Source organism: Oncorhynchus gorbuscha, linkage group LG01 (assembly GCF_021184085.1).
Source record: "Oncorhynchus gorbuscha isolate QuinsamMale2020 ecotype Even-year linkage group LG01, OgorEven_v1.0, whole genome shotgun sequence".
In the NCBI taxonomy this organism is placed as follows: Eukaryota; Metazoa; Chordata; class Actinopteri; order Salmoniformes; family Salmonidae; genus Oncorhynchus; species Oncorhynchus gorbuscha.
This window is the reverse complement of record NC_060173.1, coordinates 66530866-66819223: the sequence shown is the minus strand read 5'-3', so window position 1 is coordinate 66819223 and position 288358 is coordinate 66530866. Positions and strand designations below refer to the sequence as shown.

Here is a 288358-nt window from a genome sequence, read left to right as displayed (position 1 = left end):
ACGTTCTCCACGGCGTCTCCAGACTGTCACGTCTGTCACATGTGCTCAGTGTGAACTTGCTTTCATCTGTGAAGAGCACAGGGCGCCAGGGGCGAATTTGCCAATCTTGGTGTTCTCTGGCAAATGCCAAACGTCCTGCACGGTGTTAGGCTGTAAGCACAACCTCCACCTGTGGACGTCGGGCCCTCATACCACCCTCATGGAGTCTGTTTCTGACCGTTTGAGCAGACACATGCACATTTGTGGCTTGCTGGAGGTCATTTTGCAGGGGCAAAAAAGTAATTAGTCAGCCACCAATTGTGAAAGTTCTCCCACAGATGAGAGAGGCCTGTAATTTTCATCATAGGTACACTTCAACTATGACAGACAAAATGAGGAGGAAAAAATCCAGAAAATCACATTGTAGGATTTTTAATGAATTTATTTACAAATTATGGTGGGAAATAAGTATTTGGTCACCTACAAAAAAGCTAGATTTCTGGCTCTCACAGACCTGTAACTTCTTCTTTAAGAGGCTCCTCTGTCCTCCACTCGTTACCTGTATTAATGGCACCTGTTTGAACTTGTTATCAGTATAAAAGACACCTGTCCACAACCTCAAACAGTCACACTCCAAACTCCACTATGGCCAAGACCAAAGAGCTGTCAAAGGACACCAGAAACAAAATTGTAGACCTGCACCAGGCTGGGAAGGCTGAATCTGCAATAGGTAAGCAGATTGGTTTGACGAAATCAACTGTGGGAGCAATTATTAGGAAATGGAAGACATACAAGACCACTGATAATCTCCCTCGATCTGGGGCTCCACGCAAGATCTCACCCCGTGGGGTCAAAATGATCACAAGAACGGTGAGCAAAAATCCCAGAACCACATGGGGGGACCTAGTGAATGACCTGCAGAGAGCTGGGACCAAAGTAACAAAGCCTACCATCAGTAACACACTACACCGCCAGGGACTCAAATCCTGCAGTGCCAGACGTGTCCCCCTGCTTAAGCCTGTACATGTCCAGGCCCGTCTGAAGTTTGCTAAAGAGCATTTGGATGATCCAGAAGAAGGTTGGGAGAATGTCATATGGTCAGATGAAACCAAAATATAACTTTTTGGTAAAAACTCAACTCGTCGTGTTTGGAGGACAAAGAATGCGGAGTTGCATCCAAAGAACACCATACCTACTGTGAAGCATGGGGGTGGAAACATCATGCTTTGGGACTGTTTTTCTGCAAAGGGACCAGGACGACTGATCCGTGTAAAGGAAAGAAAGAATGGGGCCATGTATTGTGAGATTTTGAGTGAAAACCTCCTTCCATCAGCAAGGGCATTGAAGCTGAAATGTGGCTGGGTCTTTCAGCATGACAATGATCCCAAACACGTCGCCCAGGCAACGAAGGAGTGGCTTCGTAAGAAATATTTCCTGGTCTTGGTGTGGTCTAGCCAGTCTCCAGATCTCAACCCCATAGAAAATCTTTGGAGGGAGTTGAAAGTCCATGTTGCCCAGCAACAGCCCCAAAACATCACTGCTCTAGAGGAGATCTGCATGGAGGAATGGGCCAAAATACCAGCAACAGTATGTGAAAACTCCGTGAAGACTTACAGAAAACGTTTGACCTCTGTCATTGCCACAAAGGGTATATAACAAAGTATTGAGATAAACTTTTGTTATTGACCAAATACTTATTTTCCACCATAATTTGCAAATAAATTCAATAAAAATCCTACAATGTGATTTTCTGGATTTCTTTTCTCATTTTGTCTGTCATAGTTGAAGTGTACCTATTATGAAAATTACAGGCCTCTCTCATCTTTTTAAGTGGGAGAACTTGCACAATTGGTGGCAGACTAAATACTTTTTGCCCCACTGTATATCAAAGGTGATTTTCTCAAAAGTGAGTTTACAAGTTGATCGACTTTCAAAGCAGAATGACTTTCCCATTGTTCCTCAAATGCAGTGTACGATATACCATTTTGTAGCTCTGAGTCTCTACTTTTATCCAATGTCAGAAAGACTATTTCACATTTTGCTACATAAGACCGAATCCAGGTGGTGAGTCACAAATAGCCACTGTATCCTTGGCCACAGTTAAAACTGATCATATGAAGCAGGAGATAATCTGCAGGACATAAAACAATATAAAGATAAGATTGATATTGATTTTGAGACATGACATGTAGTATTTTCCTATTTTAGTATACGCTTTCATATTAATTCAAAATTCCTGTTCATTTCCCGAAGATTTCTCGCAAAAACAAGCATACTGTATCTCTGTGAAATGTCAACGGAACACTGATGGTGAATTTTATATTTTATAGAGGAATGCTGCAGACGGCTATATCGGTCCACTAATAAAGGACTATTAAAGGCCCAGTGCTCTACTTTTGTTAATAATTTTTTATTAATGTTATTTCAAGGGGCGCTGCAGCACCCTCAGCACCATTATTTCCCACGGGTATGGTTTGAGATGTCCAAGTGCTATTGAACATCTGGGCAGACTCTAGCAGAGGCATGGTTAGGCTAGGTTGGAATCCATCGGTCAGTCAAATTTAAGAAACTCAAACAAGAATATTAAAAGATGAAAAACCCCAACAAAAGTGGATCAGACTGCAAAACATACTGTGCTTAGATGCAGACCAGTGATGTCTAGTCGGGGGACGCTGTATTCAACATCCCCGATAGCAATATTTGAAGCCATGATGATACCGAACAGCGATGATCAGCGCGGTAATACAGTGTTTTTAGCCAAATTACTATCTAGCTAGCTAGCAATGACTTTAGTGTAGCTAGCTGTAGCATGTGAGAGTGAGCACTGCGCAAGACATGAACCAGGGTTGATAACTTATAAACATCCATGATCCACTGAGGCAAAAACTCTGCTAAAATGGAGAGTTGGAAATAAAGAGAAGGGAAGAGATTTGGTGAAGTTATAAAAGAGGATGATAGTGCCTATGTTGTGTGATGATTGATGATTGTGAGGTGCTATATAAATTTGACAGTCACAAGATGGGGACTTCAAATAGGCCTATGCCACATCAAGGGAACTGTAGCCTACTGATCAGATGGATTAAATGGAACCTGAAATCTGGACACTGACTGTAGGTCTATAACCTCTCACATAGTCTTAATATTAAAACCTGTTGTGACTCGGGGGCAGTATTTTCAGTTTTGGAAAAAAAACGTTCCCGTAGTAAACAGGATATTTTGTCAGGACAAGATGCTAGAATATGACTATAATTGACAGCTTAGGATAGAGAACACTCTAACGTTTCCAAAACTGTAAGAATATTGTCTGTGAGTATAACAGAACTGATGTTGCAGGTGAAAGCCTGAGAAAAATCCAATCCGGAAGTGCCCCATGTTTTGAAAGCGCTGCGTTCCAATAAGTCCCTATTGAGTAGTGAATGGGCTATCAACCAGATTACTCTTTCTCCGTATTCCCGAAGGTGTCTACAGCATTGTGACGTAGTTTGTGTTGAAGAAAACCCGTAAGTGGCTACATTGCACAAGTGGTCACCTGATGCTGCCAGCGAGATTCTCGCGTAAAATACAGAGGTAGCCATTACTCCAATCGGTCCTACTGAAAAACTAATTGTCCCGATGGATATATTATCGAATAGATATTTGAAAAACACCTTGAGGATTGATTATAAACAACATTTGCCATGTTTCTGTCAATATTATGGAGCTCATTTTGAATATTTTTCGCCGTTTTTGTGACTGCAATTTCCGGGCGATTTCTCAGCCAAACGTGAAGAACAAACAGCTATTTCGCCTACAAAAATAATATTTTTGGAAAAAAGGAACATTTGCTTTCTAACCGGGAGTCTCGTGAGCGAAAACCTCCGAAGCTCATCAAAGGTAAACGATTTAATTTGATTCCTTTTCTGATTTCCGTGACCAAGTTACCTGCTGCTAGCTGGACAAAATGCTATGCTAGGCTATCGATAAACTTACACAAATGTTTGTCTAGCTTTGGCTGTAAAGCATATTTTGAAAATCCGAAATGACAGGGTGATTAACAAAAGGCTAAGCTGTGTCTCAATATATTTAATTTGTGATTTTCATGAATAGGAATATTTTCTAGGGATATTTATGTCCGTTGCGTTATGCTAATTAGTGTCAGGCGATGATTACGCTCCCGCATGCGGGATGGGGAGTCACTAGAGGTTTTAACTCCTGCAGAATGAAGCATTTCTTGCAGTAAATTGACACACCTGAATGTACATTTTGACCTGGGAACAGGAGTGGAGAAATATGATTTATTTATTCCAGCATCTTGAGAGATGTGGACCGTCTGTAGAGGTGCTTAATTTTTCAGCGTCACAAAAGCTGATATTATTTTAACCACATAAAATATGCATCCAGGCGGAACTGAAATGTTATCAAAAACATCTTGGGTCATTTACACAGCGTTCTATTTCATTAAAACCAGTCAAACTGAGCTTTCCCATTTTTAATTTTTTTTTGTTATTGCATTTTCTCCCTGGTCCCTAAATGTCTTTGCTCCACGAAAGAAGATGAGATGACAGAGAAAAAGTCTGTTGAAGCATTCATTCTATAATATATTACATTAGTCTGGTGAGCAAGGGTTTCTAGGGCAATATATAATGACAGAAGAGAAGCTGCATGTACAGTGCCTTTGGAAAGTATTCAGACCCATTGACTTTTTCCACATTTTGATACGTTACAGCCTTATTCTAAAATTGATTAAAAAATTAAAATCGTCAGCAATCTACCCTATAATGACAAGCGAAAACAGGAATACGTTATTTACATAACAATGCGACTCGAAAATTGAGCTCAGGTGCATCCTGTTTCCATTGATCATCCTTGATGTTTCTACAACTTGACTGAAGTTTTTGACTGTAGTCTAAGGCACATTTTCTATGTTTGCGGTTCGGGTGCGGGCTTCAGATTTTCACTTCATGCCCTCAGAAACTATTCACACCCCTTGACTTTTTCCACATTTTGTTGTGTTACAGACTGAATTTAAAATAGATTACATTTAGATTTTTTGGGTCACTGGCCTACACACATTATCCCATAATGTTTTACAAATTAATTACAAATGAAAAGCTGAAATGTCTTGAGTCAACAAGTATTCAACCCCTTTGTTATGGTAAGCCATAATAAGTTCAGTACAAAAAATATGCCTAATAAGTAACATAATAAGTTGCATGGACTCAATTTTTGTGCTATAATAGTGTTTAACTGCTCCCCGAGCACAGATGACATCAATTAAGGCAGCCCCCTCACACCACTCTGATTCAGAGGGGTTGTGTTAAATGTGGAAGACATATTTTGGTTGAATGCATTCAGTTGTGCAACTGACTATCCTTTCGTGCTAATTGATGGCTGTCATCCCATGACTGATATACTAGCCCATTGTGTTTGTGGTTTCTATGCTCCTCTGCAGCAAAACCAATAGCCTTGTGTAATACTGAGCCCATCAACCATAACCATGCCTGGTGCTTGTATCCTACTATTTAGGCTTAAAATCCATATCAATTTGCAGTTTAACAATCAACATTCGTCAATAAACGTACACAGTAAGCAGTTAATGAAACAATCTCAACCTTCTTATAAAATGTTTATTTTGGAAGCACAAACAAATCGCAGATGATAGGGTGGGATTCAAGGCATTAATTCCGGACGTCGACAAACAAACAGCATGCATAGCGTTGTGTTTCTTCAAATATAAACAAACAACCGAGTGCACTAAGATAATATATTTTTAATAACAAAAACAACAGTGAGAGAAAAAACCTTTAGGCTTTGTGGAATCGAAATGACTTGCAATTGCCTCATGCTACACCACAATAGGACAGTAAAAAGAGAAAACAGTGTAGCCTATGAAACACAAGCAAAATATAACAAAACAATTCAATTAAAAATACACTTAAATTACAACAATAAGACTTTTTCAGCATCTAATTGCCTTAGGTCTTCCAAATTACCAGTAGCTGCCATATCAAAATCGGACTGTAAAAATAGTACATTGTTAGGCTGTACACCTGCCTTAAAAACATAGAAGTATATTAAAACAATTAAATAAGACATAATCTAAATATATAAATAACAACAATAAGAATGGCTTAGCATCTACTATAGCCTAGGGCTGGGATGGGCAACTGCGGCCCGCTGACCTTTTGTAGGCCAGCGGATCAATTTCCCCAACAAATATTTGTTCTCTCATTTATTTTTGGAGCTCAATCAGGGTCTCAAGTTACTGTTGAGAGTTAGAATAGTAGGGATGTGCATCTTTGCCTTTCAAGACGATTCGATATGTATCTAGCTAGCAACTTGGGCTCCGACACGATACAGGAACGACACGTTTTAGTTTGAAATGATTCGGTGCAATTCAGTTTGATTAAACACATTTACTATCCATTCAAATCTGCTGCTGATGGAGCTCATGAGCTGGGCCTCTCTGAGTGGTCATCACTAGTTACCACAGCCACAAAGTCATATTTCTACAATTTCTCTTCTTAAAATAGGATTTTAAACCTAACCATAACCACACTGCTAACCGTATGCCTATAACCTAACCGTAAACTAAGATGAAAAAGCCTATGTTTATTTTCATTAATTTTTACAATATAGCCTAGTAGTCACCAACCTTTTTTGAGTCAAGATCCAAAATTAAGCTGAGATGTAACTTCCAGATTAAAAAAAAACATGAAACATAAGCCTATGCAACATTAACCTATTAAAAGCAGTTATGTAGCAATGAGGTTTGTGCAGTAGGCTATAGGCCCAATAGATTATCACTACATATTGGCTGTGCTTGAATTGCCCTGCCAATGTTGTTCTTCTCAGACCATTTTGAAATTATATTTCAAAACTTTTGGAATATGATCACACTGGTAATAGATCATTGTTGTATTACTTGTGAAGCACAGCTGAATGAGCATAATAATACGTTTTTTTGCATTTTACTGGACTGATGGCCTGCATCTGAAGGTTAGTCTGATGGAGGGAGGGAGGGACTCACCCAACTCACCATACCTTCACTGTCCCTCCCTCCGCTGAGAAAAGGGGGCACAGACTGATGGCGAAGACTCACGTCACACTGCATTATTTCTGTTTTAATCACCAGTTCATGTTGATACTCCTATGACCAGAGACAGTGAAATATTCCTTGATATTCAAGTCACAAGCCGCTAATAATAACAACGCAAGCTTACCGGAACACTTTGCTATACTCATTCGTTGCAGCTGTAGTGCTGGTTGTAGCTTGAGTGGGGTAAAAATGCATGGGTCAGAGATTGAGGACAATGTGGTGATGAGATTGGACAATGGCCATATACTTCAGAGACTAACATACTGAGACCGACATAGCAGACAGCAGTAAAAGAGGACTCAGTAAAACACTTGTTGTTAGGAAACTATCAAATTACAGTACTTTTGTTTTTAGGTCTGTGCCTGTCCAGATTTGTTTTGGTCAGTTTGTTTTTATTGATTTTATTTATGAGTGGAAGTAGGGAGAATGTGCATTTAATGGCTTATAAAAGTGTTGACCATGCTGAATAACAACTTGAACTTACTTACTTATTACTTATAATTTATGGTTTTAAAAGTTTTTGAAATCTCACAGTATCAACTTTGCTGTGCACTCAAGGCTTCTTTCGAACCTGTGCAGACACAGTGATCTGAGCTATCTGATTGGCCAGCGTTAGGCCTACAGGTGCAATTGATTTGCTCTCTGGGCCGGCCGGGTATGCAGACATTAAATGATTCAACATTGGAAAAAACTTTGCCTTCCCAGCACTAGGGCTGCTGAATAAAGTGCTACATTTGGCATCAACAGCCACTCCATATTTTTAAAATGTATTTTACTAGGCAAGTAATTAAAGAACAACTTCTAATTTTAAATGATGGCTTAGGAATGTGGGTTAACTGCCTTGTTCAGGGGCAGAACAACAGATTTTTACCTTGTCAGCTCAGGGATTCGATCTTGCAACCTTTCGGTTACTAGTCCAACACTCTAACCACTAGGCTACCTGCCACCCCCACACACTCTTGCTCCGGAATGGGAAAAATATCCTTTCTATTGTATTCAAGTTAAATTATATTTTTCTTACTATAAAATAATGGCATGGTGCATAGCCAGATAACATACAGTAGGCCAACTCATATTCTGTTCTTCTGAAATACATTTTCTTCATATTTCATGTTTCTTTAGACCTGCCTAAAATAAATAATGGGTGTGTTGTGATGGTGTATAGTCAATTGATTCATTAAGACTTAAGAATTGTAGATGTTCCAACGACGCCATCGGTTTGTATGGGGCTTCCCAGTGGGCAAAACCTGGTTGAAACGACGTCAGTATGACGTATTTTACGACGTCTTATTCTGGTCGCAAACTGGTTGAAAAATGACTTTTTTGAATGTCTTTTCACTGACCAGAATATGACGTGTTCTTTTGGAAACCAAAAGGGTTCTTCAAAGGGTTTCCTTATGGGGCCAGCCGAATATCCCTTTTATTTTCTAAATAGCACTTTTTTTTACTAAGACTGTACTGTAAACGGAATTGCAGAGGATAAAGTTGGGTATTGAAAACATTGTTCATTACATTACATGTTTCCATCATCCACAATTAAAGTTCATCTGCAACATATTCTTACATTTAAAATAGATCAAGCAAATGGCAAAAACAAATCTACATCACAATTTTTCATACATCTGCATAAGGTAATTGTTTCACAATTAATATAAATACTGAGAGAATATAAATGTACATTTCTTTATTTGATTAATAAGAGTGGCGTGATGGGGCAGGTCCTCTTCACGGACTTCTGTGCACAGAAGGACATATGGAGTGTAGCGGTCCTCTTGGAAGAGTCGTGTGATGGGTCAGATCTGCAGTGAAGAGAATCAGTGCATTACAGCTTTATACATTTGAGATTTTATAAGCAGACTAGAAAAGGACATTCTTGAAGAAACTTTGTGGACTCTCAGCTGGCTAAAAGTATTTCTATGGTACTAGTTGAAGAATTCTGTGGCAGGTATAGCTTAGAGTTGTTGAGGCTACACTTGCTCATAGGCTACACTTGCTAATATACGTACATACCTTGCGTCCTTCTCCAACATGGCTCAGGGGCATATTTCGGGACTTTTAACAGTCAGAATCTACTAAATGTGGTAGCAAAGGCGTGTTTTCTCCCCTGTCCCTTGTGTTGTTGTGGGACATTAATTCATTGATCATCAATCTAAAACATTTTAAGAAAGATAGTTGGATAATGGATAATGCTTAACCCCTCTCTCAATGGTAAAGTTTTGCTTAATACTAATACATGTTGTAATATTCAAACAACTTTTTATAAACACACCACTCCATAATCCTAAGGACATTGTCCCGGACAGCGGTTCCCCAATTGAGGACAGCTTTACAGTCTTAAAAAATAAATGTAAGTCTGTGTAAAGAGGCAATAAAGAGACAATAAAATGTTATATTGTTCAAAAGTTAGGTCTGTCATGTAATCCTGCAAAAAACAGTGTTTGAGTTTGAGTATACGACAGGTAGAGTGAGCAAGAGAGAAATGGGAGAAACTTTACAAGGAAGTGTCTGTTGAATCAAGACAAGGGTTTTGCACCTGAAAAAAAGGTGAGTTAAAACCTCTTTGGGATCAGTGTACCGCTAGCGTGCCACTACGACAACATCCAGTGAAATTGCAGAGCGGGAAATTCAAAATACAAAAATAGTAATATTAAACAGTCATGAAAATACAAGTACTTACATTGTTTAAAAGCTCAACTTCTTGTTAATTGAACCGCATTGTCAGATTTCAAAAAGGCTTTACGGCGAAAGCATGCCATGCGATTATCTGAGGACAGGACCCCACATGAAATTACTTTTTCAAACCAGCAAAGGCGTCACAAAATCCCAAATAGCGAAAAAATAAATCACTTACCTTTGAAGATCTTCCTCTGTTCGCAATCACAAGGGTCCCAGCTACACAACGAATTATCGTTTTCTTCGATAAAGTCTCTCTTTATATCCAAAAAGGTCTGTTTAGTTGAAGCCATTGATTTCAGAAATCCACTCGTTCAACATGCATACAAACGAATCCAAAAAGTTACCAGTAAAGTTCGTCCAAGCAAGTCAAAGGATGTTTCTAATTAATCCTCAGGTACTCTAATATCTAAATAAACAATAACATTTTAGACGGAGAATAGTATGTTCAATAGGGAAGATAAGTAACGAAGAGCGGCACCTCATTCACGTGTGCAACAAGACTACTTTTCTAACGAGGGACACCTTGGAAAACCAACCAGCCTGAAAGCCTTTCTAAAGACTGTTGACATCTAGTGGAAGCCATAGGAACTGAAATCTGGGTCCTATTGATTTATTTTTCCCATAGGCTAACATGGAAATGGCCTGTGACGTCGAAAACAAATTTTTCGGATGGATTTTCCTTGGGTTTTCTCCTGCCATATGTCACGAACGTCGTTGTAAGGATTGTCGGACCAAATTGCAGCATGGTGTGGGTTCAACATATTTATTTATTGAACCGGCAAAAAAAAAACAATAAAGCACAAACGAAACGTGAAGCTATGGCTTGCTCACAGGCAACTAACCAAAAACAAGTTCCCACAAAAACCCAGTGGGAAAAGGCTGCCTAAATATGATCCCCAATCAGAGACAATGATAGACAGCTGCCTTTGATTGGGAACCATACCAGGCCAAGATAGAAATAAAACTAGAGTACCCACCCTAGTCACACCCCGACCTCACCAAATTAGAGAATAAATGGCTCTCTAAGGTCAGGGCGTGACACCATATCAGTTCGGTTATACTCACAGACATTATTTTAACAGTTTTAGAAACTTCAGAGTATTTTCTATCCAATGCTACCAATATATGCATATCCTAGCTTCTGGGCCTGAGTAACAGGCAGTTTACTTTGGGCACGTTATTCATCCTTCCGAACACTTCCCCCGAGCCTTAAGAGGACCGGTGTCCCCCCCGCGGGATGGTTGAGCTAATGTAGGCTAATGTGATTAGCATGAGATTGTAAGTAACAAAACAAATCCCAGTACATAGACATATTGTATCTGATATGGGCAGAAAGCTTACATTATTGTTAATCTAACTGCACTGTCCAATTGTAGCTATTACAGTGAAAGAAAACCATGCTATTGTTTGAGGAAAGTGCACAACTATGAACTTGAAAATGTTTTAATAAACCAATTAGGCACATTGGGCAGTCTTGATACAACATTTTGAACAGATATGCAATGGTTCATTGGATCAGCATAAAACTTTGCACATACACTGCTGACATCTCGTGGGCAGAATTGTAGTTGCACCTGGGCTGGAAGAATGCATTATGGCCTTTCCCTTGCGTTTCAAAGATGGTACAATTTAAAAAAAATTGAAACATGTTTTTTTATTGGTCTTATCTTTTACAACATCTAATGTGTTATATTCTCCTACATTAATTTCACATTTCCACAAACTTCAAATTGTTTCCTTTCAAATGGTATCAAGAATATGCATATCCTTGATTCAGGTCCTGAGCTACAAGCAGTTAGATTTGGATATGTCATTTTAGGCGAAAATTTAAAAAAGGGTCGGATCCTTAAGAGGATCTAGAAATTAAACTAGGTTGCACCAATGATAGGTGTTGACCCTCCACATCTTTCAAGACAATTGGAGCACAGAGCACTCTTAAATATCACCAGGGCCAGCACAGGTAAACCACCTTCTCACTAATGAGATTGACAAGCCGGCACAGGTGTAACACATACTGACTAACAAGGTGACACCAATCAATGCGCCCTATGTGCTAACGAGCTATAAGTGCTAAAGTCCAACCTGAAAATGGATTAAAATGTTCTTTTGAAAAAGCAAAACCTGTAACACCTTCCCCCTAAGGACAACAAATATATTTTTAAAAATTGTTGGACAAGTTTGCTCACCACTAACAGAAAACAACTTCCATTTCACATGCATGGCCTTCTCCAATGTGAACATGGTTACTGGCTGTCAACAATTAAGTCTATGACAACACACCTTTTTTGTAAATATATATTATTGTCACACCCTGACCATAGTTTGCTTTGTATGTTTCTATGTTTTGTTTGGTCAGGGTGTGATCTGAGTGGTCATTCTATGTTGTATGTCTAGTTTGTCTGTTTCTGTGTTTGGCCTGATATGGTTCTCAATCAGAGGCAGGTGTTAGTCATTGTCTCTGATTGGGAACCATATTTAGGTAGCCTGTTTTGTCGTTGTGGGTGATTGTCTATGTTATGTTGTTTGTTAGCACAGTGTTTGATTAGCGTCACTGTTGTTTTGTAGTGTTCAGTTTTTTCCATTAAAATGACGAACACTTACCACGCCGCATCTTGGTTCTTTATCTCCAGACGACATCCGTGACAATTATATATATACTTTTTTTTGTAAATACTTTTAAAAAATGAACTTTTTCTATAGTTTCCTAAAATTCACAAGCTTTTTAGAAACTTTGGGTTGAACGCAACTAAAACAAAACTTACTGTGAAAACGTATTGCCTGCCCACCCTTGAAAGACAATCAGCAACCAAGTTATCCTTAACACGGACAGGTCTGATTTCATGGGGAAACTCCTGCAAAGTCCGTAGTAGCTCTGCTTAGTATTTTTCTCAGTGGAATTTGTTTGATTGGGGCAGAGTTCCCAACGTCAATGTCATGCTCTAGTACATTTGTCTGGGTTGTCACATTGGAGAATAAACCCTGACATTCGAAATGCAGTGCAACAATATCGCCTTTTTCCTTCGGAGACAAGTGTTCCAAAAATAAAAAATAAAAGTTTTCTTGAATCTCCGTGTTACTCAACCGTCCAAATGGCATAGGGTGTATTGGGCGAGATGGGGAGGGGGCGGGGGTAGGTTGACCTCAGGTCTCCCACTGGAAGCCCGAGGTAGGGGGAGCAGGGGAATCTATCAAATAGCTCACCTCTAACTTTGTACAGTAGTAATTCAATTAGTAATACTATTTGTTGTACAATTTAGTTTGTGTTTCTTGTTTGAAGTGCAATAGTGTAATAATCAGGTTCTCTTCTTTAAAAGTGTGTTATTCTATTTGTGTATTTGTGTGATATAGGATTTGTGCAAGTTAGTTTTATTTGTGTTTTTTGTTAGCAATAGGGTAATAGTGTAATAATTTGATTCAATTTTTTATTTGTATTTATATACTACAATTTTCTTCTATTTGTCTTTGTTACTTCTTTTTGATATTTATGAGTCTTAGTTTTTTTTTGGGGGGGGGGGGTTCAAGCTAGAACCGCCACTGGTCAACTGTGAAAGCAGTGGCCACAGGTAGAACATCAATACCAGTTTCCACCAACTTTGCCACCTGATCGTAGAGGGTAAAGCATGGTTTAAACATGTTGACATGACACAGATAGGTTTTTTGTTTCCTGCTCTCCGATGTGGTGATGATGTAATCCAGATTTTTTTTTAAAATTCCCTAAGGGGTACCAGGTTTTGGTCTGACGATTCCTCTTCTTGCGATGAAAGCCGTTACACACACTGACTATAGCACATTCAGAGGTTGATTTTTTAGACATGAATCAAAAATCATTTATAGATTTCTGATTGTCATAGATGGACAAGATTAATATGAGATGAAAGGCGAGTTTCCCAAACAAGTTCATTAAGCCAAACTGGAGCTCTGTGTGACGTTCACAGCGGTGAGGGCAGAGACCTTTAGAAAATATGCACATTTTCTTTAACACTAATCATACAAATATGTATTTTACAGTTATAGGTGTCCTTTAGACACTTATTGGTGTCCTTTAGGAGTGGTTTCTTTGCAGCAATTCAACCATGAAGGCCTGATTCACACAGTCTCCTCTGAACAGTTGACGTTGAGATGTGTCTGTTACTTGAACTCTGTGAAGCATTTATTTGGGCTGCGATTTCTGAGGCTGGTAAATCTAATGAAATTACCCTCTGCAGCAAAGGTAACTCTGGGTCTTCCATTCCTGAGTCGGTCCTCATGAGAGACAGTTTCATCATAGTACCTGGTGGTTTTTGTGTCTGCAGTAACATTTTCAGGACTGACTGACCTTCGTGTCTTAAGGTATTTATGGACTGTCATTTCTCTTTGCTTATTTGAGCTGTTCTTGCTATAATAAGGACTTAGTCTTTTACCAAATATGGCTATCTTCTGTATATCAGCCCTACCTTGTCACAACACAACTGATTGTTTCAAACGCTTTAAGAAAGAAAGACAATCCCCGAATTCACTTTTAACCTGTTGCGACGAGCCATCCCGGATCCGGGATCGTGAATACAGCCTCAAGCTCATTACCATAACGCAACGTTAACTATTCATGAAAATCGCAAATCAATATGCTAGCTCTCAAGCTTAGATTTTTGTTAACAACACTGTCATCTCAGATTTTCAAAATATGCTTCTCAACCATTGCAAAACAAGCATTTGTGTAACACTATTGATAGCTAGCGTAGCATTTAGCGTTAGCATTCAGCAGGCAACATTTTCACAAAAACCATAAAAACATTCAAATAAAATCATTTACCTTTGAAGAACAGATGTTTTCAATGAGGAGACTCTCAGTTAGATAGCAAATGTTCAGTTTTTACAAAAATATTATTTGTTTAGGACAAATCGCTCCGTTTTCTGCGTCACGTTTAGCTACGAAAGAAACCTGTATCCGGGATTGTGTAAATCTATCCGCAAGCTCATGAGCATAACGCAATGTTAACTATTCATGAAAATCACAAATTAAATGAAATAAATCTATTTGCTCTCAAGCTTAGCCTTTTGTTAACAACACTGTCATCTCAGATTTTCAAAAATATGCTTCTCAACCATTGCAAAACAAGCATTTGTGTAACACTATTGATAGCCTAGCATAGTATTATGCCTGACATTCAGCAAGCAACATTTTCACAAAAACCAGAAAAACATTCAAATAAAATCATTTACCTTTGAAGAACTTTGAAGAACTCCAGATGTTTTCAATGAGGAGACTCTCAGTTAAATAGCAAATGTTCAGTTTTTACAAAAATATTATTTGTGTTGACAAATCGCTCCGTTTTCTTCATCACGTTTGGGTAAGAAAAAAAAAGAAAAAAATAATAATAAATATTAAGTCATTAAAAAGCGAACTTTTTTCCAAATTAACTCCATAATATCGACAGAAACATGGCAAACGATGTTTAGAATCAATCCTCAAGGTGTTTTTCACATATCTATCGATGATAAATCCTTCGTGGCAGGTGACTTTCTCTTCTGAAGAAATGGAACACACATGGACCTAGAGATTACGCAATAATTTCGACACAGGACACCGGGCGGACCCCTGGTAAATGTAGTCTCTTATGGTCAATCTTCCAATGATATGCCTACAAATACCTCACAATGCTGCAGACATCTTGGACGAACGGCAGAGAGCATAAGCTCGTTCACGGCACATTCACAGCCATATAAGGAGACGATAGAAAAACAGAGCTTCAAAAATTCTGCTTATTTCCTGTTTGAGTTTCCTCTTGGTTTCGCCTGTAGCATGAGTTCCGTGGCACTCACAGATAATATCTTTGCAGTTTTGTAAACGTCAGAGTGTTTTCTTTCCAAAGCTGCCAAATATATGCATAGTCGAGCATCTGTTCGTGACAAAATATTGAGCTTAAAACGGGCACGTCTTTTTATCCAATAATGACATAGCGCCCCCATAGGTTGAAGAGGTTAACAAGGCACACCTGTTAATTGAAATGCATTCCAGGTGACTACCTTGTGAAGCTGTCATCAAGGCAAAGGGTGGTTACTTTGAAGAATCTCAAATATATAATATATTTTGATTTGTTTAGCACTTTTTTGGTTACTACATGATTCCATATGTGTTATTTCAGAGTTTTAATGTCTTCAATATTATTTTACAATGTATAAAATACAAAAAATAAAGAACAACCCTGGAATGAGTAGGTGTGTCCAAACTGACTGGTACTGTATATAATTTCTTGAACTTTCTTATCTCTCAGATATACAGTGCCTTGCGAAAGTATTCGGCCCCCTTGAACTTTGCAACCTTTTGCCACATTTCAGGCTTCAAACATAAAGATATAAAACTGTATTTTTTTGTGAAGACTCAACAACAAGTGGGACACAATCATGAAGTGGAACGACATTTATTGGATATTTCAAACTTTTTTAACAAATCAAAAACTGAAAAATTGGACGTGCAAAATTATTCAGCCCCCTTAAGTTAATACTTTGTAGCGCCACCTTTTGCTGCGATTACAGCTGTAAGTCGCTTGGGGTATTTCTCTATCAGTTTTGCACATCGAGAGACTGACATTTTTTCCCATTCCTCCTTGCAAAACAGCTCGAGCTCAGTGAGGTTGGATGGAGAGCATTTGTGAACAGCAAACACGCACCCTATCAGTTTCTAAAAATGTACTCCTGCAAAACTGTAGACCTCTGCTTACCTCCTTTGGTTATTTTGCAGTGGCTTACGACTGAGATTCTGAATGCCTGATAGACCTGACGATACAGAGTAAGTATAAGACCAAATATCTTTGTCTTGTTCTGCCAGTACTGTATGTAGGTTGTTGTCGTTGTTCAGGCTCCTGATAGAATGCACTGACTGCAAGTAGTGGATAATTAATTGACCAAACTTATTATAGAGATATATAATTCAGATAGGCTTACCTGGTGAACGTGCTGCAGTTCAATGGTGTGCAGAAGTCCAGTGGAGTTGAGAGTGACATCACTAACAGTCATGCCTAAACAAGAGAGGACACACAGAGTTGAACCATAGGACGCCATAGGACGCCAGTATTGCCCACCTTCAACCTCAACAAATTCAGTGCACTTAAACAACTAGTTCTTGCTAAATAAACCATCCAAAAGACATATTTTCTGACACACCGGACTTAGAGAATTATGATAGATGCAAAAATGACTTTCAACATACAGGGAGGAATTAGAGAAAGGTGGAATCACCAAAGGAGAGAGCGTGTGGTACTTGCACAGAGTTGGTCTGAGACTCCTGTCTCTGCCACTCACACTCCACTGTGAACTGTGGAATACAAGGTAGAAAAGATACACACAAATGGCACTACAAGAGTTTCTCTGTTTCTCTTCCCATTTGTTAACCAGTGCTATGAATGTGGATGGGGCTACCACTGAGAAAAATCTAATTGATTTATTTCTACTTTTACATCACCCTATGGAAAATAGCGTTTCTCGACTTCTATTTGTTAATAGCTAGGGCACATAAGGGCTATCAAGTGCAGTGAGAAAAACAAAATCAAAAAGTACCTACTGGACATTCCATATAAGTACTCATCCCAATAAAATGCTGCCTATTTGTTAATCATTGTTGATGTAGCATTTTATATGATTCTCTTTTTTACTCAGGGGGTCATCATGTTTTCCTTTGTGTAAATAATACTCCATAATCATTTGAAAGGGGAGGTGCATTATAAGCCTCTGATTTTCTACCCCTCATGCACATACTCTTTTCATTTTTTAACTTTGATCATATTGTTTTGTATTTTCTTGTGTGCAATAAAATAATGTTTTATATACAGTATACAGTTGAAGTCTGAAGTTTACATACACTTAGGTTGGAGTCATTAAAACTTGTTTTCAAACACTCCACAAATTTCTTGTTAACAAACTATCAAACTATAGTTTTGGCAAGTCGGGTAGGGCATCTACATTGTGCATGACACAATACATTTTTCCAACAATTGTTTACACAGATTATTTCACTTATAATTCACTGTATCACAATTCCAGTGGGTCAGAAGTTTACATACACTGAGTTGATTGTGCCTTTAAACAGCCTGTGAAATTCCAGAAAGTGATGTCATGGCTTTAGAAGCTTCTGATAGGCTAATTGACATCATTTGAGTCAATTGGAGGTGTACCGGTGGATGTTTCTCACAGGCATACCTTTGCCCTTTTGCTTGACATCATGGGAAAATCAATAGAAATCCACAAGTCTGGCTCATCCTTGGGAGATATTTCCAAACGCCTCAAGGTACTACGTACATCTGTACAAACAATGGTTCATAAGTATAAACACCATGGGACCACGCAGCCGTTATACCACTCATCTCCTAGAGATGAATGTACTTTGGTGCGAAAAGTGAAAATCAATCCCAGAACAACAGCAAAGGACCCTGTGAAGATGCTGGAGGAAACAGGTACAAAAGTAACTATATCCATAGTAAAACGAGTCCTATATCGACGGCCTGAAAGGCCGCTCAGCACGGAAGAAGCCACTGCTCCAAAACCGCCATATAAAAGCCAGACTACGGTTTACAACTGCACATGGGGACAAGCCGAAGAACACCATCCCAACCGTGAAACACTGGGGTGGTAGCATCATGTTGTGGGGGTGCTTTGTTGCTGGAGGGACTGATGCACTTCTCAAAATAGATGGCATCATGAGGTAGGGAAAATTATGTGGATATATTGAAGCAACATCTCAAGACATTAGTCAGGAAGTTAAAGCTTGGTCGCAAATTAATCTTACAAAAAGATGTGGCAAAATGGCTTAAGGACAACAAAGTCATGGTATTGAAGTGACCATCACAAAGCCCCGTCCTCAATCCTATAGAAAATATGTGGGCAGAAATGAAAAAGTGTGTGCGAGCAAGGAGGCCTACAAACCTGACTCAGTTACACCAGCTCTGTCAGGAGGAATGGGCCAAAATTCACCCAACTTATCGATGGAAGGCTACCTGAAACGTTGGACCCAAGTTAAACAATTTAAAGGCAATGCTACCAAACTAATTGAGTGTATGTAGACTTCTGACCGACTAGAAATGTGATGACACAAATAAAAGCTGAAATAAATCACTCTCTACTATTATTCTGACATTTCACATTCTTAAAATAAAAGTGATGATCCTAACTGACCTACGACAGGGAGTTTCTACTAGGATTAAATGTCAGGAATTGTGAAGAACTGAGTATAAATGTATTTGGCTAAGGTGTATGTAAACTTCCGACTTCAATTGTATGTACAGTGGGGCAAAAAAGTATTTAGTCAGCCACCAATTGTGCAAGTTCTCCCACTTAAAAAGATGAGAGATGCCTGTAATTTTCATCATAGGTACACTTCAACAAAATCCAGAAAATCACATTGTAGGATTTATTATGAATTTATTTGCAAATTATGGTGGAAAATAAGTATTTGGTCACCTACAAACAAGCAAGATGTGGCTCTCACAGACCTGTAACTTCTTCTTTATGAGGCTCCTCTGTCCTCCACTCGTTACCTGTATTAATGGCACCTGTTTGAGCATGTTATCAGTATAAAATACACCTGTCCACAACCTCAAACAGTCACACTCCAAACTCCACTATGGCCAAGACCAAAGAGCTGTCAAAGGACACCAGAAACAAAATTGTAGACCTGCACCAGGCTGGGAAGACTGAATCTGCAATAGGTAAGCAGCTTGGTTTGAAGAAATCAACTGTGGGAGCAATTATTAGGAAATGGAAGACATACAAGACCACTGATAATCTCCCTCGATCTGGGACTCCACGCAAGATCTCACCTGTGTGGTCAAAATGATCACAAGAACGGTGAGCAAAAATCCCAGAACCACACGGGGGGACCTAGTGAATGACCTGCAGAGAGCTGGGACCAAAGTAACAAAGCCTACCATAAGTAACACACTACGTCGCCAGGGACTCAAATCCTGCAGTGCCAGACGTGTCCCCCTTCTTAAGTCAGTACATGTCCAGGCCCTTCTGAAGTTTGCTAGAGAGCATTTAGGTGATCCAGAAGAAGATTGGGAATGTCATATGGTCAGATGAAACAAAAATATTACTTTTTGGTAAAAACTCAACTCGTCGTGTTTGGAGGACAAAGAATGCTGAGTTGCATCCAAAGAACACCATGCCTACTGTGAAGAACGGGGGTGGAAACATCATGCTTTGGGGCTGTTTTTCTGCAAAGGGACCAGGACGACTGATCCGTGTAAAGGAAAGAATGAATGGGGCCGTGTATTGTGAGATTTTGAGTGAAAACCTCCTTCCATCAACAAGGGCATTGAAGATGAAACGTGGCTGGGTCTTTCAGCATGACAATGATCTCAAACACATCGCCCGGGCAACGAAGGAGTGGCTTCGTAAGAAGCATTTCAAGGTCCTGGAGTGGCCTAGCCAGTCTCCAGATCTCAACCCCATAGAAAATCTTTGCAGGGAGTTGAAAGTCCGTGTTGCCCAGCAACAGCCCCAAAACATCACTGCTCTAGAGGAGATCTGCATGAATGAATGGGCCAAAATACCAGCAACAGTGTGTGAAAACCTTGTGAAGACTTACAGAAAACGTTTGACCTCTGTCATTGGCAACAAAGGGTATTGTCAAAGTATTGCGATAAACTTTTGTTATTGACTAAATACTTATTTTCGAACATAATTTGCAAATAAATTAATAAAAAATCCTATAATGTGATTTTCTGGATTTCTTTTTCTCATTTTGTCTGTCATAGTTTAAGTGTACCTATGATGAAAATTACAGGCCTCTCTCATATTTTTTAAGTGGGAGAACATGCACAATTGATGGATGACAAAATACTTTTTTGCCCCACTGTATATATATATATAGATATATAAATGCAACAATTTAAAAGATTTTATGAAGGAAGTTAGTCATTTGAAATAAAATCATTAGGCCCGAATCTATTGATTTCACATGACATAGGCACACCCACTGAGGAGCCAGGCCCAGCCAATCAGAATGAGGTTTTCCCTGCAAAGGGGTTTTATTATAGACAGAAATACTCCTCAGTTTCATCAGCTGTCCGGGTGACTGGTCCCAGACGATCCCGCAGGTGAAGATGCCAGATGTGGAGGTCGCGGGCTGGCATGGTTACACATGGTCTGCGGTTGTAAACCTGGTTGGACGTGCTGCCAAATTTTCTATAACAAAGATTGAGGCGGCTTATGGTAGAGAAGTGAACATTCAATTATCTGGCAACAGCTCTGGTGGACATTCCTGCAGTCAGCATGCCAATTGCAAGCTCCCTCAAAACTTGAAACATCTGTGGCATTGTGTTGTGTGACAAAACTGCACATTCAAGAGTGGCCTTTTATTGTCCCCAGCACAAGGTGCACCACTGTAATGATCATGCTGTTTAATCAGCTTTTTGGTATGCCACACCTGTCAGGTGGATGGATTATCTTGACAAAGGAGGAAATGCTCACAAACAGGAATATAAATAAATTTGTGCACAACATTTAAGAAAAATGTGCTTTGTGTGCGTATGGAAAACTTGTGTGATCTTTTATTTCAGCTCATGAAACATAGGACCAGAAGTTTTTATTTTTGTTTAGAGCAGTAAACACTTAGCCTTTCCTTGATTTGGTGACAGAGTTAGCACCCAATAAAGGGATAAAGGAAGGGGGGGGCTGTGACAAGAGAGAAGGGGGGGCTGTACCAATGGTGAGGTATGAGTGTCAGGAAAACTACATAGCATGTCTCTGGCAGGACACATTGGCAATCAGGATCGCTCGTCTCCACCGATTGTTGTAAACACCCCTTATCGAACTGTTGCGGGAGAAAAAAGCATTTGAGTGTTCAGAGATAAAACACCTAAATAAATTCTTCCAACTGGCATGGAAGTTTTGAAAAAAAAAAGTACTTTTATTTTACCATGTAAGTTGACTGAGAACACATTCTCATTTACAGCAACGACCTGGGGAATAGTTACAGGGGAGAGGAAGGGGGATGAATGAGCCATTTGAAAGCTGGGGATGATTAGGTGGCCATGATGGTATGAGGGCCAGATTGGGAATTTTAGCCAGGACACCGGGGTTAATTCCCCTACTCTTACAATAACTGCCATGGGATATTTTAGTGACCACAGAGAGTCAGGACACCTGTTTAATGTCCCATCCAGAAGACAACACCCTACACAGGGGAAGGTCCCCAATCACTACCCTGGGGCATACAGTGCATTCAGAAAGTATTGACCTTTCCCACATTTTGTTGTGTTATAGCCTTATTATAAAATGTATTTAAAAATAAATACATTTATCAATCTACACACATCACCCTATAATGAAAAAGCTAAATGTTTAGACATTTTTGCAAATGAATTAAAGAAACAGAAATACCTTAATTACATAAGTATTCAGACCCTTTGCTATGAGACTCGAAATTGAGTTCAGGTACACACCTGTCTATATAAGGTCCCATAGTTGACAGTGCATGTCAGAGCAAAAACAAATGAGGTCAAAGGAATTGTCCGTAGAGCTCCGAGACAGGATTGTGTCGAGGCACAGATCTGGGGAAGGGAACCAAAGAATTTCTCCATCATTCTTAAATGGAAGAAGTTTGGAACCACTAAGACTCTTCCTAGAGCTAGCTGGCTGGTCAAACTGAGCAATCTGGGGAGAAGGGCCTTGGTCAGGGAGGTTACCAAGAACCCAATGGTCACTCTGACTGAGCTCCAGAGTTCCTCTGTGGAGATAGGAGTACCTTCCAGAAGGACAACCATCTTTGGTCAGCACTCAGCCAAATCAGGCCTTTATGGTAGAGCGGCCAGATGGAGGCTACTCCTCAGTAAAAGCCACACCAGCCCACTTGGAGTTTGCCAAAAGGCCCCTAAAGGACTCTGACCATGAGAAACAATATTCTCTGGTCGGATCAAACCAAGATTGAACTCTTTGGCCTGAATGCAAAGCGTCATTTCTGGAGGAAACCTGGCACCATCCCTACGGTGAAGCATGGTGTTGGCAGCAGCATCATGCTGTGGGAATGTTTTTCAGCGGCAGGGACTGGAAGACTAGTCAGGGTAGAGGGAAAGATGAACCGAGCAAAGTACAGAGAGTTCCTTGATGAAAACCTGTTCAGGACCTCAGACTTGGGCAAAGGTTCACCTTCCAACACAACAATAACCCTAAGCACACAGCCAAGATAACGCAGGAGGGGCTTCAGGACAAGCCAGAGCCCAGACTTGAACCAGATTGAACATCTCTGGAGAGACCTGAAAATAGCTGTGCAGCGACACTCCCAATCCAACCTGGCAGAGGTTGAGAGGATCTGCAGAGAAGAGTGGGAGAAACTATCAAAATACAGGTGTGCCAAGCTTGTAGCATCATACCCAAGACGACTCCAGGCTATAATCACTGCCAAAGGTGCTTCAACAAAGTACTGAGTAATGTGTCTAAATACTGTAAATGTGATGAGTTTATTTGTAATACATTGGCTAAAATGTATAAAAAAACATTTTTGCTTTGTCATTATGGGGTATTCTGTTCAGATCGATGAGGGTAAAAAAGCTATTTCATCCATTTTAGAATAAGGCTGTAATGTAACAAAATGTAGAAAAAGTCAAAATGTCTGAAAACTTTTCTGAATGCACGGTATATATATATTTTTTACCAGAGGAAAGAGTGCCTCCTACTGGCCTTCCAACACCACTTCCAACAGCATCTTGTATCCCATCCAGGGACCGACCAGGACCTACCCTACTTAGCTTCAGATGCAAGCCAGCAGTGGGATGCAGGGTGGTAAGGTTCAGAGGTGTAAGGATAAACAGGAGTCTTCAGAGGTGTACGTCTGAAACTAGGGTTGTTGGTGCAGTTCAGACCTCCAGAACACCTTTACATCTCTCCTTTTCAGCGTGGCCAGCTAACGATGCGTTCGACCTTAATCTAAATGTTGAGCTTGTGTGGCCATCATCCCTGACATTCATCCACCAGATCCCTGAAGTGTGGCTGTCCTCCAAGTGTGAGGGTTAGGGTTGACAAAGCTCATGGATATCAACACAAGCTAATCTCTGAACAGACTAGCATTACTATGGGAGTTAAGTCATCTGATTAGCAAAATAGAGGGAAGTGTGTGGATTATGGATTTAATCATCACTTCAGTAGACCTGTGAACCTGGATCGCATTTCATACTCTCTGTCAACAGTAGTATCCCCATTAGCAGGTTGTTAACAGTTTAAGTCAACTATGATGAAGTCTGTTTAATGTAAAAACCATTAGGCTTTACAGGCTTTAATGTAGCCTAACCATAGTCTACATAGTGCTAATGTTGTTGAATATAAAACATAAGATCACGCCTGGGTTGCGGTTTTCTTGGTTGAGGTTTGTGGTTGTGATGGCAACCATGGCATGTAAAATAGGCTAATGCAACAGAACCCATAGCAGAAAACACGGAATACAATGCATGAAATGGTAAAATAGCAATCTATGTGCATGTTGTGTGTGAGCGTAAGCATGTGAGAGTGAGAGAAAGTGAAAGTGGGTGTTGCCACTAGCAAAACCAAACCACAAGAGGATAGATCTGGATTAGTGACCATGGGATCTTTCGCAAAAACAAGACTGTTACCAGCCTACATACAATATGTCACCAAAGCAGATACTGTACATATTAGAGCTTCTTTAGCTTCCATTGTTAGAGCAATGGAGAGAGCAAACTTGCGATATTCACTAACCTGAGCGCTCGGGTAAGATTGGTTAGGGTAAATTTGATTAGTGGATGTGTTTGGTTAGTGGTAATAGAAGCTTACCTTGTTTGTAGCTGCCTGCATTTCCAGGTAGGAAGAGAACAGGGGCGCCAGTCAGTTTGAATCTGCGGGTGTCCTGAGTGTACTGGCTCTCTCCGTACAGGTAGAGCCCATACGCTGGGTACAGGTGGGCCACACATCGGGGCAGGGCCACATGCTGTCAGCACACACAGAAACAGAAAGCGAGGACACACACCTACCTCCTCTCCAGGCCATAAAGCAGTGTGACACACTAAGAATACACGCACACACCTCCCTTGAGGTAGAGCCATATGCTGGGTACAGCTGAGCCACACCTCTAGGCAGATGAACACATCAGCGCACAAAAAAACAGTGCAGTGTGAGAAAAGTGCACACACGGCACTAGCCTTCAACATCAACAACATACGGAACATAGTACTGCTGAGGGAAAGGAGAGGTGTGGCACCACAGGACCGATACTGACTCTTGATAGAGCAGATCAGAGTACATTTTGGGTAATAAATAATATATAGTAGCTCATTCTAATAGATTGGGCTAATCAGCACCATCCATCATCATGGTGAGTGCAGACTGTGGCATGTGATTGTGCCAAGCACTCTGGGTGGAATAATCACCTTACCATACAGTACTTATCATGGATCAAATGCAGCTTCTTCCAACACAGTGTGATCTCCTGAGCCCTGATGTAGCATGCAATGATGACACCACACACCCACTTAGCAACCTCAACATAGAGTAGCTGTCAAGCAACCATGTCACCTCTCCATTTTGTGCTAGGGGAGATATCAAATTCCATTGTGAAATATGAAATGGAGATGTGCACAGTCCGTTGACATCCTCAACATGGAAATAGCCCTGTATAGCCTTGTCACTCTGAAACTCTTGTGCATGTAGCGCAACGTGCAATGTTGAAATTGGAAGCACTAAACTACAACAGGTACTGGAACCTGCCAAAATAAAGGAAACACCAACATAAAGTGTCATAATAAGGTGTTGAGCCACCACGAGTCAGAACAGCTTCTTGCACCTTGGCATACATTTACATTTACATATAAGTCATTTAGCAGACGCTCTTATCCAGAGCGACTTACAAATTGGTGCATTCACCTTATGACATCCAGTAGAACAGTCACTTTACAATATTGCATCTAAATCTTAAAGGGGGGGGGGTGAGAAGGATTACTTATCTTATCTTGTCTCCGGAAGGTGGTGATTGACTCCGCTGTCCTGGCGTCGTGAGGGAGTTTGTTCCACCATTGGGGGGCCAGAGCAGCGAACAGTTTTGACTGGGCTGAGCGGGAACTGTACTTCCTCAGTGGTAGGGAGGCGAGCAGGCCAGAGGTGGATGAACGCAGTGCCCTTGTTTGGGTGTAGGGCCTGATCAGAGCCTGGAGGTACTGAGGTGCCGTTCCCCTCACAGCTCCGTAGGCAAGCACCATGGTCTTGTAGCGGATGCGAGCTTCAACTGGAAGCCAGTGGAGAGAGCGGAGGAGCGGGGTGACGTGAAAGAACTTGGGAAGGTTGAACACCAGACGGGCTGCGGCGTTCTGGATGAATTGTAGGGGTTTAATGGCACAGGCAGGGAGCCCAGCCAACAGCGAGTTGCAGTAATCCAGACGGGAGATGACAAGTGCCTGGATTAGGACCTGCGCCGCTTCCTGTGTGAGGCAGGGTCGTACTCTGCGGATGTTGTAGAGCACGAACCTACAGGAACGGGCCACCACCTTGATGTTAGTTGAGAACGACAGGGTGTTGTCCAGGATCACGCCAAGGTTCTTAGCGCTCTGGGAGGAGGACACAATGGAGTTGTCAACCGTGATGGCGAGATCATGGAACGGGCAGTCCTTCCCCGGGAGGAAGAGCAGCTCCGTCTTGCCGAGGTTCAGCTTGAGGTGGTGATCCGTCATCCACACTGATATGTCTGCCAGACATGCAGAGATGCGATTCGCCACCTGGTCATCAGAAGGGGGAAAGGAGAAGATTAATTGTGTGTCGTCTGCATAGCAATGATAGGAGAGACCATGTGAGGTTATGACAGAGCCAAGTGACTTGGTGTATAGCGAGAATAGGAGAGGGCCTAGAACAGAGCCCTGGGGGACACCAGTGGTGAGAGCGCATGGTGAGGAGACAGATTCTCGCCACGCCACCTGGTAGGAGCGACCTGTCAGGTAGGACGCAATCCAAGCATGGGCCGCGCCGGAGATGCCCAACTCGGAGATGGTGGAGAGGAGGATCTGATGGTTCACAGTATCAAAGGCAGCCGATAGGTCTAGAAGGATGAGAGCAGAGGAGAGAGAGAGTTAGCTTTAGCAGTGCGGAGCGCCTCCGTGATACAGAGAAGAGCAGTCTCAGTTGAATGACTAGTCTTGAAACCTGACTGATTTGGATCAAGAAGGTCATTCAGAGAGAGATAGCGGGAGAGCTGGCCAAGGACGGCACGTTCAAGAGTTTTGGAGAGAAAAGAAAGAAGGGATACTGGTCTGTAGTTGTTGACATCGGAGGGATCGAGTGTAGGTTTTTCAGAAGGGGTGCAACTCTCGCTCTCTTGAAGACGGAAGGGACGTAGCCAGCGGTCAGGGATGAGTTGATGAGCGAGGTGAGGTAAGGGAGAAGGTCTCCGGAAATGGTCTGGAGAAGAGAGGAGGGGATAGGGTCAAGCGGGCAGGTTGTTGGGCGGCCGGCCGTCACAAGACGCGAGATTTCATCTGGAGAGAGAGGGGAGAAAGAGGTCAGAGCACAGGGTAGGGCAGTGTGAGCAGAACCAGCGGTGCCGTTTGACTTAGCAAACGAGGATCGGATGTCGTCGACCTTCTTTTCAAAATGGTTGACGAAGTCATCTGCAGAGAGGGAGGAGGGGGGGGGAGGAGGATTCAGGAGGGAGGAGAAGGTGGCAAAGAGCTTCCTAGGGTTAGAGGCAGATGCATGGAATTTAGAGTGGTAGAAAATGGCTTTAGCAGCAGAGACAGAGGAGGAAAATGTAGAGAGGAGGGAGTGAAAGGATGCCAGGTCCGCAGGGAGGCGAGTTTTCCTCCATTTCCGCTCGGCTGCCCGGAGCCCATAGATTGTACTACAAATGTCTATATGGAGGGATGCCGCACCATTTTTCCATAATTGAGTCACTGGCTTACTAGTGCTCCCCAATGCTGTGCCCTATGAGGGTTGTGTCACATTGACACAGGCTTTTTTCACCATACCTGACATGAGTGGTTTGAGTCACTGACGTGATCTTACTGTCCAGTTTTGCGCCCCCTCAGACTCCTGCGGTGGAGATCTTTTGTGGGCTATACTCAGCCGGTCTCAGGGTAAGTAAGTTGTTTGGCTGTTGATATCCCTCTAGTGGTGTGGGGGCTGTGCTTTGGCAAAGTGGGCGGGGTTATTATATCCTGCCTGGTTGGCCCTGTCCTGGGTATCGTCAGATAGGGCCACAGTGTCCTCTGACCCCCCCTGTCTCAGCCTCCAGTATCTATGCTGCAATAGTCTATGTGCTGGGGGCTAGGTTCAGTCTGTACTATCTGGTGAAATTGTCTTTTATGAACTTAAGAATGCTCCCTCTTAATCTCTCTCTCCCGGAGGACCAAAGCCCTAGGACCATGACTCGGGACAACTTGGCATGATAACTTGGTTCACCAACTACTTCTCTGATAGAGTTCAGTGTGTCAAATCGGAGGGCCTGTTGTCCGGGCCCCTGGCAGTCTCTATGGGGGTGCCACAGGGTTGAATTCTTGGACCGACTCTCTTCTCTGTATACATCAATGATGTTGCTCTTGCTGCTGGTGAGTCTCTGATCCACCTCTACGCAGATGACACCATTCTGTATACTTCTGGCCCTTCTTTGGACACTGTGTGAACAACCCTCCAGATGAGCTTCAATGCCATACAACTCTCCTTCCATGGCCTCCAATTGCTCTTAAATACAAGTAAGAATAAATGCATGCTCTTCAACTGCTCGCTGCCTGCACCTGCCCGCCCGTCCAACATCACTACTCTGGACGGTTCTGACTTATCTGACTGAATATGTGGACAACTACAAATACCTTGGTGTCTGGTTAGACTGTAAACTCTCCTTCCAGACTCACATCAAACATCTCCAATACAAAGTTAAATCTAGAATTGGCTTCCTAATTCACAGCAAAGCATCATTCACTCATGCTGCCAAACATACCCTTGTAAAACTGACCATCCTACCGATCCTCGACTTCGGCGATGTCATTTACAAAATAGCCTCCAATAACCTACTCAATAAATTGGATGCAGTCTATCACAGTGCATCCGTTTTGTCACCAAAGCCCCATATACTACCCACCACTGCGACCTGTACGCTCTCATTGGCTGGCCCTCGCTTCATACTCGTCGCCAAACCCACTGGCTCCATGTCATCTACAAGACCCTGCTAGGTAAAGTCCCCCCTTATCTCAGCTCGCTGGTCACCATAGCAGCACCCACCTGTAGCACGCACTCCAGCAGGTATATCTTTCTGGTCACCCCCAAAACCAATTCTTCCTTTGGCAGCCTCTCCTTCCAGTTCTCTGCTGCCAATGACTGGAACAAACTACAAAAATCTCTGAAACTGGAAACACTTATCTCCCTCACTAGCTTTAACCACCAGCTGTCAGAGCAGCTCGCAGATTACTGCACCTGTACATAGCCCATCTATAATTTAGCCCAAACAACTACCTCTCCCCCTAATGTATTTATTTATTTTGCTCCTTTGCACCCCATTATTTGTCTCTACCTTACACATTCTTCCACTGCAAATCTACCATTCCAGTGTTTTACTTGCTATATTGTATTTACTTCGCCACCAAGGCCTTTTTTTGCCTTTACCTCCCTTATCTCACCTCATTTGCTCACATTGTATATAGACTTATTTTTCTAACCAATATTCAATATACTGTCAGTGATTTATTTAGAATTCAAGGAACACTTAACCAGCATGGCTACCACAGCATTCTGCAGTGATACGCTATCCCATCTGGTTTTTGGCTTAGTGGGATTATTCTTTGTTGACCCAAAACACACCTCCAGAGTTTAAATGTATTTGGCTAAAGTGCATGTAAACTTCTGACTTCAACTGTAGCTGCTGATGCACTGGCACTTAGAGTTAAGAGGCAAGGTCAACTTGGTTAGTGGGGATATGTCAGGATGGTGAGCAAACACCAGATACAGCATCATTACACTCTTGCACTGTACATGTTCTAAATGCTTAAGTTTCAGTTTAAGGGACTGTATTATGACCTAAAAACTAACCTGAGCCATGTGGAAGGTGAGCCAAGTCAGACTGTACTGTAGTCTACATGAAAATCTGATGAATTGTTGTATTTTTGATTTGTCTTCAACAAAACATTTTTACAAAATCAAAAACACCTTTGTGATTTTCTGAATTAAGAGGACTACAGTTCCCATAGTACACCTGATGTTATGTTATGGATGTCTAATATGGACTTGCATTACAGGTGACCTGGCTGAAACGCCGATGTCATTTTTCTTAAAGTTGACAAAATGCCATGTGTGTCCACATATCAGTGCATTCGTATAGATATAACCAACGTCCATTCAATTAAATAAGCCTCACGTAGGAAATTAGCAATAAAATTCAACACTCATTAACCTCCATAGAAAAATTCCTCCTTTCATGGTTGTATTTTTGTGGACAGATTTTGGGTGGAGTAAACGCTCTCGCTTCGCCTCTTCCTCTCTGACCTAATGTAGCAGGCGAAAAATGGACAGTGATGTCATATGAAATATTAGTTCTATGGAAGGAGTTGGCCAAATTAAATAGTGCCCACATTTAAGGCACTATTTGTATCCAATTATCCCAAGTTTGAAACATATATATATATATCATATACACACACACACACACACACATACTACCTACTACCGGTCAAAAGTTTTAGAACCAACTCATTCAAGGGTTTTTCTTTATTAGTAATTTTCTACATTGTATAATAATAGTGAAGACATCAAAACTATGAAATAACACATGGAATCATGTAGTAACCAAAAACGCTTTAAACAAGTAAAAACATTTTATATTCGAGATTCTTCAAATAGCCACCCTTTCCCTTGGTGACAGCTTTGCACACTCTTGAGATTCTCTCAACCAGCTTCCTGAGGTAGTCACTTCAAGTTCATTTGGGGACTTTATATAATTCTTAATGCATTCGAGCCAATTGGTTGTGTTGTGACAAGGTAGGGATGGTATACAGAAGATTGCCCAGTTTGATAAAAGACCACATCTATATTATATCAAGAACAGCTCAAATAAGGGCTGAGGGAAGCTGAGGGTTGGGATGTGGAATTGGAGACAAGTGGGAGTGGAGTTGCTGGGCGGAGGGGCAGTGATGTTACAGCTACTTCCTGTTTTCCTGAGGCTGATGTCGTGCAGGTGTTTGTACACATGCATATACACACTCATTCAAATGCACACACACACACACACGTAGATAACACCATACATGCACTCAAACATATTCAGTTGGCCTAGCTGTTATGATTTGTTGCCCTTGATGTCTTTAGTTTATTGCATTGGCTTTTATTTTATTTTTCCTCAGATGGTTGAGGGGCAGCTGTTGGGGAACTGGGGTGTGGGGGGGGGATTAAAAACTTTTGAGAGAGAGAGAATATATAAAACCTGTATTTTCTCTTTTTTGGTGGGGGGAGGGTTTAGTCTATACATTTCAACTTCACTCAAATGTTTAGGAGAACAACGTGTGACAGTTGTCCCTTGTCTACCCTCCCCATTGAACAGAAGGAAGAATATCAGGCTCTAAAAGCAGAGCTGACAAACAAAGCCTAGTTTGGACCACAGATTGCGATGCTGCCTGAGACAAGTGGGAACAACTGGTCTTGCATGGATGTCTGAACAGTAGTAAACTACGAAGAGACATGTTTGACTTTTGTACTTTTTCTACAGCGGATAGTATGTGACTTCTGGCAGATAGAAAGTTGGCCTCAAATATTCCCCATGTCTCTCCTGGTCTTGGCTTTGAGAGTCATTTTGCTCCTGAGGGCCATCAAGATTTTAGCAGGTGGGGGGATATTCTCGTAGGGTGAGCAGGAAGGATGGTCTTCTGTTTCCTGCTTCTCTACCACTCTCCATATCCATTCAATCCTAGTTTAATCCAGCAGCTTCGAGTGCTCTATCCTGGTGATGGTCCAGTCTGGCAACACCCCCTTAGTAAACTCCCTTTGGAATCTGCCAACAGCCATGATAGATAAAGAGTTGTTAAAACAGGAAGTCTATACATTAAACACTTGAGTCATTTGAGAGACATGCAAAGGTGGTTAATGCAGGTAGTTGATCCTAGGGAACAGATATAGGATCTCAGTGGGCTCATCCCTGAGAAACTGTTTGCAGACTTTGTAAATGCAGCCTAAGACAGCCCAATTCTGATCTTTTGCATAATTATTGTCAAAAGATCTGATCTGTTTGGTCGAAACACCAATTAGTGGCAAAAATATCAGAATGGGTTGCCTGTGTAAACACAGCCTCAGTGTTCTCTCTTTGTCAGATTAAGTATGAATGCTTTATCACAGCTACCTCCAACTGTAGACAATTAAATCAACTGTGACATCGTACTTCAGCAAAAACAAAATACAAAGAAAACTCACTCATAGTTGGCTGTGAGCAGTCTCTTTGTCTCCGGCTCACCCTCACCACCCATGGCCACCTGAAAGATACGTGTTCCCTCCAATGATTCCTCAGGCAACCGGGCACTTGTCAGATACCAGTATCTCATCAGAATACTGACAAACTTCTGCCCTGAAAGAGGAGAGAAATGTTTTTAGAACAATGACAAAACAACTATTTGACCAAGAAGGAGAGTGACAGCGAGCTGCATCAGATGACCTGGCCTCCACAATCAACCGACCTCAACACAATTGACATGGTTAGAGATGAGTTGGACTGCAGAGTGAAGGAAAAGCAGCGAACAAATGCTCAGCATATATGGGAACTCCTTCAAGAATGTTGGAAAAGCATTACAGGTGAAGCTGGTTGAGATAATGCCAAGAGTGTGCAAAGCTGTCATCAAGGCAAAGGGTAGCTATTTGAAAAATCTCAAATATAAAATATACTTGGATTTGTTTAGCACTTTTTTGGTTACTACATGATTCCATGTGTGTTATTTCATAGTTTTGATGTCCTCACTATTATCCTACAAAGTAGAAAATAGTTTAAAAAATAAAGAAAAACCCTTGAATGAGTAGGTGTGGCCAAGCTTTTGACTGGTACTGTTTATGAAGATATGCATTCTCTGAGAACCACCAGTGTTAGTGAATTGCATAACAGTCATCTGCCATGTTTATATTGCCTTCTGCCCATTTCAGCCAATATGCTCGTCTCAGCATACATGTTGCTTTTGTTAGTAAGTGTTAGTATTTTCTGTATTATGCTGGTTATTAAAGTTTAAACAAGGATGTGTTCTTAAGGCCTCATCAGCCTGGTTATTAGTTGGGTCACAGTCAACAGTTACTAAATTAAGTCATTATTAGTATAATCATTGCATGTTCAGCCTAGGAGAGCCTGTAGTGTGTGTGCGCCAGCCTGTGTGTGTGTCTTGGCCATCTGATCTTGATCCGCATGTTTGTGTGTGTGTGTGTGTGTGTGTGTGTGTGTGAGAAAGAGCAATTCTTCTTCATTAGCTTATTAGTTACATTCCCCAACAGTATCACTCTGTATGCAGTAGTGACTATGATATTATTTAAGACAAATGTAAAAGATATAAAAAACACAATATGTGACACGTTTCAGGAAACTAGTCGTATATAGCGCGTCACTACTCCACGGGTTTGGCATTTGAAAGTAAACATGTATATTTTTTTATCAAAATGATTTTTTTTGGCAGAAATGGGAACTTTCATGTGCCTTAATAACAAACTTGTATGCCATCTTTAAATACAAATAAAATTGTTCAATTACGAGCCTAGTTTGTTTTATAACTGAAAAAAAACACAATGTCAACCATTGCATCCCTCACACACATGGAGAAGCGTTCAACCATCTATACAGGAAAGAGTCAAGCTAGCTACATTTTCAAATATTATACGTTTCTAATTTTGTCAAAGTCGTTTTCATTGCAAAAATGTTGATTTTATTTGATATGGTGTGTCTTTACCAGAGACGGCAATGTGAAGAACAACATGACCTGCACCAAAGTCAAATTTGGATATAACGTTAGGCCAACGAGACATGTGTACAAGTAAAAACATTATCTGGTCGAATGCCCTGCTTTTATTTAATCACACTGACAACTAAGCCATTTTCTGTAATTACTTCGCCATTGTCTTGTAAATAAGGATCTTGTTGTTTGTTTATTGTCCTGTAATAATGAATACAAATTAGCTAAAGTTAAAATGACAGCAAAATGATAAGGTCATTATTTGAACTGGCTAGCTAGCTAACAAGCTAGAATCGAATCAAAACATTGTTTAGAAAGTTGCTTTTAGTTGCCTGGTTTCCTAGATATAGATATTTGCTAATATTGCCTGCTAACATTAATTTATTTTAACAAAATATGCCGGTTTAAAAATATATACTTGTGCATTGATTTTAAGAAAGGCATTGATGTTTATGGTTAGGTACAAATCAAATCAAATTTTATTTGTCACATACACATGGTTAGCAGATGTTAATGCGAGTGTAGCGAAATGCTTGTGCTTCTTGTTCCGACAATGCAGTGATAACCAACAAGTAATCTAACTAACAATTCCAAAAACTACTGTCTTACACACAGTGTAAGGGGATAAGGAATATGTACATAAGGATATATGAATGAGTGATGGTACAGAGCAGCATACAGTAGATGGTATCGAGTACAGTATATACATATGAGATGAGTGTGTAGACAAAGTAAACAAAGTGGCATAGTTAAAGTGGCTAGTGATACATGTATTACATAAGGATGCAGTCGATGATGTAGAGTACAGTATATACATATGCATATGAGATGAATAATGTAGGGTAAGTAACATTATATAAGGTAGCATTGTTTAAAGTGGCTAGTGATATATTTACATAATTTCCCATCAATTCCCATTATTAAAATGGCTGGAGTTGGGTCAGTGTCAATGACAGTGTGTTGGCAGCAGCCACTCAATGTTAGTGGTGGCTGTTTAACAGTCTGATGGCCTTGAGATAGAAGCTGTTTTTCAGTCTCTCGGTCCCAGCTTTGATGCACCTGTACTGACCTTGCCTTCTGGATGATAGCGGGGTGAACAGGCAGTGGTTCGGGTGGTTGATGTCCTTGATGATCTTTATGGCCTTCCTGTAACAACGGGTGGTGTAGGTGTCCTGGAGGGCAGGTAGTTTGCCCCCGGGGATGCGTTGTGCAGTCCTCACTACCCTCTGGAGAACCTTACGGTTGAGGGCGGAGCAGTTGCCGTACCAGGCGGTGATACAGCCCGCCAGGATGCTCTCGATTGTGCATCTGTAGAAGTTTGTGAGTGCTTTTGGTGACAAGCCGAATTTCTTCAGCCTCCTGAGGTTGAATAGGCGCTGCTGCGCCTTCTTCACGACGCTGTCAGTGTGAGTGGACCAATTCAGTTTGTCTGTGATGTGTATGCCGAGGAACTTAAAACTAGCTACCCTCTCCACTACTGTTCCATCGATGTGGATAGGAGGGTGTTCCCTCTGCTGTTTCCTGAAGTCCACAATCATCTCCTTAGTTTTGTTGACGTTGAGTGTGAGGTTATTTTCCTGACACCACACTCCGAGGGCCCTCACCTCCTCCCTGTAGGCCGTCTCGTCGTTGTTGGTAATCAAGCCTACCACTGTTGTGTCGTCCGCAAACTTGATGATTGAGTTGGAGGCGTGCGTGGCCACGCAGTTGTGGGTGAACAGGGAGTACAGGAGAGGGCTCAGAACGCACCATTGTGGGGCCCCCGTGTTGAGGATCAGCGGGGAGGAGATGTTGTTGCCTACCCTCACCACCTGGGGGCGGCCCATCAGGAAGTCCAGTACCCAGTTGCACAGGGCGGGGTCGAGACCCAGGGTCTCGAGCTTGATGACGAGCTTGGAGGGTACTATGGTGTCGAATGCCGAGCTGTAGTCGATGAACAGCATTCTCACATAGGTATTCCTCTTGTCCAGGTGGGTTAGGGCAGTGTGCAGTGTGGTTGAGATTGGTGCAACGATAGTGCTTTTTTCACAAATGAGCTTTTGTTAAATAATCACTTGTTTGGAGAAGTAGGCTGTGATTTGATGATAATGCGGTGCCTGTTATTTTGATTATATGCAACGCAGGACAAGCTAGTTAAACTAGTAATATCATCAAGCCTGTGTAGTTAACCTCTTCAACCTATGGAGGCGCTATGTCATTATTGGATAAAAAGACGTGCCCGTTGTAAGCGCAATATTGTGTCACGAAAAGATGCGACTATGCATGGAATTGACAGCCTTGGAAAAAACAAAACTCTGACGTTTCCAAAACTGCAAAGATATTATCTGTGAGTGCCCCAGAACTAATGCTACAGGCGAAACCAAGATGAAACTTCAAACAGGAAATGAACAGGATTTTTGACGCTGTGTTTACTAACGTCTCCTTATATAGCTGTGAATATGCTGTGAACGAGCTTATGCGCTCTGTTCATCCAAGATGTCTGCAGCATTGTGGCATATTTGTAGGCATATCATTGGAAGATTGGCCATAAGAGACTACATTTGCCAGGGGGCCGTCCGGTGGCCTTTGTCTAAATTGGTGCGTAATTCCCAGTGGCATTCATTGTAACTTGCGATACAGAAGGATACTTCCAGGAACGATACATCATTGAAGAGATATGTGAAAAACACCTTGAGGATTGGTTCTAAACAACGTTTGCCATGTTTCAGTCGATATTATGGAGTTAATTTGGAAAAAAGTTAGGCGTTTGGATAACTGAATTTTTTTTTTTTTTGGTAGCCAAACGTGCCGCACCAAACGGACCGATTTCTCCTGCACAAAAAATCTTTCAGGAAAAACCGAACATTTGCTATCTATCTGAGAGTCACCTCATTGAAAACATCCGAAGTTCTTCAAAGGTAAATGATTTATTGAATGTTTTTGCTGGTTTTTGTGAAAATGTTGCCTGCTAATGCTAACGCTAAATGCTAAATGCTAACGCTAAATGCTAGTTTGCTATGGTAGAGAAGCATATTTTTGAAAATCTGAGATGACAGTGTTGTTAACAAAAGGCTAAGCATGAGAGCTAGCATATTGATTTCATTTAATTTGCGATGCCGATTAATCGGTCGACCTCTAGTATGGGACTATAAAAGTTTGGGAATCACCGGTTTAGGACATGGCCTCACATGTGAATCATCAAATAGATGGGTGGGGCTAAGGCTTAAGAGGATGTGAACGATGCTCAATGGGTGTAGACAAAGAAGAGCTCTCCAGTAGGTGTACCAAAACAATTCAGGGGCCAAAAGTGGGGTTACAAGTTGATCAACTTTCAAAGCAGAATTACTTTCCCCATTTTGCATCAACTGTAGTGTATGATATCCCATGTTCTAGCTCCGAGTCTTTACTTTTATTACATGTAAAATATATATATTATTTTTTAATCGATTTTTTTCTACATAAGAAAAATGTATTTAAAAAAATTAGCAGGACAGTCACAAATAAGAACAACAAAAAATACACTAACATAATCTGGCTCTTACCATCATCATCATAATAGATGCCAACATCCCCTGGTGTTGTGTACACCAAGTCTTCCAGATCTGCAGAAAGCGCTTGCAGGTGACTTGGAGGGAGCAGAGCACATTTCTCTTCCAGTTTTGCAATCAGCTGTGTGGGAGAAAATTGAAGGAGGAAATATGATTAAGGGCCGAATGTCTGCAGAGAATGCTGTTGAAATTACCAGGTATCATATCAATGCTACACAGAAATTGTTTTAGCAAAAATGTCTGAGTATATCATACTCACGTCTTTAGCAACCAGACCTTCAAGCGACTCAAATTGACTCCCTGACAATAGTCTTGAAACATGGGAGAATGCCTGCAACAACACACGGCGGGGACGACGACAGTCACTTATTTAACCAGAACTGAACTGTGCACAAAAGTGGGATTTGCAGTAACGCCCACCTTGTCTAGCTGGATGGGTCTATGCCATAAATACTTAAAGAAATAAAGTATTTCTGGTCTAGCAAGCTTCCACTTGCTAAAGACCACTCATTCCACGGATTGTAACCTACCTACCTGTTTCGATCCCTCTGTAAATTCTTCGATGTTGAATTCCTTGTCTAAATAAACCCGAATCAAAAAGTAGTATAATCGGGTTCGGAACCATATTAAAGGGTTGGGGATGCCGAGCACAACCACCTTCTGGTTTTGTTTACCTCCACCTCGATCAGAGCTGTAAGGTCGAACGGTGGACACAACACCACCGGACAAAGTAGGAACCAGGCGGGTGGTCTTATTGGGCCGGGGAAGCACAACGTGCTCGGGTTTCAAGAAACGACTCAGTATTGAAGGCAGTCTGCTACAGTTGCAACCTCTTAACATGGGCAGCGCCATCTTTATTTTCTCTTAACTCTTCGTTCCAAACGCTTAAAAAGACACACCCTATTCCCTCAGCCCTCAAATTAAGTGGACACTTCTGATGACGTTTCATGACGTCTGACGAGTATACACTTGCAGGGCGATGGGGAATGATTTTTATTATTTTTTAAATGGACCATCCTTGCCCGTAAATCCATCACTCGTTCATCCCGCGATGATTGTGTTTTCAGCCACCGGTGACTTGTGGGTGCTTTATATGCGCCACATTCAATGAGTGGATGTTTACTTATATGAAATATATAATTATTAATATACGCCTACAGTATGATAGCTATCAAATTAATTCGCTAACTTACGTTAGCTTGCCAAGCTGGAACTTCTGTAGAAGGGAAATGTTTTATTTCTACATTTACCAAAATATAACAAAAAATAAACAAACAATTTTATTTTTTATGTAGTAGGAAAATGTGTAATTTATTTGCATTCGTTTTTACTTACGTGGACTTCTCCATTGATGTTGTTTTATGGGGAGTTTCAGGACCGGGGTGAACATAATTGTACATTCTTAAAGCCAACTATAAACGAGGGCTGAGGGGCTTAGGTTGCAAACTTCCCTTGCTTGGCTAATCATTTGGACCACCCACCCAGATGGCGACGGGGATTCCCCAAGAGCATCATTGTTTTATTTATTACAACTGCGACCTGGCCAAGATAAAGCAAAGCAGTTCACAAAAACAATAACGCAGACTTACACATGGGTTAAACAAAAGTAGAGTCAATAACACAATATAAAAAAAGATATACAGTGTGCGCAAATGTAGTAAGATTAAGGAGGTAAGGCTATAAAATAGGCCATAGTGGCGAAATAATTAAAATGTAGCATTAACACTGGAGTGATAGATATGCAGATGATGATGTGCGAATCGGGGGGATACTGGGGTGCAAAAGAGCAAAAATAACAACATGGGGATGAGGTACTTGGGAGGGCTATTTACAGATGGGCTGTGTACAGGTGCAGTGATCGGTAAACTGCTCTGACAGCTGATGCTTAAAGCTAGTGAGGGAGATATACAGTGGGGCAAAAAAAGTATTTAGTCAGCCACCAATTGTGCACCATCATTTGCAAATAAATTCATAAAAACTCCTACAAATGTGATTTTCTGGATTTTCTTTCTCATTTTGTCTGTCATAGTTGAAGTGTACCTATGATGAAAATTACAGGCCTCTCTCATCTTTAAGTGGGAGAACTTGCACAATTGGTGGCTGACTAAATACTTTTTTGCCCCACTGTAGTTCTCCAGCTTCAGTGATTTTTGCAATTTGTTCCAGTCATTGGCAACAGAGAACTGGAAGGAAAGGTGGCCAAAGGAGTTGTTGGCTTTGGGGGTGACCAGTGTTGCTACGGTGACCAGTGAGCTGAGATAAGGCGGGGCTTTATAGATGACCTGAAGCCAGTGGGTTTGGCGACGAATATGAAGTGAGGGCCATCCATGAGAGCATACAGGTCGCAATGGTGGGTAGTATATGGGGCTTTGGTGACAAAACGGATGGCATTGTGATAGACAACATCCAATTTGCTGAGTAGAGTGTTGGAGACTATTTTGTAAATGACATCACCGAAGTCAAGGATCAGTAGGATAGTCAGTTTTATGAGTGTATATTTAGCAGCATGAGTGAAGGAGACTGTGAAATAGGAAGCCGATTCTACATTTAATTTAGGATTGGAGATGCTTAATGTGAGTCTGGAAGGAGAGTTTACAGTCTAACCAGACACCTAGGTATTTGTAGTTGTCCACATATTCAAAGTCAGAACCGTCCAGAGTAGTGATGCTAGTCGGGCGGGCAGGTGCGGGCAGCAATCGGTTGAAGAGCATGCATTTAGTTTTACTAGCATTTAGATGCAGTTGGAGGCCACGGAAGGAGTGCTGTATGGCATTGAAGCTCGTTCGGAGATTAATTAACAGTGTCCAAAGAAGGGCCAGAAGTATACAGTCTGCGTAGAGGTGGATCAGAGAATCACCAGCAGCAAGAGCGACATCACTGATATATACAGAGAAGAGTCAGCCTGAGAATTGAACCCTGTGGAACCCCCATAGAGGTCCGGACAACAGGCCCTCCAATTTGACACACTGAACTGAGAAGTAGTTGGTGAACCAGGCAAGGCAGTCATTAGAGACACCAAGGCTATTGAGTCTGCCGATAAGAATGCTGTGATTGACAGAGTCGAAAGCCTTGGCCACATCGATGAAGATGGCTGCACAGTACTATATATATATATGCCATTTAGCAGACGCTTTTATCCAAAGCGACTTACAGTCATGTGTGCATACATTCTACGTATGGGTGGTCCCGGGGATCGAACCCACTACCCTGGCGTTACAAGCGCCATGCTCTACCAACTGAGCTACAGAAGGACCATTTTATTGATAGCGGTTATGATATCGTTTAGGACCTTGAGCGTGGCTGAGGTACAACCCATGACCAGATCGGAAACCAGATTGCATAGGGGAGAATGAAAGGTGGGATTCAAAATGGTTGGTGTTCTGTTTACTTGGCTTTTGAAGACTTTAGAAAGGCAGGGCAGGATAGATATGGGTCTGTAACAGTTTGGGTCTAAAGTATCTCCCCCTTTGCAGAGGGGGATGACCGCGGCAGCTTTCCAATCTTTAGGAATCTCAGACGATTTGAAAGAGGTTGAGAAGGCTAGTAATAGGGGTTGCAACAATTACTGCGGCTAATTTTAGAGAGGGTCCAGATTGTCTAGCCCAATTGATTTGAAGGGGTTCAGATTTTTTGAAAAAGCTAGCCTTTGCTTTCCTAATTGACTGTGTATAATGGTTCCTAACTTCCCTGAAAAGTTGCATATTGCGGGGGCTTATTCGATGCTAATGCAGTACGCCACATGATGTTTTTGTGCTGATCAATGGGAGTCAAGTCTGGAGTGAACCAAGGGCAATATCTGTTCTTAGTTCTACATTTTTTGAACGGGGCAGGCTTATTTAACATGGTGAGGAAGGCGAGGGTAAGTGGACCAGGGTGTGTCTTAAGTGTTTGGACCTCAACCTGAATCTCTGCTATTCACTCTGTATCATCCGACAGCGAACAAGGGTACGCATTACTTGGTTCCTACTTTATAAAAGCTCTGACACAACATTCAAAAGTATGAGCTAATGCCATTTAATTCATACTTTACTTAACAATGTACTTGTAGATTCTTATGACTGACGGTAAGTATAGATGACTAGTGAAGCTTCATTTCTCCCCCGCACCTGCTGTCTCGACGTCAGAACGCTCAGCTATGAAAAAACAACTGACATTTACTCCTGAGGGGCCGACCTTTTTCACCCTCTATAACCTTAGCCTGCCTTCCCACCTTTGGGCTCCCGAGTGGCACAGCGGTCTAAGGCACTCCATCTCAGTGCTAGAGGTGTCACTACAGACCCTGGTTCAACTACTGTTGAGCAAATTAGACTCATTGGAGCAGTAGCTGGTGTAATTCTCCTGTCTTATCTGGTGTCCTGTGTGATCTTAGGTATGCTCCCTCTAATTCTCCCATCTCGCTCCCCTCCAGGAGGACCTGAGCCCTAGGACCATGCTTCGGGACGACCTGCCCTGACGACTCCTGTCTGTCCACGTCCCCAGTCCACACGGTTGTGCTGCTGATCCAGTTTCTACTTTTCTGCCCTGACCAGTTCACCGGTCGTGCTACCTTGTCCCGGACCTGCTGTTTCGACCCTCTCTCTCTCCCCCGCACCTGCTGTCTTGACGTCGGAACGCTCGGCTATGAAAAGACATTGACATTTACTCCTGAGGTGCTGACCTTTTTCACCCTCTATAACCCTAGCTTGCCTCTGGGGTTTTAGGCTTGGTTTCTGTATAAGCACTTTGTGACATCTATTCATGTAAAAGGGCTTTATAAACACATTTGATTACATCAAAAATTTGTTTTATAAACAAATACATGTGATTGATTGATTTACACTTACTGCAGTATTTGACATAAGCTTTGAAAAAGCACGCACGATTTCCAGGCGCGGCACCGGTTTGATGGGCGGGGGTCCCTGGGCAAGAAAAGGTTGAAGACCCCTGCAATAGACCGATAACCATACCACCTGCCTCCCCATCAAGACCGGAACTACTTTCAGACTGCATGACAACCCTGTATCACTATGTGCTTGTCACTGGTAGTATACATGCACAATACTATATACTATACTGAACAAAAATATAAATGCAACGTGTAAACTGTTGGTCCCATGTTTCATGAGCTGAAATAGAAAGATCCCAGAAATGTTCCATACACACAGAAAAGCTTATTTCTCAAAATTGTTGTGCACAAATAGGTTTACATTGCAGTTAGTGCAAATTTGTCCTTTGCCAAGATAATCCATCCACCTGACAGGTGTGGCATATAAAGAATGTGATTAAACAGCACTATCATTACACAGCTGCAACTTGTGCTGGGGACAATAAAATGCCACTCTAAAGTGTGCAGTTTTGTCACACAACACAATGCCACAGATGCCTCAAGTTGAGGGAGCGTGCAATTTGAATGCTGACTTCAGGAATGTTCACCAGAGCTGTTGCCAGGGAATTGAATGCTAATTTGAATGTGAATTTGGCAGTATGTCCAACCGCAGACCACGTGTAACCATGCCAGCCCGAGACCTCCACATCCGGCATCTTTACCTGCGGGATCATTTGAGACCAGCCACCTGGACAGCTGATTAAACGGAGGAATATTTCTGTCTGTAATAAAACTATTTGGTGGGTAAAACCTCATTCTGATTGGCTGGGCCTGGCTCCTCAATGGATGGGCCAGGCTCCCAAGTGGGTGGGCCTATGCCCTCCCAGGCCGACCCATGGTTGCGCCCCTGCCCAGTCATGTGAAATCCATAGATTAGGGCCTAATTAATTTATTTAAATGTACTGATTTCCTTATATGAACTCAGTAAAATCGTCATAATTGTTTCATGTTGCTTTTATATTTTTATGCGGATCCTCTTGAGTGACCCAGCGGTCTAAGGCACTGCATCGCAGTGCTAGAGGCGTCACTACAGCCCACTGTTCGATCACAACCGCCTAAGATGCTGGAGGAAACAGATACAAAAGTATCTATATCCACAGTAAAACGAGTCCTATATCGACATAACCTGAAAGGCCCCTCAGCAAAGAAGAAGCCACTGCTCCAAAGCCGCCATAAAAAGGCCAGACTACGGTTTGCAAGTGCACATGGGGACAAAGATCGTATTTTTGGGAGAAATGTCTTCTGGCAGCATCATGTTGTGAGGGTGCTTTGCTGCAGGAGGGACTGGTGCACTTCACAAAATAGATGGCATCATGACAAAGGAAAATTATGTGGATATACTGAAGAAACATCAAGACATCAGTCAGGAAGTTAAAGCGTGGTCGCAAATGGTTCTTCCAAATGGACAATGACCTCAAGCATACTTACAAAGTTGTGGAGAAAATACAACAAAGTCAAGGTATTGGAGTGGCCATCACAAAGCCCTAACCTCCATCGCATAAAAAATGTTACATAGTAGCAAGGCACAGACTCAGATACATTTAGATTTCTGGGAACAGTCTCATATCTTTGGTGCCATACACCTTCATCAACAAGCTGGCAAACTAGCCATCATATGGCCATTCAGAAAAGCGTGTGCTAGGCTGCTGGGTGGAGCAAATTTGCTCAGCTGATCAAGCATGGTTTGCAGTAGTAGCTATAGCTACAGAGTGGAGTGATTTTCACAATGATTTATCTATTGTGTGTGTCATTGAAGCAAGGATTACATGGCCAAATAACAAAACTACTGAGAGTCTTATTTGTTTCATGTAGATGTGTTTATAAGGGTACAAACACGATAAATTGGCGACAAGATTGAACCTGCATTTTACCGATGTGCCACCCGATGCATGCAACGTCAGAATGCACTGTCTATTATAGGGAGAGGGATGCGTGTGTCAAGTGAAAAAGCACAGAATGACTTTGCATGAAAGTTAGCTAATGAATGTGAAAACCTTTACCTGAATAAACATTTCGGGATATATTGGAACATTTGCCGCTTTTGATAGCAGCTGTATTGACGATTGGACAACCTATACTGAACAAAAATATAAACGCAACATGTCAAGTTTTGTTCGCATGTATCATGAGCTGAAATAAAATATCCTAGAAATGTTCCATACGCACAGAAGCTTATTTCTCTTACATTTGTGCAGAAATGTGTTTACATCCCTGTTAGTGAGCATTGTATCCTTTGTCAAGATAAGAAATATGCTTACTTAAGTCATTCAAGTTCAACATAGCTAGCCAGCTAGCAAGCGATCCCCATTTCTTGCTAGCTAACCAAATGAAACCAGCATCTCTAGCTGTAGCCACTGAAAAAAGATGGGGAAAAGCTGGTCATTCACACACTCCTCCAATGACATGACATCCTCCCAGCAGCTAGCTAGCTAGCTAGCTAGCTAATGTTAGGCTCCATGGTTTTAGCTTGCTAAATAAATAGCTAGCTACATAAATACGCAAGCCCAGGGGTGTCAAACTCAATCAGCGCACGGACCATATTGAAAAAACACATTGAATTCGCAGGCCAGACATAGCCTATTTATATATACAAAAAAACATGTAACTGCGACCCAAACTAGCAATTGTTTTATTTGAAAAAATATGTCCCTTTAATGTCCACTTATGTACATAGGATACTGTATATAGCATTTTCCCTTTCTAGTTTGATTGTATTGACATTCCCAGCCTTAGAGTCATCCATTTTTGTTCAAAATATTGAGTCATTGAAACTGAAAATGCATCCTGAACGGTTGTGGCAGGCCAGCTGTGATTTACAATCTGATAGCAATATATTTTGACTACCAAAAAATGTATTGGTGAATTATATGAACTGCATCCATCTATACTGCCAACAATGCCCAACTCTACATCATGGAATTTTGAGTCAAATAGTTGGTTTTGAAGCATAAAAATGGGGATTCAATATTTTTGACTGATATTGTCTTTCATTTATGCAAAGTAGTTAAAACACTGTCAGTTCCACCTTTATAGGATGATCCCTTATAGGATACTTCAAAGTTACTAAATCTCTCTGTTCTGTGGTGTCCTTCCATCTATCCTCGTGGTCAGGGGATGTACAACCTGCTGGCCCAGGTGACGGGGAGGAAGCGTGTGATGCTCTACAGCCCCCAGGATACACTGCACCTCAACCTGACGGGTAAGACCCCTGGAGGGAGATTGTATCTCCTTGCGTCAGGAAAATGGTATAATACTTCCACAGTAACGAAAGCAAATGTTCTACATGTACATACCCATCTATTTACTTTCACATCTAACTTAGTATCAGGTGACAAATGAGGGTCTGGCCATAGACTGTTCAGACCTGGGGTGGTTCCCAGAGTTTGTGAAGGCTTGGTGGTACTCGTGTACTAGAACCTGGTTTTTCCAATCGCTGGTATGGGCAGGCTGGATGATGAAATTAAGGGCTCTATTCAAATCTGTAAATCTGAAGAGTTACAGACTCTGCACTAGAAATGTAAAGGTCCTTTCCGATTGAGCTGACATATGCGGTGTTTACCGTGAATGCGGTCTAGACTAAAGTGGGAACATTGCCTTTAAATTGCAATCACTCTGTAAAGCTGAACTTCTGCTATGCGGATTGAATAGAGCCCTAAATTCTGATTTACACACAAGTCAAACAAACTGAATCAAATTTGTCCACAACACTAAATAGTATGGAATTTACTGTAATTACCAGAATATACACTGTAAACAGAAGTGTACAGTTATTGTACATGAGTTACATCAGTTCAATATTGTCCCCGTTTCTCCCTCAGACCTGTGATTTCATAACACCATGGCGTTACAGTTTGGCATGGGTGTCAACATCTTCTGGTGTCACCTGCCTGCAGAAGGTTACAACAAGAATGACCCCTATGGTAAAAACAAGGGTGTAGAGAAAATGTTGCAGTTTTACAGCTAATTTCCTGCAATGATTTGATTTAAACACTCAACTGCCGGTACAGCATGGTTGGACATTTTATTGCACAGCGATTACAATTCCTTGAGTCTTCTTAAACATTTTAAAGCTTTGTAAACAGTGAAGCAGCGTCTCCCCAGAGTGTGTTTGAGGGTTATCCTATTAACATTCGCCCTTATTTGTGTAGTCTTCTTCATCACCATAAGCATCATCAGCAGCAGCATGTCTCAACAAGCAAGAGTATGTGAGGTGGCCTTTTTACATTATTGCTTGAGACAAACGTCAGTGAGGCTCTACCTGATTGGAGGGGGGGGGGGGGGGGGGGGTACGCAGGCTGTCATTGACTGCTTTGAGGCTCACTCATAGCGGTGGCTGTAATAGACAGGTCCTAAACAACCTGCCCAAAAGAATGAACCAAACACCTGGGTCATATTCATTAGGGCACCTGCACACTGTAGCAAAACATTTCAAACCAATGGCAACAGAACTAAAATAAGCGTATCTTATTGGACAACTCTAGGTAGTCCCTCCTTGTTTGAGCTTTTCTTCAATTTGGTGCCTAATAAACATGATCTGGGTACATTCAAAGACACATCAGTCTTTCAATTCTATTTGTTTGTCCCCCCCAAAAAAACTAATCAAAAAACGAATAAATCTGAAGTAGAAAGCGGGTGAAATCACAGGTGAAGTTGAATACTGTACATTCTGTTTGTGTGACAATGAGTATATCAATTGTGGTAAGAAAGAAGGTGTAGCTTGGGAAGGTGGGATGCATACACAACCTCCTGTGTCCTCTTGACAACACAAGCTTTTGGACTTAAAAGGGCAACTACCACTTTTCAACCTCATTATCTCCATATGGGAAAACAATGCTTTTCTATGACCTGTGGTCCTAAAATAACATTTCCGTGTGACATTACAGGGTAGTATTAAAAGTAAAAAAAATACAAAAAATGGATTTTCAAAACCTCCAATGAGTTTCTAACTGAAGGTTGGGTGTTTTCTGGGTAGAAATTTTAACTTTATATACAGTTGAAGTCAGAAGTTTACATACACTTAGGTTGGAGTCATTAAAAATAGTTTTTCAACCACTCCACAAATTTCTTGTTAACAAACTATAGTTTTGGCAAGTAGGTTAGGACATCTACTTTGTGCATGACACAAGTAATTTTTACAACAATTGTTTACAGACAGATTATTTCACTGTATCGCAATTCCAGTAGGTCAGAAGTTTACATACAGTAAGTTGACTGTGCCTTTAAACAGTGTGGAAAATTCCAGAAAATGATGTCATGGCTTTAGAAGCTTCTGATAGGCTAACTGACATCATTTAAGTCAATTGGAGGTGTACCAAGGCCTACCTTGAAACTCAGTGCCTCTGCTTGACATCATGGGAAAATCAAAAGAAATCAGCCAAGACCTCAGAAAAAAATTGTAGCCCTCCCAAAGTCTGGTTCATCCTTGGAAGAAATTTCCAAACACCTGAAGGTACCACGTTCATCTGTACAAATAATAGTACGCAAGTATAAACACCATGGGACCACACAGCTGTCATACCGCTCAGGAAGGAGACACGTTCTGTCTCCTAGAGATGAACGTACATTGGTGCGAAAAGTGCAAATCAATCCCAGAACAGCAGCGAAGGACTTTGTGAAGATGCTGGAGGAAACCGGTACAAAAGTATCTATATCCACAGTAAAACGAGTCCTATATCGACATAACCTGAAAGGCCGCTCAGCAAGGAAGAAGGCACTGCTCCAAAACCGCCATAAAAAAGCCAGACTACGTTTGCAACTGCACATGGAGACAAAGATTGTACTTTTTGGAGAAATGTCCTCTGGTCTGATGAAACAAAAAAACAGAACTGTTGGCCATAATGACTATCGTTATGTTTGGAGGAAAAAGGGGGAGGCTTGCAAGCTGAAAAACACCATCCCAACCGTGAAGCACGGGGTTGGCAGCATCATGTTGTGGGGGGGGCTTTGCTGCAGGAGGGACTGGTGCATTTCACAAAATAGATGGCATCATGACGAAGGAAAATTATGTGGATATACTGAAGCAACATCTCAAGACATCAGTCAGAAAATTAAAGCTTGGTCGCAAATGGGTCTTCCAAATGGACAATGACCCCAAGCATACTTCCAAAGTTGTGGCAAAATGGCTTAAGGACAACAAAGTCAAGGTATTGGAGTGGCCATCAAAGCCCTGACCTCAATCCCATAGAAAATGTGTGGGTAGAACTGAAAAAGTGTGTGCGAGAAAATTCACCCAACTTATTGTGGGAAGCTTGTGGAAGGTTACCCAAAACGTTTGACCCAAGTTACACAATTTAAAGGCTATGCTACCAAATACTAATTGAGTGTATGTAAACTTCCGACCCACTGGGAATGTGATGAAAGAAATAAAAGCTGAAATCTCTACTATTATTCTGACTTTTCACATTCTTAAAATAAAATGGTAAAACAGACCTAAAACAGGAATTGTGAAAAACAGAGTTTAAATGTATTTGGCTAAGGTGTCTGTAAACTTCTGACTTCAACTGTATATGTTTTTTGTACAAATGCGCCGTTGACACTGGTAATGTGCTGGAGATCATGAAAACGAGGTTGAAAAGTGGTGGAGTTGCCCTTTAAGAGACAACAGGTAAACACAAAAAGAGACAAACATACACACCCAACCATGGTAAAATGTGCTCATAATTTGGCTTTTTGGACACAGATAAGAGAAATGCAGGATATAAGAGGGAAAAAAATGTAAATACACACAAAGAAAATGCTCTCACATCCACAGCACACCATGTTAACCCAGTTCAGTTCAGTCCACTGAGATTTTGGGCCATGTCCTCTCTGTTTAGTAAAGGTGAACATAGGGGTTTGAGTGAGGAGGCGGATTGTTCCGGACAGAGGGACATTCAGTGTTATTCTGTACACAGGGGATGGGATAGCAAAATTATGTAGCCCAAGTAGCCAGTCGCGGTCCAAAGAACACTATCGAGTCCCAAGTCGCCCCTAGTCGCACTGTATTTCCCCAAATTCTCTGGTGCAGAGCAGCGCCTTCCCCCAGAAAATAAGACATACAGACTTACTCTTCCCCGACAATTAGTGCTTGGTAAGGGCTTTCTGGGTGTCATATATACACCTATGAAGAATTCTGTTCATTGGAAAAACAAACAAAAACAAAGACTTTAAATATATGGCACATTGCGCGTGTTTGTGTTCTGTGTTGTGTGCGCTAGCGATTAGGAGAACTGAAGTTACTTAAAGTTTTTTTTTCATAAGGTTACAAAGCAGATGGAGAGGCAAACCCAATGCAAGGCAGGACACTCCCAACGTGGGCAGCCATTGATGGACGGACAGGATAGGTACGGAGTTATGCTGCCAGGTCATCATTAGGGAGTCGTTGCCGTGGAGCGATTGGCCTTCATCTTGTCCAACCGTTTAGAGAGGTGGCTGTTGTTCGACTCAAGTTCATCTATCTTGTCCAGCGCTGACCGCAACTGCCATCAAGGAACAGAAAGAACAATCATTAGATTTTATTCAGAGATTCATTCAAAATCAACAATGAATCAAAAACAAAAATTGTGTACATTATAACCCAATTGTGCACTTGTTCACTCCCCCTAAGATTTGAAAGGATTAGGCCATTCCTTTTAGATCCATGCAGGGAAGTTTATTAGTGCACACTTCGGGTAAAGGAGGGAGAAACTATTCCATTCTACTCCACATGACCATGTAATTCTATCCATTTCAGAAGCAATGTTCTGAATAGTGCAGACCCCTGACATCTGGTCTCTGCTTAGGAGCTTGATTTAAGCCACATAACTGACAGCTGGGGGCCATACTTCTCTCTGCAGCTTGCGTTTCTCGGCCTTCAAATCGTCCTCCACTTTCTCTGAGTTCTCCGACGCACCCTTGTAGCGGGTCACCTGACCCTCTAGCCTAGTAACCTGCAGATTGGTGATTGGATAGAGTACATGAGAATCTCCGCCTATAACGAGTCAAATTAGCAGTACTTGGACCTGTGATAATTATCTCTTTCCAATCAACTAGGTTAATGACAGTACACTTACATTCTGTTCCAAAGCTGTCACTTCCTGCTCCGATTTGACAAGTTTGAACTTTAGGTCACTAAGTTGCCTGCTGGCATCTCCTGCAAATGTGGGAAAAAAGAAAACAAAGTCTGATGTGCCAATGCAGTAGATACGGAATATGAATCCTATTAAAATAAAAATGTATGTTAGTCCTAACTATGTTATCTTGAGTTATTAATTTCAGTCATAACACGTTACAGTGTCTGTGAATCTTACTCTGCAGGTCTTGTATGTGTGGGTCTGTGCCGTTCTCCAGAACCTCGCCCTCCGGGCTGGAATCCTCCTCAATCTCGTTCCTCGGTTTCTTCTGCTCTACTTGGGCCTTCAGTTTCTTCACCTATAGAGAGGACCACATTCAGGACAGTTAAAACCTATTCAAATTGTAGCTGTATAAAAACAACAACAAACATACAGGTAACTGCCAAAATAAAGGAAACACCAACATTAATTGTCTTAATAGGGCGTTGGGCCACCACGAGCTGCCAGAACAGCTTTATTGCACCGTGGCATAGATTCTACAAGTGTCTGGAACTCTATTGGAGGGTTGCAACACTAATCTTCCACGAGACAATACACATTTGGTGTTTTGTTGATGGCGGTAGGATTGTTGTGGGAAGCTTGTGGAAGGCTACCTGAAACGTTTGACCCAAGTTAAACAATTTAAAGACAATACCACCAAATACTAATTGAGTGTATGTATGTAAACTTCTGACACACTGAGAATGTGATGAAATAAATAAAAGCTGAAATAAATCATTATCTGTACTATTATTCTGACATTTCACATTCTTAAAATAAAGTGGTGATCCTAACTGACCTAAGACATGGATTTTTTACGAGGATTAAATGTCAGGAATTGTGAAAAACTGAGTTTAAATGCATTTGGCTAAGGTGTATGTAAACTTCCGACTTCAACTGTAAACCATGCAGGAAAATGCACCCCATAACTGAGCCAGGCCGCCCCCAGGTGGTAAGGGTAGGCAAAAACACATCTGCCACGCTAATCCTCAAAACACGGGCCCCTCAGGGGTGCGTGCTTTGTCCCCTCCCGTACTCCCTGTTCACCCACGACTGCGTGGCCAAGCATGACTCCAACACCATCAAGGTTGCTGACGACACAGCAGTGTTAGGCCTGATCACGACAACGATGACACAGCCTATAGGGAGGTGGTCAGAGACCTGGCAGTGTGGTGCCAGGACAAAAACCTCTCCTTCAAAGTGAGCAAGACAAAGGAGATGATCGTGGACTACATGAAAAGGAGGGCCAAACACACTCCCGGTCACATCAAGTGGGTCGAGAGTTTCAAGTTCCTTGGTGTCCACATCACGAACTAACTATCATGGTCTAAACACACAAAGAAAGTCACGAAGAGGGCACAACAACACCTTTTTCCCGTCAGGAGACTGAAAAGATTTATCATTTTTATTTTATTTCACCTTTATTTAACCAGGTAGGCTAGTTGAGAACAAGTTCTCATTTACAACTGCGACCTGGCCAAGATAAAGCACAGCAGTTCAACACATACAACAGAATAAACAAAACATACAGTCAATAATACAGTAGAAAAAGAAAAGTCTGTATACAGTGAGTGCAAATGAGGTAAGGGAGGTAAGGCAAATAGGCCACGGTGGCAAAGTAATTACAATATATCAATTAAACACTGGAATGGTAGATTTGCAGAAGATGAATGTGCAAGTAGAGATACTGGGGTGCAAAGGAGCAAGATAAATAAATACAGTATTGGGGTAAAGTAGTTGGATAGGCTGTTTACATATGGGCTATGTACAGGTGCAGTGATCTGTGAGCTGCTCTGACAGCTGGTGCTTAAAGCTAGTGAGGGAGATATGAGTCTCCAGCTTCAGAGATTTTTGCAATTCATTCCAGTCATTGGCAGCAGAGAACTGGAAGGAAAGGGGGCCAAAGGACGAATTGGCTTTGGGGGTGACCAGTGAGATATACCTGCTGGAGCGTGTGCTACGGTTGGGTGCTGCTATAGTGACCAGTGAGCTGAGATAAGGCGGGGCTTTACCTAGCAGAGACTTGTAGATGACCTGGAGCCAGTGGGTTTGGCGACGAGTATGAAGCGATGGCCAGCCAACGAGAGCATACAGGTCGCAGTGGTGGGTAATATATAGGGCTTTGGTGACAAAACGGATGGCACTGTGATAGACTGCATCAAATTTGTTGAGTAGAGTTTGAGGCTATTTTAGAAGACTCCAGTCACCCAATTCATAGACTGTTTTCTCTGCTACCGCACGACAAGCGGTACCGGAGCGCTAAGTCTTGGTCCAAAAGGCTCCTTAACAGCTTCTACCCCCAAGCCATTAGACTGCTGAACAATTAATCAAAATGGCCACCTGGACTATTTGCATTTACCCCCCACTGTTTTTACACTGCTGCTACTCACTGTTTATTGTCTATGCAAAGTCACTTTACCCCTACCTACACATACAAATTACCTTGACTAATCTGTACTCCTGCACACTGACTCAGTACTGGTACACCCTGTATATCGCCTCATTGTTATTTTATTGTGTTACTTTAAACAAAACAAATGTAACTTGTTTATTTAGTAAATATTTTATTTACTCTATTTTCTTAACTGCATTGTTGGCCATGGGATTGTAAAGTAAGCATTTCACGGTAAGGTCTACTACACCTGTTGTATTCAGCATATGTGACAAATACTATTTTATTTTATTTGCCTGTTTCCTCTATGGCCAATTCAGTTGAAGAGTTTAGCTAGTGTAATGGGTGACAGACTATGGATAGATGGATGTCCTTACTCACCTGTCCTATCAAGTTCTCCCGCTCGTCAACCAGCTTCCTCAAGCGGATCTCTGAAAGAAAAAAAGTATTGAGCTGATCTGCTTATAGTATTAAAAATTTCACAGAACTTGTCACCATTATCTGTATAACTTTGAGTAAGCATCTATAACCCAATCAATACACACTTTCATTATGTTCATGCAAGAACTATCATAAGAACAACTTGAGCATACAGTAAAACCAATGTTAACATACCAGGGGTGGGAGGAGCCAAGTACATGGATGGGGAAGGACTGAGTCGGGGTGGGAGGAGTTTAGAGTCACTTGATGCATGCAATGGAGCAGGTGTCCATTGGGAGAGCGTAGGTGAGGGGTGGGGTTATGGTTAGCATGCAGAAACTGGAGAGGAGGGCACACAGCCTCTAGGGCATTTTTATGCTAAACAGCTAATGGATGAGAGAAGTTGACCCGAAGAGATTATGTTTGTGCGTCAACGAGACTGCTGTTGACAGGCAGACAACACATAAGTACTATTATACTATAACACTACATAATTAGTATTATACATTACTAAAGTTTATTTCTCAAAGTTTGTAATTACTTATTTTATTCAATCATGAAAAGGGTCAGAAGGTATTTCCTTACAAAAAGTACACATGAAGAAACATTTAGACCAGTGATTAACAAGGGAGTCATATTCTTGTTTACAATTTGTCTAGCAGTCATATCATATGAATTCAGGAACCATGGCATATGCTGAACACAAAGCGATTTTACAGTATGCACATGATATCCTAGGGCTTGGATTTCACCTGAGATCATTGCCTATATGGAATGGATTTTTCTGCCAATTATTTTATGGCATGAGAAAATCTCAATTGGGTTAGTTTCTCTCTTCATCAAAATACACCAAGCAAGAAAACATTTTTTGTTCTGGGCAAACTTTTGACTAGGCTTGGGCGGTCTACCGTATTTGTAAATAGCCAGGGGAAACTATTTATTTAAGTTTTCAAAAAAAAAATTGCAATACGTTAGCAGATACAGCAGATCGCATTTTTCATTTCACATTATGACGCTTACCGTAATTGCCCTGAGAACAGTTGAGATTTATTTTTATTTCCTTATTTTACCAGTTAAGTTGACTGAGAACACATTCTCATTTACAGCAATGTCCTGGGGATGATTGAGCCAATAGGAAGCTGGGAATGATTAGGTGGCGATGATGGTATAAGGGCCAGATTGGGAATTTAGCCAGAACACCGGGGTTAACACCCCTACTCTTAACATGTGTGTTTGTAAATAGCACAATGGGAGAAAGCCGGAGCAGTCCAGCTGTGTATTGACAAGGGTGGCATTTTATATATAAAATCAAGTGTTTTTTGCTTCAAGCGTGATCAGGGAAGTGCAACTGTAGTTTTCCTTCACAGAAAATACATTAGTGCAGCACATTCGACAGAAAATAGCTTCCTTTTTATCAACAGAAGTGTAATGCTATTTGGCTGGCAGCCACACAAGTAAATGAGCTTACAATGAAAAAGCAAGCTCTTCCTTGCAAAAAAAAATACATTGCCATCATACTGTATTTCGAATGTTTATCATAGAATGTAGCCAGCTACTTTTCCTAATGTTTCGCTTAAAGTTCATCTTGCATTTTACAAGAGAAAAGTAGTCTGGTTACACTGAGAAAAGTATCAGAAAAGTAGCTACACATCATTCAGCGAACTGTCTGCTGATAGAATGCTCGTTTGTGAATTCTCATCTGAGTGGAGAAGTGAAACTGAAGCACAAAAGTAGTCTGATGCCGAACAGAAATTTTAATAAGCATTTTAGATCTGCATTTACAAAATCCAGCAAGATATTTGTTATGTTTCATATTTTTTTCCTGTGTTAAAAACAGAAATCTGCATTAACGTGACCCCTAAGTTTAACTTGTTAGTTGTCTAAGTAAGTGGCTGAATTAATAAGGTGACGGGGCATAGTATGGTGTTAGCTTTCTGCTGTGTTTGAGAACTCAAAGCCCTTTGGATGAATTATCTGTAAGGCTACCACTGCTTGATTTCCTTGCGTTTTTTGTCCTCTTCGTTCACGTTCCGTCTGAGCAGGCAGGCCCCTTCCCCAGCGACTCCACACAGACATGCATGAGTCAAAACTTAATTTGCACAAAGTCTGCCATTCACATTTAGCTTGTAAATGTTTAAACTGACCAAAAATTAGATTTGGTAGCTCCTACGTATACCTCCTACGTATATATGTATACCTTTATGAGCTGGATTGCCAGTCTTTGCAAATTTTAATTTTCGTTTGGGCTCAATAACATATTGAGCTAGCAGCCTCCATGGAAATTAACTATTGCTTGTGCCAATTCTGTTAGCATTCTGGTTAGACGGCCAATGGGTTGTTTTCTTTGGCGCCCCCTTGTGTACTAGGCCGGTAATTCCATAAATCACAGGATGAGAGAAGGACGGTACGACGATACGAATATCATGCATTGCAATATAAACATTGTGCCCTGAATAGATGAAGAAAAACTTACTGTCATTCAATCAATCAATATTACATTATTACAGTATAGGGATGTAGGTGCTGCAGATTTATACGAAAGTATGGGCAATGTACCCTACCAAGGCCAGGCAAGTAGTGACACATTTGATTGATTCTACTTATCAACTACTACTAGTCTTAAATGAATGGTTTTCTTAGTTGAATCAGGTGTGTTACTGCTTTATTGGGGAAAAACAGCCTGCGTGATAAGACCCCTTATGGCAAACTTCCCTAAAAATGTGCTAAAATACACACATGCTGTGAAGTCAAAGTATTTGGACAGTGGCATATTTGTTGTTGCATGGCCATCATATGTCTAATGTTTATCATAGTCAGCTTTAATTTGAGGGTGTTTTCATCCAAATTGGGGTACCCGTTTAGAAATGACTGCTCTTTTTGTACATTGTCCCCCCATTTTAGGGAACCAAAAGTATTTGGACAAATTCACACATGTGTATTAAAGTACTCAAATGTTTAGTATTTGGTCTCATATTCCAAGCAATGACTACATCAAGCTTATACCCAATAGAAATGTATGGTAAATAATGTATTGTGTCATTTTGGAGTCACTTTTGTTGTAAATAAGAATATAATATTTCTAAACACTTCTACATTAATGTGGATGCTACAATGATTATGGATAATCATGAATACTGATGAGTGAGAAAACTATAGAGCCATACACATCATCCCCCTCAACCTCTCCTGTTTAGCATGTTTTGGGGTTATGGTCTGGTGCCTCTTAACTTTCTCACTCATCGTTATTCACCATTATTCATAATCATGGTAGCATCACATTAATGTAGAAGTGTTTAGAAACATTCTATTCTTATTTAAAATAAAAGTGACAATAGAAATGTAATGTTAAATAATGTATTGGGCACAACATAATCTGAAACAACAAAAACAAAACAAGCTTAGTGTAGTCATTGAGTACTAGGAATATAGGCCCAAATACTACACTTTTGATGACTAACACACAAATGAATTTGTCCAAATACTTTTGGTTCCCTAAAATGGGGGGACCAGAGCATGTACAAAAAGTGCTGAACAAAAAAGTACGCTCAAATTAAATTAATGTGAATGCTACACTTTACCTCATAGTATCATTTCAAATCCAAAGTGCTGGAATACAAAAAAATATGTCACAAATACTTTGACCTCAAAATACAGTACATCGAATTATAACTTTGAAAGGAATTGTAATGGTACTTGCTTTGGCTGTATTAGTTGAGACTCTTTGCACTTTCATAAATATTTGCTGTTGTTTATATTGAGTGCAGACCTAAAAACTAGGACATTCGGCAGTCCTCTTTTCCCTTGCCTTTTACTTTCTTACTGCCTTTTTTCAAGCCTGTCCTAGATTGCTCGTTGTTGCCCTCTGCACTTTGACTACTTTCTCTTCTACCCTGCTGTGACCCATACTGGATTGCCTCTTCCCCCTCCTCTACTGGCAAAGCCTCTACCTCAGTTGCATTCTGCTGCCTCTCGCTCTCCCCTACACCTTGCTGTTCAACAGTCACACTCCCTCCCTCCTCTGCAATGTATTTCTGGTTGTATGTTACACTAACCCCCTCCTCTAATGTGATTAGTTGTTCTCCATTCACGTTCTTGGCCTCAACTATGGTTTGTGCTTTTTCTTCAGGGCTTCGGAGCTCCTCTGGTGAATTATCCGACCCCCCTTCAATTGATTGCTGTGCCACTATCGTGCTAACTCCCTCTGTGTCCTGCGGTTTGTCATCCTCCTCTTCCTGGTTACCCTTCTCTTTACCAAGCTCTACCTCTATTTTGTATCCTACCGACATCGTTCTCATTTCCTGGCTGACCTCCTCTTGGGATGCTATTGGGAATACATTTGCAGGAACCACTGAAACTAGGTCCGAAAAGTCAAACGATTGACCCTCATTTTCATGCTCCTTGTCATTCCACTGCTCACTGGGTCCAGGTACCTTGTTACCCTCCAGCTTGGCCTCAATGGGATCATCTTGCTCTTCTGCTTTAGCCACCATAGTGCATGGTCCACTTTCATTGTGGCTCTGTTCCCTAAAAGAGTCAATTGTCACCGGAGTTTCTTTTACAGGGTCCTGTAGTCGTGTTTCTGTATCATTCAGCTCGGTCTCTGTAGAGATCCCTCCATTTGATGCCTCTTCTGCATCAAGTGTTTCTGTATCATTCAGCTCGGTCTCTGTAGAGATCCCTCCATTTGATGCCTCTTCTGCATCATTCAGCTCGGTCTCTGTAGAGATCCCTCCATTTGATGCCTCTTCTGCATCAAGTGTTTCTGTATCATTCAGCTCGGTCTCTGTAGAGATCCCTCCATTTGATGCCTCTTCTGCATCAAGTGTTTCTGTATCATTCAACTCGGTCTCTGTAGAGATCCCTCCATTTGATGCCTCTTCTGCATCAAGTGTTTCTGGCTTGTTGTTTTCATACAAGTGCCTGTCAGTGACTGGACAACCAGGTAGATCCATCAATTGTTCAGGCAGTCTTATGGTCTCAGTAGCAGGGCAGTTGCGGTCACGCGATATGCTACAACATTTCTCATCTGCTGAATTGTTGCATTTCTCTACATTTGCTGGCATTGCCATGGGAGTGTCTTCATGTTCAAGTGCATTTGTACGCTCTTCTGGGCTCCCATTTGGTTTAGCTTGACCTGCCTCTTTTAGGTCTTGTGTTGCATTTTCATTAGCCTGGTCTGGGTGAGTAGCGACACCATCATGGAAGATAAGGTCTTCAGGTTCCACGCTCTCCTTGAGCTCTGGTCTTAGGACAATGGGACTGTGAAAGTTATTCCCCTGTTCCTTTGAGTCTTGGATTGTTTGTTCCTCTTCAACTGAGACCTTGATTGCATCTTCCTCTTTGACATTGTTTGAATTCCCAGTTGTGGACTGTTTCGAGTCCAATGGACATTTTGGGTCAGCTGAAGACTTCAAACAGTCTCCAAAGTTATCATGGTTGGTTGTGTATCCTGACTCGTCCTTTTGGGTACCAGTATCTGTTGTCGATTCTAATTCCTCCATAGGGTTATAAGCGCTGGTTATACACTTGGAGTGATCAACAGGATCAGCAATACCAATGTTGGACTCTAGGGATAATACTGATATCTCGCCTTCTGATTTCTCTAATTCCATTGTAGGTTTGTGTTTGTCCTTTTTCATTTTCTTCTTTTTCTTCTTTGAGACAACTTCCTCACTCTTAGCTTGGTCAGTCAGAGATACTTCAATGGTAGGCTCTACTCGGTCTTCTTCTAGTTGTTCTTCCTTCAGGTTCAGTTCCTCAGCTATGGTTTGTGCTTTTTGTTCAGGGCTTTGGAGCTCTCGATCTGGTGAACTACCGGTCCCCTCCTCTTGCTGTGTCTCTATTGTGATAACCCCCTCTTCTACCGCCTCTACTGGCTCCTTGTCGCTTGGGGTGGAGACCACATCCTCTTCTGTTGTGCTCATCTTATCTCCCTGCGTTTCATCACCTTGTTTCTCACCCTTCTTCTTGCCTTTCTTTTTCTTTTTGCCTCCTTGGGGCTGTGGCTGCATGTCAGTGGTCTCTGGCAACACACATGCCTTTTTTGTTTTCTGAGGCTCAGGTTGAGGCTCAGGGTTTGATTCGACTGGGGTCTTAGGAGTATCAAGGTCTGTCCCTAGGCTAATCTGTGTGCCATTTGTCATGGAGACTAAACACGTTTCTGTTGTGCTCTTCTTATGGTCTTCCTGCTTTACGTCGCTTTGTGTCTCTCCCTTCTTCTTCTTGCCCTTCTTCTTCTTGTTGCCTGCTTGGGCCTGTGGCTGCAGGTCAGTTATCTCTGGTAACGCTTCAGCCTTTTTTGTTTTCCGAGGCTCAGGGTTTGATTTGATTGGGCTCTTACTAGTATCAAGGTCTGTCCCTTGGCTAATCTGTGTGCCATTTTTCATGGTGTCCTCAATGGTTTCCCTAGGCAGAGGATATGAGTCTAAACATTTCACGTCTTTACTCGATTCGTTTTTCTCTTGTTCAGCTGCTGCACCATATTCTGAGGTAGGCTCTTTTGAGGACGTCTCTTTGGTGTCGTCACTGCTCTTGACAACTTTGGTCTCTGCCTCATCTGCCTTGTCATTTTTAATTCCCATTTCCCCTTCGCTTGCAACCTCTACTCTGCCTTGCCCTGTCCCCTCTACACCTGCTGCTTCATACCCCTCCCCCGATACTGTAACCTCTTCCTCAGGACCTGTTACAACCACAAGTACCTCAGAATCACAGACCGGTCCACTTTTGACCTCTACTACTGGTATGCCATTGTCAGATTCTTTGTTGACATCACTGCCTTCAATTTCAACCTCTCCCCCCAATGTGGGTGAGAATGGCTGAACCTCCCTTGAGGTTTCTGTTTCAGAAACACCAACGAGGCTACAGGGGGTGGGCGAGGTCAGATGGTTCTCTTGAGCCTCCTCCTCGTGTGTATCCTCTTGCTTCCTGGACCTTCCGGGATCCACCACCTTATCTCCTCTACTTCCCAACTCCGTCTCTTGAGCTCTGCCTAGGAGACCATGAGGGATACCATGAGGGTGAAATAGGCCAAACACTGTGGCTTGGAGTTTCAAATAATCATTTTTCGGATGATCAAGATCTGCCAGTTGAACCTGGGCCAATTAGCGCAAAGCGTAATTTGAAAGAATTGGGTAAAAATCAAACCAGCATGGAAGAGGTGGAAAAGGAAGAAGAGGAGGAGAGCACCAAACAAAACCTTGATCCCAGATTAATCTTCAAGGCAGATGAGCAGGTCAGAGGCACCTTGGCAAGCTGCAAATCTTAAACTCTGAAATGTCTACTGTAGTGTTATATTGCTTTGGGACTGGCCAGAAATGGACAGGTTTGTGACTTAACACAAACAAAACATTTTTTCCTAATCATTTACAAAAAATAAACTCGACAAATAGACCAATTAATGGTTTTATTGATTGTGATCCGTGTAATGATCTGGTGTAAACACCAACCAACTATAACACCACAGCAAACACCATTGACATTTATCAGGTTGAAGTAAAGTGTTTATAATAGACAAAATCACAAGGTCAACATAATTTCGCCAAAGCAATCAGCCTAAGGACCCTGGACTTACCTCAAAATTAAACTACTATGTAGGATACACATTTTGGCACCAAAACAAGGGTGTTTACACCATCTGCTTTAAATCATGGTTCAGATGCATGGATTAGTTAACATGCATCAAGTGCAAGGGTTGCATTGGGTTGGGAGGAGAATCAGTGGAGAAAGCGTAGGTTTTGGACTTCTTCTGTGACTAACTTCATTGTCAGTCAACCAAACTCAGGTTAAGTCTACAGGGTTGCATTAGAACAGGTGTGGGCAAGATTTGAGCTTAGAAGTTAGCTATAATTTGGCAAGCTATGAGGTAAGCAGGAGATGATTACAACATGTAGCGATCTTTGTCCAGTAATGGTGCTTACCAAGCATGCTGTTCCCCCCTTCCATGGGCAACGTCTTGGAGTCCTGAGCCAATTGAGAAGCTGGATCTCCACTGGCTGACCCTTCAGTTCCCAACTCCAGCATTTCCCCATTGGCAGTCAGGTCAGGTCTGAGGACAATTCCATGTTTCTGGGCAGGACATGAACATCAACTGATGAGAGGCTTAAAAGAGTCTCACAACAGTGCATTATAGCTGCATAACTACAACAGAGAAACCCTGTTTAAGAGGCCAGCGTTGCATATTCCGAGCTCCGATTCCCTAGAGGACTAAATACCTTCAGAATGTCTTTCAGCTGGACCACCTCATCCCTGAGCTCATCCCGCTCATTTCGGATGGCATCCGAATACTCCTTTTGCCGCTCTAAGGCCTGAGCAGTTCCCCCAATGGGTGAGGTGGAAGCGCAGGTAAAGAACAAAGATAGATATGGGTGAAGTGAAAGTGAGCATAGAGAAAGTGAAAGTATCAAGCATTCATGCACTTAGCTAGCACCAACTTCTCTGCCTGAGTAAATAAGTGTATTTTAACACCACAACACAGGTGAACACAACACAATTATGTGGGGATTTCCATTTGCATCCGCCAAATGCTATCAAATTGAACATGTACTAACAAACCCAATGGATTAGAGTTCACAGGGCATACCCCGATCTTTTTATCCTTCCACTCCACGGTTTCCTGCAGGTCAGAGATTTCCCTAACAAAGCCGTCCTGCTTGAGACGCATCTGACGGATCTCCTGGACAGCGGAAACGCAGGAAGATGTGATGGAATAAATAGGAGAAAATGAAGTGTGTGTGAAAGGTGAAAGCAGTGAGAACAATAGACGATCAGCATGGAGGTGAGAAGACAGGGAAGTTCAGAAATAAGAAAACTGAAAGGTGACAGGTAGTCATTTTGGCTGTCCTGACAAACTTTGGGTTTTAATTTTGAGGAGGCCTTGGAGGACTCACTGTTAGTAACTCCTCGCTCTGTTTTAGTGTTTCCTTCATCTCCTTGAACTGGAACTGCAGCACGCCATGGGCATGTTTCTCACGCTCAAAGTCCTGTGAGAAATGATAGAGGAGATGTTTTAATGGATTTGCAATATATGCAGTGATCATTGTGGCCCAAAACAGCTGCCTTATAATCCAGGTTGTGGTTGTTATCCAGGTCCAGGTTGTAGTTGAAGTCAGTTTCGGTCTGTAAACTGATTCTTGATCAAAGTGTGTTGTACATATATAAATATATATATTTTTTAAACATAAATACAGTTTTACATGTATAAAATCGTACATATCATTTACGTACAATGCATTTGTAAAGTATTCAGACCCATTCACTTTTTCTACATTTTGTTACGTTACAGCCTTATTCTAAAATTGCTTAAATATTTTTATATAAAAACATCATGACAAAGCGAAAACTTGACACTTTTGCAAATCTACTACAAATAAAAAACACTTTATTTACATAAGTATTCAGACCCTTTGCTATGAGATTGAAATTGAGCTCAGGTGCATCCTGTTTCCATTGATCATCCTTGATGTTTCTACAACTTGATTGGATTCCACCTGTGGTAAATTCAATTAATTGGACATTAGTTGGAAAGGCATAGCCCTGTCCATATAAAAAGGTCCCACAGTTAATGGTGCATGTCAGAGCAAAAACCAAGCCAGGTCGAAGGAATTGTCTTTAGAGCTCCGAGACAGGATTTTGTAGAGGCACAGGGTCCCAAAAAAATCCTGCAGCATTGAAGGTCCCCAAGAATACAGCAGCCTCCATCATTTTTAAACGGAAAACGTTTAGAACCAGCAAGACTCTTCCTAGAGCTGGCCGCACTAGGAAGGGGGAGAAGGGCCTTGGTCAGGGAGGTGACCAGGAACCCGATGGTCACTCTGACAAAGCTTTAGAGTTCCTCTGTGGAGATGGGAGAACCTTCCAGAAGGACAACCACCTCTGCAGCACTCCACAGATCAGGCCTTTATGGTAGAGCGGCCAGATGGAAACCACTTCTCAGTAAAAAGGCACATGACAGTCCACTTGGAGGTGGCCAAAAGGCACTTAAAGGACTCTCAGACCATGAGAAACAAGATTATCTGGTCTGATGAAACCAAGATTGAACACTTTGGCCTGAATGCCAAGCATCACGTCTGGAGGAAACCTGGCACCATTCTTACGGTGAAGAATGGTGGTGGCTGCATCATGCTGTGCGGATGCTTTTCAGTGGCAGGGACTGGGAGACTAGTCAGGAGGGAAAGATCAACAGGGCAAAGTACAGAGAGATCCTTGAGTCTCCAGAGCGCTCAGGTTCAGGTTCAACAGGACAACGACCCTAAGCACACAGCCAAGACAACGCAGGAGTGGCTTCGGGACAAGTCTCTGAATGTCCTTGAGTGGCCCAGCCAAAGCCCGGACTTGAACCCGATCAAACATCTCTGGAGAGACCTGAAAATAGCTGGTAAGTGACACTCCACATCCAACCTGACAGAGCTTGAGAGGATCTGCAGAGAATGGGAGAAGCTTCCCAAATACAGGTGTGCCAAGCTTGTAGCGTCATACCCAAGAAGACTCGAGGCTGTAATCGCTGCCATAGGAGCTTCAACAAAAGTACTGAGTAAAGGGTCTGAATACTTATGCAAATGTTACATTTCTGTTTAGATTTGTAATATATTTGCAAAAATTTTATAAACCTGTTTTTGCTTTGTCGTTATGGAGTATTGTGTGTAGATGGCCGAGGGAAAAAAAACTATTTAATCCATTTTAGAAAATGGCTGAAACGTAACAAAATGTGGAAAAAGTGAAGAGGTCTGAATACTTTCCGAATACACTGTATATACATACAGTTCATGTTTATAATCATCCAGTATTACATTACTATAGGCAACTATAGTTTCCAAAAGGTACCACCTAATATCGCCCTCCTCAATACACCTTTCTCTTCTGATCCTAACTTTTCCCTTCATCTTACTGAAATTGTATATGTCTCGTGATCTGGCCCTATCCCTTCTCTCCCTCCCTTGGATGTATCCCATACCTTGCTCTTCCCTTCGTACTCGCGGCGTGACTCGGACAGCAGCTCCTCCAGCTCCATGAGCGAGTCCTTCAGCGTGTCCACCTGGTACATCAGGTTGTTCTTCTCGTTGTCCAACTGGGCATTGGACACCATGGCCTTGCGGTACTTCTCCTCCACCTCCACTAAGGTATCCTATAGGAAGAGATGCCCGTTGGTGTATGCACATGGGAACACAGACAGACAGACTGAAAGACACAGACCCAAACACAAACACATCAATATCCAAGGGGGTATTGTTACACCGCTGCCGCTGCCACTGCCATTTTCTATACTCCATTCTGACGGTTTCAACTAGGAGGAACGATCAGGAACATGATCGAAAATGGAGGGCATGGATAGAATTCAATGGACATCATTCGTATTCAGAGGGAAATGATGTAATGATGTTTAGGACACAAGCAACAGTTGCCTACTGTATGCCTGTGGGGTTATTGAATTTGACATCAGGACAGATTAACTTGACTGCTTTGAAGGGAAGCTGAAAAATGCATAGGAAAAGGCAAGCAAGCCATCTAGTCTGAAAATAAAGTTATAATTCTGTCAATTATCATGCCGATCTGGGCTTTCAACATCACTTGTCTGAAGTCATAGGTAATTATCACCTTCGTAAACGATTAGAGGAGTCCAAGATTCTGGCAACCATTTAATAGCAAGGTAGGAGTCTAAACCTAAATCTGTAGTTGATAATAAAAGGATAGGTAACAAAATAAATCTAAAACATTCATTAAATATTAGTCAGGAGGACTAATCATTGCTTAAAAGGAGTCTCTCAGGTACTTTAACACTGGCGACTAATACTACCATTGGTTAATTCTAAGGAAGTTCAAAACGATTATTGGTTAATAGTAGGGTAGTCTTAAAGTTTAGACTCTAAACCTATCATTGGTCAACTCAAAAGCTAGGGAAGACTAAAATCATATGAATATTAACAGGGCCTCGGGCTGGGTTGCGTCAGTCCAGTAATGTACCTTGACTTCTTTGAGGCTCTGCATGTACTTTGACTCCACATCTTGGATCTGATCCTTCAGCTCATGAATCTCCTGGGGTGAAGAGTGTGGCAGGGTTGAGGAGAGACAGAAGCATGCTGCGACAGGGTTCGACGCATGAAGTGACAAGCACAATGATCGGTAGAGAATGACTTGCAGAGCAGTGTGTGCTGTACAGTGATGGGCTCTTAAAGAGTGGAATTGATGGAAGATGGTTCGAGGACACCCATGTTTTTGTAACCTTTACCTTGATCTCTCGTATGGAGGTTTCTGTGTCGCCAGTGATGGACGTTTCACCACTTTCTCCCCGGGAGGAAGACCCGCCCAGCGAGGCGAGGGTGGCTGCCGATAGGGTGGAAGCGGCTCGAGATCCCTTTTCCAGGTAATCTCGGTCCTCCACCTGGGAACAACGGGGAGATACTGTTAGAACAAGGGCAACATCATGACATTAGGGCCTAGAGAAGGTTCTGGAAGGCCATGGATTCACACTCAATGTCCTCATCACATCTTTACCTTACTCCACTTTGTCCAATCACATTATCCCTCACAAGCTGTGGGGGGGGGGGGACAGGGGGGAGTAGGTAATCTTTCCATCCAATCATAAACCATGAGCAGTTTAAATGTTGTTATAACACACCAGTTACTGGGTAAGTTAAGAGTGCATGCCTGATTATAAAAATGTACAGATGTCTCAACTTCAATGCCGTGCAATGTTCATTGTTATGATCCATCACATACAACATGTTACATGTGGCCATCAAACTGTTCAGAGTAGTCAGCATAGGTATGGGAAGTGAACAATATGAGTATCAATCAGCATCAATACTGGTTACAGTACATTCTAAAATAGTTAATGGTACTTCTAGTCCATGACACAGACCATAATGTTGTTAGTCCCATTCTACAAAGACTCCATCTATAAGAAACCATCCACCTGCATGCTATAGATTAGCAATTCATATTTTTTTATTCACTAGAACCCCTGTTGATTACATCTCTTCAGTGGTAAAAACACTTTCTAAGGTCTCCTCTCACCAATATTCCAGGTGTGACAATGACCATACAGTAGGAGTTGACAGCACAAGCCAGGCTACCACTTCATACAGGCTACCACTTCACACAGCAAGTCAGACAGTAATTCATCTCTTTAGGTCTACCCCCCCACTCCACACAGAAGAAGCCAGTCTTTATATGCAAGTTGAGACCACACTGCCATGCCTTGGCATGACTCTGGGCGGGCAGTGCTGCCCCACTCACGTCTGATAAATTGGGGATGGTCATGTGATCCAGGTCTCTGGGCAGGCCACTGCTGGTGGCCGCGCTGCGCAGGAAGCTGGCCACAGAGTTGCAGTCATTATCCTAGTTGCCCACCGGGGGGGGGCAATAGGACAAAGTATATTCAGGTTGGGCACTGTCTGAATCTCTCTCACACACTGCCCTTTTCCAACCAAAACACATCTATGAATGAAAACACACAATCATGGCCAAATGGAGAATCTGTGTTAAAAGGAACAAGGATCGGCCTACAGCTGTATAGAGTAATGAGCATACTAAACAGGACACACAGTAGCCCACTTGCTAATTCCTGCCTGTAAAGAAAGATCTTAACGTTTGATGATTTGTTAAGGTAGGATGACCCAGCATACCAGATGTCAACTAGTCTTCATATTCTTGCCACTGGTTAATAAAATATCTGCCCAGATTTGACAATTAAAACCATAGGCTTTTCTGGGCAACCTCTCAACACAAATATATGAGGCACAGCAAGTAGTTGTACTGGGTCTCAGATATCACCTTGTCGGTTACAACAATATCAGTCTGAAAGATGCCAGTTATGTATTTATTAGGGCTGACACAATTACTGTATAACCACGTAACAGATAGTTTTGGAATATAAAAATAACCGTCATAACAGTTTAAATCGTGTGTATATATATATATATATATATATATATATATATATATATATATATATTCGAACGTGGCAGAGTCTGAAATGCCAGAGTGGAAACAGGAAACGAAAAAGGAAACCTGGCGGAGCGCAGTGTGCGTGAGTGCTTAACCGGGTCTTTCAAAAGCGCTGCAATTAAAGTCCCCCAAACGGAATGATATATATATATATATATATATATATATATATATACACATACACATTTTTTTGGGTTGGAACGAACAGCTGACTGAAGACGGGAGGGCCGGTTATTCGAGTGGTTGAGTCAGTTTCTGCGGTAATATGGACTCTTATCAACGTGATGAAACTCTGTTGCGCCTTTCTGAAATGAGCAAGGTGTTGTAGCAAACCTTTTACATTCCACAGTAACGTAGAATGTTAATTCAAATGATGTTAACGAATGTGGCTCTGTAATGTCAGTGGAGTTGAATAACACATTGATAGGTACTCCTCCTCCTTTTGCTCCCTGCTTTGCTCCTATGGGTACACCTGCAATTGCCGCCGGTCCACACATTATGCCATTATTGACTTGAACGAGGACGCCTGTTCTACTAATTCTATTTCTATGGCAGCACAAAAAATATATATTTTAGTGTTTTACTATTCGAACGGTTATTAAGGTGACTGCAGTCATTTGGCTTGCCAGTAACAGTCATCCTAAATTCCATGACCTTCACAGCCCTAGTACTTATCTAAAGTTATATATTTATATATGTATTTCTATCCCGGTTGTCTAACAAAACACAAAATCCAAAAGGCACAGGGCAAATCCAAGGTATATTTTGGCATGGTGCAGCATCATGCTGTGTCAATCATTACTAACAGCCATAAACCAAAGACCTTAAATATGGTGGATATTGTGACCAATTGCCTCAAATCGGCTACTGTTTCCATTTCAATTCTCTATCAACCGCTTATGAACAGTGGACTGAATCAATTGTGGTCCTTCTGTAGCTCAGTTGGTAGAGCATGGCGCTTGTAACGCCAGGGTAGTGGGTTCGATCCCCGGGACCACCCATACGTAGAATGTATGCACACATGACTGTAAGTCGCTTTGGATAAAAGCGTCTGCTAAATGGCATATATTATTATTATTATATTAAATCAGGAGCCAATTGTCAACGTCATAGTATAGTTGAATTGCAACGGACAAATACTTTAGTAGATATACATTTTAAAATGACATGGAAAACAATGCCTAAACCATTAACATGTTCATAAGTTCATTACAGTGCATTCGGAAAGCATTCAGACCCCTTTACTTTATCCAAATGTTGTTACGTTACAGCCTTATTTTAAATGGATGAAATAAAAAAAATGGCCTCAATCTGCAAATAATAGCCCATAATGACAACAGGTTAAGACATTTTAAAAAATGTATTAAAAATAAAACAGAAATACATTTAAATAAGTCATGAGCAATGAGACTCGAAATTGAGCTCAGGTGCATCCTGTTTCCATTGATCATCATTGAGCTGTTTCTACAACTTGATTGCCGTCCACCTGTGGTAAATTCAATTGAATGGACAGGACTTGGAAAGGCAAACACCGGTCTATATAAGGTCCCACAGTTGACAGTGCATGTCAGAGCAAAAAAAGTCATGAGTTCAAAGGAACTGTCCATAGAGTTCCAAGACAGGATTGTGTCGAGGCACAGAACTGGGGAAGGGTACCAAAACATTCCTGCAGTATTGAAAGTCCCCAAGAACACAGTGGCCTCCATTATTCCTAAATGGAAGAAGTTTGGAACCACCAAGACTCTTCCAAAAGCTGGCCACCCGGCCAAACTGAGCAATCGAGGAAGAAGGGACTTGGTCAGGGAGGCGACCAAGAACCCTATGGTCACTTTGACAGAGTTCCTCTGTGGAGGTGGGAGAACCTTCATGAAGGACAACCATCTCTGCAGCACTCCACCAATCAGGCCTTTATGGTAAAGTGGCCAGACAGAAGCCACTCCTCAGTAAGGCAGTGTAAGGACTCTCAGACCATGAGAAACGAGATTCTCTGGTCTGATGAAACCAAGACTGAATTATTTGGCCTGAATGCCAAGCGTCACGTCTGGAGGAAACCTGGCACCATCCCTACGGTGAAGAATGATGGTGGCAGCATCATGCTGTGGGGATGTTTTTCACTGGTAGGGACTGGGAGACTAATCAGGGTCGAGGGAAAGACGAACGGAGCAAAGTACAGAGAGATCCTTGATGAAAACCGTCCCCAGAGTGCTCAGGATCTGAGACTGGGGCGAAGGTTTACCTTCCAAGCACACAGCCAAGACAACACAGGACTGGCTTCGGGACAAGTCTCTGAATTTCCTTGAGTGGCCCAGCCAGAGCCCAGACCGAACATTTCTGGAGAGAGCTGAAAATAGCTGTGCAGCGACGCTCCCTATCCAACCTGACAGAGCTTGAGAGGATTTGCAGAGGAGATTGGGAGAAACTCCCCAAATACGGGTGTGCCAAGATTCTAGTGTCATACCCAAGAAGACTCGAGGCTGTAATTGCTGCCAAAGGTGTTTCAACAAAGTACTGAGTAAAGGGTCTGAATACTTATGTAAATGTGAAATTTCAGTGTAGATTCTTAATACATTTGCTAAAATGTCAACTGTTTTTACTTTGTCATTATGGGGTATTGTGTGTTGATTGACGAAGATGACATTTAAAACTTTTTTTAAAAATAAGTCTAACGTAACAAAATGTGGAAAAAGTCAAGGGGTCTGAATAATTCCCAAATGCACTGAATATCACCATACATAAAATTAATCTGAAAAAAAACTACCTTTGAAGGTTTACTTTAAAAAGGTAGACTCAGTGAGATATGACAGCCACAGAAAGTGAATAGCATAGTGGGTCAATTTTTGTAACAACTAAGAACATTGAAGCGCAAAACTCAACTTCTCTGCTGTTTTGGTGCCCTGGCTACCACGCTCTACACAGCGTGAAGCGAAACCGTGCACATGGGCAGGTACTGTGTGTAACTGTGTGAGAGCGAAATGTTGCATCTCTCGCACATCTCAAGACCTCCATCATTACTGCTGGCAACGTTATTTCACTGAGTCTACCTTTAAATCTTAAGACAATATACAGTGGGGCAAAAGTATTTAGTCAGCCACCAATTGTGCCCAGTTCTCCCACTTAAAAAGATGAGGCCTGTATTTTTCATCATAGGTAAACTTCAACTATGACAGACAAAATGAGATTTTCTTCCCCCAGAAAAATCACACTGTAGGATTTTTTATGAATTTATTTGCAAATTATGGTGGAAAATAAGTCTTTGGTCAATAACAAAAGTTTCTCAATACTTTGTTAAATACCCTTTGTTGGCAATGACAGAGGTCAAACGTTTTCTGTAAGTCTTCTCAAGGTTTTCACACACTGTTGCTGGTATTTTGGCCCATTCCTCCATGCAGATCTCCTCTAGAGCAGTGATGTTTTGGGGCTGTTGCTGGGCAACACAGACTTTCAACTCCCTCCAAAGATTTTCTATGGGGTTGAGATCTGGAGACTGGCCAGGCCACTCAAGGACCTTGAAATGCTTCTTACGAAGCCACTCCTTCGTTGCCCGGGCAGTGTGTTTGGGATCATTGTCATGCTGAAAGACCCAGCCACGTTTCATCTTCAATGCCCTTGCTGATGGAAGGAGGTTTATAACTCAAAATCTCACGATACATGGCCCCATTCATTCTTTACCTTACACGGATCAGTCGTCCTGGTCCCTTTGCTGAAAAACAGCCCCAAAGCATGATGTTTCCACCCCTATGCTTCACAGTAGATATGGTGTTCTTTGGATGCAACTCAGCATTCTTTGTCCTCCAAACATGACGAGTTGAGTTTTTACCAAAAAGTTATTTTGGTTTCATCTGACCATATGACATTCTCCCAATCTTCTTCTGGATCATCCAAATGCTCAGTAGCAGACTTCAGACAGGCCTGGACATGTACTGGCTTAAGCAGGGGGACACATCTGGCACTGCAGGAGTGTGTTACTGATGGTAGGCTTTGTTACTTTGGTCCCAGCCCTCTGTAGGTCATTCACTAGGTCCCCCCATGTGGTTCTGGGATTTTTGCTCACCATTCTTGTGATAATTTTGACACCACAGGGTGAGATCTTGCGCGGAGCCACAGATCGAGGGAGATTATCAGTGGTCTTGTATGTCTTACATTTCCTAGTAATTGCTCCCACAGTTGATTTCTTCAAACCAAGCTGCTTACCTATTGCAGATTCAGTCCTACAATTTTGTTTCTGGTGTCCTTTGACAGCTCTTTGGTCTTGGCCATAGTGGAGTTTGGAGTGTGACTGTTTGAGGTTGTGGACAGGTGTCTTTTATACTGATAACAAGTGGAGGACAGAGGAGCCTCTTAAAGAAGAAGTTACAGGTCGGTGAGAGCCAGAAATCTTGCTTGTTTGTAGGTGACCAAATACTTATTTTCCACTATAATTTGCAAATAAATTCAGAAAAAATCCTACAATGTGATTTTCTTTTTCTCCCTCATTTTGTCTGTCATAGTTGAAGTGTACCTATGATGAATATGACAGGCCTCATCTTTTTAAGTGGGAGAACTTGCACAATTGGTGGCTGACTAAATACTTTTTTTGCCCCATTGTAACTAATCCAGTGTAAAAGAATACATGTTTTGTGATTAAATGCTTGCGAGAGGGTCATGCCACTTCAATGCTCCATGGCTAGACAGTGTGACTGAGAAGAGGGGCTCACCACTGGGCTGGCACGGGCTGAGCTGGCCCTGGAGGACGCCCTGGAGGACGCCCTGGAACCGCTGCCGCGATAACTATTGTACTCTGAATGCTGGGGAGGGCACATACACCATCATCAGTGTGCTAAAGACCACACACGTGCACGTCTGCAGTACCCACTCACATACGCACACCAGGCGACAGGTAGAGAAATCCTAAGCCAACAGAGCAATTCAGTGCACTGCATTAACGTTCACAGGGAACTGAACCCACCACCTGCAAGCACCATGCTCCAACCAACTGAGCCACTCCTCACCAAAGTTCCCAAAAGCACCAAAGTTAATGTGTGTCATATCAACAGCACAAACACAGCTAAACACTCTGGAAACTAAAACTCATGACAGAAAAACAGAACACATCATGCAAAAGCTAATAAAATAACCATGAACAGAACATACCTGTCATATACATTCCAGTTACTCACAGACATGCCCTACATACACATGAACCTCATTTAAAAAACACTCGCATTGCAATTAGTGACATAATTTCCTCAACTATCTCAATTATAGGCCCGGGCAATAATATTCCTATCAATCTTTCGTTTGAGTACTCAAACAGTAAGGTTAGTGACCGCATGTCATCTATTAGGTGCAGAGGGGATATAAGAAGTTACAAGTAAGGGAATGTCACGTATTTAGGACACGTGGGTTTACTGCCATACACACACAAACACAATCCCACAATGCATTGGGAGTCTTACACGAGAGCTGGAGCCGGTCACCCGTCGAGATCCACTGTACAGACTGTCCTCATACAAAGAGCCCTGCAGGGGTGGGATCGGACGTCACACACACACAGGATTGAAACAACTTAACATTCGCAGCAGCGCTCTCGGAGACATGCTCGCTCATCTACACGACAGTGACATAATCATAGCTTCTTCACTGCACAGTAACTTCTCCAGTAAAATCCAAAACACCCGAAAGTAAATTGTCGCTACTATAAGTGCCATCAGAACTTCTTGATACTTTACAGAATGGCTCCTAAAGCCACTGGTTACACTGTGAAACTAAAAAGTACTAGAGTGCTTACTTTAAAGATGATCTCGTGATAAAAACGGTGTCTTTCAGGTGACAACAGGCAGAGAAACACGTGTGTTACAGGTAGCATATGAAGTAGCATAATGGGTGGGGTCAAAGGTCACACTAATGAATGGCATCACAAACCCTGTGATGGCGCCGGTAGGAGATCTGGCTGAGTAGCCCGGATGACTAAATGGAGTGTGGGTATAGCAGGGAGGGGGTAAGAATAATTGTCACAACATGTTTTCACACTGTAGTCAGTGCCTGGGTAACAACAATGGTAAGACCATGTGATCTAGCCTGGTCCAAGATCTGCATGTGCCGCCTTGCCAACTACTACGGTAATTGTCACGGCCAACATGTTGGCAAGTCCGCAAAAACTGATCTGGGGAGTGCACAGCTCAGGAGAGGTAATATTGCTTTGGTACAGGATTTGAGGTATATGTGTTTGGGTGTGTGCACGTGCATGCCGTGAACAGACCTCGTAGGAAGAAAGCCGTTGCCTAGAAGAGGACAGACCATTGTTGCTGTTAAGGTCAGAGGAAGCATAGGATGCCTAAGACGAGGGAAAGAGGGAGAGGGATTGAAAGAGAAACACAGCAAGAGAGAGGAAACAGAAATGACTGAGAAACCTTAGTTGAATTGTGTTTAGATGTAAAGGCAAATGGCCAATGACAATACCATTCAGCGGAACTCCACACAACACTACAGAATGTACACAGAGTACACAAAACATTAGGAAAACCCTCTTGCACCCTCTTCTGCCCTCAGAACAGCCCCAATTCGCCAGGGCATGGACTATATAAGGTGTTGAACGCTTTCGAACAGGGATGCTGGCCCATGTTGACTCCAATGCTTCCCAAAGTTGTGTCAAGTTGGCTGGATGTCCTTTGGGTGGTGGACCATTCTTAATACACATGGAAAACTGTTGAATGTGAAAAACCCAGCAGCATTGCAGTTCTTAACACACAAACCGGTGCACCTGGCACCTACTACCATACCACTGATGGGTTCTGACTTCTAAACTTGAAATATTGTTCATTATCAGGTATCCTATGGAAATGAGAAGGGCCACAGTCGGATTTCAATACCAAAAGTTCATGGTTATCTGTAGAAGGAATGTATATGGTGGGGTCAATTCATGTTGGATATGAGCCAGGGCCTTGGAGTAAAGGAAAGGAAAGGCAATCACATGGTTGCGGTCACTGATAAGGGTGGAGAAATGTGGATTTAGTGAGCAATGGGGCGGAAGTCAGGTCAGGTCAGATTAAGGGAGAAGGAACACTTTATTACCCACATCACTTAACTTCCTGCCTAGAAATAAATATATCATGTTTAGATGGAAGGAGGAGTTCACCTAAATTGGAGTATGTGTATTTGTGCTGGTGGGAACATATATTTTTCAGCTGTCTGGCCCTTTGGGTGAATAAACTTGGTATGAGCTTTTATAGATGTCCGTCTGTTTTTTACCCTGTTATTTAGAACCTAGCACCCCCGTTCAAAGACACAAATCTTTTGTCTTGCTCATCCTCTGAATGGCACACTTACAAAATCCATGTCTCAACTATCAAAGCTTAAAAATCCTTATTTAACCCGTCTCCTCCCCTTCATCTACACTGATTGAAGAGGATTTCACTAGCTTTCACCTGGATTCACCTGGTCAGTCTGTTGTGGAAAGAGCAGGTGTTTATAATGTTATGTAGACTCAGTGTATATCATGAATTCAAGGGGTTGTCTGTCCATGACCATTATTTTTGCAGCCATAATTTCACATTCACACAAATGTACAGTGTCTTTTCAAAGTATCAATGGTGATTAAAAAAACAAAAAAAACATGCTGACTCAAACACACTTCTGACATAAATACATTTGGCATAGATGCTGAACAAGAGAACATATCTCCATTTAAAGATAAAGGCTGCTACTCTAAAGACCGTGTTACAGCAAAACGAGTAAAGAACAACAAAAAAACTGATGAACTGGAAGAAAAAAACAACACTCGGTGAGACTTTCAGATATCAATGGTTAGTAGAAAAGTGAGTAAAGTAAGATATACAGTACCAGTCAAAAGTTTGGACCTACTCATTCAAGGGTTTTTCTTTATTTTGATTATTTTCTACATTGTAAAATAATCCCAAGAGTGTGCAAAGCTGTCATCAAGGGTGGCTACTTTGAAGAATTTCAAATATATTTTGGTTTCTACATGATTCCATATGTGTTATTTCATATTGTTGATGTCTTCAATATTATTATACAATGTAGAAAGTAGTAAAAATAACCCTTGAATGAGTAGGTGTGGCCAAACCTTTGACTGGTACAGTACATATCGCTCAACACATTTGGGGTCAGAAGTGGGATCCAGCATTCAGTAGTTAACACCAAAGTGTTAATGCACAGTCAGTCACACAACACCCACCGGCTGCAGGTCCAGTCTGGAGGAGCGAGAGACCTTGCTAATGCTCTCATCACTGAGTCTTGAGCTCTGAGAGTGGGCGAGGAGAGAGAGAGAGAACCCCTGGTGTCTACATCAACATTAAAGAAAAGATGGCTACCTAACAGACAACCTTTTTGTCTCAATTCAAGCCCTTAGAGTTACCTCCGCAAGTTCCGCTTTCAATCTCATACAGATCAATTGATTGAATATAAAAATGGTTCCTTATTGGTAGAATAAAGGCAGTAGGGCTATTGCCAGAACTCCAAAAGAAAGAAAGAGGGAGAGGGAAAGAGGAAGAGAGGGGAACCCACCGGTTGCAGATCTAGTCTGGACGAGCGAGAGACCCTGCTAGTGCTCTCATCACTGAGTCTGGAGCTCTGAGAGTGGGCGAAGAGGAGAGGGAGATAAAGCCTAATTAACTGCAAGGCACTTAACTACAGCACACCATGCTAAATAGCACCCCTCTGCCTGCAAAAGAAGAACTATACCCCTCACTGAAGCCGAATTTGAACAGTCAAGAAAGTATCTTGGAATAGTTCAATGTGGTCAAGAAGGACCTTTGTCAATATAAACAATGGACTGATGGAATAAGGAATACGGAAACAACCAGTACTGAATTGTGTGGTAAGAAAACCACAGTATCCTGAAATTCTCTCAACGCGTACGTACTAAAACACACACATTCCGTCTGCAATCATTTAACTGAAGTCAACTTTAAACATGTCCACTTGAACCTATTGGGCATTCATCCATTCACCCTGCTGGACACTAGCTAGGTACTACATGTTAAAAAGCACTACTAACCCGACTGGATATAGCACTGTACTCATTGTCATAGCCGTTGCTCTGTAAGGGACAGAACACATGCAAATGAGCAACAAAACTGCAATCATTTTTCAATTTGGGCTATTCTTAAAAGGTCACAGTCTTTACATACGTCACGATCTTTGTGTTTGTCTTTGTGTTTCTTCTTTTTCTTGGACTTCTTGTCCTTCTCCTGTGAAAGTGAGGAGGAGCCATGGGAGAGGGGGATTGAGGAGGCGGGTAAAGGTGTGTGTCAGGAAGCCTTTCCCGCCCATGGGAAAAGACATCATGGAAACAGTATACGTGGAGCCACACCCACTAATTAGTGACATGTCAAATTAATGTCACAGAAAAAAAATACAACACGTGCAAGGCAGGATGGGAGGAAGACACCTTGCATTTGCCTCAGTCTCTAGATTTCCATCCAAATGGCAACAGATTTTAATGTGGATATTCTAAAATCCACAAAAAGAAAACATGCACATTTTCCCACAAGTGGTGCGTTTCCACCAAAACTGACTGTGATTTACTTTTTTAGCTTCAGTTTTGATGTAGTGAATACAAATAAACCAATAGTTTTGTCACAAGAACTGTTGCGTTAAATAGCTAAATGCGCCTCCTCTGATCTTGGCACGTGCTCTCTAGCCAACAGCTTGCAGATCCAGTGCGGGTAGGCAAAGTCTACATGAGATTAGTATGGATAAGAATATTTGTATTTGTCAAACGGCAGTCAAGCATCGATCCATCACGTCACCAGAATAAGATGCTCGATATTTATTGGAAAGGAGCATCTAGATTAGGGTGACGTCCCACTGTTTTTGGTGGCCTGTCCCCGGCTGGAGCTGTCCCTGGAAAAGTACCCGTTTTTAACTGTGCGTTAGCTTCTTATGGCTGGGGGGCAGTATTGAGTAGCTTGGATTAATAAGGTGCCCAGAGTAAACTGCCTGCGACTCAGACCCAGAAGCTAAAATGTGCATATTATTAGTAGATTTTAATAGAAAACATTCCGAAGTTTCTAAAACTGTTTGAATGATATGTGAGTATAACATAACTCATATGGCAGGCAAAAACCTGAGAAAAAATCCAACCAGGAAGTAGGAAATCTGAGGTTTATAGGTTTTCAAGTCTTTGCCTATCCAAGATAGTGTAAATTTGGTTTGATTTACACTTCCTAAGGCTTCCACTAGATGTCAACAGTCTTCAGAACCTTGTTTCAGGCTTCTACTGTAAAGGGGGAGTGAATAAGAGCTGTTTGACTAAGGGGTCTGGCAGAATGCCATGAGCTAAATCATGGGCACGGCCGTGAGAGCTGCGTTCCTTCTCAAAAAAGGAATTGGAATTGGAAAGGAATTGTCCGGTTGAAACATTATTGCAGATTTATGTTAAAAACATCCTAAAGATTGATTCTATACATCGTTTGACATGTTTCTACGAACTCTAATGTAACTTGACTTTTCGTCTGGACTAAGTGCCTGCGCCTCATGAATATGGATTTGTGAACTAAACGCACAACCAGAAATTAGGTATTTGGACATAAATGATGGACTTTATCAAACAAAATAAACATTTATTGTAGAACTGGGATTCCTGGGAGTGCATTCTGATGAAGTTCATCAAAAGGTAAGTGAATATTTATAATGCTATTTCTGACTTCTGTTGACTCCACAACATGGCAGGTGGCTTGTTTTGGTGCCTGAGTGCTGTGATCAGATTATTGCATGGTGTGCTTTTTCCGTAAAGCTTTTTTGAAATCTGACACCACGGTTGCATTAAGGAGAAGTATATCTTTAAGTCCATGCATAACACTTGTATCTTTTGTCAATGTTTATTATGAGTATTTCTGTAAATTGATGTAGCTCTCTGCAAAATCACCGGATGTTTTGGAAGCAAAATATTACTGAACATAACACGCCAATGTAAACTGAGATTTTTGGATATAAATATTAGAGGTCGGCCGATTAATTAGGGCCGATTTCAAGTTTTCATAACAATCAGAAATCGGTATTTTTGGACACAGATTTTTTTACACCTTTATTTAACTAGGCAAGTCAGTTAAGAACACATTCTCATCTTCAATGACAGCCTAGGAACGGTGGGTTAACTGCCTTGTTCAGGGGCAGAACGACAGATTTTTACCTTCTCAGCTAGGAGATTCAATCTTGCAACCTTACGGTTAACCAATGCAACGCTCTAACCACCTGCCTCATTGCACTCCACGAGGAGCCTGCCTGTTACGAGAATGCAGTAAGAAGCCAAGGTAAGTTGCTAGCTAGCATTAAACTTATCTTACAAAAAAAACAATCAATCATAATCACTAGTTAACTACACATAACCATAAACATCAAATGCCTTTCTTACAATCAATACACAACTATATATTTTTAAACCTGCATATTTAGTTAATATTGCCTGCTAACATGAATTTATTTGTGTCTCTTCTCTTGCAACAGAGTCAGGGTATATGCAGCAGTTTGGGAGGCCTGGTTCGTTGCGAACTAATTTGCCAGAATTTTACATAATTATGACATAACATTGAAGGTTGTGCAATGTAACAGGAACATTTAGACTTATGGATGCAACTCGTTAGATAAAATACAGAAGGTTCCGTATTTCACTGAAAGAATAAATGTTTTGTTTTCGAGATGATAGTTTCCGGATTCGACCATATTAATAATCTAAGGCTCGTAGAGCATTGGACTAGTTAACTGTATGGTTGCAAGATTGAATCCCCAAGCTGACAATGTAAAAATCTGTCATTCTGCCCCGGAACAAGGTAGTTAACCCACCGTTCCTAGGCCGTCACTGGAAATAAGAACGTGTTCTTAACTGACTTGCCTAGTTAAATAAAGGATAAATAAAGGTGTAAAAAAATAATATTTAATTGGCCAAATTGGTGTCCAAAAATACAGTTTTCCGATTGTTATGAAAACTTGAAATCGGCCCTAATTAATCGCCATTCCAATTAAAATTGGTCGACCTTTAGTGGTCATATGCTTACCTGGAAGTACTGGACCAGTCGAGAGAGTGTTCTCCCAAATGAATGATATATGGACAGCAACAAGAAATAGGTTCACTGTTCCTACCATCAAGGCCATGCTTATTGTGAAGACAAACTTTAACCTCACCTGCCAGGAGTTCATGGAGAAGCTGGCCAAAGACAGAACAATTTTGAAGAAGATACATTCTTCTGAGAAATATACAGATTAGGTTGGTATAAGTATATTAGTAAATTATCTTCTGCTCTTAGTCTACCAAGACTACAAGGACCACTGAATGGCTGTTCGGACAGTTCTGTCTTGTCTGTAGTGTTTCTGTAGTATAGTTGTTTTCTCTGTTTCACAATGTGCCTGTTAGACTAAATACATGAAACCGGAATTATCTCCCTTTTTAATTTCATAGATAATAACATTGGATATTTTAATGATATATTGACCGCCGAACTGGAAATGTCCCCGATTTTAAGTTCAGAAATCTGGTCACCTTAATCTAGATCACCGTGCACTTACACCACCCTGTCAAGTTCATCATAATTAATTTAATACGTAGCCTAATAAACTGCATTAGTTTCCAGAGTCGTAGTGGGAGGACTATACACTATGTGACTATTGCCATGTCTCGCATAATACATTTTCAGGATACAAAAAGATTGTTGAGAGAACAAATGATCTGTCAGCATTTATAAAACTTCCTGTTTCCATCACAGTTGCCATGATTTTTATTTTTTCCCATCACCACCAAACTGATAAAGACGCACATTACTTTCTTGTTTGGGTCAAACATGCAAACCAATGCAGCATTCAAGAAAACCCCAAACTCAACCTTTTTCGGTTTTAAAAACTTGCGTCTCCCTTTAAGGACTTATTTCTCATTTAACTACAGTTCTTTAACACTACGGTATTTTCCATGATTACTCACCATAAAACATTTCTCTATGAGAACTCAGACAACAGTGCCTAAAATAGTTCTGAGTCGGTGTCTAAGTCCCAAATGGCACTCGATTCGCTATATAGTGCACTACTTTTGAACAGATCCCTATGGGCCCTGGTCAAAAGTAGTCACTATAAAAGGAATAGGGTGCCATTTATGATGCATCTTGTGTTTGTTTTGGAACAGACAGTTGGCAGTCAGGCTAGCCAGCTCTATAAGTCGATTTACTCCATGGCACTAGCCAGGAACAAACACAGTTGTCCACTGAAGAAATTAACCATACTAACACCCAAGATGACGCTGTAATGTAACCAAACAAGATTATTATGGTTTGATTAAATAAACATGTAAGACAAGTGCTTGTTTAGGGTTATTAAGCATTGAAGCACATGCCTCAGGAGGAGCATTCATTAGTGGTTTAGATGTTAAAATAGTATTAAACTGGGTAGTTTGAGCCCTGAATGCTGATTTACTGACAGCCGTGGTATATCAGACCGTATACCACGGATATGACAAAAGTTATTTTCACTGCTCTAATTACATTGGTAACCAGTTTATAATAGCATTAAGGTACCTTGGGGGTTTGTGGTATATGGCCAATATACCACATCCCTCAGGCCTTGTTGTTAAATATAACATTCAACTCAACTTTAGAACACAAAACGTCAAATAGTCAAGCTTTGTGTCACACAGCCATGTCAACATTCTCCAGAGTACACACCATGTCTGAACAACACGCTACAATAAGTCGTCCATGCTAATGTTTGTGACACACACAGACACACAAACCCGAGACTGTATGAAGTAGTTGATCCACTAAAAGTTTTGAGATTATGTTGCGAATTTAGAGGTAATTTGTGGTTTAGTATGGTACCCTGCGTCACCACTTCATTGCTCCAGAACAGCGCAAGGGGGAGTTAGAGCACTGATAATGCTTTTGGGTCCTACTGTGTCTCTAACTGACAATGAATGGGTGACATAAACCTAAATAGAAACGGATAATTGTGCACGACTTCAGTATTACTTACTAAAACTGTTGTTACACTAAGGTTTTTATTTTGTTGGGATTATTTTGCTCTTACTGTAGTACTGTAGGCCACTCCCGGCCGGTCACATTGTACAGCGCCTGAGTGGTGCAACGGTCTAAACCAGCTGTTGCTACAGATGCTGGTTCAATACCTGTGCCGGCCTCGACTGGGAGACCCATGAGATGACCTTAGGTTTATCCCCCACTACAAACAGAAATAAATTATAAATAGCCAACTGGCCTTATTTACAAATTAGTAACAATGTCTCACACCATGTTCAAGAATGGTATTTTTCCTCACTCATTTTACGTTATTTGGAAACAATAGTCTCCAAAATATTTAAGGGGCATTGCACGAATAATGGCGCTGACTAGGGAAATGTTCCCGCTGTTCTGTTCTTAGTGCCAGTCTGCACGTTCAAACTAAAACAATGTAACTAATAATGGCATCTTTATGCTTTCATTAATAAAATAATGATAAAAAACTTTCAAAATGCTGATATTTATTTAGTTATGAATCCATAACGAATTATCATGGTAATAAATATCACTGAATTACAGAAATATCCTTTATTTGTAATTATTGCCGGAGAGTCACGTCATATTATTCCATATACTGTAGGCCTATCATAGGCAACATGAGTCTCACTAGTGTTGAGTAATGTGCTGTTAAAAGTGGTGTAGGTCTTATTTAAAGAGTATATTGAAGTTAGAAGCAACAGGATTTGAAGGAAAAGCTTAAAACTATTTTAGCACTGTATCCCACTGCTCTGAGACAAGCTTTGGGGACTGGTCTTGATCAATCGGTGAGATTTTTATTTTCACTGAATCTTCGTTTGGGTATTGGTTAGACTACAATTATACAATTAGGGTGTTGAAATGTTATGCTCTTAGTGTAACCTTTATTTAACTAGGCAAGTCAGTTAAGAACAAAATCTTATTTTCAAGGACAGCCTACTCCTTCCTCCACGTCATGGAATTGAACCCCGGTCTCCCGGGTGTCTGCATTCTCTAGTACAGCCACTACTGAAGGCTATCAAATACTTCTCAAAGATGCCCTCTGGTGGTCACTAACAAGCATTAATGGTACCAGTGGTTCACATTTAAATAACGTACCATAGAATTCTGAAAGACCATGCAAGCTGCACCGCAGTACCGCTGCATCTTTAAAGGACTGTAGGTTAACAATGCATTGCAATCTTCCCAACACACATTAAACCACGATTAGTAACTATCACATCTGCAGTTAATCAAACTGATGAGTTAACGCAAATAATGAACCTACATCTACCAAATAATTTGTACGCTTTCCTGTGAAACTATTCTGCTGTGGCTAAGGGACAAAATTATATGGTTGGTGCCTGATCCTGGTATGCTTGATTTTCTCCTAAGAGGACTGTCATGTTTTGGTACTCCATCGTTGCCTTGTTCTGAATAGAGTTTAAATGGTAAACTAACAACTAGACGTTGTTACTAAAAACTGACATAAAGACCATTGGGATGGGATGCATTAGGGTTAGATGATCACTCCAGGTTAATCTCACAGCAGGTTAAATCTTACCCCTCTTCCGTAGGCCCCTATTGCATCAAGATCCGACTGCTCAAAGACATAAGAGCATCGTCACCAAGGGTTTAAGCACCAAGTGATGGTTGTACTTGTTACCCCTTCTGAGCAGCTATGGAAACACACATGCTTACCTCTTTATGCAAGTTGGTAAAAATTGCCCTAACCACTGGTTTTACTGTCCCTAATGGTTTCAGTTTGGATTTGTAACTGGAAAATCTGATCCAAGACCTGTGTTTAGGGGCAACTTCTACCTCAAGCCTCTTTACCAATAGTCAGAAATTCTGCAATTGAATTGAAAACAAAAGATGTCAGCGTTACAGTGATACTGACCCTCACACTGCCTCGGCTGCCCACAGACATCCGCTCATCATCGTCTGAGATCTGTGTGGGAAACAAAAAAATTAAGTAGATGTTCTTCGATTGTCCAGTACAACATCTGTACTTGGGAAAAAAAGATTCAATATGTGGTTTCACAGTGAAATTAAGAAACAAAAATTCCAATTAATCTTTTGATACACAATGAGGAAAATTGAATTTCAATTTACTCCATGAATTGAAATGTAATTTCACCCCAACCCTGGTGTTTAACATGGTTCACTGAAACGAAATCTCTCCCCTCCATCTGTAAATGACTTGACTGTGACCTCTTTCTCTGTGTTCCCCAGACTGGCTGTACAAACCAGATTATGTGCCTGAGAACACAGCACGATGGCCCAGGGCAGTGGAGTCAGAGTGGGCCACACTGAATGACAGTGTGTGAATTATTGGCACCCTTAGCAAAACTGATAATTACTATACTGAGCTATATTCTATGCTCAAAAAGATTGGGAAATTATACTATTTTATAATACAATTGCTCAGGTAAAGAGATGTTTAAAGAGATTCTCCAGTACTTTCGTATACTTTTTAGCCAGTAGTTCTGAAAGTAGCGCTCAGGAGCCAACAGTGGTCCCCAAAAAGTGTGTACCCACATCACATGTGCAGATATGTGCACCACGCCATTGCTCTTTATTTCGCTCTGCTGTGGGTATATGATGTGCCTCTTGCTAGATGTCACTCAAATGGCGAAGGGCTGAACCTCATTGGCTAGAACTTGAATTGCTAGGGGGCTGGCCCACGCGAGGAAAAAAGGCACTGCACAGCTTCATGAAAAACAGTCGCTTTCAAACTAGGGATTTTGTGGCTAATTGAAATGCATAATCTATAAGCAGAATTACTGTATTATGAACCTCACAATGATACATTCAGCCCAAAACGTGAGGTTTGAAAAACACTTAAAGTTCCAATTCATGTCTTTAACAAGTAATATTTTTTTTATCATCTCAAAAAAAGGTAGGGGTTAAAATTATTGACACCTCTGTTTTCAATGCTTCACCTTAAGGATAACAACACTGAGCCTCTTTCTAAAAAGATTGAGTTGGATTTTAGACCATTCCTCCATACAGAATCCTTCTAGATCCTTTGTCTGCACTTATGGACTGCCCTCCTCAATTCAAACCACAGGTTTTCAATGGGTTTCTATTTTCAGGTAATCTGACCAAAGCACCAGGTCCAATCCAAGTGCCAATGCTATTTAGGAAACACCCGCGGTGGCTTTGGCGTCTAAATGAGAATGCATGCGCAGAAAATAATCCCGTAAAACATGGTGGTGATTATTTGATGTTATGCGGCTATTTTGCTTCCACTGGTCCCGGGGCCCTTGTTAAGGTCAATGGCATCATGCATTTTACCCAGCACCAGGACATTTTAGGCACAAACCCTAAAATGATAGGTGAAAGTGGATCATCCTGCAAGAAAATAACCCCAAACACATCCACAAATTAATTGTTAATTGGTCATAAAATCAACTATTTCTAATGGCCATCTCAGTCTCCAGGCCAGAAACCCATTGAATTGAAGAGAGCGGTTCATACGAACAGACAAAGGATATCAAGGATCTGGAAGGATTCTGTATATAGGAATGGTCCCAATGTGTTCTCCAACTCATAAGACATTTTAGAAAAAGTCTCAGTGCCGTTATCCTTCCAAGGTAAGGTATTGAAAACAGGGGTGTCAACAATTTGAACCCCCATCTGTTAGACAAAAACAGTATTACTTGTTAAACATGTATTTCTCTGAGAAATTGTATTAGTATAAAATTATTTCCAATATAACTCAATATTTGAATTATTTATTTTATACAGTAATGTTTGCTCATCTTTATCAAGGGTGTCAATAATTTTAGACCTCACTGTTTATCCCAACAAGCATACGATATGATATAAGGCAAAATATTGCCGATCAACACGTACTAAATAGTATCCTAGTATGGATTGGATATTGGACCTTGGAGTGTATTGACTGATAGGAAACAAATATCATCGTCACTTGAACAAAAGCCAGCTGACATTGTGACTCTCCAGCACCTGAGTTCCCAAGGTATCAAGTCACGGTTCAAATAAATGAAAGTTGCTTTTGTCAGATGATGGAGACAGGAAGGTGCAAAGAGAGATGGTGGATGATAGGAGGAGAGGAATACACACCGAAGTATGTCTCTGTGTGGGGCGTGAGTACCGCTCACTGTCCTCCTGGAGGAATGAAAAAGGAAAATAGGACATAGGTAGAGGTCAAGGTTCAAATGACAGGAGAAGGATGAAACACTTAGGACAATGTCAACATTGATGTTCATATAGGCACGTTAGAGAGGGGTTTCAGCAAGCACCCAAACAAACAGACAAATTCACACTCGCACAAGGGCACACTTACGTGCAAAAACTCACACACCATTATTCCAAAGGAGGACTTCTAGCATGTATGCACACTTTTTCCAATTCAACTGTGGCTATTAAACTGAGGAGAATTGAAAGTGAAGGGTAATTGCCTGCTAACCTTTGAAAGTGAACAATTCTCAATGGTCAAGTGCACTGCATTCATTCCCTAAGCAGCCATGCCTGCAGTTCATCACATCACTGTGGCCATGGATACTGATCCTGTCACCCAACCACTCAAGCAGACATGGTTGCACAGACAGGACAGAGATTCGTTCCTGCCCTGCAACTGTAGCTTTCATCACATGCTGTGGTTGGTTACTCGTTATTGTTTCCCAATACCTTCACATAATTCAGCATTTGTCTTTTAAAAACACAATATGACAGGAGAGATGTCACACAGTGTCCAGTCTGAACCATCCAGGAAAACTGCAAGAATAAGACCGTCGCTTGGCATTCAAGGGGATCATCAAAACCCAGGCAGTCTACACGAAAAAGGATAGGACATGCAGATCCAAAACCCATTCAACATGCACTTACATTCTGTGGATTATCATTAGATGTGCGGCCTTATAAATCAACAATCCGCTCTAACCTGTAAGCTAAAGTTATATTGCACACAAAAGGCTCTAAAAAATATATGAAAAGCAAATGCCATATAGGTTTAAGAGGAAAGCCCTTCTTTAAATCTCAGCTATTCCCCATGGCTAAGAACATTCACAACATACCGCTGCCTTTCTGGCATTATTAACAGCTTTGAAGACTGAAAGAGTGAGTGAATTACTTTCATGCATTATTCAAAACAAGCTATTATTCCACAACTGTTAGTGCAGCTAATTCATTAACAATGCTTAGTTTGTCAAAGATGAATTCTTGTTATTGACTGTACCATCCATTGCTCGATGTGTCCCCATTCGCTGTCTACTTTGTCTGATTTGTTGTCCAAGCCGTAATATTTCTGAGGAAAGCGTGTGAGGAGAGGAAGGAAGGGTGGAAACTCACAGCTCATCGAATAATCATCATTATCTAGCTATATGTAGTCTAAACCACGGTGATTTTATATTGGCATAGACATTTCTGTAACAAATAACTAACATTTATACCAGGATGCATGTCTAAATTGAAGAAAAAAAGAATTATTTTTTACTACTGACAAGATGATAATGAAAGTTGAAAAACAGTACAAAAAATGTGGGGGGAACAAGAATCCTACCTTCTGAACCTGATAGATCTATAAATTAACACCACAGGAGGAGAAGCCAGGGCAATGGAGGAGATGAACCAGGAATCAGGGACAGAAAGGGAAAGAATACAAGAAAACAGAGTGACATTGAGGAACAGAGAGAGATAAAACATGATAGACCACCGCAAAGATGGCGAGAGAGAATGTAAAGCTGTATATGGTATGTATTTAAAGCTACATAGAAAGCGAGAGAACAGTACAAGAATTTAGGGTGGTGTCCACACCGAGGCAAATGATTACTTATGACAGGGACTTGGCTGTGGAATGTGCTATGGACATAGCGTGGCAGGCCAACAGTAACCGACCCCAGGAACGTCTCAAGAGTGCACATGATGGTCTCGGGAGGGATCATGTGATTGGAGTCACCAGGGTAAGCATGATTCATCCCGACCGTGGCTCCTTAAGGTTAGTGACAGCCTGTTGGCATCTCAACAGTAGCATGACCAGTGTCACCTGGCACACGAGGCAATCAGCCAAAATACTGTACACTTTTCTCAAGTCACGTTTTGACAAGATCCAAAACATGGCCTGTTTCTTTCTAGGAGGGGATGTTCCTCAGCGACAGTGTCAACACATTATTCTATGATTCACCAATATTGCCTTACTTTTAAACTCAATTACCTTTGAAGAGATCCTAAAAAAACGACATGCATTTCAGTCAGTGCTGCTGTACAAATAGGTAGCAGACAAAACCCCAGTAAATAGACTTTCATAGCCAGATTTCCTAAAGAACGGAAGGGTACACTACGACACTAGCTAGATCAACAGTGGTTCCTCCTTTAAAAGTTGTGTCATACTGCAGCACACCTTGCGGGCTGCTGCAGCACTCTATGGCATGCTATTTGATTGTCAGCCATTTTTTCACATTAATGTACTAGTTTGACCACCAGAGGTTAACTTTGAGAAGCATTTGATAGTCTCCCATATTGGCTTTACTAGAGAGTTTAAAACCTTGGTACATGGGATTGATTAAGAAATTTGGCTTAATTAATTTGATTAATATATTATGGTGTTTCTATTCGAGAAAAACTAAAAATGAAACCCTCCGGGTTTCAGTTAGGATGGTTTGTAAAAGAATATGGCGCTGTACAGCGTGACGGTCAGTAGGCAACAGCATAAGAGGATTTTAAATGAAATATCTAACAGGCATAACATTTCCACACCCTAATTGTAGCGTAACCAACCCTCACTTCGCCTATGGTAGGCCTACAGTATATCTAAAAACATTTTTTTTCAGTCAAGTGACTCTCCGCCAATAATTACATTTAGAGGATTGGAGGATTCTAAATTAATATCTAAGGGGCATTTTCCGTTAGGATCTGTGAGAATATTTAAAGGGTCTTTTTTATTAATTCTAAATTAAATAATAATAATCTCTTTCTTTAAAAAGTAAAGATAGATATTTTGTTTTCATTTAACCTAGAGTGAGCGATAAAAAGGCAATTCTTGAACATTGACTGCGACAGTCTCACTAATTGTAAATAAAGTCAGTTTGTTATTTAGATGTATTTATTTCTGGAGAAACCTAACTTGAATGATTTAGCAGATATCACTTGCTTATACTCAGTCAACACATATCTTAAAACCAGTTATGCATTAGGGGGCGCTATAAAAATTTTGGGATGAAAAACGTTCCCGTTTTAAACAAGATATTTTGTCATGAAAAGATGCTTGACTATGCATATAATTGACAGCTTTGGAAAGAAACACTCTGACGTTTCCAAATCTGCAAAGAGATTATCTGTGAGTGCCACAGAACTGATGCTACAGGCGGAACCAAGATTACATTTCAAACAGGAAATGCCCCAGATTTTGGAGGCGCTTTGTTCCAATGTCTCCTTATATCGCTGTGAATGCGCAAGGAATGGGCCTACACTTTCTGTCGTTTCCCCAAGGTGTCTGCAGCATTGTGACGTATTTGTAGGCATATCATTGGAAGATTGACCATAAGAGACTACATTTACCAGGTGTCCGCTCGGTGTCCTCCGTCGAAAATATTGCGTAATCTCCAGGTGCGTGCATTTTTCCATTTTGAAGAGAGGAGAAACTAAACTGCCACGAGTGACTTATCATCGAATAGATATACTTATCATCGAATAGATATAAACACCTTGAGGATTGATTCTAAACAACGTTTGCCATGTTTCTGTCGATATATGGAGTTCATTTGGAAAAAAGCCAAACGTGATGAACAAAACAGAGCGATTTCTCCGACACAAATACTATTTTTGGAAAAACTGAACATTTGCTGTTTAACTGAGAGTCTTCTCATTGAAAACATGCTAAGTTCTTCAAAGGTAAATTATTTTATTTTAATGCTTTTCTTGTTTTTGTGAAAATGTTGCCTGTTGAATGCTAGGCTTAATGCTATGCTAGCTATCAATACTCTTACACAAATGCTTGTTTTGCTATGGTTGAAAAGCATATTTTGAAAATCTGAGATGACAGTGTTGTTAACAAAAGGCTAAGCTTGAGAGCCAATATATTTATTTCATTTCATTTGCGATTTTCATGAATAGTTAACGTTGCGTTATGCTAATGAGCTTGAGGCTATACTTAAGATCACGGATACGGGATTGCTCATCGCAACAGGAAAATAATTCCATGCTCGTCTCAGAGCAGCATTAAACGGTGCTGAAATAGACATCCACAGCGGGAAGGCTATATATACACACACATAATGATATTTTGGAGATTATTTACTTTTCAAAAACACGACAGTGAGCGATTGTAATCTGAATAAAAAGGCCCAAATAATATTTATAAAGGCCAAAATATAGCCCTGCTAATAGCCATAATGACACTGTACAACGTGACCGTGTGTTTGAAAGCGTATTTCAGTAAGCAACAATTTGTTTGCCTTCATTAGACAACTCTGTTCCAATATTTCTCTAATTGAGTGATATTTGTTCCCATAGTAATTTGTTATGGATCCATAACTAAATCAACAACTGCATTTTGAAAGAGTATTTTTATCATTATTTTATTAATGAAAGCATAAAGATGCTGATGAAGAAATATAGTACTGTACAGTATATGCTGTTACATTTAGATAATAAAGCATTTTGAAGATAAGCCACCTGCGTTTGTTTATTAGGATACTGTGCAGTCAGACAAGTAAACATAGCCTTCAATAATACTGTAGTAACCATGAGAAAGTGCCTAATTCCTTACAGAAGGATGAGCAGACCATGTCCAGACTTTCTTGGTGAACTCAAGAACCTTCAATAATGGCTGTACTAGAGAATGCGGGCACGCGGGAGACCGGGGTTCAATTCCCCAACAGGGAGGAAGGAGTAGGCTGTCCTTGTAAATAAGATTTTGTTCTTAACTGACTTGCCTAGTTAAATAAAGGTTAACTAAGAGCATTACATTTCTTCACCCTAATTTTCTAATTCTAGTCTAACCAATACCCAAATGGAGATTCAGTGAAAATAAAAATCTGATTGATTTATCAAGACCAGTCCCCATGCTTGTCTCAGAGCAGTGCGAAACGGTGCTAAAATAGTTATAGGCTATTGCTTCAAATTATGTTGCTTCTAACTTTAATATACTCTTTAAATAAATAAGACCTAGCACATTACTGAACGCTCCAACTCAGGCTTCATCCATGTTACGAAGGTGGATATTGATCCCGCACTTGTCGCTAAACTCAATCCAATCTATTAACTGCGTGTAAGAACAGTTATCCTGCAAATTCAGGCTATGAGAAAAAAGCTATTAGACGGGCCGTCTTAATTTCACTACGTGTATCACTAATGCAGTCTTTCTGCTTATCAATTACCATTTCCCCCCCCACTATCGATAAAATAATAGTATTAAGTCATACGAAGGTTTTACTGCACATAAAGTTAAATGCATCCTGACATTTGTAGTGTGACAAGTCTTTCATTATTACTGAATTTAACATAAACTAGGCCTGGCTAGAAGGTGAGCCACCTTTATGTCAACGGTTATCCCAAGTTGAACTCAGAACTGACCAAAGTTAGGTCCTCAAACCCGCTATGTTGTATACCCCTCTGAACATCTTAAGCATTGGGATATTTATAGTTTATACAGACAAAAAACAGTTCACTCAGAACGGCACTAGCCATCTTCATTAGCAGGTACATGCAGTTAAAAAAACTATTCTAATAGACCTGAATTGGGGAAACTACAGCGTTAAATGGTCCAAAACAGACCCCAAAGACAAAGTTGGAGACCAAACCTTCCCACGACACAATGAGATGAAATCACCTCATACAAGCTTAGAAATGTATTTATCATGAAATGCATTAGTTATTGCACTCACAGAGCGAAGTTTGATTAACTCCCTATGAATGGTTCCTTAAAGTATTTGAAATGATATGATCTGGTCTCGGTGGAGGTCCACTTGAGCAAACAAGCTAACTCTTTCCGATTTTATTGAACAACATGTTACAATGTTTTATATGCTGTACCTTTGAGCTCAGTCTAGAAGCTGTGGTAGCTGAGACAAAATAGCTCTACGAGCTATGTGAAAAATGTGCTACCTATTCTATACTGTCCCCCAATCCCCAGCCAACAATGCTTTTCCTGGTTTTAAAAGACACCCTACCCCTCCGGTTTCACTGGCCTGTCAGTGGGCCACTAATCCAGATTTAACAGCAGTCTCTCGCTTTCAGCCCTGCAGTACATGCTTTAGCTGGTGTGCGACTCTCAGTTCTACAGATCCATCATCAATTGGGCTGACCCTTTCACCCACTGTTAATCTTCATTCATTAACTAGAAGTGCTGTTCAGACGACGCCCTACCACTTCTTGACCACACAAGTCCATCAGTCTCAATTAATGTTTTTTTCTGCCTGACGTCTATGTCCGTGCTTGCGCCATTGGTTTGGCCAAAAGATCTTGCCCCAACCTTGGCAAAGTCCCCCCACGGCAGATTTACTGACCCTTTGTCATGGTTAATGCCTGAGACTTGTCGGAAAAGCACTTATTGTTAGAGTTAAGCTTTGTGTCAGCGTTTCTCTTTCGAAGTTGGTCACCTTCAAGGACCTGAGAGCTGAACAAATGTGTTTGCCATTTCATCTCCAAAATATCACACAGGAACATGTGTACTTACAGTACCATAAACATGTGTCCCATTGCCACAGGTATGCCACCTTTTATGATAAAAGCATTATGAAACAAAGGTGATACTGGAACCTCTTCTTCCAAGCTTTGGCAGCTGAGCTCTCTTTGACCTCAGAGCAAAAGATACCTAGCTTCTACCAACAAAGGAAACGTGACAAGCTTTTCGGCTCAGCGTCTGTGAGGCACGTTGGAGTCAGCATTCTGGAAAAGTTGTTCTGAGAACCAGCATACTTAAAGTGCCTCACAGCAACATGTCAATCAAGAATACAGATTTTTCTGGCGATTTCATTACAGAAATTGTTTGGGATTTAAGACGATTTCAAAGCAGAGATTGCAAATTAAGATAAAACTTCATATCCAGGTCCGACCAAAGTATTTGATAAATGGTCAAGAACGAAAATCATCACTATTCATTATTGAAGTGTAAATAAACAATTACCTTGCCTCGTTCAGTGCAAGACCATTCATCAGATGAGTTATACAATCAGCTTAGGTACTATACCTCCCGCTTCCCGTCCCAACTAGCTTCAAACATACCGGCTCACCTTTCTATTTGGAGGGGTCCCCGGACGCCCTTTAAGGGCAGCCCGAAACCCCCTCCCCGCCAACCACCGCCCGGCCGTCCTGCTGCGGTCACGATGCAAACTTAAGGTGTTCCATACAGATGTCGCCAATGACGATGGCCTGCCATGCAGACGGGATCAAGGAGGTTAAAAGTTCCCAGTTCAGAGGCTCAGGCGTTGCTACAAAGACAACCTGATGATTTAGGTTAGCATTACTGTAGATATACAGCTAGCAATCCACTCTTCTGGCTTGAGTGTTTCTACAATTGAACAGGATATCTCCTAACGTTATCATCACCCGGACAGTAGTGGAAAGCATAGTAGTGCTGTCCAGACATAACATCGTTGGAGCGGTATAAACGAACCACTGTTCGTCAACAAGAGGCTTCACTAAGGAGGACAGCCCGCTAAGCTACTTTGGGACTTGGCTTGAGGGTTTAAGCCACGCACACACATACACATTCACACACACCAAACACACCTCCTGACCAGACTAATCTGAACACTGACTGTTAATCCGGTGAGTATGACAGGAGGGGGTGTGCCTGCTCATGCATGTCTACCATAACACAGGGATGGTGCAATGTTTGCTCAACCACATGTTTTAAATGTGTGAGCATATGGCATGTGTCTCTCATTGCTGGCAAATTTCACATCTAAAATGGGAAAATTATAAATATGAGAAACTCACATCATAGTACACTAAACAACTAAAGTACTATCACAGTGATCATTCTGTACATTAAGGCAAGAACATATGGTTTCTTAGAGCAGGGTAGCAATGTTGGAGTAAGAATGAGCAGTGACTGTAAAGCTTTCTGTAGGATTATTGTGGTCTAAGAATAGTGACCCAAGAAAGGCGCGGCTCCCTTAGGTAGGGATCAGAGGTGCTAAACCACAGCAAGACACATTCACCATGTAACACATCAGAACAAAAACGTAAAAATCTAGAGACTAGAGCCTCTATCGGCAGAGTCAAACCAAATGGTGATTTAATGAACCTAAAAGGTGTGAGTCTGCAGAACCAAGAGGGAGGCAAAGCTAGCAGGGAGCATGTAGCATTATGCAATGCTTAAGTCCCTCTCAGGTAATACATCACTCTGATTTACATAACTTTAATGAACTGAAGATTACCCAATATTTTCTAATAGGAAATGTCCAATTCATGTATTGACTTTTGACTGAAATGGAATTTACCCCAGCCCTGCTTGATGGAGTACTTACTGAGGGATTTACAATCTCCTATGGTCCAATCAGAGCCATTACTTAATCTCACAACCAAGAGACACTGCTAATACAAATCTCAGCCAATAAAAAAAACTATCCAAATACAACAGCTGAACACAATGTAAACATCTATTGGACCAAAGCAACATGCTTTATAGTTCTGTTACATTAAGAAATAGTACACATTAACCAATGAGTCCTTGGTCATATGACAACTGAACAAGAGTGTCAATTACCGATGCTATTTGGTGAGTTCAACCCCCCCCCCCCCCCCCCTTGGGTTGTGCCGTGGCGGAGATCTTTGTAGGCAATACTCGGCCTTGTCTCAGGATGGTAAGTTGGTGGTTGCAGATATCCCTCTAGTGGTGTCGGGGCTGTGCTTTGGCAAAGTGGGTGGGGTTATATCCTTCCTGTTTGGCCCTGTCCGGGGGTATCATCGGATGGGGCCACAGTGTCTCCTGACCCCTCCTGTCTCAGCCTCCAGTATTTATGCTGCAGTAGTTTGTGTCGGGGGGCTAGGGTCAGTTTGTTATATCTGGAGTACTTCTCCTGTATTATCTGGTGTCCTGTGTGAATTTAAGTATGCGCTCTCTAATTCTCTCTTTCTTTCCCTCTCTCTGGCAGGAGCTGAGCCCTAGGACCATGCCTCGGCAAACAGCTCCGCCCCCCCCGCAGCTACTCACTTAAGCCTCTCCAGGTTCTCATTTACCCAAATCCAGATGTTCTGAAAGAGCTGCAAAGCCTGGACAAATCAGCTGGGCTTGACAATCTGGACCCTCTATTTCTCAAACTATCTGCCGCCATTGTCGCAACCCCTATTACCAGCCTGTTCAACCTCTCATATCGTCTGAGATCCCCAAGGATTGGAAAGCTGCCGCAGTCCTCCCCCTCTTCAAAAGGGGGAGACACCCTGGACCCAAACTGTTACAGACCTATATCCACCCATATTTGTCGCCAGACCCACTGGCTCCAGGTCATCTACAAGTCCATGCTAGGGAAATCTCCGCCTTATCTCAGTTCACTGGTCACGATGGCAACACCCACCTGTAACAAGCGCTCCAGCAGGTGTATCTCACTGATCATCCCTAAAGCCAACACCTCATTTGGCCGCCATTCGTTCCAGTTCTCTGCTGCCTGTGACTGGAACGAATTGCAAAAATCGCTGAAGTTGGAGACTTTTATCTCTAACGCCAGGGTAGTGGGTTCGATCCCCGGGACCACCCATACGTAGAATGTATGCACACATGACTGTAAGTCGCTTTGGATAAAAGCGTCTGCTAAATGGCATATATTATTATTATTATTATCTCTCCCTCACCAACTTCAAACATCTGCTATCTGAGCAGCTAACTGATCGCTGCAGCTGTACATCGTCTATTGGTAAATAGCCCACCCAATTTACCTACCTCATCCCCCTACTGTTTATATTTATTTACTTTTCTGCCTTTTGCACACCAGTATCTCTTCCTGTACATGACCATCTGATCATTTATCACTCCAGTGTTAATCTGCAAAATTGTAATTATTCGCCTACCTCCTCATGCCTTTTGCACACAATGTATATAGACTATTTTTTTCTACTGTGTTATTGACTTGTTAATTGTTTACTCCATGTGTAACTCTGTTCACACTGCTATGCTTTATCTTGGCCAGGTCGCAGTTGTAAATGAGAACTTGTTCTCAACTAGCCTACCTGGTTAAATAAAGGTGAAATTTAAAAAAGAAAATGAAAAATGCCTTAGGACTACCTGGCATGATGCCTCCTTGCTGTCCCCAGTCAACCTGGCCGTGCTGCTGCCCCAGTTTCAACTGTTTTGCCTGTGATTATTATTATTTGACCATGCTGGTCATTTATGAACATTTGAACATCTTGGCCATGTTCTGTTATAATCTCCACCCGGCACAGCCAAAAGAGGACTGGCCACCCCTCATAGCCTGGTTCCTCTCTAGGTTTCTTGCTAGGTTTTGGCCTTTCTAGGGAGTTTTTCCTAGCCACCGTGCTTCTACACCTGCATTGCTTGCTGTTTGGGGTTTTAGGCTGGGTTTCTGTACAGCACTTTGAGATATCAGCTGATGTACGAAGGGCTATATAAATACATTTGATTTGATTTGAGTTCAGCCATTGCAGGTACTGGTCAAGCTCAGGTGAGGGTTAAGTGCTTAAGACCTCCAGGTCAACTGGATTTTATCATGCTCTCTCACTGGGTCAAAGAGCATAAGCAGATCAATTTCCCACCAATTTGTACGTACAGTAGCAGAAGCGGTCAAAGGGTAAACCAAAATCAGGGTTGGCAACTGGTAAGCACCATGTGTTCCAGAATATTCTAGATGTAAAGATTGTATAACTTCAAGAACACTTTTTAAGATTAGAATCACCCTATTAAGAAAAGATGGTTCCAAAAAGGCAAAACTGGAACCCCTAATTCCCCGGATCTCTAATGACAGTGTTCATGCTTGTTGTTTATACTTACGAAATTAAGAGTGTATGCTAATTTGTTTGGTAGAAATCCCCAGCTGTGCACACTCGTGAAGGCTAAAGTGATAACAGTACACCATTAACACTGGTGACCTCTGTCCCCACCCTGGCACAGGATGAAAGGACCATCAGCTTGATGAAACACTGTGTCCAGAGGAAATGCCTTCATCTTTAATGACCAACCCTGGCCACATGTGACCCTCCAGCTTCCCGAACAGTCTCCCTGGTCATGTGACGTGACTCATGGTGCCTAAAGCTTGGTGTAGTTTTGGGACCAAGTCTGTGTAAGGAACATTATTGCACCTGGTCTGTTATGTCTGACATTTGGAAGTGTAGTTGTATTGAAGTTCTGTATGTATAGATACGAATGTTGCATGCATGTCTGTGTGCATGTGGTCTATGTGCTGTATAACATACAGTGGGGCAAAAAAGTATTTAGTCAGCCACCAATTGTGCAAGTTCTCCCACTTAAAAAGATTAGAGAGGCCTGTAATTTTCATCATAGGTACACTTCAACTATGACAGACAAAATGAGGGGGAAAAAATCCAGAAAATCACATTGTAGGATTTTTTATTTATTTATTTGCAAATTATGGTGGAAAATAAGTATTTGGTCACTAACAAAAGTTTACCTCAATACTTTGTTATATACCCTTTGTTGGCAATGATAGAGGTCAAATGTTTTCTGTAAGTCTTCACAAGGTTTTCACACACTGTTGCTGGTATTTTGGCCAATTCCTCCATGCAGATCTCCTCTAGAGCAGTGATGTTTTGGGGCTGTTGCTGGGCAATACGGACTTTCAACTCCCTCCAAAGATTTTCTATGGGGTTGAGATCTGGAGACTGGCTAGGCCACTCCAGGACCTTGAAATGCTTCTTACGAAGCCACTCCTTCATTGCCCGGGCGGTGTGTTTGGGATCATTGTCATGCTGAAAGACCCAGCCACGTTTAATCTTCAATGCCCTTGCTGATGTTAGGAGGCTTTCACTCAAAATCTCACGATACACGGCCCCATTCATTCTTTCCTTTCCACGGATCAGTCGTCCTGGTCCCTTTGCAGAAAAACACCCCCAAAGCATGATGTTTCCACCCCCCGTTCTTCACAGTAGGTATGGTGTTCTTTGGATGCAACTCAGCATTCTTTGTCCTCCAAACATGACGAGTTGAGTTTCTACCAAAAAGTTATATTTTTGTTTCATCTGACCATATGACATTCTCCCAATCTTCTTCTGGATCATCGAAATGCTCTCTAGCAAACTTCAGACGGGCCTGGACATGTACTGGCTTGAGCAGGGGGGACACGTCTGGCACTGCAGGGTTTGAGTCGCTGGCGGCATAGTGTGTTACTGATGGTAGGCTTTGTTACTTTGGTCCCAGCTCTCTGCAGGTCATTCACTAGGTCCCCCCCATGTGGTTCTGGGATTTTTGCTCACCGTTCTTGTGATCATTTCGAGGGAGATCGAGGGAGATTATCAGTGGTCTTGTATGTCTTCCATTTCCTAATAATTGCTCCCGCAGTCGATTTCTTCAAACCAAGCTGCTTACCTATTGCAGATTCAGTCTTCCCAGTCTGGTGCAGGTCTACAATTTTGTTTCTGGTGTCCTTTGACAGCTATTTGGTCTTGGCCATAGTGGAGTTTGGAGTGTGACTGTTTGAGTTGTGGACAGGTGTCTTTTATACTGATAAGTTCAAACGAGTGGAAGACAGAGGAGCCTCTTAAAGAAGTTACAGGTCTGTGAAAGCCAGAAATCTTGCTTGTTTGTAGGTGACCAAATACTTATTTTCCACCATAATTTGCAAATAAATTCATTAAAAATCCTACATGGATTTTTTTTTTAAATTTTGTCTGTCATAGTTGAAGTGTACCTATGATGAAAATTACAGGCCTCTCATCTTTTTAAGTGGGAGAACTTGCACAATTGGTGGCTGACTAAATACATTTTTGCCCCACTGTAAGTGTGTACATTATGTGTGTATTGGGAATATAGTGCCCTCTAGTTGTACCTCTTTCTGTTGTCTCTCCAGCTCCTTCATACGGATTTCTCTGGCCTCTGCCCTGGCCGCCCTCTTTGCTGCCAGCCTGGCCTCTGCCTATATTAGAGCGAAAGATGGGATGAATGCAAGGGAGAATGAGAAAGATTGTTAGTTTAGCATTAACACCAATATATATAAAAAGAGAAGATGTGACAAGACATCCTTTTCCTAGATAGGGCTCCTGTTCCCTAGGGCTGGAACAATTCATGTATAACGTGTAACCGGCAGATTTGGATAAAGACCGTGATGAAAATAAAACAGTCCTAACCATTTAATTCAATTTTTTTTAAATAATAGTGAAACGAACAGCTGGCCGAAGACAGGACGGCGGGGCATTTGTGCAATTGATTTTGTTTCTGCCGTAACAGACTTAACGTGATGAAACTTTGTTCTTCCTTGCTGAAATGTAGAATGTTCATTCAAATGATGTTAACTGATGGGGCTCATGCAATGTAATGTATTTTTTTGTAATGTCAGTTGAGTTGAATCAACAAATCACAGCACAGATTGATGGGTACACATCCTGCTTTTACTTCCTGCTCTGCTCCTATGGTTGACTCGCAATGGCTGCCTGTCCACCATTGACTTGAATGGGGATACCAGTTCTATTCATTCTATGTCTATGGTAGCACATTCAGTCCAGGAGCAGATGAGGAGAAAATCGATTTGAACGATTATTAACGAGACCTCGGCCATTTGGCTGGCCAATTACAGTCATCCCATGACCATCACAGCCCTACATGCAACCCTTGATAAAAAAAAAATCTATATGCAGTACTCCACATTTATATTGTGTATTCTTGTTTGTATATTTACGTGAACACATTACTTTGGGTGTGGCAATGCTTTATGTTTGCGTGTCTGTGTGTTTACGCAAGCAGTGTGTACTTGTGTGTGTTGACTCGGCTTCACTTGAGTGAGAGAAATGCTTTTTCCTTAAAAGGCTCTGTCTCAGAGGGTGGGTGAGTGACAGAGCGAGAGAGGTGAAAGAGAGCGAGAGAGAGCGAGTGTATGTGCGCAAGAGAGAGTGAGTAAGCACTTCCTTCCTGCCCCTGAGGCTGTCAGAATGTGGCTGGGAACTTGTTGCCTCTAGGCGGGGTCACTGTGCAAGCTCGACATGCACAGAATGCTATAACCCCTCCTCCCTCGCCCTTCTGCGTTTCCCCAACTGCGGCCCATTTGCCCAAGTAACAGGAAAAACTCCCATAAAGCAATGGTCTGGTACACACAAAACACACACTCCCACATGCACTGAAACATATTACTTATGCCCTGCATTTGATATATAAACATTTCAATGTGTTTAAAAAGGGCCTCCTCATTCACATTATGAGTGTGACATACAGGCAGAGTGAAAGAACTCCAAGTCGTTGACACATTCTAGACCAGTTTACACTCCACTGCCTTGAACGGTGAACTCCACTATACAGATCTAGGCCCTGTTGAAATTAGCCCTGCCTTCCTCGAAGTAATCACTGATCTCACATGATTAGATAGATTAAAGCTAGCCCCTGCCTTCAACTATTCAACATTGTGAGATCAGGGATCCCTTTAAGGAATGGAGTAAGGAAGGAGGATGCATTTTCGATTGGAATAGGGCCTTTGTTTCTGTACCAGCATACACCACTGGCAGAGGACACAGAGTCCAATTGAGGAAAGGTGGATGACGCAGTAGTGGTTAGAGGAGTGTAAATGTCAACTGAGGGGGTTAAAATAGGATTCTGGCAAGCACATAAGCCTTATTCTGCACTTGGAATCATCTGACAATCTGGAGGGCTACCGATGTAGTCTTTGAAAATATCAGGACATCTGGGACTGCTCAAACATGTTTGATTTTATCGGTACAAAATCTGCAATGCTTTGTAGTGTGAGATGTGCAACGACAAGTTAAGAGATCGGTGATTCGTAATAGATAAGAAGCCAGTGAAATGATGAGGTTGTTTCACATCACCCAGAAGGTATAGACTCTCGAGCAGGAGAGATGACTACCACCAGTATGCGTTCGTACTCGCCTTTAACCAAAAGGTAGTGTCAAATTGTTACAGCTCTGAAATTCACAAGCAATGTTAATTCAATTCAAAATGTTGGCTAGATATTGCAACTCTGTATAGCAATTGTGAAGGTCTGAAAGATTATAAGGCTGCTTTGAAGCAGAGCTCGTAGCTACGTTACAAACTAATCACATCATTGTTTTCACGAGACAGCATGGTAGGGAGAATACTCAACACCAAGTGAAGAATCTTGACCCCGTCTATGCCACATTGTTTAGAGTGCGCACCACTATTTTGGCAACACAAAATAACTACAGGAAAGACTGTTTAATGTGAGGCTCAACAATGTTAGTATTACATTTTTTTGTACCCTTTTTCACCCCAATTTCGTGGCACCCAATTGCTCTTGTCCCATCACTGCAACTCCCGTACGGACTCGTTGCTCGCTTAACCCAAAAGCCGGCCGCACCAATGTGTCAGAGGCAAAATCCGTACCACTGGCGACCGTGCATGAGCCTGGCCCGCCACAGGAGTCACTAGAGCACGATGGGACAAGACATCCCGGCCAGCCAAACCCTCCCCTAAACCGGACGGCTAATGGGTTTCCCGGGTGCGGCAACTGCTCGGGATCGAACCCAGATCTGTAGTGACGCCTCAAGCATTGCAGTGCCTTAGACCGCTGCGCCACTCGGGAGGCCCTATGATGTTAGGATTTTAAAAGTTGTGTAGTGCCTACCCAGCTTAAGGCAAAAGGGATCTTGATCCAGGAGGGGATTGAATGTCTCTGCTGTAACGAATATGCTTGATGTTGACATCTACCCACTTAGCTAGCAAGTTAGCAAACCAAATGCAAAGCTGCAGCCCTGAACTGGATATAATTTCACACATCTTAGATGTATTATAGTTATACTTAACTTTTAAGCAGAGGTGTAGCACACACCCCCACAGCCTCTGGTATTGAAAATCATACCACCGTTATATTGAAATATACAGTATACCGGGGTATCGCCCAAGCCTATAGGTATTTTGTTAGCTCCCTGGGGAGAGTATCAGTTACATAGTCAGAGCTCAGTAGGATGACATTTCATGCTAGCTCGAGCCTGAGGGCAGAGGTTTCCTTGTGAGCCCTGTAGTATAAGCAGTTGTCATTTCCATTAGCCTAGCCTCTTGCTCCTACCGTCTTATAGGCAGAAGCTCAAACAGGATGTACCTGTGACAACTAGTCAACGCTGATCTGACCAATCGGAATTCACGCTTCAAGATTGTTTTGCTCATGCAGACTGGGATATGTTCTGGGCAGCCTCAGAGAACAACAACCTATACGCTGACTCTGTGTTTGAGATGTTAAGGAAATGCATTGGATATGTTGTACCCACTGTGACTATTAAAACCTACCCTAACCAGAAACCATGTCTGGAGGGCGGCATTCACGCGAACCACCGCATTTAAACATGGAAAAAGGACTGGGAATATGGCCGAATATAAACCGTGTAGTTTTCCCTCCGCAAGGCAATCAAAACAAGTGAAATGTCGGTATAGGGACAAAGTGGAGTCACAATTCAACGTCTCAGACACAAGACATATGTGGCAGGGTCCACAGGCAATCACGTATTACAAAAAGAAAACCAGCTTCGTCAAGGACACCGACGTCTCGCTTCCAGACAAACTTAACACCTTTGCCGGATTTGAGGATAATACAGTGCCACCGTCATGGCCCGCTAACAAGGACTGCACCCCCTCTCTCTCCTTCTCCGTGGCCGACATGAGTAAGACATTTAAACACGTGTTAACCCTCGCAAGGTTGCCAGCCCAGACATCCCTAGCCGTGTCCTCAGAGCATGCGCAGACCAACTGGCTGGTGTGTTTACAGACAAACTCAATCGCTCCCTATCCCAGTCTGCTGTCCCCGCGTGTTTCAAGATGGCCACCATTGTTCCTGTACCCAAGAAGGCAAAGATAACTGAACTAAATGGCTTCCGTCCCGTAGCACTCACTTCTGTCATCATGAAGTGCTTTGAGAGACTAGTCAAGGATCATATCACCTCCCCCTTATCGCCCCAACAGGTCCACAGACGATGCAATCGCCATCACACTGCCCTATCCCATTTGGACAAGAGGAATACCTATACTGTACTGTTCATTGACGACAACTCAACATTCAACACCATCGTACCCTCCAAGCTCATCATTAAGCTGTAGGCCCTGGGTCTGAACCCTGGGTCCTGGAATTTCTGACAGGCTGCTCCCAAGTGGTGAAGGTAGGAAACAACATCTCTTACTTCACTTGACTCAACTCCGGGGCCCCACAAGGGTGCATGCTCAGCCCCCTCCTGTACTCCTTGTTCACCCATAACTGTGTGACCATGCACAACAGTAGTGGTCTTGATTACCAACAATCATGAAACAGCCTACAGGGAAGAGGTGAGGGCACTGAGTGTGGTGTCAGGAAAACAACCGCTCACTCAACGACAAGAAAACAAAGGAGATTATCATGGCCTTCCGGAAACAGCAGGGGGAGCACCCACCTATCCACATTGACAGGACAGTAGGTGGAAAGCTTCAGATTCCTTGGCATACTAATCACAGACAAACTGAAATGGGCCACCCACACAGATAGTGTGGTGAAGAAGACCTCAGGAGGCTGAAGAAATTTGGCTTGTCACCCAAAACCCTAACATTTACAAATGCACAATAGAGAGCATCCTGCCGGGCTGTATCACCGCTTGGTACGGCAACTGCACCGCCCTCAACCGCAAGGCTCTCCAAAAGGTGGTGCGGTCCACACAACGCATCACCGGGGGAAAGCTACTTGCCCTCCATGACACCTACAGCACCCGATGTCACAGGAAGGCCAAAAAGATCGTCAAGGACAACAACCACCCGAGCCACTGCCTGTTCACCCCGCTACCATCAAGAAGGCAAGGTCAGTACAGGTGCATCAAAGCTGGGACCGAGAGACTGAAAAACAGCTTCTATCTCAAGGCCATCAGACTGTGAAACAGCAATCACTAACTCAGAGGCTGCTGCCTACATTGACACTCAAACCACTGGACACTTTAATAAATTGATAACAAGTCACTTTAAACCTTTTGGGATAGGGGTCAGCATTTTCACTTATGGATGAATAGCGTGCCCAGAGTTAACTGCCTCAGACTCTGTCCGAGATGCTAATATATGCATATTATTATTAGTATTGGATAGAAAACACTGCCGTTTCTAAAACTGTTTGAATTATGTCTGTGTATAACAGAACTCATATGGCAGGTGAAAACCTGAGAAAAATCCAACCAGGAAGTAGGACAGCTGAGGTTTGTAGTTTTTCAAAGCTTGGCCTACTGAATACACATTGAGATATGGATAAAGTTGCACTTCCTACGGCTTCCACTAGATGTCAACCATCTTTAGAAAGTAGAATGAGGATTCTACTATAAAGCGGGGCTCATGAGACCTCTGAGTCAGTGGTCTGGCAGAGTGCCCCGGTCTCATGACAGGCGCTCCCGACAGAGTTACCTCTCGTTCCAGTGCTTTTCTGAAGACAAAGGAATTCTCTAGTTGGAACATTGATGTTTTGTTTGACATATTTCTAAAGGACTGTAACGGAACTTTGAGTTTTTGTCTGGACGAAGTGCCTGCGCCTCATGAAGATGGATACTGGGCTGAACACGCTAACAACAAGTGGCTATTGGGACATAAATGATGGAACAAATCAGTCATTTATTGTCAACTGGGAGTACCTTTGATGATCTTCATCAGAAGGCAAGTGAATATGTATGGTGTTGTTTCTAACTTTGTTGATTACAAAATGACAGATATTCCTCTGGCTGTTTTGGGTTCTGAGCGCCGTTCTCAGATTATGCTTTTTCCGTGAATAAAAAAATCTGACACAGCGGTTGCATTAAGGAGAAGTCTCTTTAATTCTGTGAATAACACTTCTTTATTCTGTATCTTTTATCAAGGTTTATTATGATTATTTCTGCAAAATCACTGGATGTTTTGGAATCAAAACATTACTGCACCTAAGGCGCCAATGTAAACAGATTTTTGGATATAAATATTTACATTATCGAACAAAACATACATGCATTGTGTAACATGATGTCCTATGAGTGTCATCTGTTGAAGATCAAAGGTTAGTGATTAATTTTATCCGCTAGCGGAACGCCTGCCCTAGAAAGGCTAAACAACACCACTAATAATGTTAACATATCTTACATTACTCATCTCGTATGTATATACACTATACCTTATACCATCTATTTCACCTTGCCGTTCGGCCATCGCTTATCTACATATTTTTATGTACATATTCTTATTCCATCCCTTTAGATGTGTGTATTAGGTAGTTGTTCAATTACTTGTTAGATATTACTGCAATGTTGGAACTAGAAGCACAAGCACTTCGCTACTCACATTAACATCTGCTAGCCATGTGTATGTGACCAAAACTAGTTTGATTTTGGGAAATGTTGATATTTTGTCAAATTTTCTTTCTAGTACTTTTTGTATTTTACAGATACGATGAAAAAATATTTATCCACAAATGGCCATGTCTACTATAAGTCTAGTCCTGGAGTGTCTTAAGGTGAAACGGAAATATTTAGGCTGACTTGATCCAGTATCTGGAAAAATGAATCTGTGATATGCAAATAAGACCATATTTAAAGACATCCCCTAATTTGCATATTTGAATACAAAAAAAAGTATTATATTTGTGTTCACATTCAACTAGTAAAAGTAAGACTAGTCCAAACTCTTCTCTGTACTGGCACCCCAATTGTGGAACCAGCTTCCCTCTGAAGCTAGGAGAGCAGAGTCCCATCTTCCGAAAGCACCTGAAACCCTACCTCTTCAAAGAGTATCTTAAATAATCCCACTCACCTCCACCCCCCCCCCAAAAAAAAATATACAAATAAAGAATCTTGAAACTTGCACTTGACTATAATGTTGCCAAACACTTGTTTCATGGTCCTACTGGCAGAAAACCAATGTTTATTCAAGTACTTTAACTATTAGAAGGAAGTTAGAATGCTGACTCATACAGTGGTCATGTCTCGCAACCAGCAACACACCCTTTCCTATACCATTTAGAGAGAACAACATGCTAAGAAGTCTCCCACCCCATCTTTCTATTAGGGTTTCACGTTTACGCAAAAACAATGTAGTCCCACAGACACTAGGGTTGCACAGTATACTGAAACTTTTGTACTTTTTCGATACTAGAACAAACTGTTCGGTACTAGAATTTGTTACTTTGGGTAATTCCATCTGTTTTCTGACAATTATGTGTAAGGTTACTCAGTCGAGCAGTGAATTTCAAACAGAGAGTCAACCACAAAAGACCAGGGAGGTTTTCCAATGCCTCGCAAAGAAGGGGACCTATTGGTAAGAAAATCGTTGCTTGAGCCCAAGGGGCCAGAGTTCAGACAATGACTATCACAGTGAGCATGGTGAAGTTACTAATTACACTTTGGATGGTGTGTCAATACACCCAGTCACTACAAAGATACAGTCATCCTTCCTAACTCAGTTGCCAGAGAGAATATTGATAACCAACAAGATGTCCCTTTGATACAAAGCCTACATACAGTCTACTACTCAATGGGGAGGGCATGAACGGCAACACCGGGACACAGTGCCCTCCGCTCCCGCTTGACAAGCAAGTCCAAACTCAAACAGTATGGTAGCTACATGTACGGTAGTTGTGTGGTAAGAGACAGTTAAAACATTTTTGTAAAAGTGCTCAATCAAAACTTTTACCTATAGCAGAGCACTTGACACACCCACTCCTTTACAAACGCCCACTACTTTTCTTTCGAACCACCTCTGGTCAACAAATTAGGATCCCCCCTCAGATATTAACATTTTATATTCATCCACTGTCTGCCATGATGTGATAACCTTGTCGCTGCTCTCTGTGGGCACTGATTGCTAGTGCATATGTGATGTTGGTCAGTATAAACCGAACGCAACCTGGATATATATGGTCCAGGAATCAGAGTATGCGAACGCGAGTAGATTAACTTAAACAACGGTTGGGTCATCTTGGAAGCAGTCTCCAGTTCTTATTGTATCTTAGTGCTTGAGCCTCAAACTGACTGTGGGTGAATGACATCATGGGTTTTAAAAAGAGACTGCGCACACTTTTTTAAAAGAAGAGTGCTTGTTCTATGCAAATGTTGTTGACCAGTACAATAAAATATGTCCAAAAAGGAAGGGATAACAGATAGGTATTCATCTGTAGCCCCATGAAATCAGCCAAAACAAGCTCAATAACGCATGCACAAAGTCCCATTGAATATGCATTCACCTGTATTGTGAATAGGCCTAGGCTACATCATGATTTACCCAGTTTATCAATAGACTAGAGATTTACCATTCAAATAAAGGATTACCATTGCTTTATCAATCTCCATAAAAACAAAGTAAAATTGATTGTATATTTGAGTCTTTAATGCATACATTTAAAAATCTCAAAAAGGTAATGATATTGAACTCAGAAGATCTGTCTGGATCAAGTGCCATTCTGTGACTTTGGCTAATACACTTTTTTTTTTAAACGTGGTATCGTTTTTGTATCGAGTATCGTGATGATATCAAGTACTTTAGTACTAAACTTTGTATCGAAGTAAAAAATCTGGTATTGTGACAACACTACCAGACACATACCTATCCAACAAAACCTGCTTCAAATAGCAGGTATGACAACATAAAGTCTCTTACCTGGTGCTACTAAATACCACATCTAACTGGGCCAGGGAAGAGTGACAGAGAATGAATCTCTTTCTCCACCCGCTGCTCCCCTTCTGCACAGCTATATTTAATGACCTACATGGACCCAAGTTCCATCAAAAACGCTCCAATTGGATTTCATTAGAGTGACTGTCCTCTGGAGACCCAGAGGTAGTTCACTGCATCAAATGGGTGATGTTGACACACCTCTGAGCCATTCCACAAAGTGCTGCAGGAACCATAACCTTGCCTGTCGCTCAATTGTCTACTTTTGGTGTGAGATCCAAAGTAGATGCAAAAAGGTATTGTCGATGGGTTCAAGGATGCAGGGAGAACATTAAGATGGGCTGCACATAAACATGCTGCACATGAGATGGGACCTGGGGAAAAAAACATGGTCAAATAGGTGGGCAAAGTGAGTATGTATGGAGGGTAGGGCTGGGCGGTATCCAGATTTTCACACCATTACTATAACCAGCAGTGCACACAAGGGGTGCTTTCTTTCCAAACATAAAAAAAACAAAACATTTAGACAGCAGTGATCCTGATCCAGGAGAGGATTGTCTCTACTGTAAACAAGAAACTCTCTTGCATGCTAGCCACTTTCATTTTTGGTACGGTATTAAATCTTACCATCGGTATTTCCAAATACCCCGTATATGGTATATAAAGTATACCACCCAGATGGTATCATTTTCAAAAACGTAATGTCCCCAAAAAGTTGACCATTTAATTTTAATAATGTGAATATTTGTAGCTACTTAAGTAAATACCTGTAGTCAACTTGTGCAATTACGTTAGGAGAAAAAGCAGATCACGTTCTTCATTTCCCCATCAAATTGTTTTTCATTATGAAGCTTAAAAAGTAGTCCCAGTCACACTTTCTTTGCATGCAAACAACGACTCGAGAAAGCAAATCTATTTACAGTATGGAATTCAAAAGTAAATATTTGCCAGCTAGATATCTTAGAACTATTAATTAACTGCCTGAAATGTGCTAAATGCTCTGCAGTTGTGCATATTGTTTGCTAACTTAGTAACTAGTTATATTTAGCTTCAAGCTTTTCTTGGTAACAGCAGAGAACACTCTCCTGGATGAAGAGCTTTGCTGTCTAATATTTGTTTTGTGCGTGAAGCTAAATGAGTAGCATTTCATTCCTCAACTTTGATCAACAATTCATAACCTGGTGGTTGGTGATCCCACAACAAAAACAATACTAGAGTGCCAAGGAAGATCAGCAAAACCAGAAGGCACCATGGCTCTCAAATGAGGCCCTGCTGCCCTCAGTGCCTTGCCGCTGGTTCTAGGGGCAGGGGAGTTGGCCTGGATCCCGTCATTCTGATCCCATCGCTGACCGCTCTCAGAGTGCAGAGCCCTTATCGCAGGTCTCAGTGCCACCCCAGTTGAATGCCATTCTGGCCGGGGCCCCCAGTGAGGCTCACTCCCAAGCCCCTCCACCCCGACTGCCAGCCAACCAACATGTCCGGGCATTATCAAAAGGCAGAGGGCGCTGACAGACTGGACAAAGAGAGGACACAGAACAACTCCGATATTTGAGTGGAGGTTAAAATAACTTGGGAAAATGAGGTCCAACCAGAAATGGATTAAAGCAGCAGAGTATCTTGATTGGAACAGTCAAGAGTATAATTATAACCTGCTTTAGGGACTATTTCTAAGACCCACATTGATTACCAAGTATAGACGTACTGGTAATGCTATAAACTTGCACAAGCTCTGTTGCTTTCCAACAGGGTGTGGGCTCTGAGCAGGCACTAACAATGACCTAGCAATAGCATCCCAGCAGGGCCAAGTCCCGGCCTATTCTATGCCCACAGACAGAGTGACTCAAGGTTCTATGCCAGACACTAAACAAGAGACCGCGTCACACACAGACAAGGAGTATTATTGTCTAAACAACCTTTTTAAATGACCAAAATATGGCTGAGTAGAGACGTAGCCAGATAAGAGTCAGACTGACTGAAAAAAAACAGAGCCAGGGTACACAACATGGGACATCCAAAACAAAGTGTCAGTCACTGAGCACAGAGGTTTGAAATAAAAATATTCTCTCACATGGTTTCGTCACAGTCAAATAATTAATTCTGTGGATGAAAAAAATAGCTTTGTAGGGAAATTGTTATATTTAATATTTTTAAGTTTATGAAATAAAAATACTCATGATATACCATTCGTCTAGTTCTGTGGAACGTACAACCCACTTGAAACATGCGTTGTTGAACATTAACAGCATGCAGATCGGCCTAACAGTTAGGCATGGCTGGTATGATGGTTAGGCCTGGTCTAGGGTAGGATAGAATGTGCAAAAGTACTGCACAGGCCCCTGGATCAGAGGAAATGGAAAATAAACTGACAGCTGCCCCCTGTTCTTCAATGACAGAACATGTCACCTGAGGCCTTAGCCCCCCCACCACACACACACACACACACACACACACACACACACACACACACACACACACACACCACACACACACACACACACACACACACACACACACACACACACACACACACACACACACACACACACACACACACACACACACACACACACGACCAGCTGCCACTTTCTCAGCTCTTCAGAAAAACTGGTCAGCAGCTGTGTGCACGCGCGAGTGCACAAGGGTAAAATAAACAGTTTGCTTCAAGCTTCCTTCAAGGGGGCAGTGTAATTCAATCTGTGAAATAGTCCAGTGCAATTTACAAAACTAGACTGCAGTGAAAATAATTAAAGCAGTTTTTGATGAGGTTCAGTGGAACACTAAAGTTTACTCTGGCATCCAAGCATGGTCACAAGACTGCTTACAAAAATATCTCACCTGTTTTCCAAATTTGATAGCACAGTCACCTGCAGACAATGGAGCTTACTTTAGAAAATTCTCCAATGCGTGGTATGATACAGTCGGTAACATGAAGCTGGCATGTTAGTATTTGGCAGAAAAGCTGTTGTGGATACTGTGGAAGAGGCTGCAACCAAGGCAAGCATCACCAAGCTAAAAATTGTTTTGGGAAGGTCGTCCAGACGTTTCTCATTGGTTCACGCAGTATGGGCCACCCTGTTGTCCCTGAGGAGAAACAAAATAACTCAGTCTGGCTTTTCATTTTAGGGTAGGGAGGAAAGACCGAGTGGCATTAGATTTAAGGCAGTATCGGTTTACATTGCAACACTAGGGATGTAACGATTCACAGATAAACATTTCAATTGGTCGCATAAAATACGACTGCATTGGTCCACGGACCCCAAATCGATCCAAATGTAGCTTACATCGGTCCGAAAATCTATTCAAACATTAAGAATTGCCGATTCACATTTTTCGCTCATATTACTTTTTCTACATTCCAAAAATCAAAGTTAAAAAAAAACTGATGCATCCTCTCCTTCAGTGTCAAACTAAGCATGTAACTATGTTGACAGTCATTGATCAGCATGCAAAATGACTTGTAGAACAACCCTAGGAAAAATCTGCCCAGCTTCGTGCACTGACCAACGTAGAGTAGGCGGCCTGTTCCTGAACGTGGAGAAGGCGTCCTGTTTCTGATCTTGCACCTTTAACATTCAAATGCTAAAATGGCTTGCACGATATTAGGCTTTATTAGTCGAGTGACTGAACAAAAATATAAACACCACATGTAAAAAGATCCCAGACATGTTCCATATGCACAAAAAGTTCAAATTTTTGGTTTGAATTTGTTTACTGTTGGTGAGCACTTCTAGTTTGCCAAGATAATCCATACACCTGACAGCTGTGGCATATCAAGACGCTGATTAAACAGAATGATCATTACACAGGTGCACCTTGTGCTGGGACAATAAAGGGCCACTAAAATGTGCCGTTTTGTCACAAAACAATGCCACAGATCTCAAGTTGAGGGAGAGTCCAATTGGCATGCTGACTGCAGCAATGTCCACCAGAGCTGTTGCTAGAGAATTGAATGTTAATTTCTCTACCATAAGCCGCCACCAACGTTGTTTTAGAGAATTTCGCAGTGCATCCAACCGGCCTCACAACCGCAGACCACGTGCAACCATTTCAATTGACTGATTTCTTTGAGCTGTAACTCGTTGAAATTGTTGCGTTTATATTTTTGTTCAGTATAATTTTTCTAGGTTAATGTTATCTATGCGCTGTTGAAAATGGTGTTTTAACGGAATAAAAGTAAGATACCAGAGATACAACTCATCTGGCTATACCTGTTGAAAGGGGCTTTACAATAGATTTTATTTTGATTGTTCAGGTTCACCGTCAGCAATAGGTTTGGTAGTTTTGCTTTAAACAATGTACAGTGGGGCAAAAAAGTATTTAGTCAGCCACCAATTGTGCAAGTTCTCCCACTTAAAAAGATGAGAGGCCTGTAATTTTCATCATAGGTACACTTCATCTATGACTGACAAAATGAGAAGAAAAAAATCCAGAAAATCACATTGTAGGATTTTTTATGAATTTATTTGCAAATTATGGTGGAAAATAAGTATTTGGTCACCTACAAACAAGCAAGATTTCTGGCTCTCACAGACCTGTAACTTTTTTCTTTAAGAGGCTCCTCTGTCCTCCACTCGTTACCTGTATTAATGGCACCTGTTTGAACTTGTTATCAGAACTTGCACAATTGGTGGCTGACTAAATACTTTTTTGCCCCACTGTATGTACAGTACATGGCTACCTCAATTACCTCGTACCCCTGCACATCTTTTCGGAACTGGTACTTTATATTTTCTAAGCATTTAAACTGTTTGTCTATCTATCTATCTTTCTATCTACACCTGATGTTTACGAAGCGTTTGACAAATCAAATTTGATCTGCATGTTGGGGTAACTCGCCAAAGTATTAGTATCAATCCACACAGGAAGTTACTCAAACTTGGTACTACAAGATATGGTGTAAAAACAAAAGATTGGTAAGGGGAAGCAATTTGAGAGTGGATTTTTTTTTGGGGGGGGCATTTTTGTTTTCCCCACTAGAATCACTGCACATTGGTGTAGTGTGCACAGAGGTATTCAGTGATGTGTTCAAAACACCAGTCTCAACATCAACAATGAAGAGATGACTCCGGGATGCTGGCCTTCTAGGAAGATTTGCAAAGAAAAACCCATATCTCAGACTGGTCAATATAAAATAAAAGTTGGGCTAAAGAACAGAGACTGGACAGAGGAACTCTGTCAAGAGGCATCCCACAGTTGCCTCTTCACTGTTGACGTTGAGACTGGTGTTTTGCGGGTACTATTCAATGAAGCTGCAAGTTGAGGACTTGAGGCATCGGTTTCTCAAACTAGACACTTAATGTACTTGTCCTCTTGCTCAGTTGTACACCGGGGCCTCCCATTCCACTTTCTAGTCTAGTTAGAGCCAGTTTGCGCTGTTCTGTGAAGGGAGTAGTGCACAGTGTTGTGCGAGATCTTCAGTTTCTTGGCAATTTCTCACATGGAATAGCCTTCATTTCTCAGAACAAGAATAGACTGACAAAGTTTCAGAAGAAAGGTCTTTGTTTCTAGCCATTTTGAGCCTGTAATCAAACCCACAAATGCTGATGCTCTAGATACACAACTAGTCTAAAGAAGGCCAGTTTAAATCAGAACAAGTGTTTTCAGCTGTTCTAACAATTGCAAAGGGGTTTTCTAATGATCAATTAGCCTTTAAAATTATAAACTTGGATTAGCTAACAACGTGCATTTGAAACACAGGAGTGATGGTTGCTGATTATGGGCCTCTGTACACCTACATAGATATTCCATATAAAATCACCCGTTTCCAGCTACAATAGTCATTTACAACATTAGCATTGTCTCCACTGTATTTCTGATCAATGTGATTGTTGTTTAGTGGACAAACAAAATGTGTTTTTCTTTCAAAAACAAGGACATTTCTAAGTGACCCCAAACTTTTGAACAGTAGTGTATATTTGACATATGTATCTGAAAGCATAATTGATGTTGGAACATTGACATTTTGACCTTACCCAGGCCTCCTTTAAGACTCCCTAATGTTTCATCTGTATGTGCTACAACACCATTTTAATTGTATTTTTTTTTAAATGGGGGGAGTCTATGAAGCTTTACTGCATGCTCTATAATACAAGTAGTATTTTGATTTCAATAAACATGTTCGTATATCAACTTAAAATAAACATGAATATTGAAAATAGAAATGTTTTTCTTCATTTGGCAAACCTTTCTATATATTGATGATCCCATTTCCAGAGCAGGATCTTTGCTAGTTTTTTTTCTTCCCTTTTGATTTTTTTTAAATATTCAAAACATACAATATACTTGCAGTGAAGCCGCTCAACAACTACATCGTACCAGTCATCCAACAGATTCCTATTCAGAGTGACACACACAAGCATCCAGCGTCAATGCCCTGCTCAAGGGCACATGGACCGATCTACGACCAGGCCAAAAATGTGAACCCTACAAGATCCTCCCACAGTTCCCCAATAGCTGTCCCTCAACAGTTCGAGACCCCTTCCACAGTACCCCCAAGAAGAAAAATAAAAAATACAATTAATTCCATTCCCTACCCCAAAGAACCCCCCAGTGCACAAACAACAGAGAGAAAAAAGGAAAAAGACAAGAAGAAAACAATGCAAAAAATAAATAAAACAAAAAGACATCAAGGTCAACTAAAATCATGACAGCAATGCCAACTGTATATGTTTGTGTGCATGTCTGGCACTATTACATGGATGTGTGTGTTCTTGTGTGTTTATTTGAATGAGAGTGTGTGTATATGCATGTGGACAAACACCTGCACGGCATCAGCCTCAGGAAAACCGGCATTAGTTGTAAAAACACTGCCCCTCAGTGTCATGCAAATGTACTTTTTAATTATGTTTTATTTTGACTTATCTTTGACCATCATTCTATCACCCACACCGCAACTCAACTCCCACTTGTATCCAATTCCACCTACCACCCCTCAGCCCATCCCATCTAGTTCTGCTGGCCACCCACTTCAGATTTCTACGCAACACATATCTTTCAACTATGCGGTGATGTTTAACGTACAATTTCAATCACAGATTGCGAGTTGAAGATAAATACTTTTACAGCATTTTCAGCCATTCCTGAACCTGAGACCAGAAACCGGCTACCTGAGGGCAATACCAAAATAAATGGTCTATTGATTCTGTATCCTCACAACAAAATCTGCAGAGATTTGATTATTTTATGCCAAATATTTAATATTTTGTTGGTGGCAAGAATTCTATATAATCATTTTAGCTGAAAAGCATAATGTCTTGAATCTTGCATTGTTTTATATATCAACTCATACACCCTGTACCATGGAATCATCAAAAATCTCTCCCCAACTATTTCACAATCTGTATGGCACAGTTGTCAACATCCTGGACCTCAAATGAAACTTGTATACGGTCTTATTTATGCTATTTTTATTCCTCTGCCAGTTTTGATCTTTAATATTGGGCAGACAGACCAGTTCCCTACCTCCTCCCGCTGCCACCTGCCTGTAATCAATTGGTTGTACTCTTGGATTGAGCAGACCTTTCTGTACAATTCTGATAACTCCATGAAGGACATAACCATCCCAATATCATTTAAGAACAAAATACCCTTTTCAAACATGTTTCCCATAAATACAGGTATTTTATCAACCATCACATTTGAGTTCTGCCATAATATTTGTTCTCTTTTCAGGGGGATGAAATTGAAATTGTAGCCTGCTCTGCAATGCTTGTTTGAAAAAGAAAGATACTTTGAAAAAAGTATCATTTTCAATTAATCAAAAACTGAGACATGGCAACCTGCACAAAGGCCATTCTTAAACAATGGATGACCTTTTCTTAGTAATCTCCTTGAGAACCATTTAGGGTTCAAATAAAACTTTTTAATGAGTGAAGCTTTTAGAGAGGTTTAGTGCTTTTATATTTAAATCTCAGCCCACCCAATTCATATTCAATATATAGATAAACAAGACAAAATGTGCCTATCATCCCAGATAAAGCAAAATATGTTTTGCTCATATGATCTGAAAAAGGAATCATCAGGAGTAGACTGCACCATAAGTAAGTGAGTAAACAGATCTGACTAAGAAATTAATCAGGGCCATTTTGCCATAAAAAGACAGGTATTTACCTCTCCATTGTTGCAGGGTCTTGTCCAAGTTTTCTATTGAAATTCATTGTGGAGACCTTATTTATATATTTTGTGATATGAATAACAAGTGTCTACTTCACCATCAGCCCATTTTGTAGGTAAACTGCAGGATAATGTAAAAGTTGTATTTAAGGATCCAATACGTAATATTATACACTTATCATAATTAGGTTTTAGTCCAGAGAGTACAGAAAAGTTGTCTAGACCTTCAATGAGACATTGCAGGGATCTAGCTTGCGGACATAATATAAAACTTGAGTCATTGGCATACATGGACACCTTTGTTTTGATTTCTAATCCTCTAATGTAGTTATCGATTTTAATAGCTAGCATTTCGATGGCCATAACAAATAGATATGGTGACAGTGGACACCCTTGTTTAACTCTTCTTGACATTTCAAAACTCTGAGAAGTAGCCGTTATTTACGATTTTACACCTGGGGTTGCTATACATTTATTTTTACAAAAGAATTACCGAAATTGAAAATAATCCAGGCATGTATAAATAAAATCCAGTCTACTTTATCAAATGCCTTTTCAAAATCCACCATAAATACCATTTCCGGCTTCTTATACGTTTCATGATGTTCTATTATTTCTAGTAGTTGTCGTATATTATCTCCAATATATTGTCCATGTAAAAAGAAACTCTGATCAGGATGAACAATACCTGGTAAAAACCCTTTTAATTCAGAGTGCTATGCATTTCGCTAGTATTTTTGCGTCACAACATTGAAGTGTAAGGGGCCTCTAGTTTTTTTTAGATAGCAAATATAAAGACCCAGTCTATCTGGGTCTTGTTTTAATAATAGAGAAATCAGACCTTCCTACTGAGTACCTGGCAGACTACCATTTCTATAGGAGTAGTTAAAACAATCTAACAATGGATCTTTTAGTATATCAAAGAATACTTGATATACCTCTACCGGTATGCCATCAAGCCCTAGGGTTTTTCCAGACTGAAACGATTTAATAGCCTGAGAAAAAGCTCTTCCTCTAATTTGGCCTTTGCATGGATCTTTCTGTACATTTGTTAATTTTCCATTTTTTAAATATTATTTGGAAACAATTCCTTTCCCCATAATCTTCATTCAGTGGGAGAGGATGAGACAGAAAAGAGAGTGGGAGAGGGTTACATTTATTTTGTGAGGTAGTCAGATCTTTCATTTACATTTACATTTAAGTCATTTAGCAGACACTCTTATCCAGAGCGACTTACAAATTGGTGCATTCACCTTATGACATCCAGTGGAACAGTCACTTTACAATAGTGCATCTAAAACTTAAGGGGGGGGGGGGGTGAGAGGGATTACTTATCCTATCCTAGGTATTCCTTAAAGAGGTGGGGTTTCAGGTGTCTCCGGAAGGTGGTGATTGACTCCGCTGTCCTGGCGTCGTGAGGGAGTTTGTTCCACCATTGGGGGGCCAGGGCAGCGAGCAGTTTTGACTGGGCTGAGCGGGAGCTGTACTTCCTCAGTGGTAGGGAGGCGAGCATGATGGAGTGTTGTTCCTCCATAGCATAATGTTGTTGGTACGTCGATTTCCCTCAGGATCTCTTTAGCATCCAGGTTGGCTCTTTACTGCAACCAGTTGTTTTACGAAAAGATAACAATGAGTCTTTCCCACAACGACGACAACAGGTGTCTGTAGTACAGCCAGCTAACACTCACAACAACAAAAAAAAGGAACAAACTTGCAGTCCCAGCCGCAAAGCTAACCGCGTCGTGGAATCCTTAGCAACAAGCCTTAAGTTGTGATTAAAATCGATTTAATTAAAATGTTTTAATATAAAACAACAAAACGAGTGTAGACAGTACAATGTTCTTTTGTGCACTGATGACATACCTCTGCTAGTTTTAAAGTTATGGCCCATTTTATACATCGAAATTGGCAAAGTAGGTAATGTAATCAATAACAAAAGGGCCAGTGACAGGCATAAGCAACACGAGCAGTAGCTAAGGGCCTCCAGCCCCTAAGGACCGCGACCAGTTGGGGTCTCAACTTACTATTGAGAGTAAGAATAGTAGGAGGTGAAATTTCTAAATTTGGTTGTGCATCAGCAGTTTCTTAGTCACTGACAGTCACTCAATTAGCCATGTCATCTAACAATTTTTAGATTGGTAGTTAGTCTAGCCAGCTATCATGGCCGAATACCGACCAGGCACACAGGGCACCTGAACTCCAGAGAGCCCCCATTGATTGTGTTAGTCATTCTCACTCAGATATCATATTAACATGGCATAAGTCATTACACAATTTGTAGAAGTGCAGGAAATGTGTTATAAAACTGCAACATTTCAAATCAAAGTTTATTGGTTATATACACAGATTTGCAGATGTTATTGCAGGTGCAGCGAAATGCATGTGTTTCTAGCTCCAACAGTGCAGTAATACCTAGCAATAAAAAAACACAACCCAGAAAAATACATTTCAGAACGAGCAATGTCAGAAATAGATGCAGTATATAAAATGGTGTGTTTTGTATGTCAACATCATTTTAAAAAAGTGACCTGTGCTCAATGACTACGTACATAGGGCAGCAGCCTAAGGTCCAGGGTAGAGTACCAGGTGGTAGCCGGCTAAAAGTGACTTAGGCTAGTGGTGACTGTTTAACACGCTTTGATGTACCTGTAGTGTCTCCGCCTTCTGTATGGTAGCAGGGTGAACAGGCCATGGCTCAGTTAATTGATCTTCTTGGCCTTACTGTGACACCAGGTGCTGTAGATGTCCTGGAGGGCAGGCAGTGTGTCACCCTGGTGATGCATTGGACTGACCCCACCACCCTCTGGAGAGCTTTGTGGTTGCGGACAGTGCAATTGCTGTAACAGGTCACGATACAGCCCGACAGGATGCTCTCAATGTTGCCTCTAGAAGTTTGTGAGTGTCTTAGGGACCAATCCACATTTCTTCAGCTTCCAGAGGTTGAAGAAGGGTTTTTCCACCAACTTCAACATGCTGCCTGAGAGAAGGGACTTTTTCAGGTTGTCAGTGATGTGCACACTATGGATCTTGAAGCTCTAGTCCCCCCACTGAGGCCCCGTCAATGTGGATGGGGTGTGCTCTCGCTTCCATCTCCTGTAGTCCACGATCAGATCCTTTTGTTTTGTTGACATTGAGGGAAAGGTAATTTTCTTGGCACCGCTCTGCCATTGCTCCCACCTCCTCCCTATAGGCTGTCTCACCGTTGTTGGTAATCAGGCCTTCCACTGTTGTGTCGTCAGCAAACTTGACGATTGACTTTAGGCTTGGACAGGATCCAGATTGTGATATAGTACCTTCATACCGACCTTGTGCCGATCCCGGCATACATCTGGTAAAAACGCCATTTGAAGGGGTGTCATTTTCAAACCCCACTGAGCTGCTAATCCGAAGGTTAGCAATGGTAACAAGTACACTAAAACAAAAAAGTAAAAAACAGAACGTGCAACAAGTTACAGTTCATATAAGGAAATGAGTCAATTTAAATAAATAAATTAGGCCCTAATCTATGTATTTCACATGACTGGGAAAAAAATATATGCATCTCTTGGTAACAGCTAAAAAACCACGTTCTGTGGTTGTGAGACCGGTTGGACGTACTGCCAAATTTCTCTAAAATGACATACAGAAATTAACATTCAATTCTGGCAACAGCGCTGGTGGACATTCCTGCAGTCAGCGTGTCAATTGCACACTCCCTCAAGACTTGAGACATTTGTGGCATTGTGTTTTGTGACAAAACTGCACATTTTAGAGTGACCTTCTATTGTCCCAGCACAAGGTGCACCTGTGTAATGATATGTCATGTGTACCCATATTGCTTGCCACTTTTCCATGTGAAGAAGAAACCACAGACTCCATGAAATTACCTGATCCTTCTAAATATTTGCTAAGTTGATTTTGTGTAAGATGTCTTTGAAAAAAGGGTGGCTCAACTTACTCCTTTGGCTCAACTTTACCAACCCTCCCCTACTGTTAATTATTGACATGTCATTTCTTCCTTCTTACCAACCAATCAACAGTGTTCCCTGGGTTTAGAAGCGAATAAACAGGAAGGTATGTGTGATAACTATCTCTACGGGCCCTGTGTGTGAGGTCATCAAGAGGAAGCAAAAGCACAGTGCCTCAACATCCTTTTATGGAAACTTCCCTTTGAGGGTCAGACCAGGCTAGGTTAACCGAACCCACTCGTCCATGTCTAAACATATGAAGAAATATTTAGAGAATTAATGTTTACATATCCATGTTTGTGTAAACCTCAGTTTGCTTCTTTAGTTGGCATACTTTTTAGCTGAGCCAATGGATTTGGAAATGCTGAAGTTGAAACAGGAGTGAAATGACAACTCATTGTTCCATAAAAGAAGGGTATACTTTTAAAAAAGAAAATCAAGTAGTTTAGAAACATGGCCTACTGGTAACTGGTGCATGCATGCATTTGTGTATATGACACAATGTAGCCTAGATGTCTGTGTATATGCAGTTGTAAAATTAATCTCTGCATTTGTGTGTGTTTATGTTTGTGCGTGACTGCGTACACACACGTGTGCATAGGACTTTTAAATGTGCCAATTATCTGGCCTGCCCCATTGATTACAGTGACATTTTCTAAGATGTGGTTTGTGCCCCTCCTAACTTCAAGGTACCAGACTAATCTAAACACTTGATTCTCCACTCCCCTTGGTCAGTCACCTAACGTTGACAAGGCAACTTAATCTGCCACTTACTTTGTCTCTCGACCGCAGTGAGACAAAACACAATAACGTCAACAGAATTCTCGACAACCATCAGCGCTGATAGAGGATTTCATCCACAGATGTTGAGCAGACTACAGTTTTGTAAATTAACAGAGTCGATATGCAGTTGATACTTCAACATTTTAACTATTCAACCCTTACCATGTACCTATGTTTGTCCTCGGTTGTTGAGTGCCTTTTTTTGCTGACATCCATACTTTTTAATAAAACGTTAATCAAATGCAACCACCGACTGTTTCCATGTTGAGATTCAAATTGGCACATGCACATTTGCGCTGAGTTGCCATTTTAGAGCAACAGCAATGAGGAAACAGTATGGATTTCAGCAAACAAAGAAAGGCATGCAACAGAGGACAAGCATAGGTACACGGCAGGGACAGTCGGTGCTGTTTAAAATGAGGGAAGACGATGACCGCCTTGCACACTCTTGCCTGCATCTAGCTTATCTAGGGTGTAATCATTAGTGCATAGGTACACGGCAGGGACAGTCGGTGCTGTTTAAAATGAGGGAACACGATGACCGCCTTGCACACTCTTGCCTGCATCTAGCTTATCTAGGGTGTAATCATTAGTGCAGTTGCAAACGAGAGCTTCTATTGGACAAATTCAGATATTTTATCACCCTTCCTTTGCTTCCATTTTTCAACAGAATAGGAATGAATACACCCCTGATGACAGCACAGTTCACTTTCATAGTAACCACATACAACCAGCAAATCATGCTGTTTGTATAATTCCTTCTCGCATACATCTACGTGCTCTCCTCTCACCTTTTCCCTATGCTTGTGGACTTCAGTGCACAATACAACAGCTGTCTGAGACCAGGTGGAAAAAAACTTCAAGCCAAACCTTCACACCATAACCGCTAACCTCTACACACAGCCTACTTCATTGTCACCATATTAGCTAATGTTATTTTTCAACAGCTAGCTACTAAACCTTATGCATTAATAAACCCGCTACAATCCTGCAGTACAGTAAGCAGTTACACCGGCAGGCCCCAGTGGCAATAAATTAATAAAACCAAAAGCTTACATTGACTTGGAAAAGTTCCAGTGTTGATAGCCATAGCCAGCTAACTAGCTATCATAGCATCCTTCTCTGTTTGAGCAAGCTAAACTAGCTAGCTGCATTCACTAGCTAGGTAAGTGAAAAGAAATACAGCTAGCTCTATTGCTCATACTTCTTCATTTTGGAAGACATTTGTTTAACCATTGTCTGTCTCTGAGTCAACTACTCAACACTAGCTAGCTGAAGATCCTTTGACTGGGTTGGCAGTTAATACTGCTAGAGCTCTGATCGGATGGAAAAATTGCTCCAGAAGTTGTCATAATTACTGCATTAGTCCATGGAAGGGGGTGAGAACAATGAGCCAATTGTACCCAGAGGATGACGGAAACTAGCTGTCTTCTGGCTACACCATAGTGCTACCCCAGAGAGTGCTGTTGAGGCTACTATAGACAATGTGTTTTAATCGTTTATTTGGTGACATGTGAATATATTTAGTATAGTTTTATCCGAAAAGGACACCTATGAGATGTGTCACAATTTATTTTTCTGAAATTCACTGAGGATGGTCCTCCCCTTCCTCCTCTGAGGAGCCTCCACTGGTACATGGTATGGTTTAAGAATTTAAATTGTTAAAGTATCGACTCCATAGGGACTCAGAGTTGGAGGTTCATGTAAAAATACATATAAACTCTAGTGTGCGCTCAACTCTGTGGATTGGGGTACTTGGCAAGACAGGAGGATGCTCTACCCTGAGGATGCCCGTCCACCGCTGTCGTGAATGCTAGCCTAATGCAGCAAAGAGCAATTCAAAACATGCCGGTTTCTAAAGAAAGTGTCAGGCAGGTGCAGCAGGACGAATGGGAACTTATTTGAACCCTTCTCTGGGTTTGAATGGTGTCATATTTCCTCACCATCACTGAGAAAGAACATCCCAGTAAAGTGTGGGGACTGCTGCAGTCAATCAACCTCCACTACTGTGAAGCTTTCACCTCCTACAGACATAATCCAGTCATATCCTCCAACAGTAAGAGGACAAGTATTCAATATACATGCTTTCGTATTCACACTTTTTCACTATTTAACTCCAACTACAGAATATAGGACACATATACAGACAGTTTAAAAACAAGGTCACAATGTGACTAATTTTAACTTGAGCTATAATCCCTCAATTAGGACATTCAATTCAGCTTCTAAACACTGGGAACAAATCAAAATTAGGCTAGCATTTGATGTCTAACCCAAGGTTGCTATGTAGATTTTACAGGCTGACAATGCATCAAGAAATTAGTTCACTGCAGACATTAACATGGAATAGCCTACATTAAACAGGTGGTGATCCCAGCACACTGTGGTGAACTCTTACCAGTAGATTCATGCAAACTTCCCACAGGCTGAGTTCCAGGCCTGCCAACACAGCACTTGACATCCAACACCACACTAGGGGAATCAACATAGCTGGGAGGGCAAATGGAACTGAGGTGAAAGAAGACAGTGGAGCTACTGCACAATTAACTCATCTTCTATCAAATGCCCTCTAGCTTCTCTTGACAAGGTGATCGATACATGTTTTAGGATCATCTGACAAACAAAACACTGTGCTTAACTAATCTAACACCTCTGTACACTCTGCACGTGCTAAATCACTGTTTTGTTTATTGAATGTATGAGGTAAGTCCCTTTACATCCATATTCATCTTCTAATTCCAAGGAGTCAATGCCTCCTTAATCATCAACACTGTGTACTATTCAAAGACTCAACTGTGAGGACACGTTGCGTGTATTTTTTTTACTGCTTTCATTTCCATATCCCTCCCTTTGGTCTGAAGAATGCTCTTGAGTTTCTTGTATTGAACACATATTGGGCTCGCTGTTTGTCATCCATTAAATTTGACTAACTTCCTTAGGGTTACTTAGGTGCCGATACGATACGCATTGGGATTCTATATGTAGTGACTTGATACTGTGATTTTCTTGCGATTTGATGTTCCAAACATGTTGCTCGCCATACGTCTGCTGCTGAGGGACAAAAGTGAGGTTTGATCAGTCATGGAAATAAAAGTGCTGAAAACATTGTCTCTCTTATTAAAAATAAGGATGGAGAACAAGTTATGAAGGAAAAAAATAGAGTTTTGGTGCAGGTACAGCCAACTACTGCAAAAATATTGCTATATTGTCAAAATGATATGTCGTCAAAATATGTATCCAGAAATGTAACTGTATAGCAGTTTTCCCCCGAACCCCTACTGTTCGTGTGGATACGTTTTCAATGGTTAATATTAGTAACTGATGTAGCCATAAGATCTACATCATTAATGGCATACAAAGAGAAGTTTAATTCAGATCAACTGCCTCTTAGTGTTAGTTTATAAGAATAACGTGAAAAGTTGGAGTGATGCAGCCTGGCAGTGTTAGTGCCAGGGTTAATCTTTCAAATGCACCATTGAATTAAACACATTTCAACATTTATTAACTTTTACCAATGCAAGATTATTGGTGCCAGAAATCCTTGTTTGAATTATTATATTGAAGTGTTTGACATTGGCAAAAAGTACAGAATTACAAGTGTGCAAACCTCCTGAGCCAGAACATTCCTTCCGACTGTGTGGTCTCCTCTCCCTTGTCCATACTAAGTCAAGGATACACATATTATAACCATACATTGAAACTTTTCCTAAACCTAATACTGCTCTGCACAACAACCCGTATAGAAACAAGATACAGTTGAACCACCTCAAGCTCCTGATGCCTTGAAGCCTACACTTAAAAAGGCTCCATTACCACAGTCATTTGCCATGCCTTTTCCATGGAGTGGCCATTTCCAGTTATCTATTGGCATGCGCCATTAGACCCCCACCCCCTGCGACAGACCCAATCTGAAGGCAGGGTGCAGTAACAGCTGATCTTTAGGGCCTTTCTATTTTTAAAGCCTGTGTTGCAGAATCGGTCTGCTCATCAGGACTGACATACCATCCTGTCAGAGGGCTGCCATTGTGGGACTCGACCCAGCCTGCACTTAAAGGCACAGTATTTCTCTAACTGTGTATAGCAGTTACAGTCCTTAAACTACAGCAAGCTGTCCACTGACAAAGTGTTTTTAAACACTCAGGAAATGTGCAAGGGCAGCTGTGGGGAACTGCCCCTTAAAAATGTACGTATCAAACCCTAAAAACTACAAGCAGACATCACCAACTACAGAATGTTCTCCCCACTGCACATGGTCTACAGCAAGCAACAATGACTAAACTTCAAGAAAGTGTAACCCCAGACAAATACCCCCAGACTGTAAAGTAAAGAGCAATCTGCTAACTTGATACCAGAAAATGATAACAGTCAGATAGCCAACTGCTACTGACTTGGCAAGGGTAATCATGAAGCAACAGTCACTAGTGAGTCAGGTGTCTGAGGTGAGATGCCCATTTGATGCAACATCCGGAATGAGTCTCAACAGATTGCACTTCCTTCCATTCAACAGTGCTGGTCCTACCCTGGGAGCATAGTGGTAAAGTAAAGTACACCCTCTAGAAATGTACTACTGAAATTGCCTGAGCTGTATCACATGTAAGACAGTGACTCAAGATACTTGTCTTTTACAGCATGATAGGACTGTTTAACTAGAACTATAAAAAGAGTGTGTTGGCACACTCAGGAAGTCACCATATGGAACTGCATTTCAAGGGCTACATTCAGCCTGCGTGCATCACACTTCAAACAAAGGTCTCGAAGACCCAGAGTTTATAGTTGAAACATGAAAGCAGTGCCCTTTCACCCCACAAATTAGTGGCCTGAGGCATCACACTTCATGCAAACATGTAGACAATGCAACATGTTATTTCAGTATAAGACATTGAATTTTGGCACTGTATAGTTTTTAGCCAGTAGTTCTTAAAAGTAGCGCTCACGAGCCAAAAGTGGTCCCCAAAAATGACCTACTATGTCACATGTGCACCACGTCATTGCGCTCGCTCTGCTGTGTGTACATGTGCATGGGTTTTCCACTAAGTTGTTGGGTCTGCCCTGCAACCTCATTGGATAACGCTGGGCAGGCCTGGGCCAACCTTTCACTATGCAACCCAGGCCCCCAGTGCCCAGTCTGGAGTGTGAAGTCAAGCTCTGCTGGTCGGCTACTCTGCCCTACCACTCAAAAGGCAGTAACTGCTCATAGTGTGGAAGTGAGAAAAAATGCTTTTATTTACCTTGGTATCACAGTAACTTTATGCAGTAACTGCTAACATGACCCCAATTTTCTCCAAAACACAATAGAGGCAGGATACTTGTCCACATGATTAAGCATGTATTTCATAATGTAGCAAAAATGACATTGCTCATTTTGTCTAAAAATTAGTTAGTTACCGCCTTTTTGCTTGGTAGGGCAGTACTGTGTAGCAACCTAACGGTGCCAAAAGCGCAGATCTGCCCTAGAATGCCTATGTAAATTAAGATTGCCAGAATGGCCAAACCCCCAAAAATGTACAGATGTATTGAGTCCAAAAAGGTGTTTATTATCAAGATCAATCTCCCACAGTGAATTATTTTGAAGTCTGCTACAAATTGAGACAATTAAATAGTGATCCATTCTGACTAGTACATTTGTCGTCACACAGGTCCACGTGCTGATAGAGACGAATCAACAACAAAAAATATTACACTATCCAGTACAAGTCAAAAGTTTGGCACTGGCAATGTATCATATGTCAATGGACACTGTCCATTTCCAATATCTTTAAGCAGCGATTTACCATCACCAAATGGACAGGCTGAAATCAACACCAACGAGCAAGGAAGAGGAACCACTATCACTGCTCGGGGGTCTCGAGTTCAACAAGCATGACAATTGTTAAATTGATGAAATGCCCAACATGTAAAATTCCTGATAGCAATATATTACAATGGGCATTTACGAATGGACAGTGTCCAAAATTATTTTTCCAGTGCCAAAATTTCCTACTGCAATTGGACAGTGTTATACAGTCGAAGTCGGAAGTTTACATACACCTTAGCCAAATACATTTAAACTCAGTTTCACAATTCTGACATTTAATCCAAGTATTAATTCCCTGTTTTAGGTCAGTTAGGATCACCACTTTATTTTAAGAATGTGAAATGTCAGAATAGGAGAGAGAATGATTGATTTCAGATTTTATTTTATTCATCACATTCCCAGTGGGTCAAACGTTGACATACACTCAATTAGTATTTGGTAGCATTGCCTTTAAAATTGTTTAACTTGGGTCAAACGTTTTGGGTCGCCTTCCACAATAAGTTGGGTGAATTTTGGCCCATTCCTCCTGACAGAGCTGGTGTAACTGAGTCAGGTTTGTAGGCCTCCTTGCTCGCACACACTTTTTCATTTCTGCCCACACATTATCTATAGGATTGAGGTCAGGACTTTGTGATGGCCACTCCAATACCTTGACTTTGTTGTCCTTAAGCCATCTTACCACAACTTTGGATGTATGCTTCGGGTCATTGTCCATTTGGAAGACCCATTTGTGACCAAGCTATAACTTCCTGACTGATGTCTTGAGATGTTGCTTCCATATATCCACATGCTTTTCCTTCTCATGATGCCATCTATTTTGTGAAGTGCACCAGTCCCTCCTGCAGCAAAGCACCCCCACAACATGATGCTGCCACCTCCATGCTTCACGGTTGGGATGGTGTTCTTTGGCTTGCAAGCCTCCCCCTTTTTCTCCAAACATAACAATGGTCATTATGGCCAAACAGTTCTATTTTTGTTTCATCAGACCAGAGGACATTTCTCCAAAAAGTACAATATTTTTCCCCATGTACAGTTGCAAACCGCAGTCTGGCTTTTTATGGCGGTTTTGCAGCAGTGGCTTCATCCTTGCTGATCGGCCTTTAAGGTTATGTCGATATAGACCTCGTTTCACTATGGATATAGATACTTTTGTACCGGTTTCCTCCAGCATCTTCACAGGGTCCTTTGCTGTTGTTCTGGGATTGATTTGCACCAAAGTATGTTCATCTCTCGGAGACACAACGCGTCTCCTTCCTGAGCGGTATGACGGCTGCATGGTCCCATGGTGCTTATAGTTGCGTACTATTGTTTGTACAGATGAACGTGGTACCTTCAGGCGTTTGGAAATTGCTCCCAAGGATGAACCAGACTTGTGGATGTCTCCAGACTTGTGGAGGTCTTGGCTGATTTATTTTGATTTTCCCATGATGTCAAGCAAAGAGGCACTGAGTTGGAAGGTAGGCCTTGAAATACATCCACAGGTACACCTGCAATTGACTCAAATGATGTAAATTAGCCTATCAGAAGCTTCTAAAGCCATGACATCATTTTCTGGAATTTTCCAAGCTGTTTAAAGGCACAGTCAATTTAGTGTATGTACACTTCTGGCCCATTGGAATTGTGATACAGTGAATTATAAGTGAAATAATCTGTCTGTAAACAATTGTTGGAAAAATGACTTGTGTCATTTACATTTACATTTAAGTCATTTAGCAGACGATGTCCTAACTGACTTGCCAAAACTATAGTTTGTTAACAAGAAATTTGTGGAGTGGTTGAAAAATGAGTTTTAACAACTCCAACCTAAGTGTATGTAAATTCCGACTTCAATTGTATTGCCAATATATTGCTATTGGAAAGTGTCCATTACACATATGATACATTGCCAGTGTGAACATGCTATTCTGCAATTGGACAGTGTCCATTACCAATATATAAGGACTTCACATTACAAAATGGACATGCTGAAATTAACAAGTAAGTGTAAGGGATAAGATACACTATGAATAAAGGCCCATTGGCAATATATTGCTAAATGGACAGTGTCCATTACCCATAATATATTGACAGTCTCAACATGTTATACTACAATTGGACACTGTCCATTGCCAATATATTTGAATTGGGATTTACTGTCACAAAATGGGCAGGCTGTAATCAACACTAATGAGAAATTTTGACTTATGATCAAACATGATTAATAGACCTTCTAGGCTGATTCAGAACTTAACATACGGATATATACCATTTGGTCATTATATAGGTCATTTGGACATGATTCACCGACTTTTGGGTTTAGAACCTGACTTCCTATGATCATATGCGACAAGTGGACATTTTTCCCATTTGGAGTATTATATGCCTGATATGGACATAACATAGGCCTTATGGATAAAATCAGATAAGGTGAAACTATATCCTTATGGCTCTTTAGTAATGGATAATTAATAAACAATTCCAAATTTTTCAAAAACGGCGCTGACGCACTTACCTAACTAATGCTTGTGGGATAAAAGCGTCTGCTAAATGGCATATATTATTATTATTATATTAAATGGAAGCAAGTCTTCGCAACAATGTTCCAACATCTAGTGGAAAGCCTTCCCAGAAGAGTGGAGGCTGGTATAGCAGCAAAGGGTGGACCAACTACATATTAACATCCATGATTTTAGAATGAGATGTTTGACGAGCAGGTGTCCACATACTTTTGGTCATGTAGTGTAGCTAGCCCTCTCACTCACACAAGCCAGTCATAGAGGAAGGTTCATCCAGCCATAATTGTACCAAACATGTAGCTAGGATGCTATTGATACTCATGTCAGAGAAAACTAGACTGATCTATCAAATGGTTGGGTGGTTCATGAAATCTAAAGTCGCTAGCTATCTGTCATGGTAAATGCATATCAGGGAACATCAGTTGTCGGTCTAGCCAACTATAACACGTTCAAAAGATTTATATATATATAAGATATATATATATATATATATATATATATATTTTTTTTAAATCACTAATATTCTATTGCCGGAGCTGGGTGCAGACATGCCAGATGATCAAGCATACAAAAGGCCCTTGGCGTCAGGTAAGGTTTGATTTGGACCAGCAATCTTTTGTTGATTAAATGTTTCCCACGTTGTGTCATATATGGACTCTGACAAAATATTTGTAGGCTTAGTTTCATAATGTGCTGGCCATTTACCACTGCTCCAGAGTCCAATGGCAGCGAGCTTTATACCACTCCAGCTGACACTTGGTATTGCGCATGGTGATCTTAGGCTTGTGTGCGTGCGGCTGGTCAGCCATGGAAACCGATTTCATGAAACTACCGACGAACAGTTCTTGTACCAACTAGAGATTTTTTTAAATTAAGAGCAAATTCTTATTTACAATGACGGCATACCGGGGAACAGTGGGTTAACTGCCTTGTTCAGGGGCAGAACAACAGATTTTTACCTTGTCAGCTTGGGGATTCGATATAGCAACCTTTCGGTTACTGGCCCAACGCTCTAACCACTAGGCTAACTGCTGGACTTAGTGGCTAATTGAGGTAAAACAGTAATTCTGCTCATAGATTATGCATGTATTAACTACACATTGAAACATCCAGCCCAAAGCCAGAGGTTTTAAAAATAATGACATAGTTAAACACAATTCGCCAAAGTCCCGGCGCATGCCTTTAAGAATTAAAATGTACATTTAAAATAAACAAAGAGTTGAGGTATGATAACAAAGGGACTGATTAAAAAAAACATAGGCCTATAGATCACACACCTATCTTATTACAGTGCATGGAGAAAATGTTCTGCTAAATTGAAAAGAAATTCCAGCACACTGGAGATCTTGATGCTCCACAGATATAATGGATCTATTACAAACGATTTTAGTCTCAATAGTACTTCATCAGGGTTTAATCTGTTTAGCATCAAGATCACCAGTTTCTTTTGAATTTAACACAAAGAGACAGGAAGTGCGGGTCCACCAGGAAGAGTGAGTGTGCCAGTCACAACATGAGTAAGGCACGACTTCAGCACCTGTCAGAGAACCAACAGCATATCACTGCTGCCAAGACTAAACCATACTGGGAAGGGATTATTGCAGGTTAGCACATGTAATACAAAATGAAAGTGAAATAAGAAGTTAGTGCTACATGGCCACAAACAGGATAAATGTGATCATTGCCACCTGCTCCAAGAACATGTAACCTAGTCTACATTAATCAAGGGAAATATATACATCAGTGCTTTTGTGCACACAAAGTAGGATTAAAACTATACAGTGAGTTAGCCAATGAATTAGTAATTGACACACAATTTGTTCTTTGTGTTGGGCACGTGTCTGGCACGGAACAGGCACAATTTAAATTTGCAACCAAAGCAACAATGAAATGTAAATTTACAAACCTATAATTTGTCTAGACTGCTAGAGAAAAGCAAACTAATATAGTATGAAAATGACATTTTCACTTTTGGGGTCCAGTGAGCTATACTTTATTTCCTCGTGCGCTTATTGTGTCAAAAATTTATATTTCTGCCGCTGGGAGAAATGAAGGGAACAAAATGAGGGTGTAATTATAGAAATACTGAGTAGTGGAAGTTGAATGGAAGTGCAAAGTACTTTCGTATGGTTCTCATCTAAAATACGTACGTACCTCTCTTGATATGAGATTAAGGGCATCATCCTCGGCCGTCGACCTGTCCTTATTGGGGTTTCTTTTTCGTCCGGTGCCCTGAGTCCCCATGTCTTGGTTTCTGACCGATAATTAGGCTACTGGTCCAATTCGTTGAACGTAGAAGACAAATCCAAAGCACGTCGAGGAAAGTACTACTGTCACAATGTTGGGAGCAACATTTGTCGAATCATAAATTCGTTACCGCGCGCGACATTGATCATGGAGTTACATCCGTCTTCAAGACCTCTTCCTGTGTTGTTCCTATCCAAACGCTAAATTGCAACTTTGTGACAAATGTTTGCCTTCGTTTGTATTGAATCCGCAGATTTTTAACACCTGTTCTTCCCAGAAGAATTCACAAATAGTTGAGTGCTTCATAAAGATACGTTGACTGACAATACATCTATTCAGATATGGAATCAAAATGATTTTATAGCCTATGTAATAAAAAGATATTACATAAAAATACAATCAAAAAAAAAAAAAACTTGGTGAACACGCTTGGAAGGAGCCACGATGCTGTCAAAGTATCCTAAAGTTGAGTCGGTCCCGGATGAGGACATGATCGAAATACGGGGCTCACGCAGCCTTCTCCAACCGCACTCTCTCACACCCTCTCCGCTATTTTTAATGATGAGTGGTAAGAGCTAAAAACAGAAACCTTATCTTGTAGGCTTCTTCTTAAAGGCGTAGACTATGACTAATAGATCTGCATATTTCACAACAATATTATATTTGATCCACATATATTTAAAAAAACTGGACATAATATATGTTCTGTAGAACATTACCCTTTCCCTCCATGTTCATTCAATTAAGTTCCTATGAAGTATCAACGTGATTGGGGTATTTGTATTTTCTTGGAATTATATCATGTGCTTTCCAAGTAGTATAATATTCAGATTGTAGACTAGCAATAAACTTCCAAATATGGTTGGTAATATTATGGTAATTTAAATTCTATTGAGTCATGGTTGTTGCTCCATAAGCCAAACTGTTGCCTAAATGTTGATCCGTGTTACCTATAGGAAGTCTGATAAACTCATTGTCTTGATCATAGACGTGATAATACCCAGACAATAACATATTGAGAAGTGTAGTTAAAGTTATTGGAACCCGGAACATTAACCACGTTTCACCCAGTTTTTATGACAATAATAATCATACCCATCATGCCTTTTTATCATACCTATAAAAACAAAATGACAGCTGCGACGGAAAGAGGAAGTTTCGGTACAATTTTATCATTTGTTCGTTCGACATGGTGGGATCTTTTTGTGTTGGTAAAATTAATTGTTCAAGAAATTCCGGTGGAAACGCTTTTTTTGCACAAATATTGATAACATATCGAAGTAAACTTGGGAGACACGGTGATGATATGGTGTTCGGTCATCCTACTACGACTCGGTAAACCATGCCGTTTATTAGACTAGAGATGAAATCAATTATGATTAACTTCCCAGACGGTGAAAGTGCACAATGATGAGCTTGATGCTACTTTCCAATAAATATCGAGGGTCTTATCCGGGTGACAATGATCGATGCTTTGACTACCGTTTGACAAAGAAAAATATTCTTGCTCTTATCCAAAATAATCTCATAATGCAGACTAAACTACCTGCACAGCCTACCTACACTGTACTTACTCTATTTGCGAGCTGTTTGCTAGAGCTATCCGTAGAGTTGAAAATGCGATTTAAAAAAAACGTTTTATTCGGTACACTTGTGCGAAAAACTACATTTAGTGTGCACAGTCGTCACGCACTGATTTGTATCCGCAATAAATGAATTAGGCTGAAACACCACTGGTGAGAATTCACATTTTCTTAATGCGAATGTTTCAATATTCGCATTAAAATGTGTCGCCAATTGGATGGAAACCTAGCTACTGTCCTGGGTGTCCTCAAACTTGGAAACCTCTCAAAAAATGATAACTCTACTTGGCATACAAGCAATGACTCCCTCTGGTGTTAGCCACATGTCTTGCAAGGAACCTGAGAGATATCTCGACTAGGGAGACTACAGGGTTGACCATTCTTAATCGTTTAGCAATAAACAAAAAACAGTCATTTTATAGTGTACTGGTTTTGATGTTCCAATTGTGACAGGGAGAAGGTGTATCCGCTACATTACCTTGTTTAACGAAGTCTTCAAATAAATAACCGAATACAACTAAACCAAAGATAACTAAACCAAGATAGACCACAGCCTGTCGTTTCCAACAGGATTAAATGAATCAGTGGGCAGAGTAGGCAAGGAGGTGTGCAGAGCCAATCACGAGCTAGCGAGATCCTATTGCTGCGTTCTAGTATTAATTGCATATTTCCGTTAGGGAACGCCGACTCTGTGAAACGCTGGTATGCAATTATGTCAATTCACCCTTGTACTCCTGAACAAAGCGCTGTTTAGAACATTTGGCAAAGGTTAAAGTCCACTCTGTTCAGCATGTCAACAACCATTTCAACAGTAACATCTGATACCCCAAATATTTATTTTACCGTCTCCACAATAACCTTCAACCTGGCATTTCTGCTTTCCACAACCCGAGTCGTATTGATAACCTTACCAATAAAAGCCATGAAATCAACGTTATTCATTATCAAAGTGTCATTTGACACTGCACATTTATGAGCATAAGATTTCTGAACAGGCCTCAAAACCATGCCAGGACAATCAAATCATATCAAATTTTATTTGTCACATGCGCCGAATACAACAGTAGACCTTAGAGTGAAATACTTACTTACTACAAGCCCTTAACCAACAATGCTTTAAGAAGTTAAAGGAAAAATATGTTAAGTAAAAAACAGACGTACATTTTTTTAAATAAAGTAACAAATATTTAAACAGCTGGAGTAACATAACAAAAGTGAGTCTATATAATAATAATAATAATATATGCCATTTAGCAGACGCTTTTATCCAAAGCGACTTACAGTCATGTATATACAGGGGGTACTGGTACAGAGTCAATGTGCGGGGGCACCGGTTTGTCGAGGTCATTGAGGTAACATGTACATGTAGGTAGAGTTAAAGTGACTATGCATAGATAATAAACAGAGAGTAGCAGCAGTGTAAAAGAGGGATCTGGGTAGCCCTTTGATTAGCTGTTTAGGAGTCTTATTGCTTGGGGGTAGACACGGTTAAGAAGCATTTTGGACATAGACTTGGTGCCCCGGTGCCGCTTGCCGAGCAGTAGCAGAGAGAACAGTACATGACTAGAGTGTCTGAAGTATGACCATTTTTAGGGCCTTCCTCTGACACCGCCTAGTATAGAGGTCCTGGATGGCAGGAAGCTTGGCCCCACTGATGTACTGGGCCTTACGCACTACCTTCTGTAGTGCCTTGCGGTTGGAGGCCAAGCAGTTGCCATACCAGGCAGTGATGCAACCAGTCAGGATGCTCTTGATGATGCAGCTGTAGAACCGTTTGAGGATCTAAGGACCCATGCCAAATATGTTCTGTCTCCTGAGGGGGAATAGCTTGTCGTACCCTCTTCACAACTGTCTTGGTGTGCTTGGACCATGTTAGTTTGTTGGTGATGTGGACACCAAGGAACTTGAAGCTTTCAACCTGCGCCACTGCAGCCCCGTCGATGAGAATGGGGGCGTGCTCGGTCCTCCTTTTCCTGTAGTCCACAATCATCTCCTTTGTCTTGATCACGTTGCGGGAGAGGTTGTTGTCCTGGCAGCACATGGCAAGATCTCTGACCTCCTCACTATAGGCTGTCTCATCATTGTCGGTACCACTGTTGTGTCGTCTGCAAACTTAATGATGGTGTTGGAGTCATGCCTGGCCATGCAGTCGTGGGTGAACAGGGAGTGCAAGAGGGGACTGAGCACGCACCCCTGAGGGGCCCCCGTGTTGAGGATCAGTGTGGCGGATGTGTTGTTACCTACCCTTACCACCTGGGGCGGCCCATCAGGAAGTCCAGGATCCAGCTGCAGAGGGAGGTGTTTAGTCCCAGGGTCCTTTGCTTAGTGATGAGCTTTGAGGGCACTATGGTGTTCAACGCTGAGCTGTAGTCAAAGAATAGCCTTCTCACATAGGTGTTCCTTTTGTCCAGGTGGGAAAGGACAGATGATTGCATCATCTGTGGATCCGTTGGGGCGGTATTCAAATTGGAGTGGGTCTAGGGATTCTGGGATAATGGGGTTGATATGAGCCATGACCAGCCTTTCAAAGCACTTCATGACTACAGACTTGAGTGTCACGAGTCGGTCATCATTTAGGAAGGTTACCTTAGTGTTCTTGGGCACAGGGACTATGGTCGTCTGCTTGAAACATGTTGGTATTACAGACTCAATCAGGGACAGGTTGAAAATGTCAGTGAAAACACTTGCCAGTTGGTAGGGTCGTGTCACAGGGCAGCTCGCAGCTGTGCTTCCTTTTGTAGTCTGTAATAGTTTGCAAGCCCTACCACATCCGACGAGCATCGGTGCCAGTGTAGTATGATTCAATTTTAGTCCTATATTGACGCTTTGCTTGTTTTATGGTTTGTCGGAGGGCATAGCGGAATTTCCTATAAGTTAACGGTTAGAGTCCCTCTGCTTGAAAGTGGCAGCTCTACCCTTTAGTTCAGTGCGGATGTTGCCTGTAATCCATGGTATCTGGTTGGGGTATGTACGTACGGTCGCTGTGGGGACGACATCATCGATGCACTTATTGATGAAGTCAGTGACTGATGTGGTGTACTCCTCAATGCCATCGGAAGAATCTCGGAACATATTCCACTCTGTACTAGCAAAACAGTCCTGTAGCTTAGCCTCTGCTTCATCTTATCACTTTCTTATTGACAGAGTCACTGGTGCTTCCTGCTTTAGTGTTTGCTTGTAAGCAGGAATCAGGAGGATAGAATTATGGTCAGATTTGCCAAATGGAGGGCGAGGGAGAGCTTTGTACACGACTAGAGTTTTTTTTCCCTCTGGTTGCACATTTAACATGCCGGTAGGAATTAGGTAAAACGGATTTGAGTTTCCCTGCATTAAAGTCCCCAGACACTAGGAGCGCCGCCTCTGGATGAGTGTTTTCCTGTTTGTTTATGGCCGTATACAGCTCAATGAGTGCGGTCTTAGTGCCAGCATCGGTTTGTGAAAAATACAAAATAACTATTGGTAAATAGTGTGGTCTACAGCTTATCATGAGATACTCTACCTCAGGCGAGCAAAACCTCGAGACTTCCTTAGATTTTGTGCACCAGCTGTTGTTTACAAATATACATAGACCATCACTCCTTGTCTAACCAGAGGCCACTGTTCTATCCTGCCGAAAAAGGTTAAACCTGCCAGCTGTATGTTAATCATGTCGTCGGTCAGCCACAACTCGGTGAAACACAAGATATTACAGTTTTTAATGTCCCGTTGGTAAGATATACTTGCTCGTAGTTCGGCTATTTTATTTTCGATTGATTGTACATTGGTTAATAGGACCGATGGTAAAGGTAGATTACCCTCTCGGTGACAGATTCTTACAAGGAAGCCTGACCTGCGTCTTCGATACCTCTGTCTCTTTCTCCTGCGAATGACAGGGATGAGGGCCTTGTCTGGCATCTGAAGTAAATCCTTCCCATCTGAGTCGTTGAAGAAAAAGTATTCCTCCAGTATGGGGTGAGTAATCTCTGTCCTGATATCTAGAAGCTCTTTTCGATCATAAGACACGGTGGCAGAAACATTATGTACAAAATATTTTACAAATAATGCAAAGAAACATGCACAATTGGTTACAGGATCGTAAAACGGCAGCCATCTCCTTCGGCACCAATCAAAAGCACTAGCCTTGATAGTAGGTCCAATACAGGTATGTCAATGTAAGCTCCATCAGTCCGCACTGTAGTTCTACCAATCTGTTTTACGGCCTCTGCATATGATACATCATGACTGATCCTATATCTCTGAGCATCTCTATCCTTTCTCTGTACCTGGCATCCACCAAATGCTGCAGGTGTTCTCCCCCAAAATAAGCCTCATATTGCTTCCACATTCCCCATAATCATGTTCCCCTCCACACTTGGCACATCGTTTCTTTCCTTTACACTGAGCAGCTGCATGTCCCATTCTTTAGCATTTAAAAACAACACAGTGCATACGGGCCAAATTCTCAAACAATGAAACTAAGGAATCCTATCTGTACTTTTCTCAAACCTCAGCATCACTGATAAGTTTTCACTTCTTTGACCCACTTTCCTTCTGATCAACCTTTTGGCCTCAATCACTCTGCCCCCCTTCAAATTTTCTTTAATATCACCCGTCAACATATATATTGGGACCCCAGTGATCGTTCCATTCAAACTAGCATAAATACCAGGGACACAGCTTTTAATCTTCTTCCCATTAAGCTTTTCCATGGCTACCACACAATATTAACAATCTACCATTTCCAATGAACCAAGCTAATTTCACTTCACTTGCCTCTTTCTCTACGGCATTAGTTAGTCGGATAGGGTGTAAGTGAGGCCCTGTGGTCTCAAACACTATCACCACTTTCCACTCCAACACATCATTACTCTTGCTTCCTACCTTTGCCCTCTTCATGCTTTCTTTACTCGACGCTCCACTGCTTTCTGTATCATGATCTCTCTTCTTCCTATGTCTTTCCAATATCGGCAATTGCGGTCCTTGACCCTCATCCTCCCGCTTCATACCATCAGAACTGAGACCTATATTGTTCTCATTCCAGCACAGCTGTAGCTTCACCAAATCTTTCTAAATTTCCTCCATTTCGTCCGCACTTCTCCCCACCATTTCCGACCTCCAAGACTCTCTCACACTCCCCTTCTCGCCATTCACCATCTTGACCGATCCATAGACTATCCGTCCACCCAGCAAGGACCCCAACTCGACCATCTGCTGGACACAGGGAAACACCAGGCATTTATTCACAACCCCCCGCCCCTCACTAACCTGCAGCACCTGGAACTAATCACAATCTCTCCTCCTTCAGTCTTCTTCTTCTTTGGACTTTATATGGTAGTTGGCAACTATCTTTAAGGTGCATTACCACCACCAACTGGACTGGAGTGTGGACCTCAGTTCATCCTTCAATCACCCACGTGGGTATATGCTCCTAAAAACCAATGAGGAGATGGGAGAGGCTGGACTTGCAGCGCATCAAACTTCACAAATAGAAGCAAGTTTAGTGCCTGGCTACCGGACGTTCGTTGACGCGCGCGAGCAGTGTGGGTGCAATGATTGAATAACATGCATGTGTACATTTATTTTGCAATGCTGTGGTCAGCATACCAAACATTGTCCTTCAGGCCAAGATATTATTAGGTTTTACATAAATCTTTCTTAACAAACCACATAAGAAATCAGGCCATGCATTCCTGCAGGACATGATGGTTGTGTTAAAGTTGTTTTATTATAATCAACAATAAAGTAGTAGCCAGTGAAATGACTCTCTTGTTTTTTGTATTTCTCATTGAAATAAATGTAATTGTCAAGCTATATGTGTATGATGCATTTCAACACCAGTCCAGCATCCCACGTGACAGTGGGTATTTTGAAAAGCATGATTAAGTTTCAATTCCTTTATTTTGGTGTCCTATGCAGAAACCAAAGTAAAGAAGTAAAAGTAAAAGTAAAGAAGCAAAGTTTAAAAAAAGGCCATATCCCATATTTATCACAATTGCAACACTGCTCTTGTAGCTGCTCTCTGTCTCTGGGGAAATGAGTCTTGTTTTTGCTTTAGCACTTGTATTGTCTTTATCTTGACCTCTTAATTACCGTTTCTTCAGATAGCAGAATTTTTATTTGCTTTACCCTTTTACAGCCTAGCTGGTGTGAGGGGTGTACGAGTCAGTTATATTGTGGTCTGCGATCCAACGTTGGACTTTGGTTTGATCTTCACCTATAACAAGATAAATTAGAGGACTAACCTTCATAATTCTGTAAGATTTTACTAGTTTCACATGATTGATTTAACCGTCTTGTGTACTTGTGAGTTCTGAAGCTGAAACTACAACACCACATATTTGGATTCTATGACCGCTGGCTTTGTCTGTACCAGCAACCGTGGAGTATCCTGTGGGTGTCCCTCCTCTCTGGATGGAGAAGAGAACTCAAAGGAGGGAATCAACAGGGCCCCGGTCACCTGGGCCAACAACTCCAACAAGAGACACCAGGACAATACGGGTGAAGATGGTGCTGTTGGGAAGCTCTGGGGTGGGGAAGTCCAGTCTGGCAATACGTTTCAGCAAGGATGAGTTTAAAGGCACTTTACCCACCGTAGGCTGTGAGTACACATATACGTGATATAATTCTGTGTCATTAGTAGTATTAGGGTGGATACAAGTGTATTGGTATCATATGCATGGCTATTACAGCATTATGCTCCTAGTGCCAAAGGTATGTATATACTTCTGTGGCATGTTATTTCAGCTGTGCACTTTTAGCGTTTTTCAGGAGCTTGTTTTTTCATATAGTAGTATCTTATTTCATAGCCCTAAGCTAAGTTGTCTCTCTGGTATATTTTGTCAAGAACATTGTTGCTCTGTTGTTATTTGAATACAAGATGGCTTCGCAGTCAGACATCAGACATCTTTGTCTTGTCTCGTGTATATATATTTTTATATATTTTTCTTCGCATTCTTTTTAATATTTTTCCTAAACCTCAACTTCAAAATACTCTCCTCTGCAACCCGCCTCACCCAATGTGGTGTGGATCTGTTTTTTTTTGTAACGTATTTCTATTTACCCCCGAACTGGAATACCTCAACTGAATCTAGCTAGCTAACTAGCTACCAGCTATCAGTCAGCTAATCACTGCTAGCGGTCATCAGCTAACCTTTAGCTCGGAAAGCTCTCACCAGTTCGTACAACACTTTTCAAACCAGAGCATACCGGACCTATTTTTCTCTCCATATCCCCGGATTCTTACCACAAACTCTGAACCCTTTCATCTGGATCATGGCAGCTAGCTAACCGCAACCCGGGTTGACTACTCCTGGCTAATGTTTCCGTCCCTGGAGCAAGCACCAACTAGACTGGGGCTAGCCCATGCTAGACCCATCTCCCGGCTAGGGCTCCTGGGATCCTGAAGCCCACTCCTCGGCTACAATATCCACACCCCTTCTACTGCCGGTACGGGGCACGGAACCCTGCGGATCCTTCACGACTGGAATACCAACATAATCTGCACGAAGATCCCAACAGGCCCCTCAGGCTCGACGCCCCGTGAAGGCCCATTCTGCTAACCGTGGCCTGCTAGCTATCTATAGCATATTGGACTGTTAGCTGATCCACCGGCCAGTTTCTTTGACCACTACCCATTTTGCCAATTGGACTTGGACCCCTCTGCTCCTTGGAACCCTACTAATTCCACGACTGGTCTATAGACGTCAACGCACGAGGAGGCAAAAACAGACTTTTCCCCCATCGCGATGTCCCTCTAAGGCCCTTATGCTAGCTTGCTAGCCCCGGCCTGCTAACTTTCTGAATCGCCGTGTCCCCAGCCAGCCCAACCACTCACTGGACCCATACAATCACTTGGCTATGCATGCCTCTCCCTAATATCAATATGCCTTGTCCATTACTGTACTGGTTAGTGATTACTGTCTTATTTCACCGTAGAGCCTTTAGCCCTGCTCAATATGCCTTAACCAACCATGTTGTTCCACCTCCCACATATGCGATGACATCACCTGGTTTAAACATCTCTAGAGACTATATCTCTCTATATATTACTCAATGCCTAGGTTTACCTCCAATGTACTCTCTTCCTTCCATACCTTTGTCTGTACATTATGCCTTGAATCTATGCTATCGTGCCCAGAAACCTGCTCCCTTTACTCTCTGTTCCGAACATGATAGACGGCCAGTTCTTATAGCCTTTAGCCGTACACTTATCCTACTTCTCCCCTGTTCCTCTGGTGACGTAGAGGTTAATCCAGGACCTGCAGTGCCTAGCTCCACTCCTACTCCCCAGGTGCTCTCATTTGTTGACTTCTGTAACCGTAAAATCCTTGGTTTCATGCATGTTAACATTATTCACTGCTTTAGCACATTCTGCCAACCCGGATGTCTTAGCCGTGTCTGAATCCTGGCTTAGGAAAACAACCAAAAACCCTGAAATTTCCATCCCTAACTATAAACTTTTCCACCAAGATAGAACTGCCAAAGGGGTGCCGTGTAATCTACTGCAGAGATAGAACCCTCCAAGTTTCTATCTTCCTTTCCAGGTCTGTACCAAAACAATTCAAGCTTTACTTCCTAAAATTCACCTTCCCAGAAACAAGTCTCTCACCGCTGCCGCTTGCTATAGACCACCCGAAATTGTTGCAACCCCTATTACTAGCCTGTTCAACCTCTCTTTCATGTTGTCTGAGATTCCCAAAGATTGGAAAGCAGCTGCGGTCATCCCCCTCTTCAAAGGGGGACACACTCTTGACCCAAACTGCTACAGACCTATATCTATCCTACCCTGCCTTTCTAAGGTCTTCGAAAGCCAAGGCAACAAACAGATTACCGACCATTTTGAATCCCACCACACCTTTCCCCGCTATGCAATCTGGTTTCAGAGCTGGTCATGGGTGCACCTCAGCCACGCTCAAGGTCCTAAACGATAACTTAACCGCCACCTGCCCAACATCACTACTTTGACATAGAATATGTTGACAACTACAAATACCTAGGTGTCTGGTTAGACTGTAAACTCTCCTTCCGGACTTACATCAAACATCTCCAATCCTAAATTAAATCTAGAATTGGCTTTCTATTTCGCAACAAAGCATCCTTTACTCATGCTGCCAAACATACCTTGTAAAACTGACCATCCTACCAATCCTCGACTTTGGCGATGTCATTTACAAAATAGCCTCCAGTACCCTACTCAATAAATTTGATGCAGTCTATCACAGTGCCATCCGTTTTGTCACCAAAGCCCCATATACTACCCACCACTGCAACCTGTATGCTCTCATTGGCTGGCCCTCTCTTCATACTCATCGCCAAACCCACTGGCTCCAGGTCATCTACAAGACCCTGCTAGGTAAAGTCCCCCCTTATCTCAGCTCACTGGTCACCATAGCAGCACCCTCATGTGGCACGCGCTCCAGCAGGTATATCTCTCTGGTCACCCCCAAAACCAATTCTTTCCTTTCTCTCCTTCCAGTTCTCTGCTGCCAATGACTGGAACGAACTACAAAACTCTCTGAAACTGGAAAGACTTATCTCCCTCACCAGCTGTCAGAGCAGCTCACAGATCACTGCACCTGTACATAGCTCATCTGTAAATAGCCCATCAAATCTACCTCATCCCCATACTGTATTTATTTATTTATCTTGCTCCTTTGCACCCCAGTATCTCAACTTGCACATTAATCTTCTGCACACCCTACTATCCCAGTGTTACATTGCTAAATTGTAATTACTTTGCGACCTTGGCCTATTTATTGCCTTACATCTCTTATCCTACCTCATTTGAACATGCTGTATATAGACTTTTCCACTGTATTCTACTGAATCTGCAATAGGTAAGCAGCTTGGTTTGAAGAAATCAACTGTGTGAGCAATTATTAGGAAATGGAAGACATACAAGACCACTGATAATCTCCCTCGATCTGGGGCGCCACGCAAGATCTCACCCCGTGGGGTCAAAATGATCACAAGAATGGTGGGCAAAATTCCCAGAACCACACGGGGGGACCTAGTGAATGACCTGCAGAGAGCTGGGACCAAAGTAACAAAGCCTACCATCAGTAACACACTACGCCGCCAGGGACTCAGATCCTGCAGTGCCAGACGTGTCCCCCTGCTTAAGCCAGTACATGTCTAGGCCCGTCTGGAGGTTTGCTAGAGAGCATTTGGGTGATCCAGAAGAAGATTGGGAGAATGTCATATGGTCAGATGAAACCAAAATATAACGTTTTGGTAAAAATTAAACTCGTCGTGTTTGGAGGACAAAGAATGCTGAGTTGCATCCAAAGAACACCATACCTACTGTGAAGTATGGGTGTGGAAACATCATGCTTTGTGGCTGTTTTTCTGCAAAGGGACCAGGACGACTGATCCGTGTAAAGGAAAGAATGAATGGGGCCATGTTTCGTGAAAACCTGCTTCCATTGACGATGAAACGTGGCTGGGTCTTTCAGCATGACAATGATCCCAAACACACCGCCCGGGCAACGAAGGAGTGGCTTTGTAAGAAGCATTTCAAGGTCCTGGAGTGGTCTAGCCAGTCTCCAGATCTCAACCCCATAGAAAATCTTTGGAGAGAGTTGAAAGTCCATGTTGCCCAGCAACAGCCCCAAAACATCACTGCTCTAGAGGAGAATAATTATTTTCCACCATAATTTGCAAATAAATTCTTAAAAAGTCCTACAATGTGATTTTCGGGATTTTTTTTCTCATTTTGTCTGTCATAGTTGAAGTGTACCTATGATGAAAATTACAGGCCTCATCTTTTTAAGTGGGAGAACTTGCACAATTGGTGGCTGATTAAATCCTTTTTTTGCCCCACTGTATTTTTTTCACAAGGTTGGCAAACTGGCCACTCTCATTTAGCATTAGGGATGTGGATTAAAGTTTGAGTAACATTGTAGTATGTCATTGTGCTTAACCTCAGGGATCGAGTTGAAGAATGTTGCCTGTTAGGGTAGGTTACTGTATGTCTTCATTCTACCTGGTGTCACAGTATATTCTGTCCCCCCAGGTGCCTACTTCACCCAGGTGGTGTGTCTGAGTGATGTCACATTTCACTTTGAGATCTGGGACACGGCGGGACAGGAGAAATATCACAGTGTTACCCCGCTGTACTACAGAGGAGCCCATGCAGCCCTGGTGGTGTACGATATCAGCAAACGAGTAAAACTAACACACAAATGCAAACACACAAACACAAACTGTAACTTTTTCACTCATCATTATTCATGATAAATGTAGAACTGTCCTTAACCATGGTAGCATCCACATTAATGAGAAGTGTTTAGAAATATATTATATTTATATTTACACTAAAGGTGACTGCAAAATTACACAATACATTATTTATTTGTTTTGGGCACAACATAATCTGAAATACAACCAAAACAAATAGCTAATGCATCTAACAAGTTTGTAGAGCCACAAAATCATTGTGTGCTAGAAATATGGGACCAAATACTAAACTTTTGACTGCTTTAATACACACAAGTGATTTTGTCCCAATACTTTTGTTCCCATAAAATAAGGGGACATTGTACAGAATGTGCTGTAATTCTGAAACGGTTCACCCGATATGGATGAAAATACCCTCATATTAAAGCTGACAGTCTGCCCCTCATAGTCATTATACACACTACCGGTCAAAAGTTTAAGAACGCCTACTCATTCTAGGTTTTTTTTTTTTTTTTTACTATTTTCTACATTGTAGAATACAAGGGAAGACATCAAAACTATGAAATAACACATATGGAATCATGTTGTAAACTAAAAAAGTGTTCAACAAATCAAAATATATTTAATATTTGAATTCAAATAGCCACCCTTTCCCTTGATGACAGTTTTGGACACTCTTGGCATTCTCTCAACCAGCTTCATGAGGTAATGCCCTGGAATGCATTTCAATTAACAGGTGTGCCTTGTTAAAAGTTCATTTATGGAATTTCTTTCCTTAATAAGTTTGAGCCCATCAGTTGTGTTCTGACAAGGTAGGGTTGTATACAGAAGATAGCTCTATTTGGTAAAAGACCAAGTCCATATTATGGCAAGAACAGCTCAAATAAGCAAAGTGAAACAACAGTCCATCATTACTTTAAGACATGAAGGTCAGTCAATACAGCAAATGTCAAGAACTTTTAACGTTTCTTCAAGTGCAGTTGCAAAAACAATCAAGCGCTATGATGAAACTGTCTTTCATGAGGACCGCCACAGGAATAGAAGACCCAGAGTTACCTCTGCTGCAAAGGATAAGTTCATTAGAGTTACCAGCCTCAGGAATTGCAGCCCAAATAAATACTTCACAGAGTTCAGGTAACAGACACATCTCAACATCAACTGTTCAGATGAGACTGTGTGATTCAGGCCTTCGTGGTTGAATTGCTGCAAAGAAACCACTACTAAAGGACACAAATAAGATGAAGAGACTTGTTTGGTTCATGAAACATAAGCAATGGACATTAGACTGGTGGAAATTTGTTGTGGAAATCTCCAAATTTGAGATTTTTGGTTCCAACCGCTGTCTTTGTGAGACGCTGTGTGGGTGAACGGATGATCTCTGCATGTGTATTTCCCACCATGAAGCATGGAGAAGGAGGTGTTATGGTGTGGGGGTGCTTTGCTGGTGAAACTGTCTGTGGTTCAAGGGACACTTAACCAGCATGGCTACCACAACATTCTGCAGCAATACGCCATTCCATCTGGTTTGGGCTTAGTGGGAATATAATTTGTTTTTCAACAGGACAATGACCCAACACACCTCCAGGCTGTGTAAAGGCTATTTGACCAAAAAGGAAAGTGATGGAGTGCTGCATCAGATGACCACAATACCCCGACCTCAACCAAATTGAGATGGTTTGGGTTTAGATGGACCACAGAGTGAAGGAAAAGCAGTCAACAAGTGCTCAGTATATGTGGGAACTTCTTCATGACTGGTGGAAGCTGATTGAACGCCAAGAGTTTGCAAAGCTGTCATCAAGGCAAAAGGGTGGCTATTCGAAGAATCTCAAATATAAAATATATTTTTTAGTTACTACATGATTCCATATGTGGTATTTAATAGTTTTGATGTCTTCCCTTGTATTCTACAATGTAGACAATAGTACAAATAAAGAAAAACCCTTGAATGAGTAGGTGTTCTAAAACTTTTCACCGGTAGTGTAAATGCTGCAGTACAGAGCCAAAACAACAACAAATGTGTCACTGTCCCAATACCTCTGTCACTCACAGTGTGTGTGTTTAGGAGAGCTTCATAAGGGCCCAGATGTGGCTTCGGGAGCTGGAGAAGCACTATATTCCGGCTTCCACCGTGATGGTACTAGTAGGAAACAAGGGGGATCTTTCAGAGCTGCGCCAGGTGACATTACAGGTACTGTACTCACTGTATACAAACAACACACACAAATACACACTCATGCATAGTCACACTTGCACCAGCCCCTATAACTCACCACATACACTGTACATATTACAGCAAACAAACACATTCACCCAGGTTGTAGGGAGACTCAGTCATACATACACAATGTCCCATGTGGATATTAACGGTACTCCTATATGATGATCAATCTGACATAGACATCCCTTCCCCCACCACACACACACATACACATTGTACTGTACTTTCACATTGGTCACCACATGACAGCAGTGCAATGTACCACTCATATTTGATTAATGCTTGATCCTCTCTATTCATTTCATAGGAAGGGCATAGTCTTGCCGTTGACAGAGGCTTGCTTTTTATGGAGACCTCGGCCAAGTCAGGGAATCAAGTCAGTGAACTGATGCTGGCTATTGGTAAGTAGTCAGGCACTCTAGGTGTGAAAATATTTCTCAATTTATGTTCTTTGATATTCATAATTGTGACAGCTTTGAATTTGTATCTCTGAAGATAGACCACTAGAGGGCAGCAGATAGACAAGCATATATTGTTCATATTTCTTATAATGGAACAATATGGTCGATACAGAAAAGTGAGTAAGCAACAATGCTTGGTGAGACATATCACATGTATTTATAAAGCCCTTTTTACATCAGCAGATGTCACAAAGTGCTTTACAGATACCAAGAATAAACCACAAACAGCAAGCAATGCAGATGAAGAAGCACGGTGGCTAGGAAATCACCTAGAGGGGAACCAGGCTCTGGTGGGTGGCCAGTCCATCTGGCTATGCCGGGTGGAGATTATAAGAGTACATGGCTATTAAGGCCAGATCGTTCTTCAAGATGTTCAAAAGTTCCTAGATGACCAGCCGGGTGAAATAATAATCACAGTGGTTGTAGGTCAGTAGGTCAGTGCAACAGGTCTTAGGAGTAAATGTAAGTTGGCTTTTCAAAGCCAAACATTCAGAGGTCAACACAACAGGTGCGGTAGAGAGAGAGAGAGAGAGAGAGAAAGTTGAGGACAAGGTAGCACGTCCGGTGAACAGGTCAGGGTTCCATAGCCGTAGATAAGGTTCCATAGGACTCCATATAAGACAGGAGAATTACATCAACCATAACTCTAGCCCCTCAGCACATAGACTATTGTAGCATAGATACTGGAGGCTGAGACAGGGGGAGGTCTGGGGATACTGTGGCCCCCGGACAGGGCAAACCAGGCAGGATATAACCCCACCCACATTACCAAAGCACAGCCCCCACACCATTAGAGGGATATTATCAGACCACCAACTTACTACCCTGAGACAAGGCTGAGTACAGACCATTAAGATCTCCTCCACCGCACAAGCCCAAGGGAGTGCAAAACCAGACAGGAAGATCACGTCAGTGACTCAACCCACTCAAGAGACGCATCGCTCCTAGGGACGGCATGGAAGAGCACTCGTAAGCCAGTGACTCAGCCCCCGTAATAGAGTCAGAGAATCCCAGTGGAGAGTGGGGAGCCGGCCAGGCAGAGACAGAAAGGGCGGTTCCTTGCTCCAGTGCCTTGCCTTTCAGCTTGGCACTCCCTGGTCTGACTACACTCAATCATAGGACCTACTGAAGAGATGAGTCCAGACCGAGTCTGCGTCTCTCACATGGATAGGCAGACAATTCCATAGAAATTCAGCTCTATAGGAGAAGGCCTGGCTTCCAGCTGTTTGCTTCACACGCATTTCTGTTTTGTCCATGTTGAAAAGTAAAACATTTGCCATCCATTTGCCATTTTTAACAATGCTTTTTTCTGATTAAAAACTAGTTCATTGCATCCGCCGTGGAGCCCAGTTTCATAATATGACCATATTTACCAGCTGCTTGCCATAGTTTATGCATGTCTGTCTATTTCGGCAAATATCTCGCAATGTGTATATTTAGATTTTTTAAAGTCGGATGCCATTTTCTTTTTTTTCTTTCTTAATTTTTTTTTTTACCCCTTTTTCTCCCCAATTTCGTGGTATCCAATTGTTTAGTAGCTACTATCTTGTCTCATCGCTTACAACTCCCGTACGGGCTCGGGAGAGACAAAGGTTGAAAGTCATGCGTCCTCCGATACACAACCCAACCAAGCCGCACTGCTTCTTAACACAGCGCCATCCAACCCGGAAGCCAGCCGCACCAATGTGTCGGAGGAAACACTGTGCACCTGGCAACCTTGGTTAGCGCGCACTGCGCCCGGCCCACCACAGGAGTCGCTGGTGCGCGATGAGACAAGGATTTCCCTACTGGCCAAACCCTCCAGAGCTTGGGCGCAAACCCAGAGTCTCTGGTAGCACAGCTGGCGCTGCAGTACAGCGCCCTTAACCACTGTGCCACCCGGGAGGCCGGATGCATTTACATTACATTTACATACATTTAAGTCATTTAGCAGACGCTCTTATCCAGAGCGACTTACAAATTGGTGCATTCACCTTATGACATCCAGTGGGACAGTCCGTTAACAATAGTGCATCTAAAACTTAGGGGGGGGGTGAGAGGGATTACTTATCCTATCCTAGGTATTCCTTAAAGAGGTGGGGTTTCAGGTGTCTCCGGAAGGTGGTGATTGACTCCGCTGTCCTGGCGTCGTGAGGGAGTTTGTTCCACCATTGGGGGGCCAGGGCAGCGAACAGTTTTGACTGGGCTGAGCGGGAGCTGTACTTCCTCAGTGGATGCCATTTTAATCAAGAGAATCTCCTCTTTCTAATTATGTAAATCTGGGCAGCGAGCTCGGTTGTCATCGTTCACTGAACCAGAAATAATCAGACATTTTCATTTTTTCCCTATTTTCTCATTACCTAGACATAAGAACAGGTGTGATGTTGTGGTTGTGGTAACTAACACTGGCTGTGGAAGTGCTGAGTGGCATATAGAAGGATGCGGTGTGTGTGTGATCCCTCTCTCTCTCAGCCCACAGGGTGAAGAGGTGTACGAGTGAGCATCAAAGCGGTCTGACAGAGTGGCAGGAGACAGAGTTTGTGAACCTGCGCCGCTCTGAGACCCTACAGCACCCTCTTGCATCCTGTTGCCCCTCCATTGGACCCTAATGTGTGTTGTGTGTGTGTGTCTGATATTTTTGTGAGGAACTGTATGTTCAAAGATTTAAGTTTAAGACAATGACTTCTCAATGACCCAAGATCAACAAGTTAATCCCCACCATTGTGACAATGAGTTGTCATAATGCTGCATCAAATGTACGTTATCTGAGGGGCGTTGGCAGACACAATGTAAGTAACTTAATTTATGTGCCCCCAATTGCACCGGATACCTCTGTTTATCTTACAGCTATTTTATGCAGTACTCATGTGCCTATGAGCCAGAGTTACAATGTTAGCACTGAGGTGGTGTGCCTTAGTAGGAAGTCCACTGTGTGCAGCTCACCCTGCACTATCAGCTCCAATATAAATAACATGAGCAAGTCTACTGCTGATAAGCTTCCCAGTAAAGCATTAAAAACAATTAAGCAACCCAGAAAAGTGCTAGAAATAGTCAATAACGTTCTTGTAACAGGTGACATCTATATTCTGACTGGCTCTGAAACTCACTTAGATAATACCTTTGATGATACAGTGATGGCAATACCTGGCTATAACATCTACCGAAAATACAGAAATGCCAACAGGGGTGGTGTTGTGGTCTATATTCAGAATCTCATTCCTGTAAAACTTAGAGAGGAACTGTTATGCTGGGGAATGAGGACCCAAAAGCGACTTAACGAAAACAGAGTCTTTATTCCAGTATAAGACAAAAGTAGTAATCCTGGATATAACAAGGAGAAAACAAAACAGGAAAAACTTAAATCCACTCGTAGTAGCGAGGACTGACTGGAGACTCGACCATAGACTGCAGGTTGCTTAGGGAAGACACCGACCGTAGCAGACTAAGACACCTGCTGACACGCAGCATCTGAAGAAGACAAAACACGACAGGGCGAGACCAGGACACAGAACAGCGAACATCATACAAGGATCCGACAAGGACAGAAGCGGAAAACAAGGGGAGAAATAGGGGCTCTAATCAGAGGGCAAAATAGGGGACAGGTGTGAAAAGAGTAAATGAGTGAGTTAGGAGAATGAGGAACAGCTGGGAGCAGGAACGGAACGATAGAGAGAAGAGAGAGAGGAGGAGAGAGAGGGATAGAAAGAGGGAACGAACCTAATAAGACCAGCAGGGGGAAACGAACAGAAGGGAAAGCACAAGGACAAGACAATATATGACAAAACATGACAGGATCTCATGTTAAATCTTGTTGAAGTAAAATGGCTACTAAAGCCCATTCTTGGGGGAAGCTGCTATAGACCACCAAGTGCTAACAGTAAGTATCTGGATAATATGTGTGAAATGCTTGATAATGAATGCGATATCAACAGAGAAGTGTATTTTCTGGGTGATTTAAATATTGACTGGCTTTCAGCAAGCTGCCCACTCAAGAAATAACTTCACTGTAACAAACTGTAACCAGTGCCTGCAACCTGGTTCAGGTTGTCAGTCAACCTACCAGGGTAGGTACAAATAGCACAGGAATGAAATCATCAACATATATTGATCACATCTTTACTATTGCTGCATACATTTTCTTCAAAGTAGTATCCAAATCCATAAGATGTAGTAATCGCAATATAGTAGCCATATCTAGGAAATCCAAACTTCCAAAGCCCGGGCCTAATATAGTGTACAAGAGGTCATATAATAAGGTTTGTTGTGTTCCTTACGTTGATGATGTAAAGAATGTTTTCTGGTCTGTGGCGTGTAATGAGGAGTAACCAGACGCTGCCCTTGACACATTTATGAAATTTCTTATTCCAGTTACTAATAAGCATGCACCCATTAAAATAATTACTGAAAAAAACAGTTAAACCCCCTTGGATTGATTAGTAATTGACAAATTGTATGGTTGAGACGGATGAGGGAAAATAAATGGCAAATGGGTCTGGCAGCCCAATCAATTGGCAAACGTACTGCAAATTCAGAAATCATGTGACTAAACTAAAATAATAATTTAAATAATCTATACTATGAAACAAATAAAATTATATTAAGAATGATAGTAAAAAGCTTTGAGCACCTTCAACTAAATGTTGATTCATTGAATCAGATGGCCCATTCATCACAAAACCCACATGCCAGGAACAAATTCTGACACTACATATCCAAGTATATCTGACCAAATTATGAAAGACAAGCATTGTACTTTTGAATTCTGTAGAGTGAGTGTGGAAGAGTTGAAAAAAAATATTGTGCTCTATCAATAATGACAAGCCACCAGGGTCTGACAATCTGGATGGGAAATTACTGAGGAGAATAGCAGGCGATATTGCCACTCCTATTTGCCATATCTTCAATTTAAGCCTGCTAGAAAGTGTGATGTCATGCCTGGAGGGAAGCAAAAGTCATTCCGCTACCGAAGAATAGTAAAGCCCCCTTTATTGACTCAAATAGCCAACCAATCAGCCTGTTACCAACCCTTAGTAAACTTCTGGGGAAAAAATTGTGTTTGACCAGATACAATGCTATTTTACAGTAAACAAATTGACAACAGACATTCAGCACGCTCATAGGGAAGGACATTCAATCACAGCACTTACATAAATGACTGGTGATTGGCTGAGATAAATTGATTATAAACCGATTGTGGGGGCTGTTTTGTTAGACTTCAGTGCGGCTTTTGACATATTCAATCATAGTCTGCTGCTGGAAAAACGTAGGTGTTATGGCTTTACACCCACTGCTATATTGTGGATAAAGAGTTACTTGTCTAACTGAACACAGAGGGTGTTCTTTAATGGAAGCCACTCTAACATAATCCAGGTAGAATCAGGAATTCCTCATGGTAGCTGTTTATGCCCCTTACTTTTTTCAATCTTTACTATCAACATGCCACTAGCTTTGAGTAAAGCCAGTGTGTCTATGTATGCGGATGACTCAACATTATACATGTCAGCTACTACATCAACTGAAACAGCTGCAACACTTAAAAAAGAGCTGAAGTTAGGTTCAGAATGGGTGGCAAGGAATAAGTTAGTCCTAAATATTTCCAAAATTAAAAGCACTGTATTTGGGACAAATCATTCACAAACCCTAAACCTCAACTACATCTCGTAATTTGTAAGTCGCTCTGGATAAGAGCGTCTGCTAAATGACTTAAATGTAATGTAATGTAAATGTAATGAATAATGTGTAAATTGAGCAAATTGAGGTGACTAAACTGCTTAGGAGTAACCCTGGATTGTAAACTGTCATGGTTAAAACATATTGATACTACAGTAGCTAAGGAGCATTCTGTCCATAATAAAGCGTTGCTCTACCTTCTTAACAACACTATCAACAAGGCAGGTCCTACAGGCCCTAGTTTCATTGCACCTAGACTACTGTTCAGCAGTGTGGTCAGGTGCCACAAGGAGGCACATAAGAAAATTGCAGTTGGCTCAGAACATGGCAGCATGGCTGGCCCTGAAAAGTAATTGGAGAGCTAACATTAATGATATGAATGTTAATCTCTGTAAGAAGTGTTGACAAGCTGAATGTACCGAGCTGTCTGTTTAAAATACTAGCACACAGCTCAGACACCCATGCATACCCCACAAGACATGCATACCCCCCCAGAAACCAGGAGGCGCACAGTACTACATAGTGTCATGACTACATGGAACTCTACTACACATCCGGTAACTGATGCAAGCAGTAGAATCAGATTTACAAAACAGGTAAAAATACACCTTATGGAACAGTGGGGACTGTAAAGGTAAAGATAAAGGTAAAGACACACACACGCATACATTATAATATTGTTGTATGGTGGTATTATACATTTTGTATTGTAGTTATGTAGTGGTGTAATAATGTTATATGATGTACTGTTTAATATTTTGTTGTATATGTAATGTAAGTGCTTTAATGTGTTTGGACCCCAGGAAGAGGCAGCAGCTAATGGGGATGCCTAATAAATACAAAATAGACCAAGTCACTCAGCTCTGTCATACCCTCACATGGTCTCTCCTATCATTGCTATGCAGATGACACTCAACTACTTTTCTCCATTCCCCTTTCTGACACCCAGGTGCACATGCGTGCCTGGCAGATATCTCAGCTTGAATGTCGGCCCACCACCTCAAGCTCTAACTCGACAAGGCGGAGCTGCTCTTCAACCCGGGGAAGGCCTGCCCACTCAAAGACCTCTCCATCACAGTTGACCGCTCCCCAGTGTCTCACTCCCAGTGTGAAAAGAACCTTGGCGTTACCCTGTCGTTCTCTGCAAACATCAAAGCAGTTCCTGCAGGTTTATGCTCTACATCATCCGTCGAGTACGACCCTACCTCATGCACGAAGCGGTGCAGGTCCTAATCCAGGCACTTGTCATCTCCTGCCCAGACTACTGAAACTCGTTGTTGGCGACAGAATGCTGCAGCCCGCCTGGTTTTCAACATTCCCGAGTTCTCCCATGACACCTCGCTCCTCCGCACACTCCACTGGCTTCCAGTCAAAGCTTGCATGCACCACAAGACCGTGATACTTGCCTATGGAGCAGCAAGACGAACTGCCCTCCCTACCTTCAGGCCATGCTCAAACCCTACACCCCAACCTGAGCACTCGGTTCTGCCACCTCTTGTCTCTTGGCCATCCCACTCCTATGGGAGGGCATTTCTCGCTCAGCCCAGTCCAAGCGCTTCTCTGTCCTGGCACCCCAATGGTGGAACCAGCTTACCTCTGAAACTAAGACAGCAGAGCCCCTGCCCATCATCCAAAAGCACCTGAATTGCTTTTGGAATTACTCTTTGAAGATACTCTTCAAAGAGTATCTTAAATTATCCCTCCCCCACAAGAAACATTCCTGAACCACCCTCCTTCTAGCTCTGACTTTACTGATAGCAAGTTTACTGATAAAAAGTGTACTTACTATGCCTGTCATATGTGGTTGCCCCACCTATCTTAAAATGAATGTGTTAACTGTAGGTTACTCTGGATAAGAGAGTCTGCTAAATGACTAAAATGTAAATGTAAAAATATATCAGCATAGGACTCTTTCTTTCACAATGTTTTTCACAAGATACTCAAACAGTATTTTTTTCAGAGGATTGTTCCAAGTTTCCAACAGTGTTGCATCTTATTTCTTGCTGATTGAAAACATGGTTGTGGGTTGTGTTCATTAGGGCAGGCAATGTAAAATGTTTAAAAACTTTTTTCAGGGATCCTGGGTGGCGCAGCAATCAAAGCACTGTACTACAGTGCTGAGGTCCCACTACAGCCTGGGGTTCGATCCTAGTCTGTGTCACAACCGGCCATGACCAGGAGCCCCATAGGACGGGGCACAATTGGCCCAGCTCCGTCTGGGGTAGGTAAGGGTTTAGCCGGTGGGGCTTTACTTGGCTCATCATGCTCTAGCAACTCCTTGTGACAGGGCTGGGCGCCTGCAAGCGGACCCCGGTTGTCAGTCGAATGGAGTTCCCTCTGACACATTGGTGCGTCTGACATCCGGGTTAAGCGAGTAGGGTGATAAGAAGTAGGCAGCCAGGTGGGTCATGTTACGGAGGACGCATGACTTGGCCTTTGCTTCTCCCGAGCCCATTAAGGAGTTGGAGAGATGTGCCAAAGGACCTAATTCGGGAAGAAAAAGGGGCAAATAAACATAAGCTTGTGGCCATACCACTCTGAACACGCTTGTTCAGGGTCGGGCCAGCTTGTACTGGGACAGGAGACCGCCTGGGAATACCAAGTGCTGTAAACAAAACAAAAATTTTGTGATGGAAAAATGAAACTTGCATTTCTCGTTGGATAAATTAATCCAGGTAATCCGTTTTCTCCCATTTGGTCCTGAATGAGCATGGCCCGGGTCTTTATTGTGTTACAGAACTTGAGACAGAAACTTAGGGCTACTTGCAGTTCTATGACAATATGAGTGAGATATCTCACTTAATGGGGATTTACTCAGGCGTATTCTCCAACGGAAATACCAATCCCACCATATGTTGGAGACAGACAGGTCAGGTGGTGAATGAGGTAAGCCACTTTCTGTCAGGATTTGGCCAGGGTTGTTCCGGTTTTTGGTCACTAGATGCCCCCATTGTGCCTTTTGACCTTTTGTTTTCCCTTGATCCCCATTATTATTTGCACCTGTGCCTCGTTTCCCCTGATTGTATTTAAACCCTTTGTTTTCCTCAGTTCTTTGCTCTGTATTTGTATGTTAGCACCCAGCCCTAGTACTCTGTGAACTCTTGTTGATCCCGGTAGACTCTCTTGTGGAATTCTGTTTTTTGTTCTTGTTTATTTATTTTTGAGTATCTTTTGAGGCTTTTTTATGCTATACCTTCCACCTTGTGGATTTACCTTTTTGTCTTGGAGGATTACCTTTGTTCTTGTGGAATTCCTTTTGACGTTGTGGAGTTACATGTTTTCCTGAAGAACTTCACTTTTTACTTCATTAAATACACCGTCTCAAGTACTGCTGTGTCTGCCTCATCTTCTGGGTTCTGTCGACTATTCGTGGCTCAGTTGGTTAAGTGACTGTTTCTCACTCCGGAGACCCGGGTTTGTAACCGGGTCCTGACACTTTCCTCTTCATAAGACGCCATTTGCCCTGCCTCTGGTCATTCTCAAGCGTGCCTCTCTTTCAAGCAGGGAAAAGTGGTAAGATATCTCACTCATATTATCATAGAATCGAGGTTATGCAAGTAACCCTAAGTTCTACTTAAAACATACTATCATCTCTATATCTCACTTTATGTGGATATAAACTCCTCCCGTAACACAGGCATTTCCTCCGAAGCCAGGATATTCCTAACAATAACACCCATCAGAGGTCTCAACACTGAAAGTATGCGCCAGCAATGGATATGGGACATCCACTCAGTAAGACCTCATAAACGTATGATAGGTGGCCTAAAAAGCCCAATACTCTCGCTCCATCCAAGTAAAAGTGCAAAGCGCATACTGGACACAAACAGAGGAGATGCGAGGGGTGGGCAACCACAAGCTCTAAGGTGAAGCAAGCATAGTTGTCACTAACCTTGGACATCGAAGGTTGGATCGGGTAATAAGGTTACTTAGGAAATCCCCTGCTAACAGTAGGCAAGAATGGTGTACTTTCACCTTGTGTAGCTCAATCATTCATTTTGCTGGCAGGTAGATGGTAAAGAGGCCAGAAGGAGAGGTGTTACCTCTCCACGCGTTCCACCAGCGGTCCGGAAGCCCTAAAAAGGCTTCCAGACTAGGTGCAAGCGATGCCCACTCTCTATCAAAAGAAAAGCAGAGGGTTTAACCCAACTATATGACAGGCTGAGATAGTGGTTTGAATGGAGCTTCGCAGTGGAGATCTTCCCTCTGTCCTGAAAAGGTTATGTGATGAAGCATTAAACGCCCAGGATACAGAGCATTAATAAATGATCTGTTCAGGCCAGACCACTTCTGAGCGTAAAAGAGGGGCACTGGCACTCTGGATGCTGATGATCCCGAGTGGCTGGTGTGTCTCATTCAATCTTTATCTCTCACGGGTCACGCCCAGAGGGTCATGGCATGGTTGAGGATGGTAGATTTCTCTGTGCGTATGGGTCTGAGGATCAAATCAATCCCAGTGTAACTGCAACTGCCAGGGCTGGTTGTAAGCAAGAGAGTGATCTCCGCAACCAAGGAATCCCTGGTCATCGAGGGGGCTCAAGGAAGAGGGATAAGGCTATTTTAATGGAGTGGAGAGAGCCAGGCATGGAGGAGGAATCACCCTAGTCAAAGTGTCAACGCTTCCATCCTTTTGTCAACAGTATGTGGGAACGGAGCCTCCAAACAACCCTCATAGGGTTGTCATTTCTAACAGACTGTGGAATCACTCTGGATAGACTCTCAGAAGTCGATAACACCGCAGGGACTGAGAGTGTCCCAGTTAACTGGGGTATCTTGCAATGCGTCCAGGGCATATGAGCATAGTGTTTTTCCATACCACTGCTCTGTGCACCTGGTTTCATGGGGACAAAGAGTGATATATTTCTGGGGGCAGACTGGTGTAAGAGAGACCTAAGATGATGACATAGCATGGCAGCAACACAACATGACAACATGGTAGCAACACAACTTGGCAGCAGCACAACATGGTAGCAGCACAAAACAGGGTACAAACATTGTTTGGTGTACTATATGAGAGAAGCAAGCTGGCCAGTAGTAGCTGGCTTTTCGGAACCCTCGAGCCACCAGCGCAAGGGCGAGAGGTCATGAGTGCCTGGCTAACCCTGCTTTCCAGTTGACTACCTCATGAAGCTGATTGAGAGAATGGAAAGAGTGTGCAAAGCTGTCATCAAGGCAAAGGGTGGTTACTTGGAAGAATCTCAAATATATTTGTATTTGTTTAACAATTGTTTGCGTCACTACATGATTGCATATGTGCTATTTCATAGTTTTGATGTCTTCACTATTATTCTACAATGTAGAAAATAGTAAAATAAAGAAAAACCCTTGAATGAGTAGGTGTCCAAACTTCGGAAAGTATTCAGACACCTTGACTTTTTACACATTTTGTTACGTTACAACCGTATTCTAAAATTGATTCAATATTTTTTGTTAGCAAATTCATTAAAAATAATAAACAAATTCCTTATTCACATAAATATTCAGACCCTTTGCTATGAACCTCGAAATTGAGCTCAGGTGCATCTTGTTTCCATTGACCATCCTTGAGATGTTTCTACAACTTGATTGGAGTACCCCTGTGGTAAATTCAATTGATTGGACATGATTTGGAAAGGCACACCTGTCTATATAAGTTCCCACAGTTGATAGTACATGTCAGAGCAAAAACAAAGCCATGAGATCGAAGGAATTGTCCGTAGAGCTCCGAGACAGGATTGTGACGAGGGACAGATCTGCGAAAGGGTACACAAAAATGTCTGCAGCATCGAATGTCACCAAGAACACAGTGGCCTCCATCATTCTTAAATGGAAGAAGTTTGGAATCACCAAGGTTTTTCTTGAGCTGGCCGCCCAGCCCAACTGAGCAATTGGCGGAGAAGGTCCTTAGTCAGGGAGGTGACCAAGAACCCAATGGTCACTCAGACAGGGCTCCAGAGTTCCTCCGCAGAGATGGGTGTCACATCTGGAGAAAACCTGGCACCATCCCTATGGTGATGCATGATGGTGGCAGGATCGAGGCAAAGATGAACGGAGCAAAGTACAGAGAGATCCTTGATGAAAACCTGCCCAGGACCTCAGACTGGGACAAAGGTTCACCTTCCAACAGGACAACAACCCTAAGCACACAGCCGAGACAATGCAGGCGTGGCTTAGGGACAAGTCTCTAAATGTCCTTGAGTGACCCAGCCAGAGCCCGGACTTGAACCCGATCGAACATCTCGGGAGAGACCTGAAAATAGCTGGTAAGCGACACTCCACATCCAACCTGACAGAGCTTGAGAGGATACGCAGAGAAGAATAGGAGTAACTGCCCAAAATACAGGTATGCCAAGCTTGTAGCATCATACCCAAGAAGACTCGACGCTGTAATCGTGATATTTCCGTTTTTTATTTGTAATACATTTATAAAAACTTATTTTTGCTTTGTCATTATTTGGAAAAAGTCAAGGGGTCTGAATACTTTCCAAATGCACTGTATTTGTGTGTTGGAGTGTCAGTGTAGAATGTGATAAATGTCACGATCTGCCTCTGCCTCTTCTCTATCATTGCGTGTCAGATTTGTAAAGCTTTGGGATGCTTGGTGACATGTCCTTTCCTTTTGCCTCAAAGCTGATCAAACTGGTCCCGGAGCCCAGCCACAAAATCTCTCCAGGAGGCCACCAAATGTACAGCATTAGACAGTACCAATTTTGGACTGCCTGAAGGGTTGTGCTTGTATTCTGAAAACGTTGGAGTATTGTGTTCCACAAGTTACAGAAAAAGCTGACTCAAGTTTATCCATTCGGGTATAGAGCGTATTGCATTTGGCTATGCCGGATTAAGTAATATAACATGTCATTCTGTAAAATAATTTCTCTGTATTTAATATTACCTGATTAAGCTAATCAGGTAGATAATTAACTAGAAAGTCAGGGCACTACGAAAGAATGTTTATAGAGCTGTTATCTTCTGAATAAACTCTTAAAGACCTGGTAATCTTTTACATCAATAGCAGTCAATACTTAATCATCACCTTGTTTAGTCTCATCTGAAAGTGGTACATTCTTGATTATCTTCACGAACCCTGGCTAACAAGTTGAATCAGCAATATTTACTAAATACCTAACGAATCACACGGAATCCCATATACCGAATGGATCATACATTGATTACAAATTGCAATAAAGGAAAACGTCCCTGGTGGACGGAACAGATACGATGGCTGATTACACAAAGTGAGGGGGTTGGGTTTGAGTGAAAGAGCAGGAAGGGAGAAGGGAGAAGCTATGCTATCATAAATACAGTATCTTATGTATTCTAAATTACCGCCCATTTGGAAAAGGAAAATGCAATAAATATTTACTCTGAGCTCTGCTTCAATAGGTTGGTGGTGGATGGAAGGCCGTGTTGCCCAACAGAGATCTCCCTTGTCATTTGAAGAGTGTCCCTGGTGGTAAACTGAATATGTTGTAGTAACCTCGTTGTGTGGTAAACGGGATACGGGATAGGTCATCCGTCCTTTCCTAGCCCACGTTTACAGTGGCTGCTGCTAACTCTATGGCTAGGAAGTATCACTTCTGGTGTGAATAAGAGTTCAAAGTTCATGCCAAGTTGCCATGCTATATCCTGATGCTATATTCTGGCTGGTCTAGTCGAAATTCATCCTTTCGGCATGGAGGTCGTCACCTTCACATTGAAATTCAATGCTAATTTTGTTAGGTTCTTGCTGAGGTTATCTTAGTTCTGTAGGTGGTCTTTGTCCTTCTTACATAGGGCTCTCACCCTAATGTACCCGGAACAGCTTATTATCTGAACACTTTCAACATTGGACTATCGCCCTAATGTCATTGGAACAGAAAGGTACATTTTCGTCAAGGAGGGGAGAGAAGGGTGTGTTTCATAGTTTATAACCAATGTCGCTTCACATGGGCGGGCCACTGAGTGAGCAGAGCTTTAACCTTATGAAAACCCAATTCTCTCATTTGGAAGCTAAAATTACATTTAATCTTTTCACAAGTAGTTTCAAATGTAAACATTTAAATTGCACAACAATTCAATGTGAATCTGATAACTAGAATGTGTAAACTTTCCAAGATACAGTTTATGTTGTCCTTTCATCTGCCATTATGTCTCAGATGCCAACTGATCTGAAATCATATTCATTGAGTACCTACGTGTCACGGCTTCTAGGAGTAGTGGGTGGAGGAGTCAGGCGCAGAGAGCAGGGAAGTTCAAAACGTGGATCTTTATTCCAAGAACAGAGTAACGGTCACGCCACACACAAGGGTGCATAAATACCCAGTTCTTCAAACAGGACTAAACTGTCCGGAAAAACGGAATCCACAATAATCCACACACCATGAACAGAAAAACAAGCCCGCACAAAACCCGACGGGCCTACCGGGTTTAAATACCCCAAAACAAAACCCAAACAAGAAACAGGTGAAACTAATCAGGCAAAATTAACTGAAACAGAAAAGGGGATCGGTGACAGCTAGTAGGCCGGCGAAGCCGAGCGCCGCCCGAATAGGAAGAGGCACCATCTTCGGCGGGATTTGTGACACAACGTATGTTTTCAACTGGCTGGATTACTGAAATATGGTTCCTTTCCCCTCACCTTTTGATGTTCCCAGACTCTATGTTTAACAAAGGCTTTTCAAGAGTCCTTCGGTAGAGTCAAAATAGAGGAAAGGGAGAAAGGTATTTATGGGGGGTCATAAACCTTACCCACAGGCCAACGTCATGACACAACCATCAGTAAATCCCATAATTTGAAGGTGTACACAACCAGAGATACAGTAATGTAGGTCTCCTGTCCTTCATGAGATCACCAAATTAAACACACTCGTCATGACTTTCCCTTAAGTGTCCACGGACCACTCCCACATTCTCAAAAATAGAAATATTGTTGAATTATTCAAACTTGATGTCCAAGTATCTCTCTGTGTTCCAGTTTACATTCCAAACTCGAACATTACAGAGCATAGGGGCAGCGTATTTTATGACCGACTATAACACAGCCGGCTTCCTGCTCTCCCCCTCTACGAGAGAGAGCACGCTGTAGAGCGGACCCACTGTAACTGGAGAGTTATGACAAGTTACACAGGAGAGTTATGACAAGTTACAATCCTAATGCCTTCCCTCTGTGGAGAACCCCATGTGGCTCCTAAGTGTATATATAGTCTTCTGCAGCCTTCTCTGACACTCTCCTCCTTCTGGTGCCATGATATCTGACTGTAGAACTCTCTCACCTCCCTGACTTTAGCCAGCCGATCCCTGGTTTGTTGCCTTGTCGGCGTTCCAATTAATCCCAAAGGTGTTCGATGTGGTTGAGGTCAGGGCTCTGTGCTGACCAGTCAAGTTCTTCCACACTGATCTTGACAAAACATTTCTGTATGGACGACCTCGCTTTGTGCACGGGGACATTGTCATGCTGAAACAGGAAAGTGCCTTCCCCAAACTGTTGGCACAAAGTTGGAAGCACAGAATTGTCTAGAATGTCATTGTATGCTGTAGCGTTAATATTTCCCTTCACTGGAACTAAGGGGCTTAGTCTGAACCATGAAAAACAGCCCAAGGCACTATGCATTCGGGCAGGTAGCGTTCTCCTGGAAATTCAGATTTGTCCCTCGGACTGCCAGATGATGAAGGGTGATTTGATTTTAGGCTTGTGTGTGTCTGCTATGCCATGAAAACCCATTTCATGAAGATCCCAATGAATAGTTATTGTGCTGACGTTCCTTCCAGAGGCAGTTTGGAACTCGGTAGTGAGTGTTGCAACTGAGGACAGACAATTTTTACGCTCTATGTGCTTCAGCACTCGGTGGTCCCATTGTGTGAGCTAATGTGGTCTACCACTTCGCGGCTGAACCGTTGTCTCCTAGATGTTTCCACTTCACAATAACAGCACTTACAGTTGACCGGGGCAGCTGTAGCAGGGCAGAAATTTGACAAACTGACTTGTTGGAAAGGTGTCATCCTATGATGGTGCCACATTGAAAGTCACTGAGCATTTCAACAAGCCAGTTCTACTGCCAATGTTTGTCTATGGAGATTGCATGGCTGTGTGCTTGATTTTATACACTGTCAGCAACGTGTGTGGCTGAAATAGCAGAATCCAATCATTTGAAGGGGTATCCACATACTTTTGTATATATAGTGTATCTAGCCAATCAGCTACAGGCAATTTCCTGCAGGTTTGGACCCAACCGGATGCATCCGTTTTCCAGTGGAAATGGAAAAAGAGCCTGATGCGACTTCCACTTTTGGATTTGAACAACAAGACACTCCATCTTAACTCCTCCTCCATATTTACTGGGTTGGTTCAACAGTGCAGAAGAGAATCTCTTCCAACAATTCTTATGCTGTAGCCCTTTATACTTTATCACTTGTACGGTGTTCCCTACTACTTTAATCCTATGTTACTAGTATTTATACCCTAGTAATCGTTATACCTTGCACACATTATTAACTGTCTAATAATAGGGGGTGTCGAGGGAAAAAAATGAGCCAGTGTTAAAAATGCCACGGACGATTTTTGGTCCAAGTCCGGCCCTGAACCTCCCTGTAAAATGACTGTAATATGAAGCGTAACTAAAAATGTTGTCCAGAAATGTTAGCGGTTACAATTTAGAGTCAAAGCCAAGACAAATGCACATTATGCGACAGATGTACTGTATGTAAAGAAGAGCAGAATTCACCATGACACGCTAGTTTCTAAATGTTTTTATTCAATCACATCACTTCTTAATATACAAACAACAAGGAGAAATAAAGAGGCAAAACAAGTTTCATGATGTATTTAATCCGTTCGCCAGTCTTTGTTTTCCATGTTGGGAACACAGACTATGTGTGGCGAGGGCCAGCCTTTGGATTCTCCCGTTCGTCCGTCGCCCAAAACGTCCTACTGGTCGGATCCCTCGTCCTGTGTACCACGAGGCATTGATGTCTGGATCTGAGTGTCACAAATATTTTTTTTTAAAGGAAAAATAGAAGACGCATAACCTTTCTGAAAATAAATAATGACGTCAACGTTGGGGGAGCTTGTAACAGAATCTGTGGGGTGAAAGCGACTGTGGGAGAAGTTAGAAGAGAAGGAGGGGAGTGTGCACAAGAACATGGTAGGAGAGAGTGAGTGTGTGAATGCGGTCCAAATAATGAAAGTGGCGAGAGCGACCATATGACTTTATAGTAAATTAGTTTGAGTTAAAGGAAAGATAAAGAGTAAAGAAAGACAGAGATGGGAAAATAACATACTTATCTCCATGGATCTCTGTGGATACCCAACGTGTGTCTTGGATAGAGTCCGTGAGAGCAGTAACATGAGGGCGTAGAGCACCGCACACACCCTCATGGTCATCATACAGATGTCGATCACTGAGTCCTCGGCTGGGGCAGACGTCAATCTGGAACAATAAAGTTTTACTTTAGAATTGAATTCTGCTAAATGAGCATAGGTTCATAGAAAGTAAATAGCATTCATCATGCAAATAATAATATCAATCATTGATCAACCAGAACCAATTAACATAACTTTATTGATTATAAAGGTGCTATCGAATAATGTAATATATAATATAATAATATATGCCATTTAGCAGACGCTTTTATCCAAAGCGACTTACAGTCATGTGTGCATACATTCTACGTATGGGTGGTCCCGTGGATCGAACCCACTACCCTGGCGTTACAAGCGCCATTCTCTACCAACTGAGCTACAGAAAGACCAATGTGTTCATTGAATAACAATCAGAAGATACAGTACAACAGAATACCAAACTCCTAGGACATGTCTGTCTTCTGTTGCCAAACTATCATAAGCGCAATACACTGACTACTAAACCATGCATGAAACAATTCTGTAAACATTGCATGGACTTACAAGAACATAACACAATACCCTAAGTGTTGAAAACATTGGGAACACTCGCTCTTTCCATGACATAGGCTGACAAGGTGAATCCGGGTGAAAGCTATGATCCCTTATTGATGTCACCTGTTATTTCCACTTCAATCAGTGTGGATGAAGGGGAGGAGACAGGTTAAAGAAAGATTTTTTAAGAATTGAGACAATTGAGACATGGATTGTGTGTGTGTGTGCCTTTCAGAGCGTGAATGGTCAAGACAGGGTGCATGGGGTATGATAGTAGGTGCCAGGCACACCAGTTTGAGTGTGTCAAGAACTGCAATGCTGCAGGGTTTTTCATGCTCAACAGTTGTGTATGAAGAATGGTCCACCACCATAAGGACATCCAGCCAACATGACACAATTGTGGGAAGTATTGGACTCAACATGGGCCAGCAATCCTGTGAAATGCCTTCCACACCTTGTAGTCCATGCCGACGAATTGAGGCTGTTCTGAGGGCAAAGGGGGGTGCAACTCAATATTATGAATTTTAGGTTGGAAAAATGTTGGTTGAAAAAAAGACAAAATGCCTTTATATTGATTTCTTTTTGCAAATCCAATCAGTTTTCCATGTTGATTCAACGTCATCACATAGATTTTTGGGGGGTTCAAATGACGCAGAACCATCATTGATTCATCCAGTTTTTGCTATAGGACTTGGCTATGAAAATGATTGCAGTGCTTCTAAAACACAATTTTAAAAATAGCATTGGTAAATCCTGGGGATAGACTGGTCAAGGAGTTCACTTGACATCAAATATGCTTCAGGCGTGTAGAAAAAAAGAATCAAATTTGCTGAAAATATAACATCTATTAAAATAAAACATCTTAAGAGTTAATTCAAGGGAATTTAAGAGTAAAGAATAGAAGTGAAAACTTACAATGTGGAGAAGAGCCAAGTATGGCTTTAGGAACCTCAGGCTTCAGGTTGTCCCTCTGCTTGAATGGAGAATCTAAAGAGAATCTTCTGTTCCGATGGCTAGCTACTAGAGTGTAAAAAGTATGATAGACCAGAGTTACTCAGTGTATTTAGTCTATGGGTCTAGGGAGAGCTGTCTTGGCATGCCTCTGCTTATCCTGTGCGGTGGATGGAGTTGAGGTGTACGGCTGTAGTGGCGAGTCATTCAGAAAAGGACCTGCTCTGGAAGTAGGTTTATATCCACACAGAGGGGATGCTGATGTCACATTGCACGCACACACACACACACACACCTTGTATCTACATTGTGTCTCATTCCACTTTTGTGTACATGGATATTAAACATTGACATCTTTCTCATGAGCCTGTTATTACTTGAGGCAAGATAATAAAACAATTTATTTCTCGTTTTCATGCGTCCTACTGTATCTGTACATTTGGTGACGCTACGCACATTAGCTGGCTAAACCTGACCTTACCCTACCACTTAACAAACCCTAACCACTCGTTAGCATTCATAAAATGATAGACTTTACCCTAACCACTTGCTGCATGTTGCAGTTTTATAAATAGGTATAAATGAAAGTTTAGCAAAAAAAAAAAAGTAATGTGTGGTTGAGAGGTGAAGTCACACATGCATATTCTCATACATTCACACAAAGCCAATCATGAGCACATAGATGACTCACATCCTCAGTGACACCTATATCGGCATCATCTGAAATTAACAAGATATACATGCAAAACCATGAATATGCACAAACTATACAATGGTCTGAATAAATGAATAATTCAAAGGCAAGGTATGCTTGCTTTCTGTAAATAGCTATGACCACAATCCTCCATTCATGGTCCTACTTTAAATCTTGGAATAAGGGGTGAGAAAATGGAGGGGCGCAGCATATGGAATATTTTATGTCCAGCAAGGGGATTAGGAGAGTTATTAATGTTATTTAACTACATTATGACGAGCTTCCATAATGTATTTAAGGGTTTATTTAATAGAATGAGTTGTGCAATCCCACTCCTTCTGCATTGTATGTTTTATTGGATAGAGTAGAGTGCAGTTGACAGCTTGACCACCCAGGCCACACAAGTGCAATGTGGGTTGTGCAGATTTTGTCTTGACCATAATGGGTGGTCCCATATAGATAGGACAAGAGTGAAACAGTATGTGTTGCGCAGAGTAATGTGTGGTAGCTATCTGTAATGGAATCCCTGCAGTGTGTCTACGTGCACTCGCAACAGGCATTCAGCTCGTTCAGAGGCCATTTCATGACAAAGCTGGTGATAACGACATGGAAAACATCTTAGTCTCACACCAGTGGACCTCAGCGAGGTCTTTCAGAGGGATCTTAGTGAGAGAAAAAAATCATTTTCGCTAAGGCAATGGGCGGGCACGTGGCATACTTTTCAATAAGCAGCCCGAAGAAAACTAATATCCTAAGAGTATCTGATTCCGTCCCTATGTCAAAGGAAATGTCGTGATCAAAATATCGCCGTGTTTTCATAGACGGAATGAATCCTATGTCTATGGTTAAATTATGACGAGATAAGTCTCCATCCGCAAGAAATACAAAAAACTTTACAAGGCTACAAATAATTATTGGTGTGTAAACCTGTGGCTGAATAATAAGACCGATGAGGAAACATATGTTGGGAGGAAAAAGTAGTTGTTGAAATAAATATCATTGACCTTGAATTGATTGAGTCATGAATTACAAAAGTGGAGGCGTGAATAAAAGACAAACACAAAAACATTGACTTTGTTTACATTTTAATTAGTACAATGTCAAAGGTGTTACTTGGCACTATAGTATTGGAAACATGGTTCATATACTTTGTAGTGATGTTCACACTAGGATATCTACTAATAAATATAAAATAGCAATTAATGGTTCATGCAGAGGATACAAATTCATTCAAATTAATTCATTCAGATGACTACAAATGTACAGAGCAATTCAGAGCAATTCAGTAGTAGAAAAGCGTCTATTGTACTAAAAACTACATGAATGATACTTTACTGTTTAACATAGTACAATAGCGGCAATCAGTTCTAAGCTCTTGCATCATTCACGCACCCATGTTTGTGTGTATATCCTGAATATATGCCCTAATATTCCAGCATCAAATTGCTGTATCTATTTGAACAGTCTCCTACACTGACAAAATTAAATGTCCCTCTATTCCCTTTATAGTGCACTACATTAATGGTTAAATAAATACAATTAAAATAACTACTTTTGACTGTAACCCCATAGGACTCTGGTCAAAATAAGTGCACTACATAGGAAATAGGGTGCCATTTGGATGCATAAAGGCCCGGCGTAATGAGAGGGCCCTTCCAAATGAAATATTGAAATACTGATGATTTATTTGACCGAGACGAACGCCGACAGAAAGACGCTTCGATCTCAGTTAAAGCATCCGAGCGAGCGAAACAGCGTTTCTCTGTCTCAGTATGTGTAAACCATGTATCTGATGCTATCTGGACCAAAAGAGTATGGCATGTCATACTATTTCTGTCCACACAGCATCAGATACATGGGCAACATATAGAGGGGCGCTGTTTCGCTCGCTCGGATGTTTTCTCCTGTGATACAGCTTCAGCAGAGAGGAAGTGGCGAAGCGTGAGGGCTCCTTCTTGCCATAATCTGTCCAGTATAAATTCAATGCGTTTCTATGGGAATACCTATTGTTAGGTTGGAGACATGAGCAACTCGTCATCATATACATATCTCTAGTTTCAGCCTCTTGCTAATTGGTAAGGAAAGTTGGCGTGTGCACAGTTAAGATGCTGGATTGCCCTAAAGTAAATGCATGTTTCTCCCAAATTATATAATTACTCCTGTGTAAATAAATTAATTCAAAACACTTCACCAGGGAGCATGATTTAGCCACAGAGGATAATTCGCTTCTTTAAAAAAAATAGCAATGGATTTGTTCAAATCACAACGGCTGTCAGTGAAAAGCGTCTAAAAATGTGTCTTGAGTATAATTTAAAATACTGCATCAAAAAAAATGGTAAGGGTCGTGTGGCAAAAATATGGTACGTCTCTCTCCAGAATACATGCATATGTAGGAAAGTGCCTATTTGGCAATGCCTTATTTCTGATTAAATCACCACGTAACGTTACACCACACATTTTTTTCTTCATATCACACAAGTCAACAAAGTGTTTTTTTTAAACATCCATTGCGAATGATTGTTCGTCAGTATTTGAAAAATCTTCCCAACACTCCCAGCCTCGATAATCAAAGTCATTGATTTTGATACATGAAAACGTTATTATTGAAAATGTGCGTATAAAAATAATCAGAACTGTTACGCAGAAACTGGTAGGATAAATAGTCAGCTTCCCCGAACTTGAAACCCACGAGCTGCGGATGGGCTTTACTATTACACCAATAAAAAAAAACTGTGAACGTGCAAGCATGTGCACGCATGAGGTCCCGTGAAAACAACGGGCCCGCCTATGGAAAGCAAAGGCAGTCCAAATGATTTGTTCTGGCGCCTGGTCTGGACGCAGACCATCACTCAATCTCTTGTCCCTTGATGTCAGAAAGCATATAGACTGGAACCCAATGGAGAACCATATGTGCCTCCTGGAATTGGTTTATCAATTGACCACTGAGATTTGGTTTCTACAAAGTATATAATATATATAATATATGCCATTTAGCAGACGCTTTTATCCAAAGCGACTTACAGTCATGTGTGCATACATTCTACGTATGGGTGGTCCCGGGAATCGAACCCACTACGAACCCACTACCCTGGCGTTACAAGCGCCATGCTCTACCAACTGAGCTACAGTGTCCCCATGAACCCTATGGAATGAAGCCTATATGAGAAACAGCTGCAATTATCTGGAGAAAACCCTACATATAATTGTGTAATCTGTTAATAGTGAAGTTAATAAAGCTTTGCAACAGGCTCATTCAATAGTAGTACAAACATGAGATTACAGTTAATGTACTATGGATGTCTAAGTCTAGTCATAAGTACATTTTAATAAAGTTGGCAGTTACATCATTGCTATAATGTTTAAAAAAATGTTTTTTTACTGTTCAGCAAATGCATTAAGACATTGTAACATGAAGCATAACATTTCACATTCTTGAATATAAATAATATTAGAAATAATATTGGGTAAATGTCATAAACAAACAGAGAGATAATGGCATTATTAGGTTCAGTTCACAATAACGTATAGCCAATGAAATAACTTGACACAAAATGGACTCCTGCTCCAGCAGATTCTCTGTTATAAGAATCACTTTACTCAGTTACAAGATGCTCAACTTCCTCCTCAATGACCCTGTGCCATTACTGGTTTCTGCAGAATGGAGAGAGTGAGAGTGAGAGAGAGAGAGAGTGAGAAATGGGGAGGAGAGGGAGAGAATGCTTTGATTCCATTTGAGAGTGATTGGACGATTATCCCAAACATGACTGACTTATAAAACTGGGACATTGGGACACAAGAATAGTTCAAAATGTGTCACATAAATACCTTTGATGCTTAGTTGTTAGGTCAGCTGAAAAAAGACTGGGACCACAAATTGTAAATCATGCCGATGATTATAACTAATATAATTTAGGGCCACCTAAAATAGGCTGAATAACTAACTATACCTAAGAGGTCGATGAGAAAGTGTTGTGTGTGTGTGTGTGTGTGTGCAGTATTCCTCCCACACATACAGCGATCTCATAAAACTCTTGTAGAAGTCTGGCAACTCAACGCATACAGCAATCCTCCACTAAGAACCCTCTTAAACCGAACTAGGGGTGTAACCACGTTTTAAATCAACACGAATAAGAAATACATTTTGGCATTGAACAGCACCACAAACAACATTCCCTTCCTCGCCTCTTTCCTCATCCCTCCCTATTCTCTGTCTCTCATCATATTCCTCTTATCAGCGTTCAAAGCATGTGTCACTGAAATGGCGGCAGTGCAAAACAATCGAGGTCGATTTCTCTATGGGATAGAGAACGTCGTTGAGCGCACCACAGTGTTTAGAGCCTACACAGGCAACTGACGATGAAAAAAAGTGAACAAAGGCTCAGCCAGAATGACTCTAAGCCTCACCACCCTGTTCTAATGACTATGCAATGTAGAAATAAGTGCATGATTATACCTCTGCAGCCTTCCATTTGGATCCCAAACAAGAGAAACAATGTTTTGATTCTTAGATCCACACCATTTTATGAGCTCCGGTAATGAATTGATTACCCAATGTACCCAAACAACAGAAACCCAATCAACACACAGATTAACCAAAACCAACCACATGTGGAATAAACCCAGAGAGTATGAAGGAGTATGCCAACAAGAGAAACACCACACAGAGCAACCAGTGCTTAATTTGCCATAGAGCTGTAGAGTAGAGGACTTGCAAAAGTTGCACACATTGGGCAACATTTTGGTAACCTAGAGTCCGGGAAAAATGTGGCCTTTTATAAACACATTTCATGCAATTCTACATAATTTTAGATGACTGGAGACTGGAGATATTTTTTAATACCTCACAAATGATCAATATGTCATGCTACTTTGACACTGACATACTGAGAATCTGAGATCAATAAAAACAACCTTGTCTTGAATCCATCAATAGCCTAGACCTAGGTGTGTGGTGGAGACACATATCGTAGGCTTCAATATGAGGAGGAAATTATAGTCCTAAAAAAAGCTTTTCCATTTCACCGACTCACCCAATGATGCACAGCTCACTCAACGCTGATGGCTAACACGCTCGTGCCCAAAGCTTATCTCTCTCGTTTTACTTTGTAAAACAATGTTGTCCGCACAATATGCCGAGTTGGAAGGGGATCATTTGGTAGTCTACAGACAGATTAGTCTTCTCTTTTCAGCAGGGTCCATTTGTTTTCCAAACTGTTTTCCCGCAATTGTATTTGAACTATTGCGAAAGGCCTGTTTTGGTTGCATGCTGTTCACTGACAATTTTGCCACGCATTCCCGACTGTAGGCATGCCTAGAGATTGGCCTACACATAATCCACAGCTAGGCATTTAAAAAGAAGAAGCTGTTCACTGACAATGTTGCTGAGTATTCCCGACTGTAGGCATGCTTAGAGATTGGCCTACACACAATCCACGGCGCAGCTGTGGCTAAATTATAGGTCTACTCATTTACATACATTTACATTTAAGTCATTTAGCAGACGCTCTTATCCAGAGCGACTTACAAATTGGTGCATTCACCTTATGACATCCAGTGGAACAGTCACTTTACAATAGTGCATCTAAAACTTAAGGGGGGGTGAGAGGGATTACTTATCCTATCCTAGGTATTCCTTAAAGAGGTGGGGTTTCAGGTGTCTCCGGAAGGTGGTGATTGATTGACTCCGCTGTTCTAGTATTCAATATTATTTCATTTCTTTCTGAACAGACAGCATTAATTCTATAACTGTGGCAAATGTATTTCAATTTGTCATGGGTGCTGCGGCACTTCCAGCACCCTTCCATGGATTTGATTCTATAAAGAAATAAATGAAGTGCAACACTGGAGAGATGAGAGTTGCAGGCTCATGTCTATCAGAGCAGAGAGAGGGAGATGGATTATAGAAAGTGAATCTCATTTCAGTTCTGTGAGAGACACAGACGCGCTTCTCTCACCACAGCAATGGCCACGCATTGGTCTATTAAGGCCACAATGTTACGCAAACCATAGGCTAAACCCGGGCCGGCCCAACGCAAATCAATTCTTTGTATATCAGGCGCGTTTTCACATTATGTTTTTTAGGGGACAGGAGAATTACAGAGGAGTCAACTTGAATTAACTTTAATAGCTTTTATTATAATTTTTACATTGAAAACTGATTGTTTTTCATGCCATGAAAGGTACTGTACCACATCCTGGCAAATGGGATCCGAAACAATACAGTCAGAAACAGAGGTGCTGGATCCGGCACAATTTAAGCACTGAGAGCAACCACAAACCAACAACAGGCAAGCCAACCCAGCCTGTATAAGCCCAGTGTAACCAACCACTGGTGAACCCATCACCAGCCATCCTGAGACTGGGTCGTACTCCACATGATGTGGTGCCCTGCAGCTGAGGCCTTCCCACTGGGTCAGGGAGCCGTTGTTGAATGACTGACTTCCTCTGAAACTCTTCCTCTTCACACAAGTTGCGCCCCAATGTCTCCTTCCTGAAGTGTGCACTTGTTCACTACTCCCAACAAGTTTAAAACATTGGATTGGTGCAGGCATGGGCTAGAGTGAGTTTCCATATACCACTAATTTCCTTTCAAATCCATGAAGGAAAGTGAACAAGTGCACTTTCCTTCATGAGATTATTAGAAAGCAACCACCGTATAAAGTTGTTTGTAACCTCTCTATAAAGTGTTTTTGGGGTCCCCCACAAGCATGTCTTTTCTCATGTAGGGAGGTTTCCGGTAGCGTAGTTCTAGATCTGTTTGTGCTGTCCTGCCAACTTCAATCACCATAGGAGTTTGCAAGACAGCACAAACAGATCTGGTTCCTGGTGACACATTAGTTCAACTGTAGCCCTCACTCTGACATAGTGCTGTCATAAACGTTTGATAATACCCTTCACTACATGACATTATGACGATCAACCAGAAACATATGATAATTGACATACTATAAACCTGTAACAATGTATGACACGGTTATGACTGTCAAAAGCATGGGAAGTGTTCCAAAGTTTCTTGGCCAATTGGTACACTCAGGAATGAGCTCTGCAATGTTTCTCAATCCTATCATGTTCTAAGTGAAACAAGGTTTAAGACTTTAGGGTTACGAGCCCCTGGAGATTCTGCAAGCGCAGCATTTTCGGTTCTTACTTGTTGGAAGGTCATAGGCACTTCTTCTTTGGGGAGGGACGGTTGACTAAAAGAAACAAGAGAGAAGAAAAAATAATGCTATTGTGAAGAGGACCCTGGACGCACATGAAGACTCAGCAGTAGTCTGATTCAAATTAGACACTGAGACTTTCCACACTCTGTCTATGCTCTGTTATGGTGACATGGGAGTTGATCTGTAAAAAAAGTAAACACGCTTGTTTCATCTCTTGGAGAGTGCCTTGTAATCAGTCTATATGGCTGAAAATGTCACTTTAAGAAAAATACACATATAACACGATGTTTTGTTTTCCATAGTATTACGCAATCTACACATGAGGGTCCTGTTTTCATCCAAATCATGAATAAGTACAGAGATACTCAAATGTGATTTTCACAGGTCCCAGGCTCTGCCCACCTTACCTTTCTCCTGGTCATATCCACAGACATCCCAGCAGCACTCAGGGCAGCGATCTTGTTCTCGATGTCTGTCACCTTCAGGGGAAAAGGACATTTACTCAATGGCCCTGTGTCTCCTGGACCCAGATTAAGCCTGCTTTTGGACTAAAAAGGTAGCTCAATAAAACATCTCCATAGAAAGTGTTTTTTTCGTCCAGGAACAGATGATTTTTAAAGACCTTTTCTGAACAATGTGCCTCCATGGTTTGAGGTGTATGGCTTGAGATATGCTGGTTGCCCATCTCTAACGGTTGACTACACTAAGGGGCAGTGGTGCGGATCCAGGCATAAGCTGCATAATCGGTTGCTTAGGTCCTGATTTGTACGGGTCCAGGTTTTGCAGCTCTTTCAGAACATTTGCTATCTGGATTTGGGTAAAGGAGAACCTGGAGAGGCTTGGGCGAGTAGCTACGGGGGGGGGGCGGAGCTGTTGGCCGAGGTTGGAGTAGCCAGGCGGAAGGCATGGCCAGCCGTTGAGAAATGCTTGAAGTTTTCGATAATCATGGGTTCCGGATCCGAAGTAAATATAAGAACTTTAGAAAAAAAAGCAGATCCGCCCTACATTGGGTGAGTCGGGTTGCAGGAGAGTATTTCGAAGTTGAGGTTTAGCAAATTTTTTAAAAAGATATGCGAAGAAAAATATGTAAAAAACGATATATACAAGGGACACAACACGACAAGACATCCGACTGCTACGCCATCTTGGATTGTTTAGGTTACGTGATTGACTGCCTGCACGTGCCATTTGTATCAATAAATCACTATCAGAAAATGTTTTGTGTGGTATTATTGATATTACTATTTTATTCACATTTTTCAATTACCGGTGATCTGTCGACCCAAAGATGCTATAACAAAATGAGGTGAGTAAGGGTTCAAACTTCTTCCATCATTCTTAAATGGAAGAAGTTTGGAACCACCAAGACTCTTCCTAGAGGGAGGTGTACCAAGAACCCAAGAACCCGATGGTCACTCTGACAGATCTCCATAGTTCCTCTGTGGAGGACAACCAACTCTGCAGTTCTCCACCAATCAGACCTCTATGGTAGGTTGACCCGAAGGAAGCCACTCCTCAGTAAAAGGCACATGACAGCCCGCTTGGAATTTAGGCATCTAAAGACTCTCAGACCATAAAAAACAAGATTCTCATGTCTGATGAAACCAAGATTGAACTCTTTGGCATGAATGCCAAGCGTCACATCTGGAGGAAACCTGGCACCATCACGATGGTGAAGCATGATGGTGGCACCATCATAATGTGGGGATGTTTTTCAGCGGCAGAGACTCCGAGACTAGTCAGGATCGAGGGAGAGATGAACGGACCAAAGTACAGAAAGATCCTTGATGAAAACCTGCTCCAGAGAACTCAGGTCCTCAACCTGGGGCGGTGGTTCACCTTCCAACAGGACAACGACCCTAAGCACACAGCCAAGACAATGCAGGAGTCACTTAGAGACAAGTCTCTGAACGTCCTTGAGTGGCCTAGCCAGAGCCCAGAATAGAAGCCGATCTAACATCTCTGGAGAGACCTGAAAATAGTTATGCAGTGATGCTCCCCATCCATCCTGACAGCGCTTGAAAGGATCTGCAGAGAAGAATGGGTAAGACTCCCCAAATACAGGTGTGCCAAGCTTGTTGTGTCATACCCAAAAAAAGACTCAAGGCTGTAATCGCTGCCCAAGGTGCTTCAATAAAGTCATTAGTAACGGGACTGAATACTTGAATAGATTTTTCAGTTTTTCTTGATTTATAAATTAGCACAATGGGATTGTCATTATGGGACATTGTGTGTAGATTGAGGGGGAAAAAAACGATTTAATCCATTTTAGAATAAGGCTGTAACGTTACAAAATGTAGAAAAAAACCTATGGGTCTGAATACTTTCCGAACGCACTTGTCTTTCATGTCAAACCTAGACTTTCAAATCTCTTATCCCTCAATGTTTGACAACTGTAATATTCACATTATTTCTGAGCCTTTATCAGAATCCCACAGTTCAAAGCATGTGTTTCTAGGCGTTGTAGATTTGAAACCAAAATGTACTTTGAGGGTACTATACAATATTATGTGTTTAGAACATTTCACTGGAGGGTGTCAGAGTTCAACAGGTTAGTAGTCAAAAGTGTTGTATTTGGTCCCATATTCCTACATCAAGCTTGTAACTCTACAAACTTGGAAGCATTTGCAGTTTGTTTTGGTTGTGTTTCAGATTATTTTGTGCCCAATGTAAATTAAATGGTAAATAATATTGAGTAATTTGAGTCACTTTCATTGTAAATAAGAATATAATATGTTATGAATGAATCCTAATTAATGAGTGAGGAAGTTAGAGGCATAAATACAGAGTTGTAAGACTCAAGTCACATGACTTTGACTCAAGTCACAAATATGATGAGTTGAGATTCAATTTATTTTATTTTCTATTAACTTGAGACTTAATTTGGAGCATTAAGACTCGACTAACTTGAGACTGATCACATGAATTTACCTGGCCAGGTTTTGTACCGTTTTGTCACAAATTCAGTCAACGTAGCATCGCCATTGCAAAAAATCTTGCAAAATATTGGCCCATGGATTGAACCCGAAACCTTTCACTTTACCTAAGTCGGGTGGGCTAGCGAAAAGATTGCTGATTTCGTCAAATTGTAGGGAGATAGGATTGCCATAATAAATAAACATGCGGTTCCAAAAAGTTTTGGTGATCAAGAATATTAACTGTTTGCAAGCTCACCAATGAAGGGGTATCAAGCAACAATTACTAGCATACGCCTACTGGTCTTTTGGTATCTCAAAATTTACAGAAATGTATCATTTTATTTTTTATTTACTTGAAGTATTAAGCGTGCATTTGGAATTTGTTGTTACAATGAATTATTACTGTGGCGAAGAAGCACCATAGACTTTCTCCAAACTCCCACTGTCACTCCTGCTCCCTCCCTCCAGTGCTCGATGTTGCCGGTCTACTAACCACCGGTCCTGACAAGCCACATTGCGCACATCTGGCAACCATCATTGCGCACACCTGCTCCCCATCGTTAAGCAAACCTGGACTTCACCAGTCTGATTACTCTCCCTTCATATAGCCTTCAGTTGTAATGGATTTCCTCCTCTTCGTCTGAAGAGGAGAGGCGAGAAGGATCGGAGGACCAATAAGCGGCGTGGTAAGTGTCCATGGTTCTTTTAATAAGAAATACTAAACATGAACACGAATGAATACAAAAACAATAAACGTGGAACGAACAAAACCCAAAACAATACCGTGTGGTTAAAAACACAGACACGGAAACAAACACCCACAAACAAACAGTGACGCATGCCACAGCTTACAATGCCTGAAATGGTATTTGACATATCAGCTAACCACCTATGTTATAGCAATCGGTCAGTCAATGACACAGTTGATGACATGGCTTGCAACCATTGGTTGATGCATGCACTGTCTGAGCAGGGGAACGCAACCTTTATGTATGCTATCTGATTAAGGTCCTGTTGGACAGATTTGATTTGGTTTCTCAAGAGGAGGCTGTGCCATCTTCCCATTTACCTGTGTCCGTTCAGATAGGAAAGGGTTTTAAACCTGATACAAGCTATTTATTTCGGGCTATTGCACGTAGCTCCCTTCAGTAACCACGAGCACAACCGTTCCTTGATTTTAACTGGCGGCTTTATTCTGTAGTTTTAGTCAGAATTATCACCTTCCGTGAGAACTATAAAGTAAATTAAAAATACAGTTAAGCACACTCTTACAACCATATCTTACCAGTGACTTATTAGCTTGGTATAACTCTGAAGTGCTTACATACATAACAGTTTAACCGGCGTTATAACGGGTTCAAGATTAAACACATGAATAAAGGAAAAATACCTCATTGGCTGCTTTTTACAGAAGGGAGGAAATCAAACTTCACACTTATTATTCCTGGCATGAATTCACACTTCATCCTAACATACACTCTTCAACCTTTATGAACTACACCCGACGACATGAAAACTTAGCTAACGCAGCGCAGGATTGCCTTCCCTCCAAAAGTGTGTTGCTACAATAAGGATCCTCGTTACAACAGTATTAGCTACGTAGTTCCGCTTGTATTATCATTTCCCCCGCACAGCGGACACGTAAACAATTCAAACAAAAGACAACAACATAACCTGTAAGTCTAACTGTCAGTTACATGTATATTTGGTAAATCTACTGGTATATCTTGTATTATATGGATCTTTCACCATTGGATCACCAAGACCTGTAAATATATCTACACTCTGAGCACGTCAACCTGCCTTGCATTCTGCTGATTTCATGCATGGTTTCTAAATGGTTCACCCGATATGGATGAAAATATGCTCAAATTATAGCTGACAGTCTGCACTTTAACCTTGTAGTCGGTGTATCATTTCAAATCCAAAGTGCTGGAGCACAGAGTCAAACCAACGAAAAAAGTGTCACTGTCCAAATACTTTCGGACCTCAGTGTAAATTGACACTTACCTCGCTCACTGTGCTCTGTACTGTGGCAGCGGCCATCGCCACCTTGCCTTCCAGCTCAAACAGCTCTGTGGTGGTGGTGGGACGGTAGCGGGGCAGAGAACTGCCCTCACGGAGGCTCCTGGAATGTCCTGTTGAAAAATAGGCCTACAGAGAAAGATTGGGACGTTAAATGAACGATGTAAAATTAATATAACCTTAGGCTACCCTAAAATCCACTTTAACACGAAGGCCTTGCAATGTTCACCACCTAATTGTACTGGAATTAGTTGTTCGTAATTGCTATCTTTTAACAATTCTGCCAATGATGAACCAATCTGCATCTATGCAACATGTTCTGATACATCTGCACATCTATAGAGGACATTAACGGCCGAAACTTCTTGTTTTTAATAGTTGTGTACATATAAATTATCATGTTTTTAATTGTGAGAGTTGCTCTTTTTCCTTCTCAGTGCTCATACATTTTTATCACATAACACGTTGGTTGAGCGCCTTTTACTACTCTCTACATCAAAATCAAATAAAGAAATGTTTGGTCGCGTACACAGTTTAGCAGATGTTATAGCGGGTGCAGCAAAATTGTTATCTTACTAGCTCCTAACAATGCAGTAAAATGTCAAACAAGTATAATTTTAAAAAACAATGACAAGAAATAAAAAAATGTCAGAACGAATCTAATTAACAACCCAAATTGCATTAACAGTAATCAAATGCAATCTATGCTTATATACACTGGATGAATTTACACAAGATATGCTAAGAATATGTACAGCAGTACATATCAAAATAAATAAATATACGGTGTGTGTATAAACAGTGTAACTAAAATGCAATGTACGGCAGTAGAAATATTAGAATGAGCTGTCGATACAAAGTATAAAACGCTGAGGCAAAATGGATAGAATTTCAGGGAATTCGCTTCTTGACCACCCCGTTCATTAGAACGTTAGAATGGGCATGGTGTCGAAGTCAGTGGATAGATCTAGGAGGATGAGAACAGAGGAGGCAATCAGCTTTGCGGTGTGGGCCTCTGTAAGCGTCTTTGACACAGAACAGCAGTCCCTGTTGAATGACCCATCTTGACTGGTTAGGGTCAAGAATAGAGAAAGACAGTAGTTCTGAAAGATAGCAAGAGAGTTGGTCAGAGAAAGCACACGAGTGTTTTAGAAATAAGAACATACTGGTCTGTAGTTTTTGATATCAGGGGAGTCAAGTGTTTGTTTCTTGAGGAGGGGAACAACTTGGGCCATTTTGAAGTCATAGGGGATGCAGCCAGTGGTCAGGGGTGAGTTGATGAGGGAAGAGAGGAATGAGAGAAGGTCTCCAGATATGGTCTGGAGGAGGGGATGGGGTCGAGCGGGAAGTTGTCGGGCAGCCGGACAACACTAGTTGCAGAACTTAATCTGGAGCGAGAGGTGAGAGAGGTCAGGGTAGGCGTAGGGTAGTTCTGTGTGAGTGGGACCAGTGGACTTAATAGGCTGAGTGAATGAGGAGCGGATGTCATCAACCTTCTTTTCAAAGTGGTTGACAAATTCATCCTCAGAGTGGGAGGAGGGAGGGAGTGGAGGATTAAGGAGGGAGAAGTGGAAAATAGTTTCCTAGGTTTAGAGGCAGAAGCTTGACATTTTGAGTGATATAAAGTGGCTTTAGCATCAGATACAGAGGAAGAGAAGGGAGTAAAAGGATGATAGGTCCTCCAGGAAGTTTAGTTTTCCTCCATTTTCACTCAGCTGCCCACGGCCCTGTTCTATACGCTCGCAATGACTCACTCAGCCACAGAGCAGGAGGGGAGGGCCGGTCCGGGAGGAAAGGGGATAGTGCGAGACATAGGATGCAGAAAGGGAAGAGATTAGTGTTGAACGAGTTGAATCAGGAGAATTGAGGGGAGAGGATTTAGCAGAAGGGAGAGATGACAGGATAGAAGAGGAGAGTAGTCAGAGAGAGATAGCGAAGATTGAGACGGCGCAAGACCATTTAGGTAGGGGCTGAGTGGCTAGGGTTGGAGGAGACAGAAAAGGAAACAAAATAGTGATCAGAGACCAGATTAGCCTCTAGTAAAGATGAAGTCAAGCATATTGCCTCCCTTGTGAGTGGACTGGGAAAGTGTGAGGTCAAAAGAGGAGGGGAAAGAAAGAGTTGGAAAGAAATTAATCAAAGGCAGACGTTGGGAGGTTGAAGTTTCCCAGTACAAAGAGCTGTAAGCCATCGACAGGAAATTAGCTTATCAAGGTGTCAAGCTCATTGAGGAACTCTAAGAGCACCTGGCAGGCAATAGATAACAACAATGTTCATCTTGAGTGGACAATTGACAGTGACAGTATGGAATTCAAATGAGCAGATGACAGGTAAGATATTGAGACAGTGGTTTGGAGCTTCCTCGAACCACTCCGCAGAACATCTCGGCAGAACCGTATTAGTTTTGGGACAAGACTGCCACTGACATGACTGCCGCCTACAGCTGCCACTAAGAAAACATGGGACACTAATTGATAATTGCCTTACAGAGGTGAAGAGCACACCTCCCACTAATTACTGATTGCCTAGGAGAGGAGAAACCACTCCCCCTCCAATACAGCCACTGATTAAAAAAACAACAGTCGCAAATTGCCCTTCCACTTAATCCTGATTGATGTGCCAACAATCATCTGCAAGTTATGAGCAGTCCACACAGCAAGTACTGGAAAGACACAGCACTTAAAGTAGATGGCCCTAGTTAGCAAATAGACAAAGACAACAACAGATAAGTAAAATGTTTGTCTAAATCATTCCTGGAGATAGGAGTCCTCTAGCTACACAAGGACTACCACTATAGTCATTCTATCACTGTTGTATCGTTAGCAAACTTGATGATTGAGTTGGAGATGTGGGTGGCTACGCAGTCATGGGGGAACAGGGAGTACAGGAGGGGACTGAGCACACACCCCTGTGTTGAGGATCAGCGTGGCAGAGTTGTTGTTGCCTACCATCATCCCCTGAGGTCAAAATCAAATCAAATCAAATGTATTTATATAGCCCTTCGTACATCAGCTGATATCTCAAAGTGCTGTACAGAAACCCAGCCTAAAACCCCAAACAGCAAGCAATGCAGGTGTAGAAGCAGGTGGTATAGGGCAGTATGCAGTGCAATGGCAATTGCGTCGTCCGTGAATCTGTGGAGGCGGTATGCGAATTGTAGTGGGTCTAGGGTGTCGGGTAAGGTGGAGGTAATATGATCCTTAACTAGCATCTCAACACACTTCATTTTATTTATTTATTTAACCTTTATTTCACTAGGCAAGTCAGTTAAGAACAAATTGTTATTTTCATTGATGGCCTAGGAACAGTGGGTTAACTGCTTTGTTCAGGGGCAGAACAACAGATTTTTTTTTACCTTGATGACAGAAGTGAGTGCTTCGGACCAATAGTCATTTATTTAAGTTACCTTCACTTTCTTGGGTACAGGAACAATGGTGGACATTTTTAAGCAATGGGGGCAACAGACTTAGATATGGAGAGATTGAATATGTCCGTTAACACTCCAGCCAACTAGTCTGCAGATGCTCTGAGGACATGGCTTGTGATGCCGTCTGGGCCGGCAGCCTTGAGTGGGTTAACGCTTAAATGTCTTTCTCACGTCGGCCACAGAGACCCGGCACACAAGGTCCTTGTGAACGGAGGGGCCCACACTGGCGGTTCGTTGTTGTTTTCCTCAAAGCGGGCAAAGAAGGTGTTTAGCTTGTCCGGTAGACAGGATTTGGTGTCCGCAACATGGCTGGCTTTCCCTTTATAATCTTTGTCTGGAGTCCCTGCCACATGCGTCTCATGTCTGAGCCATTGAATTGCGACTCCTCTTTGTCTCTGTACTGTCGTTTTGCTTCTGATTGCCTTATGGAAGTCAGAGCTGCTCTGTTTGTACATGTCCATGTCCTACCTGTAGCAACTGATTATTTTTCTATTCACTTACTGGCTAAGATAAACTGCACTATTAGACTTGCTCACCAAAGGCTACAGGTGGATAAGACAAATTCTAAGATATGAAAGACACTTCATTTTTTCTGAAAAATGTATCTATCCAGCATAGTGTGTCACACATACAGTACAGTACACGTCTGGTGCTTTTGCGGTTTTAGAGTCAAAATCATATTGGCTAGATGTACTGTATGTCCTTCTTTTCATTAAGTTGCTATTCATACATTACTTTAGCCATTGAATCAAACCCAGATGACGCGTTTCTAAAAAGGTGCTGATGAGAAAGAAAGAGGTCTATTAGGGTAATGCCTGACCTTTGAACTTCTGTTCTGTTTCTAAGGTAACACATGCTTTAGAAGTTCAGTAATGAGCATCTTCAATATCTGAGCACAAAATGTCCACCATTCTGGCTTCACATTTTGAATGAATAGATGTGGCTGCCCTAAAACATTGAATGGTTTTAACTTCAGGTGTTGCATGGTTTTTGATTTTGATGGCTTCACATCTTAATGTTTGTTCACTAATGAGCCTTTACAACTTAACGAATAGATACATTGTGTGTGCACACAAATACCTGTTCCAAAAAGTTGGTGTTTTGTGTCATTGGGTGTTAAATGACATGTTTGAATAAACACCTTATCACACTTTAATATAATTTATGGTCAGGTGATAATAATGAGTTTCAATAAAAAAATGTCAAAAATATGTTGAAAAACCCATTTTCAAGAGAACATGATTGAAATCTGTATTTAAACAGTTTTGAATTTGCAGCAGTGACCACTTAAAGGAAATATGTTCCCTGTTCTGCCAAATGTTCAATAAATCTGTTAGAAACGAGCTGTTTGAGAAGGAACATGTAAACAGGGATGCTCAGCAACTTGAATAATGGCTGATCATGCACTTCAGTGAAGTGGCTGAAAAAGCTATTCTCCAGCCAATGATATCCAGTGAAAAAGGGTAGAATAGATCGCTAAAATACTTCAGGATTAAAAGTAAAGGCAAAACCTACACTGCAAAAAAAGTATGTATTGATTCAACGTACAACTATAAGGGAACTAACTAGCTGCAATAGAATTGTTTTCTCAACAAGATTTCACAAAAAAATGAAAAGCATTGCAGCTGGTTGCCTTACAATTGTACATTGAATTTCTGCTAGTAAGTTTATATATCCATAACACAACGCAGGTGTGACGCGTTTGCTACAATAGGCATGTTCGTTTACAATATATGTGTGCGCATGTTTGTAATGTGTGCATATGAGTATTAGTTTTGAATTTTTTGTAAACTTACATGCAAATCTTCCAATGACTCAAATATCTCAGGTCAGGTTTCAGTGCATTGGAGATGTGTAATAGGATGAAATTGAGGTGGTTCGGTGAAATAATATGATGAGTAACTTTGCTTGAGACCTAAAGATTTGCGTTAGCTCCCTGAGCTATTGCCTTAGCTTTAGCTCGACGGGCTAACAATCTTGTGGCCCAAAGATGACTGAGGGCAAACCCAGTCGGTCACCCTTGCGTTTCTCTACCTGTACTTCAGAGGGCTCCTGCAGTTCATCGATGGGTGGGCTGATCATGATGCCCGGTCTGGAGGAGGGTCTGGAGAGGGACCCGGATGGGCTCACGTCCCCCCTAAGGCGCCTCCCCCACCCTGGGCTCTCCTTGGGGGATGGGGGTCTCTTGGGTTCATCCTCCTCCGAGGACAGACCCTTGTCACTGATGTTGCCCGTCAGCTGGTCCAGCTTCTGTCTCAGCTGCAGTTCCTCCAGGTCCACCTCCTCCCACTGGGGCAGGGGAGAAGTACAAGACTGGCCCTAGGAAAACACAGAATGGGGAGAAATTAGTCATCACTTATAAATATGGTTATTTTGTTTGTTTAATTTCATTACACAATGGCGTAATGTTTATTATGTTATGGACAAAAAAAGCATTCTTGTCCCCCACAATGAGGGGATGAGGGGACAGAGGATCTGAGGACCTGTCTCCGTCTATTAGTACGTTCGTCACACGTGATATCTCAGACAGCACTGACCAATTTTGACGGCACTTGGGTGAATGATGCGTCTGAACATAGAGATCCGGCATTTATAAAATTACACTGATTGGCCAGATGATGGCGCTATAACAAGCGATTGAAAATGCTAACTTTGAAAGGTCAGGCCTCTCACCACGTTTGACCTAAAGTCGTGAAATTCGGTACGTAGGTCCCTCTCCTGCCACAACAGCTTCAATGAGCCTTTGAATTTAATTTATTTGGGGATAGATTTTGGGATAAATTATTGGCATAGATTGTACAAGTGGACCTAAACCATGCCAGGAAAATGCACCCCACACCATAACATATACTTTGTATAACTCATTTACTCAAGTGATTTTATTTTATTTTGGTAGTTACTGGTATGTCTAGTCGGAAAGGCAGCAGTTTGGGCAGCATGCGTGCCAAATATACAGCTTGTTGCACTGTGGCCATAGAAGGCTTTTGGAACCTCTTACTCCCGCAATGTGACTGTTAAACTCATGGGTACACTAGCAATGGCTGCAAGTCCTGACTTGAATGCGAACTGTCATCTATGGATTATATTTCTGTTTTTTTACCTTTAGTTTTTCCCCCCCTCAAAACAAAGTCCCTGGGCGCTGCATCATTCGTGTGGCACGACATGGTTACTGTTGCCTTATTTGAAGTTGCGTTACTTGCTATACCAGTCAAAAACGCATCTATATATTTTTGTTTAGAGTTGAGCATGGCAAATAATTCAATAATAATAGAAAAAGAAGCAGAGACACAAAAGTAATTCAATGTAATCCAGTCTGACAGAGCAATGGACTACACAAACTTACTGTATGAACCCCCTTTATTAATACAATAAAATCCTGCTTTTAAAGGTGAAGACACTATTACCATAACAATAGTACAAACTAAAAGTCTTAAATAAATCATAGCAAATATTTTTGACTTTTCTTTTGTCAAGGAAATTTGAATTTATCAGAGGGTTGCTGAACAGATAGACTACTGTAATAACTACATAAACATAGGCCTACTGCAGATTTATTATTTTACAAACAATTCTTGACAGATGTTTATAGGGATGAATAATATTGTATAGTTGTGTAACCAGAAGCCAACATTTTTCAAACGTCCAAATGTTTTCTTGACTTTGTACGGGAGATGCTTTACAGATGCTTTGCAGATCCTGCTTTCACAAAAATGTTTACTGAACAATAATTAATGTAATAGCGCATTAGCCACAAAAAGGCAAAGCATGATTCATTTTGGAAGCAAAAAAGAATGAGCAATCAAGCTCAAAGCCTGCCTTGTTTATAGTGAAGTGTTTTGAATTGAACTTAATACACATTTTCAAAGGTCTGCTGGTTTTCCCCTGGCAACTGACGGCTTGGACACGAGGTCTCGGAAGTGTCGATGCAAAAATGATCTCAGACTTGCGTGACAAACCATTAATCATGAGCTTTTACTGTATATGGCTCCTCTTCTCTCATTAACAAAGGGTTAGAGTGAACCTGCTTTCAGGTATAACATTCATGAGACAAAAGAGCTTTTGAGCATACCAATAAGTGAAAAACATAGAGCTTTAGAACCGACTGGTGTAGAGCACGGTCCCAAAAATTGTTCTTTGTACAGTCTCTAGGGGTAAGGCCCTTTACCTGGTCATAGGGGGATGTCACTTTCTGTTCCAGACGGTTCAGTAGTTTCTCAATGACCGACATGCGTCTGTTCAGCTCAGTTATCTGCAGCAGAGAGACACACACAGAGACAAGGAAAGGGAGGAAAGAAGAGACAGGAAGACAAAATACCCATTGTGACTGTATGGTATGTGCTGTAGTGTAAAAACCTGCACTGTGTATAAAATTAAAGCACAAGCTTCAGCCATGGGTTTTCAGCAATCGCTCCTGTAAATTGGACAGTGCAGTTATATTAACAAGAATTTAAGCTTTCAGCCGATATAAGACATTCCAAACATGCTGAGCTTGAGCTTAATGTACCAATCAAGTTGTGAACAAGGGAATAGAGACTTTTGTCTCAAATACCAGTAATCTTGAATCTATGATACTAGAACATAGAACACCCCTTGACTTATTCCACATTGTTGTGTTACAGTCTGATTTAAAAATGGATTACATTTAGATTTTGTGTCACTGGCCTACACACAATACCCCATAATGTCAAAGTAGAATTATGTTGTTTGAAATTTGTACAAATGAATAGAAATTGAAAAACTGAAATGTCTTGAGTCAATAATTATTCAACCCCTTTTGTACAGCAAGCCTAAATAAGTTCAGGAATAAAAATGTGATTTACAAATCACATAATGAGTTGCATTGCCTCACTCTGTGGGCAATAATTAATGTTCAACATAATTTTTTAATGACTACCTCATCTCTGTACCCCACACATAGAATTATATGTTTAGGTCCCTCAGTCAAGCAGTGAATTTCATTCACAGATTCAACCACAAAGACCAGGGAGGTTTTCCAATGGCTGGCAAAGAAGGGCACCTTTTGAGAGAATGCCAAGAGTGTGCAAAGCTGTCATAGAAGCAAAGTGGCTACTTTGAATCAATATAAATATAAAATATATTTGGATTTCAACAGTTGTTTTGTGTTATTTCATAGTTTTGATGTCTTCACTATTATTATACAATGTAGAAAATAGTAAATAACTTTGACTGGTACTGTGTACGTATATGTATATATAAAGCATACATTGAGTATCCCTTTGAGCATGGTGAAGTTATTAATTACACTTTGGATCCAGTCACTAAAAAGACACAGCTGTTCTTCCTTACTCAGTTGTCGGCGAGGAAGGAAAACACTCAGGGATTTCACCATGAGGCCAAAGGTGGCTTTAAAACAGTTAACAGAGTTGAATGGCTGTGATTGGAGAAAACTGGAGGATGGATCAACAACAGTGTAGTTACTCCACAATACTAACCTAAATGACAGAGTCAAAGCACATACAGAATAAAACAATTCAAAAATTTGCATCCTCTTTGCAACAAGGCACTAAAGAAAAACGGCAAAATATTAGGCAAAGAAATGAACTTGATGCCCTGAGTCCATTGTTTTTTGGGCAAATCCAACATAACACATCAGAGTACCACTTTACATATTTTCAAGTATGGTGGTGGCTGCATCATGTTATGGGTATTCTTGTCATCAGCAAGGGAGTTTTTTGTTGTTGATAAAAATAAATGGAATAGAGCTAAGCACAGGCAAAACCCTACAGAAAAAGCTGGTTCAGTCTGCTTTCCAACAGACACAGGGAGACAAAAATCACCTTTCAGCAGGACAATAAGCTAAAAACACAAGCTCCAATATACACTGTAGTTGCTTACCAAGATGACATTGAATGTTCCTTAGAGGCCTAGTTAAATTTTTGATTTAAATCAGCTTGAAAATCTATGGCAAGATTTGAAAATGGCTGTCTAGCAATGATCAACAACCAATTTGACAGAGCTTGAATAATGTTTTTAAGAATAATGTGCTACTATTATACAACCCAGGTGTGCAAAGCTCTTTAAGTGTGGTCCTGTGTAGCTCAGTTGGTAGAGCATGGCGCTTGTAACGCCAGGGTAGTGGGTTCGATCCCCAGGACCACCCATACGTAGAATGTATGCACGCATGACTGTAAGTCGCTTTGGATAAAAGCGTCTGCTAAATGGCATATATTATTATTATTATTATAAAGACTTACCCAGAAAGACTCACAACTATAAATCACTGCCAAAGGTGATTCAAACCTTTACTGACTCAGGGGTGTGAATACTTATGTAAATTTGATATTTAATTTTCAATAAATTAGCAAACATTTCGAAAACCTGTTTCCCCTTTGTCATTATGGGGTATTGTGTGTAGAAGGGTGAGAAAAAATATAAAACATTTAATTCAAGCAGTAAAACAACAAAATGTGGGATTCATCTAGGGGTATGAATACGTTCTGAAGGCAATGTATCTGAAGCAGTGGGTTCCCACCCAAACCAATAAATTCTGAAAAACACTTCCACAATTATTGAGAGGTCCAATTTTAATGAATGGGTGCTATTTTGATCCACAATGCTTTCTGCATTTTATGTATAATGAACAAAAAATATAAAAGCAACATGCAACAATTTAAAAGATTTTACTGTTCATATAAGGAAAATCCATCTGTAATAAAGCCCACAAAAGGGCTTTATTACAGATGGAAATACTTCTGACAAAGTTGGGAGCACAGAATCATTTAGAATGTCATTGTATGCTGCAGAGTTAAGATTTCCCTTCACTGGAATTAAGGGGTCTAGCCCGAACCATGAAAAGCAGCCCCAGATCATTATTCCTCCTCCACCAAACTTTACAGTTGGCACTATGCATTCGGGCAGGTAGCGTTCTCCTGGCATCCGCCAAACCCAGATTCATCCGTCGGACTGCCAGATATAAAGCATGAGTCATCACTCCAGAGAATCGCTCCAGAGTCCATGGTGGCGATCTTTACACCACTCCAGCCGACACTTGGCATTGCGCATGGTGATGTTAGACTTGTGGGCGTTGCTTGGCCATGGAAGCCCATTTCATGAAGCCCCCGAAGAAAAGTTATTGTGCTGAAGTTGCTTCCAGAGGCAGTTTGGAACTCTGTAATGAGTGTTGCAACGGAGGACAGACGATTTTTATGTGCTTACGTGCTTCAGCACTCTGGGGTCCCGTTGTTGCTCCACTTCACAATAACAGCACTTACAGTTGAACGGGGCAGCTCCAGCAGGGCAGAAATTTGACAAACTGACCCGTTGGAAAGGTGGCATCCTATGACGGTGCTACGTCGAAAGTCACTGAGCTCTTCAGTAAGGTCATTCTACTGCCAATGTTTGTCTATGGAGATTGCATGGCTGTGTGCTTGATTTTATACAACTGTCAGCAACGGGTGTGGCTGAAATAGCAGAATCCACTAATTTGAAGGAGTGATCACATACTCTTGTGTATATTTAGTGTATCTACAGCACCAGTTTGATTGAATCCAGCTCTTGATTTGAAAACACAAGATGAATGCCTAGTCTAGCAGTACACAATAGACAGATCATATGCCAGATGAGCTAACATAGACACTGAGAAAGGCTTGCCATTGGCTGCCGATACGAGTTTGGAGACTGATACATAGATTGATGTCATGGCCTCTTTTGATCTCTGACAAACACATGTTGCTCTACTGTCTCCTCTGTGGTTGACTGAGCTGCTCTCTTCTTCTCAACATCTCCCTAACATCGCTAGTGTTGCCCAGATGTGAGTCTAATTTAGCATGACACAGGATATCTCAATATTTTCTAAGGTGCGAATGAGAGAGAGAGTACAGCTGGGATTGAGAAGATAAAGCTCTTTGACATTGCGACAGACGACTGTCTTAATGCCCTTTTGTTTTGTTTTTTTCTCTGGCCTGATCCCCTCCTCAGTGATAGATGATCTGATCGTTTCGGGAAACATTCATATTTGCTAAAATGTTTATTTAAAAAAGACATGTTGTGTTATGTCTCCTATCTTCTGATAAGTAACTCGATACAAGTAGTGAAATAAGCTATATGTATGTTGTGGAGAGGACATTGATTGATTGATTCAATGATAAACTGATCAACTAATTAGTTGAGTGTTTTTGCTTGATTTGACAGACATAAACATGACCATGTCAATAATTGTACATGTACAGTGCCTATCATAAGTATTCACCTCCCTTGGATTCTGTCACATTTTGTTGCATTAAAGTGGGAATTAAACGGATTTCATTGATTTTTGGTCATTGATCTACACAAAATACTCCATAATGTCAAAGTGAAATGAAAATTGTAAGGTCTCTCAGTCCAATAGTGAATTTCAAGCACAGATTCAACAACAAAGAACATGGAGTTTTTCAAATGCCTCGGTAAGAACTGTTACGTTCTCACTTTAAAATGTGCAGTTTTGTCACACAACACAATGCCATAGATGTCTCAAGTTTTCAGGGAGCGTGCAATTGGCATGCTGACTGATGGAATGTCCACCAGAGCTGTTGCCAGAGATTTGAAAGTTCATTTCTCTACCATGAGATGCCTCCTCCAATGTCGTTTTGCAGATCACATGAGGGGGGCACACGTGACACCGGCACATTTTGGAATTCTAACACCTTAAAACATTGTGTCTGAGCTATATGATTCTTTATCATTGGATTAAACTATTTGTTCTGCATCCATTGTACAATTAGTCTGTGTGGTTAACAGGGGCTGAGCTAAAGAGGTGTTTGTGAGACAAGTGTGGATCCCAAAGGTTTCCGGTCCGGGTCTTTAAAAAAAAAGATGCCTGCTATCTATGAAAAGCTGAGACTCTCACAAACATGCACGATTTGCTCTATGACGCTCACAAGCTACATGAGTGATTAGAAGGGGTTCTTCTATATAGAAGAGCATTGTTGATCCCAGAACTTAGTGTCTATAATACTGAATTAAGCTCACATAGTTGCTGTCACAAACGGCAAATTCTACACATTTTTTTACGAACTGGTTGGATATTAATCTCTGAGAAAACAATTTCTGTACTTACAGCATTCATATTAATTCATTTTTGTCAGGTTTTTGCGTTGGATGACCTTATTTTTTTGTATTGACGTTTGTGACTAGATTTCCCATTTGAATTTGATATACCATTTCCAAGATAATTTTTTTGTACATTTTCTAAAAGTACATACTCAGAGCTTAAACATTAAATATCATACACTGCAGTTGGGGGAAACATGCTTATTTAAAAAGTGATAAACGTGCTATTCCACCTTGTAGACAAGTACCAGAAAACCCCCTGAAGTTTTTCACACTTGCTCGAGAGCTCTTTTCTTGAGTAAGCCCATTCAGCATCGTCCATACCCTCTTAAGCTTTAGTTCGACACATCTCGTTAAGTATTTCCGTCAGGCCATGTGCTAAACTGAGTGATTAAGGTAGTGTAGGAAACAAGTGGTTGAAGTAGTAACCTAAAAGAAGGTACATCTCCAGGTAAACATACACTTTATCTAGTCCTTGACCTATATCCTAACATGTTGTTCTTCACATTGTTTCTGGTAAATACACTATATATATACATATATATATATATAAAACTATACACTATATATATATAACAACAAAAAATATGTGATGATGGGCCGATAGACAGGGCCGCCTTGTTTCTTGTTTAGCTCCTAAGCAACTTTATAGTATTATTTTTAAATGTTCTTTCTCATGTTATCAGCCCAGAATTTTGTTTTGTATTATTATATACAGACTGAAATAACTTTTGGATATCAAAGAGGCAGTAACTCACCAGCATCTTGACCAGGAATATGACTTTCCTAAATTGGAACCTTTGTTTGTACATTCCAAGGCGATTGAACTTATACCAGACGCCGCCGGAGAAGAAGTATTCGGAGTGGACTTTTAGTCTGACTCAGGAGGCGTGCACACCCTCCACCGCATCAGACTATATTACTCGCTTATGTTCAGTCCCTGGACAATAAAGTTGAAGAGCTCAGGGCGAGGAATCTCCTTCCAGAGAGGCATCAGGGACAGTAACATGCTCTGTTTCACAGAATCATGGCTCTCTCCAGATATACTGCCCCCATCCATACAGCCAGCAGGGTTTTCAATACAATGTGCGGATAGGGATAATGAACTCTCTGGGAAGAAGAAAGGCAGAGTTGTATGTCTCATGATTAACTACCCATGGCGTGATTGTGGTAACGTACAGAAACTCAAGTCCTTTTGTTCAGCCGACCTAGAATAGCTTGTGCAAACTGGACACTGCATATCCTGAGGCCGCATTTTTTATAGCTGGGGACTTTAATAAAGCAAATCTGAGAAAAACGCTACCAAAGTTATATCAACACATTTCCTGCAGTACTCACACTTCAAAAACACTCAACCGTTGTTACTCTCTGTTCCGGGATGGCTGCAAGGTCCTCCCCTGACCTCCCTTCGGCAAATCAGATCACGACTACATTTTGCCCCTCCCTTCCCATAGGCAGGAAGTACCCGTGCTAAGGTCTATTCAACGCTAGTCAAGACTGTTTTGATCTCGAGGACTGGGACATGTTCCGGGTTGCCTTTGAGAATAACACTGACACGGTGACTTCAGCGTACAGGGGATGCTGTTCACACTGTGATGATTAAAACCTGACCAAAAACCGTAGATAGATGGCAGCATTGAAAGTGTGAACCACTGCATTTAACCACGGCAAGGTGACTGGGAATATGATTGAATACAAATATTCTAATTATGCCTCGGCAATCAAACAGGCAAAATGTCAGTACAGAGACAAAGTAGAGTCACAATTCAACGGCTCCGACACGAGACATACAGTGCCAGTCTAAAGTTTGGACACAGCTACTCATTCCAGGGTTTTAATTTATTTTCACTACTTTCTAATTTGTAGAAAAAGGGTGAAGACATCACATCTATGAAATAACACATATGGAATCATGTAGCAACTCAAAAAATGTGAAACAAATCAAAACAATAATTCAAATTTTAGATTCTTAAAAGTAGCTACCCTTTGCCTTGATGAAAGCTTTGCACATTCTCTCAACCAGCTTCATGAGGTAGTCAACAGGAATGCATTTCAATTAACAGGTGTGCCTTGTTAAGTTAATTTGTGGAACTTCTTTCCTTCTTAATGCATTGAAGCCAATCAGTTGTGACAAGGTAGGGTGGTATACAGAAGATAGCCATATTTGGTAAAAGACCAAGTCCATATTTTGTCATGAACAGCTCAAATAAGCAAAGAGAAATGACAGTCCATCACCACTTTAAGACATGAAGGTCAGCCAATATGGAACATTTCAAGAACTTTGAAAGTTTCTTCAAGTGCAGTTGCAAAAACCATCAAGCGCTATGATAAAACTGGTTCTCATAAGGACCGCCACAGGAAAGGAAGACCCAGAGTTAGCTCTGCCGCAGAGACGCAGAGTAGGTGAACGGATGATGTCCGCATGTGTGGTTCCCACCGATAAGCATAGAGGAAGATGTGTGATGTTGTGGGGGTGCCTTGCTGGTTCACCGTCAGTAATTTATTTACAATTCAAGTCACACTTAACCAGGAAGGCTACCACGGCATTCTGCAGCGGTACGCCATTGCATCTGGTTTGCACTTAGTTCCACTATCATTTGTTTTTCAACAGGACAATGACCTAAAACACACCTCCAGGCTGTGTAAGGGCTATTTGACCAAGAAGGAGAGTAATGGTGTGCTGCATCAGTTGACCTGGCCTCCACAATCACCTAATCTCAACCCAATTGAGATGGTTTGGGTTGAGTTGGAACGCAGAGTGAAGGAAAAGCAGCCAAATATGGGAACTCCTTCAAGACGGTTGGAAAAGCATTCCAGGTGAAGCTGGTTGAGAGAATACCAAGAGTGTGCAAAGCTGTCATCGGGAACACATTATTCCATTTCTGTGAGTAACTTGTCTGTGGAACTTGTTCAGTTTGTCTCAGTTGTTGAATCTTGTCATGCTCATAGAAATATTTACACGTTAATATGTTTACATGTTAAATTTGCTGAAAATAAACGCAGTTGACAGTGAAAGGACGTTTCTTTTTTTGCTGAGTTATATATATATATATATTTTAAAACTTTTATTTAACTAGTCAAGTAAGTTAAGAACACATTCTTATTTACAATGACGGCCTAGGAACAGTGGGTTAACTGCCTTGTTCATGTACAGTTGAAGTAGGAAATTTACATACACCTTAGCCAAATACATTTAAACTCAGTGTTTCACAATCCCTGACATTTAATCCCAGTAAAATAAAATAAACTCTCTGTTTTAGGTCAGTTAGGATCACCACTTTATTTTAAGAAGGTGAAATGTCAGAATAATAGTAGAGTGAATGATTTACTTCAGCTTGTATTTCTTTCATCACATTCCCAGTGGGTAAGACGTTTACATACTACACTCAATTAGTATTTGGTAGAATTGTTTTTAAATTGCATAATTTGGGTAAAACGTTTCAGGTAGCCTTCCACAAGCTTCCCACAATAAATTGGGTGAATTTAGGCCCATTCCTCCTGACAGAGGTGGTGTAAATGAGTCAGGTTTGTAGGCCTCCTTGCTCACACACACCTTTTCAGTTCTGTCCACACATTTTCCATAGGATTGAGGTCAGGACTTTGTGATGGCCACTGCAATACCTTGACTTTGTTGTCCTTAATTGGAAGTATGCTTGGGGTCATTATCAATTTGGAAGACCCGTTTGCCACCAAGCTTTAACTTCCTGACTGATGTCTTGAGATGTTGCTTCAATATATCCACATAATTTTACTTCCTCATGATGCCAACTATTTTGTGAAGTGCACCAAGCCCTCTTGCAGCAAAGCACCCCCACAACATGATGCTGCCATCCCCGTGCTTCACGGTTGGAATGGTGTTCTTCGGATTGCAAGCCTCCCCCTTTTTCTCCAAACATAACGATGGTCATTATGGCCAAACAGTTCTAATTTTGTTTTCTCAGACCAGAAGACATTTCTCCAAAACGTACAATCTATGTCCCCATGTGCAGTTGCAAACTGTAGTCTAGTTTTTTTGTATGGAGGTTTAGTAGCAGTGGCTTCTTCCTTGTCGAGTGGCCTTTCAGGTTATGTCGATATCGGACTCGTTTTAATGTGGATATGCAGTGGGGCAAAAAAGTATTTAGTCAGCCACCAATTGTGCAAGTTCTCTCACTTAAAAAGATGAGAGAGGCCTGTAATTTTCATCATAGGTACACTTCAACTATGACAGACAAAATGAGAAAAAAAATCCAGAAAATCACATTGTAGGATTTTTAATGAATTTATTTTCAAATTATGGTGGAAAACAAGTATTTGGTCACCTACAAACAAGCAAGTTTCTGGCTCTCACAAACCTGTAACTTCTTCTTTAAGAGGCTCCTCTGTCCTCCACTCGTTACCTGTATTAATGGCACCTGTTTGAACTTGTTATCAGTATAAAAGACACCTGTCCACAACCTCCAACAGTCACACTCCAAAATCCACTATGGCCAAGGCCAAAGAGCTGTCAAAGGACACCAGAAAGGGCATTGAAGATAAAACGTGGCTGTGTCTTTCAGCATGACAATTATCCCAAACACACCGCCCGGGCAACGAAGGAGTGGCTTCGTAAGAAGCATTTCAAGGTCCTGGAGTGGCCTAGCCAGTCTCCAGATGTCAACCCCATAGAAAATCTTTGGAGGGAGTTGAAAGTCCGTGTTACCCAGCAACAGCCCCAACATTAGCTTAGCTAACATTAGCTTAGCTAACATTAACTAGCTAACATTAGCTAGCTAACATTAGGCTTTAACTAACATTAGGCTTTAACTAACAATGCAAACAACTTTATAACAAAATGATATACAAACAATACCTGTACATGAAGCTAACGTTAGACTCTTACCCAAATACATGGATGGATGCTTCATGGCAGACTTTTTTGATGAAAAAAGCTGCAATATGTAACTTGGGCGACCTGACCAAGTTCACACACAAATGTGTGTTATAAATCTGTCACTCATTGGAAGCAAGTCTAAGAAGCGGTACATCGGTTCTATATGCGCTATTTCTATGTTTCCCGTTCTTAAGTCTGGTGTCTCGTGGGAAGTCTATGTTGAAGTATTCCTGGAGGGATTGATGCAATTGTGGTGGGAACCACAAAGCCACTTCTTTTGAATGCCCGACAAGGATGAAAGAGAATAAGGTGGCCAAAGTCAGTGCTGTTCAGAGCATTTCACATGCAACAGCTGTTAAAAGGGTTGAGGGTTTGAATTATGCTCCTGAAGAGTCAATGGTGGTGGGTAGGCCAGCATTGCGGCTGCAGGGTTTGCCTTTCACCAGCAGGACCCTGACATTTTAAAGGTTAAGATGGTGGACTTTGTGTCTTTTATAGCTATGGTGATTAATGGCACTGCCAAGGTGGAGAGACGGTCCAGGAAAATCTATATCATTGTGGATGCGGCTGAGCGGTTCCTGGGACTGAAACATTTCTCGGCGTTACATGGGATATTGGGGTGGCAGGGTGGCCTGGTGGTTAGAGCGTTGGACTAGTTACCGAAAGGTTGCAAGTTCAAATCCCCGAGCTGACAAGGTACAAATATGTTGTTCTGCCCCTGAACAGGTAGTTAACCCACTGTTCCTAGGCTGTCATTGAAAATAAGAATTTGTTCTTAACTGACTTGCCTAGTAAAATTTTAAATTAAAAAAATATTGCCAAAAAGCTGTACCACCCTCTCAGGCCCTAGAGCTTGAGTATGGAGATAAGAAAGAAGATTGACAAAAGCAAAAACTCAATGTACTATTTTTATTTAGGTGGATTAAGTTAAGTTTCGCTATCACGTACGGATTTTATTTTTTACATCGTTTTGGTTTTTCAACCAGTCCAGCTGGTGGCGGCTATACACGCTGCTTTTTTGAAAGATGGCACGTAGTAGAAATGCAAAAGTGTTGCTCTCCACTTTCTGGAGGACCGAATTTTGAAATCAGCGGAATGAAATGCCAATTGGAATTAGAGTATGATAGCTAAGGAGATAGAGACAATTCTGGTGTTTGATTGCAAATATGCAGACGGAGTCAAAATGAGAACACTGAAAGATGTTGTATGAAACACCTGTCTCCGGATTACATCTTCAAACTAATAGCATCCCTGGCATACGAGAGGGAGAAGCGTCCATCCAGGTATACGGGTAAGATAGTCTATCTAGCTACATTTTCAGATATTATACCTTTTAACTTTGTCAGGTATTCATTTTCATTTTAAGTTAAAGTGTACTGTTAAGCTAGCTGGCTATCGTTAGCTGGCTGGCTCGCTAGCTAATGTTACGTGTATGATCTGTGTAGTAATATTATTTGTATCTTAGAGCCATTTGCATTGCTAGTTAAAGCCTAATGTTAGCTAGCTAGCTAACATTGAACCTGGTTGGTTAGATACCTGCAGATTCATGCAGGGTAGTAATGTTATGATTTGGGATTATGGTTCATTGTTTAGCGAGCTAACTAAATGTCTAAAGAAAAGACTCCACTATGCAAGTAACCATTTCAGTACACCTTCTGTATCCTGTGCACGTGACAAATAAACATCGATTTTATTTGATATAGTATGTGTTTACCAGAGACGGTAATGTGAAGAACATGACCTGCACTAAAGTCAAATTAGGATATAACGTTAGGCCAATGAGACAGTGTCCAAGTTCACATGTGAATCCTTAAAGAGATGGGTGGAGCTAAGGCTTTAGAGGGTGTGAACGATGCTGAATGGGTGTCAACAAAGTAGAGCTCTCCAGTAGGTTTACCAAAACATTTTAGCAACCAGGAAACAATTCAAATTTTAGCAAACAGGAAATGGCGTAGCGATTTCTCTATAGTACATCTAAGTAAAAGGTTTTCTGTTATTTGCGTTTCTTCTGCTCAGTTTTCTTGGGAAGTTGTGTCATTTCGCTCCAGTTCACACTGACAGTGTACCATCACTATCAGAAAACTCTGCAACGTCTGGTTCAATGACAATGTTCTTGTTACCCAAGTCAAGGATTTGATCCTCATCTGATTCATTTTCCGTCTTAGAGAGTCAGCTCGTCTTCCTCCAGAAAGAAGTAAATCACAACATTCTCAACAATCAAGGCTAGCCAGGAAGAATCCTTTGTTTCTCCATGAAAAATAAAACTAGCTAGTAACAATTTATTTTTCATTCATATTGACAGATCACCTATGAGTTTGTTATTGAGGCACATGAAAGTACACATGTTTAATAAGGCGTTTCTGCCCCCCGAAAAAATATCCTTTGAATTAGGAATGTCGGATTTACAGCACACTTGAGAGATCCAGACACATTTGTCAATAAAACAGATGAATGCAACTGTTTACGTCAAATTGTTTTGTGTTCTACTTGAAGCCTTGGTTGTCCTGAAAACTTAGTTGTGAGGCTAAATAGGGGTTGGACATGCAGATAATTGAAATGTCGATTTTTGCTGGAGTCTTGGGTCTGATAGGGTTAATCCCACTTTGTAACACAATAAAATGTTAAGAAATCCAAGGGGGGGGGGATATTTAGGATAGGCACTGTAAAGGTCGGAGTCAGTAGTAACATATGAATATGATGCAATATCCTCTTCTCCATATCTCCCTTCTAACAGCTGTGTCTCCACTCCATGTGTCACACTGATGTTGTTCCCTGTGTTGGTGGGGACCCTGGGTGAATGCTTGCATGAGAGTTTCAACGGAACTCAGCTCAAGCGATCACTTCCCGTCTATGTTACAGAACCAACATCCACTCTAAAGACAAGAGTTCAACGATCATGCAAGATAAAACACTCAGGTTGTGTTTACACAGGCAGTTCAAATCTGATATTTTGCCCAATTATTGACTCGAGCTGATCTGATTGGTCAAAGACCATTTAGTGGGAAAATATCAGAATTGGTCTGCCTGTGTAGACACAGCCTTACATACACTTAACCTGGCAAGACGGTTGGTCTCAATGGATGGTTAACTATTCATTATAGACATCCTGCAAACCTAGTTGGAGTCCCATGGTGTTTGTAGGTGTGTCATTTCCAATGTCATATACATCTGGCGGAGTGGAGCCCCTACGTGTGTCTGTGTCCTTTACCTGTGGCGGTGCCCCGTGGTTGAGGCTTTCCTGTGAGGAGAAGTGGCTGTGACTACGTCGGCGCGACGCCAGACGCTGGTACTGGCGCTGGTACTCTTCCTCTTCCTCCGAGTCCTCCAGGCCATACAGTTGTCCGCTGCTGCGAAGGTGCCCGTTGTTGGCACTGCCACACGAAGACTGGCTCATCCTGGACAAGGATCGTGCCCGCATCATCCAGTTCTCTGGGTACGGCACCTCGTCTGTCCGGATAGAGAGTTCATAGACGGGGGGGCCTAGTGAAGTTATTATTACGGAATCCATGTTCATGTAGAAAAGAGCAAGAGATGTTGTACCTAGTGTAATAATGTGTACCTTTTGGGTGATCCGTTATATTCTACTTCTAGCAGAGTGCATTCTTGCCAGAGTGCATTCTTGGTTCAAATAGTATTGGAGTACTGGAATACCATATTGAGTGCCAGATAGGTTGGATTTGCACTTTTTGGACTATTCTATTTTGCTCCAGGAAAGCTCAATCAAGCACAGCAAGGGTTGCAAAGCTACCAGTAATTTATCAAAGTAATCTATGGCAATCTATGGTAACTTTGGTCATTTGTACATAAATACATTTTTTTTAAAGTTATTCATATATAGTATTCAATTTTTATATCTATGTTCATATTGTCCATGAGTTTTGGTTCAAGACAAAATTGCCTAATTCATTTAAAAAGCATCTAATAAACAATGGCATTGTTTTCAATGAGATGCATCACTTCAATGTATTTACTTTTTTCACAACTGCCACCAGTTTGCCACCAAAACATTGGTTGTAAAAAAATATTTAATGTTGAAATCCTAATATTAAATCATTCATTTTTTAAATTTAAAAATCATCAAATTGTATTATTTTATATATTTTACGTGGCCACAGAGGGCCAGAGATAATCAGAAGTGATAATCTGAAGTACCCGAAAATGCCACTAGATGTCATCTGTTAAAATTCATTTGAAAAACTTGAACGTTCCCAAAGTTCTGGTAGTGTAATGGTAAACTTAAAAAGTTACAGTAATATACCCTCCCTTTGCAACCCTAAGAACAGCTAAGGCATTTAGGCTTGACCCTTGGCGCCATTGTATGCATGTACTTTGTGTCCTAATATCAATGAGCACATACACTTCTTCTATTGTATATATTAATGCATGTTAGTGGGGGAGTACGTCTAACACACATGGTGTAGTCCTCACCGAAGCGGGCCGGCTTGTCCAGCAGACTCATCCGGCGGCTGTGGAGGACCTCCGTGTTGAAGTCGGAGTGTCTCTCACCCTGCTCCTCCAGGATCTGCTGGAACATGCAGGCCATGTCGGCCTCGGCTGTCAGGGACTCCCGTGTGCCGCCCTCCAGACTGCTCTGTGGACTCTGGAGATATCACCACCACCATGTCAGTAATTCTCTAGGCAAGATTATTTTAGAAAACATTTGTTTTTCACTAATGTTTGTCATCGTGCCATTGTGGTGTTTTGAGCCCGGCTGTGCTAATTACAAACAAGCGCGAAAATTAGCTACCTTTAACCGTTCTACCAGAGTTTCACTGCGATTCTGCTAGTGGCCTGCGTCTATCAAAAATGATGCTGTGACCAAAGATTATCAGAGGGATTTGCAAACTGATGGGAAATCAATTTCCAGCTCTGAAGTGATGTAACAACCTAATGTTAGCTAGCTTGCTAGCCTAGCTGGGTAAGTCAGTTAGCGAACTTAACATCCTGTATTAAACCCTGAAAGCCATCAGCTAAGTTAAATCAAATAGCTATCTTTTGGCATACACAGTCAATCAAGGTAGCTTATGCCATGATACTGGTAATTTACTCATTGCTAGACTGTTAGCTACCTTCAGCAGATTAAACATGTTTGTTTGTTCTATCTTTGACTGACATTAGCTAACATTAGCTAGCTAATGTTAGTCTTATTTGGTATCTCAATTTGGTAGCCAACTATTACACCCTTGTTTGGAAAACACTCAATTACGAAACATATACTTTTTGAAATTGCTCTCTGTTTGTGGGTTGGTAGCAATGATGAATGTGTTTAAATCATCTATAGTTGGTTTGCTGACAATATTGAAATGTCCATGTTAGGTATGCTAAGCTAGCCAATCTAATAGAGATCAATACAATTAGTGGGGTGGCTAGATTGTGTATGGTTCTGTACTCTGTTGTAGGTGGTACAGAATCGGATTCCACCAACATGCGCTTCTAACCCCTAGCTCTGCACAAGGTGAAGGTAAGTTAGACAACATATTTACAAGCTAACGGTTAAAATAGCTGAATGTACAGTAAGCATGGTATCAACAGAAATTGGGTAGTGTTTGTATGGTTTGTGTTTGTTATGGGTAACAGGTGTTTAGAGGTAGCCTGAGAACCACAGAATACCTTCCAGACCATGTAATCAATTTAGTCTACCCCTCTTCTCTTTTTTACCCTTTCTTTTTGTAAAAATCACGTTATCTGGAGTCATTCCACAGTGCCCTGCTAAAAAATAACCCAAAGCGGGGGCATTTTGGGTACACAAGCATGAGGGAGTGGACACACCTTGCTGTTCTCAAGGGGCACTGAAAGGTATAACATGAAGACTACAATAGTAATGTCACAACCAACTCATTCTTCTGTCTGCAGATTCTCAAAACACAGCACAAAGACGAGTCTAAGAATAATACAAAAAACAAAAACATACAAACAATATATACAATAACAAATAAAACATTGTAATAATAATATATTGAATGCATTAACAGAAATAAACATAACCAAACAAACATTGTAGCTTAGAAATTATGGTAATTAATGGTAAACCTACTACTGGTGATACTGACTCCTGAACATCCCCCCCCCCCCCCATTTTACGCTGCTGCTACTCTGATTATTATCTATGCATAGTCATTTTAATAACTCTACCTACATGTACATTTTACCTCAATCACCTCGACTAACCGGTTCCCCTGCACATTGACTTTGTACCGGTACCCCTATATAGCCTCGCTATTGTTATTTTACTATTGCTCTTTTAAATGTTTTTATTTATTTCATCTTTATTTAACCAGGTAGGCTAGTTGAGAACAAGTTTTCATTTGCAACTGCGACCTGGCCAAGATAAAGCATAGCAATTCGACACATACAACAACACAGAGTTACACTTGGAATAAACAACACATACAGTCAATAATACAGTAGAAAAATAAGTCTATATACAATGTGAGCAAATGAGGTGAGATAAGGGAGGTAAAGGCAAAAAAGGCCATGGTGGCGAGGTAAATACAATATAGCGAGTACAGCACTGGAATGGTAGATTTGCAGTGGAATAATTTGCAAATTACAAATAGAAATAATGGGGTGCAAAGGAGCAAAAATAAATAAATAGCAGTAGGAGAAGAGGTAGTTGTTTGGGCTAAATGAAAGATGGACTATGTACACGTGCAGTAACCTGTGAGCTGCTCTGACAGATGGTGCTTAAAGCTAGTGCGGGAGATGTGTTTCCAGCTTCAGAGATTTTTGCAGTTCGTTCAAGTCATTGGCAACAATTTCGGCAGATAATTTTAGAAAGAGAGGGTCCTTACTCATTTGTAGGGGTCAAGATTTTGCAGCTCTTTCAGAACATCAACTATCTGGATTTGGGTGAAGGAGAAATGGTGGGGGCTTTGGTGGGTTGCTGTGGGCAGTGCAGGGCAGTTGACCGGGTTAGGGGTAGCCAGCCATAGAGAAATGCTTATTGAAATTCTCAATTATAGTGGATTTATTTCTGCCTTAGAGCAGTGGGCAGCTGGGAGGAGGTGCTCTTATTCTCCATGGACTTTACAGTGTCCCAGAACTTTTTTGAGTTAGTACTACAGAATACAAATTAATTTTAGGAAAGCTAAGGCTAGCTTTTTACATTTACATTTACGTCATTTAGCAGACGCTCTTATCCAGAGCGACTTACAAATTGGTGCATTCACCTTATGACATCCAGTGGAACAGTCACTTTACAATAGTGCATTTAAATCTTAAGGGGGGGGTGAGAAGGATTACTTATCCTATCCTAGGTATTCCTTAAAGAGGTGGGGTTTCAGGCGTCTCCGGAAGGTGGTGATTGACTCCGCTGTCCTGGCGTCGTGAGGGAGTTTGTTCCACCATTGGGGGGCCAGAGCAGCGAACAGTTTTGACTGGGCTGAGCGGGAACTGTACTTCCTCAGTGGTAGGGAGGCGAGCAGGCCAGAGGTGGATGAACGCAGTGCCCTTGTTTGGGTGTAGGGCCTGATCAGAGCCTGGAAGTACTGAGGTGCCGTTCCCCTCACAGCTCCGTAGGCAAGCACCATGGTCTTGTAGCGGATGCGAGCTTCAACTGGAAGCCAGTGGAGAGAGCGAAGGAGCGGGGTGACGTGAGAGAACTTGGGAAGGTTGAACACCAGACGGGCTGCGGCGTTCTGGATGAGTACGCCGCAATTTGGTGAGAAGGGAGGTAAAGGAAAAAAAAGGCCATGGTGGCAAAGTAAATACAATATAGCAAGTAAAACACTGGAATGGTAGTTTTGCAATGGAAGAATGTGCAAAGTAGAAATAAAAATAATGGGGTGCAAAGGAGCAAAATAAATAAATAAATTAAATACAGTTGGGAAAGCGGTAGTTGTTTGGGCTAAATTATAGGTGGGCTATGTACAGGTGCAGTAATCTGTAAGATGCTCTGACAGTTGGTGCTTAAAGCTAGTGAGGGAGATAAGTGTTTCCAGTTTCAGAGATTTTTGTAGTTCGTTCCAGTCATTGGCAGCAGAGAACTGGAAGGAGAGGCGGCCAAAGAAAGAATTGGTTTTGGGGGTGACTAGAGAGATATACCTGCTGGAGCGTGTGCTACAGGTGGGAGATGCTATGGTGACCAGCGAGCTGAGATAAGGGGGGACTTTACCTAGCAGGGTCTTGTAGATAACATGGAGCCAGTGGGTTTGGCGACGAGTATGAAGCGAGGGCCAGCCAACGAGAGCGTACAGGTCACAATGGTGGGTAGTATATGGGGCTTTGGTGACAAAACGGATTGCACTGTGATAGACTGCATCCAATTTGTTGAGTAGGGTATTGGAGGCTATTTTGTAAATGACATCGCCAAAGTCGAGGATTGGTAGGATGGTCAGTTTTACAAGGGTATGTTTGGCAGCATGAGTGAAGGATGCTTTGTTGCGAAATAGGAAGCCAATTCTAGATTTAACTTTGTATTGGAGATGTTTGATATGGGTCTGGAAGGAGAGTTTACAGTCTAACCAGACACCTAAGTATTTGTAGTTGTCCACGTATTCTAAGTCAGAGCCGCCCAGAGTAGTGATGTTGGACAGGCGGGTAGGTGCAGGTAGCGATCGGTTGAAGAGCATGCATTTAGTTTCACTTGTATTTAAGAGCAATTGGAGGCCACGGAAGGAGAGTTGTATGGCATTGAAGCTTGCCTGGAGGGTTGTTAACACAGTGTCCAAAGAAGGGCCGGAAGTATACAGAATGGTGTCGTCTGCGTAGAGGTGGATCAGGGACTCACCAGCAGCAAGAGCGACCTCATTGATGTATACAGAGAAGAGAGTCGGTCCAAGAATTGAACCCTGTGGCACCCCCATAGAGACTGCCAGAGGTCCGGACAGCAGACCCTCCGATTTGACACACTGAACTCTATCAGAGAAGTAGTTGGTGAACCAGGCGAGGCAATCATTTGAGAAACCAAGGCTGTCGATTCTGCCGATGAGGATGTGGTGGTTGACAGAGTCGAAAGCCTTGGCCAGATCAATGAATACGGCTGCACAGTAATGTTTCTTATCGATGGCGGGTAAGATATCGTTTAGGACCTTGAGCGTGGCTGAGGTGCACCCATGACCAGCTCTGAAACCAGATTGCATAGCAGAGAAGGTATGGTGAGATTCGAAATGGTCGAAATGGTAATCTGTTTGTTGACTTGGCTTTCGAAGACCTTAGAAAGGCATGGTAGGATAGATATAGGTCTGTAGCAGTTTGGGTCAAGAGTGTCCCCCCCTTTGAAGAGGGGGATGACCGCAGCTGCTTTCCAATCTTTGGGAATCTCAGACGACACGAAAGAGAGGTTGAACAGGCTAGTAATAGGGGTGGCAACAATTTCGGCAGATCATTTTAGAAAGAAAGGGTCCAGATTGTCTAGCCCGGCTGATTTGTAGGGGTCCAGATTTTTCAGCTCTTTCAGAACATTAGCTGAATGGATTTGGGAGAAGGAGAAATGGGGAAGGCTTGGGCGAGTTGCTGTTGGGGGTGCAGTGCTGTTGACCGGGGTAGGAGTAGCCAGGTGGAAAGCATGGCCAGCCGTAGAAAAATGCTTATTGAAATTCTCAATGATGGTGGATTTATCAGTGGTGACAGTGTTTCCTATCTTCAGTGCAGTGGGCAGCTGGGAGGAGGTGTTCTTATTCTCCATGGACTTTACAGTGTCCCAGAACTTTTTTGAGTTAGTGTTGTAGGAAGCAAATTTCTGCTTAAAAAAGCTAGCCTTGGCTTTTCTAACTGCCTGTTTATAACGGTTTCTAGCTTCCCTGAACAGCTGCATATCACGGGGGCTGTTCGATGCTAATGCAGAACGCCATAGGATGTTTTTGTGTTGGTTAAGGGCAGTCAGGTCTGGGGAGAACCAAGGGCTATATCTGTTCCTGGTTCTAAATTTCTTGATTGGGGCATGTTTATTTAAGATGGTTAGGAAGGCATTTAAAAAAAATATCCAGGCATCCTCTACTGACGGGATGAGATCAATATCCTTCCAGGATACCCCGGCCAGGTCGATTAGAAAGGCCTGCTCGCTGAAGTGTTTCAGGGAGCGTTTTACAGTGATGAGTGGAGGTCGTTTGACCGCTGACCCATTACGGATGCAGGCAATGAGGCAGTGATCGCTGAGATCTTGGTTGAAGACAGCAGAGGTGTATTTAGAGGGGAAGTTGGTTAGGATGATATCTATGAGGGTGCCCGTGTTTAAGGCTTTGGGGGGGTACCTGGTAGGTTCATTGATAATTTGAGTGAGATTGAGGGCATCAAGTTTAGATTGTAGGATGGCTGGGGTGTTAAGCATGTTCCAGTTTAGGTCGCGTAGCAGCACGAGCTCTGAAGATAGATGGGGGGCAATCAGTTCACATATGGTGTCCAGAGCACAGCTGGGGGCACAGGGTGGTCTATAGCAGGCGGCAACGGTGAGAGACTTGTTTTTAGAGAGGTGGATTTTTAAAAGTAGAAGTTCAAATTGTTTGGGTACAGACCTGGATAGTAGGACATAACTCTGCAGGCTATCTTTGCAGTAGATTGCAACACCGCCCCCCTTTGGCAGTTCTATCTTGTCTGAAAAAGTTGTAATTTGGAATTTAAATTTCAAAATTTTTGGTGGTCTTCCTAAGACAGGATTCAGACACAGCTAGAAAATCCGGGTTGGCAGAGTGTGCTAAAGCAGTGAATAGAACAAACTTAGGGAGGAGGCTTCTAATGTTAACATGCATGAAACCAAGGCTATTACGGTTACAGAAGTCATCAAAAGAGAGCGCCTGGGGAATAGGAGTGTAGCTAGGCACTGCAGGGCCTGGATTCACCTCTACATCACCAGAGGAACATAGGAGGAGAAGAATAAGGGTACGGCTAAAAGCAATAAGAATTGGTCGTCTAGAACGTCTGGAACAGAGAGTAAAAGGAGGTTTCTGGGGGCGATAAAATAGCATCAAGGTATAATGTACAGACAAAGGTATGGTAGGATGTGAATACAGTGGAGGTAAACCTAGGTATTGAGTGATGAAGAGAGAGATATTGTCTCTAGAAACATTGAAACCAGGAGATGTCATTGCATGTGTGGGTGGTGGAACTAATAAATTGGATAAGGTATAGTGAGCAGGACTAGAGGCTCTACAGTGAAATAAGCCAATAAACACTAACCAGAACAGCAATGGACAAGACATATTGACATTAAAGAGAGGCATCCTTAGTCGAGTGATCAAGAGAGTCCAGTGAGTGGAGTGGTTGGTTTGGGGGTCACGGCGATTTAGACAGCTAGCCAGGACATCGGTAGCAAGCTAGCATAGGATGGAGGTCTGTTGTTAGCCACCTCTTGCGTTCCGTCAGTAGATTAGTGGGGTTCCGTGTGGTAGAGGGGATTAGTCCAAATCACACAAAAAAAACAAAAAAAACAACAAAAAAACAATAGATATAGTTATAGAGGCCCAAGAAGAAACATAATAATAATAAAAATAAATAAATTGTCCGATTGTCTATTCTGAGAGCAGCCGGTAAGACAGCTAACGGTTAGCAGGCCGCAGATGGGCGTTCAGGTAACGTCGCGACGGAGGAGCCAGCCGGATCTCCTTCGGGTAGATAACGTCGGCAGTCCAGTTGTGAAGGCCCGGTGGGGCTCCGCGTAGGCAGTAAAATGGGTCCGGATAGGTGACTGCAGCCCAGGAGTGATTGACGGAGCTCAGGAGTGATTGACGGAGCTCAGGAGTGATTGACGGTGCGGGCTAGCTCCGGAGTAATTGATGTTTGCTCCGGAATCGACGAGAGCAGATAGACACACGGATAGCAGCTAGCTAGCTGTGAGATCCGGGAATGAATGTCCAGAGAGCAGTTGAAATCCAAGGACATGGAGAGAAAAATTGTGGTCCGGTATGTTCCGTTCCGAGCCGCGCTGCGCCGTACAAAACTGGCGATAGATTTGAGCTAAAGGATAGCTGATGACCACAAACCGTGGTTAGCTGAATACTAACGATACTAACTATTTGCCAGTAAAGAAGCTAACTAGCTTCTGAACTAGCTTCTGGTTAGTTTCTGGCTAGCTTCTTGGAGTTTCTGGCTAGCTTCTGGCTAGCTTCTTGGAGGATTGCAGATTTGAGGTAAATAATACTTATTTATAAATATAAATTGGTGAGGCGGGTTGCAGGAGAGTGTTTTGAAGATGAGTTGATGGAAAATAAAAATAAAATGTATGTGAAAAAAAAATGAGGAGAGAGATATAGTCTCTAGAGACGTTTAACCCAGGTGATGTCATCGCATATGTAGGAGGTGGAACAACATGGTTGGCTAAGGCATATTGAGCAGGGCTAGAGGCTCTACAGTGAAATAAGACAGTAATCACTAACCAGGACAGTAATGAACGAGGCATATTGATATTAGAGAGAGGCATGCGTAGCCAAGTGAACATATGGGTCCAGTGAGTGGTTGGGCTGACTGGGGACACGGAGATTCAGACAGTTAGCAGGCCGATGCTAACAAGCTAACAGTTAGTAGGCCGGGGCTAAACAAGCTAGCAGTTAGCAGACTGGGGCCGGAAAGCTAGCAGTTAGCAGACCGGGTTTGCAAGCAAGCAGTTAGCAGGGGCTAGCAGATCGGGGCAGGCAAACTAGCAGCACTTTAATTATTTGTTACTTTTATTTAAGGTATTTTTCTTAACTGCATTGTTGTTTAAGGGATGTAAGTAAGCATTTCACTGTAAGGTGAATGTGACAAATAACATTGGATTTGACTGATGTGCCATCCATGTGGCCTCTGCAAGAGATTAGTCCACTCAGACAGGCGTGAGTCAGACGGGTGTCTAGTGTGCCAGAATTTTTATAAATATATTAGCCACTACTCGAATAAAAAAATATCAGTCGACCAAAACCAAACAATCGACCAGTTGACTAAATGGGGTCAGCCCTACCAATTAAAACCAATTAGTGTAAAAACTATCAGAATTGGGCTGCCTGTGTAAACTCAGCCAGTGTGGCTCAGCTTAAGACAATGACGAACACACAGCAGACTGCTGAGGGGAGGATGGCTCATAATAAATGTCCGGAATGGAGCAAATGGAATGAGATTTGATGGATACGATCTTTGAAATCGTTGCATTTATATTTTTGTTCAGTGTAGAGCACTAAGACTATCTGTTTATCCATGGATAATTCCCTCAATTACCTCGACTATCCTGTGTCCCCCGCATATTGACTCTGTACCAGTACACCCTGTATATAGCCCCTGTATTTAGCCTACTGTTATTTTATTGTTGATACTTAATTATTTGTTATTTTTCTTTACTTTTTTAAATTTTTTTATATATAAATATATATATAAAAAATTCTCCCCAGTTTATTTGAGTAAATACTTGCTTAACATGTATTCTTCTTATTGTTGGTTAACCTGTTGTATTCAGCGCATGTGACAAATACAATTTGATTCGATTTGATTTGATGAAGTGTGGCACCAAAAGTCTTACTAGTATTACCGGCTTAGTACACAAGGGGGCGCCAAAAAACTTAAAATAACTTTGGGCATCTTCCTAGAATGCTAACAAAATTAGCACAAGTAATATAGAATTTCAATGGAGGTTGCTAATGGGCACAAACGAAAATAAACTATTTACAGAGACAGGCAATCTAGCTCATAAAGTTGTACATATATAGGTAAGAGTTACCAAATGTCATTTTTGTTGAATTTGGACATTTACAAGCGAATGTAATTGAAAGACATTGTGCACATTAACAAAGTTTTGAAGCAAGCTTATCTGCTCTGAAGTAGCATGTGTACACACTGTGTCTGTCTGGAGTCCCTAGGGCAATGGGCCTGCCTGCTCTGCTTGGAGCAGATGGGGGAGGAATAGACAGGCTGAGAATGGAGAGAAAAAAAGGCAAGCAAATCAAAAGATGTCAGTGGCAGCTGTATAGATAACTAATTCAAAAGGCTTTGACTTCTCAAACACAGGAGAAAGCTTACACAATATGATGCCCCATCACCTTATTCAGTCAGTAACTTACTTAGATAACTAGCAAGTTAAACTTAGGAGTTGTGTTTAATGCATAATTCTTAATTTTTCACACGGGAAAAATATCAAACGAGTAAGAAATACATTACTGCGCTTTGTAAACGCTGATCTAAAATGCTTCTTATTGTAATTTCTGCTCTGCATCAGACTAACTTTGTGCATCTGTTGCACTTCTCCCCACTTGGATGAGAATTCACCGAATGGGCATTCTGTCAGCCGACAGAATGTAGCTTTTATCTTCTACTTGGTAGGCCTACTTTTTTTCTCGGTATAGCCAGCCTACTTTTTTCTCAGTATAGCCAGCCTACTTTTTTCTCGGTATAGCCAGCCTACTTTTTTCTCGGTATAGCCAGCCTACTTTTTTCTCGGTGTAGCCAGCCTACTTTTCTCTGGTAAAATTCCAGATGAACTTTAAACAAAATATTAGGACATGCAGCTGGCTACATTACTTCTATGATGAACAGAAAAATGATGGCCATGCATCGTTTTTGCAAGCTCAATGTGTGGCTGCCAGCCAAATAACTTTGCACTTCTGTTGTCATTTAATGAAAATGAAGTTTTCTGTCAAATGTGTTGCACTAATGTATTTTCTGTGAAGGAAAACTATAGTTGCACTTTCCTGCTCACTCTATTAAAGCAAAAAAAAAAAAAAAACTCTGTTGACTTTCAATATAAATCATGTCCCCTGCCAATACACAGCTGGACTCACCCGCTCCCGCTTTCACCCTTTGTGCTATTTACAAACATATGACTGGTTCAATTGCTCTGGGGAATTATGGTAAGCTTCATAATGGAAAATAATGTGACAGGTGAAATGAGGACTGTGGTCTACTTTATCTCCTAATGTATTGCACAAGTTGACACCAGGTATTTACTTCAAAAGTAGCTACAAATACAACAACATATTGAACAACTTCAAATAAAAACTTAATGTTATTGGTTTATTGAAAAACCATCCCCTGGCTATTTCAAATACCCAGGTATATAGGCCCTGAAAATTGTCAAAGATTCCAGCCACCCTAGTCATAGACTGTTCTCTCCGCTACCACATGGCAAGCAGTACCGGAGCGCCACGTCTAGGTCCAAGAGACTTCTAAACAGCTTCTACTCCCAAGCCATAAGACTCCTGAACATCTAGTCAAATGGCTACCCAGACTATTCACATTGCCCCCTCCCCTCTCCACATCACTGCCATTCTCTGTTTTCATCTATGCATAGTCACTTTAATTAACTCTATGTACATACTACCTCAACTAACCGGTGCTCCTCCACATTGACCGGCACCCCCCCTGTATATAATGTTATTTTTTTACTGCTCCTCTTTAATTACTTGTTACTTTTATCTCTTATTCTTATCTGTATCTTTTGAAACTGCACTGTCGGTTAGGGGCTCTTAAGTAAGCATTTCACTGTAAGGTGAAACTACTACACCTGTTGTATTCGGTGCATGTGACTAATAACATTTGATTTGATATATAAGGTATACGGCCCAAGCCTATTAACAACAGTTACAATAACTAATTGACAATAAACTAAAGCAGTCAGGATATTGTACCTTCTTACAATCCCTTGTATTTACAAAGTGCAGACCTGTTGCTCACAAAAAATGCCATGTTAGCCCTAGCACATAAAGTCAAGTGGTTTAGATTGGTCTGGAGATATTTTGAGCCTCCCCTAGGGTATCTGGCTGGTACAATGTGATTGTTTTATTGAATCAAGCTCAAATGTGTTCCAGACTTGATAGCGCAACTCAACATTCACAGTTAAGAATTATTTTCCACTTTGAAAGCGAAACCAGAGGAACCATGCTGACTAGACTGCATGAATAAAACAATAGATATAGAAATATGGCCAATTTAATATAGTTACTGGATTAAAGTTCATGCCAAGAAAGACACTACTGTGTGTGTGAGTTTGGTTTTATTATCCTTGTGGGGACCAGAAGCCCCGACAAGGATAGTAAAACAAGTAAAATTAAAACTATTTTAGGCATAGCGATTAGTGTTAGGGAAAATATTATTTTTTAATGGGAATCAATTGTTTGGTCCCCACAAAGATAGTAAAACAAACATGTGTGTCTGTGTATGTATTTACGTATGCATTTTTATTTTTACAAGCCAGGGCTATGAGAGAGTCTAAGGGAGACAGAGGACTTTCTCTTCCAGTCAGTACCTGACAGGATTCTTGTCGAGACAGAGAGAGGGTGGAGTAGTTAAGGTCCAGACCGAAGTCGACGGGGTGCACAGTGAGCAGTCGCTTGGTCGTTTTCATCTTCAAAAGAGTAGAGATAAAGACATCATCACACATAGAACCAGGAGAGCGGAGAGGAGACAGGGAGGACACCAAAGATGGGTAAAGGCAGTGAGTAGTGGCAACTCTCCACTAATAAGAACTACTGAGACACACTCAAGAGCCCCGGTTCCCCTCCAGAGCTATTGAGGGAGCTCAAGATCGAGAACCTTATACCTGGAATGCAACCTTTCCTCTTAATGTGTACCCCAGTGGGGTTAGCATTGGTCCAATAAGCATTACCATGCTGACATGTTTTTTAGGAAGATGATCCTTTTACTGAATGTGACAACAGATGTTTGTTCTTCTTTCCAATACTGTACGAGTCAATAAGGCTCAGTTGGTAGAACACAGCACTTGCAATGCCAAGGACATGGGTTTGATAAGTGTTTGCTAAATGACGGATATTATGCAGGCCATGCAAATGCATTATTCCCATGGCTCTGGGTGGGCTGCCATACGTTGAATGACAATGAGGACGACGTTCCCTGAGTAAATATCACCATTTGATGTAAATATCACCATAAGTTTGTTGCTGTGGTCATTTATGGGAGATGGTGTCACATTTCCTTTTTTGGAATAACAAAGGATCACCATATGCTAAACTGAGGCTCTTGAATGTTGGATTTGAGTTGTTTCAGAAATGAACAGTACATAAGCAGAAAAAAACATTTCACCCAACTACACTGGCTCATGTCAGATTCAAATGACTTGTTCTGCTCACACCACTTGAGGGTGCTGTCCCTCTCTATCTTTCCCAAGGTAACCAAAGCAGGAAATGCTGGAAAGACCATGCTAAAGTTGTGGTCATAAACATGAAAACAGAAGTATTCACTATCACTTCAATTGCAACAACAAAATTAGGTTTAAATCATAGGCTAAATGGACATGGACTAGCAAGTGTCTTCACTGACATTTTCAACCTCTCCCTGTCCGAGTCTGTAATACCAACATGTTTTAAGCAGACCACCATAGTGCCTGTGCCCAAGAACACTTAAGATAACCTGCCTAAATGACTACCGACCCGTAGCACTCAAGTCTGTCGCCATGCAGTGCTTTGAAAGGCTGGTCATGGCTCACATCAACACCATCATCTCAGAAACCCTAGACCCACTCCAATTTGCATACCGCCACAACAGTGCCACAGATGATACAGTCTCTATTGCACTCCACACTGCCCTTTCCCACCTGGATAGAAGGAACACCTATGTGAGAATGCTGTTCATTGACTACAGCTCAGCGTTCAACACCACAGTGCCCTCAAAGCTCATCAATAAGCTAAGGACCCTGGGACTAAACACTTCACTCTGCAACTGGATCCTAGACTTCCTGACGGCTGCCCCCAGGTGGTAAGGGTAGGTAACACATCCGCCAAGCTGATCCTCATCACAGGGTCCCCTCAGGGGGGCGTGTTCAGCCCCCTCCTGTACTCCTTGTTCACTCATGATTGCATGGCCAGGCACGACTCCAACACCATCATTCATTTATCCAAGATGGCGTAGCAGTCAAACGTCTTTGTCTCGTCGTGTCCCGTGTATATATCTTTTTTCTTCGTATATATTGTTTATACACTGCTCAAAAAAATAAAGGGAACACTTAAACAACACAATGTAACTCAAGTCAATCACACTTCTGTGAAATCAAACTGTCCACTGAGGAAGCAACACTGATTGACAATAAATTTCACATGCAAAATGACCTCCAGCAGGCCACAAATGTACATGTGTCTGCTCAAACGGTCAGAAACAGACTCCATGAGGGTGGTATGAGGGCCCAACGTCCACAGGTGGGGGTTGTGCTTACAGCCCAACACCGTGCAGGACGTTTGGCATTTGCCAGAGAACACCAAGATTGGCAAATTCGCCCTGTGCTCTTCACAGATGACAGCAGGTTCACACTGACCACATGTGACAGACGTGACAGAGTCTGGAGACGCTGTGGAGAACGTTCTGCTGTCTGCAACATCCTCCAGCATGACCGGTTTGGCGGTGGGTCAGTCATGGTGTGGGGTGGCATTTCTTTGGGGGGCCGCACAGCCCTCCATGTGCTCGCCAGAGGTAGCCTGACTGCCATTAGGTTCCCGAGATGAGATCCTCAGACCCCTTGTGAGACCATATGATGGTGCGGTTGGCCCTGGGTTCCTCCTAATGCAAGACAATGCTAGACCTCATGTGTCAGCAGTTCCTGCAAGAGGAAGGCATTGATGCTATGGACTGGCCCACCCGTTCCCCAGACCTGAATCCAATTGAGCACATCTGGGACATCATGTCTCGCTCCATCCACCAACGCCACGTTGCATCACAGACTGTCCAGGAGTTGGCGGATGCTTTAGTCCAGGTCTGAGAGGAGATCCCTCAGGAGACAATCCGCCACCTCATCAGGAGCATGCCCAGGCGCTGTAGGGAGGTCATACAGGCACGTGGAGGCCACACACACTACTGAGCCTCATTTTGACTTGTTTTAAGGACATTACATCAAAGTTGGATCAGCCTGTAGTGGGGTTTTCCACTTTAATTTAGAGTGTGACTCCAAATCCAGACCTCCATGGGTTGATAAATTTGATTTCCATTGATCATGTAAGTCGCTTTGGATAAAAGCGTCTGCTAAATGGCATATATTATTATTATTATTATTATCATTTTTGTGTGATTTTGTTGTCAGCACATTCTACTATGTAAAGAAAAAATTATTTAATAAGAATATTTCATTCATTCAGATCTAGGATGTGTTATTTTAGTTTTCCCTTTATTTTTTGGGGCAGTGTATTTCTAACCTACTCTCCCGCAACCCACTTCACCCAATGTGGTATAGATCTATTTTCTATACTTTAGAACGGGAACCCCCAACAGAAGCTAGCCAGCTAACTAAGTCAGTTAGCCACTGCTAGCGGTCATCGGCTAACCTCAGCCCGGACAACTCCTGTCAGTCTGCACAGCGCGATTCAACGCAGAGCATATCGGACTGCTTTTTCTCAAAAACATCTACCACATCTCTGGATTCCAACCGCAAGCCCTGAACCTTTTCACCTGGATCATTGCAGCTAGCTTGCTGCTATCCGAGTGGCTACTCCTGTCTAACGTCTCTGTCCCGAAACAAGCACCAGTTAGCCTGGAGCTAGCCTCGTGCTAAGCCCATCTCCTGGCTAGTTAAAGAAGTCCATCAGCCAATTACTTGGGCTACAATACATATTTTGCCAATTGGCCTGGACCCTTTTACTGCCTACACGAAGCCCAGCCGATCAATCACAACTGGTCTACCGACGTAAACGTCCGAGGGGGCTTCAACAGACTCTTCCGTCACGACGTCCGATAAGGCTCCTTCTGCTAGCCTGCTAGGCCAGGCCCGCTAGCTGTCTGAATCGCCGTGTCTCCAGCTTGCCTAGCTACTCACTGCACCCTATGATCACTCGGTTATGCATGCCTCTCCCTAATGTCAATATGTCTTGTCCATTGCCACTTTAATTAACTCTCATGTACATACTACCTCAACTAACCGGTGCTCCTCCACATTGACCGGCACCCCCCCCCGTATGTAATGTTATTTTTTTACTGCTCCTCTTAATTACTTGTTACTTTTATCTCTTATCCGAATTTTTTGAAACTGCACTGTCGGTTAGGGGCTCTTAAGTAAGCATTTCACTGTAAGGTCTACTACACCTGTTGTATTCGGCGCATGTGACTAATTTGATTTGATATGTGGTATTACATTTCTAAACTTTGACACAATGGCCCATATTCACAAAGCATCTCAGAGTAGTAGTGCTGATCTAGGATCAGGTCCCCTGCTTTAATAATTAATTATTGTTTAAAAGGAAAAACTGATCTTAGATCAGCAATCCTACACTAAGATGCTTTGTGGATATGGGCTCGCGCGCCGCCCCCCGCTGTCCATGTGATCTTATTCATTATGATCTAAAAGACAAAACTAATCCTAGATAAACACTCCAACTCAACACTGTAAATATGAGCCAATGATTATTGTGTCAGCAGACAATGAGAGAAAGTGCTTAGTTTTGGTTATTCATTGTGATTTGGAACTAAACAACCAATCTAGACTGTACAACAGTCATAACAAAAACCAGCAGGAGACACTTCAAGGTCTCTCTCACACTTTCTCATACACTTGACGTTTCTGGGGCTTGCGTCCCAAAAGGCAACCTATTACCTATGTAGTGCACTACTATTAACCGGGGCCCAAAGGGCTTTGGTTAAAAGAAGGGTTTTTGGGATACAACCTGGGACTCTTTAATGTGTGTCATGATCTATGACAGCCTGGTATTTATTTATCAATAATGCACCGGGCCAGCGCTGACTCTGCAATGCCTTAACCCTGACCAGGTGCTCATCAGGGTTAAGGGTCAGCAAAAATGACCAGATATATAAATCATCTCAACTGTTAAACTTCATGAAGGGGCCTTGCAGAGTGGTTTAAGGCAATGCATCGAGGTGCTAGTTGTGCCACTAGAGATTCTGGGTTCGAGTCCAGGCTCTGTCGCAGCCGGCCGTGACCAGGAGACCAATAATTGACCCAGCGTCGTCCGGGTTAGGCCGGCAACAATGTTCTTCTCCCATCGCGCACTAGTGACTCCTGTGATGGGCCGGGCGCAGTGCATGCTGACATGGCACGGTGTTTCCTCTGACACATTGTTGCGGCTGGGCATTGTGTCAAGAATCAATGGTTGGTTTGTGTTTCGGAGGACGCACGGCTCTCAACCTTCACCTCTCCCGAGTCCGTACGGGAGTTGCAGCGATGAGACAAGACTGTAACTTCCATTTGGATACCACGAAATTGGGGAGAAAAAGGGGGTAAACATTTTGTTTAATAAAAATAATAATATAAATGAGGATTTAATTATTTATTTTTTAATATAAATAAAGATGAGTGATTCTATGGTTTAGATCGCCTAGCTTACGCCAATGATACAGAAGCTGCTACATAATATATATAATATTTATGCCATTTAGCAGATGCTTTTGTCCTAAGAAACTTATAGTCACGCTTGTATACATTTTACATATGGGTTGTCCTGGGAATCGAACACAATCCTAGCAGTGCAAGTGACATGATTTACCAACTGAGCCATACAGGACCACATAGCTTTCACGTAGGACCAATTAAATGACTTATGGTTGATAGCCCATAGTTTAGGAAAGGATGAAATGTTATAAGGGGCTGTACAAACATGTCCACTTTTTGAAGTCTGAATTCGCCTTTACTTGCACACAGGGATGTCTCAACCATAAACATAAGGTGTCTCTAACACTCAAGAAGACCTGTACAAGCAACTTAACCCTCATACTACCAACATATTATACATACATGGATTACCAACTGGGATCATTTTGACCCCAAGAAGAAACTATTTGAAAAAGTAACAATCATAGCCAAATATCAACTTCATTCTTAGAAAAACATAAGTGGAAATCATTTTATCAGAAATAAAGAATAACCAAAACAGACTTATTTCGGCTAAATTACAGGTCATTTGTATATTCTGTCAAATGAAAATATATATTTCCCTGTACATTAAATAATGTACAGCTTTTGGTAAGACTTTATTTGGACATGCCACCTGTAGAGACTATCAGTAACATTTCAACTAATTATCTACTAACCCTAACCTAACCTTAAGCCTTACCCTAACCGTAACCTTAGGAAGCAGTTGCTTATCAACGAATAGTATGACCTGATGATCTGTACAGCATCTACAGATGGACTATCCAAATAAAGCCTGACCCATCTTTTTTTCCATATTACAAATCAACATATGCACTAAAAAGATAATTTGATTGATTTGAAATGAAACAGTAGGGAGCCGGTCTCGAACCCTCAACCTTCAACCCCAAGGTCTGGAGCGCTGTCGACTGTGCCGTAAAAGCATGCTTGAGCGGTAGAGTTGATTTCCGCGCTTATAAAGCCAGGGTCGTTACACTACTCCCTCCTTTCAAAGAGCGTGTCCTCGCGCTAGCTTGCGACTCTACGTCTTACAGGAAAGCGCTCACCGGCCAAGCACACGCACTGTCGTGGATGCAAGGTCCGATCCCTTCTGACACTAATGTAATGAAACAGCAGGGAGCAGGTCTCGAACCCTCGACCTTCTAGCCCGAGGTCTGGCGCGCTATCGACTGTGCCGCAAAAGCATCCTCGAGCGGCAGAGTCGATTTCCGCGCTTATAAACTCAGGGTCGTTGCACTATTATCATTTTTGGGGCGGTACACCAACATTTTTTAATATACTTAATTTTATTGACAAAAGTGATCCATCCATTGATCGCGAGAGGAAATTACAAAGAATATGCCTTTGTTTTCTTTATTTACTTACCCCAAAGCCAGCTGTCAACCTATGGCAGGATGATTCAAAAAGCATGCTCAAACTAAATGTTATAGCAACCCAAATATCATATCAACACGTTGCATATATAGAATATTTGAAGATATTTTGGGAATTCTGGTATTTATATAACATTTACCGTAGAAAAACTATTTTTCTGAGAATACACACCAATACAGCACTATGTGTACATTTAGAGGGTAGCTGGTAATTATGTCCCCAGATAAACTTAGATTCAAATAAAGGTCCTATTTACCAAATTACTATAGGCTGAATTAGGTGTTTTTGGCTGGGGACAAAATGACCCCAAAGGACTTTTCTTTCTTCTTTCTAATCCATTTGAATACAGAAACACTAAACAATGATTTAGTTTCGTTAAGAACAAGTTGATTGACCAAGTCATGAAATATTGGAAGAATTGATAAACCATCTTTGGGCTATGATAAAAAATATGCCTCTGGGGTCAAAACACCCAGTCTGTAGTATGAGGGTTAAAATAAACATATAAAACTTAAGACATAAAGCAGGTACTGTAGAGAAACTAGGTTTTCATTTGTGTATACATGTTACTATGTGTCAAGGTCTCAATGATTCAGCGTGGATTACCATTGAGAAGACCCAGCCACATTTAAAATGATATACTGCTGTATGCACACTAATGAGTCACTGTTCATTTTACATTTTGTGTTTGTTTTATGGATATGGAACGTACAGTATAACACAAATAAACGTTTCCCATAATTGTTCATAGGGTAAGGTTGCACATGTGTGTTCTAGCCTAGCACAAGCACAACAGACTCAACTATTCCTCGTGACCCTGTTAGTTGAATCGCAGGGCTGGAATAAAAATGTGCAACACTCGGGCACACCCGAGGACCCAAGCTAAGAAACACTGCCATAGAGGGATGTCTTCTACCCACCAACATAAACAGTCAAGGACACAATTGACTGATTAACACTATAGGGCCAACCCGAACCATACTGTGCTGGCTCTGATATTTTCTCTCACATTGTCCTTTCGCGAACAGTTCCAGCAACTTTGGTGTATGTGAACCCAGGCCAGCCCAGTATAGTTTGGCTTGGCTCGGTAGTGTGAAAAAGGTAAGACTGTAATTCAAGAAGTCAGGAATTGAGAGTGGGCAATACCATTCTGTAGTGTCGTCCATCTGCCATGGTGTCCATGTTGTTCTCATCGTAGAGATCTGATGAGGAGGGAGAAGTGTCTCGTGTGAGTTACATTTTTTTTTTTCAATTCCATAAGACTTCAATTATCTCTCAAAAAGCAACTGTGCTGGGCAAAACAGTGCACGTTTAAATACATTAAGTACATGCATAAACACATTACATAATAAAGTGCCTTCAGAAAGTATTCACTTTTCCACAATTTGTTGTGTTACAGCCTGAATTTAACGTTGATTACATTTAGATTTGGTGTCACTAGCCTACACACAATACCCTATAATGTCAAAGTGGAATTATGTTTTTTGAGCCATTCAATCCCTTTGTTATTGCAAGCATGAATAAGTTCAAGAATAAAAATGCGCTTAACAAGTCACATAATAAGTGGCATGGACTCACTCCATGTGCATTAATAGTGTTTAACATGATTTTTAAATGACTACCCCATCTCTATACCCCACACATACAATTATCTGTACGGTCCATCAACTGAGCAGGTCATTTCAAACACAGATTCAACCACAAAGACCAGGGAGGTTTTCGTGGTAAAAGAGGTTAGTGATGTTTGAGCCTGTTGTCGGGACCGGCCTGCGGCATATTTTGCAGAGGACGGTTTGTGGTCGGTGTCAGACTTTTTATGCCTAAACCACGTCTGTGCGACCGAAGTAGCCCCTCTTTTAGGTACGAGCTCCGTGTCTCCGTGCTCTGTGTCACATTCACTCTCGTCAATGTTTGTTTGTGTTGCAAATTTCCTTCTACACGGGAAAAATATTGCCGTAGTGTGACTTGCGACACAACAAAATAAACGAAAAAATAAACGATAGAAAAATGTCTATAGTTTTACATCACACAATATACATCTTCATATTGCCCAGCCCTAATGTACAGTGCCTTCAGAAATTATTCATAGCCTAGACTTATTCCACATTTTGTTGATAGATCCTCAATTCAAGATGGATTAAATATAGATTTTTTTGCGGCTTCAATCCTCTCCAGCAGCTGTTAGGAAGGATGCCTATATCTTTGTAGTGACTGGGTGTATTGATACACCATCCAAAGTGTAATTTATAACTTCACCATGCTCAAAAGGATATTCAATGTCTGCTTTTTTTTACCAATAGGAGACTGACTACGCAAGAATCATGCGAAACAGTACAGTCGAGTGCTCAAAACAAACCCCCGACTCAGACGTTGCAAGAGGCTTTTGCCCACAGCACACCATATGGCAAAGAATCAAAGATGGAAGGAGAGAACAGCTGCCGTTACAACTTACATCTGCAAAGACATGGCCTCAATGTACACAGTTGAGAAACTGGGTTTTCATGAGTTGGTGCTAACACTCAACCCAAGGTACCAAATGCAAATTGATATGTGAATAACATGCAAAACTGGCAAGCCAACTCCCCCCCCAAAATAATATATTTTAGGCCTTTATGTCATGCAGGTGAATGAGGACCCAAAAGCGACTTGGCGAAAACAGAGTCTTTAATCCAGAAAAGTAATTCTACAAACATAAGACATAATTCCACTCGTAATGACGAGAACAGACTGGAGACTCGATCAAGAACTGCAGGTTGCCTCGGGAAGGCACTTGAACCTAGCAGACTCAGACACCTGCTCTCCACGCAGCATCTGAGGAAAACACGACAGGGCGATACACAGACACAGCACGGTGAACAATAGACAAGGATCCGACAGGACAGGAACGGAAAACAAGGGAAGAAATAGGGACTCTAATCAGGGGAAAAGATAAGGAACAGGTGTGGGAAGACTAAATGATTGATTAGGGGAATAGGAACAGCTGGGAGCAGGAACGGAACGATAGAGAGAAGAGAGAGAGGAAGGGAGAGAGAAAAAGGGGAACGAACCTAAAAAGACCAGCAGGGGGAAAATGAACAGAGGAAAAGCAAAATGACAAGACAATCTAAGACAAAACATGACACTTTATTTATTTTGTTTGCAAATGTGGTTGAAGTGTTTTCTATTTACCTTTTTAGATTTTATACATTCATATTTTATATTTTGTTACATGCTTAATTGAAAATGTGCAAAGGTTTTAAATAAAAGGAGAACTAATCAAATATGACTAAGTACCTTTTATTTGTTGAGTATAATTCAAAATGCAATAACAAATAAGCCTTTACATGTGACCACATTTTATATAAACAATTTATTCATTGAATTTACAGAAAATGCTGTCTGTGTGGGTGGACCAATTCAGTTTGTCCGTGATGTGTACGCCGAGGAACTCAAAACCCTCTCCACTACTGTCTCGTCGATGTGGATATGGGGGTGCTCCGTCTGCTGTTTCCTGAAGTCCACAATCATCTCCTTTGTTTTGTTGATGATGAGTGTGAGGTTATTTTCCTGACACCACACTCTGAGGGCCCTTACCTCCTTGTAGGCCGTCTCGTCGTTGTTGGTAATCAAGCCTACGACTGTAGTGTCGTCCGCAAACTTGATGATTGAGTTGGAGGCGTGCATGGCCATGCAGTCGTGGGTATACAGGGAGTACAGGATTGGGCTCAGAACGCACCCTTGTGGGGCCCCAGTGTTGAGGATCAGCGGGGTGGATATGTTGTTACCTACCCTCACCACCTGGGGGCGGCCCGTGAGGAAGTCCAGTACCCAGTTGCACAGGGCGGAGTCGAGACCCAGGGTCTCGAGCTTGATGCAGAGTTTGGAGGGTACTATGGTGTTAAATGCTGAGCTGTCGTCGATGAACAGCATTCTCACATAGGTATTCCTCTTGTCCAGATGGGTTTGGGCAGTGTGCAGTGTGGTTGCGATTGCATCGTCTGTGGACCTATTGGGGTGGTAAGCAAATTGGAGTAGTTCTAGGATGTCAGGTAGGGTGGAGGTGATATGGTCCTTGACTAGACTCTCAAAGCATTTCATGATGTCGGAAGTTAGTCGGAAGGTAGTCGTTTAAAAAAAGTTATTTAGTCTGTCTGGGAGCAAGACATCCTGATCCGTGATGGGGTTGGTTTTCTTTTTGTAATCCGTGATTGACTGTAGACCCTGCCACATACCTCTTGAGTCTGAGCCATTGAATTGCGACTCTACTTTGTCTCTATACTGACGCTTAGCTCGTTTGATTGCCTTGCGGAGGGAATAGCTACACTGTTTGTATTCGGTCATGTTTCTGGTCACCTTGCCCTGGTTAAAAGCAGTGGTTCGCGATTTCAGTTTCGCGGGAATGCTGCCATCAATCCACAGTTTCTAGTTTGGAATGTTTTAATCGTTGCTGTGGGTATAATATCGTCAATGCACTTTCTAATGAACTCGCTCACCGAATCAGCGTATTCGTCAATGTTGTTGTTGGACGCAATACGGAACATATCCTAATCCACGTGATTGAAAAAGTCTTGAAGCGTGGAATCAGATTGGTCGGACCAGCGGTGAACAGACCTGAGCGCGGGGGCTTCTTGTTTTAGTCTCTGTCTGTAGGCTAGAAGCAACAAAATGGAGTCGTGGTCAGCTTTTCCGAAAGGAGGGCGGGGGAGGGCCTTATATGCATTGCGGAAGTTAGAATAACAATGATCCAGGGTTTTACCAGCTCTGGTTGCGCAATCGATATGCTGATAGAATTTAGGGAGTCTTGTTTTCAGATTAGGCTTGTTAAAATCCCCAGCTACAATGAATGCAGCCTCAGGATACGTGGTTTCAAGTTTACATAGAGTCATATAAAGTTTGTTCAGGGCCATCGATGTGTCTGCTTGAGAGGGTAATATACGGCTGTGATTATAATCGAAGAGAATTCCCTTGGTAGATAATGTGGTCGATATTTGCTTGTGAGGAATTCTAAGTCAGGTGAACAGAAGGACTTGATTTCCTGTATGTTGTTATGATCACACCACGTCTCGTTAATCATAAGGCATAAGGCCCCTCTTCTTACCAGAAAGATGCTTGTTTCTGTCGGTGCGATGCGTGAAGAAACCAGCTGGCTGCACCGACTCTGATAGAGTCTCTCGAGTGAGCCATGTTTCTGTGATGCAAAGAACGTTACAGTCTCTGATGTCTCTCTGGAATGCTACCCGTGCTCGGATTTCATCAACCTTGTTGTCAAAGAGACTGGACATTGGCGAGTAGTATGCTAGGGAGTGGTGCCTAGTGTGCCCGTCTCCGGAGCCTGACCAGAAGACCGCTTCGTTTGCCCCTTTTACGACGTTGTTGTTTTGATGATGAGTTGATGTTGCTCTTATATTGAGAAGTTCCTCCAGACTGTATGTAATGAAACCTAAGATTACCTGGGGTACCAATGTAAGAAATAACACGTAAAAAAAAAAATACTGCATAGTTTCCTAGGAACGCGAAGCGAGGCGGCCATCTCTGTCGGCGCCGGAAGTTGATTTGATACGTATCATTATCGGATTATGAAATTACCTATATAGGGATATGAAGTTTTGGCCATATCGTCCAGCGCTACTGTACGTAAAAAAAAACATTATCATATTAGCAAAAACTAATTTAGCATTAGCGCAAATGTGCTTTTCTTTTCTATGTTGTAGCTGTATAGTTTTGTTTCTTTTTATAGCTCTCTAAATAGATACGGTAATGGAAATGCAGGAGCTAAGTGAACTTTTAAGAAACACACGTCAGAGAGCAAAACATATGGTGCTTCTGTCTGCCAGCACGAAAGCAGCACAAGTAGGTAAAGTGTGAGCACACAATGTGTTTCTCAGTCTCTTTTTATGAGTGTGTTTATGAGTGACTTGCTTTTCTCAGTAACATTTTGTTCTACTGGATCCTGCGCTTATTGAATCAGAGGACACAAGGAGACAGGGAGAGGAAAAGAGAGAGAGCGAGAGAGAGAGAGGAATAGAGAGAGTGAGGGGAAAAAAATAGATGCTAAGTGGGAGAAGATTTAAGGATGAGCAGCTGCTCTGCTCAGCAAAAAAATAAACAACTAAAAACTGAAAGATAGTAAAAGTTAAGATCGTGCAAATTAAGTAATGGCCGTGCAGCAAGCAAATGGCACAGTAGATGCTTAAAACACACGTGCACATGCTCACACATGCTATCACACTCATGCACGTGCACACACACAAAAAAAATACACCAAGTTGCCCTCTAATAAATTCCACAACACTCTAATTGACCTAAAACGTCCCGGACTCGAATACCTCTGTTGGCATACCAATGTGCGGTGGTGTAAAGTACTTCAGTAAAAATATTTTAAACTACTAGTTCTTTGGGGTATCTGTACTTTACTACATACAGTTGAAGTCAGACGTTTACATACACTAAGGTTGGAGTCATTCAAACTAGTTTTTCAACCACTCCACAAATTTCTTGTTAACAAACTATAGTTTTGGCAAGTCGGTTAGGATGTCTACTTTTGCGCATGACACAAGTAATTTTTCCAACAATTGTTTACAGACAGATTATTTAACTTATAATTCATATATCACAATTCCAGTGGGTCAGAAGTAAACATACACTAAGTTGACTGCCTTTTAAACAGCTTGGAAAATTCCAGAAAATGATGTCATGGCTTTAGAAGCTTCTGATAGGCTAATTGACATCATTTGAGTCAACTGGAGGTGTACCTGTGGATGTATTTCAAGGCCTACCTTCAAACTCAGTGCCCCTTTGCTTGACATCATGGGAAAATTAAAAGAAATCAGCCAAGACCTAAAAAATAAAAAAAATTGACCTCCACAAGTCTGGTTCATACTTGGGAGCAATTTCCAAACGCCTGAAGGTACCACGGTCATCTGTACAAAAAAATAGTACGCAAGTATAAACACCATGGGACCCACGCAGCCATCATTCTGCTCAGAAACGAGACGCATTCTGTCTCCTAGAGATGCGACGTACTTTGGCGCGAAAAGTGAAAATCAATCCCAGAACAACAGCAAAGGACCTTGAAGATGCTGGAGGAAACAGGTACACAAGTATCTATATCCACAGTAAAACGAGTCCTATATCGACATAACCTGAAAGGCCGCTCAGCAAGAAAGAAGCCACTGCTCCAAAGCCATAAAAAAGCCAGACTATGGTTTGCAACTGCACATGGGGACAAAGATCATACTTTTTGGAGAAATGTCCTCTGGTCTGATGAAACAAAAATAGAACTGTTTGGCCATAATGACCATTGTTATGTTTGGAGAAAAAGGGGGAGGCTTGCAAGCCGAAGAAGACCATCCCAACTGTGAAGCACGGGGGTGGCAGCATTGTGTTGTGGGGTGCTTTGCTGCAGGAGGGGCTGGTGCACTTCACAAAATAGATGGCAACATGAGGTAGGAAAATTATGTGGATATATTGAAATAACATCTCAAGACATCAGTTAGGAAGTTAAAGCTTGGTCGCAAGTAGATCTTCCAAATGAACAATGACTCCAAGCATACTTCCAAAGTTGTAGCAAAATGGCTTAAGGACAACAAAGTCAAGCTATTGGAGTGGCCATCTCAATCCCATAGAAAATTTGTGGGCAGAACTGAAAAAGCGTGTGCGAGCAAGGAGGCCTACAAACCTGACTCAGGTACACCAGCTCTGTCAGGAGGAATGGGCCAAAATGCACCCAACTTATTGTGGGAAGCTTGTGGAAGGCTACACAAAACCTTTGACCCAAGTTAAACCATTTAAAGGAAATGCTACCAAATACTAATTGAGTGTATGTACACTTCTGACCCACTGGGAATGTGTTGAAATAAATATAATCTGAATCATTCTCTCTTCTATTATTCTGACATTTCACATTCTTAAAATAAAGTGGTGATCCTAACTCACCTAAAACAGGGAATGTTTACTTGGATTAAATGTCAGGATTTGTGAAACTGAGTTTAAATGTATTTGGCTAAGGTAATGTAAACTTCCGACTTCAACTGTAAATTCTTGTCAATGTTAACTTTTACTTCACTTCATTCCTAAAGAAAATATTTTACTTTTTATTACATTACATTTTCCATGACACCCAAAAGTACTCGCTACATTTCGACAGGAAAATGATCCAAATCACACATTAATCAAGATAACATCCCTGGTCATCCCTACTGCCTCTGATCTGGAGGACTCACTAAACACAAATGCTTCGTTTGTAAATGATGTCTTAGTGTTGGCGCGTCCCCCTTGCTATCTGTCAATAAAAAATCATTTTACTTTTGATAATTAAGTACATTTTAACAGTTCAATTTACTTTTCATACTTAAGTACATTTAAAACCAAATACTCAAAATACTAAAACTCAAGTAATATTTTACTGGGTGACTTTCACTTTTTATTGAGTGATTTTCTATTAAGGTATCTTTACTTTTACTCAAGTATGACAATTGAGTACTTTTTCCACCATTGCCAATGTGTCGGGGTGTGACAGGCTAACTATGTGCCAGCCAACCCAAAGGGCGCTTGGTAAGTGGCCAAGCTACAATGCCCACGGCTCTGCCTAGAGCCGCGGTCTTTTTCAATCAAATAAATGTAAATGAAGTTGTATTTAATATTTTACCTTAATCAGATTTCCTAAGCCATAACCAAATTGTGCTCTGGCTAGCTGGTAAATATCTATGTCTGTCAGACTGCGCTTATCTAAACGATAAAAATACATCCACTTTAAACATTACCTAATAGGTTTTAGGGTAAAATATGAGACAAGCCGTTCTTGGTAGAGTGTCTATGGAATGACACTGGACAAAGCCATTGTACTTGATAATTGTGCAGAGACACAGAGCTCTACTTACTGTGGCTTTCGGGCATGCTGTGTGTGTCATCTTCACGAGGCTCTGGGAGGGAGAGACAGAGGGAGAAAGTCTAACTATCTGAGGTAAAATCAAACAATTCAAAAGAAAGGCCCCTGACGTCATCAGTAATGATGGTCCTTTTGTAAATAAATGCACAATCAGAGATAATCTTGATGACATAACATAAAATGTAAAGACACACTGTTGCTTTAGCTGCTAAATTTCAATGTATGCTCATATGTGAAGAATGAGACTTGTACTGTGCATGTGTTAAGAAACCTTATTTAGTTTTGCTCCTCAACAGAATGGAAAGTCTCAACATAAGTTTTTGTAATAGTCTCTCTGTACACCAGAAGACAGTGGTGTGGGATTGACACCCTCTGAGCTTTGGGGGCCTCATGGACCACTGTCAGATAGGATTGTGTGTTTGTGCACATGCACACTGTTCTGGCGTATGCAGCATGTGTGTGTGTGTGTGAAGCAATATGTCCACATTGGTATGTGCTTGCATGTGGACTCTGTATAGACTGTGTATGCATCTGTTTGTATATGTATTTGTATTTGTAGGTGTGGGTGTTTCTGTGTATATCTTTCCATGTGTACATGTACATTTGCCTAAATGTGTGTTACTAATTTAACAAAAAAGCAAAACCGGTGTCTGTTCTCTTTTGCCCTGTATCTGGCCAATTGAACTCTGCAGGATTGGATCAACCATAGACATGACATTTCAGACACAGAGCAAGACGTGATCATGCAATCACACAGACTGCTGGATCCAGCCAACCAGCTCCCTCCTCGTCCTACCCACAATCCTCCATAGTGACTTAACTCTTTTCCCTATAATTCATATTTGCATGATTTCCTTTTCCTTTAAGCAATGTCACAAACTCATCAGGGCCAAGACATCGTAGGTCTCATCGTTTTAAAGATGCCTTGGGTGTTGCTAGCAGGTAAGCTCCATTGTATAGTTAACATCAGGCAAATAACATGTCAGTTTTGCTTTGATTAAACCCGATCGTCACTGCGTTAAACTTTAAACATGTCAGACAAACATACACAAAGCGTTTCATTGCTATGTCAATAAGTCTGGTAACGTAGGCAACGTCCGGAACTGACCAAGTCATATAGGGACCAACGGAGGCAAAGTTTCTCTAACATTGTTGGTCAGTGGAGGATAAAATGGCACGACATTTAGACTGAATCCAGGCCTTTGTGCTCCAGTACTCTTAACACGGCTCCACACACAGTTGTAGGAAGCCAGAAAAACAGAAAAGATGGAAAAGATTAAGTCCCTCTGTCCTATTTGGCAGGCAGCTCCCTGAGAAGGGCTTACTGACTGAAAAGAGAGAAAGAAAGAAAAACTTATTTCCTATGATTCAGAATTCACAGAGTGGGACACATTAGTCATGTGTATCACTCCAGTCAAGTTTGCATGTAAATCTTCCACACACCCGAAAAGCACTATGCAAAGATGGGTAAAATGTTACTTTAACAGATTACAAAAGCTCCCGTGTTAGATATCATGCAAATGTTGGATTTATAGAGTGTAAATGGTAAGTTGAGATGGGAATTGGTTTAAAATGTGCTTTGGTGACATTTAAAATGCCTGCATAGGCTGTTATAAACACCATCATTTTATGAGTTGTGTTTACAAAAAATGACGACCAGTGATTGAAATCATTTCCGATTCCAGAGTTAACATGGTGATGCATACACCGCAATACTGACATGGCCTGACATTGTAATCATTCTGGGTGATATTTTCTATACCATAGATGCAGCCTACAGTAAATACATTCCATCCACCATGACAAGAGGTTATTAACATCCAGCCACTGTATAAAGCTTTTCATTTATTGTGTATTTAGAACAATAAGCTTCAGCAGATCTTGAGCAACAATAAACTCCCTACTGTACCTAGTGGGCTCCATAGCACTGCTGCCGTGTGCTACGGGGTTTCCTAAGAGTTTATACAGGGGTGATGGGGTCTCCTAAGGGTTTGTTCAGGTGTGGGCATGGAACCCATAGTACCCACCTCTCAGGTCACTCTGGGAGGCGCTGAGATCGCCACTCAACCTCTTGTAGAGCGAGCGCATCACCTTGGCACTGCCAAAGCGCTTGAAACGGGAGCGCACATTCTCATGGTACCACTCCAAAGTGCCAATCTTGAGGACCCTGAGAGAGAGAGAGAGAGAGAGAGAGAGAGAGAGAGAGAGAGAGAGAGAGAGAGAGAGAGAGAGAGAGAGAGAGAGAGAGAGAGAGGACTTCAATGATGACTGGCTATACAGACAGATGGATGGACAGAGCAAGGACAGACATTGACAGATTTAATAGATAAACACTAAGTTACTGTATGGCTCCAAGGTTTAAATCTGAAGCAGCTATTCTAGGAGTATGTTATTGCTATATGTTGAGCCTTTTTTGTTGTTGTACATTAACGCATCACTATGTCAAGGGAAATATAGTATCCTTTCTAACAAAGATATCTACATTAATAGTTTTTAAAACATACCTTATCCTGGGTATGGGCTAAGTTGAGCACACCTACAAATGTATATACTGAATCAAATATTACCACAGCCTTTTTAAAACCCATGTCTATCTTTATTTCCCAAACACAATTGAACACAAAATCAGAATCACTTTGTCTTTTAGTCATTTTAAGCATCTTTTAACACAGGTTTAAAACTTATCATAGGCTTAACACCTAACAAACACTTGTACTGTTTTAACACTTTTAACATAGGCCAGGCCATGGTGTTACCTCGTATCCCAGTGATAATGCCTTGCATTTAAACCTGGGAAGAAAACACTTCAATTTGCTCAACTTTCCATTGGCTCAACTTGCCCCACAGCAAAGCTTTTTTACTATATTAGCCTAAAAAGCTACAAAGATGCACTTTCATGTTATGTTTAGGACTTCATATTGAAGCTTATAGATACACCAACTGATGTATAGAACAGTTTACAAAACTACAGTATTTACTTTGGTTCACATACAAGAATCATGAAACCTGTACCCCAAATAATTCATTTGATGGTGGAAATCAGTTTTTTGGACCTAACTTGTTTACCACTTTTTCCCCATGTGATTTTTTCCTTCACAGAATGCATGAAATTATGACCTCTTCCAAAATATTTGTTCATATTATTAATTTTGCGTATAGTTTCCTAGAAACAAGGGGTGTCTCAACAAACCCTTAGGCTGAACTTACCCCACTCTCCCAAGTGAGTAGGGTAAGCATTTCAGTACTTGGATCACACACAGTATGTTAGATATACAGTATGCGAGTTTGCAAAATGCATCAGACCAGGTGTGTGGGAGATTTGTCAGAGGGATGGATGGATGCCCTCAGACCTTGAGTAGGAATTGGGAGAGGAACTTTATATGAAAAATACAGTGGTTCCTCCTTTAAAAGTTGCGAGCTTACGCCGCAGGACTTAGAGGTAATTTGTGGTTTAGTACCGTACCCTGCGTCACCACTTCATTGCTCCAGAACAGCACAAGGGGGAGTTAGAGCACTGATTATGCTTTTGGGTCCTACTGTGTCTCTAACTGACAATGAATGGGCGACATAAACCTAAATAGAAACTGATAATTCTGCACGACTTCAGCATTACTTACTAAACCTGTTGTTACACAAAGGTTTTTATTATTTTATTTTGTTAGGATTATTTTGCTCTTACTGTAATACTGTAGACCACTCCCAACCGGTCATGTTGTACAGCGCTTGAGTGGCGCAACAGTCTAAGACACTGCATAGCAATGCAAGCTGTGTTACTACAGATGCAGGTTCGATACCTGTGCCAGCCGCAACAGGGAGACCCATGGTGGCATTTGTTTTTAATTTAGAATCTTCCAATCCTCTATATGTAATTATTGGCGGAGTGTCACGTCATATTTTTCAATATACTGTAGGCCTACCATTGGCAACATGATACTCAATAGTGTTGAGTAATGTGCTGTAGGCCTTATTTATTTAATTAAATAGCATAATGAAGCTAGAAGCAATAGGATTTGAAGCAATAGCCTAAATCTATTCTAGCACTGTTTCGCTCTGCTCTGAAACAAGCATGGGGACTGGTCTTGAGAAATCAATGAGATTTTTATTTTCACTTAATAACTGTTTGGGTGAATAAGGTTGGTTAGACTAGAATAAAAAAAATAGGGTGCAGAAATGTTATGCTCTTAGTGTAACCTTTAATAAGGCAAGTCAGTTAACTTCTTTGTGACAGGGGGCAGTATTTTTACATCCGGATGAAATGCATGCCCAAATTCAACGGCCTGCTACTCATCCCCAGAAGATAAGATATGCATATTATTAGTCAATTTGAATAGAAAACACTCTGAAGTTTCTAAAGCTGTTTGAATCATGTCTGTGAGTATAACATAACTTATTTAGCAGGCGTAACCCCGAGGACAAACCATTCAGAATTTCATCTTTTTTTTGAGGTCACTCTTTTCAACGGGTTTTCATTGGGAATCCAGATTTCTAAGGGACCTTCTTGCAGTTCCTATCGCTCCCACTGGATGTCAACAGTCTTTAGAAATTGGTTGAGGTTATTCCTTTGTGTAATGAAGAAGTACGGCCATCTTGAACGAGAGTCACTTGAAGCGTACTGTTAGATAGAGGCGCGTGACCAGAAAGCTAGCTACAGTTTGTTTTCTTCCTGTATTGAACACAGATCATCCCGCCTTCAATTGTATCAATTATTTGAGTTAAAAAATACCTAAAGATGTATTGCAAAAGAAGTTTGAAATGTTTTGGCAAAGTTTACAGGTAACTTTTGAGATATTTTGTAGTCACGTTGCACAAGTTGGGACAGGTGTTTTTCTGGATCAAACGCGCCTTTTTGGATATATATCGACGGAATTAATCGAACAAAAGGACCACTTGTGATGTTTATGGGACATATTGGAGTGCCAACAAAAGGAGCTCGTCAAAGGTAAGGCATGAATTATATTTTTATTTCCCGCGTTCTGTGTCGTGCCTGCCGGGTTGAAATATGGTTTCTCTTTTTGTTTACGGAGGTGCTATCCTCAGATAATAGCATCGTTTGCTTTCGCCGAGAGGTGCTATCCTCAGATAATAGCATTGTTTGCTTTTGCCGAAAAGCCTTTTTGAAATCTGACATGTTGGCTGGATTCACAACAAGTGTAGCTTTAATTTGCTATATTGCTTATGTGATTTAATGAAAGTTAGATTTTTATCGTAATTTATTTGAATTCGGCGCTCTGCATTTTCCCTGGCTTTTGGCCAAGTGGGACGCTAGCGTCCCACATATCCCAGAGAGGTTAAGAACAAATTCTTATTTTCAAGGACAACCTATTCCTTCCTCCCCATCTGGGAATTGAAGCCCTGTCTCCCACGTGTGTCCTGCCTGCAAGACATGGGGATTCTTTAGCTAATTAGCCCAGTACTGTACTGCCGACCATCACGTTGTACAACGCCATATTTTTCGTTCCATCCTAACGGAAACCATTCCAATTTTTTCTTGGAATAGAAACCCCATAATATTAATCAAATTAATTAAGCAAGTACCAATCAAAAGTGTGGACACACCTACTCATTCCAGGATTAGTCTTTATTTTTCTATTTTCTACTGTAGAATAATAGTGAAGACATCACAACTATGAAATAACACATATGGAATTAGAGGTTAACCTCTAAAGAGGTTAAGAACAAATTCTTATTTACAAGGAGAGCCTACTCCTTACTCCCAGTCAGGGAATTGAACCCCGGTCTCCCGCATTCTCTAGTACAGCCATTATTTAAGGTACTTGAGGTAACCAAGAAAGTCTGGACAAGGCCTGCTCTCCCTTATGAAAGGAATTAGGCACTTTCCCATGTTTACTTGTCAGACTGCACAGTAGCCTAATAAACAAATGCAGGTGGCTTATATTTTCAAAATGCTTTATAATCCAAATATAAAAGCATATACTGTACAGTACTGTATTTCATCATCAGCACCGTTATGATTTCATTAATAAAATAATGATACAAATACTCTTTCAAAATGCAGATGTTGATTTAGTTATGGATCCAAAACAAATTACTATGGGAACTAGTGTCTGTTGGCAAGTAGACTGAACCAGGTTTTCCTTTAGGATTTTGCCTGTGCTTAGCTCTATTCTGTTGATATCTTCAAATTTTGTTTAGTCCTTGCGATTTTCAAGCATACACACAGTTGAAGTCGGAAGTTTACATACACTCAGGTTGGAGTCATTAAAACTAGCTTAAAATTGTAGACCTCCACAGGTCTGGTTCATCCTTGGGAGCAATTTCCAAATGCCTGTAGGTACCACGGTCATCTGTACAAACAATAGTACGCAAGTATAAACAACATGGGATCTCGCAGTCGTCATACTGCTCAGGAAGGACGCGTTCTGTCTCCTAAAGATGAACATACATTGGTGCGAAAAGTGCAAATCAATCCCAGAACAACATCAATGGACCTTGTGAAGATGCTGGAGGAAACAGGTGCAAACGTATCTATATCCACAGTAAAACGAGTCCTATATCGACAGTAAAACGAGTCCTATATCGACATAACCTGAAAGGCCGCTCAGCAAGAAAGAAGCCACTGCTCCAAAACCATAAAAAAGCCAGACTACGGTTTGCACATGGGGACAAAGATCATACTTTTTTTGGAGAAATGTCCTCTGGTCTGATGAAACAAAAATAGAACTGTTTGGCCATAATGACCATTGTTATGTTTGGAGGAAAAAGGGAAGGCTTGCAAGCCGAAGAACACCATCCAAACCCGTGAAGCACGGGGGTGGTGGCGTCATGTTGTGAGGGTGCTTTGCTGCAGGAGGGACTGGTGCACTTCACAAAAAATAGATGGCATCATGAGGCAGTAAAGTTATGTGGATATTTTGATGTGTGCGAGCAAGGAGGCCTATAAACGTGACTCAGTTACAACAGCTCTGTCAGGAGGAATGGGCCAAAATTCACTCAACTTATTGTGGGAAGCTTGTGGAAGGCTACACAAAAGGCTTGACCCAAGTTAAACAATTTAAAGGCAATGCTACCAAATACTAATTGAATGTATGTAAACTTGTGACCCACTGGGAAAGTGATGAAAGAAATACAAGCTGAAATAAATCATTCTCTCCTATTATTCTGACATTTCACAGTCTTAAAATAAAGTGGTGATCCTAACTGACCTAAGACAGGGAATTGTTACTAGGATTAAATGTCAGGAATTGTGAAAAACTGATTTTAAATGTATTTGGCTAAGGTGTTTGTAGACTTCCAACTTCAACTGTATAACATGGCGCAGTCACCACCATGCTTGAAATTATGAAGTGTGGTACTCATTGATGTGTCGTGTTGGATTTGCCACAAGCATGATGTTTTTACTTTAGTGCCTTATTGCAAACAGGATGCATGTTTTGGAATATTTTTTATTCTGTACAGACTTCCTTCTTTTCACACTGCCATTTAGGTTAGTTTTGGGGAGTAACCACAATGTTGTTGATCCATCATCAGTTTTCTCCCTTCACAGCTATTCAACTCCGTAACTGTTTTAAAGTCACCATTGGCCTCATGATGAAATCCCTGAGTGGTTTCCTTCCTTTCCGGCAACTGAGTTAGGAAGGACGTCTGAATCTTTGTAGTGACTGGGTGTATTGATACGCCATCCAATGTGTAATTAATAACTTCACCATGCTCAAAGGGATATTTCATGTCTGCTTTTTTATTTTCACCCATCTTACCAATAGGTGCCCCTCTTTGCGAGGAATTGGAAAACCTCCCTGGTCTTTGTAGTTGAATCTGTGTTCGAAATTCACTGGGAACTTACATATAGTTGTGTATGTGGGACACAAAGATGAGGTAGTTATTCAAAAATCATGGTAAACACTATTACACAGAGTTAGTCCATACACATTATTATGTGACTTGTTAAACAAATTTGAACTCCTGAACTTATTTAGGTTTGCCATTTCAAAGGGGTGGAATAAGTGCTTTTCATTTTCAGCTTTTAATTTTTAATTCATTTCAAGAAAATTTTACAAACAAATCCATTTTAAATTCAGACTGTAACACAACAACATGTGGAAAAAGTCAAGGGATGTGGATACTTTCTGAAGGCACTATATATTAGCATTACAGTTGTTGTGCTAATGTCCAAACCTTAGCATGTTTGTTCAGTTCACCTGGTCATATGGCAGGAGTCGCACACCCAGCTGACATACTTTTTGTTGTAGATGCTCCAGGCCCTAGCATGTCAGCATATTTTAGCGTGAAGGTTGTTATAACGAGATGTTAGTATTAGTATGTTTCTCCAGCTCACCTGGACATGTGGCAGGGGTCGCATACCCATCCGCGCTCCTTCTTGTTGTAGCGGCTGCAGGCTTTGCAGGCGTACACCTGGCAGTCCAGACACTGGAGCTTGCTGTTGACAAGGAACTTGAAGGGCTGCAAGCAGCGGATACAGTGGGACTCTGTCAGGCTGGTCCCAGTGCCTAGCAGCTCTCTCTTGGTGTCCTCCTTCTCTAGCTGCGTCTTTAGCTCCCTGCAAAATACACAAGGATGGATGGATAAATTGATTGACAGAGAAATATGAACAGAAAATGATGGATAGCTTGGCAGAGAGGCTATAGTGCAGGGATTATCAACTAGAATCAGCCGAGGGCTGATATTTTTCTTGAGGGGATGGTCAGGGGGACGGAAAATAGTTATAAATAATTTGTGGACTGCAAATTGACCGCAAGAAGCCCAAACAGATATAATATTAGACTAAAATAAAATCATTTCAAACCTTGCTTGAATTTGTATACAATCACATATAATAAGTATACCAAAAATTAGGCACAACTTCCTAATACTGAGCTGCACCACCGCTTAGGCCTCAGAACAGCTTCAATTTGTTCGGGGCATGGACTCTACAAGGTGTCGAAAGCATTCTACAGCTGGGCACTGGGACAGGAATGCTCGCCCATTTTTGATTCCAATGCTTCCCATAGTTGTGTCAAGTTAGCTGGATGTCCTTTGGGTGATGCACCATTCTTGATACACACACAGGAATCTGTTGAGCGTGAAAACCCGAGTAGCGTTGCAGTTCTTGACACAAACCGGTGTACCTGGCAGCTACTACCATACCCGTTCAAAGGCACTTAAATACTTTGTCTTGCGCATTCACCCTCTGAATGGCACACATTCAAAATCCATGTCTCAATTGGTTCCAGGCTTAAAAATCATTGTTTAACTTGTCTCCTCCCCTTAATCTACACTGATTGAAGTGGATCTAACAAGTGACATCAATAAAATATCATAGGTTTGACATCCCAAAAAAAGCTATAATTTATTTTTGCCCAGAAAATTTAGGGGGCCAAATAAAATCACCTGCGGGCCAAATTCACAGTTGGGGAAACCTGCTGTAGTGGATGGATGGATGGACAGACAGAAGTAAAGACAGAAGAATAGACATAGGAAAAGCCAATGGAGGGACAAACTGACAGTAGATAGGACAGACAGTAGATTGATTATTCTATACCAGTCACTGGAGACAATGGCCCAATTTTTCTGTAAGCCGGCAATCAGTCCCTTTCCTATCCTGTAATATGTTCAGGGATGGACCAAGGCATGCGTATCCTCGGGCTATCCAAAGTAATGAAGGTGCACTGGTATCAATAAAGGCTTTCTATGAAGCCCGAGAGCCACGGCTCATATCTGTGGTTACATATATTTTACATAAGCTGCAAACATGGCCCCGGGAAACAAGTCCATGAGGCCATGTGAGCAATCTTATATACAGCAACATGACTAGCCCAAAGGCTAAAATGCTATCAAATGGGAGATGAAAACTGAAGCATTATTGCTTCCTTTAAGTGGTACCATATGTTTATTTATTTTTTGCCAAATATCAAAGCCTTGCTTGCTTGTAACAATAAAAGACAAACGTAACATATTTCCAATCCATGGTAAGGGAATGGTAAATGTCATAACGTGCTTCTTGATTGAAAACTGACTTTTAGCTAACTTGTTTAGCTCTAACCTGCATTATGCCGATTCGTTCACAACTGGCTGCATGGGAGTTCTCGGTAGGAGCTGGAAACATGATGATTTTAAACTCAGCAGATTGTGGGTTCTCCAACCTGGGGGAAGTCTGAATCCCTGCCACAACTAAACCCCAAAGAGGTAATAAGAGAGAACTAGGAATGTTTGCGGAATCAGAGGTAGACATAGAGAAGGTTAACAATTCAATTGTCTATTTCCCACATGAAAACAAGTGATTTTGGGGGGCTGAATGAGGGTCAATTGAGCCAGTTGGAATTGGTTTCCCTCGTCTGTCTCTCACATTATGGTGGATTGCAGAAAGTACTTGGTGGTCATCTTGGCTATACATGGATCTCGTGACATGCATGAATGATATACAGTCGTTTCTGAGGCATACTAATCCAATAGTATGTGTCAGTAATAATGCACAACATGCATATTGATACAGTAGCTTAACTACACTGGACATGTAGAGTTGGTAGAACCTGACAGAAAAGTTCCATGTATGCATAATGGATGAATTCTAACATTGGACATACAGTTGAAGTTGGAAGTTCACATACACCTTAGCCAAATACATTTAAACTCAGTTGTTCACAATTCCTGACATTTAATCCTAGTAAAATCTCCCTGTCTTAGGTCAGTTAGGATGACCACTTTATTTTAAGAATGTGAAATGTCAAAATAATAGTAGAGAGAATAATTTATTTCAGCTTTTATTTCTTCAATCACATTCCCAGTGGGTCAGAAATGTACATACACTCAATTAGTATTTGGTAGCATTGACTTTAAATTGTTTAACATGGGTCAAACGTTTTGTGTAGCCTTCCACAAGCTTCCCAAAATAAGTTGGGTGAATTTTGGCCCATTCCTCTTGACAGAGCTGGTGTAACTGAATCATGTTTGTAGGCCTCCTTGCTCGCACACACTTTTTCAGTTCTGCCAACACATTTTCTATAGGATTGAGGTCAGGGCTTTGTGATGGCCACTCCAGTACCTTGCCTTTGTTGTCCTTAAGCCATTGTGCCACAACTTTGGAAATATGCTTGGAGTCATTGTCCATTTGGGAAGACCCATTTTCCACCAAGCTTTAACTTCCTGACTGATGTCTTGAGATGTTGCTTCAATACATCCACCTGTATTAACTGCACCTGTTTGAACTTGTTACCTGTATAAAAGACACCTGTCCATACACTCAATGAAACATACTCCAACCTCTCCACAAAGACAAGAGAGCTGTGTAAGGACATCAGGGATAAAATTGTAGACCAGCAAATCATATAAACACTGAATGTGTACATCAACAACATTGATAAAAAAGTTTTAGTGATTGAATTAAATGGAAGAGCAGTAATGTGTAAGCATGGAAAATGTGTAATCGTACATAAAATGCAAATGCTTAAACTGTATACAGTAGATGCTAAAACAAATGCAATAATTTACAAGGTTTAGAAACAAGTAGGGTGAATTCACATAAATCAGGTGTTCACATTCAAAATTGCTGCAAAGAAACCACTGCTAAGGGACACCAATAATAAGAAGAGACATGCTTGGGCCAAGAAACACGAGCAATGGACATTAGACCGGTGAAAATCTGTCCTTTGGTCTGATGAGTCCAAATTTGAGATTTTTTTTCCCAACCGCCATGTCTGAGACACAGTAGGTAAACAGATTAATTCTGCATGTGTGGTTCCCACCGTGAAGCACGGAGGAGGGGGTGTGATTGTGTGGAGGTTCTTTGCTGGTGACACTGTCTGATTTATTTAGACTGTCTGATTTATTTAGAATTCAAGGCACACTTAACCAGCATGGCTACCACAGGATTCTGCAGTGATACGCCATCCCATCTGGTTTGCGTTTAGTGGGACTATTATTTGTTTTTCAACAGGACAATGACCCAGAACACCTCCAGGCTGTGTAAGGGCTATTTGACCAAGAAGGAGAGTGATGGCGTTCTGCATCAGATGACCTGGCCTCCACAATCACCTGACTTCAACCCAATTGACATGGTCTGGGATGAGTTGGACCGCAGAGTGAAGGATAAATAGCCAACAAGTGCTCAGTATATGTGGGAACTCATTCAAGACTGTTGGAAAAGCGTTCCAGGTGAAGCTGGTTGACAGAATGCCAAGAGTCTGCAAAGCTATCAAAGGCAAAGGGTGGCTACTTTGAAGAATCTCAAATACAAAATATATTTTGATTTGTTTAAAGCTTTTTTGGTTCCTACATGATTACATATGTGTTATTTCATTGTTTTGATGTCTTCACCACTATTCTACAATGTAGAAAATAGTAAAAATAAAGGAAAACCATTGAATGGGTAGGTGTATCCAAACTTATGACTGGTATTGTATATCTCACTAGGTCAGGATTTTTAAGCCTCCATACAGTGCCTTCGGATAGTTTTCAGACCCCTTCACTCTTTCCACATTTTGTTAAGTTACTGCCTTGTCCTAAAATGGGTTAAATAAAATTTAAAAATCCTCAGCAAGTCCAGCCAGAGCCTAGACTTGAACATCTCTGGAGAGACTTGAAAATTGCTGTGCCTGACCTGACAAAAACATTTTTTAAAATCAATTTTAGAATAAGGCTGCAACCTAACAATATGTGGAAAAAGTCAAGGGGTCTGAATACTTTCCGAAGGCACTAGTTCTAATGTGTCCATGATATTTGTAATTTCCCTAATTGTATGACGGTGATAGGTTTTAGTGTGATTTCCATTGTGGTACTTAAAACCGTATTATAATCTTCCACCATAATAATTGAGTAATTTGTTGCTTGTGAGCTCAATAGAATTGTGGATTATCATTATTTGGACCATATAGATGAATTAGCTAAATCTGTTTTTGGTCCAATAGCATATTTAAAAGGATCCACCTTCCTTGAGGATCTGTTTGGATAGTTTGCCCTGGCATTAGTTGAACACAGCCAATCCAACAGTTTCTGAAATGTTGAAACAGATCTCAGGAAGTGACCTGTTTCAAATGTTTGTTTAAGTAGTTCCTTTCTTATATATGTATTAAAAAAGTAGTTTCTTTCTGAGATCGGTGGTCAAATAGTAGTAGTTACCTCCAAAGTAAATATTTGTTCTCCCAATTAAAAAAAACTTAACTATAGCTATCCCAGTTCTGCAAGGTTCTGAACCTTTCACTGAATACACCCCTGGTTAACAGACTTATGCCATGATATGGGGTCATGCTTTTCGAACTGTGCACGGTTCTCAGGAGTCAGAATAGGAAGGCTGCTGCTTTGTAGCTATGCCCGGGTCAGCAAGATGGTGCCTCAGAGATACAGCAGTACAGCTGTGAGGCATTAGCAATGGGATATACATTTTATATCTGTTAAATCTGTCCTCCTCTGAAAGCCCAAATAATAATAATAATAATATATGCCATTTAGCAGACGCTTTTATCCAAAGCGACTTACAGTCATCCCAGGGACTTGGTATATATCCTGTGCCTTCCTGATTTGAATGGCGAGGATATCCGCACCATGGGCAAAGTCCTAGCTAGTTGCATGGAGGCGTGTGGCAGCATCGTCTCTCAAGGTTCCATTCAAGACCCCTCTGGTTATAGATCCGGAAGATACGCACCTGGAAATAGAACTACCTTACAATGAAGGCTAGATGTGAGATGTGCAAGTGTTAACATGTTTTTTTTTTTTATAAAAAATATGATAGCATTTATATGCTATGTCAATAAAAGCAATTTAACTCGGAATTTTATTTCGTGCAAACTAATAAAAAACAATGTTTTGCACATTATCTTTTTGTACTTCAATTGTAGCCTGCTATAGATACAGTAGATATTTATGTTGTTCTTTTCAATGTGATCTTTAGTGTAGACAGATTGAGCCAAGTTTGAGTCTGTGTAAGGGTTCTAAAAATGAAATAACTTTACAAGTAGACCGATATTTGAGAGGTTTTATATAAAACACAGGATTAGCATGTCCCTAGGATTACATTAAACTAAATTGATTATGACCTTAAACCAGAAAGTTCTGCTTAGCTGGCACTCCTTGGGAGTCCTGGTATGGGAGCCAGACATCCACATTCTGGGAAGATCCAATTCAGCAGACTGTTCCCATACAAGGATATCTCCTGGATGCCCATCAACACCAGTCCCCCTCCCCCCACACATCCTTCATAGCCCACATTAAGTTAAGGGGAGTGAGAGAGAGAAGAGAGAATTATAAAACCATAACATAATAGTTTCCAGAGAAGGAAAAGCAACCCACGGTTCAGAGCAGACTACTAAGCATTAAGAGCCATTTTCCCTTTCAATCCCAAAAACCTCAGCTTGATTTGATAAATCTTTGGCCAAACAGTTTTGCTAAATGGACCGGTTTCAACATTACAGTTACATAATGCGGGGATCAATGTGAATGCATATATACAAGAGTAAGAGTGTTTATCGTAAGGTGTTAACCCCGGTGTCCTGGCTAAATTCCCAATTTAGCCCCATTTCCATCATTGCCACCTAATTACCCCTTCGTTCCTAATTGCCACATAGTATCACACTTCACCTCTCCTCTATATAAATGCAATCAGTTATTATAATATTATTAAATTAAAGTTTCATTGTGTGATTCAAAAAACAACCAAATGGCCATCCCGCCACTTGTTTTGGTATACAGATCATCCCCAGTTTACAATTGGCTCATTCATCCCCCCTCCTCTCTCCTGTAACTATTCCCCAGGTAGTTGCTGTAAATGAGAGAATGTGTTCTCAGTCAACTAACCTGGTAAAATAAGGGGAAAATAAATAAAAAAATACAGCTGACAGATGGGCCTAAGAAAATGTAACCCCTCTCAAATGCAAATGAAGGGTTATGGCCTGACTTTTAAAGTGGAACTGACAGCGTTTTAGCAACATGAAATCTTATAAAAATCAGCTCAATATACAGCCCCAGGAAGAATATGAAGCTTTTAAAAAACATCTGACAAGCAAGAAAATAGATATGGTAATTTAAAAATGTTATTCAATTCGTAGAATGTTTGGGAATGACGTAGAGTAAGCCATTTGTGAAACTTCTATAGAAATAAAGAGTGGAAACGCAGCCATGCGTTTGGGACAGTTAATAGACACTGCAGTAAATTATACATATGTCTTGGCTAGGATCGGAGTCGACACAGACCGGTGTGCCATTGCCAATCAGAGCTATACAGCAGGCCTATATGTAAATAAGCCCTTTGCCACATGGGCAGTGTTACCGACAATATTTAGTGGGTTTTCAGACCTATCATTATTTACTTTGAACTGGACTGTGTGTTTACAGTTATAAACGATGGGGAATAATAACCTGCTCGCCCGTCTGCAGCTTGCCAATGCATGCTTGTCCAAAACCACATTTTGACGATAGAATGGGAACCCATTTGATCGATGCCAAATACACTTGATTGACAACTAAGCGTTATGGAAACAGTCAGCCTAGCATGCTAACAAAGTGATTCACATTTCTTGCTAGTTAACCAAATGACACTTGGATCTCTAGCTGTAGCCACAGAAAATTATATGGGGGGGAGAAGTTGGCAAATCATCCACACTAGACTCCTTGTTTTTAGCTTGCTAAATAGCTACATAAATACAGTTGAAGTTGGAAGTTTACATACACCTTAGCCAAATACATTTAATCACAGTTTTTCACAATTCCTTACATTTAATCCTAGTAAAAATTCCCTGTCTTAGGTCAGCAAGGATCACCACTTTATTTTAAGAATGTGAAATGTCAGAAAATTTGTAGAGAGAATGATTTATTCCAGCTTGTATTTCTTTCATCACATTCCCAGTGGGTCAGAAGTTTACAAACACTCAATTAGTATTTGGTAGCGTTGCCTTTAAATTGTTTAACCTGGGTCAAACATTTTGGGTAGCCTTCCACAAGCTTCCCACAATACGTTGGGTGAATTTTGTCCCATTTCTCCTGACAGAGCTGGTGTAACTGAGTCAGGTTCGTAGGCCTCCTAGCTCACACATGCTTTTTCAGTTCTGCCCAAAAATGTTCTATGGGATTTGAGGTCAGGGCTTTGTGATGGCCACTCAAATACCTTGACTTTGTTGTCCTTAAGCCATTTTGCCACAACTTTGGAAGTATGCTTGGGGTCATTGTCCATTTGGAAGACGCATTTGCGATCAAGCGTTAACTTCCTGACTGATGTCGTGAGATGTTGTTTTAATATATCCACATAATTTTACTGCCTCATGATGCCATCTATTTTGTGATGAGCACTGGTCCCTCCTGCAGCAAAGCACCCCCACAACATGATGCTGCCACCCCTGTGCTTCACGGTTGGGATGGTGTTCTTCGGCTTGAAAGCCTCCCCCTTTTTCCTACAAATGGCGATTATGGCCAAACAGTTCTATTTTTGTTTCATCAAACCAGAGGACATTTCTCCAAAAAGTATAATCTTTGTCCTCATGTGCAGTTGCAAACCGTAGTCTGGCTTTTTTGTGGCGGTTTTGGAGCAGTGGTTTCTTCCTTGCTGAGCGGCCTTTCAGGTTATGTCGACGTAGGACTTGTTTTACTGTGGATATTGATACTTTTGTACTTGTTTCCTCCAGCATCTTCACAAGGTCCTTTGCTGTTGTTCTGGGATTGATTTACACTTTTCGCACCAAAGTACATTCATCTCTAGGAGACAGAACGAGTCTCCTTCCTGAGCGGAATGACTGCAGCGTGGTCCCATGGTGTTTATACTTGCGTACTATCGTTTGTACAGATGAGTGTGGTACCTTCAGGCATTTGGAAATTGCTCCCAAGGATTAACCAGACCTGTGGGGGTCAATAATCTGAGGTCTTGGCTGATTTCTTTTGCTTTCCCCATGCTGTCAAGCAAAGAGGCACTGAGTTTGAAGGTAGGCCTTGAAATACATCCACAGGTACACCTCCAATTGACTCAAATGATGTCAATCAGCCTCAGAAGCTTCTAAAGTCATGACATAATTTCCTGGATTTTTCCAAGCATTTAAAGGCACAGTCAACTTAGTGTATGTAAACTTCTGACCCACCGGAATTGTGATACAGTGAAATAATCTGTAAACAATTGTTGGTAAAATCACTTGTGTCATGCACAAAATAGATGTCCTAACCGACTTGCCAAAACTATAGTTTGTTAACAAGAAATTTGTGGTGTAGTTGAAAAACAAGTTTTAATGACTCCAACCTAAGTGTATGTAAACTTCCGACTTCAACCGTAGATAAGCTAGCGTTTTCTTCGAAAGCCATTCTTGTGATTTTTGTTGAGCACCCCACCATTGCTTTGTTTGCAAAAGCATGAAGGCTCACCTGAACAGATAAACTAGCCTATTAACACCATTATGACTGACTACTGACTTCCCAGCCTTGGTTACATTCATGTGTTTTTGTCCAAAATATTGAGGCATTGAAACTGAAACAGTGCATCCAAATGGGTGGCGGGAGCAAACAATGTACCAGGCCAGGTGTGATTTACAACCTGATAGCAATATTTGTTGGACTACCAAGAAATGTATAATATGACACTTAGAATTCTAATTGATCATTAGAAAACCATTTTGTAATTTTGTTAGCACAGCTGAAAACTGTTGTTCTGATTAAAGAAGCAATAAAACAGACCTTCTTTAGACAAGTTGAGTATCTGGAGCATCAGTATTTGTGGGTTTGATTACAGGCTTAAAATAGCCAGAAACAAAGACCTTTCTTCTGAAAATCGTCAGTCTATTCTTACAATAGTCATTTACAACATTAACAATGTCTACACTGTATTTCGGATCAATTTGATGTTATTTTAAAGAACCAAAAATGTGCTTTTCTTTAAAAAACAAGGACATTTCTAAGTGACCCCAAACTTTTGAATGGTAGTGTATACCTGCACTTTCTATTTGTCTGTTGCCAGTTCATCTTGTCTTTGTTAGGTCGTACCAGCGTGTTTTTTCCTGTTCCTTAAGTTTTTGTTTTTAAGTCTTCCCGGTTCTGACCCTTCTGCCTGTCCTGAGCCTGCCTGCCGTGAAGTACCTGCCCGATTCTCCTGGATTACAAACCTCAGCCTGCCCTCAACCTGCCCTTTGCCTGCCCCGTGTTATAATAAACATTCTGAGATTCAAATGATCCAGCTCCTTTGTCTGCATCTGGGTCTTATCCTGAGCTGTGATAATTTAACTGAATCCATCTAATCTGCCAACAATGCCTTACTCTACATTATGCTATTTTGAATCAAATAGTATCTATTTTTAAAACCTTGGTTTTGTAGCATAAACTGGGAATTTTATGTTTTACTGATATTATGATTGTTTGTTTCATCTGCAAAGTAGTTAAAATGCAGTTCCACTTTAATTAAAATAACCTTTTACAGTGTTCAGATCAAAAATGATGCAAAAAATAGGTTTATCTGACTGTAGCCTATCAATCATTTTGTTTTCCGTACTGACATAACCTTGACGTTTGTCAACGACATGTATAAATGGTAGCATATATATATAAAATATTTTAAGAAAACATGTATTATTTGGCCTTAATGCTATGAGCACATACAAACGCATTGAATAACAGATTCACTACATGGAAAACAGATAGTCCGGCCCAAAAAAAACAAAAGAAGGTTTGTTCTGAAGTGTCTATCCTAAACTCAGCAAAAAAAGAAAGAAAATTCATAACAATCCAAACAACTTCACAGATCTTCATTGTGAAGGGTTTTAACACGGTTTCCCATACTTGTTCAATGAACCATAAACAATTAATAAACATGCACCTGTGGAACGGTCGTTAAGACACTAACAGCTTACAGACGGTAGGTAGTACAGGTCACAGTTATGAAAACGTAGGACACTAAAGAGGCCTGTCTACTGACTCTGAAAAACAACAAAAGAAATATGCTCATCTACGTGAACGTGCCTTAGGCATGCTGCAAGGAGGCATGAGGACTGCAGATGTGGCCATAAAATTGCAATGAATTGCAATGTCCGTACTGTGAAACGCCTAAGACAGCGCTACAGGAAGACAGGACGGACAGCTGATCGTCCTCACAGTGGCAAACCACGTGTAACAACAGCTGCACAGGATCGGTACATCCGAACATCACATCTGCGGGACAGGTACATGATGGAAACAACAACTGCCCGAGTTACACCACAAACGCACAATCCCTCCATCAGTGCTCAGACTGTCCGCAATGGGCTGAGAGGGGCTAGACTGAGGGCTTGTAGGCCTGTTGTAAGGTAGGCGCTCACCAGACATCACTGGCAACAACGGGCACAAACCCACTGTTGCTGGTCCATACAGGACTGGCAAAAAGTCTTCACTGACGAGTCGCGGTTTTGTCTCACCAAGGGTAATGGCCGGATTCACGTTTATCGTCAAATAAATTAGCGTTACACCGGGCCTGTACTCTGGAGCGGGATCGATTTGGAGGTTGAGAGTCCGTCATGGTCTGGGGCGGTGTGTCACAGCATCATCGGGCTGAGCTTGTTGTCATTGCCTGCAATCACAATGCTGTTCGTTGCAGGGAAGACATCCTCCTCCCTCATGTGGTACCCTTCCTGCAAGCTCATCCTGACATGACCCTCCAGCATGACAATGACACCAGCCATACTGCTCGTTCGGTGCGTGATTTCCTGCAAGACAGGAATGTCAGTGTTCTGCCATGGCCAGCAAAGAGCCCGGATCTCAATCCCATTGAGCACGTCTGGGACCTGTTGGATCGGAGGGCGAGGGCTAGGGCCATTCCCCCCCAGAAATGTCCGGGAACTTGCAGGTTCCATAGTGGAAGAGTGCGGTAACATCTCACAGCAAGAACTGGCAAATCTGGTGCAGTCCATGAGGAGGAGAGGCACTGCAGTACCTAATGCAGCTGGTGGCCAAACCAGAACCTGACTGTTACTTTTGATTTTGACCCCCCCTTTGTTCAGGGACACTTTATTCCATTTATGTTAGTCACATGTCTGTGGAACTTGTTCAGTTTATGTCTCAGTTGTTGAATCTTGTTATGATCATACACATATTTACACATGTTAAGTTTGCTGAAAATAAATGCAGTTGACAGTGAGAGGACGTTTCTTTTTTTGCTGAGTTTATATCTGAAGGCTATAAGAAAGATCAGAAAACATTTGTTCGTTTTTTAATTTTTATTATACATGTATTTAACCCCATATATTTGTCACTAAACAGCCTCCATATTCTGTTTACTTCCATAATTGTTTTGACTGGTACTGGGGGACTTTCAGACCAGTCTTGTGATGCCTGTGGGCTTCCTAGAACAAAACAACAGACATGTAGGTGTTCGTGAGAGTCACCTTTACCCAGAGGGGTCATATTAGTTTTTGTAGGCCAAACCGTTCAGACGCTACAGACTATTTTGTGAGAAGACTGATTTTTTTTCGGGATGGTCTGACATACATCACACTAGCTCTTTCACCTTTCACTGCAGATGCATCCAATGCAACAACAAAAAAACATATTTTGAGCTGATGGACTTTTATGGGAATGTTCTTACTATGCTAATTAGATTTCCGCGGGGCACGGACATCGACCTTAGAGGGTTAAGGACAGTACGCCAGTGATGAATAAGCTCCATTGTTATAAGCTCCATGATTTGTGGTTAATATTATTCACAATAGACTATTTTCACATAGAGAGCAGAGGTACACCAGTACACCAATCTCTCAAACCCCATTTTTTTATGTCTTATTCAGTGCTAAGAGACTAGGCCTAAAACTGATTGAATCCACATGAGTAACAATGTGATTCCACTCGTTAAATGGACTTAACAACAAGCATCATGACAAAAACAGCTTTAACTTTAACAGAGAACGCGGAGAATAAATAGCTGGATCAAGACGTTGGCAAAGTGTATGGCAGAATTTGGAAAGGAAGTGGAGACAGTGAGTTGTTTGTGTTTTGGGAAAGAGACAGACCAGGAGAGGGTAGAGGAGAGAGAGAGAGAATCTTGTTTTTCATTCAGAGATTGAAATAGTCTGGCTAAAATTGGCCTTGTGACTGTGACATGGCTGTGTTCCTCTTACAATGGGAAAGAAAATTCCACGTACATTACAGAGCCATAGAGACACTCATGGCCTAGACAACATAGACCATCAGCAACTGCAACCAAGGATGCTTAGGCCTACTGTACAGCTGTGACTGTAGCTAAAGCTTTCTAACCACAACAAACAACCACACTGAATATGGATACATGGGAGTTTCATCTGGACACAAAATGGACCGTTAGCCCTGTTTTATTGTGGCTGTGCATCGGTGTATTTGTGTATTTTCTCTATATTAAGTTATAGATACATGTGGAGCAGCAGAGGTCAGCATCATGGCATCAGGGAACTTGGGGGATTTCTGCAAATCTGCAAAAGAGCTCTGAGTATGCCAGGAATGATTGGTTGATTAGATCAGGTTAGATTTCTGACCAAAGGGCAGGGCGTGTGCCAAACTGGTGCTTCTCTCTCTCTCTCTCTCTCTCTCTCTCTCTCTCTCTCTCTCTCTCTCTCTCTCTCTCTCTCTCTCTCTCTCTCTCTCTCTCTCTCTCTCTCTCTCTCTCTCTCTCTCTCTCTCTCTCTCTCTCTCTCTCTCTCTCTCTCTCTCTCTCTCTCTCTCTCTCTCTCTCTCTCTCTCTCTCTCTCTCTCTCTCTCTCTCTCTCTCTCTCTCTCTCTCTCTCTCTCTCTCTCTCTCTCTCTCTCTCTCTCTCTCTCTCTCTCTCTCTCTCTCTCTCTCTCTCTCTCTCTCTCTCTCTCTCTCTCTCTCTCTCAAACCCAAACATACACACAAATAAGGCCATATGCACAAAGGCACATGTACAGTACATATGTGTGCACTCATGCACACACGCACAACCCAGGCATTCGCAAACACCTGTAGAACATCAATATATCTACGATTAATCATCCTACATGTTACTACCGAAGAATTACAATCATTCAAATGCTTAATGTCAAATATACGTGACATGCAAGTTTAAAAACCAGACAAGGCATTTATCATGTTAAATATAACTTTTTATTCAATATGAACACATGGGAATCAGCAGCTAATCCATTTACAATGGGTTACGTAAAAAGGACATTTCACATAGAGGAATAAAAACAAGGACTGCGTCCCAAATGGCACCCTATTCCCTAAACGAGATCATAACCGTCATGGATAAAAGACAGTACTGTGCAACCGTCTTCATAGACCTGGCCAAGGCTTTCAACTCTGTCAATCACCGCATTCTTATCAGCAGACTTAATGTGAGTCTGGAAGGTGAGTTTACAGTCTAGCCAGACACCTAGGTATTTATAGTTATCCACATATTCTAAGTCGGAACCGTCCAGAGTAGCAATGCTAGTCGGGCGGGTGCGGACAGCGATCAGTTGAAGAGCATGCATTTAGTTTTACTTGCATTTAAGAGCAGTTGGAGGCCACTGAAGGAGAGTTGTATGGCATTGAAGCTCGTTTGGAGGTTGTTAACGCAGTGTCCAAGGAAGGGCCAGAGGTATACAGAATGGTGTCGTCTGCGTAGAGGTGGATCAAAGAAACACCAGCAGCAAGAGCGACATCATTGATGTATACAGAGCAGAGAGTCGGCCCGAACATTGAACCCTGTGGACCCCCATAGAGACTGCCAGAGGTCCGGACAACAGGCCCTCCTATTTGAGACACTGAACTCTATCAGAGAAGTAGTTGGTGAACCAGGCGAGGCAGCCATTTGAGAAACCAAGGCTGTTGAGTTTGCCAATAAGAATGTTGCGATTGACAGAGTCGAAAGCCTTAGTCCGGTCGATGAATACAGCTGCACAGTAATGTCTCTTATCAATAGCGGTTATGATATCGTTTAGGACCTTGAGCATGGCTGAGGTGCACCCATGACCAGCTCTGAAACCAGATTGCATAACGGAGAAGGTACGGTGAGATTCGAACTGGTCGTTAATCTGTTTGTTATCTTAGCTTTCGAAGACCTTAGATAGGCAGGGTAGAATAGATAAAGATACTTTTGTTCACGTTTCCTTCAGCATCTTCACAAGATCCTTTGCTGTTGTTCTGGGATTTATTTGCACTTTTTTTGCACCAAAGTACGTTCATCTCTAGGAGACAGAACGCGCCTCCTTCCTGAGCGGTACGACGGCTCCGTGGTCCCATGGTGTTTATATTTGCATACTATTGTTTGTACAGATGAACGTGGTATCTTCAGGCATTTGGAAATTGATCCCAAGGATGGACCAGACTTGTGGGGGTCTAAATTTTGTTTCTGAGGTCTTGGCGGATTTCTTTTGATTTTCCCATGATGTCATGATTTTCCCATGATGTCAAGCAAAGAGGCATTGAGTTTGAAGGTAGGCCTTGAAATACATCCACAGGTACACCTCCAATTGACTCAAGTAATGTCAATTAACCTATCAGAAGCTTCTAAAATCATGACATGATTTTCTGGAATTTTCCAAGCTGTTTAAAGGCAGTCAACTTAGTGTATGCAAACTTCTGACCCACTGGAATTGTGATACAGTGAAATAATCTGTCTGTAAACGATTTGTTGGAAAAATGACTTGTGTCATGCACAAAGTAGATGTCCTAACCGACTTACCAAAAATACAGTTTGTTAACAAGAGATTTGTGAAGTGGTTGAAAAACAAGTTTTAATGACTCCAACCTAAGTGTATGTAAACTTCTGACTTCAACGGTACTTAGCAAGCAAATGCGGCCAGCTAGTTTAGCCTACTGAAACACGCTGCTCAAACAGAGGGATGCTATGTTAGCTAGCTGGCTCTGACTTTCCAACACAACACTGGAACTCTTCCAAGTCAACGTAACGTTAAGCTTTTGGAATTACTAATTTATTGCCACTGGGTCTTGCCAGTGTAACTGCTTACTGATTGTACACTAACATTACTGCATGATTGTAGCAGGTTTACCGACGTGTTAGTTCTATTAGCTATGTTGACTATGACATTGTAGGCTGTTTGTAGAGGTTTGGCTTGGAAAGGTTTTCTCGCCTGGTCACATACAGCTGATTTGTTGTGCATTGAAGACCGCAATCGAAGGGAAAAGAAGGAATACAATGTGGCTGTTTTGAAAGGAAACTGTTTATGCGTGATCAGGGGTGTATTCATTCCGATTCTGTTGAAAAACATTTCTTAAAACGGAAGCAAACGGAACAAAACCGGGATAAAAAAGACCTGAATTTGTCCAATAGAAACTCTTGTTTGCAACTGTTGGACTAATAATTACATTATTGTTTGTGTAAACTGTGTTATTGGCTAGCTCCTATGATACAACACTCTTCTGACGAGAGAGCACATTTTCTATGTGAAATCGCCTGGCCTCATTGTATGGATATATCCAAATAAATATCACTAGAAAACAGCTACTAGAAAACAGCTACAACAAATGTAAATGCAGCTACTGTTGTTATTCTGTCTGCACTGTTTGATGTGATTGTAAGTTAGCTGTAGTTGGCTAGCTAGCAAGCTAGGGACAAGAACGTTTCCAGCCAGTATGGCAATGGAACATTTAGAAAGCACATTAAATTTGTCTCTCGACCTGTGTTCACCTGTGTTGTATACTTTCATTCATAGGCTAGATTGTAGCAACCTAATGATGGGTATAGGGAAAATTTGAGTATCATGTAGTAGCCTAAACCTATTGCTGTTACATTGAACTGGGTGATTGGAATATGAATGAGTCATCCAATATGCTGTAATAGAAATAAGGCCATGCTCGTTTTAAGCGACACTCAACTCCACTTAATCCTGAATGAAATGACTGAGCCATAAATTAAGGATCAATGAAATCAGATTCCCTCCCTCTTGCAAAGATTGCGTCATCATCCCCTTCATTTGAGGAAGACGACTGATTGAATATTTTATTAATAAATAAAAAAATTGTGTTAAAATGTTTTAGTATTCAAATATATCCCAATACACATTTAGTAATGACAGTGTATTTTAAACTTCACGCACAGTAACACTTTTGAATGACTTAATAAAATAATTGTATCGATGTGCTTGTGCATTGAGTACACCAAAGTTGATAAGTAATAAAATAAAGACAGCACTTCTAAAAGCCTACTTCACACCATAGCCTGCACAAATGAAAATGTGGCACTGATTCGCCTTTGGATTAACGTTTCAACATTGTCTCAATGAAGAGTTTGGCGTTCGACTACCAATGTGCAACATGCACGCACAGTTACAAACCTGCTAGAGTCAGAGGCAGGCGGACGAGCAATATCCACTGCCATAGTATGGATGAAGCCGGAGCTAGAATGTGAAGCTAACTGAAGCTGGTTAGCTTTAGAAAACCCTGAGTAGATCTAGCTTGCTTTGTAGGATACCTCTCTGGTGTGATCAAGACATAGCATGTTGTCTACAATTATATTAGGCTACTAAGTGATAGTGATCCAAGGATGATCACGATTGATTGTTTGCTGATCAACTGGAGTCACGTAGGAATCCAACATGGTATATACTCCATCAGAGGCCTAGATGTGATGTCAAAAAGTGTAAATCCAAGTGGTTGGTTTAGGATCTGCATACTGCATATTGGTAGAGGTAAAGAAACAAAGGTAAGGCATTAAGCAAAATCTAAGGTCGGTCAATACCATTGCATAAACGTCTTGCATGGCGTTTGAACACATAAGCACTGTGCACCCCTTTGAGTAACAAATTCATGCAATTAGTAGCTCATTAGATTCAAACCTACTGATTAACCGATTATTCAACCCCAGATCCTAACCTTCACCATTACGAGGATCAAAACAAATCTGACCCTGGACCAGCGGTTACATGGAACTTTGTCCAATTCTGCATATTGGATGAGCAAGATTTAGACCTAACCCAGGAGAACTAAATCCATGACACAGCCAGGGAAGGTCCCATTATCCTCATCCCATCATGCTTATCTCTCCCTACCATCAGAGGCGCTCCAGAGAGTCATATGATGGCCAGGCTAGGTCCAGCAGTGCATCCCGGAGTCTGGACATAGTCCACATTGTCTGCTGACTCCTGCATGGCACAGATAGTCCTGAGACTCATTACCTAGAAACCCACACAGCGTGAGAGTCAATGATCTTCATAACATTGCTAGCTCTGACCTGACTCCTATGAGAATCAATGCATCTTACCACAAGTTTAAAAAAAATATATATTTTTACCAATTGATTGGCTTTTTATGATATGGGAGGGCATTTTTGTAAAATGTTCTAAGGTGTTTGACATATTTTGTTTAATTAACGCCATACAAGTGAGGTGAACCTTCAAGTGAAACAAATGTGAGTGTCAAACCACAATTGTATCTTGCAACTTTGCCGTTATGGAATAATATAATGAACTGCCCAGTCAGCTGACTAGTAGACTCCATCTCTACCAGAGAAAAACACACTGGGACAGCAGGAATGTGCCAATTATCTGGCATTACGCCTGGGCTACAGTACAGGTCATGTGATCTGTGGCTCACTACCAGGCATCCCAGTAGAGCTTAGATATATAAAGGCCCTCTTATCAGTGTTCACTATCATGCCTACCCACTGGGTACAAACAGGTTGAAAGGGCATTGCTTTAACGTCTTCTTAACATTGTAGGATTATAATTGTATCAACATGGAAATCAAACTGGATTTGAAGAATTCAAATGCCTGAAATCAAAGGCCATCACAGGCATCAAGGTTTTAGTTAATTTCACGTTAGTCTAACACGCTTGGTTGACATCATCAGAGGGAGTTAAGGGAACAACAAGTATGTACAGTATGTACTGTATAATGCATTTGACTCTGATGTGAACCTTGAGGTCAGTCCTAATCCCAGTCTACAGAAAACTGCAATTAAAATGAGACGGATTAACATGTCTCCTGGAGTCGTCTGAACCAACAAAATATCCTGATCTGCACTAATCTACACTATTAATCTACGTCGTCACACAGTGTAAATTCAATGGTGGATATATTCAAAAGTAGCCTTTGTCAGCTGGACCCAACTCTGCTATCCTCTGGGTAGAAAGAATGATTCCCTCAACAAAGTGGAATTATAATCCCTATTCATATTTTATGTAATGTCTATAGACTCCGATATATAGTCAAATGTATCAAAATAATGACATGAAATGAATAAAGAATAACTGATTGATCCTGCATGGTAAGTGATCTTTAAAGTTGCTGTTCCAAATTACAGAGCAGTAAACCTCTGACATTTCAACCTATCCAGTAACTCAATTAGATTGTTACTGAGATATGACATTGTTAATTCTTAGGCGAGATCAGTCACTGGTAGACAGAATATTGATAAATAGCAAATATATAGCAATATGCATAATATTTGCATACTACTTCAATATAACATACTGAAATCAAACCAATAATTTGGCAACAACAAACTTCTTAAATTGAAACATATAAGAGGCCCCTGCCTTTGTAGGAGTCCAGCTCTTGGTAATTTTTGCTTTAATTTCAACAAAGTAGAGATGTATTTTTTGTGAACCAACAAACCTCTATGTTCAAATAAAAGGAAAAACAAAAGGATCAATAATATATCAAATGAAAATGGGTTAGCCTACCCCAGTCTGTCCTCCTCTTTCTTCCTCAAGTCAAAGTCTCTCTGGACGACTTGAAACACGTGCTGGGCCTCCTCCTCTGTCAGTGTGGAGAGATCCAGCTTCTTCCCCACAGCGGTGGTAGGCATCATTGTTCACCTTGGGCACCTGGGGACCATTCACTGCTTTATATTGGACTGCAAGAAGTGGGAGAGAAAACCAGTTAGATTGCCACCATAGTGCAACAGATAAAAGACAAATGTTGACTCAAAACCATTATAATACAAAACAACAGTGTCAACAAAACTACATGGAACAGCAACTCAACGAAGAAAAGCCAAATCCCCTAATAACTACTACATAAAACACTATGTTCCAAAGTCAATGTTTGATACAGCTGAATGGAGTAGTAAAGCTATAGCAATTTTAGAAGGAAGATAATTGCAAGCTTTGCTTTGCTGCAATTCACTTCTTGTCATGAAAATGTCTGTTTTTATCTTGCAACAAAAGTAATACAAAAGCTTGCAGACAGTGTAACTGACAAAACAACATGAGGGAGGTGGGGAATGCAGTCCACTAAAATATTCTGGGTTGTTTGGTTGACCCAACAGCTGGTTTTGCAGGTCCTGGGTGACTTAGTTGGGTTGTTTTCTTTAAAAATAGAAAGGTTCCATTGTTGATACTGGGTTATTGATGCTGGGTTATTGAGATATGACCTAGCATGTCAGATCAGAAGACTGGTCGTATAGTTTAGTAGGGGTGTAGCTTTCAGATGATTCTTTTTTACCCACCTGTGAGAGTAAATGTCATTCCTGTTCATCTGTTCTGTTGTATAGTTGTCACGTTAAGGTTGAACATTGACATTTTTGTTGTTCAATGAGGCTTACAGAAATGTACGAGGTCCCTTAAAGCCTATGTAAATCCCATTGTTGGGCTAGATACCACCGTATTATAACATGTTATAAATTAACTTCAAATTCTAGAAGAATGTGTAAAAAACTTAACATTTTAAGGACAAATTACATTTGCTATATGTAAACTTAGCATGATGAATGGGAATGACATTTGTGACCCGTTTCAGGAAACTAGGCGTATGTCGCAGGTAACTTCTTCACAGGAGTGCCGTTTGAACGTAAACGTTTTTTACTTTTATCAAAATATGTTTTTAGTCTAGCTAGCTACATTTTCAAATATTACACATTTCAAATTGACAGAAAGTAGTCATATCAAGTTAACGTTAGCTGGCTGGCTCGCTAGCTAACGTTACGTGTATGACCTTATTCTTTGTTTCTCAAAGACATGAGCTAGCTAATATTGAAGCTAATATTGAACCTGGTTGGTTAGCTACTTGCAGATTCATGCAGGGTAGTAACATCATGAGTTGGGATTATGGTTCATTGTTTACCTTCCTAGCTACATGTTTTAACAAAATATGAGTGTGCCAGTGCGCAGTCTGAATTCTGAGAGTGAAATGCTCTGAATTTACAAACGGAAAATCTGACAGCACAGTTGCAGTCACCAACACTCTAGATAACATAACAGCCTAACCAGCTCTGCTAGGGCAGGTTCAGTGAGCTGTTCTCTCATTTGTGTCTGGAAGTAGCTAGCAAGTTAGCTTGGGTGATTGACTGCTGTGTGTACAGAGTGCCCGGATCAACCCTTAAAGAGATGGGTGGGGATAAAGTTTAAGAGATGCTGAATGGGTGTAGACAAAGAAGGGCTCTCCAGTAGTAGTACCAAAACATTCAAAGACAATTTTCTCAAAAGTGAGTTTACAAGTTTATCAACTTTCAAAGCAAAATGACTTCCCATTGTTCCTCAACTGTAGTGTATGATATTACATTTTGTAGCTCTGAGTAGGGTTGCAAAGGGTCAGAAACTGTCCGATAAATTGACTAAATTCTTCCAGAAATTTTCCATGGGCAGTAAAGCCTGGGAATTTAGCTCAAATTCATCAAACAAGTTAGCTTACAACAGTGAACCATTTTATGTGGGATAGTCTTGTGGCATATTTTAGTTAAACTATCCTCCATTCAATGGAATTGCAACCCTCTGCATGCACAGTGCATCCTTCCATCACATGTGCAGTGCACTTTTGCATCACATGTACAGGTGATTCTCAAGATTTTGCACACTAATGAGATGCTATTGAGCCCACGCTACTACACTGTCCGAGCCAAGGACTACAATACTGGGTGGGGTGAATATATTTTATATGACATACATCATTTTTTGTTAGCTAGTAAATAGTTATTTGCAAGAAATTGCAAGAACGAATACCTGAGCTGAGAAGGTAAAAGAAATGTTGTTCTGCCCCTGAACAAGGCAGTGAACCTTGAAAATAAGAATTTGATCTTAACTGACTTTCCAAGCTGCAAAATTGAGAGCATCTTGACTGGTTGCATCACTACCTGGTACTGCAATTGCTCGGCCTCTTACCGCAAGGCACTACAGAGGGTAGTGCGTACGACCCAGTACATCACTGGAGCTAAGCTGCCTGCCATCCAGGACCTCCACACCAGGCAGTGTCAGAGGAAGGCCCTAAAAATGGTCAAAGACCCCAGCCACCCCAGTCATAGACTGCTCTCTCTACAACCGCATGGGAAGTGGCACCGGAGTGCCAAGTCTAGGCTTCTCAACAGTTTTTACCCCCAAGCCCAAGCCATAAGACTCCTGAACAGGTAATCAAATGGCTACCCGGACTATTTGCATTGTGTGCCCCCAACACCTCTTTTACGCTGCTGCTACTCTCTGTTTATCATATACGCACAGTCACGTTAACTATACATTCATGTACATATGTACATACTACCTCAATTGGCCCGATAAACCAGTGCTCCCGCACATTGGCTAACCGGGCTATCTGCATTGTGTCCCGCAACCCACCACCCGCCAACCCCTCTTTACGCTACTGCTACTCTCTGTTCATCATATATGCAGTCACTTTAACCATATCTACATGTACATACTACCTCAATTAGCCTGGTGTTTGTATGTAGCCTTGCTACTTTTATAGCCTCACCACTGTATATAGTCTTTTTACTGTTGTTTTAATGTCTTTACCTATTGTTCACCTAATACCTTTTTTGCACTATTGGTTAGAGCCTGTAAGTATTTTACTGTAAGTATTCAGCGCACGTGACAAATAAACTTTGATGAGATAAAAAAATATAAAAAAGTAAAAAAAACAGCAAAGTGAGTTTAAATCATTTCTAACTTGTTAACAATTTATGCTAGTTAGTTTTTGCTACCATGTGGCTTGCTTGAGCCTGCTAACTGAGGAGTGGTAATTCACCTGTTTCCATACATGTTTAATTTAAAAAAATGTATCTTACATATGAGTTAATTAATGTAACTGCTTAACTATTTATCTGTACATGGAATTGTATTTGTTTTTTTTACTTTTGTTTTCTAGTATTTACAGGAAAATGCCACAGGCACTATCTGATGTATGGAGACATTTCACTGCAGCTAATGTAGAAGAAAAAGCTTGTGTACATTTGCAAATGCTGTGCCTAATCATATGTGAAGAATGCAACAAATCTGCAGAATCATCTGGCCAAGTGCATAAAGTTCCCTCAGCGCTCACAACATGCAACCTCTGACAAAAGTCCCTCTACTTCTATTCGAGGTGAAAATGATGAATCAGACACCTTATCGATAGCAACAGCTCATGGTCCTCCTGGAATAAGTAGTTTGTTTTACTCAATGGAGGAATGTAGTCAGAGAAATACTGATGAATGTCTTGCTCGAGCTGTGTATGCAACTGGTTCACCTCTGGGTGCTCACAGGCAATATGTATTGGAAGAGATTTCTGAATGTTCTTTGCCCAGCATTCACCCCTTTTTTATTTATTTTACCTTTATTTAACTAGGCAAGTCAGTTAAGGCCTAGGAACAGTGGGTTAACTGCCTGTTCAGGCAGTAACCTTCCGGTTACTAGTCCAACGCTCTAACCACTAGGCTACCCTGCCGCCCCTCCAACAAGACATGCTTTATCTACTCATTTTCTGGATCCAGATTTCAACAGAGTTCAAGTGAAGGTCAAGTAAATCATAGAGAAAGCAGACTATTGCAATCATCTTTGATGGGTGGACAAATGTTTGTGGGCAAGGAATAATTAACTACATCATCTTCACCCCTCAACCAGTATTCTACAAGAGCACGGACACGCACAGGCACAAGGAACAACAGACACACCGGACTCTACATTGCAGATGAGCTGAAGGCAGTCCAAAGTGGAGGAGTCCTACCCTCACATCACACCCATTGGCTGTGCTGCTCATGCATTGAATATACTCCTCAAGGACATCATGGCACTGAAAACAATGGATACAGACTACAAGAGAGACAAGAAAATGGTTAGGTATGTGAAGGGTCATCAAGTTATAGCAGCAATCTACCTCACCAAGCAAAGTGGATGGGCTCGTAGAGAGATTCAATCAAGAACATGCTGAGGAAGTTTGTGGCTGACACTGGTAAAGACTGACACTGGTAAACACTGGTAAAGACTGGGATAAGTGGTTACCCTTTCTGCTTTTTGCTTACAGGGAGGTGCCTCAGGCATCGACAGGTTTCTCGCTATTCAAACTCCTCTATGGATGGCCAGTGCAAGGACCACTGGACCTGCTGAAGTGCTGGGAAGGTTCCCCAGTAGCTACCTCAGGACAGGGGATTGTCCAGTATGTCCTCCAGATGCGAGACAGGTTGGAACGGTACCGAGAGGAAGCTAGAGCAAACCTTCAGCAAGCCCAGAAGGCCCAGAAGAGAGGCTATGACCAGCTCGCCACAGAGAGTTTGAGCCAGGACAGAAAGTCCTGCTCCTCCTTCCCTCGTCTACCAGCAAGCTCCTTGCGCAATGGCAAGGACCGTACCTAATCGGGAGGAAGATGGGCCCAGTGACCTACGAGGTGCTGCACCCGGACAAGGGTAAGAAGAAGCAAACCTACCATGTGAACCTTCAAGGCCTGGGAGGAGAGAGAGGAACTCTCCAAAGGAAAGTCCTTTCTGGTCCGCAGAGTAGAAGAGGATGAGTCGGATGGGGTCACAGAGGCATGGAAAGAACGAGCAGAAGTCATACTGGCTCACCTGGAAGAAGACAAGCAAGATGAGCTGAAGCAGCTGTTTGGCAAGTATCCGGCCCTCTTCAGTCAGAGACCAGGAAGAACCAAAGTCCTAGAACACGTCATTCGTTTGAAACCTGGCCAGAACCCGGTCCGCCAGCATCCTTACCGTGTGCCTGAGAGGCTGGTGGTAGCCCTCAAGGAAGAGGTCCACACCATGATAGAGATGGATGTTGTCGAGCCATCTTCAAGTGAATGGAGCAGCCCTATTGTCATTGTCCCAAAGAAGGATGGCTCTTTGCGCGTCTGCATGGACTTCCGTAAGGTGAATGCCATCTCCCAGTTTGATGCCTATCCCATGCCCCGCATTGACGACTTACTGGAGAGAATAGGTAGAGCTCATTACATCACCACATTGGATCTCTGCAAAGGGTACTGTCAGGTGCCCCTGGATGAACAATCCAAGGCCTACACTGCATTCCGGACGCCAATGGGCCTGTTCCAGTTCAAGGTCATGCCGTTTGGCCTTCATGGGGCCCCTGCGACTTTCCAGAGGCTGATGGACAAGGTCCTCCAGGACTGTGACGATTACTGTGCTGCTTACTTGGACGACGTGGTGATCTACAGCCACTCCTGGGAAGAGCACATACAGCATCTTAGCAGAGTCCTGGGGAAGATCCATGAAGCAGGACTCACACTTAACCTCCTGAAGTGTGTGTGGGCGAAACAGGAGACAAAGTACCTGGGTTACCAGCTGGGTAAGGGTGAAGTTCGGCCTCAGGTGGAGAAAGTGGAGTCCATCAGGAATAGCCCTCAACCCAGAACCAAGACACAGGTGAAGTCCTTCCTAGGTCTGGCAGGGTGGTACCGGAGATTCATTCCACAGTTTTCGACCATCGCTGTCCCTCTGAACAACCTCACTTCGAAGGGGGCCAGCAACCCTGTGAAGTGTACTGAGGAGTGTGAGGAAGCCTTCATGACACTGAAAAAACGACTGTGCTCATTCCCTGTTCTCCAGACCCCTGATTTTCAGAAGAGATTTCTCGTGCAGGTGGACGCTTCGGCTGTAGGAATTGGAGCTGTACTGGCCCAAGGGGAGCCAGGAGAAGAGCTTCCTGTGCTGTACCTGAGTCGGAAGCTGTTGCCCAGGGAAACCAGGTATTCTACAATCGAAAAGGAGTGCCTGGCTATAAAGTGGGCCCTAGATAGCCTCCGTTACTACCTTCTTGGGACGGAATTTGACCTGCACACGGACCACAGAGCACTGACCTGGATTCAGACCATGAAGGACCGGAATTCTCGTGTGACCAGGTGGTATCTGGAGCTCCAGCCCTTCAGGTTCTGTGTCCGTCACAAGGCAGGAAAAGAGAACGTTACTGCGGACTACCTATCAAGGCTCCCGAACATGGTCGCTTCAGGAGAGGAGGAAGGTAATGTGACGTAGAAGTCCGTCACTGGCCGCGGGCAGAATTTGGTTCTTTAACGCACACACATATTCATCACTCCTCCCTGCGCCATTATAAGATAAGTTAACAAGGTGGGTCGACACACAAATTAACTTCTGTCTTGGTGCATGCATTTCACTCTTGTCAATGTTCATATTTGAGAGATACAATAATTATTATACTTATCAATGTTGTGGATGAGCGCATTGTTTGTTTGTTCTGTTCCTCTCTCTCCATCTCTGTAGCTTCCGGGTATGCTGGAAAAGGACCTGAGCTAAGGGAATTGGGTTGGCTTTATAGTGCCTGTCCCAAATGGCTCATTAATGCATATGGGCATATTGAAAGATATTGTCAGTAGTGATGTAATGTTGTAAATGTTATGTTGTGATATTGTTTAAAACCGTGTTGCAATGTATATCCTTTAGTATGTTTAGTTCATGGAAAATGTAGGTTTGTATTGTTAATTGATTAATTAATTAGAGTTAATTGTTCTGAGGGGAGGGGCTAGCCCTACAAAATCAGCCTCTCTTTCAGTCATGGAGAAGCATTTTTGGATTGAGCTGTGGATGGGGCAGCATTGTTTTTAAGCTGTCCCATAAGGTAGATGTTGATGGCAGTACTGTTGTTTTTTGTTCCGGAATCACTTGTAAATAAACACCTTTGCACAGAAGAACTTTTGCGGCTCCGCCATCTTTTTATTTTGATAGGGGTTAGGTTATCCAGTTTAGCCCTCTGGCCTACTCTACGTGACAATGTTGGACCCCAAGTATTCTGGCAAGAGCATCCTGTCTGGTGCAGAGATCAACAAGGCTTATGGTGTCATCACAACCATGTCAGGTCACCTTTGCCTAGATGAGGGCAAGGTTCATGGCAGTCTGGCGAAGTCCATTTCCAAGCAAGGGCTTTGGGATGGAGATGCAACATGGCAGTCTTGCCAATATCTCTCATCAGCCACCTGGTAGAAGGGACTTTGTGGATCTGAGGCTCTTTCCCCTGTTGCCTCCATCATCCTCCAAATCCCACCAACATCAGCCGCCTCAGTGCGCAACTGGTCCTTGTTTGGGAACACACACACCAAAGCACACAGCAGGCTGACCAATACCAGGGTTGAAAAATTGGTGGCCACCTGGGCAAATTTGAGGCCTCAGAGTCTGATGTTCAAGAGGTGGACATTGAGGAGGTCCAGGGAGAAGAAATGAAAGCCTGAGAGGAAGACAACTAAAGCATTAGTTTCTAGACTATCATTTTACAAGTAGGTGTATGTTAAACGTTTTTGGGAGATCCGATGGATCATTGGGGATCCTTTGATATTACCTTTTGTTTTTCAGTGAAATCATCCCATGTGAAGAGTCAACTGATTTAATTAAAGTTCAATTTGTAAGTAAATTTCTATTGAAAGGATTTAATTTGCAATTCTGTCTACTTATGATAAAGGTAAAAGGTTTATGTTTCTGTCTCCATATGATATGGTAAATATATCCAATGCTAAAAACATCTACATTTAAATGGTATTAATATTAATTTGCATATATTTCTGTTAATTCCCATATAGTCCCGTTAATTCCCATGTATTCTCATTAAATCCCACGGAAAGTTTCCACCTCTGAATATTCCCCAAAATGTCCAACCCTAGCTCTGAGTGTCTACCTTTATCCAATGTAAAAAAAACACAATTTCAGATTTTGCTACATAAGGCCAATTTTAGCCGGTCGGTCACATTTACTCTCATGGCTGGCCAATTAGATCTATCGGAAAACCACACCCCTAATAAGACAGTTCTCCTGAAAATAACCTAAGGATTACATTCAAAAAGACATAGCTGCTAGGTCAACCAAGCATGAAAGTAAAAAATACCCAACTGATGGTTAAATTAACCTATTTTTTAGTAATTCCAACAATCCAACATGTTGGGTTATTCACACAATATTTACCCAGCGCTGGGTTACCAAATAAACAAAATTGGGTGGAGGACTTGGGGGCTCTTTCATTTTTGTCCACTTTGCCTCTATTTTACCTGAAGCAGTTCCTTGGACTGACTAAATGCAAAACCAACGTAAACAAGGTACACAAAATACATATTATCAGAGGAACCTGTGACACTCTGCAACATTATATATTTCCCTTTTCCTCATCATTTGGTGAGGGTTAGATAGCCCCACCGGAAATGTATACATTTGATATGCTTTGAATGCAATCACATTTATGGTATTCATATTGTGTTGCAATGTTATTCAAACCCATTTGTGAATGACAAATGAAATGTATTCATCTTGAGTTTAATGTTCAGTAGGGAGGTGGGTAGTAGTTTTTTTGTAATTGTCAAAAGCATAATCAATCCAACACTTTTACAAGTCTTCCTAAGTTGCCTTCTCCCAATCCAGTGCAGCCTCATGTATTTAAGTGATAATGCCCGGGAAGCCGGTGTTTAGAGGAAATATTGTCAGGGGTGTTACATTTATTTTATTTTTTATTTTACCTTTATTTAACCAGGCAAGTCAGTTAAGGCAAGGCAACAACTCTGGAGCGGACGTACGGTCCAGCATGGATCGCCTACGGTCACTCGTTTGCGGTGGAGAGTGAACACGACCAGGCCATGGCTGCTTACTTCACCGCTGCGCAACTGATGAAGGGGTATAAAACTGCTATTGAACCCAGACTCCCCTTCCACACACACACACATGGACACACACACGGACACACACACGGACACACACACGGACACACACACGGACACACACACGGACACACACACGGACACACACACGGACACACACACGGACACACACACGGACACACACACGGACACACACACGGACACACACACGGACACCCAGATACCCCCACAGAACAGGATGTGTGTGAAAGTTATTTTCAATGACAGCCTAGGAACAGCGGGTTAACTGCCTGTTCAGTGGCAGAACGACAGATTTGTACCTTGTCAGCTCGGGGGTTTGAACTCACAACCTTCCGGTTACTAGTCCAACGCTCTAACCACAAGGCTACCCTGCCGCCCCATATTAAAATAATGATTGACATACAGTACCAGTCAAAAGTTTGGACACACCTACTCATTCAGGGGTTTTTCTCCATTGTAGAATAATAGTGAAGACATCAAAACTATGAAATAACACATATGGAATCATGTAGAAACCAAAAAAGTGATGTTATATTTTTGGATTCTTCAAAGTAGCCACCCTTTGCCTTGATGACAGCTGTACACTCTTAGCATTCTCTCAAACAGCTTCATGAGGAATGCTTTTCCAACAGTCTTAAAGTAGTTCCCACATATGCTGAGCACTTGTTGGCTGTTTTTCTTTCACTCTCTGGTCCAAGTAATCTCAAACCATGTCTATTGAGCGCAAACCAGATGGGATGATGAATCGCTGCAGAATGCTGTGGTAGCCATGCTGGTTAAGTGTGCCTTGAATTCTAAATTAATCACAGACAGTGTCACCAGCAAAGCACTCCCACACCATCACACCTCCTCCTCGATGCTTCACAGTGGGAACCACACATCTGTTCACCTACTCTGCGTCTCACAAAAACATGGCGGTTGGAACCAAAAATCTCAAATTTGGACTCATCAGACCCAAGGACAGATTCCCACCAATCTAATGTCCATTGCTCGAGTCTGTTGGCCCAAGCAAGTCTCTTCTTCTTACTGGTGTCCTTTAGTAGTGGTTTCTTTGCAGACACTCGAACATGAAGGTCTGATTCACGCAGTCTCCTCTGAGAAATTTATGTTGATGTGTTCGTTCTAAATGTTCCATTGCCATGACGGCTGGCAACGTTGTTATCCCTTACTTGCTACTTAGCCAACTTTGGCTGACACAGTCATGTCACAGCAGCCATAATAACATCAAAGTAGCTGCATTTGTGTTTATTTAACTGTTTTCTAGTGCTTTTCTGGGAAACATCCATAACAATGAGCTATTAATGTGTGATTTCACCTGGCATAGAATATTTTCTCTCTCACCAGGCCACTGTTCAGAAGAGATAGCCAACTACACAGCTAACACAATCACTTCAAACTGAAGCTGGAATGACAGCAAACTAGCTGCATTTCGTGTTTTTCTATTGGCATTTCATTGTATATATCCATGAAAATTATGCTCATTCATGATTTTGATTAGCTGAGAAAAGCTTGTCTGTCTCATCCCGCCTCCTGACACGTTCATTACCATAGTACAGCTGGAGATCGAATTTCAATATTGAAACAATGTTGCAAATGTTGGCTAGACGGACAAAAATGTTATTACAAATCTCCGCTGTTGAAACCCAAATGCTAGTCTAAAAGAAATCTCCTCATGCTTTTTACAGCGTAGCTCTAGAATATGAATTGCCTGGCTGAGCTGATGAGACAGTGGATTGTGCAGTCAGATGGAACAGAGTAAATAGGCATTTCAACATCATAGACTTAGCCAGAGGTAACTTGTGGAGTAAACACTAGCTGGAATGTGGTTTTAACCAATCAGCATCCAGGATTAGACACACCCGTTTTATAACCACAGATGTCCACTGTATTCCCTTGCCAAACCAGTCATATAGTTGGCAGTATTTTTTAATTACTACCATTAAGGTGGTGATAAATCCCAAAAGATTGTGTAAAAAATCGGAGTTTAATAGCAGCGTTCTGGACTACAGCAGTGTAAGGCCTCCAAGGAATTGGGCAATTCATTTCATCTGAGGAGTGAACAGACAGTAGGCTAATACTATAATAAACTAGTTATTTATTGTATATGTAGGTTTTATTAGGCTAAATAAGCATTTCAGCATTTAAAAACATATATCATTTATAATGGCTTATTCATGAAAGACAATGTACATTTATTTGAATAAATTCAGCGAAAGATGGATTACAGCATTACTTAAGTCTCTAATGAATGTTTGGTATTCTAAACAGTTTTTGTATTTTTACAGTTTAAGTCTCCTGCACAGTATAATTTCAAGATGATACATGCGTAGCCATGTGTAGCTGTCAGAAGCATCACTACAGATCCGGGTTAGATCCCGGGCTGTATCACAACCGTCCATGATCGGGAGTCCCATAGGGTGGTGCACAATTGGCCCAACGTCGTCCGGGTTAGGGGAGGGTATAGCAGGGGAGGTTTTACTTGGCTCATTGTGTTCTAGCGACTCCTTGTGGCAGGCCAAGCGCCTGCAGGCTGAGCTCCGTCATCAGTTGAACGGTGTTTCCTCCACCATATTGGTGCGAGCGTGTGTAAAGAAGCGCGGTTTGGGCATGTTTTGGATGCTGGCTTTCTAGGCAGATTTGCAAAGAAAAAGCAATATCTCAGACTGGCCGATAAAAAAAAGATTAAGATGGGCAAAAGAACACAGACACGAGACAAAGGAACTCTGCCTAGAGGCCAGCATCCCGGAGTCGCCTCTTCACTGTTGATGTTGAGACTGGTGTTTTGCGGTTACTATTTAATGAAGCTGCAAGTTAAGGACTTGAGGCATCTGTTTCTAGATACTAATGTACTTGTCCTCTTGCTCAGTTGTGCACCGGGGCCTCCCACTCCTCTTTCTATTCTAGTTAAGAGCCAGTTTGCTCTGTTCTGTCAAGGGATTAGTACACAGCATTTTACGAGATCTTCAGTTTCTTGGCAATTTCTCACATGGAATAGCCTTCATTTCTCAGAACAAGAATAGCCTAAGAATGACTACTTCCAGGTTGGAGCGAGCGGTCGCATCCGCATTTCGCTCCGCAGGTAGTATAACTTTTTCATTACATTTCATTACATTTCATTATAGCACAACGGTTTGTTTTGTCTAATCTTAGCAATTTCTTCTTAGCTAGCTACATAGCCGTCTTTGTATCAAAGATAATTGCGTAATTATCGTATTTCGCCGTTCTAACGTAGTCTTCACTAGCCAGCTAGCTAACGTCCACCGATTAGCTGCACTGTAGAACTATTACACTCAACTGAACGACTTGATTAGTGTAGTGTTAGCTAGCTACATAGCTGTCTCTGTATCCAAGATAATTGTGTAGTTTAGAGTGTGTAGTCTTAGAGTGATCATCTTAATTTACCGAGTTTAGCTAGCCAGCTATTTGTCGTCCTTAACGTAGGAGACTCTGCTAGCTAGCCAACAGCTAGCCAACGTCTACCGAATAGACTCACAACCCGGTCGCATTCACAGGTAGTATCACATTTTCATTTAATTTCTTTACAGTACAACGGTTTGATTTGTTTGATCGTAGCTAGCTACATAGCTAGCTACATAGCCGTCTTTGTATCAAAGATAATTGTGTAGTCTAGAGCGATTTTCTAGGTTAGCTAGCCAGCTATTGCCGTTCTTTTAACGCAACGTAACGTAAACAACACTGCTAGCTAGCCAGCTAGCCCCCGAATAGCAGCACTGTCGAAACTATTACACTCAACGGAACGACTTGATTAGTGTAGTGTCAACAACGCACCCACTGCCAGCTAGCCTACTTCAGCAGTACTGTATCATTTTAATCATTTTAGTCAATAAGATTCTTGCTACGTAAGCTTAACTTTCTGAACATTCGAGACGTGTAGTCCACTTGTCATTCCAATCTCCTTTGCATTAGCGTAGCCTCTTCTGTAGCCTGTCAACTATGTGTCTGTCTATCCCTGTTCTCTCCTCTCTGCACAGACCATACAAACGCTCCACACCGCGTGGCCGCGGCCACCCTAATCTGGTGGTCCCAGCGCGCTCGACCCACGTGGAGTTCCAGGTCTCCGGTAGCCTCTGGAACTGCCGATCTGCGGCCAACAAGGCAGAGTTCATCTCAGCCTATGCCTCCCTCCAGTCCCTCAACTTCTTGGCACTGACGGAAACATGGATCACCACAGACAACACTGCTACTCCTACTGCTCTCTCTTCGTCCGCCCATGTGTTCTCGCACACCCCGAGAGCTTCTGGTCAGCGGGGTGGTGGCGCCGGGATCCTCATCTCTCCCAAGTGGTCATTCTCTTTCTCCCCTTACCCATCTGTCTATCGCCTCCTTTGAATTCCATGCTGTCACAGTTACCAGCCCTTTCAAGCTTAACATCCTTATCATTTATCGCCCTCCAGGTTCCCTCGGAGAGTTCATCAATGAGCTTGATGCCTTGATAAGCTCCTTTCCTGAGGACGGCTCACCTCTCACAGTTCTGGGCGACTTTAACCTCCCCACGTCTACCTTTGACTCATTCCTCTCTGCCTCCTTTCCACTCCTCTCCTCTTTTGACCTCACCCCCTCACCTCCCCCCCCTACTCACAAGGCAGGCAATACGCTCGACCTCATCTTTACTAGATGCTGTTCTTCCACTAACGTCATTGCAACTCCCCTCCAAGTCTCCGACCACTACCTTGTATCCTTTTCCCTCTCGCTCTCATCCAACACCTCCCACACTGCCCCTACTCGGATGGTATCGCGCCGTCCCAACCTTCGCTCTCTCTCCCCCGCTACTCTCTCCTCTTCCATCCTATCATCTCTTCCCTCTGCTCAAACCTTCTCCAACCTATCTCCTGAATCTGCCTCCTCAACCCTCCTCTCCTCCCTCTCTGCATCCTTTGACTCTCTATGTCCCCTATCCTCCAGGCCGGCTCGGTCCTCCCCTCCCGCTCCGTGGCTCGATGACTCATTGCGAGCTCACAGAACAGGGCTCCGGGCAGCCGAACGGAAATGGAGGAAAACTCGCCTCCCTGCGGACCTGGCATCCTTTCACTCCCTCCTCTCTACATTTTCCTCCTCTGTCTCTGCTGCTCAAGCCACTTTCTACCACTCTAAATTCCAAGCATCTGCCTCTAACCCTAGGAAGCTCTTTGCCACCTTCTCCTCCCTCCTGAATCCTCCTCCCCCCTCCTCCCTCTCTGCAGATGACTTCGTCAACCATTTTGAAAAGAAGGTCGACGACATCCGATCCTCGTTTGCTAAGTCAAACGACACCGCTGGTTCTGCTCACACTGTCCTACCCTGTGCTCTGACCTCTTTCTCCCCTCTCTCTCCAGATGAAATCTCGCGTCTTGTGACGGCCGGCCGCCCAACAACCTGCCCGCTTGACCCTATCCCCTCCTCTCTTCTCCAGACCATTTCCGGAGACCTTCTCCCTTACCTCACCTCGCTCATCAACTCATCCCTGACCGCTGGCTACGTCCCTTCCGTCTTCAAGAGAGCGAGAGTTGCACCCCTTCTGAAAAACCCTACACTCGATCCCTCCGATGTCAACAATTACAGACCAGTATCCCTTCTTTCTTTTCTCTCCAAAACTCTTGAACGTGCCGTCCTTGGCCAGCTCTCCCGCTATCTCTCTCTGAATGACCTTCTTGATCCAAATCAGTCAGGTTTCAAGACTAGTCATTCAACTGAGACTGCTCTCCTCTGTATCACGGAGGCGCTCCGCAATGCTAAAGCTAACTCTCTCTCCTCTGCTCTCATCCTTCTAGATCTATCGGCTGCCTTCGATACTGTGAACCATCAGATCCTCCTCTCTCCACCCTCTCCGAGTTGGGCATCTCCGGCGCGGCCCACGCTTGGATTGCGTCCTACCTGACAGGTCGCTCCTACCAGGTGGCGTGGCGAGAATCTGTCTCCTCACCACGCGCTCTCACCACTGGTGTCCCCCAGGGCTCTGTTCTAGGCCCTCTCCTATTCTCGCTATACACCAAGTCACTTGGCTCTGTCATAACCTCACATGGTCTCTCCTATCATTGCTATGCAGACGACACACAACTAATCTTCTCCTTTCCCCCTTCTGATGACCAGGTGGCGAATCGCATTTCTGCATGTCTGGCAGACATATCAGTGTGGATGACGGATCACCACCTCAAGCTAAACCTCGGCAATACGGAGCTGCTCTTCCTCCCGGGGAAGGACTGCCCGTTCCATGATCTCGCCATCACGGTTGACAACTCCATTGTGTCCTCCTCCCAGAGCGCTAAGAACCTTGGCGTGATCCTGGACAACACCCTGTCGTTCTCAACCAACATCAAGGTGGTGGCCCGTTCCTGTAGGTTCATGCTCTACAACATCCGCAGAGTACGACCCTGCCTCACACAGGAAGCGGCGCAGGTCCTAATCCAGGCACTTGTCATCTCCCGTCTGGATTACTGCAACTCGCTGTTGGCTGGGCTCCCTGCCTGTGCCATTAAACCCCTTCAACTCATCCAGAACGCCGCAGCCCGTCTGGTGTTCAACCTTCCCAAGTTCTCTCACGTCACCCCGCTCCTCCGTTCTCTCCACTGGCTTCCAGTTGAAGCTCGCATCCGCTACAAGACCACGGTGCTTGCCTACGGAGCTGTGAGGGGAACGGCACCTCAGTACCTCCAGGCTCTGATCAGGCCCTACACCCAAACAAGGGCACTGCGTTCATCCACCTCTGGCCTGCTCGCCTCCCTACCACTGAGGAAGTACAGCTCCCGCTCAGCCCAGTCAAAACTGTTCGCTGCTCTGGCCCCCCAATGGTGGAACAAACTCCCTCACGACGCCAGGACAGCGGAGTCAATCACCACCTTCCGGAGACACCTGAAACCCCACCTCTTTAAGGAATACCTAGGATAGGATAAGTAATCCCTCTCACCCCCCCTTTAAGATTTAGATGCACTATTGTAAAGTGACTGTTCCACTGGATGTCATAAGGTGAATGCACCAATTTGTAAGTCACTCTGGATAAGAGCGTCTGCTAAATGACTTAAATGTAAATGTGAGTTTGTTTCTGCCAATTTTGAGACTGTAATAAACTAGTCTGAAGGCCAGTTTTATTACTTCTTTAATCAGAAAAAAAAAATTCAGCTGTGCTAACATAATTGCAAAAGGGTTTTCTAATGATCGATTAGCGTTTTAAAATGATAAAATTGGATTAGATAACACAACGTGCCATTGGAACACTGGAGTGATGGTTGCTGATAATGGGCCTATGTAGATATTCCATCAAAAATCAGCCGTTTCCAGCTACAATAGTCATTTACAATGTTAATAATGTCTACACTGTATTTCTGATCAATTTGATATTATTTTAAATTACACAAAATATGCTTGTCTTTCAAAAACAAGGACATTTGTAAGTGCCCCCAAACTTTTGAACGGTAGTGTATGTCTAAAATACAAATCTGAATTCAGAAGTTGTCAGGATATGGTACAAATCCACAAAACTCTAAATATGCATTGGAAAGGGGCTGTAATTCTCCGGAATATCAAAAATGTGTCATGAAAAGATTTCCCCTGATATGGACCCTTTTCGCCCAGTGCTGATTTAACCAAAGAGGCACCAATTTCATCATGACTTACTGCAGTATTCTTTAAGTTACCATTTACATCCATCACCATTACATCAGGTAGATGAAACTGAAGCAGAGAAGGACAATACATCTCCTTTAAAGATGCACTATGCAGAAATCACTCCGCCATTTCCTGGTTGCAAAAATATAATAGTTTATGTGACAAAACAAGCAAGTATAGTCTAGATAATCAAAGAAAACATTGTCACGTGCCGAATAACAGGTATTAGACCTTACCGTGAAATGCTTACTTACAAGCCCTTAGCCAACAGTGCAGTTCAAGAAAGAGTTAACTTCACTAGGGTAGGGGGGCAGCATTCGGAATTTTGGATGAAAAGCGTGCCCAAATTAAACTGCCTGCTACTCAGGCCCAGAAGATAGGATATGCAGATAATTAGTAGGATAGAAAACACTCTAAAGTTTCCAAAACTGTTAACATAATGTCTGTGAGTATAACAGAACTGATATGGCAGGCGAAAAACCTGAGGAAAATTCAACCAGGAAGTACTATTATTTTGAAAGGCTGTTTTTCCATTGAAAGCCTATCCACCATACAAAGACTTAGGACCCAGTGAACAAGCTCTATGGCTTTCCGCAACATGTGACCAGTCTTTAGGCATTGTTTCATGCTTTTACTCTGAATAATTAGGGAGATACAGCACTTTCAATCAGTGGCCAGTGGAAATATCCATTCATCAGTCATGCGCCTGAACCAAAATGCGCCTTTCTTGTTTCTCCTTTCCTATTGACAAAGCTTTTGTCCGGTTGAAATATTATTTATGATAAAAACAACCGGAGGCTTGATTTTAAATATCGTTTGGCATGTTACTACTAACTTTTATTGTACTTTTAAAAAACCTTTCGTCTGGATTTAGTACACGCGCCTTCTGAATTCGGATTACTTGACAAAACGCACCAACAAAGCGGAGGTACTTGGACATAAAGATGAACTTTATCGACCAAAACAACCTTATTATTACTTATTGTCTAAGAGGGAGACCTGGGATTGCCACCAGATGAAGATCAAAGGTAAGTGATTAATTTTAATGCTATTTCTGACTTTTGTGACACTCTCCTTGGTTGGAAAATGGCTGATTTATTTTGTTAAAGGGATAGTTCACCCAATAGTGTATATACAATAGTGTATATACAATATATATACAATAGTGTATATACAATATACAATTATGTATTCACACTAGAGGTCGACCGATTACGATTTTCCAATGCCGATACCGATTATTGGAGGACAAAAAAAGCCGATCCTGATTAATCGGATGATTTATTTTATTTATTTGTAATAATGACAATTACAACAATACTGGATGAACACTTATTTTAACTTAATATAATACATCAATAAAATCAATTTAGCCTCAAATAAATAATGAAACATGTTCAATTTGGTTTAAATAATGCAAAAACAAAGTATTGGAGAAGTAAGTAAAAGTGCAATATGTGCCATGTAAGAAAGTTAACGTTTCAGTTCCTTGCTCAGAACATGGTGGTTTCTTTTAACATCTTCAATATTCCCAGGTAAGAAGTTTTAGGTTGTAGTTATTATAGGAATTATAGGACTATTTCTCTCTACCATTTGTATTTCATTAACCTTTGACTATTGGATGTTCTTATAGGCACTTTAGTATTCCCAGTGTAACAGTATAGCTTCCGTCCCTCTCTTTGCTCCTCCCTGGGCTCGAACCAGGAACACAACGACACCATCCCACCCTTGAAGCAGCGTTACCCATGCAGATCAAGGGGAACAACTACTAGAAGGCTCAGAGCGAGTGACGTTTGAAATGCTATTAGCGTGAGCTAACTAGCTAGCCATTTCACTTCGGTTACACCAGCCTCATCTCGGGACTTGATAGGCTTGAAGTCATAAACAGTGCAATGCTTGACGCACAACAAAGAGCTGCTGGCAAAACGCAAAGAAAGTGCTGTTTGAATGAATGTTTAACACCCTGCTTCTGCCTACCACCGCTCAGTCATATACTTAGATAATTGTATGCTCAGTCAGATTATATGCAACGCAGGACACGCTAGATAATATCTAGTAATATCATCAACCATGTGTAGTTAACTAGTGATTATGATTGATTGCTTTTTATAAGATAAGTTTAATGCTAGTTTACTGCATTCGCGTAACAGGCAGTCTCCTTGTGGAGTGCAACGAGAGAGAGGCCGGTCGTTATTGCGTTGGACTAGTTAACTGTTAGGTTGCAAGATTGGATCCCCCGAGCTGACAAGGTGAAAATCTGTCGTTCTGCCCCTGAACAAGGCACTTAACCCACCGTTCCTAGGCCTTCAGTGAAAATAAGAATGTGTTCTTAACTGACTTGCCTAGTTAAATAAAGGTATAACAAATAAAATAAAAATATATTTAAAAAATCTGCAAATCAGCGCCCCAAAATACAGCCATTCCGATTAATCGGTCGACCTCTACCCCACACATACAATTATCTGTATGGAAATTCAGTTGAGCAGTGAATGTCAAGCAGTGAATTTCAAACACAGATTCAACCACAAACACCCTGGAGGTTTTCCAATGCCTCGCAAAGAAAGGCACCTAATGGTATATGGGTAAAAAAAAGACTTTGAATATCCCTTTGACCATGGTGAAGTAATTAATTACACTATGGATGGTGTATCAATAAACCAGTCACTACAAAAAATACAGGTGTCCTTCCTAACTCAGTTGTCGGAGCGGCAGGAAACCACTTAGGGATTTCACAATGAGGCCAGTGGTGACTTTAAAACAGTTACAGAGTTTAATGGATGTGATAGGAGAAAATTGAGGATGGATCAACAACATTGTGTTTACCCCACAATACTAACCCAAATGACAGCGTGAAAAGAAGGAAGCCTGTATAGAATACAAATATTCCAAAGCATGCATCCTGTTTGGAATAAGGCACTAAAGTAAAACTGCAAAGAAATTTGAATGCAAAGCATTGTGTTTGGGGCAAAACCAACACAACACGTCAATGAGTACCACTCTTCAAACATGGTGGTGGCTGGATCATGTTATGGGTATGCTTGTCATAGAAAAAGTCTATGGATTTTTTTATCCCCAACTTCCATCTTGTCTCCCAAACGGGCTTGGAAGGCGAAAATCGAGTCATACGTCCTCAGAAACATGACCCACCAAACCGAGCTCCTTAACTTGTAACTCCCATCTCGTGAACGGGATCGTTGTGATCATCTGACACTAATTAGCATAACGCAACAGACATAAATATTACTAGAAAATATTCTTATTCATGAAAATCACAAGTGAAATATATTGAAACACAGCTTAGCCTTTTATTAATCACCCTGTCATCTCAAATTTTCTAAATATGCTTTACAGCCAAAGCAAGACGAGCATTTGTGTAAGTTTATTGATAGCCTGGCCTGGATTATGTAACTTGGTCACGAAAATCAGAAAAGCAATCAAATTAAATCATTTACCTTTGATGAGCTTCGGATGTTTTCACTCACGAGACTCCCAGTTAGATAGCAAATGTTCCCTTTTTCCAAAAATATTATTTTTGCAGGAGAAATAGCTCTTCACGTTTGGATGAGAAATCGACCGGAAATTGCGGTCACGACAATGCCGAAAAATATTCCAAATTAGCTCCATAATATCGACAGAAACACCATAATTTCGCCTGCAATATCAGTTCTGTTATACTCACTGACAATATTTTTACAGTTTTGGAAACTTTTGAGTGTTTTCTATCCTAAGCTGTCAATTATATGCATATTCTAGCATCTTGTCCTGACAAAATATCCTGTTTACTACGGGAACGTTATTTTTTCAAAAATGAAAATACTGCCCCCTAGTCACAAAAGGTTAACACCCGCTCACTTAACCCGTACATACGCCAGCCACACCAATGTGTCGGAGGAAACACCGCTCAACTGATGACCTAGGTCAGCCTGCAGGCGCTCGGCCAGCCACAAGAAGTCGCTGAGCCAAGTAAAGTCCCCCCGGCCAAACCCTTCCCTAACCCGGACGATTCTGGGCCAATTGTGCGCCGCCCTATAGGACTCTATAGGACTCCCGATCACAGCCGGTTGCGACACAGCCTGGGATCAAACCCGGGTCTGTAGTGACACCTCTAGCAGTGCGATGCAGTGCCTTAAAACGCTGTGTCAATCAAGAGGCCCTAGTGAGTGTATTTTTTAAATAAACGGAAGTGCTTTCCAACAGACACTGGGAGAAATTCACCTTTCAGCAGGACAATAACCTAAAACACAAGGCCAAATCTACACTGGAGTTGCTTACTCCATGCCAAAGGTGATGTATTGACTCAGGGATGTGAACACTTATATAAATAAGATATTTCTGTATTTCATTTTCAATATATTAGCAAAAATGTCTATATTACATCATGTTCAAAACATCTATAAGTGTATTTGTTGAGCTTCACAATCAATTTTAGACACTTTCTGGTGATTTGGATATGATGCGCAACAAAAAATGCTATTATCGGTCACATGACATAAATGGAATTTGTACCACAAATGCTAAAATGTTAGCATGTGGAAACGGTGCCAGGGTAACGAAACCATAGCATGGATTGCTGTCATACTTTGTCGAAAGACTGCTTAAAGGGTAAGGAAACTAATGTAATTTTGTAATTTGGGTGAACTAGCAAACTGGTCGCATTGATGAACCCATGCTATTACTTAGCTATCCGCCTAGCGCCGCATTTTTTTAAATATTTTTTTTTAGAAAAGATTGTAGAAGGTGGGTAAAATAAGTATTACACGATATCACAACATGCTTCAGTCATATCATATATGTATCAATATTGGTGTCCAACACTAATCATAATCACACCCCATTCCCCTATATTTTTTAAATAGTATTTTCCTCCATGATTCTGTTTGTGGTGAAAGGTTCCTCTGTCTGCTGCGCCAGCACTATCATGTGACCTAGCTTTGGCACAACTCAGAACCATCACATCACTCTCCAGTGGAGCAGATTATAGCCAGTCTGTCTGGACTCCATGCAATTTAGCCTGTGCACATTTTCCCAGACCCAGGCATCACAATACATGTATTGAGATAAGCTGAAAATGAGGCAACTTGCACTCATGCCCACAGACAGACAGACAAGTCATTGTGTGAGGGGAAACAAGCATACTTTGTCACACCAATAATAATAGTTTCCACACTGGGCCTTGCAGCAGAATGTAACAGGTGTATACACTAAATATGCTCACTATTCACTATTTGCAAAAAGTATGAGTTTGCAAAACTTGAGGTGAACATATATTTGCACTTATGGGAAATGAGTCATTATAAACTATACTCAATTTCTCAAAATACAATTTGGCTAAATGCCGCATAAACCACGTTAATCAGTGAATTAATATTTATTGGCAAGAATACACAGCTATAAAAAAACACTTTTAAAAAACTATGGTGAAATGATCAGTTGCACTTGCAAAAGGAATACTGAGACGACTCAAAACAGGGACCATATCACGCCATCCCTCATGTTACATTTGGGAATGTAGAAGGCAAAAGGTATTAACCTATTTTACTCCAGGGCCATTACTATAGGCCTATACTTCTACAAAGCGGTAATGTAGCCTATTATTAGCACAGTAACGCTGTAAAATGTTACACTTACCTTGACCTGCGCGCGAACTTCGTTCGTAGCCTTCCCTGTGGCACATTCCCTTGAGAGAACTTGACAGACCGACTGCATAGGGCGCAAATCCAGAAATGTTAATCACATGTCTTGTTAACAAGAGAGAAGAAAGTCTCCGCCTCCCTGCACTAAACTTCAAAAGGTCAGGCTCAATAATACTCACTAGATCCTTACGTGAATTTGTATGATGTTGATTGCTATTTGAATGTGTCTCTATTGTCAGCATAAGAGGTAGGCCCTATTAAGCCTTAATAAGCCTTAAATAAATATAAATAATATTAAAAACTTCCTAAAAAGTTATTCATATTGATTCAGTTCAGACAATATGGCCAAAAATATACAAATATATTTGGGCCATGAGTATATTGTTTTTAACTTGTATTTATCCTTTATGTAACCAAGGAAGTCACAATTGAGATTGACATCTCTTTTTCAAGTCCGAGTGTGAGTGAGTGTGTGGTATTAGTGATTGTGCCTCAATACAATGTGTCAAAGTGTTTTGAATGTTTCCCTCATTGGCATTTCAGGACATGACATATGACATGGAGGGAAGGTCACGATGGCAACACCCATCCCTAGCACGCGCTCCAGCAGGTGTATCTCACTGATCATCCCTAAAGCCAACACATCATTTGGCCGCCTTTCGTTCCAGTACTCTGCTGCCTGTGACTGGAACGAATTGCAAAAATCGCTGAAGTTGGAGACTTTTATCCCCCTCACCAACTTCAAACATCAGCTATCCGAGCAGCTAACCGATCGCTGCAGCTGTACATAGTCTATAGAAAAATAGACCACCCATTTTCACCTACCTCATTCCCATACTGTTTATACTGTTTTTATTTATTTATTTTTCTGCTCTTTTGCACACCAATATCTCTACCTGTACATGACCATCTGATCATTTATCACTCCAGTGTTAATCTGCAAAATTGTATTATTCGCCTACCTCCTCATGCCTTTTGCACACATTGTATATAGACTGCCCATTTTTTCTACTGTGTTATTGACTTGTTAATTGTTTATTCCATGTGTAACTCTGTGTTGTCTGTTCACACTGCTATGCTTTATCTTGGCCAGGTCGCAGTTGCAAATGAGAACTTGTTCTCAACTAGCCTACCTGGTTAAATAAAGGTGAAATAAAAATAAAAATAAAATAAAAAAGGTATTAGGGAAAGCAGGAGGACTTCCTGTTACTTTCTCTCAAATTAACTGAAAGAAAAACACTCAGTACACAGCTGAAAGGCAAAACAATAGCTCTCTCAACAGATCCTCACTTTCCAAGTTATAATGACAGGTCTCGTGGAAATCTAGAACACTTGAACTTCAACATCTCACCACTAGTATTTACGTGACTGCCTACTGTGGGGTGTTTCAAGGTGTTACTGGAAGACACTTCATCATTAAGGCTAACATGCTGACCCCACCGCTCAAGTCACGTGCGCTGCAAAATAAATGTACACATAGATGTTATTCAATCATTGCACCCAGGCGCTAAAATAGAAATTGGTTCTATTTCTGACCCTCAACGTGGTGCAGGTCCTGCCTCTCCCATCTCCTCACTGGTTTTTAGGAGCATACACCCACGTGGGTGATTGAAATATGAACATAGGTCCACACTCCGGTCGGTTGTAGTAATGCTGTAAAGTTGTTTGCCAACCACCATATGAAGTTCAAAGAAGAAAAAGTAGCCTGAAGGAGGAGAGATGATGAAAAACTAATTTGGTTTACCTTTTTATCTGTGTATTAGTTGTCAGAGTAGAGGACCTTGTGCATTTCAGGTAAAATAACAACCCAATGTTTATATACCAGGACAAATTAGCTAGCAACAGCAAGCTAGTTACCTAAATTGCCATAAATGTTTAATGCTTTTTGACCTGTCCCCAAACTAATAATTAGTTCAGAGTTTGTTTTGATATTTGAACCTGTGTGTCATGATCACTTCTAGTGTGGGTGAACAAAATCAACTTGCGCGCGATGTAGGATGTACGCATGTGAGGAGCATGTGAGGTGCACTATCAAATGGTTAGGGCCCCTCTTCCACCCCTCTCCTATCTTACAAGACCAGCCAGATGACCTAACTGACCACCTTCCCTTAAAAAGCTGTTACCTAAAGGCCCTCACCAACTATATGATTTTAGCTATCTCTAGGCAGAGTTCCTCTGTCCAGTGTCTGTGTTCTTTTGCCCGTCTTAATCTTTTCTTTTCATTGGCCAGTCTGAGATGTGGCTTTTTCGTTGCAACTCTGCCTAGAGGTGTCACGTTCTGACCTTTATTTCTGTTGTTTTTGTCATTATTTAGTATGGTCAGGGCGTGAGTTGGGGTGGGCAGTCTTTGTTTGTTTTTCTATGATTTGGGGATTTCTATGTTTCGGCCTAGTATGGTTCTCAATCAGAGGCAGGTGTCATTAGTTGTCTCTGATTGAGAATCATACTTAGGTAGCCTGGGTTTCACTGTTTGTTTTGTGGGTGTTTGTTTCCATGTCTGTGTTTTTCACCACACGGTACTGTTTTGGGTTTCGTTCGTTCCACGTTTATTGTTTTGGTATTTCAGTCGTGTTCATGTGTAGTATTTCTTATTAAAAGAACCATTGACACTTACCATGCCGCATATTGGTCCTCCGATCCTTATCGCCTCGGAAATCCCTTACAAGAGGCCAGCATCCCGGAGTCGCCTCTTCACTGTTGACGTTGAGACTGGTGTTTTGAGGGTACTATTTAATAACACTGCCAGTTGAGGACACTCTAATGTACATGCCCTCTTGCTCAGTTGTGCACCAGGGCCTCCCACTCTTTCTATTCTGGTTAGAGCCAGTTTACGCTGTTCTGTGAAGGGAGTAGTACACAGCATTGTACGAGATCTTCAGATCCTTGGCAATTTCACACATGGAATAGCCTTCATTTCTCAGAACAAGAATAGCCTGACAAGTTTCAGAAGAATGTCTTTGTTACTGGCAATTTTGAGCCTGTAATCTAACCCACAAGTGCTGATGCTCCAGATACTCAACTAGCCTAAAGAAGGCCAGTTTTTAATTCATTACTGTTTTCAGCTGTGCTAACATAATTGCGAAAGGGTTTTCTAATGATCAATTAGCCTTTAAAAATGATAAACTTGGATTAGCTAACACAACGTGCCATTGGAACACTGGAGTGATGGTTGCTGATAATGGGCCTCTGTACGCCCTTGTAGATATTCCATTAAAAATCAGTCTTTTCCAACTACAATAGTCAGTCATTTACAACATTAACAATGTCTACACTGCATTTCTGATCAATTTGATGTTATTTTAATGGACAGAAATAACCTTTCTTTCAAAAACAAGTTAATTTCTAAGTGACCGCAAACTTTTGTACGGTAGTGTATATACCTGTATATCCACACTATGATGATGGAAAAATAGAAAGTGTAAGAACTGTTTTTTGGAACTAGTCTTTTAGAGGAATACGAGAGGATTATGATCGGTATAGAAAACTAGCGTGTCACGCCCTGACCTTAGTTAACTTTGTTTTCTTTATTATTTTGGTTAGGTCAGGGTGTGAGAAGGGTGGCATGGGTGTACCGTCTTATCTAGGGTTTTTTGTACATCTATGGGGTTTTGGTTTGTCTAGGTAAATGTAGGTCTATGGTGGCCTGAATTGGTTCCCAATCAGAGGCAGCTGTTTATCGTTGTCTCTGATCGGGGATCCTATTTAGGTTGCTATTTTCCATTTTGGTCTTGTGGGTTATTGTCTATGTGTAGTTGCATGTCAGCACTCGGTCTTTATAGCGTCACGGTCGTTTTGTTAGTTTGTTTAGTGTTCTTTGTTAATAAAAGAAGAATGTATTCTTATCACCCTGCGCCTTGGTCTCCTCGTTATGACGAACGTGACATAGCTGGGTAGAGGCTGACACAAACCTCAACGTACTGAAGAGCCAGTATCAAAGCAAAGGCTTCTTTCTCAATAGTTGATTAGTGTTTTTTGGTAGGAGGCCAAGTTCTTCAAAAGTACCCCACAGGGTGCTCAGTATCGCTGTTGTCCTGCTGTAGGATCACAGCACCTGCACCGGTGCTGAGACTAAAAGGGCCTTCGACTTTTCAAAAACCACTTAACAGTCTGGGATCCAACGGAAAGTGACTTTGGGATTGGTCAAATCCATAAGTGGGGCAACAATCTCAAAATGCCCGGTAGTAGCAAGCCATCCCCAAGAATCAATGGGATAAGTATGGCTTCAACATGTTGACATGAAGCAGCTGTGTTTTTTTCTGCGTGATGAAGTAATTCTGATTACTTGAGGAAGGGCCTGAAAAGAGAGCTTACAACGGTGACCGCAGAACAAGCAACAAAACTAGGACTTGGTCACCCACATCGAAAGTGCAACTTTAAATCATACCAGACTTTCATTTTTTTCCATATTCTTACTGGCGAACTCACAGAGGTGGTGCAATCTATATAAAAAGTGTTAACATGCTCCAACAGATTTGCTTTGAGGTGTTGTCCTGCAACAAACTCACAATGGAGAGTTTGTCTTGCAGCAAGCTCAATGGATCTCTGACATAATGTCAAAACACAAGCTTATTCGGACTGAAACCGAGAGATTCCTGAACGACCTCCAGTGCTGCAAATGGCACTCAAGGCACCCCTTCATTCCAGTTTTTTTCTAACTCAAAGCAGTAAGCTTTTAACATCGACTTCAAAGTCTGATGAAATCTCTCAAGAGAGTCTGGGTGGAAGGTACTAAAGGGGCAATGGATAACTCCCAACTGCTGTAACACTTGCTTGAAGACCTTTTGAATCATGGTCTGACTGCACTGCGGAAGCCCGAACATTGGAAATTATTTCGCAGGGGCCTTCACAATACAGGGAGCAATGGCATTGGGGAAGTGAGTGGAAGAACACATGATGGCTAAGATAAATTGCTTACCACTCTTGAAATTTGGGCAAAGGACCAACTTATTCCACCAGAGCCCTGCTGAAAGTTTTGTCAAAAACAGTTATAGGCTGCAAAGGTGCAACCGGAACATTTTGTTTTTGTTTACCTGTCAGCTGACAAACACAACACGATTTAGGGTAAACCCCAACATATTTTTTCAGACCTGGACAGAATTATTTACTCAAGATACGGTCATATGTATTGTTGACCCCAAGATGGCGTGCCATACTACCATTGTGAGCCAACATCAGTATCTCTTGTCAGAGTGTAACTGTAACAACAACTTAAGATACACTGGGCCAATCATCTTGACCAGAAGTGGCGTAGGAATTTCGTCATCAGAAACCCATCTATGTCAAAGCAACCCACACAAACTTAATCAAACGCCTCTTCTGGACATATCTCCACAATCAACTGCTTCCGAGACAAAGTTTTTTTGTTGTTGTTATTTTTAGTTTAACTTTTAATTAAGGACCATTTAGGGAAACTCTCTTCTTTCAGAGGTCCCCCAAACTCACTCACCTTTGGGGTTTTCAAAGGAAAGGTCAACTCCGGAGGTTTACCAAAGTCAGGACCACACATACAGTTGAAGTTGGAAGTTTACATACACTACTCATTTTTCAACAACTCTACAAATTTCTTGTTAAAAAAAACATTGCTTTGGCAAGTCTGTTAGGTCATCTACTTTGTGCATGACAAGTAATTTTTCCAACAATTGTTTAGACAAATTATTTCACTTATAATTCACTGTATCACAATTCCAGTGGGTCAGAAGTTTACATACACTAAGTTGACTGTGCCTGCCTCCCGGGTGGCTGCAGTGCCAGCTGCGCCACCAGAGACTGGGTTCGTGCCCAGGCTCTTTCGTAACCAGCTGCGACCGGGAGGTCCGTGGGGCGATGCACAATTGGCCTAGCGTCGCCCGGGTTGGCCGGTAGGGATATCCTTGTCTCATCGCGCACCAGCGACTCCTGTGGCGGGCCGGGCGGGCTAACAAAGGTTGTCAGGTGCACGGTGTTTCCTCCGACACATTGGTGCGGCTGGCTTCCGGGTTGGATGCGCGCTGTGTTAAGAAGTGGCGGCTTCATGTTGTGGGGGTGCTTTTCTGCAGGAGGGACTGATGCACTTCACAAAATAGATGGCATCACGAGGAAGTAAAATTAAGTAAAATGATGTGGATATATTGAAGCAACATCTCAAGACATCAGTCGGGAAGTTAAAGCTTGGTCGCAAATGGGTCTTCCAAATGGACAATGACCCCAAGCATACTTTCAAAGTTGAGGCAAAATGGCTTAAGGACAACAAAGGCAAGGTATTGGAGTGGCCATCACCTCAATCCCATAGCCCCAAACTCAATCCCATAGAAAATGTGTGGGTAGAACTGAAAAAGCGTGCAAGGAGGCCTACAAACCTGACTAAGTTACACCAGCTCTGTCAGGAAGAATGGGCCAGAATTCACCCAACTTATTGTGGGAAGCTTGTGGAAGGATACCCGGAACGTTTGACCCAAGTGAAACAATTTAAAGGCAATGCTATCAAATACTAATTGAGTGTATGGAAACTTCTGACCCACTGGGAATGTGATGACAGAAATAAAAGCTGAAACAAATCATTCTCTCTACTATTATTCTGACATTTCACATTTTGCAAATAGACTCATTCTTAAGGACAATATCAAATGTGCTATAGCAAAGCACCTGAGTGAGCTGAGTGAGTATCTATGTGAGAGTGGATTCTTGGCCCTCACTAGCATGAAATCTAAATACAGGCACAGACTGTGTGTGGAAAATGATTTAAGACAGACTCTCCAATACAACCCAACATTGCATAGTTATGTGCATCCTTTCAAGCAAAATAAAGAGCAAAATTGTTGATTATTATTTGTGCCTTGAGCTCTTTGTCACTACCCACAAGCCGGGTTGTGACAAAACTATGTTTAATAAATGTTTTGTCTAGTGTGTGTATTGCAGGCTTACAATGATGACAAAAAACAATATTTGAGAGTGTGCTGACCCTGGTGCTAGAGGGGGTACGCAGCTGGAGGTTGAATGTTTGAAGGGGTACCACTGCTCTAGGGAATATCTCTGATAACCCATCAGGTTGTTCTACTCTGGGTACCTTATAAACAACAAGATTTAGCACATCCTTCCGAACAGCAATCATTGACAAATTAATTAATCCCCCTTCAAAGGTAGGCTAGGCCTCACTCCAAAGACCACAGGACCAGAAACAAGATCAGACTCGAGTTCCACATTACACAAAGGAACATCCATGCAGTCCATCTCCACACCTTGAACTAACACACTGTAATCAGTTGCTGAAGTGTTAGACAAAGGCAAAACACCCTCCAAAAGTATGAACTGGGCTGCCCCAGTGTCCCGCAGTATCTTCACAGGCTGCTTAACAGCATCACCACTCCGCAGAGACACGGACCCATCTGAAACAAAGGGTTCATACAAATCTGATCTACAATCTTGTTTAGTAGATAAACCAGACCCAAACAGACACTTTCTACCGCAGATATTGAAGCCTGACATAGGCATATGTGGTATTTGAGACACAGCCCATGCAATAAAAACATATCTTTAGCTTAAACTGGCGGATTTTGATGAGGATTTTCTGCTAATTATGTTAATTAGATTGACGCATGGGTGCATCAATAAACTCTTAAGAATTTGAATGGGCTGGAGGGCTCAGTTTTTTTTGTTTCAATTTAGGACAATCGCTAGGCTTCCATGAAATCGCAGACAGATTTTCATGCGAATATTCACAAATCTGCCTAAACTTACCTTGCTTCTTTCTAGTCATTAGAAAACTATGCAGTATTCGTTTTTTTAAATGTATAATTGCTGACATGTTAGCCAGAAAATCCCGTTAACGGCACAACAGCCAGTGAAAGTGCAGGGCGAAATTTCATAATTAAAATTCCTCAAACATACATGTATTTTATAACGTTTTAAAGGTAATCTTGTTGTTAATCCCACCACAGTGTCTGATTTCAAATAGGCTTTACAGCGAAAGCACTACAAACGATTATGTTAGGTCACCACCAAGCCACAGAAAAACAGCCATTTTTCCAGCCAAAGAGAGGAGTCACAAAGCACAAATAGAAATAAAAATGGATTAGTAACCTTTGATAATCTTCATCGGATGACACTCATAGGACTTCATGTTACACAATACATGTATGTTTTGTTTGATAAAGTTCATAGTTATATCCCAAAATCTGAGTTTACATTGGCGCGTTACGTCCACTAGTTCCAAAAACATCCAGTGATTTTGCATAGCCACATCGAATCAACAGAAATACTCATCATAAATGTAGATGATAATACAAGTTATACACATGGAATTATAGATATACCTCTCCTTAATGCAACTGCTGTGTCCGATTTTTTTTAAACTTTGAGGAAAAAGCAAACCATGCAATAATCTGAGACGGCGCTCAGAAAATAAATAACATTTTCCGCCATGTTGGAGTCAACAGGAACCAGAAATCACATTATAAAGATTCCCTTACCTTTGATGATCTTCATCAGAATGCACTCCCAGGAATCCTAGTTCCACAATAAATGCTTGATTTGTTCGATAATGTCCACTATTTATGTCTAAGTAGCTACTTATGTTAGGGCATTAGGTACACATATCCAAATGCTTGTGCAGGTCCAGCATAATTTCGGACAAAAACTTCAAAAAGTAATATTACAGGTTGAAGAAACATTTCAAACTAAGTATAGAATCAATCTTTATGGTGTTTTTAACATAAATCTTCAATAAAGTTCCAACCGGCGAATTCCTTTGTGTCTAGAGAAGCCATGCAACGCAGGTTGATATCATATGAAATGCGTGTGGCTAGGACTCATTCAACTCTTATTCAGCCCCACAACATAGTAGAAGCCTCATTTATTTCCCTGGCCACATCTGCAGTCCTCATGCCTCCTTGCAGCATGCCTAAGGCACGTTCACGCAGATGAGCAGGGACCTTGGGCATCTTTCATTTTGTGTTTTTCAGAGTCAGTAGAAAGAGTCTGCCTTTGTCACGGTAGTAATGACAAAATGGTGAATACGATGCCAAACCTTGCCTTTGAGGAAAAAGACTGAAATCTCGTCGTGGGAAGTTAATTTTATGGACAGTGTTTTGTTTAGGGATAAGTACTTGGTGCTTTTTTAAGGTAGATTTATGAGTCAACATAAGCTCATCTGCAGGGACTGCAGCTTTCTCAAGAGTGAGATCCTTCTGCTCATAAATGAAGGTAGCAACCCTTTTGTGAAGGCCACTCTTGAACTGCTCAAGAGTGTCTTTAAATCCACAAGGTCCTTGACTTCTTGAGATGGACACCATCGATTAAAAAGAGAAGCTTGTTTCCTTGCGTATTAAACGGAACTGTTGCCTGTATGCCTTTGGGACCAACTCATAATCCCCAAGGACAGCAGCTTCCAGTGTTATATTCTGAACTCTGATCAAGAGATTAAGCGGCATACACTTTAAGTGTTTCCCAAAAGAACACATTGGAGGAGCAGTAACCAGATATTGCGTAAGCATTTTAGGGATGTGTCAATCCACTCAAACAGAGTAAAATATCTCGGTCGGACCAAGGTCAAACTCTATTGAAGGTGCAAGATGGCGTGACTGGATTCGGAAAATTGAACAGATCTATCTCGTTGTAATGCTACCAGATCTCTCTTTTAATCGAATGGTTTATGCTCAGGTTCTTTCTCCTTTGCTGTACGTTCTTCTTGTACTAGTCTGGCTGCACGTACTTATTCCTTTTCTATGTGCTCTTACTCAAATTCCCTTTTCCTGTACTCAATCTCTAATTTCAGTTGCTCTAATTTTGGCTTTAGTTTTAACTCCCACAGTTGCACGTCTAATGGGGTTTACCCTACTACCCGTAGGACCCTTTTCATCAGCTTCACTCTCCTGAAGGATTTCCTTCTCCACCAAAGCAGCATCAAGCAACTCCTTGAGCAGTCACACTGTCATAATGCTTTGCAATGATGATCGGATTCGTATTCGTACATTCATCTCGTATTTGCCCAAGTAGGATTTTCCACAAATGCTTCCAAACCAAAATCCTGTGTACTTATGCAATTTTCAAACTGATTTCACCAATCTTATAACCACAATGTTGGTTGTCAGTGGCAGAAGCTCTACAATGAAAGCATTATTTAAACAGTTCCCACAAAGTTCCCACAAGACAAAATATGTCGTAGGATAGGAAGTAAAACTAATATGGAGCCAAAAAAACAGGGGAAAACTCAAACCTCAGGCTTCTTTTGGCTAACTATAGTGGTTGAGCTGTAAATTACACCACAGCTAACGTGAGGTGTAGCTCTCCCAACATCTTCTTTCCAATTGATGCACTGGACCAAGAGGTCTAATGAGGTGACTCCAATCATTACAGGACCTTCTGGCGCCTTCCGGCGCCGACAGAGATGGCCGCCTCGCTTCGCGTTCCTAGGAAACTATGCAGTTTTTTTTACGTGTTATTTCTTACATTGGTACCCCAGGTCATCTTAGGTTTCATTACATACAGTCGAGAAGAACTACTGAATATAAGAGCAGCGTCAACTCACCATCAGTACGACCAAGAATATGACTTTCCCGAAGCGGATCCTGTGTTCTGCCTTTCAACCAGGATAACGGAATGGATCCCAGCCTGCGACCCAACACAACGACTTTGTAAAAGAGGGAAACGAAGCAGTCTTCTGGTCAGACTCCGGAGACGGGCACATCGCGCACCACTCCCTAGCATACTTCTCGCCACTGTCCAGTCTTTTGACAACAAGGTTGATGAAATCCGAGCAAGGGTAGCATTCCAGAGGGACATCAGAGACTGTAACGTTCTTTGCTTCATGGAAACATGGCTCACTCGAGAGACGCTATCGGAGTCAGTGCAGCCAGCTGGTTTCTCCACGCATCGCATCGACAGAAACAAAAAAAATTCTGGTAAGAAGAGGGGCGGAGCGTATGCTTTATGGTTAACGAGACGTGGTGTGGTCAGAACAACATACAGGAACTCAAGTCCTTCTGTTCACCCGATTTAGAATTCCTCACAATCAAATGTCGACCGCATTATCTACCAAGGGAATTCTCTTCGATTATAATCACAGCCGTATATATTCCCCCCCAAGCAGACACATCGATGGCTCTGAACGAACTATATTTGACTCTTTGCAAACTGGAAACCACATATCCTGAGGCTGCATTCATTGTAGCTGGGGATTTTAACAAGGCTAATCTGAAAACAAGACTCTCTAAATTGTATCAGCATATTGATTGCGCAACCAGGGCTGGTAAAACCTTGGATCATTGCTATTCTAACTTCTGCAACACATATAAGGCCCTCCCCGCCCTCCTTTCGGAAAAGCTGACCACGACTCCATTTTGTTGCTCCCTGCCTACAGACAGAAGTTAAAACAAGAAGGTCCCGCGCTGAGGTCTGTTCAACGCTGGTCCGACCAATCTGATTCCACACTCCAAGACTGCTTCCATCACGTGTACTGGGATATGTTTTCGTATTGCGTCAAACAACAACATTGACGAATACGCTGAGTCGGTGAGCGAGTTGTCGTTCCCATAGCAACGATTAAAACATTCCCAAACCAGAAACCGTGGATTGATGGCAGCATTCGCATGAAACTGAAAGCGCGAACCACTGCTTTTAATCAGGGCAAGGTGACCGGAAACATGACCGAATACAAACAGTGTAACTATTTCCTCCGCAAGGCAATCAAACAAGCTAAGCGTCAGTATAAAGACAAAGTAGAATCGCAATTCAATGGCTCAGACACAAGAGGTATGTGGCAGGGTCTACAGTCAATCACGGATTACAAAAAGAAAACCAGCCCAGTCACGGACCAGGAGGTCTTGCTCCCAGTCAGACTAAATAACTTTTTTGCCCGCTTTGAGGACAATACAGTGCCACTGACAAGGCCCGCAACCAAAACATTCAGACTCTCCTTCACTGCAGCCGAGGTGAGTAAAACATTTAAACGTGTTAACCCTCGCAAGGCTGCATGCCCAGACGGCATCCCCAGCCACGCCCTCTGAGCATGCGCAGACCAGTTGGCTGGTGTGTTTACGGACATATTCAATCAATCCTTATCCCAGTCTGCTGTTCCCACATACTTCAAGAGGGCCACCATTGTTCCTGTTCCCAGGAAAGCTAAGGTAACTGAGCTAAATGACTATCGCCCCGTAGCACTCACTTCCGTCATCATGAAGTGCTTTGAGAGACTAGTCAAGGACCATATCACCTCCACCCTACCTGACACCCTAGACCCAGGGTAGGTGAGGGTAGGTAACAACATCTCCACCCCGCTGATCCTCAACACTGGGGCCGCACAAGGGTGCGTTCTGAGCCCTCTCCTGTACTCCCTGTTCACCCACGACTGTGTGGCCACGCACACTTCCAACTCAATCATCAAGTTTGCGGACGACACTGCAGTGGTAGGCTTGATTACCAACAACGACCAGACGGCCTACAGGGAGGAGGTGAGGGCCCTCTGAGTGTGGTGTCAGGAAAATAATCTCACACTCAACGTCAACAAAACTAAGGAGATGATTATGGACTCCAGGAAACAGCAGAGGGAGTGGAGTGGAGTGGAGAGTGGAGAGGGTAGTAAGTTTTAAGTTTCTCGGCGTACACATCACAGACAAACTGAATTGGTCCACCCACACAGACAGCATCGTGAAGAAGCCGCAGCAGCGCCTCTTCAACCTCAGGAGGCTGAAGAAATTCGGCTTGTCACCAAAAGCACTCACAAACTTCTACAGATGCACAAGTATCACCGCCTGGTACGGCAACTGCTCCGCCCACAACCGTAAGGCTCTCCAGAGGGTTGTGAGGTCTGCACAACGCATCACCGGGGGCAAACTACCTGCCCTCCAGGACACCTACAACACCCGATGTCACAGGAAGGCCATAAAGATCATCAAGGACAACAACCACCCGAGGCACTGCCTGTTCACCCCGCTATCATCCAGAAGGCGAGGTCAGTACAGGTGCATCAAAGCTGGGACCGAGAGACTGAAAAACAGCTTCTATCTCAAGGCCATCAGACTGTTAAACAGCCACCACTAATATTGAGTGGCTGCTGCCAACACACTGACTCAACTCCAGCCACTTTAATAATGGGAATTGATGGGAATTGATGTAAAATATATCACTAGCCACTTTAAACAATGCTACTTAATATAATGTTTACATACCCTACATTACTCATCTCATATGTATATACTGTACTCGATACCATCTACTGCATCTTGCCTATGCCGCTCTGTACCATCACTCATTCATATATCTTTATGTACATATTCTTTATCCCTTTA

The 288358-nt window shown here is 41.7% G+C and overlaps 4 protein-coding genes and 1 long non-coding RNA gene across 28 annotated transcripts; 1 reads left to right on the top strand and 4 right to left on the bottom strand.

Annotated features, from left to right (window-relative positions):
* Positions 1-30373: 30373 nt before the first annotated feature.
* Positions 30374-38185, bottom strand: LOC124013906 (m-AAA protease-interacting protein 1, mitochondrial-like). Its single transcript, XM_046328499.1, has 5 exons — positions 37653-38185; positions 37378-37449; positions 37113-37239; positions 32084-32234; positions 30374-31667 (listed from the first exon to the last, which is right to left on the bottom strand). The coding sequence occupies exons 1-5, from the start codon at positions 37968-37970 to the stop codon at positions 31589-31591; spliced, it is 747 nt and encodes a 248-aa protein (XP_046184455.1). The 5' UTR covers positions 37971-38185; the 3' UTR covers positions 30374-31588.
* Positions 38186-48369: 10184 nt separating this feature from the next.
* LOC124041228 (leucine-rich repeat flightless-interacting protein 2-like) lies at positions 48370-130384 on the bottom strand. 19 transcript variants are annotated; one of them, XM_046358738.1, is made up of 28 exons: positions 129717-130384; positions 97676-97762; positions 86281-86298; positions 85957-86025; positions 84843-84887; positions 82651-82701; positions 82315-82350; positions 75933-75992; positions 75800-75841; positions 75307-75372; positions 74978-75043; positions 73043-73117; positions 72706-72750; positions 72240-72302; positions 71499-71588; positions 66094-66195; positions 65084-65236; positions 64819-64890; positions 63812-63982; positions 61749-61841; positions 61442-61534; positions 61074-61166; positions 60780-60927; positions 52825-52874; positions 50250-50370; positions 50013-50092; positions 49785-49889; positions 48370-49439 (listed from the first exon to the last, which is right to left on the bottom strand). In XM_046358738.1, exons 1-28 carry the CDS (start codon positions 129804-129806, stop codon positions 49332-49334), a joined length of 2292 nt encoding a protein of 763 aa, XP_046214694.1. In that variant the 5' UTR covers positions 129807-130384; the 3' UTR covers positions 48370-49331. The 19 variants fall into 19 exon arrangements, with proteins under 19 accessions (XP_046214694.1, XP_046214536.1, XP_046214552.1 ...); XM_046358580.1 differs by lacking the exons at positions 48370-49439; positions 49785-49889; positions 50013-50092; positions 50250-50370; positions 52825-52874 and adding an exon at positions 54598-59851; XM_046358596.1 differs by lacking the exons at positions 48370-49439; positions 49785-49889; positions 50013-50092; ... (1 more) ...; positions 52825-52874; positions 64819-64890 and adding an exon at positions 54598-59851.
* Positions 130385-130977: 593 nt separating this feature from the next.
* Positions 130978-148576, top strand: LOC124041302 (ras-related protein Rab-17-like). Of its 4 annotated transcripts, XM_046358766.1 has the most exons (7): positions 130978-131144; positions 135265-135343; positions 135463-135533; positions 142386-142537; positions 144612-144737; positions 145075-145168; positions 147680-148576. In XM_046358766.1, exons 2-7 carry the CDS (start codon positions 135339-135341, stop codon positions 147814-147816), a joined length of 585 nt encoding a protein of 194 aa, XP_046214722.1. In that variant the 5' UTR covers positions 130978-131144; positions 135265-135338; the 3' UTR covers positions 147817-148576. The 4 variants fall into 4 exon arrangements, with proteins under 4 accessions (XP_046214722.1, XP_046214731.1, XP_046214711.1 ...); XM_046358775.1 differs by lacking the exon at positions 130978-131144 and having other exon boundaries at positions 135103-135343; XM_046358755.1 differs by lacking the exons at positions 130978-131144; positions 135265-135343; positions 135463-135533 and adding exons at positions 137357-137625; positions 137745-137969.
* Positions 148577-161565: 12989 nt separating this feature from the next.
* LOC124013837 lies at positions 161566-163874 on the bottom strand. The gene is made up of 3 exons (XR_006834935.1): positions 163644-163874; positions 162113-162261; positions 161566-161810 (listed from the first exon to the last, which is right to left on the bottom strand). It is a non-coding gene; the product is annotated as an uncharacterized LOC124013837 (long non-coding RNA).
* Positions 163875-165441: 1567 nt separating this feature from the next.
* LOC124041216 (melanophilin-like) lies at positions 165442-275190 on the bottom strand. 3 transcript variants are annotated; one of them, XM_046358551.1, is made up of 15 exons: positions 275095-275190; positions 252750-252922; positions 233548-233769; positions 227282-227421; positions 225247-225288; positions 217535-217590; positions 209942-210040; positions 198232-198403; positions 197012-197283; positions 184069-184152; positions 181938-182222; positions 176462-176605; positions 171941-172012; positions 171521-171566; positions 165442-168024 (listed from the first exon to the last, which is right to left on the bottom strand). In XM_046358551.1, the coding sequence occupies exons 2-15, from the start codon at positions 252875-252877 to the stop codon at positions 167975-167977; spliced, it is 1812 nt and encodes a 603-aa protein (XP_046214507.1). In that variant the 5' UTR covers positions 252878-252922; positions 275095-275190; the 3' UTR covers positions 165442-167974. The 3 variants fall into 3 exon arrangements, with proteins under 3 accessions (XP_046214507.1, XP_046214513.1, XP_046214523.1); XM_046358557.1 differs by having other exon boundaries at positions 197012-197250; XM_046358567.1 differs by lacking the exon at positions 209942-210040.
* Between the last annotated feature and the right edge of the window lie 13168 nt (positions 275191-288358).

Coding starts and splice junctions, on each gene's coding strand:
- LOC124013906 (XM_046328499.1), bottom strand. CDS start 37,970: ATGGCGCTGCCCATGTTAAGAGGTTGCAACTGTAGCAGACTGCCTTCA. Junction 37,450..37,652: donor TTACAGAGGGATCGAAACAG/GTAGGTAGGTTA, acceptor GTGTTGTTGCAG/GCATTCTCCCATGTTTCAAG. Junction 37,240..37,377: donor AAGGTCTGGTTGCTAAAGAC/GTGAGTATGATA, acceptor TCTCCCACACAG/CTGATTGCAAAACTGGAAGA.
- LOC124041228 (XM_046358580.1), bottom strand. CDS start 129,806: ATGGGGACTCAGGGCACCGGACGAAAAAGAAACCCCAATAAGGACAGG. Junction 97,763..129,716: donor TTAATCTCATATCAAGAGAG/GTACGTACGTAT, acceptor GCTCTAATATAG/GCAGAGGCCAGGCTGGCAGC. Junction 59,852..60,779: donor AGGGGGGAACAGCATGCTTG/GTAAGCACCATT, acceptor ATGGTCTCCTAG/GCAGAGCTCAAGAGACGGAG.
- LOC124041302 (XM_046358755.1), top strand. CDS start 137,783: ATGGAGAAGAGAACTCAAAGGAGGGAATCAACAGGGCCCCGGTCACCT. Junction 142,538..144,611: donor TGTACGATATCAGCAAACGA/GTAAAACTAACA, acceptor GTGTGTGTTTAG/GAGAGCTTCATAAGGGCCCA. Junction 145,169..147,679: donor TGAACTGATGCTGGCTATTG/GTAAGTAGTCAG, acceptor TCTCTCTCTCAG/CCCACAGGGTGAAGAGGTGT.
- LOC124041216 (XM_046358551.1), bottom strand. CDS start 252,877: ATGATGCCTACCACCGCTGTGGGGAAGAAGCTGGATCTCTCCACACTG. Junction 225,289..227,281: donor CTCCCAGAGTGACCTGAGAG/GTGGGTACTATG, acceptor TCTCCCTCCCAG/AGCCTCGTGAAGATGACACA. Junction 197,284..198,231: donor GGACAAGCCGGCCCGCTTCG/GTGAGGACTACA, acceptor TAACTTCACTAG/GCCCCCCCGTCTATGAACTC.